Genomic DNA, 232322 nt, shown 5'->3' with positions numbered 1-232322 from the left:
TGGGGAACTGGAGAGACTAGCGTGGAAAAAAGAAACAAAGCTATTGCCATCTGCTGCTAAGAAAACTGGATGTCATCACCAGGGGCTGAGCTCAGCTAAACAGCCATTTGTCTCTTATTCAGAAATGAATAAGCTGACTGGGGTTATTTTAAGGAAGTAGCAGCATGTACTAAAATAAGACAATTGAGTCCCATTGCTTAAAACAGGAAGCTGCACATGCTCAGTGAATGCAAACTCTGCAGAAAAAAGGAAGGAGTCAGATAGGCTGAAAATCTTCGGTGGCCCATGATGGTTTTTTTAAAAAAAACAAGGCAGCGTGGAAAAGGAGGATGGGATTCCACATAGGTTTTTCTGCTTGAGCAGAGGTTGGACTAGATGACCTACAAGGTCCCTTCCAACTCTGTTGTTGTTTGTAGTTTAATGACTCTTGCGGGGTGGAGTCGGGGTAACGGAATGGAGGTGAGTATTTCCTGGCTGGATGCCCTTCTTGTCGCCAATGCGGAGTTTTTGCAGTGGATATTTTCATCCTCGGGAGAAAAGAGACACAAAGAAGAGCAGTGGGGGGGAGGTAAGGTGTCAACCTATTTTCCAAAGGAAGGCAAGACAAGAAACAATGGATGGAAACTAATTACCTTGCAGCCTTACTCCCGAGTAACTGCTCTTTCCTGTGAGCAACCCTGCATGCATGCTCACTTGGCACAGGCTCCTCGGGAACCTCCTCATCACTGCTGCCAGCCCCCACAATCTCTGAAGGCGGCAGCAGTCCACTCCCAAGTAGTCCTGGCCCCTCATCTGAGTCTTCGCTCTCCTCCACCGTCCACACCTGCTGCTGGCTAACCACAACAAAAGCTGAGTGAGCAATCCCTAAAAGCATTATAATACTTTCAGTGATGCTTCTCTTACTTTCTTAATACTACACCACTGAATTACTCTTTTTTTCCCCCTTGCCACTGCACACTGGGGCTTTGTGGGGCTCTTCCATAATTTCATAACTGCAAGATTTACCACCTGTTCAAAAACCCCATTTTATGACCTTGAAAAAAAATCACTTCTATTCACTCTGAGAAAAGATTTCAGTCCTCAGGCGAATTAAACTGGGGCTAGGGATACAGTCTCTCCAATGCGGTTGCATTTTCTGTTTGGTTTTTTTTTTAATTTCATTTTATTTTGGTGGTTTCTCATAAAATGCCCCACAAGGGATTCCTTAAGCGTGTAGTTTTGTGTCTTGCATCTCTTGAGTTATAAGCACCCCTCCCTTCAGAGCCAACTCAGTGAAAGCTGGGCCGACTACAATGGACTCGTTTTGAATGCTTGCATTTGTATTTTGTTTTTTTAATCTTAAAAATCTGATTGGTTTCTAATAGAAACGACACAATAATTTATCCAACTATTTACAAAGTCTACACTACTATTACTGTTAATCTTCTCATTCCCTCATCACCCATCCCCTCCCACTTGTGACTGTAGGACTAACTTTGTCGCTTGTATCCTTACGATTTATATTGACTGTTTCAGAGGTGGCATTCCGCAGGTTCTGACCAGTTCTGGAGAACCGATAGCGGAAATGTTGAGTAGTTCAGAGAACCGGCAAATACCACCTCTTCACTGGCCCTAACCCCATCTATTCTCTGCCTCCCATTGAGTCCCAGCTGATCGGCTGGGTCTTCTTTGGTTGCCCTGCACAGGAGAACGGAGCTGGAAAGCAGGTTAGTGGGGTGGGGAGGGAATGGGGATTTTGCAGTAACCTTCCTCCTGGAGTGGGGTGGGAATGGAGATATTATAGTATTCTTCCCCTGCCATGCCCACCAAGCCATGCCCACCAAGCTACACACCCATAGAACCGGTAGTAAAAAAAATTGAATCCCACCACTGGACTGTTTCCTAGTATGATTTGATTGCTTATTGTACCCTATGGCTATTATTAAATGTTGTACCTTATGATTCTTGATGAATGTATCTTTTCTTTTATGTACACTGAGAGCATTTGCACCAAGACAAATTCCTTGTGTGTCCAATCACACTTGGCCAATAAAGAATTCTATTCTATTCTATTCTATTCTATTCTATTCTATTCTATTCTATTCTATTCTATTCTATTCTATTCTATTCTATTCTATTCTATAATGAAGGTAACTGTGAAAGCCAGCATGATGTAGTCCAGGGGTGTCAAACTCCATTTCATTGAGGGCCACATCGGGGTTTTGTTTGACCTCGGGGAGGGGGGGGAGTCGGAGTAGGTGTGGCCAGGGTGGGCGTGGCCAGCTCGAAGTTACTGGTGTTGGGGGCGCCTGTGATGGCCTGCGCGCTCTGCTAGCAAAAACGGGCTTCTGAGCTCAGTTTTTGGCTGCAGTGGCTTCCTGCCAGCAAAAACAGACCTAGGGAGGGCTGCCCATGGCCCTCGTAAGCTCTGTTTTTGGCTGTGATGGCCTCCTGCAACCCTATGCCAGCGAAAACGGAGCTCACGAGGGCTGCCCATGGCAAGCCCTCCCAAGCTCCATTTTCTCTGGCAGAGGCACAGCGGGCCAGTCCTTCACTGTTTCCAGGGCAGCCCCATGGGGCAGATCTAAGCACCGTGTGGGCCTGATCTGCACCCCCCAGGCCTTGAGTTTGACACCCCTGATGTAGTGATTATGGTGGTGAACGAGAACTGGATGGACATGGGTTCTAGTTCTCCCTCAGCCCCAGAATCTAAGAGGCCCTTCCCTCTTAGTCCATGTGGTCTAGTGGAGAAGGTAAGAGCAGGAGATGCAGGTTCTAGTCCTCCTTTAGCATGACGTCAGCTGGGTGATTGTGGGTCAATCTTTTCCACTCAGATGAGCATCAGTCCCTGGGACAACCTGGGGGGGAAAACAAAACATCTCAAAGTGGAGTGGGAGCGTTGTGGCCCACAGGCTTCCAGTAGAGATAGCTGCAGAATCAGACAAGAAGGAGGTTGGGGGAGATTCTGGGCCAGCTTCGGAGCCTTTGGAAGGCTCTGATAAGGAAACAGCATCAAAGACAGAGGCAGAGCTGAGGCCTTCCATCCACCCCCAGGTGGAGAGGCCCCTGTCTTCGGGGCCTGAGCTGAGTGAGGGGTAGGAACAGATGGGGCCCACCGCAGATGCACATATCCATAGAGAGGAGAGGAGAGGAGAGGAGGGCAACGGAAGGCAATAAGCCAGCTCTCAGGGAAAAGCAGATATAGATGCTAGCCCCTGTGGTAGGGGCTTGGGAGTGGCCGGTTATTGCAGAGAATCGTTCGCTTTTAGGATACAGCAAGCAATTCAGATTTCTTGGCCAGGTCTGTTGGGACTAATTATGTTTGATTTGTGTTTATCCACATGAATAAAAGACTGTTCCTACCCTGTTCGAAAAAGGGTTGGTTTGTACTTGCAAGTAAGCAGCCTAGCATTATTTGATAAGGCTGGGTCAGAACAGGTAGCTTTTGTTGGTGGTACTAGACAAGGACAAGGGGCTAGGTGCTGAGAAATACAACAGTGATAATAATTAACGTGTGACCCTTCCAAGACCTAAGACAACAATCTTAATTTAAAACCAAGAAAGCCATCTGGGTCTCTTAAGAGGATTTGCAGAGAGGATCACCACGATTCCAGGCTTGTTTGCTAGATTTTTAAGATGCCAAGGAAGGAAGAACAGAGCTCCCACCACAGAGTAGCTAAACAAGAAAATGCAGAGAAGAAGGGAAATCACTTGTTTTATTGTTCTCTTAATTATGTACATCTAAATCAATTTTGTGACTTAAGCTAATTTTGCCTTTTAGGATTTTAATCACTTTCAGATCCAGATTCAAGTCTATCATCCCTAGTACACCTTCTTTGGCCAAAGCCATTGTGCAATTTTCTATTTACACTTGTGCCAAACCTTCCAAGAAAAGGGGGTGAGAAATCTATTCAATTAAAAAAGGCAAGCATCTCGAGACTGGGATGCCAAAGAGCTGGAAAGCAAGCAGCTGTTTGTGAGCAACACTGACAACGCCCCCAGGGGAAAAGGGAGGGAGGGGAGCTCACAGAAAATCAAGTTAGCAGCAGCCATCTTGTCCTTTTGCAACCTCACCCTTCAGACCCCTCCACCCTTCCAGGAAAAGGAGATCACAGCAGGCCAATGTTTTGTCTTCACATCCCTGGCTCAAGGCAGCCATCCTTCTTGCCCTAAAGCTCTCATCCAGACTGAAGAAGCAAGGATGGGTTGCATGCTTATTTTAGACCCAGAAGCCAAATATTGCAAAATAAGTAGCTTCAAGCCACTGGAAGACTTCGGGTCCCTCCGATAATTAGGGCTCACGGCTCTTTCCATCTCTTGCTCAGGTTGAGCAGGACTAAAACAGATATTGCAGACTCTGTCCTTGTCCCATGACGTCTAGTGCTGCAGTTGTTGGTGTTCCAAAAGATCCCACGTCTTGGAGGCAATCATGAGAGTGACTTAAGTTTTTCCTCTCACATCCCAATCACTTTTCTCCACATTAACCAACACTCTTGAAGATGATCTCCTTTCCTCATTCAACTTCTTCCTGGTCTGGTAATCCTAAGGCTTTCAGCTGGATTTAAAAAAAGAGGAGAAAGGGGATCAGTGGGATTTATAAGTGTTTCTGAAGATTCTCAGTCATCCAGGTCATGGTTGTCCTAAAGATGCTTTTTCAAAAGGCAAATGGACTTTCTGGGTTTATTTTTTCTTTGAAGACGTTTCTGTCAGGATTCCGGCAGTTGCCCTAATTAAATCATGAGTCTCGAGCCAAGCTTCAAAAACTTCAAAGAATTTATTAGGAGCGACCATGTCGGCATGATCTGTATGAAACCGATTCTGAGACATGTAATTTACTCTCACCCTTGAACCCTGGTTTTCCCCCCACCCCTCTGGGTATATCATAATTCATATTCTCCAACGAAAGACATTCATAGCCAAGAGTCATCAATCACGTTCTCCAATGAGAGAAATTCTCCAATTTCCTCGGCAGAAATTCTGGTAGCTTAATTATAATCTTTGGAAGATAAGAATGGAGTGTACTTTCGGTTCCAAACTGCTGCACTGCTTTTTCAAATTTCTCCTCCCCTCTTTGTGTTCATGGCAACTCTAAGACCAGCCTAGAAATGTTTTATGAGTTGACAGTTTCGCTTCTCATCCCAGAAACGTCTTCAGCTCTGACTGGATGGTCCTTCCATCCCCCACCCATCCAGTCAGAGCTCAAGAAGATTCTTGGAGGACAAGCGAAAAGGTCCTCAAAGAAAAAAGAAAAACAACCCAGAAAGTCCAGTTGCCTCTTGAAAAAGCACCTGTGGGATTTATAAGCGTTTCCAGATTCCTTGCAAGATGACAGCAAGTTCTGAGCCAGAAGCTTGAATACATGCCAACCAATCAATGGTGGGTTTCCAAATGGTTTCCTATCAGTTCTATGCACATTTCTATGCACACATGCTTCGTGCGCTCACAAGCACTTTGCATGCATAATGGATGGCTCAAAGACCGACCTCTGTCAACGCTGGTAAGTTGAGCTGTTTTTTAGCTCAGCTGAGGCATGGCAATCCACTCTGCCGTGCGATTCAGCTGAGCTAAAAAAACAAGGGAATACAGGAGAGGTAAAGGTGGGGGCAGGTGGGCGGGGCCAACCAGAGATGATATTTGCCAATTCTCCGAACTAGTCAAAATTTTCACTATCCGTGCACTAGAACCGGTCCAAATCAGCTGAATACCACCTCTGCAACCAATGCTTCTCAACTGAGAAACAAGGTATCATGAGTTGCCTATAAGATTTTTCTCCTTTCTTATGCCTGAAAGGGACATGAAAGGAGTTACCAACTTCCAAGCAAGTAAACGGACATTGATGGTGGTTGGCCACATGTATCCAGAACTTTGCTGGAGCTCAGTTAGAGTTTGCTGAATATCAAGATAGCCTTCCTAAAGGACGTAGAATGTGCTTGCTTAATTCTACAGCTTATTCCTACAGTTCAGTGGGCAGGACTTAATACAAAAATAGCCCTGACATCAAATGATCCATGCGTTGACATGAGGGGAAAAAAAATACCCCAAATTTTCCCATCTCACTAAAGCAGAGGTGGCATTCAGTAGGTTCTGACCAGGTTTGGAGAACCGGTAGCGGACATTTTGAGTAGTTCGGGGAACCAGCAAATACCACTTCTGACTGGAGATTTTACAGTATCCTTCCCCTGCCATGCCAACCAAGCCACGCCCACAGAACCAGTAGTAAAAAAAAAAGATTGAATCCCACCACTGCACCAAAGTCAATAATTTGAAATGTTGCCTGTTCTTAGGCAAAATCTTAATATAATAATAATAATAATAATAATAATAATAATAATAATAATAATAATAATAATAATAATAATAATAATAATAAATAATCTGAACTCTCATATGTAGCTGCCTAGAGATGGGTGGTGTACAAATTTAATAAATAAATATTCTTGCCACAGATCTGCTATTTTTAAAAATGTCCCTATTCAGAAGAAAATTAAGTAGGAGGCTCAGAGACACTATTTAATGTAACTGTGGTCACCCTGGTGCCCATAAACACATTGGTGCATGTGCTTGAACCAAACTAGACATTGTAATGACACTGGCTTTATGTAAGCTCTATACAAAAAGCAGATTTTTTTCTCTAAGATTTTCTCTTATGTATGCACACTCATAAGGGCCATGGTGGTTCAGTGGCTAAGACTCTGAGCTTATCGATCAGAAAGGTTGGCAGTTTGGCGGTTCGAATCCCTAGCGCTGTGTACCGGAGTGAGCTCCCATTACTTCTCCCAGCTTCTGCGAACCTAGCAGCTCGAAAGCACATAAAAAAAATGCAAGCAGAAAAATAGGAACTACTTTGGTGGGAAGTGAACAAGCCACGCCCACCCAGTCACATGACCCCCAAGCCACTCCCACAAATTAGGCCACACCCACAGAACCGGTTGCTAAGAAATTTGAATCCCACCCCTGTGCTAAGCCTCTGCTCAAGGACTTTTGAGGAATAGGAGGAAAGTAGGAACTGAAGACTACCAGATGTATAGTCATTCTGATGTCAGCATTCCAACTAACAAACTCCAAACCAATACACTCTGAGACAAGCATTATCTCAAAGTCCCATTTTATTAGAGTTGTCCTATTGGCACATCTGGGAAAACCTAAATCTGAGAATTCTGGGTTTCCCCTTCCCAATAGAAAGTCAAAGATCCAATCCTTATACCCACCAGTCCATCATATGGTCCAATCAAACACCGTCCCAACTGGAGATATTTCATGAACCATTCCTTTTCCAAGTGCAGAATAACTTGTCCTTGACTTCTAGAGAAGTATGATGTTGAGTCTACTCTTCCACCTCTCTATAAAATCCCCCCTCCTATTTTCCCAGGCACAAAATGTGGCAGCCTCGAAGCTTCTAAGTAAAACATGGCTTCCAAGGCTGACATCTGAGTAGCATGGACCTCTTCTTCTAAGCTACAGTGATGAAGAGTTACTTTGGGAATGTTCTCCTCATCTTGCTCCTCAAAGTTTGCCCAGGACAGACATACACAAGAAGAGAAGAGAGAGCACAAGGCTACTGTGTTCCCTCTTTTTTATACATCTTCTAAAATTCTCTTAGAGCCGTGATGGCGAATCTATAGCATGTGTGCCACGGGTGGCACGCAGAACCATTTGTGCCGGCACGTGAGCTGCAGGCAAACTAACCTCACTGCACATGCATGTGCCTCACAGCTGATTTTCAGCAGGTTTGAGGCCTTTTTCAGCCTCCCAGAGGCTTGAGGAAGGTTTCTGCAGGCTTCTGCAGGCTTTTGCAGGCCAAAAAGTAGCCCTGTTTTGTCACTTCCTGTTTTTCCGACAATATCGGAAGTGACGAAACGGGGCTAGTTTTCAGCCTGCAAAGCCTGCAGAAGCCTTCCTCAAGCCTCTGGGAGGCCGAAAAAGGCCTCAAACTGGCCAAAAATCAGCTGTGAGGCGCAGTGCAGGTAAGGGATTGGGTGAGTGGGGATTGCGCACACACATGTAGGGGGCATGGGGGGCACACATTGCCTTCTGGGTGCTGGCACACAAGCACGAACATGCAAGCGCGCGCGCACAATTTTTGGCACAGGAGCCCAAAAAGGTTAGCCACCACTGTCTTAGAGGAACCTGATATATAAAGAACTTGTTTTCACACATGTCCCAAGGAAAGCTGCAACACATTATACAAAGTTCTTCCTGAGATCTCTCTAACTTGGAAGAAACTTTTCCAAGGATGCTCTTATGAAGTGGGGATTCTGTTCGAGAAAGGGAGAGAAAAACCTTCAGTTTTTTTTCAGAATGTCACAATGCCTGCAATGTTGAGAAGAGGGTGACTTCCCTTCAGCTCAGCCAGAGCTCCAGAAACTCTGCTGAGTAAATATGAAGCCACAAAGTGCTTACCCTTCCCCGTTTAAGTCTTGTGGCATAACTTTACTGCAGTATTGTGTTAAGATCAGTGGATTAACCAAAGTTTAATCCTTGGGATTCCCAGCGGTTGTCCTACTTATCATAGCTAAAAGCTCTTAAAATCTCCTCCTCCTTTGCTTCGTGTTGCAGAGCATGGAATTTTCTGAGAAGGTTTAGTTTTTTTCAATTCAATTACTATGTTCTTCTTGAAACAGCTTATGAAAACATATGCAGTTGCAGGAATAAGACTGATGAAAGCACCAATTTCCTTTATCATTGATACCTTTTACAGAGAACTCAAGTGTAATTATCTCTCTCAAAGTGGACAACAGACAGTAGCATCTAAGAACATGTGGCTCAAGTTCATTTAAATTTAAACCATAGTTTTTTTTTACCCTGGCAACTTTAAGATGGGTGGTCTTCAACTCCAAGAATTCCCCAGACAGCATGTTGGCTGAGGAGTTCTGGAAGTTGAAGTCCACCCATCTTAAAGCTCCCCCGGCTGAAAAGAAAACCAGTTTTAGATTATCTCTTACCCATCCACCTTGGCTTTGGATCCAAGGGCTGAAGTTTTCCTGCAGGTATTTTGTTCCAAAGCCCAGCACAAGATTCATGGGATGGTTGTCCACTGCAGTGAGTTTGGTTGTGGCTTCCATAATCAATGCAACTTTCATGCTCTTAACTTCATCCTCCGAAACGACTGTGGAGTCTACGAGTATCTCCTCAAGGAACTGGTCTGTCACTCTCCTGAAGAAGGCATAGGAGGTCATCATATCCCAGATACTCTGACAGAAGGTCTTATCCTTCTTCATCTGGAAGAGGAAAGAGGAGCTATTTTATTTTAATATTTATTTGTCTGTTTGTTTAGCCAAGTTCTTCAACACGTTGTCTAGGTTGTTTTATTTTTTTCAAATTGTGTTATATGAAGATTAGCAAGAATTCCTCAAGAAATTGGTGGAATGGATTAATGGATGGAAACTTATCAAGGAGAAATCCACCAAGAACTACTTAATCAGTGAAATCAGGGGTGGGATTTAGCAGGTTCTGGCTTGTTCGAGTGAACCGGTTGTTAAATTTACATCTGGTTCACTGAACCAGTAGTTGAACTGACCACATGGTCCCGCCCATCTCACCCCTTCCAGGAGTCTCCACATGGCCCGTTTTTGATGCAGGTAAGTACAGGTTCCGTGCAGAGACTCTGGGAGGGCGAAAAATGGGCCTTCTGGAAGTCCAGAAACGGGCCTGTTTCTGGCTTCTGGAGGGCCTCCAGAACCCGGTGAAGGCCATTTTCACTGTCCCATAGGCCTGAGGGAAGCCTCCGGACTCTGAGGAAGATGAAAAATGGCCCTCCCAAAAGTTCTGATAGGCCACGCCCACCATGGCCATGCCCTCCCAGCAACTGGGCAGAGAATCGGTTGTTGGGATTTTTGAATCCCAGCCCTGAGTAAAATGGCTTGCATCGAGAAGTTGTGGGTGGTCCATCAGTGGGAGTTTTTAAAGAAGAGATTGGCAGCCATTTCTCCAGAATAGTATAGGATCTCCTGCATGAGTGGGAGTTGGACTAGAAGACCTGCAAGGTCCCTTCCAACTCTGTTATTCTGTATTCTATTCTGTATTTTCATGAGGTTGTATGAGAAATTAAGGACCAAAAAACCCCCCCCAAAGATGCCCAATCACTGAAATGGTGCCTCTTGATAACGTTTATAAACTCTTGGCCTAGATGACTTGATGCCTGAGGACAATTTGAGCCTCATCATCTCAGATTCTAAGATAGTGTCATATGTATATCCTATTATATTTCTGTGGGAGCTCAAAATGGGTTACGTAGGACTCTCTCCATATTTTATCTCACCCATAAGCTAGCTTGTTTAATGTCACCCCTTATAATAATGGTGGGCTTTTTTGACAGTTTATTCCAGTAAAAATAATGTGTCCCTATCCATGGCTTTTCCAAAGACTTTTAATGAGATTTACTCCCAGGTAATGGCGTCTAGGATTAAAGACTCTGTGATTTTCTGAAATCACATTTCTAATGTATGTCTGTGAGAATACTTCCAGGTGCTCTAATAATTGAAAATCACAGACTTGATCTTTGGGGTGGGGGAAGTGGTGCTCAACATAGACAGGGGAACTAATAATGACATTTCAGAGTTGAGCCATTTCTGCTTTCTTGGGGGATTTTTCTCTTTGATAAACCAGGGTGGGGAATCTAATCGTCTTCTTTTAACAACCCCATAATCCCATGCCAGGTCGAGTCTGGGCAACTGTGTTTTAATGGCCAGATGCCTTTCCTGTTGCAAATGAGGAGTTTTGTTCAGCAGATATATTCTCAGTGTGCCCAGAGAAATATCTGCCTCTACCTAGGATCGAACTCACAGCCTCCTGATTGTGAGGCGAGAGCTCCACCGCTAGTCCACCGCAACACTCCCAAGAATCAAATGAAGCTTCAAATTGCTCTGTGCTTTCTCTGAATTCAAGGGGAGATCTTTTTTCCTGTGCTGGAAGGAGGTTACACCTGGCTTTTAGGAGAGAGAAGACAGCACTGAAATCCACGCACTAAATCTAAAAGGAAGAAAAACAAGGGAGTGAAGTGAAAGTTTCTCCAGTTAATTTGCAAACGGAGCTTTGGAGTCCATGCCACCTTAAGTTACCTTTTCCTCCAGCTCATCTCCTGACTTCCGTAACAAGGCAACTATTGCATCAACAACCTTTTCTTCGTTGTCTGGTAAAAAGATAAAAAATAACTGGCTGGTTTTCTTTTCTTAACACAACAAGTAAAATAACAAAGCTCTTGGATGAAAGGTTGTGTAAGATGCTACTAGAAATGATTTATTGCTTAGGTGCCATCACGTTGTTTACAATTCCTTCTTTGACCACAATTTTTTTTTCATTTTTGAAAAAGAATGATTACTGGATAAACAGTAAATAAGCCATTCATATGCCTTGAGCTTCCTCTCATTTTCAAAATTCTTGTTTGTTTCAACTACAAGCCTAACTAACCCTTATGGAAAACAAAAGTACAGTGGCTTATAAAAGCATTAGATTATTTTCCATTATGCTAAGGACTTTGTCCCTTGCAACCAAGGGTGATGTCTACTTCTGCTATCAAATGAAAAATCTGAAATGAGCTCAGATGTCTCCTCCAGAGAAAGAGATCTCTGTGTTCTGCCCCAAACCCTTTTCCAATAAAACAAACATCAACCAAAGGGAACAGAAACCTTTTAATGATTCTTACGAATCCCCAGTTAAAAGGCTGCTACAAACTAATTAACTTTGATAAGCACAAGCCTTGCCAAAACTGTGCGAGGCTGCCAAGAATAACAGATCAGAAATATTTTACAACACAAGAGTCTTCAAATACCAACTTAAGATACTGCAATGTCCAGGAGGCTGGAGTTTCAAAACGTCTTTGCTTCCTGCAAAGAAGGTTCGCTTCATAGCTGGCTTTTATCTTATTGAAGGAGGGGCCATTACCTCGCAGCCTTACTCCTGAATCGCCCACGCTGTTTCAGCTGCTCTTTCCTGCGAGCAATCCTGCACCCACATGTACTTGGCACAGGCTTCTCGGGAACCTCCTCATCGCTGCTGCCAGCCCCCACAATCTCAAAATGCAGCAGTCCACTGCCTAATAGTCCAGGCCCCTCATCTGAGTCCTCGCTCTCCTCAGCCATCCGCACCTGCAGCCGGCTAACCACAACACTGTGTCCTGATCCTGCTTCTCCAGGCTGGCTCAGAGAGGCTCTATAGGGTAAGTTGACTGCAGGGCCAACAGGAGGGAGAACTTGGGTTGGCTGCTCAAGGGGACCAATTCCACTGACTGCAGCAGAAGGCCAAAGTGGCTGGAAGAGGCTGTGATGCTCACAACAGCTCTCCTTGGCCAGCATGGGGCACTGAACCAGCCAGTTGCTTTATATCGCTGGCTAAGGTTCCTGTTTTGGGGGACAGTGGTGCTTCTTGCAACAACGGATTTACTAAGCAGTTCCAGACTATGATACCTCTAATTATGTCACCATATAACAATGCTTCTCAACTTTGGCCACTTGGGAGGTGTGGATTTCAACTCCTAGAATTCCCCAGCCAGCATAGTTGAAGTCCACACCTCTTCAAGTGGTTTTCAAGTGAAAACCTGTTGGAATTCATTGTTGGAATGTATTTTTATGGAACAACTACAGTAGTATTCAACCAGTAGATGACAGTTTTTACACATTTGGGTCTATGGTATATACTCTATGCTCTTTTGTTCTAAGTAGAGTTTCCTATTACAGTTAAATAGATGAGCAGTAAAGCACATGGTGATTGTACCCTTTGTTTGCGCTGTGGTGCTATATACAGTATAAACAAAAATTTTACTCTTTTTTACTAGAGGAGTTCAGTTCCCCCTCTTAGCTATCCCAATGACAATGGGTGTACATTCTTGCCAACCCCTCCTTTCCAAGTCCTTTATTTGATTTGCTTTGACTAGCTAAGCAAGATGAACTCTCTGTAACAGTGCTGCTGAGTAGCCATGGTTTGGAAACAAGGATCTAGAAATCTCTCAATTACCAGTTGAACAACAGCCTGGGAAATCATTTGCCCTGTGCATGCCCTGTGAATATGTTCAAGACACCTCAGTAAAATATTGTGGAGAATAGTTGAATTGAAATGGGTGGAACTGCTATGAGGCATACAGAAAGCAAGTTAGGATTCCATCTAGAACTTGTGCTAAAATTGAAACTTTCTTCAGTGTCCATGTGGGCAAGGGATTGCAAATATCCATGAACAGAAAATCATTAGCAAGAAATGCCCCCATGAAGAAGAAACAAAACACTTTACCAAGTCCATCAATCCCAACTGGTGGGATTGGCTTGCTGGTTGAGCCACCATCTTCTTCTAGAGTCAATGAACGTTCCACTAGCGGGATGCTCTTCTTCCCATTGGGAAATCTGGAATGATCCACTATTTCAACGAGTTTCTCTGCCAAACGACAGATGTCTGAGTCATCTAGGAAAGCAAGACAAAATAAGAGTGGAATTATTCCATTCAAACATCTCCCTTCAGCTAATGCATTATTCAGGAACATACAAATCTTCGCTGCATCATCCAAAGCAGAGGTGGTATTCAGCAGGTTCTGACCAGTTCTGGAGAACCAGTAGAGGAAATTTTGAGTATTTCAGAGAACCGGCAAATACCACCTCTGACTGGACCCGCCCCCATCTCTTCTCTGCCTCCCATTGAGTCCCAGCTAATCGGCTGGGTCTTCTTTGGTTGCCGTGCACAGGAGAATGGAGCTGGAAAGCAGGTTAGTGGGGTGGGGAGGGAATGGAGATTTTGCAGTAACCTTCCCCTGCCATGCCCATCAAGCCACACCACAACCACCAAGCCATGCCCTCAGAACCGGTAGTAAAAACTGATCCAAAGATGCGTTTAGTCATTAGGGGGGGAAAATGAACAGTGGCCATTTTGGAATCCAGTTTGGCTCCATCACCAGAGTGTTTTGGAGGGAAAGGAGAACAGCCCATGAAGATTACAAGTCGTCCTTGGCTTATGACCACAATTGGGATTAAAGTTACCTTTCCTAAGCAGTTAAATGAGTCATGCCCAATTTTATGGCCTTGTTAAGTACCAAACAAATTTTCCTCATAAGGAATAATGTAGTGAGTCACAAGGCAGCCAACGCTGACAAGTTCTAGCTTGTGTGTTGAGCACCATGCACAATGAGGACCAGGACAAAATTTTCATATCAAAATGCACTGAGTACCAAATTTGATAAGTTTCAAAGCAGTTGAGTACCGAGGTATCACTGAACATAAAAGATGGACAAAGCTTCAAGCACCCATTCCAGTTGCCATCTTGACTTCTTCCATTGTGTCTTGTGGTCAACTGTTACTAGAAATAAGTTGTGGGAAGGTCACCTTGAAGAAAGGCTTCTATGCAATCAAAATTAATCCACCTGTCAGAGTATATTCATTAACTGGCAGTGATATGGTTAACAGAGTTAGACAATTGGGGGCTGGGAGTCTGGGCGTGGCTTAGCTGCTTATGTTTTTGCTTATGTTACGTTGAAAGAATCTACAAATGGTATTGTAAACTTTACTCATATTATTATGTTTATAAAGAAGTTAATGATCCTGCTGAATCAGTCATCTGTGTATTTTCTGGACTCAAATTTTTGCTGCAAACTCTATCACACCTTACTGTATGCAACCCAAGTTATAGGAAACCCACGGCATGCTCACTTGGTGAACCCTCCACTCTGGTGGTCAGCTTCATGGCATGGCCATTGATGGAGTCCTGCTTTAGGGATACTCGAAGGTTCCTGCCATCTCTTCCTTGCGGCCTTAGGCAAGAAGGAATACAAAAGCATTTCCAGTTGGTTCTTGTCTTTGTCTTTGCTTTCTTCTTCTTCTTCGCCTTCTTCTGGTCCTTCTGCTTTGGTGGTTTATGATCTTCTGGAGAAATTTCTGGGAGAGTCACTTCTTCTTCCTTGGCTAGAGTATCAACTTGTACAGCCTCTTTCCTTTCTTCCTGGACTCTGGGTTCTCTTTCTAATAATTGCCCATATTTGCTCACAGACAGTCGCCGCTGTGCATAGACCATCAGAACTCTGAATTCTACGCTGGTTCTGTCGGTATCCTCCAAAGGGATTTCTTCCATGTTGGCCAAGCTGTTCTTGTATTCGTTGTTCATCTTGCAGGTTCTATCAGGTCCCTCCACTCTGTAGCAAAAAGAAGAAAACCCATGTCACTTTTAAGTTTCTAACACTCTCCCTTCTTTTCTACCATTTTAATTCTCAACTGAGGAATGTAACAAATGTTTTGAGATGTCAAGATGGTAGCTGGACAAAACTGTTTTACATCCAATACCCAAGTCCAAGGTTCAGAAACAGCTGAGATGGCATCTCCAAATGGTAAGACATTAATTAAAAAAGAGGCGAGGCTTTGATATTTTTGACCCCTTCCCATCGACCCATCCCTGAAGAAGAACCATCTCAGATATGGTGGCCAAGAATCAGAAGGAGTTGAATAGCACCTTTTCTGATTATCAAAGCTCACAAAAGTTTCTGCCTTTTAATAAAGTGAGTTTTAAAAAGAGCCAGTGGTGGGATCAGCTTACAGGGAGCCGCAACAGAGGGCCGAAAGAGCCACATATGGCTCCAGAGCTGCAGGTTGCAGACTCCTGGATTATACCGTTTGTTCTACAGCATTTTGTAACTTCAAGGCTTGCTTTGTGCATTTTGTTATTTGATTTTAATTAGTTTGTCTGGCAAAGGCCAGGAATGAGTTGGGGTTTTTAATCTTGTTTTAACAAATATAATTAATCCTAGATGCTGGGTTCCTTGGGGTTTTAATCCTGTCTTGAATGGATTACCAAATCTGCATTTCTAAAAGTTGGCCCCTTAGTTTCTACTTGGGGCAGAGAGCTGAGGCTCTGAGTTTCTGTCTTTAGAAACATGTTTGTCTTTTAGGGAAAATATAATATTCTGCCTTTTAAATATTTCCTGGAATATTTCATTCTTTTAAGGGGGTGGGTGCTAACTTTCTTCACTAGTTTGGATAATGAAATGTCTACAAGAAAACAAGCAAGCTCAGAGACTATCAAGGATGCCATAGTCTTCCTCCTCCTCCTCCTCTTCCTCTTCCTCCATTTCACAAACCCTACTGCCATCTAGCACTGATGATGTTACCTAATTTGGGTAATAAAATGTCTGCAAGAAAACAAGCAAGGTCAGAAGACCCCCTTGTGTCAACCCTGAGCTACAAATATTCTCCTTTATTAGAACCATGACAGCTACTGCACATTGAGCAATGGGGACATTTGTCTGGTTCAGCTCGCAGGGGCATTCTGGGAGCTGAAGTCCACACATCTTCAAATGACTATGGTTGAGCAACATTGGTCTTGTCTCAGCTGCCCATTCCTACGCGCTTCCCCCAAATCAAATCCCTCTGCATTTGCTAATTTGGATTTTCAAGAACTGAAACTGATGATCGCTGATATCTGAGGCATGCAAGGAGGGGAATCAAAGAAGTTAAGCAACTGAAGCTCCTATCTTGACATGTTGACTTTCTTCTCCTAGGCCACTGTGACTGAAGGACCTCCATCTGGTCAAACTGTTACTTCGATTATGATCCATTGTTTTTGGAATTATAGCAATAATTTTAAACTTTTAGTGGGAAGATGCTTCAAGAGTTGGCCTGGACAATGGGTATAAAAACAATAGAATAAAAAGGTTTTAAAATGTACCTAAGAGGAAGCACATTTGGCCACTTATTGATGGTTCTAATAGCAAAAAGCGACAAACAGGTGATAGTAGCTCCCACAATGGAACAATGGATGGTAAAAGGTGGTAGGAGTTGACAAATGGTAAAATGGTAAAAGGTGGTAGGAGTTGACAAATGGTAAAATGGTAAAAGGTGGTAGGAGTTGACAAATGGTAAAATGGTAAAAGGTGGTAGGAGTTGACAAATGGTAAAATGGTAAAAGGTGGTAGGAGTTAATTAACTATCTTAAAGAACTGATCTGGTTGTGTTTCTATTTGGAAACCACTTCTGGATTTTGTACTTGACACTGGAGGAAAAAATGAAATTGTAATGTAAGGTTTTGTTACTTAGCTTGATTTGGTGGTTATTGAAATGGCTTGAAATATTTATAAATGTAAAGCAAAAGGCTGGAACATTTAAAAAAAAATCTACTGCACTGAAAAAAGTCAGAACACACAAAGTTTTCTTTCTTATCTCTCTTTGCTTCCTTCTTTCTGTTCTGTACAGTCATTTACATTCTCGCAAGCCCCGCGCTGCGATTGGCTGAAGCGCGCAGTGACCGGATTGGGCGAGCGAGCCACACTGATTGGCCCGTTACGAATCCCCCGCGATTGGTGGAAACTAATCGCGGGAGATTCGAAGCGGTGCCATTGGCCACGGCCGCCGCGGCTGGGGAATAAAAGCCGCAGTTCTTCCCTCCAAGCCCAAGCTGTAACCGGAGCATAATAAAGAGCTGAAACCCAGTCACTGACTCCGAGCTTCCTTCCCGCGCCGGACACGATACTGGCGACGAGGATGGGATCCAGAGAATAACCACCGAGCACGTGTCCCGAGGAAGACAAAGACCGACAAGATGGCCAGCATGACCCCACCAGCACCATTCAACCCGGCTACCGAGGACTGGGAATCGTACACGGATAGATTCCTAATGTTCCTCGAAAGTAGCAATTTGAAGGATGTGAACGGGCAGAAGAAAAGGGCCGTTTTCCTCACACACTGTGGGCCCGCAGTGTTTAAGATGGCCAAAGCCCTCGCGAAGCCCGAGGATGTGAAGGCGATGGACTGGGCCGATCTCGAGCCACTCCTTCGGAACCACTACGCCCCCGCTGTGCCCATCCTCATCCGGCGGGACGAGTTCTATCGGCGAAACCAGCAGCAGGACGAGAGCATCAGCGACTTCATAGCCGCCTTGCGGGACCTAGGGGGGATGTGCGAGTTCCGGGACCTGGACGATGCCCTCCGAGACCGCGTGGTCCTAGGCCTCAGAGATCAGGCACTGAAAAGTCGACTGATGGCAAAAGGCAACATCGACCTCGGGGACGCCCTGGCCGAAGCTTCCGCGGCCGAAGCCACCCGGAAGTCAGCAGCCAGACTTCGGAGGGCAGACAACGGGGACCACACTGAAACCCCCGAGGCAAGCCGACGAGAGACCACCACACACCACGGGGACCTGGACTCCGCCTCCGATACCACGGACGAGGAGGAAGACGTCCACTGGCTACAAACAGGACGGGACCGACGAGATCAACGGGGTCGTAAGTCGGGGAACCAGTGCGCCGGGTGCGGGGGAAATCACCTTCGATCAGAATGCCGGTTCATCGACGCGATCTGCCGGCATTGCAACAAGAAGGGCCACATCGCCCGAGTCTGCCGACTCAGAAAAACACACAGCCCCCGCCGGCGAGAACCGAGCAGCCGGGGACGAGACGACACCCCCCCGAGGACCAGAGATCGCCAAGCCGACAATCGCTGGAGCCGAGACAACCGAGGGCGACGGAACGGGGAAGGCCGCCAGAGAGAAGAAACCCACCAGACGGTCACCATCGGCCATGCCGAAACCACTGATGCCCGGAAGGTCTACGTGGAGGTGAGCATCGAGGGCGAGCCATGCCGGATGGAGGTAGACTCCGGATCCTACCTCTCCATGGTCGCCTGGAAAGAACTCAAGCGACTGGTGCCAAACATCCAGAAAAGAGGACTGGAGAACCAGAAGCTGATCATCAAGGACTATCAGGGGAACCGCATCCCCGTCATTGGGACCGGACAGTTCGAGGTGACTTTCAAGAACCGCACCGCGAAGCTTCCCCTGACAATCGTGGACCGAAACCGACCCAGCCTCCTAGGACTCCAATGGTTCGCACCACTCGGAATCGAGGTCACGGGAATAAACCACACCACAGAGGCCGACTGGGAGCAGCAACTGGCGAGGGATTTTCAAGAGGTATTCGACGGCACCCTAGGCAAGTACCGAGGGCCCCCTATCTCCTTCAGCCTAGACCCAAATGTCGCCCCCATACGCCTAAAACCCAGACGGGTGCCTTTTGCACTCCGGAAGAAAATAGACGAGCAGATTGACAAGCTCGTCAAACAGGGGGTTTTGCAGCCAATCGACCATGCCCGGTGGGAGACCCCTATAGTCACCCCAGTCAAGCCAGATGGGTCAGTAAGGATCTGCGGGGACTATAAGGCCACCCTCAATTGCGCCCTGCAACAAAGCGCCTACCCCGTCCCAGTAGTGCAACACCTATTACACTCGCTGGGGGGCAAGGTCTTTGCGGCTCGACCTGGCGCAAGCCTATCAGCAACTGCCGGTCGATGAAGAAACCGCCGAGGCGCAAACAATAGTCACCCACCGGGGAGCGTTTCGTTGTAACCGACTCCAGTTTGGAGTCAGCGTGGCCCCGGGAATTTTCCAGAGCCTCATGGAGAGACTGCTGCGAGGAATCAAGGGGGTGGTCCCCTATTTTGACGATGTATTAGTGTCGGCAGCCAACCAGGAAGAATTAGAGGATCGCCTAAGGGAGGTACTAGAAAAATTCAAAGGGGCCGGGCTAAAGGTGAAGAAAGAGAAATGCCAGCTATGCACAGAGCAAGTCGAGTTCCTGGGGTACCTCCTAGACCGACATGGCATCCACCCAACCGGAAGCAAAATCAAAGCCATAAAGGAAGCCCCCACACCCAAGAACAAAACAGAGCTGCAGGCATTTCTGGGACTGCTAAATTTTTACAATGTGTTCTTGCCCCAAAAGGCGACCGCGGCGGAGCCTTTGCATAGGCTCCTGGACAGGACGGCCAAATGGACCTGGGGGAAACGGGAGGACACCGCATTCAAGAACACCAAAGACCTGCTCACCTCGGATGCCGTCCTCATTCAGTATAATGAGACCCTACCCATCGCCGTCACATGCGACGCCTCACCCTTTGGCGTCGGCGCCGTCCTCAGCCATACACTTCCGGATGGAAAAGAAGCACCCATCGCTTTCTTTTCGAGAACACTCAGCAAACCCGAAAGAAACTACAGCCAGTTAGACAAGGAGGCACTGGCCATCGTCGCAGCGGTAAAGAAGTTCCACGAGTACCTCTACGGCCGCCGATTCACCATCATCACGGACCACAAGCCACTGCTGGGCATCCTGGCGGGGAACAAGGCCACCCCGAACATCCTATCCCCCAGGATGACAAGGTGGTCCGAGTTCCTCGCCGCCTACGACTACCGGCTCACACACAGACCCGGTAAGACGATCTCCCATGCAGACGCGCTGAGCCGCTCACCGCTTCCCGACCTAGACGACGACCCAGCTCCCACGACGACCACCCTCAGCATAGAGACATTGCCCGATCTACCCATAACCGCGTCAGACATTGCCCGAGAGACTAATAAAGACAGGCGTCTGGCGCGGGTATTACATTGGGTAGAAAAGGGATGGCCAGAGAAAGACAACGATGAAGCATTCAGGACATTCCGAAACCGGCAAACAGAACTGTCGCTACAGAAAGGTTGTTTGCAATGGGGGGACAGGGTGGTCATACCGGAAAAATTGCAAGGGAAAGTATTAAAATTATTACACGAAGGGCACCCGGGCATTGTGAGGACTAAAGCTTTGGCCAGAAGCTACGCTTGGTGGCCAGGTATGGACAAGGAGATCGAGGCCTGGGTAGCCAAGTGCTCGCGCTGCCAAGAAACCAGACCAAATCCCCCCGCAGCACCAATATTAGAATGGGAAACACCCAGGGGGCCATGGTCGAGACTCCATATAGATTTTGCCGGGCCCACAAAAGGGAACACATTCCTCATCACGGTGGATGCTTACTCCAACTGGCTGGAGGTAAGCAACATGAAGACCACCACAACAGACGCGGTAACCAAGGTCTTAAACAAGCTTTTCGCAACCCACGGCCTCCCGGATGTCATCGTGTCAGACAACGGACCCCAGTTCACCTCGCTGGAATTCGAAAAATTCCTAGCGGAACGAGGCATACGACACGCACTGACAGCGACGGCGCATCCGGCGGCCAATGGTAGGGCAGAACGGATGGTTCAATTTACAAAGAGAACCCTCCAAAAAATCGAACACGGGGACATACAAGAAAAAATAAATAAAATGCTCCTAATACAACATATAACCCCAAACACAACGACAAACAAAAGCCCGGCAGAATTACTGATGGGGAGAAAACTAAGGTCCTCACTTGACAGGCTACACCCCACATACAACCCAGAAAAAACCCCAGACTCATCCAGCAGGCACCGGGTTTTTGCACCAGGCGACGCAGTCTATGCAAAAAACCTCACCGGAGACCCACTATGGGTACCGGCAACCATAACCCAACTGACAGGACCACACTCCTACCGGCTACAGACAACCGATGGACAAACATGGAAACGCCACATCAATCAACTAAGATCAAGAATAAGAAACACAACCGACACGCAAGCAAACACAGACGACCCCATGGACACAAACCAAGAGGGGAGGGAATACACAGGGGGACAAGAAGAAATAGAAAATAACCAGCAATACTCACCAGCAAACAGCCAGCTCGAAGCCTCACCAGAAAGAAACAGCCAGGCCAGCTCAACCAGCCCGGAAAGACCAGGCGGGAGCAGCGAGAGTCGCGGCTCGACCAACCCGAATAGACCGGGAGGGAGCCACGACAAAAGGCCCGGCAACACCTTCCAGGCGGTTCCATCAGGGAGACCAAGAGAAACAGAGGTCCCGACCGAACCGGCCGAGAACCAAACAACAACTAACCTGCGCAGGTCCAGTAGGCAAGTACGGAGCCCCACCTACCTACGGGACTACGTTACGTAGGACCGAACCAAGAGGGGAGGGGTGTTCTGTACAGTCATTTACATTCTCGCAAGCCCCGCGCTGCGATTGGCTGAAGCGTGCAGCGACCGGATTGGGCGAGCGAGCCGCACTGATTGGCCCGTTACGAATCCCCCGCGATTGGTGGAAACTAATCGCGGGAGATTCAAAGCGGTGCCATTGGCCGCGGCCGCCGCGGCTGGGGAATAAAAGCCACAGTTCTTCCCTCCAAGCCCAAGCTGTAACCGGAGCATAATAAAGAGCTGAAACCCAGTCACTGACTCCGAGCTTCCTTCCCGCGCCGGACACGATACTTTCTCTTTTCTTCTTCTTAATTTTTGTCTGTATTTCTATTTAATTCTCCAATAAACTTTAATGACATTTTTTTAAAAAAAGATTCAGCCTTGAAGTATAGCACGCTGCTTGTATTACCCCTATGTCTGAATTCTCCTGTTGAGAATATCTGAGAAAAACAAGCTGGGTCATATTAAATAAGACCCTAAACACGTAGCTTTTAAATGAAACAAGTTGTTGCTATCTCCCTTGATAAACTAGATTCAATTTTGAACCTGCCAGGCATCCCTAAAGATTTGATTAGTTTGTAATTCCTGAAGTTACCGTAATCTTTTTAAATGTATTGCTCAGCAACAGAAGACACACTCCTGACAAATGATGATAAATTCTCTCCTCTCACACAGCACGGTGTTTTTCAAATTCTGATTCAGGTTTGAGCTATGCTTCCAAAACGCACCTGTGGTCAGGGGTGGGATTCAATTTTTTTAACAACCGGTTCTGTGGTCGTGGCTTAGTTGGTGGGCATGGCTTGGTGGTCATGTTATTGGCTGGGTGTGGCCAACTCAATATCACTCACATCGAGGCATGCATCTCCTTGCCTGGCCTCTCATGACTGTGCGCATGCTGCAACAGTCGTAAGTGTGAAAAAGGGTCATAAGTCACTTATTTCAGTGCCATTGTAACTTTGAATGGTCACTCCACACGAGGAAAGTACCAGCAAAGGAGGGGAAAAAAAAACTCCAGAGAAGTTTCTGAGATAGGATGTCTAGTCCTGCCAAGAATGTAATAAGGGTTAATGGAGAGGCAGTTTCTGTAAGCAACACCAGAATGTTTCCTTCCTGCCTTCCTTAGAGGATTAGGCCAGTAATTTCTTCTAACAACGGGCTCTCTGAACTGCTTAGAATGTTAACAACTGGTTCTAGCGAATAGGTGCAAACTGGTAGAATCCTACCCCTGCCTGTGGTCCCCTAAGAAAAAAATGGCTCTTATAGGTCAATGATGGCTAACCTTTTCAGTACTGAGTGTCCAAAGCACGTGTGCATCCCCAAAATGCAATGCACACGCACCCCCCGTGCTTGCACCCCTGCCCCGTGCATGCGTGCATCCCCATGCACATGCCCCCTGTATATGCATGTGTGCATATCTCCCATGCAATGTGCCCCACCCCCTGCGCATGCATGACAGAGACCCAAAGACCAGCTGGCCGTTGGGAGGCGCAAGGGCATGGACGGCAGAACTGAGCTGATGTGACGGCTCGCGTGCTCACAGAGAGGGCTCTGCATGCCACCTCTGGCACGGATGCCATAGGTTCATCATCACGGTTATAGGTGATGTCAAAACATCCAACCTCTCACTGTTGAGAGCCACGCCTTTCTTTCAAGAAGAAATTCAACGACTCCTTATATTTTCTTCTTATATTCACCCAATTCCATTAGATTCAGGATGGGAAGCTTTTTAACGTTCTTCTCTTTGAAAACAGCAACAATAAGGGCCACCAGAAATCAAATGTTCAACTTCTCTAAAATTTAGCACAGGGTTTCCCCACCAGCAAGGGGTGACCAATGCTACTGATTTCAACACGTTCTGGGCCCAACCAATTAATGGCAGTTGAATGAAACCAACAAGTTAATCTTTTGTGTGTGATTTTACATGGAAATAAGGGTTTGATTTGCCCAACAGCCCACCTTATTTGGGCTCACCTGGCCTAATCCTAAGCTCTTCCAGATCCTGCCGGTGTTATAAAGCAAGCCCTGGTAAATTAATTCACTGATGTAGCCAGGTCTGATATCTCCATACCTCCATTCCCAATGATGACCTGGGCACCAAGTTTAAAAAAAACTGCTTTGTTTAGGATGCTCATTGCATGGATAAAACAGGTGCCACACCTGAAAAGCCTAGGAAATTCCAGGTTTCACACAAGTCCAAAGGTGCCTGTTTTCTTTCTTCCTTTCCTCCTTTCTCTTTCTTTCTTTCTTTCTTTCTTTCTTTCTTTCTTTCTTTCTTTCTTTTTCTTTCTTTCTTTCTTTCTTTCTTTCTTTCTTTCTTTCTTTCTTTCTTTCTTTCTTTCTTTCGGTAGTAAATAGTATTTATTTGAAATGAAAAACAAAAAAGGTACCTGAACTATTGCATTTAATCATGTATTGTATTTGTGTTACTCTACATTTTTGTATTGGAGACAAATATACAATAAAACATTCAGATATCACAGATTGCATACTAGATAGTAATTCTTCAGGCCTTTTACATAACCACCAAAAACAGATATTGGATTCTTCAATATAGTACAAAAATCCACCCTTCCATTCCTAGCCAATTTTCTTCAATTTATTCCTGTTTGCTGTACAAATAAATGGCCATTTACCCCAAAGGTTTACAAATTAATAACAGGACAAAAAAAATATACATTATACTGACACAAAAAGCCAGTTGTGTTAAGTCATGCAACAAGTAACCAAACTTCCTGAAATTAAAAATATTTTCTAAAAACAGTTTTAAATGCGTAAACATATATTTTTATAATACACAGTTCATTTCCCAAAACCAAAGGAGTCTGGAACAAAGCAAAAAAAAAAAAAAAAAGTTCCTGCTAATTTTTATACACAAGAAAGTGCAAAATAATGTCTCTACAAAATCTTTTGCTCTTGGACTGGCAGAATAATGGATGGGGCTGCCACCCTGACCTTCTTCTTAAGCACGAACTCTACAGTCACACGTTACAAACAAAGAGTGTATGGACACGTTACACACACGTTACAAACAAAGGTGCTTGTTTTCTATCTCCTTGCTTCCTTCATTTTACAGAAGCTAACACGAAATGGCTAGCAAACTATTCCTAGAGCAGATGGTTTCATTTAGGGATATCAGCAGGGGTTGGTATTCTACCGGTTCGGACTGGTTCTATAGAACTGGTTGTTATGATTCTGCGCAGTTTGGAGAACCGGCAAATCGTGCCCCTGGCTGGCCCCTCCCCTCTCCACCCACCTCTCCCCTCCCAGTCAGTCCTTATTGCGCATGTGCAACATCGTGCGCATGCCTGACATCAATGACTGCAATCTCCCCTTCCCAGTCACTCCTTAAGATATATCTTGTTTTCCCCCTCCTGACGATCAGCTGTTCTGATGATCAGCTGTTCTGGGATTCCCCTCACTGTCTTATTGCTTCACCCAAGAGGCTTCCCTGAAGCCCAGGAGGCTCAAAAACGGAGTGCAGGGTGGGGGTTGCTCCATTTTTTGCCTTCCTAGGCCCCAGAGAAGCCTTCTGGGAGCAAAAATGCTGACCCAAGAGGCTTCCCTGAGGCCCAGGAAGGCAAAAAAATGGGGGGAGGGCTGCCAAAAAAGAAGAAGAAGAAGCCATGCCCACCCAATCACATGACCATGCCCTGCTAGCCATGCCCACAGAACTGGTTGTTAAAAAATTTTAACTCCCACCCCTGGATATCAGCCGTTGTACCCTAGCTCTGACGTGATCTTTCTTCTAGACACTGTTCAAAGTACAAAAACAATCTTGTGCCAGTTTTACGCAAGTGATGTGATTGCCTTGCTTCATTTCTCGTTTCTGAGAAATCAAAACACTTCTTCTGCATGGAATTGCCCACTCCTTTTCTGGCAGTGCTCCATTGGCTTTAAGAAGCTCTTTTCAACAAATAAGCTTATATCATTTCAATAACCATCAAGGAGGCATTTTGTGTTACTTATCCTTCCCATGCAAACATACATGGAGACCAGAGGTTGGTCTTCAGCAGGTTTTGACCAGTTCTGGAAAACCGGTAGTGGAAATTTTGAGTAGTGCAGAGAACCGGCAAATCCTACCTCTGACTGGCCCCGCCCCCATCTCTTCTCTGCCTCCCATTGAGTCCCAGCTGATTGGCTGGGTCTCCTTTGGTTGCCCTGCACAGGAGGATGGAGCTGGAAAGCAGGTGAGTGGGGTGGGGAGGGAATGGAGATTTTGCAGTAACCTTCCCCTGCCATGCCCACCAAGCCACGCCTACAGAACAGGTAGTAAAAAAATTTGAATCCCACGCCTGATGGAGACCCTGTTTGGTATACTGGTGAAGGCATCAGGGTAGGGACCAGAGGGCTATGAGTTCCAATCCCACGTTAAGCACAAAGACAACTGGGTGATCTTGGGCCAGCCACTTTCTCTCAACCCTAAGAAGGAAACAGTGACATACCACTTCTGAAAAACCTTGCCAAGAAAACTGCAGGGACTTGCAGAATCAAACACAATCAAACTGATTAAAAAAAAAAAAAAAAGATTAATGACTCTGACAGAATTCTGAACTTCTCTTCCTCCTTGCCTGCATTCAGACTGGTTGTCTCAAAGATGGCCAACGGCCAGCTGGTCTTTTTCAGGAGGGAACTGGACTGTCTTGTTTTTTTAATTTTTGAAGACGTTTCACTTCTCATCCCAGAAGCTTCTTCAGCTCTGACAAGATAGTGGGGAATGGAAGGATTTATATTCCTTGCAGACAGCTGGTCATTTGCATTGTTTTAGAGCAGGGGTCCCCAACCGCCGGTCCGTGGACCGATACCGGTCCGCGAACAACTCTTACCGGGCCGCTGGTTGCTGGGCGCCGCCATCTTTTTTGGTAAAAAGTGCTTCCGGTGAGCTTTTCCGGGTAGAAAGCTCACCGGAAGCACTTTTCATCAAAAAGATGGCGGCGCCAGCGCTCCAGTGAGCTTTTCCGGGTAGAAAGCCATTTCTACCGAAAAGCTCACGGGCGCTGCGCCGCCATCTTTTTCGTCAAAAAGATGGCGGCGCCCAGCTGATGCCGGTACCGGGCTGCGGCGTCAAAAAGGTTGGGGATCCCTGTTTTAGAGAGTTGTTGAGGCCACTAGGGGGTTTGTCTGTGTCCTCAAGATCGCTAGAGTAGTGCAAATGGTTCCTGTCGTCTGCAATTTTTCCTCTGGAAATCTCACACCATTCCAAGGGTGTTCATCCCAAATTGTGTAACTAAAAGTCTGTAGAGATTCTCAGCCATTCAGGTCATGGTTGTCCCAAAGGTGCTTTTTCATGTGGCAACTGGACTTCCTTGTCCCGCTTCCCCCGGGACTTTTCCCACAATGGGAGCTGATACTACAAAAAATTCTTCCTTAGGGGAAAAAACAGCTGCTAGGAGAAGTTTATTTTTCATGGAAATAAAAATAGTCCATTGGCTCACACTGAAACAGTGGCAATCTCTTTGTGGGGAGAGCTGCAAAGGAGGAAATCAATAAAAAACATCCCCAAAGAAATTTGAACTGCCTATTAAATTGGGAGGGGGGGGGGCATGTAAATTAAGAAGGCAAAAAGTAGTGACATTGTGTAGCATCTAATCGTCTTCTCCGGGATGCCTACAAGTAAGGTTCTCCTGTAAGGATGCCCACCTCCTCCTTAGAGATATTTTCCACCAGCCCAATAACCCAAGTTCTCCAGAAAGATTCCATCAAAAACATTACAAGCACAAAAAGGATCCAAAACTTGAATAAATGCCACAGGGAAAGGATATGCAACCCAAATGATAAATCGATGGAGAATCAACTCAGAAATGCAGCCTCCTTTGAAGCAATTTCTTCAGAAACATTTGAGAAGTCAAAGGGATGAAGAAGCTTCCAGGAGTGCCAAAACTTTACAAGGGACCTTAATGTCTTCTCTTTCTTTTGGCTTCCCAGAGAAAATGGCAAAGCGTTGGTACTTCATCCCTTTCCATTGCCAAGAACATCAACCCCGAGAGCGTGGGCAGGGGGTTGGACTAGATGACCTACAAGGTCCCTTCCAACTCTGTTAATCTATTAAACGTGTTAAACCTTTCAGCCTCATTTTAACCCATTTGCCACTTTCTTTGTGCAAGGAAAAGTCAGAACTAGAACATGCAGCAAATGTACGTCTGGCTACAATATATATTGCAGGATCATTTTGAAACACCGTCAAGATTTCCCCCCCCCCCTCCTCAACAGGGCTCGAAGTTGCTTCCCTTGGTAACATCAGTGTAACAAAACTCCCAAAGAGGATATCTACCACCCAGGTTTAAACAAACCCAACATTTACATTTTGCTCATTCTTATGAACAATTTGAAGCAATACCTTTGAGTGTTAGTGCCCAAACGGTCCTGAAGAAGCCTCTTTCTTGATCTTCCTTACCAGTTTTGCCTACAAAATTACTAAATGGTTGAGAAGAGTCGATAAAGTGGAATGTCTCCCCATTTCAGTCCAACAGCAAACGTGAGGAATTCAAATGAGGAGTTCAAATGAAAGAGTAGAAAAGCTTTCACTTCCTCATTAGGCAGCCGAAGGTTAAAGGGTGGAGTTACCCAAACAAGCTCAAACAGAAATTAAACATCACCCAAGATGAAGTCACTCTGACTTAATTTGAACTCAAAGGGCACCCTACACGAGATACAAAAACAACTGAAAAAGATATGGGTGAGGGACATCTAAAGCAACGTTTTGAAAAAGTGACTTGAAAATTCCTTGGGCAATCCCCTATTTCTCAGCACAGCTTCTATTGTTTTGGAGGCAAAGCTTCTGCGATATTCCTCAGGCGTAGACATCTAGAGCAGGAGAAGAACATAAATCAAATAAACAAAGAATCAAACAAATTCTAGCAAAGCAGAACATAGGTTTTGTTCCTCCCACAACTCCAAAGTCTCGATATTTTCTAGAGCAGGGGTCACCAACCTTTTGGATCTCAGGGACCACCAAACTCATAATTTAAAATCCCGCGGGTCACAGACTCTGGGAAAATCCCCCCCAAAAAGTCTGCAGGAAAACTCCCCACCCAGTTTTCCTACCAATCCATCATTCTTTATTTGGGATCGCAGGATAGGGTCTCCAGCTCCATTTTCAGGGGGAGAGAGAGAAAAACTTGGGGCTTCATGCAAGGAAAGCAGCAGAAGCAGCAGAAGTCTTTCTTTTTCTCCCCCCAAACTCCACCAGAAAAGAGTCTTTGTGAGACTTGTCGTGCTGGCAGAGCCTCTTGGAGCAAGATGCCTTGCAGGGTCTCAAAGACTCATTTCTAGCGAAGTTTGAGAGAGAGAAAGACAGACTTTTGCTGCTTTCCTTGCATGCAGCCAAAAGCAGAAGAAGAAAGAAGCGGAAAGAAGCAGCCTGGTGGCCAGGTGTAATGCGTGGGGTGCATGGGGCAGGTTCCCCCTCCTCCGCCCTTTCCCCCCTCCCCTCACTACCTCGTGTTATCCAAAAATGCAAGCAATGCAAGCCTTGTGTTCTTGTGGGCCATGTGGGCAGTGCAGCCTTGTGTTCCCATGCAGCCTGGATTAATTGCTTTGGGGGGTGCTTTGGGAGGTCTCTGCGGACCACCAAAATTTTCTTGCGGACCACCAGTGGTCCACGACCCACTGATTGGCAACCCCTGTTCTAGAGAAATAGTATCCACGGTCTCTTCTCCTTTCAATGTAGTTGCTCCTTGGTTGAACACCTGAAATCTATACCTTCAACTGACCTTGTTAGAAGGTATTCCACTCCTTGATCGAGAACCCATTCCCTCTCTAGTGGCTGACCACTAAGTTCTCTATCTCCACTTCCAAGGTCAACACTCAAAAGAAGAGTTGAGTCTTTTTTACATGAAAATCCTGTCTGTGGGAGGGAGAAAGTTTGCACTGAAAGACAGCTGAGACAATAAAATAAGCTATACTTGAATGAGAAGTTAAGTTCTATACGTTAAGGAGGAAAGAGCTGCTGTTTTCAGGATCAGCTCCATTTTCTTCAAATGGGCAGCTGCAGTGGGGAAGCCACTGTGGTCAGAAGTAAGCAAACACTTTCTCAAAGAAGAGAGATTCAAATCTGCTCTTTTAGGATTTGCAGCCCAGTCTCCTTGTATTCATTTTCAGAGTTGGGGTATCTGTTCTTAATTGGTTCTTCTCTCCCTTGACTATGACAATCCTTTAAGGGTGCACAAGTTTCTGAAATTAATCTGCCAAAAGAAGAGAGATCCATAAACACTGTTCAGACCAGTTCCACTTCAGAAGGAAAAACCACTCCGTTGAGTTCCTCCTATTATAGCCAAAGCCCCTGTAAATGCAGAGCCAATCTTTGACTTCTGTTTTTTCCAAAGTGTGTTGGTTCAGTGGCACAGCCCTGACTTCTAGTGGACAAAAAAAATATTAAACATGGTTTTGCGGAAAGCACTCGGTCCAGTTTAGAGGTCTGAACTGGGAATTATGGAAATAACCGGTCTAGTTTGGGCCTATCTAGGGGGGGATCCAGTCTGATTTGATCCCCCGATCTGGGTGAAGTTCAGAGAAACAGACTTTGTAGCATGAGAAATCAAAAATGCTTCTAGCTTTGTTGTTCTTCATCAGAACAAGGGAAAAATTTTCGGGAATGGTAAACCAAGAAATCTACCAAATGTTTACCATTCCTGTTGCACAGATTTTGAAGCGATCTTTCTTTCCCGTGTACCTCTTTTACGTGCTTTTTTCATTCTTGCAATAGAATGTTGTAACTTTTGCAACATCAGGGCCTGGAATAAGAAGATAACAAGAATGTTGACTTATTATCAGTAAGTCTGAAGCTACAACAGAGCTCCCAAAGCTACTTACAGTTGCTAACGTTGCTTCTCCCCAGAGTAAAGGGATCACATTTGGGGTGCTAGGCAGTTGGCCCACATTAATGCTGTTTGCAGCACCCCATGGTCACATGGTCATGTTTTGCAATGCTTTTGCCGGAAATCAGTGTTTACTTCCGGTTTCCAGAAAATAAAGCACACCATAGTGAACGATGGGTTCTCTTAATGACCACAGTGTCCAAGGGAGGTATTCTACCGATTCGGACTGGTTTTATAGAACTGGTTGTTATGATTCTGTGCAGTTCAGAGAACCAGCAAATGGCTGGCCCCTTCTCTCCCTGCCCAGTCAGTCCTTATCTCACATGCGCAACATTGCATGCATGTCGACATTGCTTGCTGCGTTCTTCCCTGCCCAGTCACTCCTTAAGGTATTTCTCTTTTTTTCCCCCTCTCCTGACGATCAGCTGTTCCTATGATCAGCTGTGCCGGGATTCCCCTCACTTACTTACTGCTTCGCCAAGGAGGTTTCCCTGAGGCCCAGAAGGCCCCAAAATTGGGGGGGGGGTTTCTGCAAAAAAAAAAAAAGAGCCACCCCCACCCAGTCACATGGCCACACCCACCTAGCCGTGCCCTCTTAGCCACGCCCACAGAACCAGTTGCTACAAAATTTGAATCCCACCCCTGACAGTGTCACCTGAGTGGTGCTAATGGTTCCTGTAGTCTGCGATCTTTCTGGAAATGCGTTCATACTCCCACCCCATTCGAAAGGTGTCCATCCCAAACTGCATAGCTAAAAGTCTAAGGAGACTCTCAGTCATCCAGATCGTGGTTGTCCCAAAGGTGCTTTTTCAAGAGGCAACTGGACTTTCTTTGGTCCATCTCCATAGACCTGTGGTGCAGAAACATCTGAACTTATCTGTTCTTATCACCCAGAGAGAGATGGGGGAAAAAAAATCTAAAGGCGATCGATCCAAAGCCATCAGGGAGTTGGAGAGCTTCTTCACGAAAAGTTGGAGCCTTGTCTGTAATTAATATGCTTTTAAAATTAGTCTCACTGGGCAAAGAGCTTTGGTACGTACACACAACACTGATGCAAGATGTTGATAACTCACTGAGCAGTGATCTCTCTGAGACCTTGCTCTTTGATGCAGAAGAAGCCAACTCCTGATCTTCTGGGTGCCTACTGAGAAGCTACAACGGCGGGAGCAAACTTCCAGGACCCTTATCTCCTCCCTCCTCCATTTAGTCATTTCTTTATAATTGATACCCTGACTTTCAGCCCACAACTGAGGCCTAAAGAGGCTGTGTTCTTCTTTAAACTTTGGACACACTTCCTGCCACCAGATGGCAATCCCTTTCAACATCTCATTTCTCTGATCCTATTCAGGCTGCGGTTTATCGAACTTTTAAATAATAGTATAGCAGAGTTGGAAGGGACTTTGGAAGTCTTCTTCAAGCAGAAGACCGTATACCATTCCAGACAAATAGCTGTCCAATCTTTTCTTAAAAACTTCCAGTGATGGAGCACCCACAACTTCTCGAGGCAAGCCGTTTTGCTGATAGTTTTCACTGACAAGGAAATTTCTCAGGTTGGATCTCTCTTTGATAAGCTGCCATTCACTGCTTCTTGTCCTACCTTCAGGTGCTTTAGAGAAGAGATTAATCCCCTTTTCTCTGTGGCAGCCCCTCAGTGAGTAGTTCGGAGAACCGGCCAATCCCACCTCTGACTGGCCCCGCCCCCATCTCTTCTCTGCCTCCCATTGAGTCCCAGTTGACTGTGTCTTCTTTGGTTGCCCTGCACAGGAGAACAGAGCTGGAAAGCAGGTGAGTGGGGTGGGGAGGGAATGGGATTTTGCATTATCCTTCCCCCAGGAGTGGGGAGGGAATGGGGATTTTACAGTATCCTTCCCCTGCCCCACCCATCAAGCCACACCCACCAAGCTACACCCACCAAGCTACACCATGCCCACCAAGCCACGCCCATAGAACCGGTAGTAAAGAAGAATTTAGCTCATTGGCTTGCACATAACAACATGTTGGGAAGTCCACCCTTAATTAGTCCCTTGAGAGACTCACCTCTAATAATCCATTTTGGGATTTGTCCCCTCACTTTTGATGTTTGTCATTTTTCCATAATTTTGAAATCTTTTAAAACCCTAATTTAATTTTTAATTGCTAAGCAATACCTAAAATGAACGATGGTTCATTTTATGTTACCATATATGCTATCAATGGTATGATAAAGTTAAAGTGAATGTTGATTTCAACAATCACTTTGCTAGAAGTGCCATCCTAAGAGTTTGGAATAAATAGAAAACAAGGTTCTCCACGAAGTTGCCTCTTTGGGTAGGAAAGCCTTTTTGTAAAAAAAAAGAAAGAAAGAAATGGTGGTGAAGCCAGACTGGTGGGCGTATGGTAAAATAATATCTTTCAACTCCTATACCATTTCAGAGAAATGGCTGTCCAGTCTTTTCTTAAAAACGTCCAATGATTGATCACACAGAACTTCTGGAGGCAGGCAGTTCCACTGGTTAATTGTTCTCACTGTCAGGAAGTTTCCCCTTAGTTTTAGGTTGCTTCTGTCTTCAGTTTCAGTTCAGTTTCCATCCATTGCTTCTTTTTTGCCTTCTGGTGCTTTGCAAAATACATTTCCCCCTTTCTTTTTGGCACCCCCTTAAAAGCCTGTTGCCTATCACCCTCTTGGGCAAAGCGTGTGAGCCATTTCCTCCTTTCAGTGGTCCATGAAAGTACATCTATAGTATGCAGATAATAAAGTCAAAATATGGTGAACAACATTTTTACAGAACTATAGATACGTTGAGGCTGGGTGTGACAAGGAATGGCTGGGAGCAGGGGTGGGTTTCTACTGGTTCTGTCCACCTCTGTAGAACCGGTAGCTCTGAAGAGCAGCAGACATAGAACTGGTTCTATGTCTGCTGCTGTTTTTGCACGCCCACCCATCTGGGCTCTTACCTGATCTTTATTTCCTGATTTTTCAACTTCAGCTACCGAACGAGGCACAGCTGCAGTTAGAAAAGCAAGAAAAGAGGGCTGTTTCAAAGGCTGCTTCTCTGCAGGCAGCTGCTGCTGACGATATACAGGCGCGCAGCTCACAGCGTGCAGGGAAGCTCGTAAATCCCGAACCGGTAGTTAACCCTGCCATATCCCACACCTGGCTGGGAGGGGAGGGGCCAGGCAAGGCATCCCTTGATGTGAGTGATATTGAGTTGGCCATGCCCACCCAGTCACATGACCACCAAGCCATGCCCACCAAATAAGCCACGCCCACAGAACCAATAGTAAAAAAATTTGAATCCCACCACTGTCCGTAACCCTACACTAAAGTCGAGGGAAGAACTTGAATTTGAATGTTTGCCATTGGTTTACATATCAACAATTGAAAGAAAGAATTTAAACTAGATACAAAGAGTTATGGGTTTGATTTTGTTAAAAATGAATTGAAAATCTTACTGTGTGGTAGTGATGAACAGTTTATTATTGCTAAGATTTATAAAATGTTGTTGAAATTGAATTTGGAAGGTGAACATGTAAAACATTTTTTGATTCAATGGGCAAAGAACTTTGGATATCATGTGATGTTTGAACAATTAGAAAATATGTGGACAAAAAGTTTAAAATTCCCACTAAACTATCATTTTAAAGAAAATGTACATACGATGATATATTGCTGAAGAAAATTTATATAAGATGATGTATCAGTGATGTATTTAACATTGGATAAGTTTTATAGAATGTATAAAGGTATTTCAAATGAATGTTGGAAATGTAAAAGCAAAGAAGGGGCTTTTTATCATTAATGGTGGTCATGTGATAAAGCAAATAAATTTTGGAGTAAGATTCATACTTTAATATGGAAAGTTCTTAAAATGAAGATAAAGATTGTTGAAAGGCTGGAAAATGCCTTTCTTCTGAGGGTTCGGTTTTCCTGCTGGGAGAACTCCAGTGCAAGGATTCAGACAACTGCTTGGAAGCTGGTTCTTTTTATTTTTCAGGAAGGCGAGAGATAGCAAGAAGTCTGCGTTCCTGGGGCTAGCTCTCTTTGTATAATAAACCCCTGATTTTTTATACCTTTTTCTCATTTTGTGTGTGTGTGCTTGTGTTTGTATTTCTTAATGTTTTAAATCCTGTCAGGGGTTGTCTTCATTTCCGCCGGAGGGTAAACTCCGGGGGTGGTGGTTTGATTGGATTATCAGTTTCGTCCTAATGTTTTCTTATATTTGTTTTGTGGCAATCTCCTGTCTGCTATGGAATTTATTTCGTGTCTTTTGTCTATTTGTTTTGCTGATTTGGCATAACCTGTTGTTGTAAGGGATTTCTTTTTCTTGTTTCCCTAGCTTTCTTAATTACTTGGCTTTTGTCTAAGGGGCTTCTTTAATACCTTTTATTAAATCTCTTTTCCTATGCAAGTTTGTTTTATGGCTGGCCTGATGTTCCCTTTGGGCTTTTCTTGCTTGGGTGTCACCACTGTCCTCATGAAGTTCCCTTTCCACAATCCTTCATTTTTTTTAAAAAAAATTTAGAGTGTGGTCTCTGATTGAATGTCTGGGTATACTTGGTATTGTGATCAATCTGGATCATTATCATGGCTGCCTGTCTCCCCTTTAATTTTCTCTTCTAAGAGGGAATACAGGCCTTTAGGCAGCTAAGGCAGGGCGGTATGCATCGACAGAGGCAACACATGAGGGCTCCAAAGACACAAATGGTGACTGTGGTTGTTATAAGGATTTTGAGCCAATGGAAATCTGGCATCCATGAGAAGAGCCATGAAAAGTCCAGGAATGATTGCTCCTGACCAATATTCTGAGCTAGCTCTTTTCAGGTGGTGGATGTCCCTCCCCTCACGAGTTCTGAGGTTTCGTTCAGATTGAAGCAACACATCCCTTTGAATGTTTCGCAGCCATAGTTATGCTTCAAGAGAAGGAAGTCTATTGCTGCCCTATTCTCCAAGGTGGCTTCTCTGACCTCCCTCAGTTCTCTGTTAAGGGCATCCAGGGCATGGGAGGTCGAATTCAAGCTTTTTTTTTGCCAGGGTACATGCTAGTCTATTCAAATTTTTAGAATTTCGCACTGCCAATCCAGGTACCCCTACCAAGGATATTGCCAATGAGATGTATTCTGTTTTTGTGGGAAGGGAGACTTTGGAATCACAGTCTGAGTCTAGGGTTTGGAAGGCTCTCCTGTGTCATCTCTGTAAGGATGGCATAAAAGCATGGTTAACCTTCCCAAGGTGCAGGGACCATTTGAGGCATTTGCAGGAAGGTATGAGTAGGCTTTTAAGCCACAAAGGAAAAACCATCCTGGTGGGAGCTTCAGGTAACTATATGAAAATGATATGGTCTCTGTATAGTTGCATTTTAGTTCTGTGTTGCTAAGACTGGTGCATTCTGTGACCCTAGGTGTGCTGCACCCAGTGACATTATGATTTCCCTCCTGCTAAGCAAAAGTTAGTGGTGTTGAGTATTTCTCTTGCTAAACATTCCCATATGTTTCCTTTCTCTGGGATAAGCTTTGGTTCCAGGAACGCAGTTGTTTGTGTTACAAATGTTACAATTGTTACAGATAATAATACATAGTATATATTGCATTTCATGTTCCCAAGGACTCCCTTTACTACCCTTATGCCTTCCGGGCTGGGTCCGTGGATGTTGTCCCTGGACAAAGAAGGTCCATGCCGGCTGGGTTTGGATCCGCGGGCCCGGTCCGTGGCAGGGTTGGCTGGAAAACCTTCATGGTCGCCAATTGTTGAAAGGCTGGAAAATGCCTTTCTTCTGAGGGTTCGGTTTTCCTGCTGGGAGAACTCCAGTGCAAGGATTCAGACAACTGCTTGGAAGCTGGTTCTTTTTATTTTTCAGGAAGGCGAGAGATAGCAAGAAGTCTGCGTTCCTGGGGCTAGCTCTCTTTGTATAATAAACCCCTGATTTTTTATACTTTTTTCTCATTTTGTGTGTGTGTGCTTGTGTTTGTATTTCTTAATGTTTTAAATCCTGTCAGGGGTTGTCTTCATTTCCGCCGGAGGGTAAACTCCGGGGGGTGGTTTGATTGGATTATCAGTTTCGTCCTAATGTTTTCTTATATTTGTTTTGTGGCAATCTCCTGTCTGCTATGGAATTTATTTCGTGTCTTTTGTCTATTTGTTTTGCTGATTTGGCATAACCTGTTGTTGTAAGGGATTTCTTTTTCTTGTTTCCCTAGCTTTCTTAATTACTTGGCTTTTGTCAAAGAGGCTTCTTTAATACCTTTTATTAAATCTCTTTTCCTATGCAAGTTTGTTTTATGGCTGGCCTGATGTTCCCTTTGGGCTTTTCCTGCTTGGGTGTCACCACTGTCCTCATGAAGTTCCCTTTCCACAAGATGAAACCAGAAACTTTTCCTTTGGGGTTTAATGGGAAAAGACTTGGAGGGGAAAAATGAAACTTTGATCTTTTGAATTCCTCAGCCACGCTCATTCTCAACATGGCTTCCCGTGTTGTCTGAGGAATTCTGGGAGTTGAAGTCCACAAGTCTTAAAGTTGCCAAGTTTGGAGACCCCTGTTCTAAGGAAACATAGTGTCACCAATATGCTTCTTAACAGCTTCTTGAGTCTCAGTTCAGCCCATTTCATAGTCAGTGCTGTAGTTTATGATACTTAAATGATTTATGTAATTGTTTATGGAGAAAGGCTGGATTTTAGCCTGGTCTTATTCTTGAAAACAAAGTTTTCTCCACCAACATCCGGTTTTGAAGGAAGCTTGACAAACCAGGCCTGCATGGGACAGCTGCAAGTTTAAAGACTCTGCCATTTGGATTTGATATGGATTTTTACATTAATCTCCAGGGAGATGAGATGCCCTCAAATAGCTGGCAAGAGGCAGATGGGGGTGGCAGCAGGAAGATTTTGGGGGGAGGTTGGGTACAGCTGCTGTGAATGTCATTTCACACCTCTGTCATGTGGGTGGGTGAGAAGAAAGGAGGGAGGAACATTAGAGTGTCTGTACCCTTTGGGACAGAAGATTAAGGAGCCCCCACCTCTCTTCCATTCCACATTCGAAGCTTGTGGAATTGTTGACATCCACAATAAATAATGCATTAATCCAAACTTTATTCTTCCAGCAGGTGGCAGAACATAGCTGGAACTGACCTTAGCAGGTCTCAAAAAAACTATTTATTTATTTATTTATTTATTTATTTATTTATTTATTTATTTATTTATTTATTTATTTATTTATTTAATCTTGTCAAGTGATTATAAGATTACAGGTATAAGTATAGACATAGTTATGAGTACATGAAATGGATACATATAAGAAAAATAAAAAGAAACAATAGGACAAGGATGGTAGGCACATTGGTGCGCTTGTGCAGGCCTCTTAGGGAAAGGGGTGAGGTCAGTAGTAGACAGTCTAAGGTTAAAGTTTTGGGGGTTTGGGGAAGAAACCACAGAGTCAGGCAGAGTATTCCAGACATTGACCACTCTGTTGCTGAAGTCGTATTTCCTGCAATCAAGTTTGGTGCGATTAACCTTGAGTTTGTATCTATTGTTTGCTCTAGTGTTGTTATGGTTGAAGCTGAAGTATTCATTGACAGGTAGGACATTGCAATATATAATTTTATATACTATACTTAGATCAGACCGAAGGCGGCATAGTTCTAGGTTTTCTAGGTCTAGAATTTCAAGTCTGGTGGCATAAGGTAAACTAAGCAAGGCTGAACTTGGTTAATTGCTTGGGTGGAATTCCACCAGGGTTAGAGGATAGACTGTTGAAGAAACAGCTTATAAGTTTGCCTTGACAAGTCCTTTTCACACAATAGTCATGAAATTGTGTGGATGTATCTAGGGTGTAACAAGGAGCTGAACTTGATTCGAGAGAAATGTTGCCTTTATTTATTACATTTTTAAGAGTTCAGGATTTATCCAGGTGGGACTTGGAGGAAGCGCTACCAGGACTCTTAAAACAGAACAAATGCCCACTACAATTACGGGATATATGAGTTTGGTTTTAATTGTCTTTCTCAATTGCATTTGGAGGATGGAGATGAACGGTAAAAATGGATGGTGTGGATTGAACACACACTTTGGAATGCATTTTTAGGGAAGGGAATAAGATTTCAGAGTTCTTTCACCCAGAGGTTGGTATTCAGCAAGTTCTGACCAGCTCTGGAGAACCAGTAGTGGAAATTTTGAGTAATTCGGAGAACCGGCAAATACCACCTCTGACTGGCCCCGCCCCATCTATTCTCTGTCTCCCATTGAGTCCCAGCTGATCGTCTGGGTCTTCTTTGGTTGCCCTGCACAGGAGAATGGAGCTGGAAAGCAGGTTAGTGGGGTGGGGAGGGAATGGGATTTTGCATTATCATTATCCTTCTCCTGCCATGCCCACCAAGCCACGCCCACAGAACCAGTAGTAAAAAAATTTGAATCCCACCCCTGCTTCCACCCCATTAAAGCTACATTAGATGTCCCTCCTGAAAGCCATTCAGTGAGTTTATGAATGAGCCGAAATAGATTCTTAGCTCACAACAAATTACTTGCGAGCCACTTTCTGAGTGGACACGACTGCTGGAATATTTTTGTTTCATTGCATCATTATATTTGTGTAATTCCCATTGAATTCAAGGAAGATTATAGTCATTTTGGTATTTTGGCCATGCCATGCAGGAGAATTCACTGGAGAAAGCAATTGTGTTGGGAAGAATTAGCGGTAAAAGGAAACCAGGCGACCAAACATAGTGGCTGGATACCGTCAAAGCTGACACCAGCCAGAGCATTATTTCCAGGTGGAATCTCTCCTTGTTTAGTTTCCATCCACTATTCCTTGTCTGCCTTCGGTTTCTCATAGCTCTAACATTTTCAGCCGAAACCAACTTTTGAATACTTCCCTCTTCTACTGTAGCTGAGCTAGAAGTAAATTGCAAGCCCAACTCATAATTGCATCATATGTGGCCTCTGATATCATCATGGAACTAAGATAAAAATCAAATCATTTGCACAAAGCTGTTACGACATATCTGGTGTTGCTGGCTCTCCTGCAGAGATTCCTGGGAGTCTCTTTACTATGGGTTTGTGCAGAGGTGGTATTCAGCAGGTTCTGACCAGTTCTGGAGAACTGGTAGCAGAAATGTTGAGTAGTTTGGAGAACCGGCAAATATCACCTTTGACTGGAGATTTTACAGTATCCTTCCCTTGCCATGCCCACCAAGCCACGCCCACAGAATCGGTAGTAAAACACTTTGAATCCCACCACTGATCTACTCCTTTTGTGGATGCTCCTGAACCAGGAGGAAATGTGAGGTCATTGTTCTGTACGAGCCATTTGCATACTTGTAAATACCGCGCCCTGATTGGTCAGAGCGCACGGCAACCTGATTGGCCGAGAAAAACCGCACTGATTGGCCGCGCCGCGAATCCCCGCGATTGGTGGAAACTAATCGCGGGAAATTCAAGCGAGTGCCATTGGCCTGCAGCCGCAGCCAGGGGAAATATAAGCCGCCGCCCGATCTTCCTAAGCCCGAGCGATCTGGGACCTAATAAAGAGCTGAAACTGGTCACTGGCTCCCGAGTCTCCTTTCCGGCAGCGGATATAACAGTCATGGTAAGATGGAGCAACTACAAGATCTACAAGATTGCAGGGAGTGGTGATTCCAAGACGAATGCCAGCTCTGAAGTGGTTTTGGGCACATCAGATCAAGTGCAAGCAGGGATGTGGAAATTTCTGTTATTACCTCCTCTTTCAGGGAGATACCAGGGCAATTTGCTAATATGGGCCATGGCATCCTTGGGAATTCATGAAATAGAGGTGGTTACACATTACTTAAATGAATGTTAAATTTAATATCAGTTTATTGCAGAAATATAGTCAGATGAAATGTTAAGGCCCTATTGCAGAATCTTTATTGTGTGGCATGACCATCTGTTATCCTTGACCCTCTTCTTCAGTCCAAGGGACTGGTTCCAAGGGACAGTCACATCCTTATCGCAGATCTGTTTCAAAGGTCACCTCTCTATGGCGTCTCCACCTTCCATCCAGGGTGTTCTGTGTATGTTCTGACATCAGACATCATTACATGAGATAATCACAGTTCTTGTTTATGCTTATTGCTCATCTAGCACTGGAATGTCATCTCTAAGACAATTGTGCCAACCCTTCCTAAAATCAGAAACAGCTGAGTTGCAATCTGCAAAAGATAAATCAAATAGAAGCATTTGAGGGACATCTAGAAGCATTTGAAGGATACTTCATTTTATAATTAGTTTATCTACTTAGTTGGCTGAAGAATTGCATGAATGTTTAGAATTCCAACTTTCTACCATCATCACTGCCACCTGCATTTGATTTATTCACTTGTTTTATTCTCTTTCTAGTGCAAATTTGAACAAAACATAGGTGTATCAATTCATATTTCTTTGACAAATGTGCTTGCCTATCATTGTTTTCTTTTGATTGCTCTTTCTCAAGTGATTCTATTCTTTATATTGCATTGTGACTATTCGCACCTTTAGAATTTGCCATATTCATATGTTATGTTATGTTATGTTATGTTATGTTATGTTATGTTATGTTATGTTATGTTATGTTATGTTATGTTATGTTATGCTATGCTATGCTATGCTATGCTATGCTATGCTATGCTATGCTATGCTATGCTATACTATATTATACTATACTATATTGTTATTATATTGGAGGTGGAGACTCTTTGAGAGCTGTATGCAACACAATTTCATTTTAATGTATGCTGATTAATGTACATTCAAAGGGACAATAAAGTTATTCTAAGTCATTCTATTTTTTCTAGCTGTGTCCTTAAAACAACTGTATTTTATGGAGAAAATGAGAGAAAACAATTAGCTTAAAGTCAACCAATGATCAAGAGAGTCATGGAAATCATTGTATCTTCAAGCGATTCCAGGTTGAGTCTGCAGTTATTGTCAAAACAAGTCAAGATGGTTGACTTGGTTTTTAAATATGTTGACAAGGATTATTATAAGAGATCCTTGGTCAGGAATTACTCTCAAAGGGATCCAATTGTGAACATCTGACCCCTTCCAGGAGACACAGATCAACTGTATCATGTTGCCCTTGTAGTGTTTTCACATCTTCATACATGGTTGCTATGAGATGTTTTACACATTTAGGTCCAGTGTCAACAGCCTGATACTTTGGCATTTGTCTGTAGGAGGCAGAGGACTGGCATTTTAACTGCACCCAACCCCAAATTTAGAATATGGAAATATTTGAGGAGGATATTTATACTTGCTATAGGGATGCTATTTAGATTCGTTGGTCTCCCAGTTCCACCTACTCTCCACTAGCCTTTGTTTTATAGTTTCGGGAATTCTGGGCTAGATCAAGATGAATAGGAAAAAATGGCTCAGCACACTCAGATGAGATCTGTCATCTGCACCTCTATAACTGTCTGGTTTGGTTCTGCAACCCAACAGGACAGACACAGACTTCAGAGGATAATTAGGACTCCAGAAAAAAAAATTACTACCAACCTGCCTTCCATCGAGTCCTGTATACTACACGAGTCAAAAAGAGGGCTGTGAAAATATTTACAGACCCCTCACATCCTGGACATAAACTACTTCAACTCCTTCCCTCAAAACGACACTATAGAGCACTGCACACCAGAACAACTAGACACAAGGGCAGTTTTTCCCGAAGGCCATCACTCTGCTAAACAACTAATTCCCTCAACACTGTCAAATTAACTACTAAAACTGAATTACTATTTTCTTCTCATCCTTCCTAGTACCTATCTCTTCCCACTTATGACTATAACCATGTTGCCTGTATCTTTACAACTTATATTGTTTTATTTGTTTCCTAGTATGATTTGATTGCTTATTAGTATCCTATGACTATCACTAAGTGTTATATCTTATGACTCTTGATGAATACATTTTATTTTTTCTTATGTACACTGAGAGCCTATGCACCAAAGACAAATACCTTATGTGTCAATAAAGAATTCTTGGCCAATAAAGAATTCTATTCTATTCTATTCTATTCTATTCTATTCTATTCTATTCTATTCTATTCTATTCTATTCTATTCTATTCTATTCTATTCTATTCTATTCTATTCTATCTTTAACTAATGCAGCTTGTGGTCATTTAGTCCTCAAATTCCAAAAAGGAATGTAGTATAAAGAATGGATTAAATTTTCACTTCGTATTGGCCATTTCCTACAATCAGTTATAGTGAGTGGTGAAATGTTTCCATTACTATAGAACTTAAGTATCTTCCAATTATGAGCATTGTAGGAAGACCCATTTGCAGAACAAAGAGTTACTTGAAGAATGGCTGTCCTCATTTGCATGAGAGGTCTTTTGGAGTCACTAAAATAACATAAATAGGTTCTTCTTGGTTGTATACCTCTGGAACTGAAGATGGACTCTGAATCCTTAGACAATCCTGCGTGATTTGGAGATACTTACATGGGAGCCGCCATTCTTGCGAGTTTTTGGGTTCTTCTACTACCACTACCAAACAAAATATAATTAATGGCTATTTCATGTCTATTCCATTGTGGAGGAGAAAAAAAGAAAGTGCTAGAAAAATATAATGAGAGTAGCAGACCTCAGAAGAAGATGGCTGTGACATCTGGAATTTCAGTAATCTTTTGTGGATGAGGGTAGGGATTTTTGAACATTAAAAACCTCAGGTGAAAACTCTTTGGAAATGTTCCACTGAATTGGGATTATAGGTGTGAGGTGCTGGTTAATGGAGAAGAATTATTTGTATATAAAGAAGCCTATTGAGGGGGAAGGGAATTTGAGCTGATTTCCTGTTTAAGAAATCACGGATGAGATATAGGAGAGGACTACACGTATCCATCTACTTCCTATTCATGCACAAATCTGCTTCTAGTCTGGTGACTTCCCATAATAGCAATCATTCTCTTAAACCTCATAAATGATGACCATGAGCTGCAGGATAACATTTAAATTATGTTGGCCACTAAAAGAAGGAAGGGAAGAAATGATCTACCAGACTGTACGTTCCTCATGTCTTATTTTATGACCTTAGAAACCAGATGCTTGTTTGGATGGCTTCCATGGACCTATCAGCCCATAGCTGATAGATTGACTTGTTCCTAGTCTAATTTCTCTCCGAACGAACAGATCATTATTATTTCTCCTTAACGTCACCTTCAAACATTGCTCCAGATGACAGCTGAAAGAGAACACTATGCCTGTTAATAACCTTATCGGTCATGAATGTGGATGATTTGCAGCTTCCTGGTTAGGTACATTTAGCGTTGGCCCATGTGAAAAAATAATCAGGAACCTGATTATTTCCCGCAGGCTTTACAGTAAAAATGAATCCTGCCATATTAAACTGGACGCCTGTTTTGGCCTCTGCTTTCAGGAGGGCCCCAGAGTCAAGGAAGTCAAGATGGCAGCAGGGTTGGGGGTTTTGATGATGTGGTTGTGAAAGTCATGCTTCATTACTCCCAATTAAGAGAGGTGAGATCTTAAAGGGGTTTTGGTTAAATAGCTCTCATTTTCATCTGGAAACTCTTTGCGTACCAAAACTGATTCTAGAAAAGAGTTCTCTTTCCTGAAGGGTCCTGGGTTTTATTCTGTCAAAGACAGTGCTGGGATTCAAAAACTTTTATTATTGGTTCTGTGGGCGTGGCTTGGTGGGTGTGGCAGGGGAAGGATACTGTAAAATCTCCATCCCCTCCTGGGGGAAGGTTACTGCAAAATCCCTCCCCACCCCATTAACCTGCTTTGCAGCTCCGTTTTCTTGTGCCGATCAGCTGGGATTCAATGGGAGGCAGAGAATAGATGGGGGCGGGGCCAGTCAGAGGAAGTATTTGCCAGTTCTCCGAACTACTCAAAATTTCTGCTACTGGTTCTCCAGAACTGGTCAGAACCTGCTGAATACCACATCTGGTCAAAGACCTCTGAAAATATTGGATGGAGAATCACAGGAGGATTTTGTTGACATATTAAGTTGTAATCAATCCAGAGATGCCATGTTTGGCTGAAACACACTGCCATTACGGCAATGTTTCCTTTCTCCCACACCCCTTCCTGATTCAAAAGCATAGGTATTTTGGAGCAGAGACTCATACAGGTGATCTCACATGGTATTCACAACCCGAACAAAGTTCTTATTTTAAAATATGATTTCTTATATTGTGGTTACTGTTGGAAGATCACAAGGAATTGAGAATACTATCAAAACTTATTCCGGGTTTGTTATCCCATTTTGTTTCTAGTTTTATCTTCTCAAGCCTGTCGTGGACTATTTTGGTAATGCAAAGTTTGAGGATGTTATGATATGTAGATTAAAATATAATTATGGGAGGTAGGCAATATATTTAATTCACATCCAATCATTTCCTCCACAGGAAAAGTATCCCGATTGGTTGCTGTCAGAGGTCATAGCTAGCTTTGTAGGTTGTCTGTGTGCTAAGTTTGGTTGAAACTTGGTGGGTTTTGCGATGAAGGGCAATTAAATAGCTCTGCCTGGAAGGAGGTAGAACTTTGTTATGTAGAATAGACTGGCCCAGGCCTTAAAGGCCCATTAACAAAGATGGGAAGGTGGGGCTGAGTTTCTGCCTCTCGGAGTTTCTACTTCTCTTTTAGGGGAAATATTCTGCCTTTTTAATATATCCTAAATATTTCATTTTTCTAGGAGGGGGTGGGTTTTAACTTCCAACAAGATGATGGAACTGCAAAATTGGAGAATCCCTGTTTTAGGAATACCTTGAACAGTCACGCTGAGTTGACCGTGTATGGGTTAATTCTTCCACAATGATCTTTCCACATTAATTAATTTGGGACTTCGGTTAAATCAAAGTCAGTCATTCTCTCCAAGGTAAGCAGGAACTACTGAATTGCCGTTGACCTTGCCAACAGTCTCTGGCAACCAGCCTGGAGATATTTCTGTTGGCTTTGGCAAGAGCTTGGCAGAGAAGTATGAGGTGGGAGAACTTTTGGTCTGACAACTGAAGCAACAGGCAAGATGGACCAACAGGCTCAGTATCCCATTAGACCTTTCCATGCCCCCTTCCCTGACTGAAGGCCTATCTCGTGATGTTTTCACTTTGGAGGTACTTAATATGACTATAAGGTGGTCAAGAGTTTCATAAAACACACTGATACAATGTTAGAAATGTTGAACTAGGATTTGGGAAGGCCATGTTCAAACCCAGACTCCATTATTGGAAGCTCCCTGGGTGGCTTTGCCATCCCCTCTTAGTCAATTTACACCACAGCAGAGGTGGTATTCAACAGGTTCTGACTAGTTCTGGAGAACCGGTAGTGGAAATTTTGAGTAGTTCAGAGAACCGGCAAATACCACCTCTGACTGGCCCCACCCCCATCTATTCTCTGCCTCCCGAGTCCCAGTTGATTGGCTGGGTCTTCTTTGGTTGCCCTGCAGGGGTGGGATTCTACCAGCTTGCACCTATTCGCTAGAACTGGTTGTTAACATTCTAAGCAGTTCGGAGAACGGGTTGTTAAAATAAATTATTGGTCTAATCCTGTAAGGGAGGCAGGAAGGAAACATTCTGGTGTTGCTTACAGAAACTGCCTCTCCGTTAACCCTTATTACATTCTTGGCAGAACTAGACTTCCTGTCTCAGGAACTTCTCTGGAGTTATTTTCCCCTCCTTTGCTGGTACTTTGCTTGTGTGGAGTGACCATTCAAAGTTACAATGGCACTGAAAAAAGTGACTTATGACCATTTTTCACACGACTGTTGCAGCATCCCCACAGTCATGAGAGGCCAGGCGAGGATATGCGTGCCTCGATGTGAGTGATATTGACTTCACCACACCCAGCCAATAACATGACCACCAAGCCATGTCCATCCAGTCACATGATCACCAAGCCACGCCCACCAACTAAGCCACACCCACAGAACTGGTTGTTAAAGTTTTTGAATCCCACCTCTGTTGCCCTGCACAGGAAAATGGAATTGGAAAGCAGGTTAGTGGGGTGGGGAGGAAATGGGATTTTGCAGTAAACTTCCCCCAGTTGAAGTCCACAAGTCTTAAGGTTGCCAAGTTTGAAGACCCCTGGCATAGACAATTGAATTATTGTGGTGGTTATTTTCTCCTTGGCATAGCTATATTTTACTCTGTTTTTAATTGGAGCAGGAAGTCCAGAGTGTGCATCTTTAGAAAGGAGGGAAGGAAACAAAGAAGCTGGATTATTTTATAAAATATACCAAGATTCTATGGGCACATCAATTTCCAAAACTAAAATGAGAACAGTTGAAGTGGGGATGAATGAGCATGAAAGCACCTGAGATAACCTCTCGTGTATGTTCCTTCTTGCTGGCTCCCTTTCTCTATTTGGCCTCTAATTTCTGCAGGAGTTCAGGTGGACTTTAAAAAACGACACTGTCTTATTATATCAGCATAAGCGGAGTCCTCCCCTCCTCAGTGGAGTCCCCAGTAATTTTACTGAAAACAAAAAGGAAGGGACCATATCAGAGTGGCCCACTAATTCAGTGACCTTTAGGGGTGTGCATCTTCCGGGGTGGGATTCAGATTTCTTAACAACTGGTTCTGTGGGTGTGGCCTAATTCATGACCGTGGCTTGATGGTCATGTGACTGGGTGGGCATGGCTTGTTGACTGGGCATGGCTGGGCGTGGCTTGTATGTAAATATTATAAATATTTATAATAAATATTGATTTTTTTTTATAAAAAAAGGAGCAACTTTTACCCCAAAGCAGGCAAAGCAGGCAGGCAGATTAAGTTGCTCGCAGAATCGCAGATTCACTCAGAGATCTACATTTTCTGCAATCTGCTACCTGAGTCTGCACTGAAAAATAGACGCTTCAGTCCTAAGGAAGGTTCAGCTCTGCTTTTAGATTAGGTAGAAAGCAAGAAATCCAACGATTTCCTGCTTTCTACCTAATCTAAATCTCCCGGGCACAGAAGAACAGCTGATGGTCGGGGAAAAAAAAGAAAAATAGCAACTTAGCAGGCCAGTTTGATGGCACGCATGCCTGGTAAGGAGTGAGTGGGCGGGGAGGGGAGGGGAGGGGAGGGGCCAGCCAGGGACACGATTTGCCAGTTCTCTGAACTGGGCAGAATCATAACAGCCGGTTCTATAGAACCGGTCCGACCAGGTAGAATTCCACCCCTTCTTGTCATGTCCTAGATCTTATTATGAAAAGTCCAACTTCTCAAAGGGATATCACTCTTATAACTATGTGGAAGTTTTAACCTCCAAGCATTATTATTTGGTGCATATTAAGTTTGTGGTGGGAACTTGAGGACTTAACCAAAGTACCAGGTTGGTTCAGGTGTTATTTAGGACTTGCCAGCAATATTCTGGTGTCTCTCAGTGATTGCAGCCCTTTGAAAGAAATGGAAAAATCCAACAACATGGAAATGTATCAGGCGGTTTACAGTCCAGAACAGCAAACTTTTAAAATGTCACTGTATACCGTGATGAAGTCTCTCAGGTAGGGAAGATCCCTGACTCTTCAAAGAAAGCAATAGAATCAGATTTTGTGGGAGATGGACCAACTTTATTCTCCCAAACACTCAACATGAAATTGGATTGGTTATTGTTTCAATCTAAATTCTCCTAAACAGAAAATAAGAGAAAACTCTGAAGAAATTCCAGTTTGGAAGCTGTTGACCGATCTGAGAACTTGCAAAGATCTGATGGACCACAATAGTACATTTTTATTTTTCAATGACGTTATACCCTTTTGCACAGGGGAAAAATGAAGGTAGCTCTGTTTATGTCAGCTGTTGAAAATCTTGGTTTTCAGCCAATTGAGCCGATGAATCAGTTTGTTGAAAGAGTAATGTCTTTCTAAAACCTTGACCCTAAGGAGAATTAATGAGGCCCTGTTCCAATCTCTATCACATTTACAATGGCCAAAAATCAGATGTTACATGATCTCAATAAAGGGTCCTTAGGGAGAATGAATAGATATTTATCTATCTCCAGTTGTAGGATCTGTTATGGACTTACTAAGAGTTTATAGATTCATTCTACATTTGGGGATATCTTTGCCAACTTGTTTGATTAAGAGCTGAACAACTGCTTCAAGATGAAATTTCCTTGATTTAATGTCATTCGAATGTAACAAAGCAATGTCTTTAATAAATTTTTGTCTAAAACAATGTAAGTTCTTTCTCGATGCTAGCAATCTTATCCAAAAAACTGGTGACTGCTAGAATATTTGTTTTTATGTCTTCCTGGTGTTTAGGAAGTCCTGTTTATACTTTGAGGAAATGGGCATTGGATGCATTTAAATGCACAGGGTTTGAGATTATATCTCAATTCTTGAAACCTTAATGGTAGCAAACAGAAAAGGGGGAAACAGCTGGGTGGGTGTAGAGGAATAGGTGGATAGATAGATGACTTTAGCATCTAAAGGAAAGTTGTGTTATGCCCATCACCTAAGTATTCCTCAAGACATCAGGCAGGACTGGATTTAGACTTGGTGTGGTCTTAAGTACAGATAGTCCTCAACATACAACAGTTCATTTACTGACCATTCCAACAGAGGTGGTATTCAGCAGGTTCTGACCAGTTCTGGAGAACGGGTAGCAGAAATTTTGAGTAGTTAATAGAACTGGCAAATGCCACCCCTGACTGGCCCCGCCAACCCCATCTCTTCTCTGCCTCCCATTGAGTCCCAGCTCATCGGCTGGGTCTTCTTTGGTTGCCCTGCACAGGAGAACGGAGCTGGAAAGCAGGTTAGTGGGGTGGGGAGGGAATGTAGATTTGGCAGTATCCTTCCCCTGCCATGCCCACCAAGCCACGCCATGCCCACAATGCCATGCCCACAGAACCGCCAGTAAAAATTTTTTTGAATCCCACCACTGCATTCCAAGTTACAATGGCACTGGAAAAACGTGACATGACCATTTTTCACAGTTGCGACCTTTGCAACACCCTGTGGTCACGTGATCAAAAAGCACCTTTGGGTCCCTTGGTTTGGTTTTTGCTACTGTATTTTACTGATGATATTAATTATTTTTATCGCTGGGTTTGTTGCAATGTAATTGTGAGCCACCTAGAATTTGTGATTAGAGGAGTGTTGCCCTATCAACTAGTCAACCACTCCATCAATTCCCTTGAGTCACCCCTTTTCTAGTTTTTAACAGGCAGAGTGGTTTCTAAAATGAAAATCAAGAACACCAACGAACTACAGGCGAAAACAGGCTGTGGGGCTGCCAACCCTCCTTTTCCTGCCGCTTGGCTCGTTCCCTTCAGATCCATATCTTTTCCCAAGTGTTTTCCCAGCCCCAAGAGAGGTCTGAGCATCCTTCCACTCACAGGAAGGAAGTGAGTGGCTTTGAATTTACCCTAACGATCGGAAGGAAACCAAAGGGGCAAGGAAGTCCCCTCCCACCACTCTGTTTAGATAATCAAAAACCCCACCCCCTGGATGTATATTCTCCAATGGGACACATCCATAGCCAAAAATCATCAATCATCAACAAGAAAGCGCATTTTCCTAGGTTTAAAGCGGCACTTGCCAACCTTGTTAGCTTTAAGATGGGTGGATTTCAATGCTCAGTGAATCTAGTTTCCCTTGAGATGAAGGTCACCAAAAGTGATCACATGATCTTGCGGACACTGCAACCATCATAAATACATGCCAGTTGCCAAGCCTCTGAATTTTGATCATGTGTCCACAGGAATGTTGCAAAAAGCCTGTTTTTTGTTTTTTGTTTTTTGATACAACTAGGCAAGACACGTTTTGGACATACTTCCAATCCAGAAGTAACTGTGAACTAAAGAGAAAATGCCAACCAGTTAGAGCAATCAATCAATGGAACAGCTTGCCTTCAGATAAGTTGTGGGTGCTTCATCACTGGAGGCATTCAAGAAGAGACTGGACAACCATTTGCCTGAAATGGTATATTCTCTCTTGCTTGAGAAGCGGGTTGGACTAGAAGTCTCCAAGATGTCAGGGCTCCAACAAATCCACCCCCATTCAAATCATAAGTCTCTAGCCGCATCTCTCAAAGTAAAAAAAATTGATTTATTAGGAGTGGCCATGTTGGTGTTAGCTGGGTGCAGCTGACACTAAGATACATCATTCATTTCCCCCTTGACCCTGGTCTTCCCCCCACCCCCTGGATGTATATTCTCCAATGGGACACATCCATAGCCAAAAATCATCAATCATGCTCTCCAGTAATATTCTTGCGTGCCGACAGCTTTGGGCTGTCAAGGCGATTATCTAAGGCATTTAAGGAATGCGCTGCTTTACCCCACTCCCTTTCTGCTGGCAACTAAAAAGACCAAAGGAGTATTATTATTTTTAGTTGACACAAGGTCCCTTCCAACTCTACCGTTCTATGTTCTGTTATTCTCTGTTGTTTATACTTCCTGTATGTATGGGGGCTTTGATAAACTTCAGGTCACCTGCAGGAATCTGACCACACGTTTTAAGGACGATCAATTTTATTACCAAAGAAAAGCTTTGATGAGACTTGGTGCCCTACAATGGAGAGTTGGATCAGTGTAGGGTGGATACATAGGGATGAAGCAATGAAAGAAAAGGAAGGAGGAGGCACGGTGGTTGTGTGGATGGAGCTCTCTGTGGAAGCAATTACAAGTCCCTTCTCAGTTGATGTGCAAAAAACCAGTTGGGTTTGTTTTGGGGAAACCTTTTTATTGATTCATCCTATTCATAGAGCTACCCGCCCCACAGATTCTAGGTGGCACACGATACAATCAGAACATCAAAATATTAAAGCCAGGACAATTAAAAACAATATTGTTAATGGCAAGACACTTAGAGAAGATTGATATTAAAAGCAATGCAGCCATCTCGCTCGATCGCTGTTTCCGTGAGAGTCCCAAGCTTGCTGCTGATGCAACCATGTTTTGAAGCCTTCTGATGGATATCAAGGGTAGGACCAATCTCACCTCTGGGGGATGGATGGATGCCCCCACCACAAAAAAAAAATCACAAAAGCGCTGCCTCCTTGATCCCACCAGACCTCAGGATGCCTCTTCTGCCAGATCTAATAAGTGGGATGAATCATAATGTGATCACGTGAAGATGATCCTTCAAATAACCTAGTGCAGTGGTGGCAAACCTTTTTAGGCTCCTGTAATGATAATTGTGCTCGTGCTCACGTGCCAGCATCCAGAAGGCAATGCGTGCTGGGGCCCCACACTCCCCTGCACATGTGCACACGATCCCACCGCCGTGCACCATGCGCCTGCAAATGCTCTCAGTATACGTAAAAGAAAAGATACATTCTCCAAGAGTCAAGAATCATAAGGTACAACACTTAGTTATAGGGTACAATAAGCAATCAAATCATACTAGGAAATATATAGATCGTAAGGATACAAGCGACAAAGTTACAGTCACAAGTGGGAGGGGATGGGTGAGAAGGAGTGATGAGAAGATTAACAGTAATAGTAGGGCAGACTTTGTAATAGTTGAACAGTGTTGAGCTATTACAAAGTCTGCACCACTATTACTGTTAAAGGGAAACCCTTCCCCAACCTTTCCCCAGTTTTAGATAATTTACCCAGGTTTGGGAAATACTATTCTAAAGCAAAGGTGGTATTCAGCAGGTTCTGACCAGTTCTGGAGAACCGGTAGCAGAAATTTTGAGTAGTTTGGAGAACCAGCAAATACCACCTCTGACTGGCTCTGCCCCCATCTATTCCCTGCCTCCTTAGTCCCAGCTGATCGGCTGGGTCTTCTTTGGTTGCCCTGCACAGGAGAATGGAGCTGGAAAGCAGGTTAGTGGGGTGGGGAGGGAATGGGGATTTTGCAGTATCCTTCCCCTGCCACACCCACCAAGCCTCATCAGAACAGGTAGTAAATTTTTTTGAATCCCACCACTGTTCTAAAGGGCAGACCTGGAACATCCTATCCCTAAGGGAAGTCAGTATTTTGCACAGTCCTTTCTTTGTTAGAAAGACTTGTCTGTCAACTTCTTCTTCCATCCCCCAAGATGGAAGAGAACAATTAGGAAACTTTGTGCCGTGAACAGATTTGGCTACCGATCAATGACTTCAGGCTAACCACCTAGCCTTGTAACCTTTTGGGGAATCACCTTAACACCTGTCTTCCTGTTGTTCACGGAAAGTACCTTCTTGCCACAGCTTTGTGAAAAACAGCGACCTTCGTAAGCACCGATAGTACTTAAAAAAAATTTTTTTTCCCTGCATCGTTTCCAAGCGATAGTATGGGCAGGAATAAAAGGGTTGCATTGTGCTTTATTTTATTTTGTAAAAGAAAGAAAAGAATAATTGTTTCAGTCTTCTGTCTTGAGAAGGGGAAGGTGCCACTCCAGTCATTTAGCAATTACCTGTATTCTGTGCCTAAGTTCTCCTGGGCCATTTTTACAGTGATTCCAAGAGGCATCTTATTCTTTTTTGATGGTATTTTACCACAAGTTATTGCAAAGCAGCATTTAAGAGCAGAAGGGACCCATAAAATGTGCAGATGGAGCTTCATTCTTCTCAAAGTTGGTCCGAGGATCCCATACTACTGCCCAGTGTTATCCCTTGGGTTTTGCCATCACCAGATAATGGCAAGAAGACAACCATACTCTGTAGGGCAAAATTATCATTGGAAGATTTTTATTTTTTTTAATTCTCCTTTGGGAAACTGAATGGAATGACTTGGTAAGGCCACACTTGGAATCCTGCATCCAGTTTTGGTCACCATGATGTAAAAAAGATGTTGAGACTCTAGAAAGAGTGCAGAGAAGAGCAACAAAGAGGATTAGGGGACTGGAGGCTAAAACATATAAAGAATGGTTGCTGGAATTGGGTATGTCTAGTTTAATGAAAAGAAGGAATAGGGGTGACATGATAGCAGTGTTCCAATATCTAGGGGATTGCCCACAGGTGATATTCAGCAGGTTCTGACTAGTTCTGGAGAACCGGTAGCAGAAATTTCAAGTAGTTTGTAATACCACCCCTGACTGGCCCCACCCCCATCTATTCTCTGCCTCCTAAGTCCCAGCTGATCGGCTGGCTCTTCTCTTGTTGCCCTGCATAGGAGAATGGAGCTGGAAAGCAGGTTAGTGGGGTGGGGAGGGAATGGGAATTTTGCAGTATTTTCCCCTGAAATGGGGTGGGAATGGAGATTTTACAGTATCCTTCCCCTGCCACGCCCACCAAGACACACCTCTCCCACCAAGCCATCGCCACAGAACCAGTAGTAAAAAAATTGGAATCCCACCACTGGGGTTGCCCCAAAGAAGAGGAAGTCCAGCTATTCTCCAAAGCACCTGAGGGCAGGACAAGAAGCAATGGAGGGAAACTAATCAAGGAGAGAAGCAACCTAGAACTAAGGAGAAATTTCCGGACAGTTAGAACAATTAATCAGTGGAACAATTTGCCTCCAGAAGTTGTGAATGCTCCAACACTGGAAATTTTTAAGAAGAGATTGGACAACCATTTGTCTGAAGTGGTGTAGGGTTTCCTACCTAAGCAGGGGGCTGGACTAGAAGACCTCCAAGGTCCCTTCCAACTCTGTTATTCTATTCTATTCCATTCCATTCTATTCCATTTCATATTTTCTATTCTATTCTATTCTATTCTATTCTATTCTATTCTATTCTATTCTATTCTATTCTATTCTAATCTGTAGAAGAAATGCAGAGCAGTATTCCTACCTGGGAGCCATTGCTACAGGTGACCCTCAATATACAACTATTCATTTTAGAGACCGTTCAAAAGTTATGACGACACTGAAAAAAGTGACTTGTGACCATTTTTCACATTTACTGACCATTGCATCACTCCCATGGTCACATGATCCAAATGTGGACACTTGGCAACTGGCATGTACTGTATTTATGACGGTTGCAGCATCCCTGGGCCATGGGATCCCCTTTGGGGAACCTTCTGACCAGCCAAGTCTATGAGAAAGCCAAATTCAATTAACAACCATGTTACGAACTGAGCAAGTGCAATGATTCACTTAACAACTGTGGCAAGAGAGATGCTAAAATGGGGCTGTGACAACCCGGGGCATGGCACAAAGGCAACACAGTCAGATAAACTATAAGCGTTCCTTTAATAGCTCCAACTTTGCCTGCAATGTCCTGGTTACCTTCAGGCTGGAGAAAAATTCTCCCAGGAGCAGCCTTTGGCTGCAGAGAATCAAGTCCAAAACATGGTCAACAAAAACTGTATGAGTCCAAACAAGGCAAAATGAGGTAATTAGTCCAGCAGGGCAGGAGAAGGAATTCCAGACGTGAAGGCACGGCAATAGCTCAACACGGTTGGGAGGATGCCAGGAACACAGATAACTAAAGTCAACACAAGATAAACTCACATTTGTTCCCAGCGGACGCCGCACTCAGCATGCATCTCTTTTAAAATTTCTTCCCAGGTGTGCCTAGTGAAAGGAATCAGAGCCCTTTCCTCCCCCATAAGCCACGCAACCCACATTGCTCCCTTCTCCGTTTCTCCCTGCATGCCCTAGGATGAAGAAGGGGTGGGCCTGGGTCTTCCTCTGAATTCTCTCTCCCTTGTTTTACCTCTCCCCTGCTCTACCCAGCTGGATTTTGCCCTTCCCCAGTTTCCTCCAAAGCCAACAGGGCCACACTTCCACTCCCTATCAGCTGTTCATCTTCCTCCTCGGATTCAGACTCCGACAGGGGCATGACAGCAGCAAAACTCGCTTAACACCTGTCTTGCTTAGAAGTTGACATTTGGGGCTCAATTGTAGTCATAAGTCAAGGGCTACCTATAACCCAGAAACTCCTTTGTATGATAAAATCAGACCAATGCTTGACTTTATGTACAAGAAGGAACCTAAGAAAGAGATGTGGCTGATTATATACAGTGGAACCTCCGGTCACAACCGTAATCCGTTCCAGGACTTCGGTCGCAATCTGATTTGGTTGTGACTGGGAGCAAGACTGACTGTGCATGTGCAGACAAAAAAAAAATGGTATGGAAGGGGGAGATCACCATGGCTGTGTTTGATCGCCACCCGAGGATGTGTTCGCAAACAGAGTGAAACATTTAGAGGATTTTTTTGGTTGGCACATTATTTAGTTTTAGTTGACTTTATTGTCATTGCACCTCCTACAACAAAATTAAATGCCCTATTCAGTGTACATTATGACTATGAAAATAAACACAAACACACAACCTTCCCATTCTATGCAATTGAATTGAAAACCCCCGATATTGCATTAATATGGCACTATACAGCAAAATTCAGTAGAATTACTGCCCTGGGATAGAAGCTGTTTTTCAGCCTATTTGTCCTTGTTTTTATTATTCTGTACCATCTGCCAGATGGTAATAGTTCAAAAAAAAGGGTTCCCAGGATGAGATGGATCTTTAATAAGAATGTTTTGAGCTTTCTTAAGGCAGCGGGAGCTACAAAGCTCTTCCAAAGAGGGGAGAGGGCAATCCATGATCTTCTGGGCAATGACATTAACCCTCTGGAGTGCTTTCCTATCTGCCCCTGTGCAGATTTGGTCGTGGTCAGAAGCATTCGTGACTCGTACAGGTATCGACTGTACCACAGATATCAATCTGCCTGGGAGAATTTCATTTGGATTCCTGCAATGAGCCATAAGGGGACCCTGGGGCTCCTCCCGGCTGAAGGATGCTCATTTTGATTTATGTATTTTAGCATTTCTAGTATGAAACGCTCGCATTTCTCAACCCTGAGATGGCATTGGGCAGTGCAATGATTTTTCAATGTTTTATTCTTCCAAGGATTCCCAGGATATCTGTTTTGTAAGGTTGGCCCATTTGGGAGTTCCACATGGTATGTTGCAATCCATATGTCTAAGTTGCCAGGGCTGAGAAAGATTGCTCTACAAATTCCTTGCGCGAACCTGGTCATTTGCCTTCTTTTAGTGAGTGGCTAAAAGGCCACTGGGGAGGTTTATCTGTGTCCTTAGGATCACCTGAGTGGTGCAGCTGGGTGTGGAGAGCCTTCCTGGAACTGCGGAAAGGACTGAGTTGTAAGAAGGGAGATCGATAATGCCACATCCCTCTCCCTCTGTGGAAGAGGGCTGTTCAATTTTAACCTAGATGGCCCCTTTGACTACTCTTTCAAACCCTCTCTGTCCAAAAGGTGGACTTTACTATCTTCAAAAGAGAGGCCTGTGTTTTTAAATGCAGATGGACTGCTGAATCTAGTCCTGTTGGCTTTGTTCTCCTATGTTGTGCCATGCGTTTATTCCAGAGGGGATATTCAGCAGGTTCTGACCAGTTCTGGAAAACCGGTAGCGGAAATTTTGAGTAGCTTGGAGAACTAGTAAATACCACCTCTGACTGGCCCCATCCCCCTCTATTCTCTGCCTCCCATTGAGTCCCAGCTGATCGGCTGGGTCTTCTTTTGTTGCCCTGCACAAGAAAACGGAGCTAGAAAGCAGGTTAGCGGGGTGGGGAGGGAATAGGGGATTTTGCAATAACCTTCTCCTGCCATGCCCACCTATCCAAGCCATGCCCACTAAGCCACACCCATAGAACCGGTAGTAAAAAAAATTGAACCCCACCCTGGTTATTCCTTTCATTCCCCACCATCCAGTCAGAGCTGAAGAAGCTTCTTGGATGAGAAGCGAAACATCTCCAAGGAAAAACAAAGAAAACCCAACTGCCTCTTGAAAAAGCACTGTTGGGACAGCCATGATCTGGATGACTGAGAACCTCCATAGGCATCACTCTCCAAAGCAGCATTACAAACACGATACCATCATGCTTTGGAAATATAATTCCCCTTTCTACCTGATAATCTTGGGAATTTGAGGGCTGCAGTGTATGTTGATTTATCAATGATACCACCACTGGGATCTATCTATCAATATTTGCACCACCGTGTGAAGAAAACAGAAGGTGTGATAGAAGCCATGCTATTCAATGATTTATGGAACCTCTTTTTGCATAGGATGGGGAGAATGATGTCTTTTTAAGGTTTTTTGACATTTATTAATGTCAGTGTTAATATTAAAAAATGTTAAATACCAAAATATTAAATGTTTCAGTGATTAACCTGACCTGGGGATTCCCAGGAAAAGTGGATTGGTTGACTTTGAGTCCAGTAGCATCTTGCAACCGAAGACAACATAAATACAGGTAGTCTTTGACCCTTTGTTGAGTAGCCATTCAAAGTTACAACCGCACTGAAAAAGTGATGGACCACTGGTCCTGACACTTGGATTCTTGCAACATCCCCATGGTCATGTGATCAAAATTTGGGTGTTTGGCAACCGGCCTGTATTTAGAAAACAGTTGCAGAATTTGAGTGTCCTGTCAATACCTTTTGTAACCTTCCCAGCCAGTTTCTGGCAAAGAAAGACAAGAGAAGCTGGATTCATTCAAGGAGCGCATGGTTCATTTAGCAACTGTGGTGATTCATTAAACTGTTGCAGCAAAGGTGATAAAATTGGGTGTGACTCAGTTAAGAAGTGCCTTGATTACAAGTGGAAATTCTAGTCCCAATTGTGATCTTAAGTCAAGGACTACCTTGTATCTCAGCGTTGGAGTGGTGAGTTCTGGTTTCTCTAAGCTTGGATTTTTCTAACATTGGGTGTTTATTTAGGGAGAATAATAGAATAAAAAGAGTTCGAAGAGACAGAGGTCTTCTAGTTCAGCCCTCCCTGCCCAAGCAGGAGACCCTACCCCATTTCAGACAAATGGCTGACTAGTCTCTTCTTAAAAGCCTCCCGTGATGAAGCGCCCACAACTTCTGGTGGCAAGTTGTTCCACTGGTTAATTGTCCTCACTGTTAGGAAGTGTCTCCTCAATTCTAGGTTGCTTCTCTCCTTGGTTAGTTTCCATCCATTGCTTCAGGTGCTTTGCAAAATAGCTTGACCCCCTCTTCTTTGTGGCAGCCCCTGTATTGGAACACTGCCTTCCTATCACCCCTAGTCCTTCTTTCCATTAGGTTGGACATACCCAGTCCCTGCAACTGTTCTTCCTATGTTTTAGCCTCTAGTCCCCTAATCATCTCTGTTGATCTTCTCAGCACTCTTTCTTAAGGTCTCAACATCTTTTGTATCACGGTGACCAAAACTGGATGCAGTATTCCAGGTGTGGTCTGACCAAGACTTTGTAGAGCAGTACTAGTACTGTACTAGAACTATACTAGTACTAAACTAGTACTAGTACTAGTAAAATGGACATGGTGGCTCAGTGGCTAAGACGCAGAGCTTGTCGATCAGAAATGTCATCAGTTCGGCGGTTCAAATCCCTAGCGCCACATAACGGAGTGAGCTCCTGTTACTTGTCTCAGCCTCTGCCAACCTAGCAGTTCAAAAGCATGTAAAAAATGCAAATAGAAAAATAAGAACCACTTTGGTGGGAAGGTAGCAGCGTTCCGTGCACCTTCGGCGTTTAGTCATGCCGGCCACATGACCATGGAGACAGTCTTCTGACAGCGCAGGCTCTTCAGCTTTGTAACGGAGATGAGCAGGGCCCCCTAGAGCCAGAAACAACTAGCATGTATGTGTGAGGGGAACCTTTACCTTATCTTTACTAGTACTTCATGTGATTTTGAGTTTATCTCTCTGTTGATGCAGCTCAGGACTGTGGCAGTTATGAAACTCGGCAAATGGGTGAGGGTGTTTAGAGCAATCCCTCTTCAACCCTTAATGCTGCTCACACCAGCAGTTCTTCCGGGATCGTGACAGTACAAATGACAATGAACAAATGAGCCCACACATTCACTGCTTTTTTGTTCCTTGGTATACAAACACAATGAAACTAAAACAAACGTTGCTGTTCAAATCAAAGTTTCAAATCTATCCAGAAAATTTGAAAACAAAAACAAAAATGGAGTATTTCCCAATCTAATATTCCTAGACTGTTTCTTCTTTGGGCAAGCTTTTTTTTTTAAAGATTAGTCATAGATTCCATTAAGAGAATAAAATCCAGTTCATGTAAGAGACTAAAAAAAAATTAATTGCAGATTAAAAGTTCCATTAGAGCCATGATGGCGAACCTATGGCATTCAGTGCCATTTGTGCCAGTACGCGAGCCGCAGGCAAACTTACCTCAGTGCGCATGTACGTCTCACAGCTGATTTTTGGCTGGTTTGAGGCCTTTTTCGGCCTCCCAAAGGCTTGAAAAAAGCCTCTGCAGGCTCAATAGGCGCATTTCTCAACTTCCTGTAATACCGGAAGTGATTAAACGGGCCTATTTGGCCTGCAGAGGCTTTTTTCAAGCCTTTGGGAGGCCGAAAAAGGCCTCAAACCATCTGAAAATCCTCTGTGAGGTGCAGTGCTGGTAAAGGGGGTGGCAGCGGGGGGCAGTAGTGGTGGGGCAGGGGGATTGCATGCGCATGTGCAGGAGTGTGGGGGGGCGCGTTGCCTTCTGGGCACTGGCATGCGAGCGCCCAAGCGCCAGCGTGCACACAATTTTTGGCACAGAAGCCTAAAAAGGTTAGCTACCACTGCAGTAGAGTGTTCAATTTGTGACTGTTCTAACTTTGTGTATTCTAAGACTGGTGTCTTACAAAGTTGAAGGTCGTCCGCCATTTATGACTTACGAAGAGCTTAGCAACTCTTCAAAATTATGATGCCATTCTGAAGTTCCTACAGCCGCCCTTCCCCAGTCACGGCCACACAATGATAACCGGCCTTCATTTACTGTCGTTTGCAGCATCCCATGGTCACACAGCTGCATTTTACAATAATTCCCGCCCCCCGAAAACCATCATTTTTACCCATAGCGCACCGTTGGTTCAATTAAAGCTGCAGCATTTGCTTAACCAACACCCCCCCCCCAAAAAAAAGGTTTTAAAAGTGGGTTAGTCCTGTGGACCCTCACAACTTACAACCCCGATGAGTAGACTCCACTGTAATTAGAATTGAGCTGAAAAGGACCTTTGGAGGACTTCTAGTCCAGCCCCTTGCTCAAGCAGGAGAAGCTATACTAGGAGCATCAAACTCAATTTCATTGAGGACCACATCCAGGCTGTGGTTGACCTTGGGCGGCCGGGTGGGCGTGGCCATTTGGGTGGGTGTGGCTGACTGAGTGGGCATGGCCAGCTTGACACCACTCCCCAAACTGCTGGCATGTTTCCTCTTCGCCTTGGATAGACCGGGCCGAACCGACGAGGGCCGTCCCCTTATATTTTCCAGGACGGCTCCACAGGCCAGCTCCAACCCTGGGGCCTTGTGTTTGACACCCCTGCCCTATTCCATTTCAGACAAGTGACTATCCAATCTCTTCTTAAAAGCCTTCAGTGATGAAGCACCCACGTCTTCTGAGGGCAAAGCTGTTCCACTGATTAATTGTCCTCACTGTTGGGAAGTTTCTCCTTAATTCCAGGTTGAATCTTTCCTTGATTGGTTTCCATCGTTTCTTGTCTTGTCCTTTGGTGCTTTGGAAAATAAATTGACCCCCCCCCCACTCTTTGTGGCAGCCTCTCAAATACCGGACCCCCACAAGTCCTTATGGTCCTAAGTAAAAGACTACTTGTAATCCTATGCATGGCTGTCCAATTAAAAATTAAAATAATGCAGGCATGTCGATTTAGCCATAGAACCCACTTCCTAGAAAGACTCCAATCCTTTCTCCTGGAACTACCCTACCCCTGAAAATCAACATTGTGGCTTTCACCATGCAATTGAAATCCGTTTTACAGATGTTACAGATATGACATAGGTTGCGTGGTGTGGCTTGGTGGGCATGGCAGGGGAAGGATAATGCAAAATCCTCCTCTCCGCGCCCCACTAACCTGCTTTCCAGCTCTGTTCTCCTGTGCAGGGCAACCAAAGAAGACCCAGCCGATCAGCTGGGACTCAATGGGAGGCAGAGAAGAGATGGGGGCGGGGCCAGTCAGAGGTGGGATTTGCCGGTTCTCTGAACTACTCAAAATTTCCACTACTGGTTTTCCAGAACTGGTTTTCAGAACCTGCTGAAGACCACCTGTTTCAAACCCTCCCTAGATACCCCTCTCCAGGCGGCTATATAAAAGCAACACTACTGGTTCCTTCTCTGAGGATACATTTAAGACAGCCCCAGTATAATGTTCTTTTTTTTAACGTAATATTTTATTCTGTATTTGCACATCCATCTTTGTCTCCAGGGAACCTGCCTTGCATAAAATCTTCTTTGTTGGCTAAGGCAAAACGATGCCTTCGGTTAAAGGTCTGTTAGAAAGAAGACAGATGAGAATGAAAAACAAAAACAAAAAACTAAATAAACGCTGAATTTCCGCCTGAGGCATATCGAAAGACAAATGCCATCTCTGCTTTTTTTATATTAAAAAAATTTATTGAGATGATGTAATTACAAGCATTTAAAAATTATTTGCAACTCACTGGCCCTGAGTAAAGGCATTCTTGTTTTGCTTTGTTACATTCATTCAGTTCACTCCCTTAAACCCCACACCTCGAAGAAAATAGGAAGCGCCATCTTCAACAGATTATAATTTACTTAAGAAAATAATAAAAAGAGATTTTTTTTTCCTTTAAAAAAACAACGCGACAGCACGATTTCCTTTCGACTTTGCATATGACTGCAGCTAATTCCACAGAAAACAGTAAAGAGGTTTCATTCCTAGTTCTTTTCCGAACTCTTGAGCTGCCAGCAATTCTCGGTATACACGGGGAATTTTTTTTTTACATTGATTTAGCAGACTTTCTGTTCCTTTTACCACTGGCTAAAAGAGCAGGGAAATGCAAAACGTTACAAACAGGAAGAATTCTTTCTTTTTGTACCAAATAGACCCACGGCTGTCCTTTTGAAGGGCAGCCATGCGTTAATTGTAATATGTACTTTGGCTTCAAAGAAACAAACATTGTGATTCGGTTCTCGAATATGGAAAACACGCTGTTCCAGTTTCAATTTCTCTCGCTCTTTAATATCATAAGCCAGACTCTTTTCCCCCCTCCCCAGATACCGTATTTTCATAAATTGCCTTGGCCAGACGCCTGCAGTTTGGATGATGGCCTTTGTGGATGAAGGACAAACACCACCACAAACACACATCCGCCCCATCTAACCCCAATATCCCGGACACGATCCTGTTCTCGGATTTCTTGCCTTCTCAAAAGTGTAGCTTTTCTCTCGGCAGCAATGATGGTTCCTTTGGGACGGAGTTAGACTTGACTGCTTCTTATCTCTTGGCTAATGTATGGTAACACGGATGAAGCTGGCGTCGTTTTGAAGCTTTGCTGGGAAAGGAGAAGAAGCAGTTGTAGGAAAGGGACAACACCCCTTTCCCTCCATTTTGTGTGTGTGTGTTATAATTTTCATTTGCTGCATTTTTAATGGAAGGTATACATTTCTATCAAGGGCGAATTTCATTTCGCTTTGGGAAGAAATGAAAAGCAAAGGATTTGTGCCTCCATATGTGTGCACATCGATGTGTCTACAATCTGACCACTTTAAAAACACCCCTTCCTGGAAGTCTCTATGGCTAGTTCTTTTTAAGGAATACTCCTGCAAAATGTAATTAAGAAGTCACCTAGCCTATATCTTGGATTGGGTGTACTCGCCATCTTGAGACCCTCAAATGTAACACTCCCTTTTCAAAAAGTTAAGCTTCTAGCCCTTAACAATTCAGAAAATAGGCTTTTAAAAAAAGCTGCAATGAAATTTCCAAAACAAGAAGCAGGTTTCCGATGATGGGAAAGTGAAAATGAAATTCAAGACAAGTCTTTGTGTGCTCCTCAACTCGGAGAAGCAGGCAATGTTACACAAAGTAAAGGAAAACAGATACAAATATACTTCATTTGCCCAAAAGAACCTAGTGAAGCAGTCCATTACTTTTTCTGACGCTGTTTAAATTACTGTGGAAAAAGAATTTTGACTTCTTTCGTGTATGATTTACATAATCTTGTCCATGGCTGTTATTAAAAAAACCCCGAACACTCTTATATAGCCAGCATTTTGTCATGACAAACGAACCTCTGAACTTAAGGAGGAAATAACTTCATTTGTGGTATAGAAAGAGGGATGACTTCCACCTAGGAGTTTTACAGAATACAGTCTTCCTACCAACCAAAGGCACATACAAATTTCCTCTTAAGGCTACGAAGCTCATCTGTCATTGCAAGAATCCAGAACACTGCAACGTGATAAAAATAGTAGTCTTCAGTATTCACATCCACCTAAGAAATGAGGAAGATGACTTAGAAAACTTCGGGGGCGGCGTGGGAAGAGCAGAAGCAAAGGGAACGAGACGAAGGTCAGCCCCAGAGATTCAATTTCACCTCTCTGAGCTGTGAAGGCCACTTCCTGGGAAAAATTATAGCCACCATTTTGGAAATCCTAAACCAGGGGTGTCAAACTCAGGGCCCGGGGACCAGATCCGCCCTGCAGGATACTTAGATCTGGCCAGCGGAGCTGCCCTGGAAACAGTGGACCAGCCCGCAGTGCTTTTGCCAGCCAAAACGGGCTCCCAAGCTCCGTTTTCGGCTGCCACGGCCTCCTGTAACCCTCTGCCAGAGAAAACGGAGCTCGGGAGGCAGGGGTGGGATCTGACCGGTGTAACCACCGGTTTGGTGATTTTACATTTCAGCTAAGGGCGGGCGCAGCAGCAGACATAGAACGGGTTCTATGTATGCTCTCTGTTTGCTGCTTCTCAGAGCAACCGGTTCTACAGAAGTGGACAGAACCGGTAGAATCCCACTCCTGTCGGAAGGACCGCATGTGGGAGGGAGCCTGTTTTCACTGCCTGACCACTAGCAGCATGCTCTGGCCTCCACAGGCGCCCCTAATGTTGAGCTGGCCACGCCTACCCTGGCCCAGAGGTCGAACACAACCGCCATGCGGACCTCAATGTAAATGAGTTTGACACCCCTGTCCTAAGCCCTTCCTTCCCTTTGGAGGACCAACTTATTTTCCTCGCAGACCAGAGGCTTGCCCCCCAACCCAAAGAAGGAGAGGGAGAGACACCGAAAAACCATCTCACGTTCTTCAGCCTTGCAGTTGGAAATACCTTTTAGTAACCATCCAGCAAAATATCCCACACCCCGGCTGCATGGTTTCTGCTTAACCCTTTCTCGAAGCTGGGCCATCATCCTGCAGAAATATCCTGCCTTTTACTGGTTTCTAGAATAGTTTCTCCTACTCAATTCAAGAGTGCTCAGGTGCCTGGATTCGGTCCATGTGCTTTTGAGGAGTCAACGCTGGCTAACAACACTCCCCAAACGACGGCACACTCTTTTCCCCACAGCCACCAATGAGGCTTTTTTTTTTTTTTTTTGGTATTTCTCATGCTCTAAACCATGGATTGCAGTCCACGTTCTTCGATCTTTTGTGCCGACGGAGGCTGACTTGCAAGCAGGTCTCGGCCTCTGTAGATTCTCCCCGGTGCCTCTTGCCCTCCGGCCCTTGATTTTCTTTCTCTCTCTCTCTTTCCTACAGAGGCTCTCGCGAGAATCTGCACTGACCCACAGTTGTGCTAATTTCCATAGGAAAGCATTCAGAGTATGCAGCCCCCTGACGTTCTGCTCTACAAAAGGAATTATTTTAAAAGCCCAAATATTACTTGGACGGGTTAATTAGAAAAAATAATAATAATATATATATATATTTATATATATATATATATCCCAAACTGACCAATTGAAAACAAAACAAAAAAATCAAGCCCAAGGTGAGACAGGTCCTAAAAGCCAGGTGAGAGCACTAGGCTCCCACTCTTCTCGACCAAATGTTGTTGCCACACCACCCTTGCCAATCTTGTTTCTTCGCTAAGGTGCTTGGCGGGGTCCTGCCAGTCCAAGATAAATGCCAAGTCCCGGAGCCCTGTTTTCCCAGCCCAATGGATCTCCAGAGACGGTTTCTCCATAAACCACAGTGAAGGAAGTAGGATCAAATCCTCAGCACTCATCTTCCTGGTAGATCTGCTCATCCAGTTCCTGAGATTCCAGATGCTCTAGGCGGTCAGTGCGGCCGCTCATAATTTCATCTGGCGTCTTCATGAACCTGCAGAAACAAAGAGTGTGTAAGTGTGGGGAGCAGAGTTTAATTCTTTCTTTCTTTTTACTGGCATTGGTGCTTCTTCACTGCTTCCGCGAACTTTGGACAACGGGCTCTGTGAGCTGCAGCCAATTTGCTGGCGACCACTCGGTGGTAAAGTGTTAATGCCCACTACGTTGCAAATGGTTTTAATTATTTTACCAATCCGAAATGGGGAAGTCAATTTTCAAACTATCTGTTGTGGTTCGCTGGCAGCCTCTGCAGACGGCAGCGGAGTCGGACAGTGGGGAAGAACAGGGACCAGTCTGGGAGTCTGGAGAGGACTCGGATGGGGGTCTTGCATCCAATGCAGGGATGGGACCAGGACCATCTGGGAGTGGTGTGCTGACCCTGGAGCCTTCGGAGTCTGGCAGCAGCGAGGACCCAGGGGAGCCTGTTCCCAGTGTGTGTGTGAGCAGAGCTGCTAGAAGGCAAGAGCAGCTGAGACAAAAGGGGCGACTCGGGAGTAAGGCTGAGAGGTGATTGCCCCTCCCATAAGGTATAAAGGACAGGCAAAGGTGAAGAAACCTTTGCAGGAAGCAAAATCATTCGTGCTGTTCAGATTAATCCTTGAAGCTCTGTGTGGACTTTGCACTTCGGTTGGTTTTTCACAGTTCATTTGGCACTTTAGTTATTGGCAGCAATTCAAAGGAGAGAAAGATGGGTACTTATCTCAAGGGACTGTTTGGGACTCATTACAGGCCGGGAATGAACATAATTCCCAGCGTTGAAATAAAACAAGAGTTGTTTGGACTAAGCACATGCTTAATTACGGTCTTGGGAAGCCTTGGTCAGAAATACTATCAGTCGCAACCAAGCCTATAATGGTGGGAAGAATTTTGGTTGACATTCCTAATGACAAGGACATTCAAATACATATAAAAGATTTAGTAGCCAGCCATGATTTATCTTATTGAGGAAACAGGGGTCTCCAACCTCCGGTCCGTGGACCGCCACTGGTCCATGGCATGTCAGAAACGGGTCCACGTAAACAAACAAAGCCCCATCTGTGGGATACAGGCAGCACTATAAAACCAAGGCCCCTCTCTCCATGGAACAATTCCAAAAAATGTATATCTTCTGAGTATATGGCAAAGGTAGAATTCTGCCAGTTCTATGGAACCGGTTATTATGGTTCTGCGCAGTTCAGAGAGCCGGCAAATCGTGCCTCTGGCTGGCCCCGCCCGTCTCCACCTACTCCTCCCTGCCCAATCAGTCCTTATTGCGCATGCCCAACATTGCGCGCATGCCCGACATCACTGACTGCATTCTCCCCTGCCCAGTCACTCCTTAAAAGTATTTCTTTTCCTCCCAACGATTAGCTGATCCAATGATCAGCTGTGCCGGGATCACCCTCATGGTCTGTTTTGCCCAGGAGGCAAAAAGGGGCATGGAGGGTGGCTGGGTGGGCAGGTGCTGCATTCCCCCTCCCGCGCTCCATTTTTGCCTTCCTGGGAGCAAAACGCCCTCCCCCAGGAGGCAAAGGGGGGGGGGGGAGAAGGGGGCTTGCAAAAAAGCCACGCCCACCCAGTCACATGGCCATGCCCACCTAGCCACGCCCATAGAACTGGTGGTTAACAAATTTGAATCCCACCCCTGGTAAATTCATATTGTATTAAATTATACGCATATCATTTCAAATTTAACTTGTTCTAAACAGAGCAAGTTTTTTAGTGCTCTAGGAATAGCAAAAAGAATTCTTCTGAAGAGATGGAAAAAATACTTCAGATGTAAAGGACTGGATTTTAGATACCAGTGATCAAGCAATTTCTGTTAGGAAATTATATATTCTGTCATCCCAAAGGTGCTTTTTTCAGGAGGCAACTGGACTTGTTTTTTTTCTTTTGAAGACGTTTCGTTTCTCATCCAAGAAGCTTCTTCAGCTCTGACGGGATAGTGGGTGCACCTTTGGGGCATCCAGTCAGAGCTGAAGAAGCTTCTTGGATGAGAAACGAAACGTCTTCAAAAGGGAAAAACAAGAAAGTCCAGTTGTCTCCTGAAAAAAGCACCTTTGGGAACAACCATGACCCTGGATGATTGAGAATCTCTACAGACTTTTATATATTCTGTCAATCAGAAAATGTTACATTATGTTTCCCCCCTGGGAAAAAAATATTCTTGGGCAGGGCTTGATGAATACTAACAACTTAATTCCCTTTTTTTTGATGACTTGTACAATCAAATGAACTTGGACATTTTGGACTTTGCCTATGTTTTTGTTTGTTGTTGTTTTCAGGTGTTTTTTTTTTTGAATGGTGACTTGTTATACACACACACACAAAGAGATTGCCTTGAATAACATAAGTAAAAACAAAAATTCTTTCAAAAAATTTGGAATGCACAAAAGCACACACACACAAAATCACAATTACCTGAACAAAAGTCTTTGTCCTGGCTCCTTTCTGATAATATTTAGTTTGTAGTAGTGGCGCAGGGCACGGGACATTTTCTCGTAGGTCATATTTGTTCGGTTCTGTTCCATTTAAGACAAAGAAAAGCAAGAATTAAAACAAGTTACCAAAATGATAAAGAAAGAAGAGATGGCTAAATCCCAGTTCACATTCCCTTTTCCTCGTCTTTGGTTGTCTTCGCTTACGTCATGCTAGATAACACCGAGCCCGTTAAATTGTACAGTCCACAACTTGGGAGGAAATTAATAAATCAACATATGAAATTGTTGAAGAGATAATTCAGAAGATATTAGATTGTGCAGAATGGACAGACTTACACTGAAAATCAAACAGAAAGAAGACACAGGATATTATCAAACATGGAACTTATTTTACCAGTGGCTGGAAAAAAGGGATGGAGAGTAAGAATGGCAATTGTATTGTTAGGCCATTTAAATACCCAGACAAGATGTTTATTAAGCACTAAGAAATGTAATAAATAGAAAATTAATAACATAAAATAAAAAAATATGAGATTGGGTAGGCTTGATTCTTAAGGGCTCCAACCTCTTTTGTTTATCCAAAATATGTAAACAGTTGGGCTACTGTAATGCACTCTAGATGGGGCTGCCCTTGAGGGTGATTTGGAAGCTACAGTTGGTGCAGAATGTGGTGGGGCATAGGACAGAGCTGGACAGACCTTGGCATGCCCATGAAATGCCACTGATCTATGCATTCACTAGATGCTAGTCAGCTTCTGGGTATAATTCAGCGTGCCGATCATCATCTATAAAGCTCTTGATGGCTTAGAACCAGGAGTCAGCCTTCTCGGGTAAAGGAAAGAAACACATCCAGGTAACTAATTCTACTTTATTGCAAAGCTACATTAGCAAAATCTTGCAAGTCTAAAAGTACAAATTTCCCACCGACACTTTTAACCTAAGTACAAACTTCCCACCAATCTGACCTGGAGTGCTCACATTGCAACCCTGGCCAAAAGGGCCCAGCAGAGATTATACTACCTGAGACTTCTCAGAAAACAACAACTGAATGGAAAACTGCTGGTGACCTTCTACTGCTGCACCATAGAGAGTATTTTAACTTACTGCACCTCTGTATGGTTTGCCAATTAAACAGGGGCAGATAGGAAAGCACTCCAGAGGGTTAACGTCATTGCCCAGAAGATCATTGCTTGCCCTCTCCCCACTTTGGAAGAGCTTTATAGCTCCCGCTGCCTTAAGAAAGTTCAAAACATTCTTATTAAAGATCCATCTTATCCTGGGCACCCTTTTTTTTGAAATATTACCATCTGGCAGACCGTACAGGATAATAAAAACAAGGACAAATAGGCTGAAAAACAGCATCTATCCCACAGCAGTAACTCTACTGAATTCTACTGTATAGTGCCATATTAATGCAATATCAGGGATTTTCAATTCAATTGTATAGAATGTGAAGGAGGTGTGTTTGTGTTTTTAATTTTTTTTATGTATAATGTACCCTGAAGATGGCATTTAATTTTGTTGTAGGAGGTGCAATGACAATAAAGTAAACTAAAAAATAAATAAAAATAACAGCTTGACCTATTAGATTGGGTCTTTTTAAAAGTTTCTTCCTCTGACCATTAAGTGATTGGGGGCTCCTGCTTCTCTTGCCTGCTTGTTTCCAAGGTAGCATCTCTTCCCCTTCTCCTTCAAGGTCATCCACATGGTCCATTACACCAAGTTTCTGCCCATCTGGTACACACAGACAAAGCTGGCCTGCTACGAGACCCTTCAGACGTACAAGACATCAGTTGAGACCCCAGAAGCATGGCTTCTTCTCTGCCACCTTCTGGAACGGCATCTCCCCACAGATTTGTCTAGACTCTAGCTCCCACCCTGACAAGGTTCTGGAACGCTTTAGAGCAAAGGCCTTCAAACTTGGCAAGTTTAAGACTTGTGGACTTCAACTCCCAGAATCTCTGAGCTAACATGACTGGAGGAGGAATTCTGGGAGTTGAAGTCCACAAGTCTTAAAACTGTCAAGTTTGAAGACTCTCTCTCTCTCTCTCTCTCTCTCTCTCTCTCTCTCTCTCTCTCTCTCTAATCAAGGGTCTTCAAACTTGGCAAGTTTAAGACTTGTGGACTTCAACTCCCAGAATTCCTTAGCTAACATGACTGGAGGAGGAATTCTGGGAGTTGAATCCAAAGTCTAAAGCTGTCAATTTCAAGACCTGCTTTAAGACTGAAGAAACTAGTTGGACAAGCGGTAAAATGTTTCACACAAAAGAAAAAGAAAAGTCCAGCCACCATGACTCAACTTCCAGACTTTAAGGGCTGTTCAACCAGGGCTTGGGTGTTTGTTGAGCTTTGTTGGTTGTGTTTTCTATCTGAGGGAGTGTGTTTGTCCGGATGTACGGGATTTCATCTCTAATGTTTTTTTTAATTGTTTCCTATTTTTAGTGTAAGCTGCCCAGAGACACTTTGGAGTCTGGTAGCCTCTGAATTTCATAAGCAAATGAACAAACAAAAAGGTTGCTCTTGAGCGGAAGTTCAAAGGGCCCAGCCGAATAGGGCTGGAAGCCTGTCTAGACATAGCCATCTACCAGAGAGGAGGAAGGCCAAAATAAAAAATTAAGATGGAGGTGGTGGTACCTGCATGACGGAAACCCCACCCTTTCAAATATGTCTTGCACATGTGATGGAGGATACTTCTATTGCGAGAGCAAAATCTGTCTCCAAAATTGCCTCACTTCCGGGCATCCTGCATACTACTACCACTATTGCTAGGTACTATTACTGCATGCTGCCAATCCTTCCAGCAAAATGTAATAAAGCGACCCAATTCTCACCTGCAAACAGCATAACATTCATTTTTTTAAAAAATCAATATAGCAATGACAACACAGACCAAAAAAAAATAAAGGAAAAAGGAAGAAAGGAAGGAGAAGGAGGGAGGGAAGGGAAGGGAAGGAAGGAGGGGAGGGAAGGAAGGAGGGAGAGGGGGAGGAAAGGAAGGAAGGGAAGGGGGAGGGAAGGAAGGAAGGAGGGAGGGAGGGAAGGCAGGAGGAGGGGAGGAAGGAAGGAGAGGGAGGGGAGGGAAGGCAGGAGAAGGGGAGGGGAGGAAGGAAGGAGAGGGAGGGAAGGAAGGCAGGAGAAGGGGAGGGGAGGAAGGAAGGAGAGGGAGGGAAGAAGGCAGAAGGGGGAGAAAGGAAGGGGGGAGGGAAGGAAGGAGATGGAGGGAACGGAAGGGAAAAAAGGAAGGAAGGAAAGAAAGAAAGAAAGAAAGAAAGAAAGAAAGAAAGAAAGAAAGAAAGAAAGAAAGAAAGAAAGAAAGAAAGAAAGAAAGAAAGAAAGAAAGAAAGAAAGAAAGAAAGAAATCATATATGACCCTTCCATTGGTTTTCACCAACTTCCAAACATCTGTGATTCCCCTCCCCTCCAAGGGGGGGGGGGAGACAGTCTGGGAAGCTTTTCCTATGAATTGTCACAATGAAGGAGGAATTGTGCTATTAAGTCAATTGCCTACCATCAAAATTAGGAGCAGATGCAATCTGCCCATGTCATTTTAGCCTTCTCCCCATCCACATAAGACCAGGGAGCAGAGAAAGGAGTTTGCTGCTGGAAGAGTCTACATAAGCAGATGTCACTTGAAAGGAATGGAAGACTTTACTAGAATTCCTAACCTCCTACTCATCAAGAGACATGAGCTTTTGTTCCTTGTACTGCACTGGACCCCGGCTAAGCGTAGACTTTCCTGCTAGAAATTTGAGAAGGAAAAGTCCTCACACCAACAATGGTCCAAAGTAGTCAAAAGAACCCTGCCCTCTTTCCTCGGATATTTTGCAATAAGCACACCCCAAATAAGGACATGTCAGATCGCCCCCTCCCACAAGATTCCCAGAGTGCACTCGTGATGGGAAAACTATGCCCAAAATGGTTCGTGTTTTCTGGAAGCAAATCTTCCAGAATGACAAATGGCCTCCAGAGTTCCCGGTGTGAATGGGACGGTGGGTTTTGCATAGCCCTAGAGAGCCACCCTGAATATTTTTGCTCGTCTAAGTGTGGGAAATTCCCACGTGTTCAGTTAGTAATGAAGAAGAAATGAAATAGGGGAGAGACACATCTTCTTCTCTAAAGCAGTATTTTATTCTTATTTTTATTATCTCTCTCTCTCTCTCCCTCTCCCTTCTATCTGAACATACCTATCATCCATCTATTTATCTGATCCTGTCTGTCTGTCTGTATCTATCTGAACATATCCAGGGGTGGGGCTACTGGGGGTTTGCAGGGGTTCAGGAGAGCCCCTAGCTAAGATTCTGTGCTGTTTGGAGAACCCCCAAATCCCACTCCTGTCTGGCCCCGCCCACCCCTCCCCTCCCGAGCCCCCACGAGGCTCATTTTGGATGCAGATAAGTGCAGGGCGCACATGGAGGCTCAGGGAGGGTGAAAAACGGGCTTCCCAGAAGTTCAGGAAACTGGAAATGGGCCTGTTTCTAACTTCCAGAGAGCCTCCAGAGCCCAGGGAGGCCGTTTTCACCCTCCTGGAGGCTTGAGGAAAGCCTCCGGAGCCCGGGGAGGGCAAAAACACTCTCTCTGCGGTGATGCAGGAGGCTGACTAGGCCATGCCCACCCAGCAACTGGGCAGAGAACCCTTTGCTAAAATTTTTGAAGCCCACCCCTGAACATTATCTATCTATCTATCTATCTATCTATCTATCTATCTATCTATCTATCTATCTATCTATCTATCTATCTATCTATCTAATCTATCTATCATCTATCTCATCTATTTATCTATCTATCTCATCTATCTATCATCTATCTATCTCATTTATCTATCATCTATCATCTACCTACCTACCTACCTATTTATCTGATCCACCCTACTTATGCTGACAGAGGAGGCATACTGTGGGCCGTGTGACCAGGGTATTCTGGCTGGCAGGGTCCAGGAAAACGGCCTTCTCTACCATTGTTCCAGCTCTTTGGAACATCTGCCCTACCCCTTCACATTAAGGGTGGTGGGTAGATTAACAACAGATCCTACTTCTCCCCCATTCCTGTTCCTGCCCTCCTCCTCTTTTAATCAGACCACAGAATTTGGATCTTCACAATTTTTTTATTTAGGTCTTTTAGTTTTTGTATAGTTTTTGTCTTTTTAAGATTGTAAGCCAGCCAGAATTACCCTGTGGTAAGATGGGCAGCCAATATAATTTTGCAAAACAAACAAGTGTCATCAATGATTATAGATGATTACAGAATTTCTCTTTTGGTCTACATCTAACTCCTTTTTTTTTCTTTTAGTAGAATCGTATTTATTCTTTCTCCACTCCTCCCCAATCATTTAATTCACAGTCTCTGCAAGACCATCATGGATCCTTTGTACCTTATGATTTCCCCATAGCCGGGCCAGCCCATTGGGGTCCACTATCCGAAATATTTTGGATTCTCTGTCCTCCCATCGGATGAAATTTTCGTACCGGCTGTCGGAGAGCAACTGATAGACGTAATCCCAAAGGAGTCTGCAGTCTGGAAAGAGAACGACAGAAAAGTCTTCAAAAAGTTCCTGCCGGAAATGAAATTAGTTAATTGGCCACCACTGACTCACCTCCAGGAAAAATGCCAGGAACTGTCATGCATTAACTCTATTTCTCTGCATAAAGTATTGAGATACTACTGCTGCTTGTGAAGAATCCCAAAGCAATCGACACTCGTTATACAGTGATATTTTAGAATAAAACCGATCCATTATAAAGACAGGTGCCAGGAGGTATTCAGAGCGGAGATGTGCCACGAGAAAAAGGAGCTGTGATGGCACAGTGGTTAGAATGCAGTATTGCAAGCTACTCTGCCAATGGTCAGCAGTTCGATCCTGACTGACTCTAGGTTGACTCATCCTTCCGAGGTGGGTAAAATGAGGACCCATATTGTTGAGGGGGCAATATACTGACTCTGCAAACCGCTTAGAGAGGGCTGTAAAGCACTGTGAAGCGATGTAGAAGTCTAAGTGCTATTGCTATTGCTTTTTAAGAGGAAACTGAAAACATGTTGGACAAGGTTGTTGTGGTTCGCTGGCAGCAGAATCCGACAGTGGGGAAGAACTGGGACCAGTCTGGGAGTCTGGGGAGGACTCAGACGAGGTTCCTTCGTCTGATACAGAGATGGGGCCAGGACCATCTGGGAGTTATGTGCTGACTCCGGAGCCTCCAGAATATGGCCGCAGTGAGGCAGAGGAACAAGGAGAGCCTGTTCCCAGTGCGCAAGTGCGCAGAGCTGCCAGAAGGCAAGAGCAGCTAAGACAAAAGGGGCAACTCGGGAGTAAGGCTTGGAGGTGTTTGCCCCTCCCATAAGATATAAAGGAAGTGCAAAGGTAGGAAAACCTTTGCAGGAAGCAAAGTCATTCGCTCCAATCGGTTTGGACTCTGACAGCTTCGTGGTGAATTTATTCTGCTTGATTTTGGAAAGACTAATTGGGACTTTAGTTGTTGGCAGCATTTCAAGTAAGATAAGGTGTGTTCTTATCAGACGTCTTACAAAGAACTTTGGCAGACGTCCCTGGGACTAATTATAACCGGTAAAGACTCATTCCGGGCCGTGAATGACGATAATTCACAGCCATTGAACTAAAATAAAAGAGTTTTGGATTTTATATGTGTTTGTTGGTGTCTCAGGAAGCCTTGGTCAGAACAAAGGTCAGCTGCAGATGGTAGGTCCCTCCAAAGAAGAGGAGGATGTCCCCACAGAGAAGGTGCCCTTCCGTGGTGCCACAAAGGGCCAACCTACAAGATATGGCAAAGACAGGAAGACCGTCTTCCATGAAGAACCTCGGTGTGTTGGTGGCCCAACTAATTGAAGATGTTCAACACCTACAAGGCTGAAGTCCATCCAGACTAGCCTTCTTCAAGCTGATAAGTCTCCAAGGGTATTGAAGAATGCCTCCTTTCCATTCTCACCAACAGTCAGCATTCTAATACAGGTAGTCCTCAACTTACAACATTGAGTGACCGTTTAAAGTTACAATGGCACTGAAGCGACATGACCGTTTTTCACAGTTACAACCTTCGTAGCATCCCCATGATCATGGGATCAAAATTCAGATGCTTGGCAACCAGTTCATATTTATGACCGTTGCCGTGTCCCAAGTTCATCATGTGATCCCTTTTGTGACCTTCTGGCCAGCTGGGAAGCCAGATTCGCTTAACAACCGGGTTGCTAGCTTATCAACTGCAGTGATTCGCTTAACAGCAGTGGCAAGGAAGGTTGTAAAATGGGGCAAAAGTCACTTAACAGCAGAAATGTTGGGCTCCGTTGAGGTCGTAAGTCAAGGACTACCTGGGCAACATGCCGGTTTCTCATCAGGGTGATTGAGATGGGTGGGTGGTGCACGAAGACGAGAATCTGGATTGAAACCTGCAGTGGGACATACGGTGACATCTAATTTTACATCTAGCTATCATCTTGTCTGGATAATCCATTGGCCTTTGGATGGAGAACTGGGATATATATATATATATAAAATAGGATAAAAATTTAGTCTGACTATCAAAAGATTTAACTGTGCAATGCCTCCAGAATAATTGCTCAGGTAGAATACCTCACAGTCTGTCTATATACATAACCACGTACAGTATATAACTTTTGAATCTCAACTTTTTGCTTGAATAACAATGACATGGTGATCTTTGACTCCTGCCATAATATTCCAGGATTCAATTAACTCTTCTAAGACGTGGCATTAGAATGGAAGCACAGGTAAGTCTTCAACTTATGACCACAATGGAGTTCCAAATTTTATGTTGCAAAGTGACAAAATTTATTGTGAGTTTTGTGTCAACTTAAAAAATATTGCTTTGGTCTTTTTAGTTGCCAGCAGAAAGGGAGTGGGGAAAGTAGTGCATTCCTTATATGTTTCAGATAATTGCTAGGCAACTGAAGCTGCTGGCGTGCAAGATTATTACTGGAGAACATGATTGATGACTCTCGGCTATAGATGTGTCCCATTGGAGAATATACATCCAGGGGATGGGGGGAAGACCGGGATCAAGGGTGAAATGAATGAGGTGTCATAAGAGTCAGCTGCACCCAGGTAACACTGACATTGTCACTCCTAATAAATCAGTTTTTTTACTCTGAGAGATGCGGCTAAGAGACTTATAATTTGAATAGGGGTGGTTTGTCGGAGCCCTGACATTTTGCCCCATTTTACGGTTTTTCTTACCACACTTGCTAAGTGAATCATCGCAGTCGTTAAATCAGTAACCCGGTTGTTAAGTAAATCTGGCTTCCCCACTGACTTTCCTTGTCGGAACCGGTCACAAAAAAAAAGGATCCCATGAGCTTGGGATTCATTCATAAAAGTGAGTCGAATATAAATCACCTAACCCTGGGGATGCTATCTATGGTCATCAGTGTGAAAAAACCTTTTTTCAGTGCCGTTGTAACTTTGAACGGTCACAAAAGAACAGTTGTAAGTCGAGGACTACCTGTATAGATTAGCAGAATCGTGCGCCATAAATCTAATATGAATGTAGCACTATTTCACTTGCCTGTATTTAACACAGCTTTTCTACAAAAACATTAAATTCAGAGCAATTATTCTGGAGGTATTACAACATCTCTTGATAGTTGGATTGAGTTTTTCCCATTATAGCCCCCAAAGGCCAATGAATTATCTAGACCAGATTAGTAGGCTGGCTGTGGAATAGTGAGAACTGAAGGCCACACATCTTAAAAGTTGCCAGATTTGAGAAACGCTGTCCTAAAATACTATTTAGCTGCAGAAATGCAGGGATTCTGGAAGAATAACATTTTTTTCTTTTCCTGCTCTTTTCCTTTCTTTCCCAAGCTATTTTTATATGTTTCCTTCCTTGTCAAGAGAAATGGCAGTTTGCATGTATGGTTATATGTTTAAAAAATAATAATCCCAGAACAAAAAGCAGATGGAAAGGCAAGAATTGTGTTTCCTTCTCTTTCCTTGTTGCCAATTCCGGTCCAGTTCCACCCTATCCTGCTTATGGTTAGGATCAACGGAAAACAGAATTTCTCCTCACAAACCTCTCAAGATGATTTTTAAAAAACAAACAAAAAACAACAACCAAGGGTTGTATTACAAAGAGAATCAATGAGGAGAAATAATTTGAGTTCTGCTCTCCTGATGTGCTATTAGGGAAAACTACCCACTTCTCCTAGTTTCTAGTTTCCTTCTTAGCTGATAAAAGAAATCACCCAACTTTGCAGCAAATATTGGAATACTTTCAAATTGGGAAGAAAAAAAAAGAGTAAGAAGAAAAATTGTGAACACACACACAAAAAACCCCGTGTTAAATTGGCCAGCCATTTAACAAGACGAAGAAAACAAGCAGAAAATCAGAAGGTGGCTCTTTGTGGAGATTATAGGTAGCCCTCAACTTATGACCACAATTACTAAGTGAGGCAGTTGTGAAATTAACTGAATCGTGAGATTCAATTCAGTGAATCTGATGTGGTTAGCCAGCAGCAGGTGTGGACAGCTGAGGAGAGTGAGGACTCAGATGAGGGGGCAGGACCACTAAGGAGTGGACTGCTGCCTTCAGAGATTGTGGGGGCTGGCAGCAGCGATGAGGAAATTCCCTAGGAGCCTGTGCCAAGTGCGTGTGCGCATAGGAAAGAGCAGCTACAACAGCACGGGCGACTCGGGAGTAAGGCTGCAAGGTAATGGCCCCTCCTTCAAGAAGATTAAAGCCAGCTGTGAAGCGAACGTTCTTTGCAGGAAGCAAAGACGTTTTGAAACTCAGCCTCGTGGACATTACAGTTGGTATTTGAAGACTCTTGTGTTGTAAATTATTTCTTATCTGTCGTTTTTTGGCAGCCTTGCAAAAACTTGGCAAGGCTCTTTCTTGTCGGAGCTAATTAGTTGGAAGCAGCCTTTTATCTGTGAAGAAACAGAATTCATAGATGAAACATTAAAAGGTTGTGCTGCTGCCTTTGTCTTGTGTTTGCTCTCTTGGAAACAGGTTTGGGTCAGAACAGAATCAGCAGAACGACTTGGATCCAGAAGTTGTGAATGCTCAGACACTGGAAGTTTTTAAGAAGAGGCTGTGCAACCATTTGTCTGAAATCGTATATGGCAGGGGTCCCCAACCACCGGGCTGCGGACGGTACCGGTCCGCGGAACAAGTCCTACCGGGCGCTGGTTTGCTGGGCGCCATCTTTTTTTGATGAAAGGTGCTTCCGGTGAGCTTTTCCGGGTAGAAAGCTCACCGGAAGCACTTTTCATCAAAAAGATGGCGGTGCCAGCGCTTCTGGTGAGCTTTTCCGGGTAGAAAGCCACTTACCCAGAAAAGCTCACCGAAAGCGCCGCCATCTTTTTGATGAAAAAGTGCTTCCGGTGAGGTCACCGGAAGCACTTTTTCATCAAAAAGATGGCGGCGCCAATACACCGGCACCGGGCCGCGCCATAAAAAAGGTTGGGGATACCGGGCCGCGGCATAAGAAAGGTTGGGGATCACTGGTATATGGGGCTTCCTGCCTAAGCAAGGGGTTGGACTAGAAGACCTCCAAGGTCCCTTCCAACTCTGTTATTCTATGCTAATCCATCTTCCCCCATCGACTTGGCTTGTTGGAAGCTGGCTGGGAAGGTTACAGATGGTGATCACATAACTCTGGGACAGCACAACGGTCATAAATATTATATGTCAGTTGTCAAGTCCCTGAATTCTGATCACGTGACCACGGAAATGCTGCAATGGTCGTTAAGTGTGAAAAATGGTCATAAGTCACTTTTTAAAGTGCTGTTGTAACTTCAAATGGTCACTAAAAATGGTTGTAAGTCAAGGACTACCTATATGGGTTTAATTACTTACTTACTGACACATATTTTAAATTTATGTACAGGTAGTCCTCCACTTGAGACCGCAATGAAGTCCAGAATTATTTTGCTAAGTAAAACAGCTGCTAAATGAATCCTGCCCCATTTTACAACCTTCCTTGCCACCGTTGTTAAATGAATCTCTGCAGTTTTTAAGTTACTCACACAGTTGTTAAGCGAATCGGTCTTCCTCACTGACTTTGCTTGTCAGAAGGTCGCAAAAGGGGATCCCTTGAACCCCAGGACATTGCGACCGTCATAAATACGAATCAGTTGCCAAGCGCCTGAATTTTGATCCTGTGACCAGGGAGATTCTGCAATGGTCGTGTGAAAAACGGTCGTAAGTCATTTTTTTCAGTGCCTTGGTAACTTTGGTCACTAAATGAACTGTTATAAGTCAAGGACTACCTGTAAAGACTTTTCCAATCTTCGACTATCCTCTCTGTGCAACTGAAGAGCCCCTTGTTGATGTATGGTTTGCACACCGCTGTTCTGGACAAGGGCCTTAGACTTTGGAAAATTAAGCAAATTTGAGGGGTCACCATTCCATTCCTTGCATCTCTCATACAGAAGCAGCTACAGTGGTGGGATTCAATTTTTTTTTTTTACTACCAGTTCTGTGGGCGTGGCTTTGTGGGTGTGGCAAGGGAAGGATACTGCAAAATCCCCATTCCCTCCCCACCCCACTAACCTGCTTTCCAGCTCCGTTCTCCTGTGCAGGGCAACCAAAGAAGACCCAGCCAATCAGCTGGGACTCAGGAGGCGGAGAAGAGATGAGGGCGGGGCCAGTCAGAGGCGGTATTCTGAACTACTCAAAATTTCCGCTACCAGTTCTCCGGAACTGGTCAAAACCTGCTGAATACCACCCCTGACTAGCTGACTTTCCAATTTACACACACACACATGGGGGGGGGGGAGAGAGAGCGAGCACTTTATTAGCAGGAAAAGAGCTATTTTGATTAGAGAACTTTGCCAACAGCTAATTCTGCCACCTGCTTTTGCACTTATCAGCTCTAAATAAGAGAGACAATTTGTAATTCTGAATGCAAAGGTCACTAAGAATAATAATGCAAGTTCCCCCAGGTGACCGGGGTTTTGTGATTCCTTCTCACTGTGCATCCCACAAATGCTAGAGGCTGAAGAATGCCCTAAAATCGTTTCGGCTAAATGAAGCCTGGAAACTACAGCGAAGAGTTTGATTTGGGGGTAAAAACCCAAAATCGAAACGCATTCAAACTGCGCCTTTAGACTGGGTTGTTTCTGCAGCCTTTCAAGGGCGCAGCGCCATGCTGGGGGTGCAAATTTAGATGTGGGGCAGAGGTGGGCTGCTGCAGGTTCGGATGGGTTCGCCTGAACCCCTTGTTCTGATTCTGTGTGGTTCGGAGAACCGGCAAATCAGACCACCGGTTGGCTCCGCCCCCGCCTGTTTCTTGGGCTGTTTTCGGCCAGTTTTTGCCCCGACAAAGAAAACGCCTGAAAAATGCCCCAAAATGGCCTAAAAACGGCCTGAAAATAACCCCCCAAAGGCCCCAAAACAGGCCGAAAAATGGGCGGGATAGCCCCAACCGGCTGAATCCTACCTGATTCTAGATTCTACCACCTCTAGATCATAAAAGGACCAAATAAGAAAACCTAGATGTCAGTATCCAAATCACTCTTCCCAGGCTTAGATGCTGACTATTCTCTACAGACCACTGGTTTTATACGAAAATATGAGTTGCCATATCTGGGCTGCACAAATTTGGGGTGGCCAACAGATGGCAACAAAGAGTAGTGGATTTCTCTATCTTCATCTACTGGTTGCTTATCATATTGCAGCCTGATGCAAAAAAACACAAAAATGCCAAGGAATCCATCAACAGGTTGCTACCCCGATAGACCATGCAAACTACAACAGGTGCTTTGATGGGTCTCTCCATTTTGCTCACCTGGCTCCTTTGCACCTTGACATCTTTGAAACCATCCAACAGTTGTCAACGGTGCTACCAGCCATGGTGAGCATGTCTGATACTTTCTTGAGGATTGGACCTAAATCCAAAAACAATGGACAGCCAGTTTGGTCAAGTGGTTAAGGCACCAGGCCTGAATGCAGGAGACTGTGAGTTCAAATCCCATCTTAGGGATGAAATCCAGCTGGATAACTTTCAGCCAGTCTCTCTCTCTCTCTCTCTCTCTCTGAAAAAAGTGACTTGGGATCGCTTTTCACACTTACAACTGTTGCAGATCCTAATGGTCACGTGATCAAAATTCACATGCTTGGCAACTGACTCATATTTATGACAAGCTGCAGTGTCCTGGGACTGTGTGATCCCCTTTTGTGACCATCTGACAAGCAAAGTCAATGAGGAAGCCAGATTCACTTAAAAATTGTCTTCCTAACTTAAGAACTGCAGCGATTCACTTAACAACTGTGGCAAGAAAGGTTGTAAAACAGGGCAAAATCCACTTCCCTAAATGTTTCGCTTAGCAATAGAAATTTTAAGCTCAATTCTGGTCGTAAGTCGAGGATGACCTATAAAGGCGAGATACAAATAAAGCAATAAAATGTGATGAATGGGAGGCAGTTCCCAGATTTGCACAGCTGCTCTCTCTCTCACACACACACACGTAGCATCCTCTGTGTCACATCTGAGTCTCCTAATCTTCAGCAGTGCCTTATGGATCCTGTGGCAAGCCTGAAAGGCCAATGTCATCCTCGGATGCAGACGTGTAGCTCCTGATGTGGGTTTGGCAATCAAACCAACTTCTAAACTTGCCTATCTTGGAACCAGAGATGTAATTTACCAGAAAGTACATCCAATATATACAGTGAATTCCTGCCTATCAAGTTCATTGGAACAGGTAATGAGTTTCCTGGTGCCCTTTGATTAATGGTGCAGCAAGTTCTCAATTGCAAGGTCTAATTTTAATCAAAGGTGATGAAAGTTAAGAGTTGACCTGTTTATTTTTCTAAGGCTAATTTAATTCATATGTTTGGCACACTGGGAGGTAAAATTGCATCTAAAAAGCGTATTTCCCTCTTGCACGGAGTGGCAAGCTTTATTAAACTGAAAAATATGCCACACTTGCTTCAATAATTCAAGTAAAGAAACACTCTAATTCAAGGTTTCCCAATCTTGGCAACTTTAAGACCCGTGGACTTCAACTCCCAGAATTCCCCAATCGACATGGCTGGCTGTAGAATGGGATACCTTGCTCTAATTCATTTAGATACAGAGCTTCCATCTTCTCTTGCTCTTTCTTTCTTTTGTTTGAACTGGCCTCATCAAGTTGCCGGAACAAGATGAATGAAAACAAAATTAACTGGGAAAGATGGTGGCCACATTTCTAGGGGTGCCTCTGGCTGCCATCTTGTCAAAAAAAGACAAGATGGCAGCCATGCTGAAATGACAGTTCCCTTTTCTTTCATGTGTTACAAGTGTAGTACAGTGGTGGTATGCTACCGGTTTGGATGAATGATCAGCTGACAGGAAGACGAGAAAGGTGCAATATTGTCCTCTCAGCTGATTGTTGCTGCAGGTCTCAGTTGGTGTGGGGAAAGCTGCACGCCAGCGTTAGACAAAGCATGCCCACCAACTCACGCCTACCGAACCAATGGTAAAACAATTTGAATCCCACCACTGGTGTAGTATGGTTTTGACTCTGCAGGTGTGGGCCCCCCCTTTGCTTGACTTTTTTGACCTTCTGTGAGCCACACCTGATCTCCATCGTCACAAAAGGGGAACATTCAGCTATGGAGAAAGCCTTATGCTCTTGGTATTTCCAGCGTGCATCTATTCTACAGGCAGAAAATTCTCCATTCTCCATTCATTCTCCATTTCTGCTGAAGCCAGGAGGCCATGCAAGGCAATGTCCCCAACTGCTTTTCACTCCTTACATTCACATACTGCGACATTTAATAATGTGACATTTAACGTGAAACTGGAGGAACAAGCACATCTCCAGAAGCCACAACCTGGTCTCTTTTTCAAAAGACTCCCACCCTCTTTTGACGCTAAGAGTCGTCTTCTCACCAGGAAGCCAACCCCTGTATGGAATCTGTCGTGGGATTGATTTATATCTCAGGGTTTAGTGGGTTTTTTCTTTACAGTTGACTGAGTGGTCTCCAAATGGCTTCCAGGCTCATTTGCTGTGTCGAATTCACCTAATAAATCAACTGAGAGGAACACAGATTTTTACAGTGGGGCCTGGTATAAAAACCTTCTCATGGGGGTTTGGATTTTTGCACCCTGCCAATTACTTTGCTTCAAAATTTCCCTAATATTTCTTTTGATTAGAGCAAGGGTCTTCAAACTTGGCAAGTTTAAGATTTGTGGACTTCAACTCCCAGAATTCCTGAGCTAACATGACTGGAGGAGGAATTCTGGGAGTTGAAATCCACAAGTCTTAAAGCTGTCAAGTTTGAAGGTATCTGGATTAGAGAGACGTCCTAGGAGTGGTAACAAGAAATCATTAGCAAATTGATCTGGAAGGCTTAGACGTTGGGTTGTCAGTGGGGGCAAGTCACATAAGTCAAGATGCAGGTTGCAAGCACATGGCCTTATATGTTTTAGATAAGGAATGGTTGCTGGAATTGGGTAGCAATAGCACTTAGACTTATATACCGCTTCACAGTTCTTTACAGCCCTCTCTAAGCGGTTTACAGAGTCAGCCTATTGCCTCCAACTATTTGGTCCTCATTTTACTGACCTCAGAAGGATGGAAGGCTGAGTCAACTTTGAGCCTGGTGAGATTTGAACTGCCAAATTACAGGCAGCCGGCAGTCAGAAGTACCCTGCAATACTTTCATTCTAACCACTGCAACATGCAGCGGGTATGTCTAGTTTGATAAAAAGGAGGACTAGAAGTGACATGTGTTCCAATATCTCAGGGGCTGCCCCAAAGAAGAGGGAGTCAAGCTATTCTCCAAAGCGCCTGAGGGCAGGACAAGAAGCAATGGGTAGTAACTAATCAAGGAGAGAAGCAACCTAGAACTAAGGAGAAATTTCTGGATAGAACAATTAATCAGTGGAACAATTTGCCTCCAGAAGTTGTGAATGCTCCAACGCTGGAAGTTTTTAAGAAGAGACTGGACAACGATTTGTTTGAAATGGTAGAGGGTTTCTTGACTAGGCAGAGGGTTGGGCTAGAAGACCTCCAAGATCCCTTCCAACTATTCTATTCTATTCTATTCTATTCTATTCTATTCTATTCTATTCTATTCTATTCTATTCTGTGATAGAAGCCCTGAGCCATCTTGTCTTTTTTATCCAGCTCTGGAGAAACCTGAGATATTTCTTGCAAAGTCTGGCACTCTACTTTTTCACAAAGCTAAGGAACGATCCACCTGAACTCCAGTTCTGATCATTTTGGGTCCCAGATGATCACAACCGTAGGTCAGACAGCCTGCTGAGTTGTAGTTGATGCAAGGGAGACCCTGGCCAAGTCTTGGGACCGACAGGTTGATCCCTGTTCTTGGTTCTTCCTTGTGGCAGGGAGTTCACAAGAAAACAGGCAAAGCTACTTGGGTTAAATCCACCACTCCCTAACAGACTGCTTTTCAACCTTAGCCACTTTAAAACATGTGGATTTCAACTCCCAGAATTCCCCCAGCCAACACTGCCCCAACATATTATCCTACCCAACCTGCCTTTTTATTGGGCAAAGAGAGCTCTTCTCATCATCTGGACTCTGCTCCCCAAACTGTTTACATTCCAGACGCTTGTAATAAAGACCGTCATGAAACTGTATGAATGTCTGAGATTGCTGGCTTGGTTTTTTCCCCCCACTTCCATTCCAGGCACGTCGCATCTATTACAGATGCATGTGGACTGTGTTACTTCTTATTTGCATGCAGAATTTTGGAAACTGTGCTTGTTTTAGAAAAAGGAGTCCCCCAAAGGGCTAATTGATATGCTACAGATAAACTAAAGGCCTTCTCCGCTTTAGCAGAAGAGTGCAATTTAGAAGCTACATGAAACAGAATCTACATGAAATTGGGTGGGAGACATTGAAATCCATCTTAAAACTTTTGTACTCAAGCTGACTGAGAATGACAACCCTTAATTTTTGTAGGCTGGTCTATTTCTCCTTCTCCTTTCCCTAACCACAATAGGAGATTTATTCCTCCTAAACCACAGCATTTTTATCAGTCACAAAATAAATGTGGGGTTTTTTTTTGAGAAACGTTATGAGTGGGAAAGATTTAACGAGAAGGCGAAGGCTATTTATTCTGTCCGAAAAATTGTCCCCAGTTTTATTAACATAAGTTTCCTAAAACCACAGCTGGCCAAAATAAATAAACTGTTTTCCCTTCTTAAGAGAAGTATAAATATATATTTTATTCTGAGAGGGGATCAGAACTGGAAAAGTTCTTGGGAAGGCCACAAGTTGTAGGGAGGAGTCAAAGCCAGATTCGCTTAATAACATGTGAGTCAGAGGTGGTTATTCAGCCGGTTCTGACCAGTTCTGGAGAACCAGTAGCGGAAATTTTGAGTAGTTCGGAGAACCGGCAAATACCAGCTCTGACTGGCCCCACCCCCATCTATTCTCCACCTCCCATTGAGTCCCAGCTGAGGACTGGGTCTTTTTTTGTTGCCCTGCACAGGAGAACAGAGCTGGAAAGCAGGTTAGTGGGGTGGGAATGGGGTTTTTGCAGTATCCTTCCCCTGCCACGCCCACCAAGCCACACCATGTCCACCAAGCCACGCCCACAGAAACCGGTAGTAAAAAAAAATTGAACCCTACCACTGATGTGAGTCACTTAAAAACTGATATGCTAAGCCAGAGTTCTTCAACCTTTCCAGCTTTGTGGACCGGAGGGGGCGGGGGGAACAGGGGCAGAGGAGTGGATGGGTCCCCAGGAGTGGCGGGGCAAGCGCACAGGCAGCTCCATTTGAGTGAGCAGCAGGCACGCACACTTGCCACAATCCACGCGTGCAAATGGAGCCTGCGCACGTGTGCTCGTCCACTGCTCATGCAAGTGGAGATGCATGTACATGCTCGCCCACCACTTCCGCGGCCCAGTTCTGAGTGGCTCAAGACCCAGTTCTGGTCCACAGTACTGGGGACCTCTGTGCTAAACAACCACGCAAAAAATGGCTAACAAAATTGGGTGAGATTCGCTTTGCTTAGCACTGGAAAATGGAGTCCTAATTATGTCTGTTAGTTGAGGAGTGTGTAATGCGTCCATGCCTTCCCAATTCCCTGGCATATTCCTGGTTCACCTCAGCTTGTGGCTCATCCTGCACTTTTAGGAGAAATCTGGGACATGGAAGAATCTAGCTACGGCACAGAAGTGTGCAAATGCATCCCTGTTAGTGAAAGCTGTGGGGTTTGTTCTAAAGCAGAAGTGGGGAATTATGCCCCTTTTATGACTTGTGGACTTCAACTCCTAGAATTCCTGGCTGGCTCAGGAATTCTGGGAGTTAAAGTCCACAAGTCATGAAAGGGCCGTAGTTCCCCACTCCTGTTCTAAAGAGGCAGCCATGATTGGCATGCTTACACTTGGTGGGACCCAGAAGAAGGGCCTTCTCCATGGTGGCTCCCTCCCTCTGGAACATCATTCCTCCAGAGATTAGAATGGCCCCCTCTCTTGATACTCTTCCAGAAGGCTCTGAAGGCCTGGTTCTGCCAGTGGGCCTGGGGAACCCCGAGCGGGATGGAGCCCATCAAATTGCTCGTGTGAGGTGCTGTTGCCAGGGTGTGCAGTGATTTTAGTATATTAATTTATTATATGACTCTTATTAGTTTTACAGTTTTTATAGGAGGTTTTATATTCCCAAAGCTGCCTTTCCTGGGGAGGAAAGCTATGGCAGATCTAGACAGCATCCTAAAAAGCAGAGACATCCCCCTGCCAACAAAAGTGCGTAGAGTCAAGGCTATGGTTTTCCCAGTTGCAATGTATGGCTGAAAGTTGGACCATAAGGAAAGCTGAGCACCAAAGAATGGAGACCTTTGAACCATGGTGCTGGAGGAGATTCCTGTGAGTCCTTTGGACTGAAAGGCGATTCAACCGGTCACTCCTAGAAGAGATCAACCCTGACTGCTCTTTAGAAGGCCAGATCCTGAAGATGAAACTCAAATACTTTGGCCACCTCATGAGAAGGAAGGACTCCCTGGAGAAGAGCCTAATGCTGGGAACGACTGAGGGCAATAGAAGAAGAAGGGGACGGCGGAGAATGAGGTGGCTGGATGGAGTCCCTGAAGCAGTCGGCGTGAGCTTAAATGGACTCCAGAAGATGGTGGAGGACAGGAAGGTCTGGAGGAACGTTGTCCATGAGGTCATGATGGGTCAGACATGACTTTACAACCAACAACAACAAAGCCGCCCTGAGTCGCCATGTGTGAATAGGCAGCAATATAAATTCCATAAATAAATAAAATAAAATAAACTATATTGTACCGACCTGCGATTCTCCCAATTGGCATTGCGTGCTCTTCAGGGGGAGAGACGGATACCATGATGTGGTTCATGAATGCTAACTCTTCACGGTGGGACAAGTTGATGGGCTTCACCTCCCTGTGCAGCCCATCTTCAGACAACCTCGAAGCTTTGAAGTCAACGGAGTGCCGAGGATTCAGTATTAAGGGGTGCATTATCGGACTGGGCATCAACTGGATGACCCTAGTATTGTCCTGGCGAGGACTGGAAGGCTTCTGAGCTACTTCCGACGGGGTTGCGCAATGGTTGCTCTCAGCCGGAGACACCGAGAGAGGGTAAGACTCCTGGTGGTTGTTCTCCTGGTGTTGTCGCGTGCCCAAGAGCCGGTCAGCTGGCGAGAGGCGGCGAATAGTGTTCTCCAGGGGGGACTTCAAGGACCGCTGCTCAGACTCTGGGGAAGGCCTGTGATTGGTGCTGAGGGGTGATCTGGAGCGGTGTAAGAGTTCAATGGTAGGTGGATTGTGATGCATCGAGTCTGATGACTGTCTTGCAGCTCTTGAGATAAAGTTGTCTGTGAAACAAAGGGGGGGGGGGGGAAAAGATAAGAAATTTAAAAAAAAATCAGGTGCCACCAAATGGCCCAATAAAACTATATCCAACCCTTACAGCCAGCAGTGCAGCCTGTAGGACTGAAATGAAATAATTAAATAAAAAAAAGAAAATTTTACTTAAATAATAGCTACCCCGCGTTTGGTCTCTGGCGTGGGAAAATGTTGGGAAAAGTCTGAGACAGAATCATTGCTTGCTGCCAGCCTGCATATGAAAGTCTGAATGAAGCCTATATAATATACAACACACACACACACATAAATTATCAGGAAACACTGTCAAAATTAGGCAAAAATATACTTGTTGCATAAAAACAATTAGGGTATAGGGTTTGTTCATCCACCAACTAGCTCTCAGAAGATATAGTGAGCACTCCATCTTACAACATATGGACAGGCTAAACCAAAGTTTCACCTGGGAAACTATTAGCATCTTACATCAAGCCAAGTCCAAAAATGTTAGGCAATTCCCAGAAGCTGCTCTTTCAGACAAATCAGCTATCAACAAACCCCTAGAGATAAACTATATTTACATACCAGTCAAAAGAGACAATTAAAAAAAACTTTTGGGGGGAGGAGAGACTAGAACATATCCACTCCAGCAACCCACGCTAAGATAAGCAGGGATTAATACCAGACAAAAAAAATCAGGCAAAAAGTAACACGCGAATCAAGGAACCACGAAGGAAGTCAATACACCTTCACTAAATATGGTAGGCAGGCAAACTACCAAGTATAAACAGGCAGCAAAGCCCCAGACTCACTCAGGCTGATGCTGTTACCAAGTTGGGTAAGGAAACATCTGCAGGAACCAAGTTAGCACCAAGTTCACAATTCTACCCTGAGCTACAGATACACTCTTTTCAATCTGGAAAGTCCTGACTGTAAATCAACAAGACTTATGGGAAGTCTTGAGAACTATTATCCAAATACAAGTAGGGAAACAGGTTGAAGAAGGTGTAAACTATATTAGCATGAGAATTGATCTCATTTTCATCCACTGCTTTCAGCAAACCCTTTCCTAAATGCTTTTTGTGGCCCCTACCATTCCCAATGAAATAATGGGAATGAAATTAATATTGCACAAAAATTGAAAGACTCTGAAATACCCACAATGGAGGGATGATTGATGAAGATGATAGAATTTGCAGAACTGACTTGTTTAATTAGAGAAAAGACAACAACTACATTTGTTAGTGACTGGAAATCCTTTGTGGCCTTTTTTTTTTTTTTTTTTTGCTGATAGTTGAAAAAATATACGTGATTTATAGGTTTACTGATTACAAGGGTAGATTATGGAAAGGAAAGAAGTCATAATGTAATCTTAGAGAGAGAGATGATAAAATTGAAGTGCATTTATTGCTGCAAAGAAGGTTGGAAGTAATTTCTTCACATTTTGCCTTTCATTTCTCTTTTTGCCTTTCACTTCTTCTTACCCCTTTCCTTTGAGTTTATTTCCTTTTTCCATTGATTTTATCTGGTAACGATTTCTTCAGTAAGAATCAATTGGAAAAAATATATATATATCATTGCGCTGTTTTATTACCATGCCAAACACCAGGCTTTTGGACGACGTTGGTATCCCACCTTTTCAGATTAAGAGAAAGACCTATTGCGGGATGCTACAACATTGCCCCACATTGTTTCCACATTGTGAGATGTGGAAAAATGGGGAAAACTCACTATCTGTTGCTGTTGCCTGGGGGGTGTGGATGGGAAAGATTGCACTCTTTTGCAAAGCCAAGACAGGGCTTTATACACCCATGTAAATCTTTGAATTTAGTGGAATCGTAATTAGTTCCAGACTGTTTGTGTGACTCCCTAAGCCTGCCTCTTCAACAGGGAGCATTTCTGCTTTCCCATTTTCCCCACTGGTTGTCCTGGGAGTGTTTGGAAGATTTTACAAAGCCCCCAAAGTCACATTTCAGACCCCTCCCCTGCTGCAATCCCAAGAGGGCCTTTGCCGAAGACCCCAGGGGTCACATCCGGCTCGGATTCTTCCAGTGCCTCGCACTGACCTTTGCCTGACTCCAGCCCCCTCAGACGCTCCTCGTGTCCAAAGGCAGCACCCACCCATTTCCTGGCTGAAGCTGGAGAGGAAACGGTCCTGGTGTGGATTTTATGATTCACACAGCCAAAGTCATAAACAAGAAAGGTCCCTCTTTGTTTCGCTATTTAGGTCAACCTTACCCAAACCGGGCACAAGGAAGTGAAAACTCGGGTGCCAAGCCATGCCCCTGTCTGCGGCGACCCAAAGAATGTTTGGAAAGGGGGAGAGAGAGAGAGCCAATGACAAGGGAGACATTTTAGGCCCGCGTGTGGCACTGGGTTGAGGCTGTCTGTGGGGAGCAGAGCAAATCAAGGCTGCTGAACAACAGGCTTCTGGGTTCTGACGTCCCACGGAATCAGATCTCAACCCTGGCAAATTTTTAGCCCTCTGGACTTCAACTCCCAGAATTCCCCAACTAGTATGCTGGCTGGGGAATTCTGGGAGTTGAAGGCCACACATTTTTAAACGCTGACCAAATTTGAAAAACACCTTGTTAGAACCTTCAGAACTCCTAGCAGCTTGCGTGCGTATGTGTGTGTGTGCGTGCATGCGTGCGTGCGTGTTATGAAGACTATAGAAGGACTTAATTCTTGATTTTGGAGTTAACTTTTAGGGGAACAAAAGAATAAAAATCCTTGAGAGTTCAGACAAGGTTTGTGTCCGGGGCACTGCCATGCATAACTTAAACATAAAACAGCCGACTCCATCTCTCTCTCTCTCTCTCTTTTTACATGCCCATTCACCACAGCCAGGATAACCAAAAGAGCAGAATAACCCAGCTTTGTGTCCCAGAAGTCCCACCTCTTTCTGAAACTGTCACAAGGATTGAACTGTGGGTTCAACCAGAATAGAGCTGGAAGGGACCTTGGAGGTCTTCTAGTCCAGCCCCTCCTGCACGAGGCAGGAGACCTTATACCATTTCAAGAGAGATGGCTGTCCAGTCTCTTCTTAAAAACCTCCAGTGATGGAGCATCCACAACTTCTGAAGGCAAGCTCTTCCACTAGTTAATTGTTCTTACTGTCAGGAAATTTCTCCTTAGTTCCTTCCAGATTGTTTCTTGCCTTCCCTTCTGGCGCTTTCGGAAAATAACTGACTGGAAACAGAGGAGTCCAGATCAGGAAATCACACAGATGTGCAACTATCAGCCTCTTCCGTGGCTGGGGGAGTTGCCTTCTTAAATTTCAATTTCCAGGACTCTGTTTTTGGAGGACATTCGCCTTCCAGCACAGACTCTAAGCCACCATGTAGTTTAAGGAGGGATGTTCAACTTAAAAGTTGTTGGCAAGCAGATATCGCATTTCAGAGTAATTGGTGCAGCTGACCTTAAGACTTAAAGCCAAACCTTTGGATGTGCCTGAGCCCTTCTCTTGCCTGCCTGGGTCCATTGTGAGCTGGATGGAGCGAACGTGGGGTACAGACAGAACCTCAAATAAAAGCAAGTCCAAAGGAAAAAAATTTCCCCCAAGGGGAAACACAACTATATTTAGCTGTTCCAGTTCCTCCACCGAACACCAGAGATGCAAGTCAAAAGTATTAGGGAGCGATGGGATTATCTACCTGTGAACCTTTGGTAGTAAGGGTTTCTCTCTCAGTCCAATATTAGAATCAGGCTTGATCACATTTTCTCCAACCTGTATTAAAAGGCACAAGCTTTTGTGAGAGGCAGCTGCACAGTGCTAAAACGATGCAGGATGAAGGAAGCTGCAACTGACACACCAGCCTTTGCCGTTTAGTAATGTGTGAGTTTGGGGTGGGGGGGGAGTGCTACCAGCCACCTCCCAAATTTGGGCTACCATAGACTGACCCAGCTTTCCTTCTACAATTCTTCTCACTGACTAAAACAGGGGTGTCCAACCATGACAACTTGAAGCCTGGCGGACTTCAACTCCCAGAATTCCCCAGCCAGCAAAGCTGGCTGGGGAATTCTGGGAGTTGAAGTCCACCAGGCTTCAAGTTGCCAAGGTTGGACACCCCTGGACTAGAAGAATCTGCAGCTGCAAGTAAAACCCGTAATACCAATAAAACGCTTTTCCTCAGCTTTTCATTTCTTCCAGAGGAGGCCCTTAAAAAATGCAAATGTACAGCTTTAATTGTAGGAGCCGTAAATGAAAAAAAAAAAAAAAAAGATCAAAGAGATTTTGGAGCGCTGGAGAAGGCGGCAGCTGGTGAAGTACAGGGCATGATGTCTTCAGATGATTGGAAGGGTGAAAAACAGCTCTGGTTTACAACAAAGCAGTATTTCTGGGCCACAAACTTCGTCGGAGTATGCTAATCTTTCAAAGGCATTTGGCCAACAGACATCCATCATAGGAGCCAACCAAGTCAAGATAGAAGCTATCTCAGTAAATTTATTATGTTCTACCTATAGTATAAAAATCTCCCCAGGCTGTTTTCCTTCCCCTGGGAACAGATAAAGATTCAAGGACTTTAGGCAGGGATCAGTCCTATGGGGTCTTTTGCAGCTACAAAAGGACTCAAGTCTAGTTCCCCATTTGACCCCTCTTTTCTGCTTGGCTGGGAATTTCCCAATATTACCAAACTATGATTCTCTAAAAACTTCATGGGTACCTGTGTTTGTTGATCCAATATTACCCTGGAGGGAGGGTGATGTAAGACGAAAGGGGACTGATTTGGGTATCCTGGATGCAGTGAATGGGAACATAAAAAAAAACCAACCAATTGTGTCTGCAAACCACACAATTAAAACTCTACCCTTTTATATTTGAGTTATGCATGCCAATTGTCCTGGACATAAACCATGAGTGAACTCTCAAAGATTTTTATTATTTTCTCCCCTAAACGTTCACCAAAAACTTAAGGAACCAACAGCCCCTTCACCTATCCCCTTCCTATGTCCACAAGCAGCTGGAAATCATTAATCACTATGTTTTTCAAACCTGGCAATTTTTAAGATGTGCAGACTTCAATTCCCAGAATTCCCCAGCCAGCATGCTGCCTGGGAAATTCTGGGACTTGAAATCTGCACATCTTAAAGTTGCCAGGTTTGAAAAAAAATATGGTTCTAACTTTACAGACATACTTAGGATTCATAAATCAGAGTTATAGGAGTGATCTAAATCGGAAGCCAAATGCATTCCATGCTTCACACTGATGATGTTACCTAGCTGTGTAATGAAATGCCTGCAAGAAAACAGCCAAGCCCAGAGAGCACCAAGGACCCTTCATTTCAACCCTGAGTTGCAAACATAAACATTCTCCTTGATCAGTATGCTTCCCTCCAACCCCATTGTCCTCTTTCTTTCGACAGCATTGCTGAACTGTTTATGTAATTTTGCTCCTCATAAACAAAGAGATCGTTGCCGTTACCTTCATCGTGGTTCTGATGCAGCATAACATCTGGAGGAGCATGAACAGAATTCCCAGGGTGGAAGAAGGGAGAAAACAACATATGAGAATTTCTTTGCTTCAAGATGTGCTGAAGCAGCTCATATAACACATCACCTGGAAGAAGAAGAAGAAGATAATGATTTATTAAAATTATACAGGTAAATTTTGGAAACAAAGAAAAAAAATATGAAATGATTATACGAATATCTCTGGAGTAGATATATTATAGATGGGAGGGTATATACCATGTGGATCCTAAATGTATTAATCTTACTTTACTTTTACTCATTTTTTCTTTCATTGTCTGTCTAATTATATATTGGTCTTGAGAAAGTTATAGATGTTAACAATACATAAGGCAACATAAAATAGGTGGTAAGCTGAAAATAGAAATAATAGGGGATAAAGAATTGAAAATGTATGTGAGAATGAAATGATTTTGATATTGAATTAATGAATTGAAATATGAAAGGGAAATTTATCTAAAGATGAGTCGAATGGATAATAATTTGAAGTGATATTAATTTAAAAAGTTGAAAGTGTAACTTATGACTATGTATAAATATTGTAATCTGGAATCTGAAGTTGCTCACGTGAAGAGATGTGTAAAAAAAAAAAAACCTTTGAAAAAAAAGAAGAAGAAACGCCAACTCAGGAAAATGAATTTTTAAAGACTTTGAGATCCCTAAAGATAGAAAGGAAGGTTATATTTAATTCACATATTTATCTGCATTCATTCTGATACTGCCCCAGCTCCCAGGATAATAAAAACACAAAAGTCTATAGCTCCTTCCTTTCAAAGCACAAAACTTTTTCCTTCGGGCTTGAGTTGCAGAACAATGGAGCCCAAAAATTCTGTTGCTAAACGAGACAGTTAAGTGAGTTTTTGTCCCATTTTGCAATCTTTTTTTTTTTTTTTTTGTGGCCACAGTTGTTAGCTGAATTGCTGCAGTTGCTAAGTTAGTAATACTGTGTTAAGTGAATCTGTCTTCCCTGTTTACTTCGCTCATCAGAAGGTGGGCAAAAGGTGATTTCAGGACACTGCATCCGTCATAAATATGAGTCAGTTGCCAAGTATCCAAATTGTGATCACATGAGCATGGAGATACTGCAATGGTCTTAAGTCTGAAAAACGGTCATAAGTCCCTTTTTCCAGTGCTGTTGTAACTTTGAACGAACACTAAATGAAAAGTTGTAAGTTAAGGATTACCTCACACCTGATGGACGGTGAGATCTTTCAAATCAGTTTTTTAAGGAAAGATGGAGAGAATGGGGCCTTGAGGAAAATCGACTGGTTGTTTTTTTTTAAAGCCCCCATGGGCCGCTAAAAGGCTACCACACAGGAAAAGGTCCAGAACTTTCTTTTCTCATTTCAGAATAAGAAACTGAAGTCACATGAAGGTAGATTCTGACTTAATTTTGGAAATGTAGCAAACTAGGAGCCAGATCACTTCTCTTACATGATCATGTCCATCTATTCTGGATTTGCTCAGTATCCCAGCCTTTAGAACAAGGGTCTTCAAACTTCGACAGCTTTGTGGACTTCAACTCCCAGAATTCCTGAGCTAACATGACCAGAGGAAGAATTCTGGGAGTTGAAGTCCACAAAGCTGTCGAAGTTTGAAGACCCTTGTTCTAAAGGCTGGGATACTGAGCAAATCCAGAGTAGATGGACATGATCATGTAAGAGAAGTGATCTGGCTCCTAGTTTGCTACATTTCCAAAATTAAGTCAGAATCTACCTTAATCTTAAAGCGGTCAAGTTTGAAGACTCCCTGCTTCAGAAAATAGCCTTCTCTGCTAGCCTCATAGACTGACTTTCAGAGGTTCAGATAACAAGCCAAAGCATTTTGTGTGGTTGCAGGTATTTTTAATGCTACAACTTGTCTATTATTACTCTTTAAAACATTCTTCATGTTTGCTATATGCTCTTTTCAATAACATTATTTGCTGCTCTGAATATCTTGCATTAAGGTATGAATATTTTCAATACATGCACTTTTCACACCATACCAGCAATTATCCTTGTAACAATATAGCAATTACCAGAAGTCCAAAGAATTAGTCAAGAATTAATCCTCCAGACTAGCTTTATCTCATTTTTTAAAAATTGGCTAATTTGTATGAATAGGTTGTATGAATGCTCTAATCATAATGTATCCTAACATTCACAAAATATTCGGTGACATTCTAATTTGCTATCTAGTTAACTGGATAATAAAATGGATGCATGATTAGCTGCAAAATTGTACGCAAAAACTAATCTCCAGATATTTCTTTTCAATTCTGTGGCATGCTACAATATTCATTTTGTACCCTCTCTCCCACAATATTTTTTTTTATTACTGACTTGGATGAGTTGGGGGAGGTTTGCAGATGACAAAAATGAATGAGATAGCTAATAAATATTCCGGAAAATGGAAATAAAATTTGTATGATGAGAATGAATCAAATGCCCATTTTCCCCACTAGGTCTTGTATTTTTAAAATAATGATCAAGATGGGATTAATATTAAATGGAATTTGTTTGCTGTTAGGGTCCCCCCCCATCTAAACTAAATTGGGTAATATAACCCATTTCTGCAGCAAGTAAAAATGTGTAACAAAAATAAGAATGCAATAAAGTTTAATTAAAAATATTGCAGATGTTGATTTCCCCCCACATCTAATCTCGGACCGATTTTGCATTTGATGCTCACTAATGCAGTAAGAGATATCCTTCTTTAATTAGTTCTTAAAATTACTTACCAGAATGTGGAGATCTGTATCGGAAGTCCTCTTTGGTTAGTAGCAAGAGAGCTTTCCCATTCATCTCAAAGGTATTGCTGTCAATGGTTCTCAGGGAGAACTCCTTCTCCGCCCACTTTAGCCATTGACCCACATCGTCTCTGCTCCAGTAGATGGGTTGCAAACCTGTAGAGAAAACAGCAGAAGGATGTCAACAACGAGACACTTTAACAATCCCTTGGTGGAGGCCAGCAAGATGCATGAGTGTGGAGACGAGTGGGTAATGAAATCAGTGTCAACTCGTAAAATATTCCTATGCTTGTTTCTGAGTTGCCATTAAGCGAGGGTGGGGTGGGGGGGAGGGGCGGGGGGGAGAGAGAAGGGAAGGGAACCTGAAGGAGCAGATCGGCAACTAAAACCAGAAGTATATTCCATGCTTATTTTAAAAAGATTGTAGCCTAGGCACCAGAACTTCTGCCAATGAAAATCCTTCATTGAAGAACGCGATTGATGACACCCAGCCCTGAATGTGCTTTGTTGGAGAATATGATTGATGACACGTCCAGGGGGGAGGGGGGAAACAGAGTCACAGGTGACCGTAAATTACATCTGTCAGAGTTGACTTCATACAAGTTAATGCCGGACGTGCTGCTCCTAATAAATCTTCTGGATTCTTTTGAATCTGGTGATTTAATTAGGGCAATCACAGGAATCCTGACAATTAGCATTTCAAAAGCACAAGTGTGCAGGTATGTGCATTCAGTTAGAGAAGCTAGAATTCATGGGTAGGAGAGATATCTTGGTTTTCTGATACTGACTGCAACACAGATACTGTAGATCAGGGCTGCCCCACCCCTGGTCTGCAGCATGCCAGCAACCGGGCCTTTGCAAACAAGCGAAGCCCCCTCCAGTCCGTGGAAAAACCTTTCTCGACAGAATCGGTCTCTGATGCCCAAAGGATTATCTATATCCATCCATCCATCCATCCATCCATCCATCCATCCATCCATCCATCCATCTATCTATCTATCTATCTATCTATCTATCTATCTATCTATCTATCTATCTATCCATCCATCCCTCTCTCTCTCCTCTGTATTTCTGCAAATGCTACCCTCCACCTGATTAGACAAAGAGCAAGAACATCAGGGGTGTCAAACTCGATTTCATTGAGGGCTGCATCAGGATTGTGTTTGATCTTGGGGGGAGCTGAAGGGCATGGCCAGGGTGGGCGTGGCCACCTTGACGTCACCTGTGTGATCAAATGCCACTTCTGCTAGTAGTTTGCTTTGCTAGCCCTCTGCCAGCAAAAAGGAGCTTCGGGAGGTCCGCGCTCCGTTTTTGCTGGCAGAGGGCTGCAGGAGGCTGTCACAGCCAAAAACGGAGCCTGGGAGGGCTGCTCGCGGCCCTCGCAAGTTCCCTTTTTGCTGGCAGAGGCACCGCTGGCCGGTCCTTCACTGTTTCCAGGGCAGCCCTGCCGGCCAGATCTAAACACCCCGCAGGATGGATCTGGCCCGTGGCCCTCGAATTTTGACACTCCTGAGCAAGATCAAGCAAGACATCCCATAACCTCATAATCTGTCAGGAGAAAATGAACTCTGTCCATAGATTTAATCTATGGGCTCTGCCTTTAGACTTAGTGTTGGACTCACAGGCAACCCTCAGAGAATCAAGGGGAGAGCACCTTGCTTTCACCTGTGAAAATAAAGGAGCCACAATCTGCCATAGGGAGAACAGAGAAGCACCCCCATCTTCCAGGAAATGCCACTGCAGTACAGAGCAACATGCCACCATGGAGTCCTTTCCAGTAAAGGAAGAATTCAAAACATAAGCTTACTGTAACATAACAACAGAAACTATTACAATGTACAATGATCAGAGCAAAGCCACTGTCTTACTTTGAAAGTCCCATATCTGCAAGGCTACAAAACTGAACTTTGCCATGTGTGGTACGATTTTAGTGTCTTCACCTGCATGCCAGACAGAAGAGTCTGCCACTTCCTGATTCTATCATTTCAAGAGATGCAAAGCTAATTTGTGTTTGTGTCCAGATATATTACATTTTGGGGATCAGGTAGAAAGAATAAATATCAACACACACATACACACACAAAATAGAATTTGCACAAACTGCTGCGTTTGGAGAACTTCTATGAATTGCTATGTTCAATATGGGAGACGGACAAAAGAAGACTGTAATGAATCTGTAGGTAGGTTGAATTAGATGGATATGTGTTTTGATAAAGCTGATTTTCTATGTACTCAAATTCAATATCAGGAGTCCACAAATACAGCCAACAGGGACATCCATACGTTTAAGTTGGATACATTGAGAAATTCTCCAATATCACTAAAACTTTCTTTTTTAAAAAAATTGCCAAGACAAAGGGCAACATTTGACCATCTGAAATGACATCACGCACTGGAAGACAGATTGCTAAAAATACCGAAGATTGCCCTTTGCTTTTTCTCTACAAAACCTTTCTGTTACGAGACAGGTACATAATTGCATTTCCTTTTTCCTCTTTGAAGTAAAATAAATCAAAAGGCTGAACTTTGCTCGCTACAAATTGGTTTAAAATCACTGTATGTTTCAAGATGGAGAGATGCAACCTGCTGAAGAACTGCTGAGGTCCTTCAAATTGGTACATGGCTACAAACGGATCAATCTTGACTCAAATCAGCCATGACTTGTTCTGACCTAGGCTTCACAAAATCACGAAGCAGACTCCTTATCCCAACAAAACCCCTTTTTATTTGGCTAACGTGAATTCCTATATTTCACATCCAGCAAAGTCCCGGCAAACAGTCTTTTCAAGGGTGAATTGCAACCACAAACCTTATCAGGCTTGGAGAGTTGCCAGGCCAATAGGTTCCAAGCGCAACGCTGTACAAGAAAATATTTGGCAAGAAGCGAGTCACAAACAAATCTTCACACTAATTAAACGAACTAATTATCTCCTGCAAACACCACTCCCCTTTCACTCCTCTTTATTCCCTATGGGAGGGGCCATTCACCATCCACCTGTGCCTTTACTCCCGAGTCAACCCTTGTTCCTTAACTGTTCCCTTCTTCTGGCAGCTCTGTGCATGTGCACATCGGGAACAGGCTCCAGTTGTTCTTCTGCCCCACTGATCTCCAACTCCAAAGGCAGCTGATAACTGTTGGATGGCCCTGGCCCTATCTTGGCCTCCCAATGCAGAGCACTCATGAGCCTTCCCCAGACTCCAGGACTGGCCCATGTTCCTCCCCAACCTTCTCACTGTCAGAGTCTGCTGCCAGCTCGGCTGGCCAGTGGCAGGCCACAATATGACTGTTCTTTGGAAGGCCAGGTACCGATGCTGAAGTTCAAATACATTGACCACCCAATGAGAAGAGAGGACTCACTGGAGAAGACTCACCTGATGTTGAGAAAGATGGAAGGCAAAAGAGAAAGAAGGGGACAGCAAAGGATGAGATGGCTAGGTAATGTCACTGATGCAATGGTCATGAATTTAGGCAAACTCTGAGAGACAATGGAATACACAGGGGCCTGGCATGCTATGGTCCATGGGATCACAGAGTGAAAACTATTATATTTCATAGAAAACTATTTTTTGTCTGACTTTCTGAGCTCAGGTAAGATGTTGCTTCTGTTAACATAATAACTTGCTGCTTTCTAACCAACCAGGATCCTATGCTGGCATTTTAAGCACACTGGAGCACTTGATCAAAGAGAATGAAGGATGGGGTTCTGAAAGACATGGGCCCAGAGTGCCTGAACCAGAAAAGCATCTTCATCTTTTTTAGCATCTTCTAACAAACAGGCAAGATAAATGGATGTGTGCTCTATGGGTGATAATTAAGATAGCTGCATATGTTACCTGCAATGATCATCTCTTCTCATGTTCTCTTATGAATTTGCTGCAAATCAATACTATGAACCTTGATTCCAAGCAACTAGTGAGTCTGAGTGACATCGAGCACGGAGTTTGCAAGATGCTTTCACACTTTTTCAGCCAACTATTGTGATACTTGTGCCAAAGGGGCAAATTCTTTGGTTTGGTTGCAAACCCGGTGGAAGGTCTGTATAAAACACTCTGCAAGAAGGCTGCACAGGAGATTCGGTGCAATTATTTGTCCTGGAAATGCTTCATTGTTCCAGGGCCAAAGCAACTTATCATCACAATCCCTCTTGTTGAATCTTTTCATAAACTGAGCATCTTAACAGGAGCCTCTTAAATTTTAAAGTTTGCAGTAAGCTGTACAACTCTCACCACCGATTTTGGTGTTGATGTCCCTCAGATCTTTATTTCTTCCCATCCCATTGCAAAAAAACCAAAATAATTTCTCATTGAATTGACAGAGCTCAGCTATGAATAGATTGAGAATATACGCTAGTTTGAGGCTGCAGTTCTTCTTCTAACTACCGGATCAGGAAAAGATTGAAAGTGTAAAGAGAAGGAAGGCATCCATGGGGTGGGCATCAAAAAAAGTCAATATGGCAGCCATAATTGTGCCATTAAATCTCCCCCCATTTTCATACGCATTGGAACCAACATCTTGACTTTTTGCATGGGCCTTGAAGATGTCCTTGCTTAAATGCACACTGCATTGTGTCGTTCCCATTTCATTTTATTTCAAGCAGGACCAAAACTGCAGCTCATGAACCACAATGAAAAGGGGGAACGGTTGGGTTGCAACAGCATGTTCAGAGTATTGCAGCGTAAATTCAGCGCCAGAAAAGTAAACATAGAGGGTTGAGGCTTCGTTTAACTTTTTTATAAACACATAAAGTAAATTTTACAATTCCAGTTGTAGATTTCTCCAACACGGAGCAAGCTCAAACAGAAGCAGCCATGTTACAGTAGGTTCAGAGCAGAACTCTAGTTTTCAGCAAGCAAGCTAGTTTCTCTTTTACTTTAGAGCTGAGCACAGAACAGAGATAAACCATGCCCAGATTCTCTCTTAAAGTTTCAGCCCTTAATTCAGATCTCATTGGCTGAACTTGTTACTAAGCTCTATTCCAGTTCATGAATATACTCTGACACAGTATTTGTTCATCCCCAATTTCTCCTCCTTCCTTGGGACATATCATAAAATGAGTGTGGAAGGGGGAAAGAGAAAGGATAAAGCAAGGAAGGAAGGAAGGAAGGAAGGAAGGAAGGGTTGAAGTGGATGGCAGAAAGGAGACATTGGGTGGGAAACTAAACACACATGCACACATATCAAATGTGTGTGGGGGCAAATCCTGCACATCACAGGCAAAAGAGGGGGGAACATTTTGATGCTAATTATAACCTACAAACTCTTGTTGAGCCACACAATCTTGGCAAAAACACGCCGGCTTTTGAAATCAAACTAGAAAGGATAGCCACAGGGGCATTTCAGAACAGAAGATTGGAATAAAGGAAAGTGGGCTATTTTGGCAGCCTGGTATTTCAAAACTACGAATCAACTGTCAACTTTTGGAAAGCTATTCCTGCTAACAGAAATAGAGATGCGGCTGTTGGTACTCTGTTGTTTCCAAGCATTCGGATCTACAATGCCAGGCTTATATTTTCTTCAACACCACGAGGGCTAAAAAATGCATCGCATTCCAATGTTTCAGTTAAGGTTGTATTTATTTTGGGGGGATGCTCAGAATTCCTTTTCTCAACTGAAGTCTTTTTTTAAAAAAATATACAAGTAGTCTTTGACTTACAACAGTTCATTTAGTGACCATTCAAAGTTACAACGGGCCTGAAAAAAGTGACTTATGACTATTTTTCACACTTAATGCAGCATCCCCATGGCCACGTGATCAAAATTCAGACGCTTGGCAACTGATTCATATATTTATGACGGTTTCAGGGCCTTGGGGTCATGCAATCCCTTTTTGTGACCTTCTGACAAGTGAACGGGGAAGACAGATTCACTTAACAACCGTGGCAAGGAAGGTCTTAAAATGGGGCAAAACCCACTTAATGAATGTTTCACTTAGCAACAGAAATGTTAAGCTCAATTGTGGTCGTTAGGTGGAGGACCGTATCGATTAGAAACATGCAAAGAGGACTTCCATCCTGCAGTGGATAGGCAATGGCTAAAATGGTGATGATGATGATATATGTATATAATATCAACCGTAAAAGATGAAAAGCTTATAAAAAGAAATAAGGAATAAAATACAATTAGTAGGGTGAAAATAAAAAAAGCATGGAGGTCTCCAATGTCAGGAAGATTACAGTTTTTCCAACACGTAAGTTATAAATAGTTTATTTTACATTTCGAAGGGGGGGAAAAGTCAGTATTATAGTTGAACTCATTGATCCACATTCTGGACCTGGCTCTGACTTCTGACACTGTACAATTTCCATTTCCATGCCCTGTTTTCAATTTTACATTTTCTGGTATGTGCACACGTCTTAAAATTGCTGCCAACGAGACAGGTATCTGTGGGTGACATCTGTCTGTCAAAAATGTCAAGATGGAGGCCTCTGACCTGCAATTAAAGTCCCACACTCCTTTTTTATATGCATGTGTGAAAAAGGGCTGGGGTCAGTGGTGGGATTCAAATTTTTTTACTAACGGTTCTGTGGGCATGGCTTTGTGGGCGTGGCAGGGGAAGGATAGTGTAAAATCCCCATTCCCACCCCACTCCTGAGGGAAGGTTACTGCAAAATCTCCATTCCCTCCCCACCCCACTAACCTGCTTTCCAGCTCCATTCTCCTATGCAGGGCAAACAAAGAAGACCCAGCCAATCAGCTGGGACTCAATGGGTGGCGGAACATAGATCAGGGCAGGGCCAGTCAGAGGTGGCATTTGCCAGTTCTATTAACTACTCAAAATTTCCGCTACCGGTTCTCCAGAACTGGTCAGAACCGGCTGAAGACCATCTCTGCTTTGGGTGGGTTTTCAATCCAGGTGCTAGATGCCATCTTGACTTTTTTTGAGCTTCCCCACAGATACTCCCGAGTCTTTTTTTTTTTCTTTTTCTGCTGGATATTTCTCTAAATTTAGACGCCCTGAAATCTGAGTTATGATCTTCCTGTTGAGATGCACAAGATGATGTCATACTAAATCTAATCAACAAGAAGCGAGTAATGTTTTTATCTCTGTTTCTTTTTCTGAAAGGGCCTCATTTAAAAGACCTGAGGGGGAAAAAACTATTGATTTTGTTTTTTTAAGCCCTGGAGCCCATTGAGATGATGAGCAAATAAATCTTTCCTAACTTCTGGCCAGAGCTTCCTGAAAGGAGTCTAAGTTGGCCCCCTTCTGGAACTAGGCCGGGAATCCAGCTCCATCAACCACCCAGCTGCTGATATAAACCCAGGGAACCTGCTGGAAATTTTCCAGCTTTCTTCCTGAAACAACGAAAATGAATTGGGGGGCTTTATCGCCTCCTCCATTAAACAATTAAATAAAGGGGGATGTGCTTTATTTCTTGCAATAAGTAAAGATCCCTTAAAATACGGGTGTCAAACACAAGGCCCACGTTGTGATCAGATCTGGTTCGCGGGGCTGTCCTAGAAGATATAAGGGGTAAGCCCGCATCGCTCTGGCCTGGTCTATCCAGTGTGAAGAAGAAACATCAGGCCAGCAGTTTGGGGAATGGCGTCAAGCTGGCCATACCCACCCAGTTGGCCACACCCACCCAGTTGCCCACCCGCACCAGGCCGTGGCCACGCTCAGTGATGTTGCAAAGCAAGACAGCTGCTGAGTTTCAGCCTAGTGGTAGGATTCAAATTTTTTTAACGCGATTTGCCTATAGGTTCTGTGGGCGTGGCATGGCTTGGTGGGCCTGGCTTGGTGGGCGTGGCAGGGGAAGGATACTGTAAAATCTCCCTTCCCTCCCCACTCCTGAGGGAAGATTACTGCAAAATCCCCTTCCCTCCCCATCCCACTAACCTGCTTTCCAGCTCCATTCTCCAGTGCAGGGCAACAAAACAAGACCCAGCCAATCAGCTGGGACTCAAAGGGAGGCAGAGAATAGATGGGGGCAGGGCTAGCCAGAGGTGGTATTTGCCAGTTCTCTGAACTACTCAAAATTTCCGCTACCGGTTCTCCAGAACTGGTCAGAACTGACTGAATACCACCTCTGGTTTTGCTCCATTTTACAACCTGACTTGCCACATTTGTTAAGTGAATCACTGCAGTTGTTAGTAACATGATCTCTAAGCCAATCTGGCTTCTCCATTGGAAGGTCGCAAAAGGGTATTGCATGATCCCGGGACAGTGCAACCTACATGCCAGTTGCCAAGCATCTGAATTTTGATCACATGACCATGGGAAGTCTGCAATGACTGTCATTTTCTCCAGGCTGAACGTCCCATGTCCCTTCCAGCCATGTCCCCCTGCATGATTTCTCTCATCTTCCCCTGGCCTTGTTTCTAATTTGTCAGCCTCACTCTAGAGCTGTGATATTCAGAAATGTCCAGAATAGATTGGGAAGGAGCATCTAATATCGATTCTAGAACTGGGGTGTCAAACTCGCGGTCCATGGGCCCGATGTGTCACGCACTGGCCACACCCAACCCCCATTTTAGCGAAGGGGGAACACATCACGTGACGACAACGTGATGATGCGAGTTTGACACCCCTGTTCAAGAGGGCAGTAGTTGTTACATATTGGCATGCCTGGATAGATGTAAGCAAATCCAAACTTGGTTATTCTTGAAAAGGTAGGCAAGGTCAGAAGAGCCAAGTATAGCGACTGGAAATGATCAGGAAATATTAGAGTTTCAGTCTAGAGATGGATAAGTCAAAAGACATTCTAAGGAACACAAATTGCAAAACACCTCCTTAACGGTTGCTAAGAGAACTGACTGGCAAAGTCCAACTAAGACGTCATCATTCAAGTTGGAGAATTTACTTTTAAAATCAATTAGGAAGTTGACCACTGGGATGGAGGCCCTTTATGGCTTTCCTTCCTCAAGCGTAAAAATATTTAGAATTTCATGTATTTGGGAAAGCTCTGGACTTGAGTTCTTTCAACAATATTTCTTTCTTCTGGTCTCTGTCATAAAAATCAAATGAGTAGGGTAGGGTAGAATAGAGAGTAGAGTAGAGTAGTAGAGTAGAGTAGAATAACAAAAGAGAATAGAATAACAGAACAGAATAGAAAAACAGAATAGAATTAGAACTGAATAGAATAACAAAAGAGAACAGAATAACAGAACAGAACAGAATAGAATAGGTTTAATTTTAACAATCATGACGTTTTCTTAATGACCGCCACAGAAAAAGTGATAAAATGGCAGGATGGTTAGAGTCTTACATCATGGACTTCTTGTAATCAATGAAACACACCAGCATCTGGAGGAGGGTGCTTAATCCTCATCTGAATTTCTGCAGCCTAGATATCGTAGCGATCTTCAATATCAGGATTTCCATAAATTGCTTTTGCACCTGGGTAACGCTTCTTGGCACGGATACAAAACCCAAAAGGTGGGAGTAAAGAAGCCAAAATAATAATAATAATATAAAAATCCCAATCCTGAATCTTAAAAATAATGTTCAACTGCCTGCAAACAGTTCACTTAATATTCCTGTTTTTCCAACGTCCCCTTTTCAGTAAACGAGATGGAGAAGAGGATCGACACTGCAACGCTAAGCTAGATACTAAGCTAGACAACTGTAGGCTAAATCTAGATCTAAAGGAGTTCGGATCAAAAGCCTTGCCTTGACCTACTTTGGTGTAACTGCGTTGCTAACCTTGCCCCCATGAAGCAGGCCAGTCCCACTAAGACCGAGAAAACGGTTGCTTCCTTGCTTTTGAAAAGATGATATTTGAGACTCGGGACTTCCCGCTCTCGCCCTTAGCCAGAAAAAAAAAAAAAAAAGAAGAAATAAATAACAGAGCGGAATGGGGAAATGAAAACGATAGCAAAAATAAGGAAGAAGGAAATACGATAAAGGCATTCACTGCAAGACGGAGAATGGAAAAAAACTTAAGTTAGCAACATCGAGGCCAAGTTAAAAGATCAGGAAGAAAGTTTGTTAGGTGGGGCCTTTCCAATGCACAGCAGCAATGCAGAAATACAGATAGTCCTCAACTTACAACAAGGGACCGTACGAAGTTGTAACGTCGCTGAAAAAAGTGACTTATGACTGTTTTTTCACAGTTACTCCCTTTGCAGCATCCCTATGATCCTTTGATCAAAATTCGGATGTTTGGAACAGGTTCATATTTTATGACGGTTGCAGTGTCCTGGAGTCACGTGATCAATTTTTGTGACCTTCCGTCACAAAACCAAGTCAATGGGCAAGCCAGATTCACTTAACAACCGTGTTACTAATTTTGCAATGGCAGTGATTCACTTAACAAGCTTCTCACTTAGCAACATAAATTTGGGGGCTCAATTGTTATCGTAAGTCGAGGACTACCTGTACCTTTGGGCCAATCCAGTGGGAAAGGACCCGACTGGAAAAAAAAAAATAGCAGGAAAAGGCTCCTTCAACTGAAGAGCAACCCCTGATGCTGTTTTCCTGGCAATAGCCCCCTTCTTCTGGGGCTATTATTCTGACCACTGGGATTTCCTGGTGGTCTCCCATCCCATTATTATTCAGTTCTAACTCAGCTTTTTCAAGCTCATGTGAAGGAAATGCTGCTTTCTTTCCCTCCCCCTCGGTTTCGCAGAGCTCAATCTATCTGTACTGAGTTACAGGTAGTTGGTCAGCATTCCAGCAAACCTCCATTCCAACCAATAACTCCGAGACAGACATCTTCTCAAAGGTTCCTCTTTATTTGGATAGTAACCAGCACAACTGGGGAATCCTGAATCTGAATGTTCCAGGCTTCCTTGCAAAAAGTAAAAAATACAAATTTGTCATGCCCTTGTTAGAGTCAGACTCTGAGGGAGAGGAGGAACAGCCACAGGGAATGGAGGTGTGGCTCTGGAGGTTGTGGAGGAGGCTGGGGAGGGGCAGAGGCCAGCTGGGCAGTCAGAGGAAGAACCAGGCCCATCCCCTTTTCATCCTAGGACACGCACGGAGGAACGGAGAAGGAAACAACTTGGCTTACGAGAGAGGAAGCGGCCATGATCCCCCTCATTGGTTGCAGCTGGGGAGAATAGTATATAAGAGAGACGTGTTAAAACACAGCGTTGCCAGAAGCAAAGCATGTTTTATTTTGGGCTGAAGTTATCTTGGTTGGGGTCCTGCCAACAGACTGTGCCTTGTTATTGCAGTTGGTAATTACATATTTTGGTCCATTGTGGAATTTCCTTCATTGTAGTTTGTTTTGGGCTTTTTTTTCACCTCTATCTGCTCATTAAGTTCGGACTGTATTGCTTTCTTTTGAAGACTATTTTTGAATAAGTTTTATCTCCAATTGAGAATTATTGAACAGCGGGGCCAAGTTAGAGGCATTAAAGGACATTTATTTACGTTTTGGATTTTGTTACGTTTGTCATCACAAAATCCATCCCCAGCACCCATCATCACATCACATGGCCCAATCACCATCCGTCCCAACTTGAGACTTCCCCTCACTTAGGCGCAAAATAACATGACCTTGAATGAGAAAAAGAATGTTATTATGTCTAACTCCATACACTCCAAGAAATTCCCCCCTCCCACTTTCCCAGGCTCAAATGTGGCAGCGTGGGAGCACCTGGTCTCAATATGGCTTCCAAAGCCTGACATAGTCCTTAACTTGCAACCACAACTGAGCCCAACATTTGTGGCTAAGCGAGACATTTGTTAAATGATTTTTGCGATCTCTCTCGCCACTGTTCTTTCGTGAATCGTGGCAGTTGTTAAGTGAACCTGGCTTCCCCATTGACTTTGCTTGACAGAAGGCCGTGAAAGGGGATCCTATGATCCCGGGACACTGCAACTGTCATAAATAGGGGTCAGTGGTCAAGCATCTGATCTCATGACCACAGGGATGTTGCAACAGTCTGAAGTGTGAAAAATGGTTCATAATTCACTTTTTTCAGTGCCGTCGTAACTTCGAACAGTCACTAAACAAACTGTTGTCAAGTCAAGGACTCAAAAAGGAATTCATGGCTGGTCTGTGAGCCTCCCAGATGGATTCTGACAAGCCAAGTCAAATGGGGAAAGCTGGATCCGCTTAAAGATCGTGTGATTCCCTCAACAAGCTCAGTGATTCACTCTGTGAACCAGCACAACAAAACAAGACTGTAAAATTGGCTGCAACTCAACTCAATGACCTCCTTGCTTTATTGATACAGTGGTCATAATTTGAGGACTACCTGTAATGAAGGAAGAAAGGTTGGGAAGCACAGTCCTAGGAGTAAGAGAGTCAGGAAGATGACCCTGACAGAGGTATGCAGGAGTCATTACCTAGGTCAGGGATGGCGAAGCTTTTTGTTGTGGTGTGCCAAAAGCGGCATACACGTGCCGGCACCCACAATGCAATGAACCCCACCCCCCCTTGCGCATGTGCGCGCAACACCTCTGTCCTGCCCCCTTACCTGCACTGCGCATCTACGTGCCTCCCAGCTGATTTCAGCCCGTTTGAGGCTGTTTTCGCCTTCCTGGAGGCTCAAAGGAAGCCTCTGCAGCCTGAAAAATGGGCCTTACGGAAATACCGGAAGTGCCCGTTTTCAGCCTCCGGAGAGCCCCTGGAGCCCGGGGGAGGCAATTTCCGCCCCTCCCGGAGGCTCGAGGGAAGCCTCTGAAGCCCCAGGAGGCTGAAAAACGGGCCTTTTTTGACACTTCCGGTATTTCCGGTTTTTTTAGCCTCCTGGAGCTGCAGAGGCTTCCTTCAAGCCTCCAGGGGGGCAAAAACTGCCTCAAACGGGCTGAAAATCTGCTGGGGGGCTTGCGTGCCCACACAAATGGCTCTGCGTGCCACCTGTAGCACGCGTGTCACAGGTTCACCTTCACGGACCTAGGTAAAAGGGGTTCAGACATTTCTAAGTCAAGGACAACTCCCAGGGTTCCGGCGATGGCCCTAATGATAAATCATGAGCTTGGAGCCAACCTTCAAAAGAATCCAAAACATTTATTAGGATCAACATGTCGGCATTAACCTAAATGAAGCCAACTCTGGCATACGTGATTTACAGTCACCTGTGACCCTGTTTTCCCCCTGGGTGTTTCATAAATCAGATTCTCCAATGAAGCACAGTTCAATGGGTGTCATCAATCACATTCTCCAAAGGATTTTCGCAGGCAGGAAGATCCGATAGCCTAGCTACAATCCTTGTAAGTTAAGTGTGGAATGTTCTTCTGGTTTTAAACTGCCACACTGCTCCTTCAGATTTTCCCCACCCTTGTTTGTGGCAACTCGAAAACAGGCATAGGAATGTTTTACGAGTTTTACAACATTTGAGGGCAGCTCAAACTCTAATTCACTGAGGTGTAAGGAGGAGGAACAACTCAATTTCATTATAGTCGAGATCTCAATCAAATTGCTTTCAGCTTTCCTTTGGAGTTGATTTCCTGATCCGGTGAACCAGGTAGGACTCAGGCCAAGATCTGTAGTGGGTTTGTTCCCAACTACAATGACTCTGACACGATGTCATTCCCTGGCAAATTTTCAATATTAATTCTGCCCGTTGGTCTCTTGGATGTCCCAATGCACCTTTCATCGTTTGTCCCTTGGGACAGACAGAACTGTCAATTTCAGAGGGAAAGCTGAAACCACAGTGGGAAGAACTGAAAACGGCCTGTGAACCCAGTAGAGGGAAGGAGCAAAGAACCAGTTTTAAGGCCCCGTTGGCCAGGATCAACCACGGTTAGGGTACACACTGAAGGCAGTGGCTTTTGAGTCGCGTTCCTTTAGTCCCAACGGTCCTGTCTACATAACGGTTCCTTCCCCCTGAGCTTAGATGCAACTTTTTGCACATTTCTCAGACAACCGGGGGTAGGGGAACACCCTCAAGGCCCTAGCAAGTTCCTCTCTGGATATTGAAAATCTAAATTAAGCTGTGTAGAAAGTATCAGAAGCTTCTGCTAGGGATCCACAAAGGATCTTTTCTCTAGCTGGGTGGAAAAATTGTCCTCCACAAAACCAGTCCCTGGGGCCCAAAAGATTGGGGACCACTGCTGTACATGACAGACATAGAATATTAATTATTCTTTTTCCAAATCAATAACTAGCCTTATAATTGCTCTACAATTCTTGCTGTCGTGGAACGAGGCCAAGCAATCTAATTAATTAAATCAATGAGTCCAATCCCTACAGAAAAGGTACAAAAATGTGACTTTTGTCAATAGATCCAGTCCCATAACTGCTCACAAGAAGCTCCCTAGCCTACTTTCAAAGGTCTCTCAGCATCTCAATCAACTCACCAACCTGGACCACCAATATCACCAACCAAGGCCACCTGAGGGATTCAGAAGAAGCCCCAACGATATTATGTGCATCACAACTTAACTGTGCAAGGCACCAATTGTACAATATGTGCAAATGAGGCCAACCATCTCACATTTCCCCCACTTCCAACCCTCATGGATGCCCACGCTGTACACTTTTGCTACAGCAGCAACGAGCAAGAAAAATATTGGTGGGTCAAGGGTGGCAGTTCTCAAGGAAGGATACCTCGAAGCCAACATCTACCAAAATCCAGGACTTCTCTAGAGGTTAGGGCTAGGCCTTAGGAGTAGCAGCTCTCCACATTTGTGGTTACAGAGCCTGGCTGGGGGTGAGGGAAACCGGGCCACATGAGTGGCAGGCCAGGACGCACGTGTATGCGGATGTAGGTCAACTTGCACAAATTGAGTTGCATGTGTGCATCTGCGTCAGTGGCCCGATTCTGAATAGGCTACAGCCTGATACTGGGCTGTGGCCCAGGGGTTGGAGAACCCTGCCTAAGAGAGCAGGTGTTGTGGTTAGCTGGCAGTAGGTGCAGATGGCTGAGGAGAGCAATGACTCTGATGAGGGGCCAAGACCATCAGGGAGTGGACTGCTGCCTTCAGGGATTGTGGGGGCTGGCAGCAGTGACGGGGAGGTTCCCGAGGAGCCTGTGCCAAGTGCATGTGAGCGCAGGATGATTCGTAGAAGAGAACTGCTGGAGCAGCACAGGCAACTTGGGAGTAAGAATGCAACATAATGGCCCCTCCCTCCAGGGAATATAAGCCTGGTTTCAAAAGGTTTTTGCTTTTGCAGAAAGCAAAAACATTTGAAGGATCCAGCATCGTGTGTAGAGACTCCGGCTTATCTGAAGAATTCTGTCAAGACTTTTCTGGTTGGACTAATTGGCTGCAAGACATCTTTTATCTACAAAGAAGTTTGTTTGTAGATTAAAGCTGTGAAGATTTGAGTTACTGAGTTTGTTTGAGATTTTCTTGCTGGTAACCGGGTTGGGTCAGAACAGTAGGGCATTTATCCCATGCAGACTGTCACCATCTTTAATTTTTTGACTTTCCTCTGTATATGTCCTTGAAGAGCCGTGATGGTGCGGTGGTTAGAGTGCAGTGCTGCCAGCAGTTCAGCAGTTCAAGTCCCACCAGCTCAAGGTTGACTCAGCCTTCCATCCTTCCGAGGTGAGTAAAATGAAGACGCAGATTGTTGGGGGCAAGATGCTGACTCTGAAAACCCACTTAGAGAGGACCGTAAAAGCACTGTGAAGCGGTATATGAGTCTTAAGTGCTATTGCTACCATGGAAGTATGGTTCAAAACAGAGAAGTCCGGTCTTCAAGGAAGAATCATGCAGGCTGTTCCACGCTCCTTCTAACAAACCCTTCAAGTTTCATGACTGACAGGCTGTAAGGAAGTCGGCCAGTCCCCTGCAGCTGCTGCAACCTGAGATTTGAACCACTGCTATTATCTGGCCTTTCCAGCATCTGGCTTTCGACAGGAAGCTTCCCCTGCCTTTTCCGTCACAGGAAATTTCCTGTGGAGGAAGCACTTATCAGGCAAACAAAGAGGTTTTGGGTATAACGAAAACAGTCAGTGACAAGCTGAAATAGCATTTAGGTCATTCTGGTAAGGCGGCTGAATTTATTATTCAGTTCCAGGAACGGAATGAGGAAGTCGAGATGGAGGTGATCTGTCTTGATAGAAGGGGAAACATGCGAGTGAATTCCTGGCTCTGGACTATATCTCATTCCAACTTCCATTTGCATCCCTATGATTCAGGCAATCTGACAGCTATTCGTTAATTTTTAATTCTCCAGAAAAAGCAGAACCACCATTGGTCACTCCAAACGTTCAGAAGAATAATTTCCAAAATCTATCTATCTATCTATCTATCTATCTATCTATCTATCTATCTATCTATCTATCTATCTATCTGCACACCCTCTTTAACTGCTGTGACACACTTCAAGGAGAATTCTATGTAAGTCAATCCCAAAGTAAGAATGAAATTAATTCAACTGCCTTCCTCTTCATAATGAGAAGAGAAATTCCACTAAGCCCGCCTGCAACAATTGAGGGATAAGGTGGAATTATGGAATCTATTTCCAGCTAAAGCAAGAATAAAATATTCTAGAGTTAAAAGCCAGCAAAAATTCAGGATGTTGGACATGGATGAGGCAGGTGCTTCAGACATTCAGATTTTATTATTCAAAAAGATGTCAGCCTTATGGATCATTGGCTGATGGGTTTAAAATATTTATTAGCTCATTTTTTATATGAAAATGCCTCCAGGTTAGCTTCCAAAGAACACATCTAACATCAAGGGGGAAAAAAGAAAATATAGTGAAGCTAAACATCAACAGCAGCGATTTATATACTCTTTTTATGCTGGAAGCTCTGCAGTGGATTAAGAAAATGCTCCAGAGAGTTATAAACACAGCACAAAGAAATCATTGGTTGCTCTATTTCTTCTTTGGAAGAGATTGCAAAGACCAGACTCCTCTCTAGAACACTAAAAATCTCCACAGACCATTCTCATCCTGGACATTCATATTTCGAACTTACATCAGGGAGACGCTTTAGGTGTCTTAAAATGAGGACTAATAGATTGAGAAATAAGTTTCTTTTCCAAGGCAGTAATTGTCTTGAATCAAACAGTGCATTTGTGATTTAGTCCTATTTTATAATTATTTTAATTTTTAAATACTCTGTAGTGTGATTGTGATGTGGTATTTGGGGCACTGTGCTGGAATAGCTTTCAAATTTCATTGTATTCGTGGAATGCAATGACAATAAAGGTATTCTATTCTATTCTATTCATCTTCTCATCACTCATCACCCATCCCCTCCCACTTGTGACTGTATAACTGTAACTTTGTCACTTGTATCCTTGCGATTTATATGGACTGTTTCCTAGTATGATTTGATTGCTTATTGTACCTTATGATTCTTGACTCTTGGTGAATGTATCTTTTCTTTTACGTACACTGAGAGCATTAGCACCAAGACAAATTCCTTGTGTGCCCAATCACACTTGGCCAATAACGAATTCTATTCTATTCTATTCTATTCTATTCCATTCCATATTTTCTTTTCTTTTCTATTCTATTCCATTCCATATTTTCTGTTCTGTTCTGTTCTATTCCCCTTCCCTATTCTATTCTATTCTATTCCATTCCATATTTTCTTTTCTCTATTCTCTATTCTCTATTCTCTTCTCTTCTCTTCTCTTCTCTTCTCTTCTCTTCTCTTCTCTTCTCTTCTATTCCATTCCATATTTTCCATTCTATTCTATTATTTTTGTCATGACCTTTAACTGGTGAGACATTGCATCATAGGGTAACAACTTTTGAACCCAAGTATCTCAAACGGGTTAGCTTACAGAACGTGTCCAATTTCTGGGAGTTGAGGTCCATACATCTTAAAAGAGGCTGACGTTGAGAAATAGAATCCATCGTTGTTTCTGCTCTAAAACCAGGCTACAACTGAGATGGGGCAGATCTGTAAATGTGCAGCTTTGGGCCTGCACACTACTGAAGTTCTCCATGTCTTTGACTTGTGTGTGTCTAACCACCTTAGCTGACCCCTAACACATCACCTTGGTTAGATCTGGTTCATACCTCTACTATTCAATCCCTCCATTCGTTTACTTATATGCTCATGGTTGAGAGGTTGAAAAACAACCATAATTAACCGAGTACCATAGTCACATAGTGACAGATTTTATTTCCTTGGGCTCCAAGATCACCACAGATGGGGACTACAGCCAAGAAATTAAAAGCCGCTTGCTCCTGGGGAGGAAAGCTATGGCAGATCTAGACAGCATCCTAAAAAGCAGAGACATCCCCCTGCCAACAAAAGTGCGTAGAGTCAAGGCTATGGTTTTCCCAGTTGCAATGTATGGCTGTGAAAGTTGGACCACAAGGAAGGCTGAACGCCAAAGAATTGAGGCCTTTGAACTCTGGTGCTGGAAAAGACTCCTGCGAGTCCCTTGGACTGCAAGGCGATCAAACCAGTCAGTCCTTGAAGAGATCCAACCCTGACTGCTCTTTAGAAGGACAGATCCTGAAGATGAAAGTCAAATAATTTGGCCACCTCATGAGAAGGAAGGACTCCCTGGAGAAGAGTCTGGTGCTGGGAACAATTGAGGGACAAAGAAGAAGGGGACGACGGAGAATGAGGTGGCTGGATGGAGTCCCTGAAGCAGTCGCCGTGAGCTTAAATGGACTCCGGGGGATGGTAGAGGACAGGAAGGCCTGGAGGAACGTTATCCATGGGGTCACGGTGGGTCGGACACGATTTTGCGACTAACAACAACAACCATGGTCACAAACTTCCCTGTTACTAAAGCATTTAGCACAAAATAAGAACAATCAATATTATGAGGGGTTGAGGCTCAAATTGTTACAACTTGGAGCCTTCTGGAAAGTCCTTAAGCTTCAGCACACTGAATAATTGCAATGGTGACACTGCTGTGTCTTCCTTTACAATTCTTACTTTGAAAGGACAGAAGCCAAAATGGAATCTTAGCAGCATTTTATCATTTTTATTCCTCTGACTTATCATCACCACCCCATTCATTGTTCTCAGCTCTTCAGAACATCAAGGATTTGATATGGCTTGAGAACTAATCACAGGGCAAAGAGTGAAACAAGATTATTCCTTGAAGCAGTCAGTCCCCTAAATACGTTTCTCAACCTTGGTAGCTAGAAGGCCTGTGGACTGAATTCAACTCCTACAATTCTCTAGGTCTGCTGGCTGGGGAATTCTGGGAATTGAAGCCCACATATCTTTAAGTTGCCATGGTCGCAAAACAGTGCTCTAAATCTACTCACATACAGTAAAAAAAAGCCAAATTAACCAAAGAAACATGCTCAAGAAGAGCAGACAGGAATGAAATAATGGTTTTAAAAGATCTTTTTGGATCAAGATTGTCTGGAGCAACATGGCTTATGGGTTTTAAGCTACAATTAGTGGATTACTGAATTCTCCACACATTTGATAAGCAGTAAAAAAAAAGAATGTATGTTTATGAATGCTGAAGACGGAACAAGGAAGGGATCTATGTGGAATATGGGTGTGTGTCAAAGGTGGATGTACCGGTAGAGACTGAGCTGCTTTTACTGGGCTTCAAAAATCTTCCCCATTTATTTGCACCCATAGTATTGAAATAACTGAAAAAGGTGCATACAGCAGCAAGAGTTTCTATTGTATTGATTCCAACAAGTTGGCAAACTGTCCTTCTGGGAAAGTTTCCCAGGAAATTCGTAACCTGACTTGAAGAAGGCTGGAAAATATATTCCCTAAGAGTTAGGGGATTTTTCAAGTCTTTACCAGGTGACCATAGGGGTCTGAAGTCCTGTTTAAAGTATCCCTCATAAAAACAAACCTATTTAGTTATGTCTTCCTTGAGCTCTGTTCTCTTGGTGAGCGACCAACAGAGCAGAGGTAGTATTCAGCAGGTTCTGACCAGTTCTGGAGAACCGGTAGTGGAAATTTTGAGTAGTTTGGAGAACCAGCAAATCCCACCTCTGACTGGCCCTGCTCCCATCTATTCTCTGCCTCCCATTGAGTCCCAGCTGATTGGCTGGGTCTTCTTTGGTTGCCCTGCACAGGAGAACAGAGCTGGAAAGCAGGTTAGTGGGGTGGGGAGGGAATGGAGATTTTGCAGTATCCTTCCCCTGCTGCGCCCACAAAGCCACGCCCACTGAACCGGTAGTAAAAAAAATTGAATCCCACCACTGCAATAGAGGCATGAAGTCCTGCAGCTTCATTTATTCAACAATTTCAGCCTCCTTCCATCTCCCTGGATCCAGACTTTCTCAGAAACCTGGTCAGGTGCATGAGCCGGAGTGAGTTTGAACGGCCCATAACTTTTAATGCACCAAATATCTGGAGTGCAACAAATTCTTCTGTCCTTCTTCAGCTGCCAGGAAGAAGTTCCTTTCTTGGAGGAAGAATGCAGCCAGAGTTTTTCTGGATTCCTGGCTGTCAGCAACATCTACCACAAATCCACAACTTTGATTGAAAGCTTATCCGTGAAAAAAAAATTTGGGGGTGGGGGTGAGAAAGCTGCATTTCAAACTCTTATTTCTGAACCGTCCCCGGATAGACTTTCTGATAATGCTCATCAGCCCTTTTTTCTGTCCCTGGCCTGGCGTGCTCCAACTTCCCTTCACCCACCAAGCTGCAGCTGTGGTCAAGAGCCTCCTGCCAACAAGCCCACCATGCCCCCCTCCGCAGGAAGTTCCAAAGATCTCTTCCTGTACAGGAAATTTCCTGTGGTCCAACAGACATTCCTGTTTGCTTTTATCACCCCCCTGCATTTGTTTTGGCACAGGGCAGGTCTTTGGCATGAAAGGAGCCAAGAATAAAAAGCACCCATAACTGGGAAAGGAAGGCTTCTCTTCTCCCCAGAGAGAGAGGTTTTGACACAAGGGTCACTCCCCTTTAGTATTTTTAGCCAGCAGGGTTGTGGATTAGGTCTGCTTGTGGAAAATGGAGAGAAAGAATCAGAAATGGCTAAAGGAGGAAAATAAACCGAAACCTGACCCCATTAGGGGCACCATGATTCTACCGAATCAAGAACCGGTGTTGAATTGCTGAATGGATATTTTTATTTATTTCTATTTGCTATTTTTATTTATTTCTATTTACTATTAAATTTTTATCCTAGCTTCATTATTGTATAAGTAACTTGAGGCAGTGAACATATCTAATATTCCTTCCTCTTCTTATTTTGTGCGCAGCAATAACCCTGTGAAGTGGGTTAGGCTGAGAGAGGGACTAGCAAAAAAAAAAAAAAAAAAAGGTCACTTAGCCAGTTTTTATGCCTAAGACAGGACTAATATTCAGAGTTTTCTAGTTTCTAGGCCAGCAAATATCATTACAAATAACTGGCTCTCTGTTCTATACTTTTCTTTTCAAGCACCAGGTTTGCAGCCCCAAAGTATTGGGGAGCCCAGAACTGACTTTGGATTTTTTTTTGGGGTGGAACATGGTTGCATTCCCCCCAACTTGGATCAATGCATCAATTATGGATTGTGCTGGATAGTCTTTCCAGATCTCCCGCCACCGATAATGTCCAAGCTAAATCATTGTCAGGTGCTGCTCACAGAAATCTATTTGAAGGCCAGAACGTGAGTGAGGGCTTCCTGGTCCGAGCACATTTTTAATTTTCTTTTGGATCCAACTGATCTCTGAGTTCAAAACAGTTCAAGGGAGACTCGAAGACCTGCTCTCCTCCGAAAGAGCCACACTCTAAGACCACTTGCCGAACAAGTACAAGATGCATATCATAAAATTGCCTATCAAAATAGTCAAAAACTCTCTTTACGAAAATGCAAGAGTTATTGACAAGAAAAAAAAATTACAGAGGAAAACAAGTGCCCACTGATTAGCCAGAATCTGCTGCAGGGCCTCATGGAGTTGAGTTCCACTATTGTAGAAGTCATTGCTATGAGGTCTGCTAAAAGAAGCTGTGTTTCCTCTTTCTTTTTCTTTCTTTCTTTCTTTCTTTCTTTCTTTCTTTCTTTCTTTCTTTCTTTCTTTCTTTCTCTTTCTTTCTTTCTTTCTTTCCTTCCTTCCTTCCTTTTTCCCTCCCTCTCTCTCTCTCTTCTGTTTATATCTCACCTTATTATCTTCATAAACAAGGCAGGGAATATGTCTAATACTCCCCCTTCTATTTTCTCCACAACAACCCTGTGAGGTAGGATTGAGGAGGGAGGGGGAGAGAGAGAGAGGGGAGAGAGAGAGAGAGAGAGAGAGAGAGAGAGAGAGAGGGAGATATCCAAAGTCATCCAGCTGGCATTTCGCGCCTCAGGTGGGACTTGAATTCAGAGTCTCCTGGCTTCCAGCCTGCCTTACCTTTCAATCTCTGGGATTCAATGTTTGCTTGCCATGTAGCATCTCTTGCTAGGCCACCTTCAAGCCTCTCTAAATATCCCCTGGCTATTTTTTTCCTGGCTTCTTTATCAGACTTCCTTGTTCAATCTAAAGCTCTTTCTCCCAAGCTCTAATTATTACCTTCCTTATTCAGCCTGAATGCAGAACATCAGCAGGCTTAGAAAGCCTTGCCCTAATTTATAGAGGGAAGTTGGAGCTGGTTCTGCCTTTTGCTTCTGAAATCTTTACAGATATTTAATTTTCCGACAGGACTTTTGTGTCTTTTTGACCTGCCCCCACCTCCTTTCCCATTCCTTAGGATTTTTTTTTTGTCAGCAGTTATTTCCTTGTTTTGTCAATTCTCTCCATCTTCCTCTTATTCTCAAGTCAAGCACCATGAAATAGTTCCCATTTCAACAGCCAACAAACATACCTTTGCAGGGTTGTCTGACAGAAAGAAAGAAAGAAAGAAAGAAAGAAAGAAAGAAAGAAAGAAAGAAAGAAAGAAAGAAAGAAAGAAAGAAAGAAAGAAAGAAAGAAAGAAAGAAAGAAAGAAAGGGAGGGAGGGAGGGAGGGAGGGAGGGAGGGAGGGAGGGAAAGGGAAAGGGAAAGGAAAGGGAAAGGAAGGAAGGAAGGAAGGAAGGAAGGAAGGAAGGAAGGAAGGAAGGAAGGAAGGAAAAGAAATAAATAAAGAAAGAAAGAAAGAAAGAAAGAAAGAAAGAAAGAAAGAAAGAAAGAAAGAAAGAAAGAAAGAAAGAAAGAAAGAAAGAAAGAAAGTAAGTCAAGGTAGTGATCGCACAAAGTCCCTTCTGGTCGACATTTTGACTTTTTTAAAAAAAAAAACATTGCTTCACTTCTTGTGGAAATCTTTCACTTTCTGGACAATCATTTCTGCTAAAGTATATCCCGACAGGGAGGAAGGCCCTGGAAATGCAAAAATAAAAATAAAAAATTCTGGCCTGCTCAGTTTGTTTGTGTGTGTGTGTGTGTCTGTCTGTCTGTCTATGTATGGAGGTAGAGATGAAGAGGAAGGAGCCAATTTTCATAAATGGTGTTTACTTTGGGATGTAAACATCTGATTTTCACTCTGTGAACAATCTAATCCTAGGTCAGTGTTTCCCAACCTTGACAACGTTAAGATGTGTGGACTTCAACTCCCAGAATTCTCCAGTCAGCAAGCTGGGCTACAGACATCCACACTTCCGTTTTTTTTAAGGATATCGACAGGATAGGATGAGTTCACGGCACATTTTTTGGACTAGAAATAAATATCACTTATGCTATCTTTTGCAGCTAGCAATGACAGAGGGTGAGATATTTCTTTTACTTATTCTAAGAAAGTATCTAGGCTGCCCTAACATAATTCCCCTCTGGAGGTTCACAGCAGTTAGAAACAGCAGAATAAAAGCAATACAGCCATCCGTCACAATAATAAAAACATAGAACAAAATAATAAACACAGCTGGTAACACAACTTATTAAGTATCTCTTGAAAGTCCAATTACTTTACAAGGTTGTTGCCATTAGCCCTGAAACAGAAAATTCTAACAAGTTGCATGCAAATTGTTAATAAACACATTTACTATAGTGAACATTTCTTCTAAGCCTGTTCACTTCTAAGAGACAGTAAGAATTACTTCTATCGTTCTTCCCTTTTCCAAGTTTTCAGCTGGTGTTGTCTGTATATCGCACGGGTAATCTTTGACTTACAACTATTTGTTTACTGGCAATTCAAAGTTGCAGAGGCATTGAAAAAAAATGGCAAACTATGACCATTGTTAGCATGCCCACAGCACATGATCAAAATTTGGATGCTTTGCGACCAGCATGTTATTTACAATGGTTGCAGCATCCTGCAGTCATGTGATAGGAGGAGGAGGAGGAGGAGGAGGAGGAGGAGGAGGAGGAGGAGGGAGAAGGAGAAGGAGGAGAAGGAGAAGGAGAAGGAGAAGGAGAAGGAGAAGGAGGAGGAGAAGGAGAAGAAGAAGAAGAAGAAGAAGAAGAAGAAGAAGAAGAAGAAAGAAGAAGAAGAAGAAGAAGAAGAAGAAGAAGAAGAAGAAGAAGAAGAAGAAGAAGAAGAAGAAGAAGAAGAAGAAGAAGAAGAAGAAGAAGAAGAGAAGAAAGGAGGGAGGGAGGGAGGGAGAGCTAGACTACTTCAGATCATGGGTCTGTACTTCCCAGGAAACACATTAATGTCAGCTACATAACTTGTTTCGCAGAACTGGTCATAAAAATTTTTTTACAGGACTTCTGTCATACCAAGATTCAGCTCAGTTTATTGATCCTGGTAAAATTCTTCCTTGCTTGCAGGCACTTGTTTAAAACCAGTTCAACTTCTTCTGATACAGATACTACTTCAAGTGGCCCTTAACGTTCTACTAAGTGCTCAATAAAACAAGCATTATTTAATTTATTTATTTATTAGAATTTGTCAAACAAAAATAAAAACAAGGATAAAAGAATAAAAATACAATGACAGGGATGATAGGCACGCTAGTGCACTTATGCACGCCCCCTCTGCTCACCACTTAAGTATGATGTAAGGTCCAGGGAAGCCAATTTGTGACTGAAACTGAAAATGTGTGGCTGAAACAACTGAATCAAGTAGGGCATTCCAGACTGACAGCTCTATGACAGAAATCGTATTTTTTACAGTCAAGTTTAGAACGATTTACATTGAGTTTAAAGCAGTTGTTCGTGCCCGTATTATTGCGATTAAAACAAAAAAAATCATTTACAGGTAAAACATTATTACGTATAATTTTGTATGTAATACCTAGGTCTGACTGCAACATTTTCATGTTGTCTAGAAGAACAGAGCCTTCCCAGGTAAACCAGACAGGAAGTAAGACCAGATGAACTAATTCTACTTTATTGTAAGGCTACATTAACAGAATCTTGCAAGTACAAATCTCCTACCATCTCTTTTACAGTCTTTTACATTCCTTTCCCGTCTCTTATCTGATTGTTCCTAGGCAGCATCTTCCCTTCCATCTCAGGGTCATTCCCATATATCATTACAGAGAAGAAGAATTCTAGTTTCAAAAATATTTCTGAAGATTTAATAAAATCTGAGTGTATTTAAGTGAAAATTTGGGGGAGGGGGGGGGGAGGGAGGATGACTCTACTAGCACAACTGGGAAATTTTGTTCCAAACCAGCGTATGCTAGGAAATCAGGCAGAAAATATCCTAAATTATTATTCTCAACTAGAAAACGCAAGGTTAGAACATCCATTTTTAAATTTTTGGACTTTGTACTCTTTCAGTAATAATGAAGCTTTGGGTCACCCAACCAATTGAAAAAAGATTCAAATTACTTTTGCAGAGAAAGAATGTGGAAAAGAATACAGGAGATAACACACACACAAACACACACACATACACGCACAGGAAAATAGTTGCAGCCCAAGTGGAGTAAGTAAGATTAGATATTTGGAACTGAAAGCATAAGAGAATAGGATCACCCGATTTGGATTCTGGTTTGTGATATCCCATGTGTGCATATGTCTAACTTCCAAAGGAAGAGGTGATTGGAACACTGGACATTACAGCATACAACATTTGTTTAGTGACCGTTCGAAGTTACAACTGAACTGAAAGAAGAGACTTATTACAACTATCATTCTCATATTTTATACTACCTTCTCTTATTGGCAACATTGTGATGGTTATTACTTTGTTGTTTGTATGTACACTGAGAGCCTATGTACCGGAGACAAATTCCTTTTAAGACTTGTGGACTTCAACTCCCAGAATCCCTCAATAGGGACTGGGGGGCAGGGGTTGAGCTGCACAGGACAAAGCAGTGCAAAATAGGCCCAATGCATGCAGGAACTAGCTGGAGTTCCAACTTCTACCACGCTATTGAGGCTTTTTGAACTTTTGTTCCTCCAAGTGAATAATTGTCATCCACTCCTATGGATACAATTCAAGCATTTGCAGGAAGGCAAGAAAGTGAGATGCCAAGCCTCTCTTGTGACCCAGTGGCTGAGTATCACAACAGTCAATACACAGACTTGAAAGCATCTCGTTTATCTATACATCACCTTTTCCAACTAACAAATGTAATTACAAAGAATACTTACGCCTTGTAAATGAAAGGCTTCTGATTTTGGACTATAATAGAGACAACATGGCTCTCCTCCTACAAAAACAAATGTTACACAGCCTTTTGTACTGTATTGCTGTATTGTGTTTGTATTGACTGTGGTATTTACAATTGAGCCCAGCATTTCTTTGCTAAGCAAGACAGTTAAAGTGAGTTTTTGCCCCATTTTACAACCTGTGTTGCTACAAGATTGTTTGGTGAATCACTGCAGTTGTTAAGTTAGTAACACGGTTCAGTGAATTTGGCTTCCCCACTGAATTTGCTTGCCACAAGGCCACAAAAGGGAAAATCATGACCCCGGGATACTGCAATCGTCGCAAACTTTGGTTCCATTCTGAAACCCAATAGGACAGACACAGACTCCAGAGGACAATTAGGACTTCAAAAAAAAAACAACAACACACACAATGGCTACCAATCTGCCTTCCATCGAGGACCTGTATACTGCACGAGTCAAAAAGGGGACTGTGAAAATATCTACAGACCCCTCACATCCCGGACATAAACTGTTTCAACTCCTTCCCTCAAAACGATGCTATAGGGCACTGCACACCAGAACAACTAGACACAAGGACAGCTTTTTCCCAAACGCCATCACTCTGCTAAACAAATGATTCCCTCAACACTGTCCAACTATTTACAGTCTGCACTACCTTCTCATCACTCCTTATCACCCATCCCTTCCCACTTGTGACTGTGACTATAACTTTGTCGCTTGTATCCTTGCGATTTATATGGACTGTTTCCTAGTATGATTTGATTGCTTCTTGTACCCCGACTATTATTAAGTGTTGTACACCTTATGATTCTTGACTCTTGACGAATGTATCTTTTCTTTTATGTACACTAAGAGCATATGCACCAAGACAAATTCCTTGTGTGTCCCATCACACTTGGCCAATAAAGTATTCTATTCTATTCTATTCTATTCTATTTCTGACACGTTTTTCATAAGGGTGAAAAACGATTGTCAGTCACTTTTTTCAGTGCTGTTGTAACTTCGAACCATCAATAAACAGGAGGTTGTAAATTGAGGCTTACCTGTATTAATGTATCCAAGGGCCTTTACAAGTTCTTTCAAAAAGGCTTTTTCTCAAAGATGACTTTGTTCTTGGAGCCAGGAAAGACGAGAAGAGCCGTAGAAAGCGGCCTGTGGTTTCTTATCTGGCTATTGATAACCATCCCATCAATATGAAAATCTCAGTTTTGCAGTTTTGGATCAAGTTAGGGAACAAACTGAAACATGCAATGAATGATCACCACAGTTGGATCAGATCAAAGGCTGTGACTGTTTTCCAAACGGTTGCTCTCTGGGTATCTAATTCTAACCTTCCAATGCAACAGGAAGCCAGTAGATCTCTAGTGGGTCACACAGACGTGGGGGAAGAAGTCAGGATAAAGCAGAAGGGCCCCCCCACCGCCCCCTTGCTTTCTCTACCGTGGCCTGGTGATTGCAGGGTCCGTGAGAGATGACGGCAACCCTACTTGTCCAGCATGTATCCATCAGAATAATTATGGTATGGATTATAAAACCATCACAACTCCAGTAAAAAAAAAAAGAAAATGTATCCTTTCCCTGTTTAAAACTCCCAAGGTGGAAGAGAAATATCTGCTGGAGTTACTCAACACCCGCAGAAATATGCAGCGATTCAACAAACAGCATCAAAATATTTTGTCCTTCCTCCGTCTGGTCATTTATGCAGCCTTGCGCAAGCACCTCCGTGGAAAAATTCCCCCTTTGCACAATTTATCTCTGTCTTGTAGTCGAGGCAGAAAACATGCATTTTCCGCTGCTTTCCTATAAGATCTCAAACGCCAAGTTCTCAAGAGTAACTAATAGAATCAGCATTAAATGCTGCAGCCAAGGATCTTCTCTTTATTGTTCATGTATTTATGAACATAGTCAATTTATGCTGGGAGTCCTTGACTTACAGCCATTTGTTGAGTGCCTGCTTGAAACAAAATGAAATTCAATGTAGAGAATAAGTCCTACACTTAGGCAAGAAGAACCAAAAGTACACATATAGACTGGGTGAAACCAGGCTCAACAGCAGTAACTGTGAGAGGGATCATGGAGTCTTAGTGGACAACCAGCTAAATGTGAGCCAGCAGTGTGCAGCAGCAGTCAAAAAAGCCAATGCAATCCTAAATTGCATTAACAGAGGAATACAATCAAGATCAAGGGAGGTACTAATACCACTCTATAAAGCCTTAGAAAGACCACACCTAGAGTACTGCATCCAGTTTTGGTCACCACACTATAAAAAGGATGTTGAGACTCTAGAAAAAGTGCAGAGAAGAGCAACCAGGATGATTAGGGGACTGGAGACTAAAACACACGAAGAATGGTTACAGGAACTGGGCCTGGCTAGTCTAGTGAAGAGAAGGACCAGGGGAGACATGATAGAAGCCTTCCAATATTTGGAGGGCTGCCACAGAGAGGAAGAGGTCAAGTTATTTTCCAAAGCACCTAAAGGCCAGACAAGGAATAATGGAGAGATTCAACCTGGAAATAAGGAGAAACATTCTGACAGTGAGAACAATCAACCAATGGAACAGAAGTTGCCCTCGGAAGTTGTGGGAGCTTCATCACTTGAGACTTTCAAGAAGAGATTGGAACTGTCAGAAATGGTGTAAGGTCTCCCGCTTGGGCGGGTTATACTAGACGACCTACAAGGTTCCTTCCAACTCTGTTTATCTGTTATCTGTTGAGTTGCAATGGCACTGATAAAAAGTGACTTACAGCCAATCCTTGCACTTACAACCTTTGCAGCATTCCCCAGTGTCATGTGATCAAGAGTTGGGCACTTGGCAACCAACACGTGTTTACAGTGGCTGCTGCATCCCAGGGTCATTTTGTGATCTTCCAAGCTGGCTTCCAACAAGCAAAGTCAACGGGGAATCCAGATTCATTTAACAACTGCATGATTCACTTAACAACTGTGGCAAGAAAGGCAATAAAATCGGGTGCAACTGCCTTGCTTAGCAACAGAACTTCTGGCCTCAATTGTGGTTGTAAACCGAGGACAATCTGCATCTGTCCGTCATCTTTGAATGCCACCTGGAGAAATGATTTATCTCCTTCAGGAAGATGGCAACCAGCCTTCTAAAATAAGCCCCTTGAGAGATTTTTTTCCATCTAACTTCTAACTACAGGTAGTCCTCGAGTTACGACCCCAGAGGAGCCCAAAATTGCTAAATGAAACATTTGTCAGAAGGTCGCAAAAGGGGATCGCATTACCTCGGGATACAACAAGAAGTCATAAATACGAACCAGTTGCCAAACATCTGGATCTTGATCCCGTGATAATGGAGATGCTGAAAAAGTCGTAACTCTGGAAAAACGGTCCTAAGTCACTTTTTTTCAGTGCCGTTGTAACTCTCATCGGTCACTAAACGAACTGTTGTAAGTCAAGGACTACCTGTAAATCAGTGGTAGGATTCAAAAATCTTTACTACCTGTTCTGTGGGCGTGGTTTGGTGGCGTGGCAGGAAAAAGATACTGCAAAATCCCCATTCCCTCCCCACCCCACTAACCTGCTTTCCAGCTCCATTCTCCTGTGCAGGGCAACCAAAGAAGACCCAGCCAATCAGCTGGGACTCAGGAGATGGAGAATAGATGGGGGCGGGGCCAGTCAGAGGTGGGATTTGCCCGTTCTCCGAACTACTCAACATTTCCCCTACCAGTTCTCCAGAACTGGTCAGAACCTGCTGAATACCACCTCTGCTGTTAATCCTCCTTACTTTTATAAGGCGCGGTCCCTGAAAAAAAAACACTATATATTGCTATATATTCGTATCATTTCTATGGTCCCAGAAACCTGGGAGACCCCAGCGGTAATCTTGGAACTAAAGACGAAGTGAAGTTTCATCATCTGTTTTACAGCATGCCGATTTTCTATTTTTAAATAAAAGGGATTTTTGATGTACAAAGAATCAGGGAATGCCCTTAGGACTGTGTAAACTTTTTTTTTTTTTTCCTCACGAATTTGTTGGCCAATATTATGGGGGAATTCCATATATCAATTCCATACAAGTTATCATTGTTTTGTATGGCATACTTGGACAGGAGCCAAGGAGCTTCCCTATACATATTGTGACTAAAAACCACACTTAACCGTATAGTTCGAAGAAGGCGACTAGATTTCACCAAGCAAACTACAAATAGTCAGCTAAGGGCTCTTCTCAAATTGGTAGCCATCACTGGGGCCTTTTTTGATTTCATAGCTGTTTGTAAGAAAGAGCTGATTCATACATAAGGCAGCCTCATTAAGTGATCTCTGTTTGCCTAAACGTAGTCAATGAATGAATTTCTTCTTTTTATCGGTTCCAAATTTAGTACAGTAAAATAGCATTTGGCCTTCCCATACTCAACTCAAAGGACCTGAAGAAAAAGAATACAGTATGTAGACTAACTCACATCTGCTTATCTAAACAATGCACAGCTATGATTATCAGTCATTAATTTTAATTAGTGTAGATACAGGAAAAAGGCAAAAGTACACAAGCTAGTTTAATCACCAAATCATAGTTATAGAGTTTGAAAACATCTGTCTTTTAATGTCCCTTTAAGGAAGGGTGTCCAACCTTGTCCATGAGAAGACTTGTGGACTTCAACTCCCAGAATTCTCTAGCCAGACATGCTGGCTGGGGAATCCTGGGAGTTGAAGTCCATAAGTCTTCTCATGGACAAGGTTGGACACCCTTGTATTTAGGCCTACCAACCGGAAATTTTTTTCTCGGGTTCCCCAGATCTGTTTTTCTCTCCATTCCATTTGCGTTGTTCCCACTGCAGATGAATTTCCTGTGAAGTTTTAAAGCTGGATAAGAAAATGATTTTCTTAATCTCCCTAATAATCTGGATTCACATTTGAGGAAGTGCTAATTATAAAATGCAAATTCTTTCCAGACAGAAAATTTATTTAGATCCTGAACAGCAAGGGTCCAGATATCGCCCCAGTTGCCATCTGGAGCCTCCATGGTGGCTCTGAGAAAGTCACATGGAGACAGATTTACATTTCAAAGGCACAATTAGCAGGGGGCTCAGATTCCAAAGTTTTGTCTAATTCTCAGATTTGGGACAAATAACATTTCCGATGAAACGATTAACTCTTGAATACTCTCTGGTTTACACATCTCTTGCTTCCCTGAGCTTTCACACTCTGATATAGTAATAATTTCCTTAATTATTGGGGTTTGGGTTGGGTTTCTGGAATTGAACATAACCATCATGGGTTTGTAAAACATGCTACATGCACAAGCTGGGGTTCTAACCTAGGTTTCTTAATCAACAAGCTCTGATTAGAAGAAAACCAAAGCTTTGCATGATATACGAAGCCAGCCTTGGAGTTCATCCAGAAATTTGTCTTCCTGCGAGTTGCATTAATACCCCAAGATATGTATCTCAAAAGAACATGTCACCATTCCAAGCTTTAGAAGGGGACTTCTCTAACTACTGCAAGCCAGAAAAGGAAATTATTAAATGCACGATGAGTAAAAAGGTTGTTTATTCATGGAACTTTTCATCTGGTGCTCTGAGGATGAGAGGGATGTTGCTGGCCTTGCCGAAGGCCATTGCTGGTTCCCACAGGCAACCATAGGAGGTCTTGTACTCTAAACTGTAGTAAGTACCAATTCCAGTACAGTATGTTGTTTGAAACTGAGCTTGTATTTATATGACTAAGTAAGGATGATTTGCCATGGCAAGTGTTTACAAGGAAATGTCACGGTAAGGTGAGACGTACCTCTTAGATTTTCCCCGATCGCACACGTTATCTGAAAAACTGACTTTGCAAACTAACCAAAACAGCCTGCACTCAACGTTTCTCCTTATTTATTTGATGGTTAATCATATTTTTCCTTTTTTATTTGGAAGTTAGTCATGTTTCTCCTTATTAATTTGGAAGTTAATCATGCTGACCTTGTATCTGATTCCTCACTGAAAGTACGTAATGATTGCAAAAGGTTCTCAGGGCAAACATCATGAAAATGTCATAGCCTTTGGGATAATGACACTCCTAAATGATCAAGATGAGCATTCACAACTTCTGGAGGCAAGTTGTTCCACTGATTAATTGTTCTAGCTGTCAGGAAATGTCTCCTTAGTTCTAGGTTGCTTCTCTCCTTGATTAGTTTCCCTCCATTGCTTCTTGTCCTGCCCTCAGGTGCTTTGGAGAATAGATTGTCTCCCTCTTCTTTGTGGCAGCCCCTGACGTATTGGAACACTGCTATCACATCACCCCTAGTCCTTTTTTTCATCAAACTAGTCATACCCAATTCTACCAACGTTCTAGCCTCCAGTCCCCTAATCAACTTTGATGCACTCTAGTAGCTTGAAACCAAGGATGAATTTTCAAGATGCTACAACATGCTAAAAGGGCATCTGGAACAGGGGTCTCCAACCTTGGCAACTTTAAGCCTGGAGGACTTCAACTCCCAGAATTCCCCTACCAGCTGCTGGCTGGAGAATTCTGGGAGTTGAAAGTCCTCCAAGCTTAAAGTTGCCAAGGTTGGAGACCCCTGATCTGGAGGGTCCACTGAGCTACAATATTTCTGACTTGCTGAGTAAGCTTGGACGCAGTTAACACAAAGAGGTTGTGTTAAGACTCTATGGTATTTTGAATGGGTGCAGAGAATGATATGTTGGATTTCTTGCATGGGGACCACGTAGCCTGCTCTGCAATCAACAACGTCCACCACCCATTTTGGGATGGAGATGACAGAAAAAAGGGGCTGCCTTCTGAGAGCCAAACTCAGCATTAGTCAATAATATGTCAACAGCTGTTTTTTTTCCAGGAAATGTGCAACCAGGACACTCCCTCAACCCACATTCAAGTCTTCTTTCACATTTCTGCATGACTAATTTCCTCAGAAAGGAAATTTCCCTGAAGCCAAATACCCGTTGCGCCTCTGAATTGTTTGTCTGCTCTTAGCAAGGCAAGAAATGCCCCCAGATCCCATTACAAATGTGGCTTCTGCAGGAACGCCTGTAGCAAACCTGACTCCAGGCACTGAAACCAATTAAACCTATAGATGTTTCCGGCTGGCTTAGCAGCAGCCGAAACAAATACCAATTTCTAGGCATGGAAGTCTTGTAGATTCTTCCCAGATCGCACTTTTATTAGATCACACTTTTGAGTATTCACACCCAAGACATTGTACATCAGTATTTTTCCAACTGGGCAAGTTTAAACTATGTGGGCTTCAACATGGCAGGCTGAGGAATTCTGGGAATTTAAGCAAATCTGTTGTTTTGGTTTTTTTGCAAGAAAGTGGAAATAAATGCCGGTTTCCGGCAAAAACTTTGGTTACATGACCAGTGGGTGCTGCAAACGAGCACCCAAAATCTGGTCATGTGACCATTGTAGTGTGTGTGTGTGCGCGCGCGCGTGCGGTGTGTACGTCAGAACTTCAAAGCCGGGTGTCGCAGATAACCTTGGGTTATCTGTAAAAATAATAAAGGTGGGATACAAATAAAACGCGTACATGAAACAAAATGTTTAAAAGTTGCATATCTAAATGATATTAAAGTAACCAAAATATCCCTGCGATCTATATTGACTGTTTCCTAGTATGATTTGACTGCTAATTGTACCTTATGACCATTATTAAGTGTTGTAGCTTATGATTCTTGACTCTTGACAAATGTATCTTTTCTTTTATGTACACTGAGAGCATTTGTATGTCCAATCACGCTTGGCCAATAAAGTGTTCTATTCTATTCTATTCTATTCTATTCTATTCTATTCTATTCTATTCTATTCTATTCTATTCTATTCTATTCTATATCTTTACAATCCCCAAGGCATGTCACAACTTTTGAGCACCCCTAATGTTTGGAAACTGAAAGCTGAAAAATTTGACGCACCCTAATGTGTAAGGGACATGGTGGCTCAGTGGCTAAGAAGCTGAGCTTGTCGATCAGAAAGGTCAGCAGTTCGAATCCCTAGCGCCACGTAATGGAGTTAGCTCCCCTTACTCGTCCCAGCTTCTGCCAACCTAGCAGTTCAAATGCATGTCAAAAATGCAAGTAGAAAAATAGGGACCCCTTTGGTGGGAAGGTTAATAGCGTTCCGTGCGCCTTCGGCGTTTAGTCATGCCAGCCACATGACCACGGAGACGTCTTCGGACAGCGCTGGCTCTTCGGCTTTGTGACAGAGATGAGCACCGCTCCCTAGAGCCAGAAACGACTAGCACATATGTGTGAGGGGAACCTTTACCTTATCTTTACTAGTATTTCATGTGATTTTGATTTTATCTCTCTCTTGATGCAGCCCAGGACTGTGGCAGTTATGAAACTCGGCAAATGAGAGAGGGTGTTTAGAGCAACCCCACCCCTCCACAACCCTTGAATGGTCATATATTGAGGACTACCTGTATTAGACCCTCTGGTTTTTTTGTTTTGTTTTGGGGGACTATCCCTCTTAGGAAAGAGCTTTTCTTAAGGGGAAACTGATCCATCTCGTGGAAGAGAATGCAAAGTCGAGAGAGAAGGGCTTTTCCATCACTGCAAAGAAAAGACAGAGCAACTCCAACCTTGGCAACAACCTATTTAAGGAGAATAACAAGCTAGCAAGGGCTAAAAAACGGGAAACCGAAGCCCACTTGAGAAGTGCCCCCCCAAGGCAGTGTGGTCTCAACCTCAACTACTTTTAAGAAGTCCGGACTTCAACTCCCAGAATTCCCCAGCCAGAATTCTGGGAGTTGAAGACATCTTAAAGGGGCCAAGGTTGAGAAACATGGCCCCCAAGGGAAGAGTTTATTCTCACTGTCCAGTGAACGGAGCCGCTCAAGCTCCTCCGAGAGCTGTTTGGAAGAGCTCTGGGCTGTATGTCTTTAATTTGCCATTCTATTATGAATTCTCTTCCCATCCAAAAGAAGCCTGTTCAACTCAGGAAGCTGCGTCTGCCCACACAGGAAATTCTTTCGCAGCAGCTTCCCCAAAAAGGAAATTTCCCTCTGGTGTGTGGCCTCCCGAGCGGAGGCTGTTTGAAGACAAGGGTGGTTTTTCCCCCCCCCCTCCTTTCTTTCTTTTTGGCAACCTCCTCCTTGGCCTCTGCAGGCAGAATTTGGGGCATGGAGAGGGGGCTGCCAGCAGGACATACATCCTCTCCCAGTCACCCACCCTTGTTCCCAGTGATACTCCCACAGGTTTGAAGCTGAGCTCTCTCTGCTCCTGGAATGAAAAGTTTTTTGGGGGGTGAATTTTGCCTAGGGAAAGGAGTACAGCTAGGAGGCTGGGGGAAATGGTCTGTTTGGAAGTCAAGAATAAGCCCAAATGGGATCATCCCATCGCTTACATCTGGGCTGATGTGTTTATGATTAAGGGCAGCTTTTTCCATAACACCTCGCTGGAACTGGCTTTGCTATCCCCCCCCACCCACCCCCATGTCTCCCAAGTGCTGCCCACTGCAGTTTTTTATTTTATTTTAAATAAACTTTCACACAGATGAGCTTCGTTTGATTTTTTTTTCCCCCACAAAGAGAAGGCCATGCAAGAGGACCCGGGGATACCTACAAAATCTAATCTTGATTCACAGGGAGGGAAAGTTGGAGTGAAAAACAGAATTTTCTCAAGCCTCTTGGCCAGAAGAGATTCAAGAATTCGCTGCTGGGTTTGCAACGGACTGGCCATCATCTCATCGCGGATCACAAGTTGTGTGTGGTTTGTGTGTCTCCACACGCTTGCATGGGATATAAAAATAAGGAAATTATCTGTGATGCTGTACAGATGTTGTTTGTTTCTGAAATGGGTTGGCAAGTCCTGATTACAAATCCTCCACATGATTATAAAGTTAGCTCTTGGGCCGTTTGAGCCCTAAAGGAAGTCAATCTGACAGAACATGATACTTGTATAAATATAGCAGACTCTTTCTTAAAAATAAATATAGAAGACTCTAACAATTGGACTCTCACTATCCATGATTAAAGAGCTAAGAAAGTATGGAACATTCACTAGTTTGCCAACTAATTTTAGTGTTTTACACCCGACTCTATTCCTGGAGATTCCGATTTCCATGCTGTTATTCACAAAATCCTCTAATTTCACAATCTCCTTAATGCCAATTTGCTCTGGCTGAAACATGGTTCCCTTTAACCAATACAGGTAGTCCTCAACTTATGACCACAACGGAGCCCAGAATGAGTCAGTTTCCAAGTGTCTGAACTATTGATTCTGTGTTTGAAGCAACAGTCATAAGTGTGAAAAATGGGGAAAAACCACTGTATTCAGTGCCGTTGTAACTTCTAACAGTCACTAAATGAACTGTGGTAAGTAAAGGACTACCTCTACATCAAATACTACCACCCTCCTAGTTTTTTTTTTATACAGTAGTGTTTTATGGTTTTCCTTTTGCAAAAAAAAAAAAAAAACCCACTTATTTTATACACACATCTCTGCAGGCAGACACAGTCTATTTATCATTCTCTTTCTACACGTCCTACCAATTAAGGAAAGGTTTAGAGAGGTAGAACCAAACTTGAAATAAGGAGGAATTTCCTGGCCAGGAAATATATTGAGCAGCGGGGGGGAAATGGGTTCAAAGAAAGACTAGATACTAGGATCCCTGCATTGGACAGAGGGGTTAGACCAGTGATCCCCAACCTTTTACGCCGCGGCCCGGTATCCCCAACCTTTTTATGGCGCGGCCCGGTACCAACATCAGCTGGCGCCATCTTGTTTTGATGAAAAAGTGCTTCCGGTGAGCTCACCGAAGCACTTTTTCATCAAAACAAGATGGTGGTGTCTCAGCGCTCGTGAGCTTTCCGGTAGAAATGGCTTTCTACCGGAAAAGCTCACCGGAAGCACTTTTTCATCAAAACAAGATGGCGGCGCCCAGCAAACCAGTGGCCCGGTAGGACTTGTTCCACGGACCGGCACGTCCGTGGACGGTGGTTGGGGACCCTGGGTTAGACTACAAGATCTCCCAAGATCCCTTCCAAGCCTATGAATCTAGGATCATCTAGGAGCAGTTTGGAGGATTTGGGTAGGATTTGGGTAGGATTCTTTTTCTGAACACACAAACACCACAGCTGATTCTCAGCACAACATACAATAAATAATTGCTTGGGATCAATCTGAAAAGAGTACATAGAAGAGCAACATAAGGGGACTGGAGTCTAAAATATAGAATGAATGATTAAGAGAACTGGGTACGTCTAGCCAGGCGAAGAGAAGGGGAGCCACAATAGCTTTCTTCCGGTACTTGAGGGGCTGTCCTAGAGAAGAGGGGGTTGATTCATCTTCCAAAGCAGCTGAGGGCAAGACGAGAAGTAATGGATGGAAGATCATTAAAGAGACATCCAACCTGGAACCAAGGAGGAATTTCTTGACAGTGAGAACAATTAACCAATGGAAAAGCTGGCCTCCCAGAGTTGTGGGTGGCTCCGTTGTTGGAAGTTTTCAAGAAAAGATTGGATAGCCATTTGTCTGGGACATGGTATAGGGCAAGGGTCTTCAAACTCAGCAAGTTTAAGACGTGTGGACTTCAACTCCCAGAATTCCTGAGCTAACATGACTGCAGGAGGAGTTCTGGGAGTTGGAAGTCCACAAGTCTGAAAGCTGTCAAGTTTGAGGACCCCTGGTATAGGGTCTTCTTGGCTTGGGCAGAGGGCTGGACTAGAAGACCTTGCTTCCTCCAACCCTATGGTTCTAACTCATTTTCCCTGAAAGATACCTTATTAATTTGTTTTTCTACTTATGAGGTTCTTCAGGTCACTGAATTCTGCTCCCCCCATGGTAGAAACTTGATTGTGTAGAATTAAGGCCCTGAAGAGGTCTTCCTCCTCCTCCAATGGAAGTATTATTTCCTTCCTATTGTGGTAATGGAGCGATAAAATCCGAAGCCCCTTCTATTACAATTGGGGAGAGGCGTCTGAAAAGAAGCTGTTCTAAAGAAGGAGGGAAAAGAGGGAACAAAAAGTAATGGCATGAAGGGGGATTTTGAAAAGATGTATCTGCTGAGTCACGAAGAAGGAAGTGAAAGCCAGAAAACCTGAATAAATAAATACATGGTGAAAGGGGTAGTTGGCTTCCAGGAAAAGAGAAGAGAGGGGGAGGGAGGGAGGGAGGAGGAGAAGGGAAGAAGGAGGAAGGAGGAGGAGATCTTTATGAATCCAGAAAGGTATTTACAGTTATCGGAACAAGACACTGCAACTTCGTACGTTCCTTTTATAAATCCCTCAATTTAGATTTTCTCCTTTTTAACCCTCTATTCCAGGGGTAGGAAAACTTGGCTCTTTTATCACTTATGGACTTCAACTCCCAGAATTCCCGAGTGAGCCATAAAAGGTTCCCCATCCCTGGCCTACTGGTTTTTCAGTTGTGGGGAACCTTTTATGGCTCACTCGGGAATTCTGGGAGTTGAAGTCCATAAGTGATAAAAGAGCCAAGTTTCCCTACGCCTGCTCTAGACCAGTGGTGGCTAACCTTTTTTGGGCTCCCGTGCCAATAACTGTGCGCACGTTTGCCTGCTTGTCCTCGTGTGCCATCACCCAGAAGGCAATGCGTGTGCACCCCATGCCTCCTGTGCATGCATGCGCAACCCGAGCTGCGTGCTTCTGAGCATTGCGTGCACAACCCACGCAACCACGCTTCCGTGCATACATGCGGCCCATGCACGCCACGTGCTTCTGCGCATGTGCGAGTGTCTCCTCTGAGCCCCCATGCATGCATGCCAGGTACTCGACAATCAGCGGGCGGGCGCCGTGGGCACATGCGCAGTAGACCTTTTCTGGGTGACTGCTTGCGTGCCGGTAGTAGTAATGGCTCTACGTGCCACTTCCATAGGTTCGCCATCATGACTCAGTGCTAATGGCCACATGAAGGAAGGGCATCAAAGCTGAGCTTCTTCTCAGGAGCTCCCATCCCACTGCCTTCCACAGATCCCTTTTTCCCTGGATCTTTACAAGGGAGGTCAACATCTGCATTCTCACAATCCTAAGCGTGCCTTTTCATCTTCTAATCTTCCAGACCGTGCTACCAATTTGATAGCCATGCCCTGTGGCTCCGACGCAGGGCAAACTGGCCAGTCATTCTCTGAAAGACTGTGAACCCATGCCTGTACCCAGAAATGCCAATATTCACAAAGCCCTGACTGAATTCCCACTCACGCTAGTAATACTGTTGCTAAATTTGCAGATGATACAACAGTCGTGGGACTTATCTCCCAGGGGGGGGGGTATGAGTCTGCCTACCGAGATGAGGTGGACCGGTTGTTTTCGTGGTGTGGAGACAATAACTTGGTCCTCAACACCAATAAGCTTAGAGTGGATTACAGAAGGAACAGATCAGACATCCAGCCCTTGCTTATCAATGGAGACTGAGTGGAGCAAGTGGCCAGTTTTAAGTTTCTGGGTGTTACCCTAAAAGAGGACCTGACCTGTGGTGCTCACATTGCAGCCCAGGTCCAAAGGGCCCAGCAGAGATTATGCTACCTGAGTCTTCTCAGAAAACAACAACTGAATGAAAAACTGCTGGTGACCTTCTACCGCTGCACCATAGAGAGTATCTTAACTCACTGCACCTGTGTCTGGCTTGCCAATTCCACAGGGGCAGATAGGACAGCACTCCAGAGGGTTCATCATTGCCCAGAGGATCATTGGTTGCCCTCTCCCCTCTTTGGAAGAGCTTTAGAGCTCCTGCTGCCTTAAGAAAGTTCAAAACATTCTTATTAAAGATGCATCTCATCCTGGGAACCCCCCCCCCTTTTTTTTTGAACTATTACCATCTGGCTGACGGTACAGAATTATAAAACAAGGACAAATAGGCTGAAAAACAGCTTCTATCCCAGGGCAGTAGCTCTTTTGAATTCTGCTGTATAGTGCAGTGTTGGTGTGGTGTCGGGGGGTTCCGGTTCAATGTGTAGAGTGTGAAGGATGTGTGTTTGTGTTTATTTTCATGGTCATGATGTGCACTGAAGATGGTGTTTGATTTTGTTGTATGAGGTGCAATGACAATAAAGTAAAGAATGCTTTCAGGTTCAGAATAGAGCAGGGGTGTCAAAGTCAAGGTCCGGGGACCGGATCCAGCCTGCGGGGTGCTTAGATCTGGCCCACGGGGTCACCCTAGAAACAGCAAAGGACTGGCCCAAGGTGCCTCTCTGCCAGCTGAAAACAGAGCTCGCGAGGGCCACACGTGTCGGTGTCCCCCAAGCTCCGTTTTCGCTGGCAGAGGGTTGCAGGAGGCCATAACAGCCAAAAATGGAGCTTGGGAACCTGTTTTCTCCGGCCAGAGCACTCGCCCACCACAGGTGCCCTCAACACAAGTTAGTGTCATGCTGGCCACGCCCACTCCGGCCATGCCCAGCCGCTGCCCCCCGAAGTCAACCATAACCCTGATGCAGCCCTCAATGAAACTGAGTTTGATACCTCTGACTTAGAGGAATCTCTAGGCAAGCATCTTTGAACACAAGGATTAGAAGTCCTAGTTCACTGCAGACGGAAGAACCAAAATATTGCTGAAATCCTTAGCGAATTCAATTTCCTAGAGACTAAACAGATAAAGCACTGTATTCTCCCTGCATGCATTGATTAATTTGCCAGCCGAAGAATATCTGTGTCATATCTAACAATTATTTCATCAGCAGACAATGTCAAGATTTCCCTCTGACTTCATCCTTTATTATTCCCCTTTCTGCACAACCATCTATACAAGCAGGTTTGTGTCTTAATCTGTGTGTGTGTGTGTGTGTGTGTGTGTGTGTGTGTGTACACAAACACAAACCCTTCTATTTCAGAGTAATACCCCTGACAACCAAAGAAGTGCATTAATACCCATTAAAAATTATATCATAATAAATAAGCATAGCCCAGCTACATCTTTTGCCTCCAGTCAGGTCTCCGTCTAGCTATCAAAGTGTGAATCCAACAGACTAGAATAACTCTTCTTTTTTGGCCTCAGTTTCAAAGAATATGAAATGTTAGTAGCTTCAGCAATGGGAACTGAAACCAAAAGGACTTCAAACTAATAACATTACTGCTTTATCTTTACAGATATAAACATTTCTGATTTCCTTCACAATACATTATCTTGGCACTTTATCAACTCACGTAAGGTCAACTATGACCTTTCTCTCTTTAGAACCGAAAACCTTCCCGTTCTCCTTTTCACTAGTTATGGCAAAAATGGAGTAACTAGAAAACCACAGAACCACAAGATGAGCTCTTCACACATTCTGCAGCTCAGATGCACATTTTCTCCTCATGGGTTGTTCTGACGAGGGTTTCCATGGTCATCCAACTTCCCACAATGGAGACTTTTTTTTGTCCCTCCTGCTTAGATGCGCTTTCCATCAGTGCCGTGCTGAATCCTGACCAGCAATCCTGAAGAATGTTTCTCTTCAAAATGCCTTTTGCTGCCTCTTTGTGGCAGGTGGAATTATCTTGAAGGGTTTTAAAATAGAATAGAACAGTGATGTCTAACCTTTTAGTCCTTGCGTGCTGAAAGTGTGTGCACACAAGTGTGCCAGCACCCATAATGCACTGCGTGCACAACCCCCGCCCTCTGCGTGCACAACCCCTGCATGCCACTTGCCTCTGTGCATGCGCGCATGTCTCCCACGTGCCCCCATGCGTGGCAGATCCTGACAATCAGCTGGCTGGTGGAAGGCACGAGCGCATGCACTGTGCACCCGATCTGCGGTGACGGCTCGTGTGCCGGCAGAAATGGCTCTGCATGCCACTTCCGGCACACATGCCATAGGTTTGCCATCACGGGAATAGAATAGGGAAGGGACCTTGGAGGTCTTCTAGTCCAACCCCCTGCTTGGACAGGAAATCCTGCACCATTTCGGACAAATGGCTGTCCAATCTCTTCTTAAAACCTTCCAGTGTTGGAGCATCCACAACTTCTAGAGGCAAGTTGTTCCAGTGGTTGTTGGTTTTGTTGCTGGACTGGAACATCTGATGACATATACAGGTAGTCCTCAACTTAATAGTTTGTTTAGTAACCGTTCAAAGTTATAACAGCAGTGAAAAAAGTGACTGATGGTCGTTTTTCACACTTACGACCGTTGTAGCATTCCCCAGGGTCATGTGATCAAAATTAGGATGCTTGGCAACTGGTTCATATTTATGACAATTACAGTGTCCCAGCAAAGACAATGGAGGAAGTGAGATTCACTTACTAACTTAAATCACTTCAGTGATTCACTTACTAACTTAAATCACTTCAGTGATTCACTTACTAACTTAAATCACTTCAATGATTCACTTACTAACTTAAATAACTGCAGTGATTCACTGCAGTGTGGGACAATTAAGGTCATAAAATGGGGCAAAATTCACTTAGCAAATGTCTCACTTAGTAAAATTATTTTGGGCTCAATTGCAGTTGCAAGCCAAGGACTGCTTGTACATTACCTCACGGCTTCCACAGAAGCCACAACAGCATCACGCACACCACGAGTTCTTTGTGCAGACGGCATAATTCTTGTTGTGTGTCTGATGATGTAATGTCCCCTGCCCTCCATGTGGCTGAACACCTACGACGTTGCCAAGGTTATGCGATGTCTGGGGTCACGACAGATGTTGACGCTCTTCATTCAGGCCTGCATTTCAGCAATCCTTCCTGGAATGCCCATATATTCCAGTGATGCTGGCTAGTCACTGGAAGTGCTCCAGATCAGCACAAAACTGTGCTAATTATAAAGATAAGTGGATATAATTTCTTCTGAACCTGGGAATTTTTCAAAAGCTCTCCAAGTTTTAATCACCGGGAATTATTATTTTGACTAAATATTAATTTTATGTCTTGCATTTAGGTCTGGAGAATTAAGGCATCTTCTCTGTCCTCAGAATAGTTGAGTGACAACAAGAACTTAAAATGTTTCCCTAAGGTTTCAAGCGTGTAGGAAAAATACCTGGAATTTCCGAGTTGCAGATCTACAGGTAGCCCTTGACTTGTGACCACAAATAGGGGCCAAAATTTCTGTTGCTAAGTGAGACATTTGCCCCATTTTACGACCTTTCTTGCCACAGCTGTTAAGTGAATCACTGAAGTTGTTAAGTTAGTAACATGGTTATTAAGTGAATCTGGCTTCACCCATTGACTTGGTTTATCCGAAGGTCGCAAAAGGTGATCACATTACCCCAGTAAACTTGAACTGTCATAAATATGAGACAGTTGCCAAATATCTGGATTTTGATCATGTGGTCATGGAGATGCTTCAAAGATCATGTGAAGATAGAATAGAACAGAATAGAATAGAATTCTTTATTGGCCAAGTGCAATTGGACACACAAGGAATTTGTCTTGGTACATATGCTCTCAGTGTATATAAAAGAAAAGATACATTTGTCAAGTCAAGAATCATAAGGAACAACACTTAATAATAGTCATAGGGTACAATAAGCAGTCAAATCATACTAGGAAACAGTCAATATAAATCATAAGGATACAAGCAGCAAAGTTACAGTCCTACAGTCACAAGTGGGAGGAGATGGGTGATAGGAACAATGAGAAGATTAATAGTGATAGTAATGCAGACTTTGTAAACAGTTGGACAGTGTTGAGGGAAATATTTGTTTAGCAGAGTGATGGCGTTTGGGGAAAAAACTGTCCTTGTGTCTAGCTGTTCTGGTATGCAAAACGGTCATAAGTCACTTTTTTCAGTGCCGTTGTAGATTTCAACGGTCACTAAATAACCTGTTGCAAGTCAAGAACTATTTGCATAAGGCTGTCCACTTTAAGAGAGGCTGTTCAAGTAGGAAATTATGTTCAGCCTACTTGCTAATTGGCTTCCCACCCTAAAGGTACAATGCAAAACAGAAAAACGGTTTCTAAAGGTTTTCTGAAGTTTTTTCCCCCCACTAAGGGGGTGGGTAAAATGAGGACCCAAATTGTTGGGGGCAAGAGGCTGACTCTGTAAACTGCTTAGAGAGGGCTGTAAAGCACTATAAAGTGGTATATAAGTCTAAGTGCTATTGCTATATTCAGTGGTGGGATTCAAACATTTTTACTACCAGTTCTGTGGGCATGGCTTGGTGGGCATGGCAGGGGAAGAATACTGCAAAATCCCCATTCTTTCCCCACCCTACTAACCTGCTTTCCAGCTCCGTTCTCCTGTGCAGGGCAACCAAAGAAGACTCAGCCAATCAGCTGAGATTCGGGAGGTAGAGAATAGATGGAGAATAGCCAGTCACACGTAGTATTTGCCGGTTCTCCAGTCTAATCAAAATTCCTGCTCACGGTTCTCCAGAACTGGTCAGAACATGCTGAATACTACCTCTGATTCTATTTCTATTTCTATTCCATTCTATTTTCCATTCCCATTCCCTTTCCAATTCTATTCTATTCTATCTATCCTATCCTATCCCAATTCCATGCCATGCCATTCTATTCTGGTTAGGACTCCCTACCATTGGCTGGGAGGGGGGGGGAGAGAGGAAACGGAGGTGAAAAAACAGGTAGGAAGCTGACCAAACCTATACAATAGGGGTACAGGTAGCTGTCAACATAGAACCATTCATTTAATGACCAAAATTACAACAGCAGTGAAAAAAGTGACATGACCGTTTTCACACTTATGACTGTTGCAGCATTCCCCAGGGTCACGTGATCAAAATTTGGAGACTTGGGAACTGGCTCATATTTATGACGGATGCAGGGTCACGTGTTCACCTTTTGCGATCAGTAAATGGGGGAAATGTTACTAACTTTACAAGTGTAGTGATTCGCTTAATAACCATGACAGGAAAGGATGTAAAATTGGGGCCAAACTCGCTTAAACAACACAGAGCAACAAAAATTTTGGGCTCAATTGTGGCCATAAGTCGAAGACTACCTGTATATATAACTTTGGGGTCCTGGAATCACTTGATGGGCCCTGTGGAAGAGGTGCCATGGCCTGTGGAAAAAGAAGTTTCTTGTCCTTTTTACTAAATATAGAATTGTGTTTCTGGAAAAGTTAGATTTGTAGTCATAGCTGGCCTGGATTTGGAGCTCCCAGGGGAGGTTCCTCAAACCTCAGGAGTGACCCTTGGCCAGGAAAAGCTTCTGCCCTTCTCTAGTGGACTCAGAGCTGTCCCCATGCAACAGCAGTCTAAATCGTGACTTAATGTCCTACCTGACCTCTTCATTTCCTCCCTTCTCCATTACTGGAGATGTTTTGGTTTAAAAGAAAAAAAAAAAAGCATCCAATGGGTTTTAACCCAGAATGAAAACATTTGTATAGCTTAAAGGGGTTGCTTTTCTTTGCTTGTCTCTTTCTCATGTTCTTAAATTTTGGGGGAAACCAGAAACCTCTTAATGGCTCCTGACATGACTTAAATCAGAGGCTCCAAACTTGGCAACTTTAAGATTTGTGGACTTTCAGACTTTTAAGAGTTGAAGTCCACAAGTCTTAAAAGTTGCCACGTTTGGGGACCCCTGACTTAAACAAACATCTTCATGGTTGTGCAGCATCTCTGCGTGTCGCATTGCTTCGGCCCAGAGAAGGGCTCAACATCAGAAATGAGTCAGGCAAGGGGGAAAAAAGAGCATCTGAAGCCACAAACTCAGCTCTACCCACAGAATATACATCCGGGAAGCCCTTAATGCAGGGGAAGGCCTTTCATCTTAGGCAACATCCTCAAGAAATTGAAACTTGGCCTTTGGGCTGATTGGGGAGAAGGTCTGGGGTGGAAGGAACAAGCTTCTGAATTTCATTTGACCAACTGAGCATCAATTAAAAAAAGAAATTCTTGGGATAATATAAAAGAGAAACAAGAGGAAGTCGAACGATCAAAAGCACCGTATTAAAGAAGGTGATTACATCTGTTGAAGGCTGACTGGTACACACCGTTCCCTGCTCTGATTTTCTTTCCCTGTGTTCTCAAGAAAGATCCATGGTTAGCCCTGCCAAAACCTCTAATTTCACACACTACTTGCCTTACTTGGAAATTGCTTCCTTTAAACTGATTCTAAACCAAGCAAAGCAATCATATCATATTTAACCCATCGTATTCTCCTATTACCTATTATCAGAAATACAGTATAGGAACCTTAACTATTTTTGCAGGACACCAAAGGCCAAGCAGTTTACTTTTGATCTATTCTATACAAATGAGATGGAATTAAACAGGTTTCTTTTGAATCCACCAAATATTTCAGAGACCATCCCCTGCTACCCCAACAACCATACGTGGCCCCCAAATCTGGGAAAGGCCTGGTTTTAGGGACAGTTTAAGTTTTTTGCTGAGAAACTGTCTTGTAGAGTAAATTAGGTGCTTGTTTCTGTTGTTAAGTGAGACGTTTGTTGAGTGTGTTTTGCCCCATTTACAACCTTTGTTGCCTCTGTTGTTAAGTGAATCACTTCACTGGTAAGTCAGTAACATGGTTGTTAAGTGAATCTGGCTTCCCCATTGCTTGTCAGAAGGTCACAAAAGGGGATCACATATCACTGCAACGGTCGTAAGTATGAACCAGTTGCCAAGCATCTGAATTTTGATCCCATGAGCAAAGGTCGTAACTGTGAAAAACAGTCCGAAGTCACTTTTTCAAGTGAACGGTCACTAAATGAACTGTCGTAAGTCGAGGACTACCTGTAGTACAGCGTTAGGAATACAGATAATTTATTCAGAGGGGCATCCTTAAAAATCACACAGAAAATCTAATTATTGTCATCATGGTCCAGAAAGAATATTTGGGCTGCACCCACACAATATCTCTAAGAAGTTTCTACTAGAAGAGGGATGTCAAACTCAAGGCCTGTGGGCTGGATCCCACCCGTGGGGTGCTTAGATTTGGCCCACAGGGCCACCCTGGAAACAGTAAGGGACCGGCCTGCGGTACCTCCGCCAGTGAAAACAGAGCCCGGGCTGGCAGAGTCCTCGCACCACCACTTATTGGCACTTCTACGGAAAAAAATCCGTATTAATTTCTATTAATGCATGTTAGTATTAATAAAAAAGGCAGTAAAATGTGATAAATATGTTGCTGTACTTATATGATACAAGGAGCATTGAAGGGTTAACATACATAGATTAGTGGGCCCCCTATGCTCGTGGGGCCCACAGGCAAGTGCCCATCAGGACCATGCAATTAAGACAGCCCTGAAAACATACCAGCAGTTTGGGGAGTGGCATCAAGCTGGCCACACCAACCCACTCAGCCACACCCACACACCCTGAGGTCAAACACAACCCTGATGTGGCCCTCAATGAAATCGAGTTTGACACTCCTGTACTAGAATATGAAGACAAAGCATAGTGATAGTATCATGCCCCTGTTGGAATCTGATTCTGAGGGGGAGGTTGAGCAGCTGACAGGGAGTGGGAGTGTGGCTCTGGTGGCTGTGGAGGGAACTGGGGAAGGGCACAGGCCGACAAGGCATTCAGAGGAAGACCCAGGGCCACCCCCTTTGCATCCTAGGGCACGCAGGGAGGAATGGATAAGGGAGCAACGTGGGTTACGGGGGAGAAAAAGGCCCTGATTCCCTTCATTAACTGCAGCTGGGGAAACAGGATAAAGAGGGTATTTGTGCACAGAACCTTGCTGGAAGCAAAGCATGCATTATCTTTGTTTGTCAAGTCCTTTCTGTGTTCTGGGTTCCTCCCAACTGTATGTGTTTCGTTATCTTTTGAAGTCTGCAATTCCTTATCCTGCCCTGTCTCGTTAATTGCTGCGGTGTGGTTTGTGTTGGTTTTTATTTATAATTTATATGTACTTTTGGTTTGGACTAAATTTCTTCCCTTTGAAAACTGTTTCTGGGAGAGTTTTTTCTCTCCAGCAGATGATAACTGGGCATTGGAGGCCAAGTTGGAGGAATTAAAGGGACTTTACCTACTTTTGTGACTTTGTTGCTTTTGTGCCACACCCCTGGGTCATCACAGATAGTGGTAAGAGAAAGACAATGTTGTGTGGTTGGTTCTGAAAGCATGCTGTGATCTTTTCAGTAAACGCATTAAGGCCATCATGAAACACTGCGATACCCACAAAGACCTTACCCTCCTCAATATGGGCCTGTTCTAAGTCCCCATTTGGAGTCCAACCACTCCTGGACCACACAGAGCAACTCATGGAAATGGAGTTTTCTAGGATGAAACATTTTGCAAATCCTGATACACATCTTCCCCACCATGCATATCGACTGGAGATCTGCAACGCGTCTCCCCCACAGGTTTCGATGGCACGGGCAAGGATCTGCATTTTAAAAAGTAGGACCTGGAACCACACATCCCTGTACCCCTTCCCCAGCACCATCTCAAAAAGCCACGTCTGAAACAACTCACGCAAATGGGCTGGAAGTCTGAGGGCTTCTTCCTCCATTCTGATGGTTCGATGCAGTGGGACATGGAGAGGTGATGAGGAAGGATAATCATCTACTGGGCTCACAGGCGGCGTATACGAAATCCTTTCCTGCTGTAAAAGGGAAGAGAAAACTATGTGAATTTGGGGTAGCAACTAGGAGAAATGAAACAAATCCTATATGAAAAAGTAAAAAATCTGCATCTCCAACGAAAGGAAAAATCATATTTGTAGCACCTTCCAGAAAGAAATATTGAGTCAGCCTTCAAAACCTTCCCTTTCTCTCTTTTGACTATGTCTCCTTTCAAAGTCATCTCGGTTCCTCTTAACGGGCTCCACAGCAGGCGCCAGTTCTGATTTGAGTTAGGCGGTAGGAAGCCGAACATCGGTTTTCAGATAGCATTCCAATCAGCTTATAAATAAGTTATGTTCGCCATTGGTGATCAGATATGGCGATTGACAAGCCTGCTGCTAGGTTTCTGATAGAAAGGTGCATGTAAAAGAGACAAGTAGATTATTATCAGTTGACCGCATATAAAGAAAACCAATACAATATGTTTTACCTTTGTCATTTAGCCCCAACAAGCCTTGCAAAAATATATCCTAACTTAAACCCTAACTGCTGTAATTGCAAACAGGCGCAAGGTACCTTTTTCCATGTATGGTGGCTTTGCCCGCAAATTAAAAAATACTGGATTAAAATACAAAAATGGTTAAATGAAATTACTCACTGTCAAGTAGAACTGAAGCCTGAACTGTTTCTTTTGGGGATTATTAAAGGAAAGAACCCCCAAAAGATTAAGTATTTGATCATACATATTATCACGGCAGCGAGAATTGCACTAGCACAATCTTGGAAAATGGCCACTATACCGGCAGATTGTTTAATAATCTGGAAAAATTTTGAGTGTGCAGAAATGGATAAACTCACTATAGAATTAAATAATAAGGAAGACTTGGAATATTACTCAATTTGGAGATAACTAGTATCAATGGATACAATAGTAGGAATATGAAATGTATAGGTTAGAATAAGATATAAATTCTATATATATATATGTATATGATTAACTAGAAATATTTGAAATGTATGAATATTTGAAATGTATGAGTATAGCTAAGATTTTTGTACTGTCAAATAATGATGGTGAATTGTACAAACTTATTTTTTCTTCTTTAGATGTATTTGTATTTTAATATTTTAATTTCAATAAAGGTTTTTTTTAATTAAAAAAAGATTATTATCAGTTAGAAAGCAGGAAGGAAGGCAAACAGAAAGGCAGGAAAACAGGAAAACAGACAGGAAAAGCAAAAAGGCAGGAAAACAGGAAGGCAGGAAGGAAGGCAAGGAAACAGAAGGGCAAGAGAACAGGAAGAACGACAGGAAGGCAGGAAAATAGGAAGACAGGAAGGAAGGGAGGGAGGCTGACCTATGTGTTTATGAAACAGAACATATTCCTTCCTGAAATGACTATTTGATCCAGATTTTATAACCCAAAATTAAAACTTAACTATAACTGAAGCAACATAACTCATTGTTTGCGGACCATTCACATTAGGATAACTTATTGTTTAGTGCAGAAATATGTACCTTGTAGCCCTTGGAGATTTCTGAAAAATGCCTATCAAAATGTACTACTTAAAGAACAGAAGAAAAACCGTTAAATAAGTAACTGGTGAACTGTATTATTCACATTTATTTTTGATCCATTCTATACAAATGAGATGGAATTGAACTGAGGTTTCTTCTGAATCCACCAAATATTTCAGAGACCATCCCCTGCTACCCCAACAACCATTATGTGGCCCCCAAATCTGGAAGAGGCCTGGTTTTAGGGACAGTTTAAGTCAGGGGTCTTCAAACTTGAGAGCTTTGGACTTTGAAAGACTTGTGGACTTCAACTCCCAGAATTCCTCCTCCAGTCATGTTAGCTCAGTCATGTTCAACTTGGTTTCTTTTTTGCTGAGAAATTGTCCTGTAGAGTAAATTAGGTGCTTGTTTCTTTAATCACAATTGGTCAAGTTCACACATTAGTTTCGTAGCGAAGCACAGGTATTGAGCTAGTGTGTCATATTTGGACAAGCAGAGAAAAGTTTGCCACACCCGTCACTAAGATATGGTCATAAGTTTTCTGTATGAACTTTTCTTAGAAGACTAGCAGCTGATCCCTAGCTGGACACAAACAAATGTACACAGCAAGAAGTAAATCCTCTATAATGTCCTTCCCTCTGTACTGGGGACCTGCTGTTAAACACACCATCAAATAAAAAATCACAAGAGCACCCCAAAAGCCATTCTGTCCCATTCAAGACAGTGCCTCTAAGTTTATCTTGCACCACTGAGATACCGGCACCTGGAGAAGACCCTCCAGAGATGATCCCATCAGACACAGGCATTTGGGGAAACAAGGCCTTTCAAGTTAAATGCGACTCTCCACCTTCACACTCTGGTCTCCCAGACCCCAAAGCGTTGGAGAGCAAGACCAGCGAAGTAAAAGATCTTCATGAAGTAAGAACGCCACGGAACCTTTCCCAAAATTCAATGTCTCTTTCACCACTGGCATGGGTCCTTAGGAATTGTTGTTGTTAGCTGGCAGCAGGTGCGGATGGCTGAGGAGAACAAGGACTCAGATCAGGGGCCAGGACCATTAGGGAGTGGACTGCTGCCTTCAGAGATTTTGGGGGCTGGCAGCAGCGATGAGGAGGTTCCCGAGGAGCCTGTGCCAAGTGCGCATGCGCGTAGGATTGCTCTTAGGAAAGAGCAGCTGCAGCAGCACGGGCGACTCAGGAGTAAGGCTGCAAGGTAATGGCCCCTCCTTCAAGAAGACAAAAGCCAGCTGTGAAAGGAACATACTTTGCAGAAGGCAAAGACATTTTGAAACTCCAGCCTCGTGGACATTCCAGTATCCAGAATTTGTATTTGAAGATTTTTGTATTGCAAATCATTTCTTGTCTGTTACCTTTTGGCAAGTCTCGCAGTTTAGCAAGGCTTGTGCTAATTATTTTGTAAAAGCATTACAAGGTTTCTGTTCCTTTTGGATTGTGTTTGATTTGTTGGAAAAGGGCTTGGGTCAGAACAGGTATGCTCTGCAAAAGCCTTCTTGCAGATTAAGTTTGAGCACCAGTCACTTCCACCTGAAACAGCTAAATCTCCTATGGTCGATTAAACAAAATCAATCCATCAGAGAATAGAAGAGCTGACTCTATCACTGTATTTGGAGAAAGAAGACTTAGGTATACGCAGGACCTTCTAGCTCAGTGATGGCTGATCTTTTTGGCATCGAATGCCCAAAGCGTCTGCAAGCGTGCATCCCCAAAATGCAATGCACATGCACCCCCTGCACGCATGCATCCCCTGCACGCATGTGTTCACAGACCCCATGAATATGCCCCACTTGCCGCGCATGAGCCCCACCACCACGCATGCACGGCAGAGACCCGAAGACCAACTGGCTGGCAGGAGGCACACTTGCATGCGTGACGGAGCTGAGCTGGGGAGATGGCTCACATAGTACCACCTCTGGCACGTGTGTGCCATAGGTTCACCACCACAGTCCTAGGTGCTGAAACAAGTTTTAAATCAACCCACTTGTAGATCCTGCAAGAGGCTAGTTTGCTAAAAGGAAGCATGATACGGAGATGAAACTTGAGCTTTTCTCCCATGCAATTTTCCTTGATGCTCTTCATGTCACAGATCTATGACAGGTCCAATAAATATATTCACAGTAAATAAAGCATTATAAACAACAAGAAGTGCTTTGGAACAAACCTACGTAAAGCAGTGTTTAGAAAAGGTGAACCTCTCATTTCCTCAGGAAGCCATGATTCTTGATTGACCTCGATGAAGTCTTGAATCTGAGTTGCTTCCCTACCTCTTTTCAGACCAAACCTAAAGGTTCAACACCTCCTGCTAATTTCTCACAGCTTGTTTTCCACTAAGAAAAATTCCTGCCAGCAAGGGACGAGATTTGAGTAGACTCACCAGCTCATTATAAGGAATAATAATTGTGCGATATCATCCGCTCTTTTAAAATTCTATTAAAATTCTACCAACAGTTGTATTAACTTGATAGGGTTGAAACCCTTGATTCAAATGATTAATTAAACCAAAAAAATAAAATTTGACAGAAATTTGAACCTTTGAACCTCCACTAGTCCTTGTCTGTCATTATAACTACTACACCATATTGGCATCCTGTTACGTCAGTGGTCGCCAACCAGTGGGCTGGGGACCACTGGTGGTCCGCAAGAAAATTTTGGTGGTCCACAGAGAAATGTCTTCTGCCCAAGCAGCCCCCAAAGCGATTAATCCAGGCTGCATGGGAACACAGAGCTGTGCTGCCCACATGGCCTGTGGGAACACAAGGCTTGCGTCACTTGCATTGCGAACAACACGAGGTAGTGAGGGGAGGGGGGGAAAGGTGGAGGGAGAAACTTGCCTCACATGCCCCATGCGCCTGGCTAGGCCACCAGGCTGCTTCTTTTCGCTTCTTTCTTCTTCTGCTTTTGGCTGCACACAAGGAAAGCAGCAAAAGTCTTTCTTTCTCTCCCCCAAAACTCTGCCATAAATGAGTCTTTGGGACCCTGCAAGGCCTCCTGCTCCAAGAGGCTGCGCTGGCAAAGACTCATTTCTGTCAGAGTTTGGGGGAGAGAAAGAAAGGTTTCTGCTGCTTTCCTTGCATGAAGCCAAAAGTCTTTCTCTCTCTCTCCCCAAGAAGGCAGCTGGAGACGGTATCCTGCGTTCCCAAATAAAGAATGATCGATTGGTAGGAAAACGGGGTGGGGAATTTTCCTGCAGCCTTTTTGGGGGATTTTCCCAGGGTCTCTTGGTCCTGGGATTTCGAATTATGAGTTTGGTGGTCCCTGAGGTCCAACAGGTTGGCGACCCCTGTGTTATGTGACAGAAAGGAGAAAATAATTAATGCATGTTTTCATGCATACATGTTTGCTTCAATGAATTAAATTTTAATTAAAACTCTATTTGACCAGACCCTGCTTCCTTTTTGAAATACAGCTCCTGTCATGCCTCCAAAATCACCTAAAAGCCTTGCACATCAGAAGTAGCGAAAAATGCTAAAATGCCCTCAACATTTTTGGAGCATCAAACTCCATGGAACTGGGTGTGCCAATCCTCAGCTGTTAACAATTTCCACTGGAAATTTCTGTAGGATATGTTCTCCCAGAATGATGGGTCACCAGCCAGTTAAGATCTTCCACTACATTCTTCTACAATACCAGCTCTATACCCGTGCTTCGCTTACGAAACTATGTGGTCAGGCTTAGTTTTGGGGGAGGAAAATAAGGGGTGGGAACCTGCCTCTGCCTACCAGCATCCATCAGAATTCATCTGGCTAGCATCCTGTCAGTATGTGAGAGAGTTGGGGGCTGTTTGGAAACTGAAAGAGTATTTGCTGTGTGAGCAAGGAGCCTGGGCGTGGCTTAGCTGAACTGTTCTGTACTAAAGCTGCTTGGTGCTGTGAAACTGAAACTGAAACTCCTCTCCTCTGCTTGTGTTTTGCATTTGGAAGAGATTTCTTTTCAGGTGGGGAGGGGGAGTAGCGCTCCTTAGCATCAGAGCATGTTAATAATAATAATAATATACAAAATACTAATGCTCTGATAGTCATTTTGAAAAATCCTTTCTTAGTGAGCACTAGAAGCCAAGAGGAACATACGTGCCAAATTTCAAGTTTGTAGGCTTTATATCAAATACAGGTAGTCCTTGACTTACAATCATTCTTTTAGTGACCGTTTGAAGTTACAACAGCACTGAAAAATGTGACTGATGGTGGTTTTTCACACTTATGATTGTCACAGCATCTCCATGTGATCAAAAGCTGGATGTTTGGCAAATGGCATGTATTTATATGACAGTTGCCATGTCCAGGAGTCATGTGATCAACTTTTGCGACTTTCTGACAAGCGAAGTCAGTGTGCAATGTCTTGCTCAGCAATGGAATTTTGAGGCGCAATTGTGGTCATAAGTTGAGGACTAATTGTACCTGAAATGTTACTCCTGGAAGGATCATCCAACTGCTTCTTCTCTGAGGAATTAAAACAGGGTGTTTTTTTTCCCCTGCCTTAGGAAAGCATCCATATCATTGCCACACAAACATATTTCAACACTCACAAAGTGTGCAAACACTCCCATGCATAGAAAGCATAAGAAGGAAAAGGCAGCTGGGGTTCCCATAACACTCTTACAACCTGGAAGGTATTTCGTGGTACAAATCTAAATACAAACTAGATATTCATTCAAGGTTTTTTTGGCAATCGTTATTCAGAATTGCAACACTGGATATTTTAAATAGATGTTATAAAGTTTGGGGAAAACTCCTAACAAGCTGAGAAACTGGAATGGTAAGATGCTGGTTTAATTCAGGACATGTTGCTTATGCTAGAAGGGTTATTATCACTTCCCGTAACGTTTTCTGCGTGAGCTCACCACGAGACTACTCCACAAAGGAGTTTCAGTGAAGAAGTTTGTAGCCCAATCTTTAAAATGCCACCTTCTCTTCTCTTTTAAAAGCCAGCCCACGAGTTTAGGGGAAAAGCACATGCCCCAAAAAGCAGATTTTCACGTAAACCACGCTGATTCCAGTAAAAGAACTTCCAGTAGTGGGACTGGGAAATTTTTTTGCCCCAGATTCTAGCAAACCACCATCCAACTTCTTCCTCTTGGTGATTCTGTTTTTAAACAGGAAAGGCTATGCTAGGAATTTAGATCACTTGATTACCTCCTTAATTGCTACCTTCTCTGAGGGCTAGATAAAATTCTTGCTTGTTGGCTACTTCCAGGGAACTGGTCTTAAATGGGTACTTTCTTCTTCTGTTATTAATAATGGAGTGTAAAATATGGATTTGTTTTGCCAGCATTAGTTGAATACACTGGACTAGAAGACCACTGGAGTGAAGTTTCCACTGGAGAGCAGCACTAAAGGTGAGATAAAATGCCTACCAAATGTGTGGTAACAGCTACGACACTTGTGTAGGACAAGTCGTGGCTAAGATGGCAAATCGCACAAAAACTACATAGCATTGTGTTTGTCTGTGTGTGTAAAACTCCCATATATTTAATTTAATTTTGTCTGTATGTTTTCAATATTATTTCGTCCCCGTTTTATATTTTACTTAGTTTTGCATTACTAGTAGAGAAAAAAAAAAGGAGATTACCCTTTCAGCTTTTTGCTGCTGATTTCCAACCTGACCTCTATTTGCATTTCCTGCTTCCTGTGAACTGTTTTGTTGGGTTGTTAATTTGGGCCAGTGACAACAAAAATAGCAGAGGACATCAATAGTTTTTCAAGTATTTAGCGAAGCCTAAGGCACGCTTTGTATCTTTTCCAAAAAGCTCCTTTGTGGAAAGGAAGGAAGGAAGAAAAGGAGGGAGGGAGGAAGAAAGAGAAAGAGAGAGAGAGAGAGAGAGAGAGAGAGAGAGAGAAGAGAGAAGAGAAAGAAAGAAAGAAAGAAAGAAAGAAAGAAAGAAAGAAGGAAGGAAAGAAAAGAAAGGAAGAAGAAAGAAAGAAGGAAGAAGGAAGAAAGAAAGAAAAGAAAAAGCATCTCAGTGTCAATTGTCAAGGAAGTGAGGTAGCATCCTGGAATAACCATTTCTAGTCTGTCTTCTAGGGCAGACATCCCCAACCTTTCCAGTTTGGCGGCTCAGCCAGAGGGGGAGAGCGTGGGAATGGCACATGCACGCACACACACAGAGCAAACAGCACAAGTGCGCACCCTCCATTCACATGAATGGAGCTTCGTGCACAAAGGTAGGGTGCTTGCGTGCAAAGCTCCACTCATGCAAGGGGAGGGGCGCTCGCACGTGAAGCTCCATTCATGAATGGAGCTTCACCAGGGGTGGGATTCTACCAGTTCACACCGGTTGTTCTCTAGAACCGGTTGTTAACATTCTAAACAGTTCGGAGAACCGGTTGTTAGAAGAAATTACTGGTCTAATCCTGTAAGGAAGGCAGGAAGGAAACATTCTGCTGTTGCTTACAGAAACTGCCTCTCCGTTAACCCTAATTACATTCTTGGCAGGACTAGACTTCCTGTCTCAGGAACACCTCTGGAGTTTTTTCCCCCTCCTTTGCTTGTACTTTGCTTGTGTGGAGTGACCATTCAAAGTTACAATGGCACTGAAAAAAGTGACTTATGACCATTTTTCACACTTACGACTGTTGCAGCATCCCCAGTCATGAGAGGCCAGGTGAGGAGATGCGTGCCTCGATGTGAGTGATATTGAGTTGGCCACACCCAGCCAATAACATGACCACCAAGCCATGTCCACCCAGTCACATGACCACCAAGCCATGCCCACCACCTAAGCCATGCCCACAGAACTGGTTGTTAAAAAAATTGAATCCCACCCCCTGAGCTTCACACATGAGTGCAAGTATCATCTGCTCACATGAGATTCGTATGCCTATTTCTCCCATGGTCTGGTTTTGAACAGGTCACAGCCCGGTAGTGGGGGATCCCTGTTCCAGAAAACTACATGGCTGCTTCTTACTCTTTTATTATCTCATTAAGGATGCGCTGTCTTTGGAAAAGACAGGGTGTCCTTCATGAGAGATAATAAACATTTCCCGCTGTGCTCCCCGCTCCGTGGCTGCCCCGCCGACTCATGGAGTCAGCCCAGTTCTGTTTACTCACAGTTCCTTGGTCTGCCTTATTTTCTGAGTTTTCATAGAATCCAAAGCATGTTTAAATTCCCTTGCTCCTGAGTCCTTTCTCCGTGTGTCTTTCTTGCATGAAGACTGAGTCAAAACTGGGCAAATTCAATAGGAACAGGCGGGACTAAACATTTGATTGACTCAGTCTTTAAGCAAGGAAGAAGAGCCAACCCATGCTTTGGATTCTCCGACCAGCACAACGGAGAACACACCAACTTTCTTCAAGGTCACCTTGCCCACGAATGACTGATTTCTCACTGCAAATATACGGAGAATAAAATTCTAGGGTTTATTCTCTAACCCAGGGGTGTCCCACCTTGGCAGCCTTAAGACTTGTCGACTTCAAAACTCCCATGGCTGGCTGGGGGAATTCTGGGAACTGAAGTCCACAAGTCTTAAAGTTGCCAAGGTTGGACACCCCTGCTCTAGCCCCAAAGAGTGAGCTTGGGTAGGGTTTGCAGATAATTAATGCACCTATACATCTTATCCAAAATATTTTACTAGGCCCTGGTGATTCCTTCTCAGCGAAGCCAAGGAGTGTTAAAGAACCAGAGGAACACATCAGAAAAGTGTCTTATCTCCAATTTTTATTCTGCAGAGAGTCCTGTTTCTTTGTTGAGGTCAATTTTGATTTATGCCCAGATGCTGTCACTATATGCTTCATCTCTTCTATTCTTCAACGCTACTGAAAGAACAGTTCCACACCATGAAGCAACAATATCCAGAACTCTTCAAAAGCTAACCATGTTCATTCTAGGATTAGGAGACAATCCTCAATGCCCCAAATTGAGCAGAATGTAGACTTAATAGAATTCCATCTTTCCTTGGAACTCAGGGGTCCTCAAACTTGGCGCCTTTAAGACTTGTGAACTTCAACTCCCAGAATTCCCCAGCCTGCATAGCTGGCTGGGGAATTCTGGGAGTTGAAGTCCACAAGTCTTAAAGTTGCCAAGTTTGGAGATCCCTCTTATAACCGTTTCACTTTGCATAAGGAAATGTCCCTATGCAAAATGAACACCATTCATAATCTCTCATTCCAGATAGCAGAATATTTCTTCACCAAGAAAACAGATTTAATGCAAGGCAGCTGGTTTTTATGTAAGTGGCTGAGCTAGGATGACATATAAGTTCCACTTTTTTTTTTTTTTTTTGCAATTTCCAAGAAGTTCCGTAACCCTGTCAAAAATGGATCCATCCCTGGAAAAAGTTGGGTGGTAATTGTCAGTCTACTTTGGTGGGATGGGAGTCAATGAGAAACACCCAACTTGGAAGGGACTTTAGTTTTTTTTTTTTGAAGAGGTCAAGGATACAGTGGATTGTCCAGTCCACTAATTCTTACTCTGTCTGCAGGGCACCCAGACCGCATTTAGGGTTGCATTTGACCTCAGAGGCCTGGGATGGGTGTGGCCAGCATGACGTCACTTGTGTTGGGGGGACACCTGTGGTGGCCCAAGCACTCGGCCAGCGAAAACAGGCTCCCGAACTGTTTTCAGCTGCAATGGCCTCCTGCAACCTTCTGCCAGCAAAAATGGAGCTCAGGAGGACAACGCATGGCCCTCGCAAGCTCCACTTTTGGCTGGGACGACAACCTGCAACCCTCTGCCAGCAAAAACGGAGCTTGTGAGGGCCGTGTGTGGCCCCACCAAGGTCTATTTTGGCTGGCAGAGGGTTGCAGGAGGCCATCCCAGCCGGAAACAGAGCTCGGGAGCCTGTTTTCACTGGAAGAATGCTCAGGCCACCACAGGTGCCCCCCAACACAAGTGACGTCATGCTGGCGATGCCCATCCCAGCCCTCCGAGGTCAAACACAACCCCGATGTGTGGCCCTCCCGAGCTCCGTTTTCGCTGGCAGAGACACCGCAGGCTGGTCCTTCACTGTTTCCAGGATGGCCCCCGCAAGCCAGATCTAAGCACCCCGCAGACTGGATCCAGCCCCCCGGGCCTTGAGTTTGACACCCCTGGTCTAATCACACTTGGCCAAATAAAGTATTCAATTCAATTCATTTCAACCTAGGAAAGATCAACCCAACGACAGACACCAATAAAGTTACATCTTGGGATACCACAATTCTGCATGCAATGGCCCCACTGGGGAGAGAAAGGCACACACCAGCTAATGCTCTCCTTCTGAAGAAGGCATGGGGAAGCATCCAGACATCCCAATGGACAGGTCAAGATCCCTCTCCGTCCTGGGAGAGGAAGAGGAAGAAGTGGCATCAACTGAAAGTGGAGTGTTAGCAATGCTGACCGTCTCTGAATGTGTTGCATTACCCTTATTCTATTGTAGGAAGCTATCACCCACCCCTCCTCTCCTAGAAAAATGAAATATCCTAGGAAATTTTAAAAAGGCAGAATATTTCCCCTAAAAAGAGTAGAAACTCAGAAGCAGAAACTCATCTCAGAAACAGAAACTCAGCCCCCCACCTTTGCTAATAATGGGCCATTATTCTGGCCTAGGCTAGCTTATTTTACATAACAAAGATCTCCAGATAAGAGTTATAGGAATTACCCAAAGCCCTTTCATTACATCATCATCCAGCAAGGCTCAACCAAGCCTGGGACTCAGGACAGCCTATAGAGTTGCTCCTGCATGGCCCCATGGGAGTCTGACAACCAATCAGAATACAAGCTCAAATTCAAATCCCAACAGAGGGTATAAAACCCAGGGACTCTCAGCATATCAGCCCTTCCTTCCTTCCTTCTTTTCCTTCATCTTGAAGCATGTGATCGGCCTTCCTTCTTTGGAGCTCCAAGCCACGTGGTCCTGTCCACCATTAAATCATATTTCCAAGCAGCCACCAATGTTTCCAGTGTCTTTCTTCCCACTTGGAACTGAACCCAGAAGGATAATTCTTCCAGCACTATTATTTTAAATTTGCCGAAGGCAGGAAGAACTAAAAAAAACAGACCTTTGTTTCTTTCGAAGCAAAAAAAATAAAATAAAAGTGAAGATGCATTTAGTGGGTCTTTTTCTTCCACCTGAGCTGCAGGTATCTGCCCAAAGATTAGTTTCCTTAAAGATTTGGAGACACTGATCATCGGCATTGTTTCAGACTTTAGCTTTCAACTGATTTTGCTCCAGAATAAAGCACCCAACCAATTTTCTATAGGATTCCACTATGTTCCTTCTCCCTGAATAACTTAGAGCCTGACATTCTCTTTCAACTCAGCCTAATGAAGAACACCGTGTACACCACGTTGTGTTCTTGAATGAAAAACACAATATTGTATAAACATAATAAATAAATAGAACTGTACTATATCTAGGGACCACAATAACTGGATCTAGGCAATCTCTTGCAACATCTTACTACATTAACCCACAGCACAAACCGTCCGAAGTAAAACAAAGTTAAGCTCACACAGCATCCCAAAAAGCGTGTGTGTGTGTGTGTTATTATGAATTAAAACTGCAAGGATTCAGAGATATTTCCAGCTCAAATCCACTCAAGATTCACTCATCCTGTGAATCTTTGCAGCGTTGTGCAATACCAACAGAACCTGCTGAATTGCTTTTCAGCAGCTCCCTCAATACTTAAGACTCTCATCTAGTACGTCAGAACAACCGAAAAGCAAATAAGCCTCAGTGTTTCTTAATGCCAATAGGAAAATACTGTCTAAAATAAAATGCGATTCAGTATCAACCAGGCCAGGAATCAATTGCTGGAGATAAACTTGGCTTCCTCTCTATTTTGCCTACCTATTTGCTAAACTCAACGGTGGCCAACTTCATTGTTCAAATGAAGTTTTCAGATGGAAACATGCTAAGACTTGCTCTCTTTTATTAACATACGGAGAACATGGAAATCCACATCCATTCAAAACGAGTATTTGAAGTCTGATGGGTGTTTCTGGAGGTATTTTGCAAATCAAAAACTGAAACTTAAATTTTTATGTTGCAAATGAGATGTTCACTTCAATATGTCTGTGCTTTAGACTTGTAGTTTTTCCTAAACGTTCCTCAAAGAACAAATATGTCCATTACCGAATGTTTTGATTTAATCATTGACAATCTCACACTTTCAAGATATCCTTGGGGGGGAAACCCAGCCGTTTATTTTGCAAGGATCAGGAAATAAAAGTATCACTTTAAAAAATAATAATAATCAGATTTGTATTTTCAATTTTGCAAGCTGCAAAAGGCTTGATGTTCTCGTTTTATAACTTCATCATCATGACCATCAAGCTACCTTCCACAATGTACCTACTATCATATTCTAGTCAGTACCCTTGTTTACCATAAAGAAGATGGCCGAGTGCTACATTATGGAACTGTACCCTTAAAAAGTCATCATCTTCTTGCAATGTATAGAATAGAGGTGTCAAACTCAAGGCCCGGGGGCCACATCCAGACTGTGGGGTGCTTAGATCTGGTCCGCGGGCCCAACCTGGACCGGCCCGCAGGGCCCCTGTCAGCGAAAATGGAACTTGCCATCACGGCTCTATGCCATTTCAGACAAAAAATGGTTGTGTGGATGCAGGCTACAGTTGCCAACTACCTGTATGATGTGTTACCAATCTGCTGTGTTTGTCAAGAACATCTGAGAATGCCTGGAGAGATCTCATAAGCACGCATTCTGCAGTCGTTTGCTCTTGTGCCTGTATTAATTTTGCTACCTTGTAAATCGAGGGTCTTCCGTGCATCTGATTAAGCGGGTTACAGATCACAAACCCTTGCACCTTTTTCATCACACGGATTCCCTGAAAAGGTGCTATCAAACTCCCCCTGCAGTTTCTTTAAAGAAATCCCCCGGGTTACCCAGGTAACAGTCTAAAAAACTTCAATTAGGACATTTTCTCCAGACGATTTTCTTGACTATGTATGTACACAACACGCTTTTTATTTGGAGATAAGCAATATTACGCAGAGTAGAAAGAGAGAGAAGCAGAGCAAGCAAAGGAAAGGAAAAGGAAGAAGTAACAAAAAGGAAGAAAATCTAATTAAATATAGTTTACACCAGCAACCTTTTCACTGTATCTCGCTATATCTATCTTTAAAAACCATCTTTGTTGTCATATGCCATTTCTGGTAATTATATTTTTATATTGTCCTTTGTATTTTTATGCTTTTTTTTTTTTTTGCAAGCTGCAAACCAGCTGCAAGCCAGAAAATGCAAGTTATTCCCTTTGTTTGCACATAGGAGAGGATATTGGCTGCTGCTCGTGAAAGCTTCTTTTAATAAAACGTGTTACTCAGAAAAAGTGTTACCAGAATCCTGATTATTATTATTTTTGCAAACATTAGACTAACAAAGCTGTTCTCCCACTAGGATGGATATTAATAATCTAACTTGCCTGTTTGATAAATGAAAAAGTGAAGCTTTAGAAGAGGCCATTCCAAAAGTTTTCAAAAAAGACAGGCTTTCAAAATCAGGTGACCAAAGAATTAAGACACCACTGATATCTCAATACATTTCAAAAAGGATTGATGGAAATGTACCACCAAAATACAGTACATCCTTCTTGTTTATTAGACATGCATATTTTCCCTGCCTTTAAGTAAGATCTCCTTCACAGCTGTCTGGACCAACGCCATTATCTGAACCACTAAAAATGAAAAGACATGTGGCATTAAATATAGGATAATGTTCCATTAATTTAAAAGTCAACCCACAGTTCAATTTCTCATAGTGAAATACTCCCTTGCCACGCCAAGTGTACATCTTAATTCTCCTGGCACTTGCCAAGTAAAGTGTGAGGGATTCATCACTCTTTGGACATTAGCCACATTTCATAAATTGCATAACGCTTGTGGGACTCTTTTAAGACACCTGAATAATTACTGTGAATAAGGAATATGTTGCATCTGTAAAAGAAACATCTGAAGCACTGAATGCAGGTAGGAGCATTCAACAGCATTGCTTTATTCAAAGCAAACCAACCTTTTGGCAAAACTTAAAGGAGTCTCTGTTGCTTTAATAACTAAAAATGTCTAATAATTGCTTAGGCAACACTGCTATCAGTTATAGCTCTATCACCGAAGCAAAGATTATGAACATTGTCAGTGCACTTAATAACAGGATTCTTGTAGGTTTTGTTCAATTAACAGGATTCATTTTAGAAGATCTCGTTAAATGAATTAACTAGAACTTGCAGGAGGCTATTAGACAATAAAACCATCATTCTGAGTTTTCTTTTTATTGCATTGTTGAAGATATTCTCTTTTTTTGTTTGTTTAGGCTTCAGGTCCACTTAATTTCATTCTGGGTTCTTCTAAGAATAATAGTAAAAGAGAATTCTAGACTTCTCTTTTGCGATTTACTAACCTTCATTTTTCTTTTCTTCTCACGGCTTTCAGAAATTTCCTTTTTAAAAAACCAAACAGGTTCCACAACTGGAAATATCTGAACATTCTGATCTAGCCATGAACTGGGAAATACATGTAGTCCTTGTACTCTGTTTGTAAAGGCAATTTATGACAACTTGAGCTCAAAATTTATGCTGCTAAGCGAGACATTTGTTAAGTGGTTTTTGCCCTGTTTTACGTCCTTTCTTGCCATCGTTAAGTGAATCTGGCTTCCCCATTGACTTTGCTTGTGAGAAGGCCGCAAAAGTTGATCACATGACCTTGGGACCTGCAACCGTCATAAATATGAACCAGTTGCCAAGTGTCTGAATTTTGATCAGGTGACCATGGGGATGCTACAACGGTCATAAGTGTGAAAAATGGTCATAAATCTGTTTTTCCAGTGCCGTTGTAACTTTGACTGACAACTAAAAGAACTGTTGTGAGACGAGAATTCCCCATGTGTCACTTTCCATGCACAATTGAGTGGGATGTGAGTGGTTTGCATCACAAGCATTTCAGGTGTTTGAGTCCTGTTGGTTTGATTCTAGCTATAGATCAAAAGATGGGTATTTCCACAACAGGAGAAGAAAGGTTGAGGGTTTCTTGGATGATGATATGGGTAAAGGCATAGAGGGAGAAGGGAAGGCAATGATAAGGTTGACGATAACAGACCAATGGAATATATAGTGCTGGAGCATCGTTGGAACATCACTGATGAAGGTGGATGAGGAAAGGAGAATGGAGGGAAGAAAGCATGGGAAAGATGCATGTGCAGGATGTGAGGGGTCTGTAGATATTTTCACAGCCCTCTTTTTGACTCGTTCAGTATAAAGGTCCTCAATGGACGGCAGGTTGGTAGCAATTGTTGTTTCTGCAGTTCTAACCATCATGTAGATCACCTTTGTACAATCTGCCTGTCAGGCACAATCCATCAGATCCACACATGAAGAGTTCAATTAGTTATTTTATTGCACATGCCTACACCACAGGAATCTTCTCCGACTGGCGGTGTGTACTTGGACCAGAGCAGATAAGGTTCAACAGCATTGGGGGAAGGAGGGTCAGACCTTTGCCCACTTGTGTCTTCAATAAGCATTCCAGGCTAATTGCCCGCTTGATTCCTCCCGCCAGTCTCTCTCACACATCATCTCATAAAATCACTCCAAAATCTCCAAGGATTTAGTTGCAGCCCAAACCTGTAACAACCGAAATATTCCTGGCTTTCTTTTTGCTGAACCATCTCTAATTAAAATCTACCAAATCCTTTTGTAGGATGCTTTGGCTTGGGGTTCAAAGCAAAATGTAGCTTCCACTTTCTGCATGTGTTCTGTTAAGATATCCATTAACCGTTTCTGGATTTTGAAATGCAAAGCTTCATTTCACTTGCTGAGTGCAGAATTCAAAATCGGTTTCACCTGTCTTTTAGGAAGCTTTTCATAGAATAAAAGGCAGAATGAAATGAAATAGCCTTCAGTTCATATATCAACATCATACTTTGAACACCAAATGGACGTTTTCACCATTCTCCACTTAGCAGGTAGGGCATCCTGTAGCCTAAGTCAGAAAACATCCCCACTTCCAATCAGGCTGTTCTGAAGTCATGTCAAACACCTGAATGCTTGTTAACTCTTATTTCTGGACTCCCAAATGTATGACCCCAAAGCATAAGGCAACATTGGAAAACTTCTGGCAAGTAGAGAACATCCACTTCTGAATCCAAAGCGTCCATTTTGAGCTTGAAATGGGGCATTTGAAGCTAAAGAGAGCTTTAAAAGATTTATACCTTAGATAACTGGTTATTCATTTATTTGTTCTACTTGCAATATTACAGATTCTAATGTAAAACCAGCAACAAATCCAGCGATACAAAAATCCGAGTTACAGTCAAGGTTTCAGACGTCAGCAATGAAAAATCTCTTTAAAGTCAATTTATCTCTTAATTGCTGGCATTCACGAAACCAATAAAAAAGAAAGTGTGCCAAAATCTTTAGTTCAATCAATGCTGCTAGGTCCAAATTGTTACTGGGAGAAGATGAAAGCCTGTCCGCTTCAGAGGCAGGGTGATGTCTGCATAATGCTTTTTCCTCATTTTTCTCAGAAAATTAGCACTTATGTCATCAATATAAAAAGAGGATGGTAGTGCCAAATTCCATCAGAGAGACTTATTATTCTGAGTGCAAGCTATTGTGCTGGAGCCTGGATGAACAAAACACCATAGAAAAAAGGAGAAAAGTCTTAATATTCCTAACAACTAAAAATTAATGAAATTGGCCCAGAATTTTATTATTTAGTCAATGAATACTCTCTCTCTCTCACTCCGCCCCCCACTCTCTCTCACACACAAAACTATTTCATACTTTGTCTTCATATTTTGTTCAAACATTCTCATATAAATAATAATTTATTAAACTCGATGCCACCTGGTTCTCAATTATGCTGGGCGATTCGCAATAAAGAAACTAAATTAACAAAATACAATTAATTAAATGAGATGTGTTCCATTATTACAGTTATTAAATTAATAAAAGCTGGCTAAAATGAAATTGTAATTAAACTTTTTCTGCAATAATTACAAGAGTTAGATACAATAGTATCTAAGCAAAGAAAAACACATTAGCATTTCTATTTCTGCACAGTTCATTTTTATGAGGTCAAAATAGTTGGCCCTATTCTATTATATGGTTATTATCATAGGAATTTGCTATAAATTTAAACATTGATTTTAAGAGAATTATTGGGGGTTGAATCTGCTAAATCTCAGATTATATCATTAGTGGCCATTTCCATCATCCACACCATGATATAAGGGGATATAAATATCACGACATGCATCATTTGTCTAATAACTTCACAATGAAAATCTTGTAAATTGTCTCAAAAGGCATAAAAATTACTGTAAATGTAATTGCTCTGTCCAGAGTCCCTTGGATGTAACAGCCTTGTCTATTTCATGTCTTGCATGTCTTGGCAGGAATTTGGTATTTGAGTCCTAAGACCACTGAACTGGAGATTTGTTAATGTGAGATTTCACCATGTAGGAAGTTAGCACCCACCCCTCCTCTCCTAGAAAAATGAAATATCCTAGGAAATATTAAAAAGGCAGAATATTTCCCCTAAAAAGAGAAGTAGAAACTCAGAAGCAGAAACTCACCTCAGAAGCAGAAGCTCACCCCCACCCTTGTTAATGGGCAGGCCATTAAGATCTAGGCCAGAGTATTCTACATAACAAAGGCCCATCTCACCACACGGCCTGGGAAGATTGCATCAGTCAGCACTCAAGTGAAGCCATGTGGTCCAGACAAAGCCTACAAAGTTAGCTAAGACCCCCGCCCCTGGGAGTCTGACAGACAATGGGATACACTTCTTACACAGGAACAGCAAACACTAAGATGGAACCCAACAGAGGATAAATAACTAAGGGTCTCTCAGCATCTTGGCCCACCCTTCTTTTCCTTCACCCAACATCTTGAAGCACGTGGATCATCCTTTTCACTTTGGAGCTCCAAGCCATGTGGTTCTGTCCACCATTAAACCATCTTTCCAAACAGCCTCCATGTTTCCAGTGTCTTTTTCCCCACTTGGAACTGAACCCAGAAGGATAATTCTTCCAACACCCAGAAATATATTTTAGCAAATCCTCCTGCCTCCCCTAAATGAATTATTTTTGCTATTTGCAGACAGACAGCTTAGTACAATCTTCTACTACACCAATCTGTCTCAAATGCTTGAAGATCTGAGAACTTCAATTCCCAGAATTCCCCAGCCAAAATGGCTGACTAGGGAATTCTGGGAGTTGAAGTCCACACATCTTCAAGCAGCCAAGTTGAGGAACACTGACCTACACACTAGCAAAATTTTGCAGAACAGCTTATGTGACAGCAAGAAATTAGGAGTTATTATCAAAGTCATCATCCAGGTCTCTCATTCTCTCTCTCAATCATTTCCCACTCTTATTACCTACTTCATTAAGTTTAAAATCAGGAAGAGTCTGGTTGCCCATTTTCCGACAAACAAGTTTTATTAAAAGGCAAAAGTTTTTTCGTCTTTTAATAAAATGCATTAGTCAGAAAAGGGGTAACCACACCACTCCTGACTTCTACCTCTCCTACACTAAGGCCGCTTCTCCTCCTACAGTTTCATTAAGTTAATAACTGTTTTAGAATTTTTTGTTTATTGGGTGGACTTTTTAATGTTTGTGGGCTATTTTAAGTGGTTGTCTTTTTGCCCTAATAAAGAATTACTTCATTCATTCATTAGGTTAGCTTCCATTCTTGCATAATTGTAGCTGCTTGCAGCATTTGACAATGTGAATTGGCGATTCATGTTATTACTGCTGGAACAGATGGGCTTTGCTAGAAAATTTATTCAAGCAATAGAAGCTATATATCATAAGCAAATGGCAAAGGTAATGATAGAGGGAGAGCTTACAGTTATAACTCGATATAACAACTGCAATGATTCACTTAACGACTATGGCAAAAAGGGTCATAAAATGAGGTGCAGCTTACTAAACAATTGCTTCACTTAACAACAGAAATGTTGGTATTAATTGGGTCCTGAGTTGAAGACTACCTGTATAATTAGATTCATTCACTAAAATGAATCAGGATTTGGTCTACCTGTGTCCATATGTATATATAAGCTATGCAGCTTTTATCTAGTCTTACCTAGATTTTTTTTTTTAAAAAATAATTTTGCTAGGTGATGTGAGCCATCTGAAGTTACTTTGGTCAAACTCCAGACCCGAAATCAGAGCAGCAGTACTTTGGAATTTTCCAAATCATTAGATATTTTCTCCAGAAGAAAACATAATTTTTTTGAGAAAATGGAATATGTCTGTTTGTATGGCACCCATCATGGATCTGAATTCCACCTGCAACTTTAAGAAGATGAAATGCTTGGAGTTTAGCTAAACCATCAGGTCTGGTATATGTATTTTGATGTGAAAGGGCAATTTACTTCCAAAAGTAATTACACTTGCTAACTGAATTTACTTTTAAAGACCTTTTAATTCTTACTACAGATGGAATTGTGTAGGCTGTAGGTTCCAGGACACCAAAAACTTTTCACATTTTGTTCATTTCATGAGAGAACAAAATAAAAGTGGACCAAAAAAAAGAAAAAAATCCATTAATATAATACAAATCAGAGTGATGACTTATGGTTTTAAGACCCTTCCATACGTTCATACAAGGAAGGCAGGAAAACAACAACAAGGAGATTCATTGCATAAACGTTTGTCTTCCCAAGATTGTTTGTTTGGCCTCAATTTCCTAAATTATCATTACTCAACGGTTTCTGCCTTTTCCCAAGAATGAGATTTAATCCTGGAGATTTTTCACTGAATTGAACAAATTAAATCTTTGTTCAACGGAAGACAAAAGTTTTCTCTACTCTTCAACGTTAGCCCACGGGCACAAGAAATAAATAACATTTTTGTATTAAAAAGCAATTGTTATTTTGTGATAAAATGATTACAGTGTTACACATAGGAAGAATAAAGGACAACAATTTAAAAAATAAAATTGTTGGGGTTCTGGTTCAGGGTGTGGACAGTCATTTCATCCTGCAAGGAAAATGTTTGGAATATTTGGGGCAAGGTAAAAAGTAAAATAGGTGCCTTTACTCAGTTGCAAAACTTACCCTACAGCTTTTCTGTACAACATGCCAGCACCTGTTTGTTCTGATAATGCCTAGTTAGTCTTCCTGGAAACAAATCTTCTAAAAAGAGGAAATGTAAATGCTTGAAGTTTGCACCTTGGCTACCTTAAACCTTGCAGAACTTTAAAAGTACACATTTTATCCCTTCCACTGGAATTCTCCAAATAATGTTATTCTTCCCACTCACTTTTAGGAGATAGTTATTGAGTGGATACTCCAAAACTTACACTGGCCTTTCGAACAAAGGAGGCTCCCCAATTCAACAATATTGACTTTTGTAAATAAAAAATAAAAAAAATTCACTATTATGAAAAAGGGAGGTTGACCGCTGCCTCTCTAACATGAGCCACAGTTCTGGGGTTGCTGATTCAGCATGGGGTGCCACCCAAATTAGTCACCTAAACAGAATATGGAGATGGTCATTTTCTCCACATTGTAAAGGCCGGAATATTTTATTTTATTACACTTTATTTTACTTATATACTGCCTTTTGTTATTTTTACAAACAATTTGAAGTAGCAAATACATCTAATGCTCCTTCCTCCTATTTCCCCCACAGCAACAACCGACCTGTGTGGTGGGGTGATAGAGAGGCCAGGGGTCAGCAACCTCAAACACTCAAAAGAGCCATTTGGACCCATTTCCCACAGTAGAATTAGAGTTAGAAGAACTTTATTGTCATTGTACAAGTACAACGAAACTGTGGATGCACCCCAGCAACTGTTCGCAATACAATAAAACCAAAGCATTTAAAATGAAGAAAGATGGAGTAGCCACGTCTCCATTTGCAATTTGAGAGTACAATATCCACAAATATACACAAAATATACATCCAACACTGACTGTAACGCTCAGCCGAGTATAATACACAAGAGATGGATTGTACTGTAATATGTTATTATACATCTGAATGGGGTATTGAGATTTCACATCTTTTCCCATCTTAATGAGGTAGTGACTTTGTGTTTATTTGCGGTTCGGATGGCCCAGGAAAAGAAACTAGTGGTGTGCGATTTTATTGACCTAAAACGCCATCCAGACGGTAGCAAGTCAAAAAGATAATTGCCAGGGTGTGAGGGGTCTTCTATAATGGCCTTGATTCTGCTTTGGCAGCGGGACCTGGCTAAGTCTTCCAGGGAGGGCAGAGGGCAATCACTGGGAAAAGAAACACTGGGAGCCACAAAACCTGGGTGGGAGTGGCGTTCAGTCACATGACCCACCATGCCTACCCAGGTTTTGTGGTTCCCAGTGTTTCCTGTGGGAAATGAGTCTCTCTCTCTCTCTCTGTCCTCCCTCCCTCCCTCTCATTTCTGCTTTTTGTGTTTTACCTTCTCAGGCCAGGCAAGGAGTGACTGGGAGGCGAGGGTCGGGGTGGGACCAGTCAGTGGTAGGATCAGCCAACAGGGAGCCACAGCAGAGGCACAAAGAGCCGCATGTGGCTCCAGAGCCTCAGATTGCTGATACCCAGACTAGCCCAAAGTTACCTAGTGGGATTTCATAGCTAAGGCAGGACTTGAGCTCCCGGTCTCCTGGTCTCCAGCCTGGTGCCTTAACCACGAGATCAAATTTGTTCTGGAAATGTCATTTTACTTCTAATTCAGAAAAGAAATTTCTTGTAAAATGTTAGAAGTCTAGGAAACTTGCAATAAAAGTTCAAAAGGGGGTCATTCCCAAACCTTCTTTCAGTGGTTCCAAATCTGAAAATCTCAAGTGACCACCACAAGATGGGAAATGGATCGAGTACTCTGCCTTCATTTAGAAAGGCTTCACACTATAATACAATAGAGATCAGAGGTTTCCAAAGTTGGCAGCTTTAAGACTTGTGGACTTCAACTCCCAGAATTCCTCAGTCAGCATGGCTTGACAAACATCTGAATTTTGATCACATAACCACAGGGATGCTGTAATGGTTGTGTGAAAAATGGTCATAAGTCACTTTTTTCAATGCCACTGTAACTTCGGTTACTAAATGAATTGTAATCAAGGACTATGCATATTCTGCAACATATTCCAGATATTTTTAAGGTTAAAATTGTCAATATTTTATTAATTCTTTTTACCAACTGAATATATTATTATGTCATTTTGAAAAGTACAGGTTGTTATTACAACTCTGACAGTATATAAATATTACCATAAGATCAAATTCAGCAAATTCTATTCAAGATCTACTCTGATTTAACAATTATTTCATAACTTGAATATTATGTTAAGACAAACTGAAATTTTGGATGTGGTACTGGCTTCTGTATATAGAATTATAATCCAAAAATGCTTTCCAAGCCAAGCTAAATTCTGGGTCCAATTAAGTAAATTTTGGACTGAAAGGCACTTCTTTAACGTAATAAGCTGTTCTTCTACAGACAGAATTGTATATACTTTCCAGTAGAAAGCATGGGGTAACCTTGGAAAAGTCAATGCTAGCACAGTATACTTTGTGGGAAATCAGGACTCAGTAATATTTAATTTAAAAACCACATTTTGGAAAGCAAATATAACTTTTAGAATTTATTTTACTTTAATATAAATCACTTTCTGAAACTGTAGTTTTGAAACCACTACCAAATGGGAAAAAAGAAAATATTCCAATCCTATTCAGGAAATAGTCCTTAATTCAGTGTTAAAACATTTGTTATTAAGTTTTAGGAGATTAACAATGCACTCCTGTATTAACATTACAGTCAAAATTCATTTTAAACTAGATTCCCTCTTCAAAGGTAAAGGTAAAGGTTCCCTTCACACATACATGCTAGTCGTTCCCGGCTCTAGGGGGCGGTGCTCATCTCCGTTACAAAGCCGAAGAGCCAGCGCTGTCCAAAGACGTCTCTGTGGTCATGTGGCTGGCATGACTAAATGCCGAAGGTGCACAGATTGCTGTTACCTTCCCACCAAAGGGGTCCTTATTTTTCTACTTGCATTTTTACATGCTTTCGAACTGCTAGATTGGCAGAAGCTGGGACAAGTAATGGGAGCTCACTCCGTTACGTGGCGCCAGGGATTTGAACCACCGACTTTTCTGTTCGGAAAGCTCAGCGTCTCAGCTGCTGAGCCACCGCGTCCCTTTCACTCTTCAAAAAAGGCTGCCAAAGGAACTGAAATCTAACTCAAGTTTCCAAACTTGTTTTACATATCCTAAGCAACACCAGGAAGGGTTTCCATCAGATTACAGAGTTCAGGTTTGCCAAGATCTCCAATTAGCCATTGGCTGGGTCATTTAAAGAATGACCCATCTAGGTATTCAAGATGAACAAGAGGAAGGGAGGAAGTGAATAATCTTGCCACACAAGCTGTCACCTCCTTACTGTATTCACATTTTGCATGCTTTTATCTCCCTCGGGGAGCTACCATAAAAACTTACCCAACAGAGGTAAACAGGTAAAACCAAGCTTTCCAATTTCATACACCACCTATGTTGAAACACACACCTCCATGTGGCAAGCAACCTTGTGTGGCAGCAGCAAACAACCAGTTGGGTTCCAAAACAGCAAAGGCGTGTGCCTTAAAATGAGATAATGAAACATATTCCTTGATACAAGATGCTACTAGCATGTGAGTAATTATCTTACCCAAAGATAAGTTTCCTTTCAAGTAAAGAGAGGCCTTCTTCTAAACAAACAATTGCAATTTGACTACTTTTAAGAGATACATTTCAATTTACACAGCGAGCAGACCTTTTCCTAGTCAGTGAAAGACAGCCCTCCTTGCAAACAAGTTTTTTTAAAGAATAAAATAGAATTCTTTATTGGCCAAGCATGGTTGGTGCAAATACTCTTAGTATACATAAAAGACACATTCATCAAGAATCATAAGGTACCTTAATGATAGTCATAGGGTACAATAGGGTACAATTGACTCAGGTTGACTCAGCCTTCCATCCTTCCAAGGTTGGTAAAATCAGGAACCCAGGTTATTGGGAATAATAGGCTGACTCTGTAAACTGCTTACAGTTTACTATAAGGCTAGCACTGTGAAGCAGAGGTGGTATTCAGCAGGTTCTGATCAGTTCTGGAATTTTGAGTAGTTTGGAGAACTGATAGCGGAAATTTTGAGTAGTTTGGAGAACCAGTAGTGGAATTTTTGAATAGTTTGGAGAACTAGTAGCAGATATTTTGAGTAGTTCGGAATACCACCTCTGACGGACTCCGCCCCCATCTATTCTCCGCCTCCCAAGTCCCAGCTGATTGGCTGGGTTTTCTCTTGTTGTTCTGCACAAGAGAACAGAGCTGGAAGGCAGGTTAGTGGAGAGGGGAAAGAATGGAGATTTTGCAGTATCCTTCCCCTGCCATGCCCACCAAGCCATGCCCACAGAACTGGTAGTAAATCCTACCACCGCTGAATCCCACCACCGCTGTGAAGTGGTATATAAGTGCTATTATCCATCCGGTTCCATAAATGACCTTAATCCCAGAAAATTACACTATCCACACCATGAAGTAGCAAATTCTACAGAACATATCCAGTCGTGGTCTTATCTGGGCAAGTGCCATTATGGCACCATAGGCAGAGAAAGGAACTATGTCTTAGATATACCACCAACTCAGTTCCAGGTCAAAAGGTTTAGATCCTGAGAGGTCCATCAACCCCAATGTTCAGAACCAAACCAATCCGCAACCAGCTCTATAACGTGATTCAGGTTCTAGGTTCCAGCCCTTGATTTGCCAGTAGTCAGCTTATGCATTGTTGAGGTGATGTTAGGCCTCTAATCTGCTCATACAAAACTTCTCTTACCGCATTTTACTATTACTAGCAATTGCAGTGTCCACTTTTTTTGCATCAACCAAATGTTGTGACAAGAACTGACCAACTGCCATGTCATCCAAGCCGAACATTGTGGTCTGAGGTCATTGGCCCAAGGTCATCCAGTCAGCTTTCATGCATAAGGGGGGACTAGAACTCACATTCTCCTGGCTTCTAATCTGGTGCCTTCACCACCAGACCAAAGTTGGTTCTCAAGCCCTACATCATGATCAATCTTGCATTTCCAGTTGACTTAAACAGCAATCGAACCACAGCGAATGGCCATCTGAAGATATTTATAATGGACTACCATATATGCTAACTGAAATCTCACCGTTTCCTTCAGCAATCTGCCATTCGAAGAGCAGGAAGAGTGAAAGATTAGAGGAAAAATCTGTTTTGCTCACTCATGGCTGTCTCCAACCCAAACACCATTTCCAGTTCAATCGTATCTACCAACCCTCTGAAGAAATGGAATTACATTAAATGGCAACCCTTGTCCTAGATCAGTGGTAGTCAACCTGGTCCCTACCGCCCACTAGTGGGCGTTCCAGCTTTCTTTTTTTTTTTTTGTAAAAGTTTTATTGATTTTAACAACAAACAAAAACACAAAAAACATAACATAAGACATAACATAAAAACATCATCATCCTTCATAAATTTACAGACAGTGTATCGGTTGGTTCACCACTCCTTTTTGTGCATCCATTCATAGTCATCATAATAATTATATCACATAATAACTCATATTATCAATCAACAATTATATATCCTAATATCATTATTAAACAATCATTTGACTATAATTTTACTAATTCATACTTAAGCGAGATAACTATAATTTAGTTAATTTATTTTATAACAATTCATAAAATCATACCAAATCTATCTTAATAAAATATTCTAAAAATATTATCAAAACCAAGAAAAAGTGTATATTCATTATTTCCTAAATTTCTAAACATTCTATTATTATATTGTATTATCTAACCATTGATAAAAAAGATCCCAAACTTCATAAAATTGTTTATCTTCTTGTTCTCTAATTTCAAATGTCAATCTACTCATTTCAGCACATTCCAATATTTTTTTAATGATTTCTTCCTCTGCTGGTATTTTCTCACTCTTCCAATTTTTAGCAAATACAATCCTAGCCGCTGTTAACACATTTACAATCAAATACTTCAAGTTTTTATTATATGTATCAGGTAAGATTCCCAATAAAAAAATCTCTGGTTTCAAATCTATATGTTTCTTTGTCATTTTTTCCAACCATATGCGGATTCTAGTCCAATATTTTCTAGCATTTTCTAATATTTTCTAGCATTTTCTAGCATGGGCGTTCCAGCTTTCATGGTGGGCGGTAGGGGTTATGTCCCCTACTTTATAAATCACCATTACTGTGGAACCGGTGGGCGGTTAGAGAAAATTTTACTACTAACGGAAATACAAAAGTGGGCGGTAGGTATAAAAAGGTTGACTGCCCCTGTGTCCTAGGTCATCAGATACTTTCCCTGGGCAGTCCAAGAACATGCTGCTGAAATAGAGCAAAAATGGCCAAACTCTGATGGAACCATTTCAGGTCATTGGAAGGAAGACGATCTTCCTACCACAACCTACTTAGAAAATGGCAAAAACAGACTTATTGACTGCAGCAGCAGCATTGAGTTCTGGTAATCTTCCAGAAGCCCACAAGGTCTCATTCCTCCATGACTGTCCATGCTAGAAACTGATCAAGGATTCAGGAAACCATTCAAGTCACAATAGGGGCTATGACCTTGATCTCAGGAGTTTCCTATGCTTGGTTGAAGGGGCCTCTGACACGTGCTATGCATCTACCAAGAAATGTTTCCCAAATCTTGTTTACTACATGTATTAATATTAATTATTTATTGTTGAAAAAATGGATCATGATTATCATTGGAAGTTGGAATTTAATGCTAAAAAATTAATCCTGTTGGGTTTAAAAGAAACTGTAATTTGACATTACACGGCAGAGGTGGTTAACCATTTTGGGCTCCCGTGCCTAAAATTGCACTCACGCACATGCGCTTGCATGTCAGCACCCAGAAGGCAATGCGTGAGGGGCTCCCCAAGCCCTCTGCGCATGCGTGACTCCCCCAGCGCGCCATGCATCTGTGCATGCGTGCATGATCCCCGTGCATCTCTGCACATACACACGAGACCCCCCGTGCCGCCCCGTGTACCCCCGCACCCCGTGCATGCACACCAGATACCTGATAATCAGCTGGCAGGCATGCGGGATGTTCGCATGTGCAGTGGGGCTCTTCCAGGCAACCTCTCGTGTGCCGGCAGAAGTGGCTCTGTGTGCCACTTCTGGCATGCATGCCATAGGTTCGCCATCATGGCTATATGGGAATCTAAAATAATACAATGATCCAAGCAGTGGTGGGCTGCTGCTGGTTCAGACTAGTTTGAGCGAACTGGTAGTCCAACGATCAGCTGGCCCCGCCCACCTGCCCCTGCCCTTTCCTGTCCATTATTTCCTGCTTTCTAGCTCAGGGGTGGGATTCTACCAGTTCACACCTATTGGCTAGAACCGGTTGTTAACATTCTAAGCAGTTCGGAGAACCAGTTGTTAGAAGAAATTACTGGCCTAATCCTGTAAGGAAGGCAGGAAGGAAACATTCTGGTGTTGCTTACAGAAACTGCCTCTCCCTTAACCCTTATTACATTCTTGGCAGGACTAGACTTCCTGTCTCAGGAACTTCTCTGGAGTTTTTTCCCCCTCCTTTGCTGGTACTTTGCTTGTGTGGAGTGACCATTCAAAGTTACAATGGCACTGAAAAAAGTGACATGACCATTTTTCACACTTACAACTGTTGCAGCATCCCCACAGTCACGAGAGGCCAGGCAAGGAGATGCGTGCCTCGATGTGAGTGATATTAAGTTGGCCACATCCAGCCAATAATAACATGATCACCAAGCCATGTCCACCCAATCACATGACCACCAAGCCACGCGCATCACCTAAGCCACGCCCACAGAACTGGTTGTTAAAAAAATTGAATCCCACCCCTGTTCTAGCTCACCTCAATCGCGGGGCACAGCTGATCCCCCCCCCTCGCTGTTCTACTTACGGTTGCTGGCTTGGAAGGTAAGCAGCTGAGCTTCTAAATGCTCCACTTTCAGCGCTGCGCGCACCGAACCCGTTGTTAAACCAGTTGCAGCCCACCACTGGACCCAAACCGTGGTTGGTTCACAAATCATGCAATTACAACTATCTGCTTTCCTATCTTTTTCATTCATGATAAGGAAGAGATAAAGTTTCTGTTTTAATTAATTTTAATTCTTCATTTTGTACAATCCTACAGAAACTGGTTATGAACCTTGGTTTTTGGAACAAGTAAACCAGTGAACAAGCCTGACTTGTTGCAATGAGTCCCAATTAGCACCAATCATAATTCCTAACTTGAATGCAATAACGTGATCATAAAAAAACTACCATATTTTGAGTTTAAACTCCGCATCTTTGGATACAATCTGCAAATTGTGGCCCTGGTGAGCTACAAGTGTGTCTGGGAAAATGTGGCATCCAGGGACTTGTACATATTTGATCTGATAAAACCCTTGTGAAAATAAAAAATATTTGAGTGAGTGTAAGAGGGGGAAAAAACATCCTGTGATTGAATTGCTTGGCTATAATCCATGTTTTAGTGTTACCAGGACAGCCTGATTCAACTTGTGATTTATCAACAGTTTAAGAATCGGCTAGGTATAGTGATTTTATTTTCAAAAATTCGAAATAGTTCAGGTTACAAGTCTTCCGAAGTACAGGAAGATGGTACAAGAAGCTGAATTCCCAAGAAAGAAGCTGTGCAATTTTTCATGGAAAGTTATGGTTTTGCCTCCATTTTTATTTGTATTTAAACAAGAAAATTATTCCGTGGAAATCCTGTGTGGAATCATTCTTATGTGAAAGTGTCAGTTGTGGTTAATCATAGTTTTGCTTACTTCTTTTTTTTAATTTAACAATTCTGGAATGGGGGCAAGTAAGCACCTTTTCCTAATTTACAATTCTCTCTCTTTCTCACACACACACACACCATATGTCAGGACTACAAGTCCCAGAATTCCCTTTTATTATGCTGGCAGAGAACTCTGGAATTTACCATTCCAACATATATGAAGGACATCAAGTTGGGAAAAAATGAAGAGGTTTCTTCCCATCTCCGAGACAATCAATTTCCAATCAATATTTGGATTCACACAATATTTTGAGTCATAATGTGGTTTGTCTGGTTTTAGCGTTTCAGACATTAGGAATCAGGATAACATGTTAATTCTAGTGAAGCAGATTTATTGTTCATGCCTATACACAAGAATCTAGTCAACTAATGGCCAGCACTAAATTGGCATAATGAAATTCAAGAGGAGTTGGACTGTGAACTTAACACTTCTAGGCTGATTACTTTCTTGATTCCACCTCCTTGCTATGCCTGGCCTTCTGCTACATCAGTTCAATGAATGAGCAATATATGAATTGTAATCTTTGATATATAGCTTAATGCACTATATAAATCATCCTTTATGGATGGCTTAACCATCCATGATTAATTCTGGGCTAACCTACTCCACAGGTCACCTTTACATCTCAGAAGCATATGAATTTGGATTACGGAAGTGCTTTGGATTCTTGAAAATAATGAGAACTTCAAATGTTCGCCCCAGCCCTCCTGCCCAAAATTAGACAAAGGAAACAACTTTAAACAATTTCCGTTTGGACTTCTGCAATCTTAACTCTGCAGATCGGATCAATCAACCTTCAGATAGACTGACTAGTTCAAGCCAATTTTTTTCAGAGAGCAGCAAATTCACAGCAGTCTTGTTTCCTTTTCGAACAAGTAAACATTGGTTCCAGCATACAACCATAATAGGAAGTGGAAAAAAGAAAATATTACACAGCACAGTTCAGGCTGCCATTCTAAACATACATTATTCCTCACTTCGATCCTATCCAGATGGGTTCAATTACCACTTTCACGGTGAGCATCACCAACTAGTAAAAGCTGGTTTTTGCAGCGGTATAAACCTGGAGAAGATTACATTATCACAAGGCAGGCTGAAGGACACTCAATGATTAAAAGGCAATGATTATCAACAGTCCCCACTCATATGCACAAAAGAAAATGCAATATTTAAGATGATATTGGAGAAAAAAGGGTCTACTTTTTAAATTTAGAAAATGCTAGGTGACTTATGCATTTAATATTTATATTGGGCTTTAGCTAGCAATGCTAAATGTTAATTTATCGATGGATGTAAATGCTTTTTTTCTCCAAATAGTATTTACATCCTTCCCAGCAAGATCTTTGCATAATTTCACTGAGCATTTTCACACTGAGGAAATTCAGGCCAACCCCCTTCTTGAAATAAAGACTTTTTTTGGTCTTCAGGCATAACACAACAGCATGATCGTAACTGACAGCAGTGACTTTAAGTTTTTATACACTAGTATTTACAGTGATGGGGATGCTGAAAATTAAATTTTGCATTTGACGGTGGGGAGGCTGCAACGATTGTTAAGTGTGAAAAACGGTCATAAGTCATTTTCTTCCAGTGTCGCAACTTTGAACAGCTACTAAATGAACTGTTGTATATGGAGGACTACCTGTACAGGTTTTCCGTTTTTCCTTACTCTTAGAAGTAAAGCAGCTTTCAATTCTGCTTATTTCTAAGAGTCTGTTGTTCAAAGCTATGGCCTTTGAAACTAACTATGTTCTAATGAACAATCTTATTCCATAAAAAAATTAAGAGGGATGTCTTTTCATCAAGATAAGCTGTTCTTTTTAAACAGGGTCGGAGAAGGGAGAGAAGCAATGCAATTCTCTTAAGTGTGTGTTTACTATGCCATCAAATGACAGATGGAGTTTGAGATCAGGATGCTGCCGAAAAAATTAATTAATTAATTAATTAATTAGGCAGGCAGGCAGGCAGGCAGGCAGACGAGCAAGATGAAAACTGTCCAAGCACACATTTTATCCAAGGACCAAAATAAGAGTTGTGATGGCTCCATAACATTAGAATGTTTGTTGATAAAGATGTGTAATGTTACATTACTGAGTTAATATACAGTAGCTGCCCAACTTCATTACAATCACAGACCAGCAGAGCCGCCCATCTCAAACACTAAGACATTGGGCGGCTTACGATAACTAACAGATTTCATTTTATTTATTTATATCTGACCTTTATTATTTTTAATAAACAACTCAAGGTGGTTGAACATATCTAATGCTCCTTCTTCCTCCTGTTTTCCCCATAACAGCAACACTGAGATAAACACACAATGCCAGACTTATGGCTGTTCTTCTGGAGATGGAAAAGGCTAACCATTGATGTTTGGTGAGGATGAAAGGGAGGGGAGGTGGCCACACTGACCAAAATGCTGAATGCCCAAGAACGCTCCCCGTGTCCTTCTACCAGCCAAAAGCCATATGCAGAACACAAGTCGGCTGATTCAGCCGGTTGACCCCTAGATCTGACTTCTTCCTGGAGGAAGCAGTGAAATCCAGTAATTTCAGAGGTTCTGGAGAAATTCAGAGATGATGACTTGAAAAAGATTGTTGCCATACTTCCAGGACCATCAGAGACGTGGACACCAAAACTGGTTTATATGGCCATTTTAGGGGAAGGGTCTGTAATCTAGGTAAGTGCCCAATGGTCAAAAATCTTAGATTGAGCTAGACCAGTGTTTCTCAGACTTGACCAATTTAAGATGTAGGGACTTCATCTCCCAGAGTTCCCCAGCCAGCCTGAATTAGACCAAAAACACAAAACGTGTGAACTCAATCTGCAGCTACCTTCTAGGGCAGGGGTGTCAAACACAAGGCCTGCGAGCAGTCCTGGAAAATGTAAGGGGCTGGCCCGCATCGTTTCGGCCCGGTCTACTCACTGCAAAGAGGAAACACTGGGCCAGTATGGCTTCGGCCCAGTCTACGCAATACAAAGTGGAAACATGCAGGGCTGTCTTAACAGTGTTATCGGCCCCGGGCAAAGCAGTGTACTGGGGCCCCTACGACAACTACTCACAGGAATAAAAATGTAAATGGTCAATAAAATAAAACATATATTAATTTTATTGGCACTTCTACGGAAAAAAATCAGTGTTGATTTCTATTCATGCATGTTAGTATTAATACAAAATGCAGTAAAATGTAATAAATACGTTGCTGTATTTATATGACACAAGATGCATTGAAGGGTTAACATACAGAGATTAGTATGGAGCCCCTATGCTCGTGGGGCCCATGGGCAAGTGCCCCATCAGGCCCGTGCATTAAGACAGCCCTGGAAACATGCCAGCAGTTTGGGGAGTGGCATCAAGCTGGCCCACCCAGTTGGCCACAGCCACCCGTCCCCCAAGGTGAACCATAGCCCTGATGCGGCCCTCAAGGAAATTGAGTTTGACACCCTTGTTCTAGGGTTTTGACATGAAAAACTTTAAATGGGGAGACGGTAAAAGGCATCAAAATAGAAATTGCATGATAGGGTTCTCCCTTATCCTACACCAAGGATTTTCAAACTTGACAACTTTAAGACTTGTGGAATTCAACTCCCAGAATTCCTCAACCAGCCATGCTGGCTGGGGAATTCTGAGAGCTGAAGCCCACAAATGTTAAGGTTGCCAATTTTGGAGACCTCTGTCCTACAGGGGTGAAACACTTAAAATGGATAAATGGCATTTATTACACTGAATCAAAACACGCTTCATTAGGGAAACTGCTGGGGGGAAAAAGTATTCTAATGCAGGATTGAAAATTTCCATTTAATAGAAATACACTGGATTTCTATTGCTACTAGATTAAATTCTTTCCCAGAAAGCTATTAAGTAAAAAAAAAAAAAACCCAATAAACCAATTCACTTCAGCCAAAGAGAAAGAATTAATCTGTTCTATGACAAAATGCAGAATAAGGCTTATTCTTAGACCTTTAGACTGACTTACTTTTTTTATTAACTTCTCGTATCTGAAGGGAGCATCCTGGATTTTAAATGACGCTTTCTAATTTTAAAATACATTTAATTAAAATCGCTATTTCACTCTATCATTTATTCTAATCTTTTAGCTTTATCCTTAGGCCCCCTTGTTTCAAAAGTGCTTTGAGAAGAAAAATATGATTTGATTAGGCACAAGAAATACAAATATGTAGGTGGGGGAGGGGATGCTGCGGTATGCATTGTGTGTTGTCACTTAATGCAGGGATCCCCAACCTTTTGACGCCGCGTGCCCGGTTCCGGCATCAGCTGGGCGCCGCGCCCGGCATCAGCGTCAACTGGGCGCCGCCATCTTTTTTGACGAAAAAGGTGGCGGCGCCAGCACTTCCGGTGAGCTTTTTCGGGTAGAAATGGCTTTCTACCCGGAAAAGCTCACGAGCGCTACGCCGCCATCTTTTGACGAAAGCGCTTCCGTGCACTTTTTACCAAAAAGATGGCGGCGCCCAGCAACCAGCGCCCGGTAAGGCTTGTTCCGCGGCCCGGTACCGGTCCGCGGCCCGGCGGTTGGGGACCCCTGACTTAATGGATGTAAGTTATGACAATAGTCTCCTTCTGTGTTGACATCACGTTGCATTGAGAGCATCAAGGTTGCTGCAACTATGAATGCAATTCATAAGATCCCAAGACTATATATAAATTGGGATGGATGAGTTCACACAATGTTACTGATAAGCCTCAACATGGTTTGGTTTTGGCTAAACTGTTTTGAGTGTGGCTCATTGTGGTTTATTCAATCAAACATGTTTTAATCAGACCATGGCTTAAAATAATGTGGCAGCCACCCTTAAGAATCAGATCTAATTTTAGTAAATAAGAACAATGGCATATGCATTTGGATTATCACAACTCAGTAACTGGAATAGTCAGATTTTAAAAAAATCTGATTAGAAAAAAGAAAAAACAGCACATGGGTAATTATCATAAAACTTATAATCTAGAAGCAAATGTCCATAAATAAATTCCTATTGAGAAGCCATCTTTCTGGGAAGCATTTATGAATACAATGTTTAATGGAGTCTGAATGCCAAACCCAATGTTTATTTTTATTTATTTTATTTGTATCCTGGCTTTACTGTTTTTATGAATAACTCAAGGTGGCAAACATAATACTCTTTCCTCGTCCTATTTTCCCCACAACTACCATCCTATGTGGTGGGTTGGGCCAAGCAAGAGAGACTGGCACAAAGTCATCGACATCCAGCTTTCATACCTAAGGCAGGACTAGAATTCATGGTCACCCTAGTTTCTATAGCCTGCTGCCTTCACTGCTAGACCAAACTGAGGTCTCCTGTTTTTTTTAACTAGGTTTAAGTTTAATGAGGAAAAACTACCATCCTATGTGGTGGGTTGGGCCAAGCGAGAGAGACTGGCACAAAGTCATCAACATCCAGCTTTCATACCTAAGGCAGGACTAGAATTCATGGTCACCCTAGTTTCTATAGCCTGCTGCCTTCACTGCTAGACCAAACTGAGGTCTCCTGTTTTTTTTAACTAGGTTTAAGTTTAATGAGGAAAGTTACATTACTGGAATAATGTAGTGGAAGAAAATCTATTTCCTTTATCCAGATGTTCCTAAACATTTAAAATGGATATAAAAAGAGAGAACACAACTTCCTACAACTCTCCAGGTTAGCTGGTTTGGATCCTTTCATTCTCATTCTAAATTATTAGATGGAAACTCTCCCAGCTTCTGTACAGAGTCTAAAATAAGACTGTGATGGCCATGCAAAGCCAAAGATGTAGAAGGTAGACTTCTGCAAGAATCTACAAACTATGGTCAAATCCATCAGGATGGTGTCCACAATGAGATAGAAACTACAGATAACAGGTGTAGCTTTGCTCACACATTGTGGCCACCATCTTGACTTTTGTCGCACTTTATGGACAACCTGCTCCCTTCTACCTAATGTTTGGATGAAGCAGGACCAGGAGGAGTTCATATCTTCTCCAGCTGGCCAGTGGAACCTAGCTGACACTTGTGCTGATCCTGAAAAGCTATTCAGGTACTTGGCAAGAAACCCAAATGTGTAAGCTAGAACTGGGAGGTTAAAGGGAAGAAAATTATGCTCACAACAGCAAACCACTTCAATACTGCTAAGGAAGGTGAATTCAACTCAAAGGCAACTGTACCTTTTTAGAGTTTGTGACAACATGCTGATGGCTTTCTCAAAAATTTTTAAGTAGGTTAGATCAAGATAGAACCCGAATGAGAGACACTAGTATCTCAACTTTGCAACTTAAAGACATGGGGACTTTGACTCCCAGAATTCTCCAGCCAGTCTAGCTGGCTGAGGAATTCTGGGAATTGAAGTCCCCATATCTTAAAGTTGCCAAGGTTGATTGAGATAGATTGCACTAGGGTATCCCTTGGATAAAGACAAAACAGGAAATTTGAGACCTCATTTTTTTTCTCCTCCCTTTTCCTTAGAGGCAGGAAAGTGGAAATGTGGTAGCAAAAATTGTGAAATAAGATCCTTCAGCATAACCCCACTGAATTACAGGAACTGACAGATCAGATTAAGTCCACTGGTTTAGGATAATCCAGGAGTTTGACCCAGGCAAGGCAACTCCCATTTGTTTTTCAACAGGGTGAATCAACCGAACCTGGGAACAGAAATGTCAGGAAATTTAAAAGCACATTAGCCACCCTGGCCTGCTTCTCCCTACCTTCAGGGCTACGATGAAGGATCCATAATCCCTGCCCCTAGAATACATATTTATTTCACTTATCTTAGAAAAGACCATCCTAACATTGGGGGTGAATAGAAGCCGGGATTCCACCAGGAAATAAACTTCGTTCATTTCCTCCTTTGTTTGTTTGATAAGCTCCTTTGAGGAACAGTTGGATTTCATTCACTTCTCTTTCCTGTTCCTGATTTCTGTTTAATTAAAAAAAAAACCTGAGTTCCTGACTGGAAGTGGCTGGGTAGAGAGACCACGTATGGACCACAGAGGAGGCCCAAATTTCCCTTGCTGTACGCAAGACAGTTAGTTGTTAAGTGAGTTTTACCCCACTTTATGACCATTCTTGACACAGTTGTTAAAAATCAGTGAACCACTGCAAATTGTGAAATTAATAACAAGGTTAAGTGAATCCAGCTTCCCCATTGACTTAGCTTGTCAGAAGTTTGCAAAAAACTATTTAAATGACCCTGGAACCGTCATAAATATGAGTCAGTTGCCAAGTACTGCAACGGTTGTAAGTATGAAAAATGTCATAAGTCACTTTTTCAATGCCATTATAAATTCAAACTAAACAAATGGTTCTAAGTTAAGAACTACCTGAAGACGAAACTAAATATAACTGGACTCCCAATTTTTCAAGGTACCAAATTATACTTGGAAATCCCATTTAAAGTTTCACCTTATTTTTAAAAAAAGCTTCCCGCACACAGACTGTCCTTTCTTCCCTAGACTTTTTGAGAAAATATTGTGATATTGTTTTAAATACCAAAAAAAAAAAAAAAAACACCTTACAGAGGTGCCTGTGTTAAAGCTCAGGAGAAATCATGAAAGAAAGATTTTTAAAAGATTATGCTTAGTTACTGCAAGAGAAGAGATTGCTAAAGCAAAGGCTACACTCCCCCCCTTTGTGGAAACTTTGTGAACAGCAAAACCCAAACAGAAACCTGAAGGAATATCGCTAGATTAAATGCTCCCCAGATATAATGTGCAACTTAGATATTCACACTTTATTTCTGAGCAAGGAAGAGCATGCAGCCTGGATTTTTAAAATGGGATTTCTTTTTGCCTTGGAACTCTTCCCACTGAATATGAGTGATGATGTCATTTCCCCCAAAAAGGGGGGGATTTTGGTACAGCTCAGAAGCATCTTATCCTGTGAAAAACAGATTGAGCAAAAGCATGTTGGAACTAGAGTAGAGGCACCCTGTTATTCTACAACAGGGGTGTCCAACCTTGGCAACTTTAAGCCTGGAGGACTTCAACTCCCAGAATTCCCCAGCCAGCAAAGCTGGCTGGGGAATTCTGGGAGTTGAAGTCCTCCAGGCTTAAAGTTGCCAAGGTTGGACACCCCTGTTCTACAAGCTAATGAGGATACACAGCCTTCTAACTACAGAGGAAGGGCTCTTCCAAGTAGAACTACAAAAACAACACCGCTCCAATTTGGGGAGCAAAACATTAGAAATCTCCACTACAGTATTCAGAAAAAGAGCCACTGACTCTCAGACTAGAAAAATCCTGCTTTGATAAGGATTTCCTTTCCTTCAAACAGAGCCTGCACTTAGAAAGCAACCCAAACTAAACAAAACAATGGTTTTCTCACTCTTAAGTTGACTACATATGGGCAGCCCACGGATTTATTGAAAGGGGAGGAAAAAATCCCCAGTCACTACAGATGTTGTGCAATCCTAACTTTATAAAAAAGGTATTTATGTGATCCTTCATGATATATATAGAGAGCATTTCTGGTAAACTCTGTGCTGCATTGCCCAGAACCACACAGGAAAAGAAGGCAGTTGGAAATGACTTAAAAGTGGAGCCTTCAAACTACACTTAATATTGAAAAAATATTGAATTAAATTCAATTACGGAATTGAAAAATGGTCAGTTTGGTTTAGTAGTGAGGACATCAGGCTAAAAAGCAGGAAACGGTGAGGAGTAAAAAACAAACCAGGTGGGTGACTCTGGGCCGGTCGCTTTCTCTCAGGCCAGCCCACCTCACAGGGTTGTTGTTTTGAGGAAAATAAGAGGAAGGGGTACTAGGTATGTTGGATTTTTATTTATGAAAATAATAACAGTGAAAAATAAATAAATACATTTTAGCAATCCCATTAACTGTTTTTGTCCCTCAAGAATGACACCAAAATTTACAGGTAACCACTTCTCCTTAATATCTTTCTAAGAATGGGAATCTCTCCCTACATGTTACTATATTTCAGCGAAACAAATTATGGGCATGTTGAAATCAAGTTCTTTGGGCGTGAAAGAACACAAGCTATCCTCAAGGGAAATGCAAATTAAAACATAAATCATAGGATTTTTTAAAAAAATAAAATGTTCACTGCTTGTAGATATGGGCCTTAATGGTTACAGAAGACTAAAGAGTGAAGCACAAGTAAAAAAGATTTTCAGATGCAGACAGCTGCCAGTTTAAAAGATCCAAAAATGTCTTTTCTAGTGTTTCATTTGTCTTCCACTACATTTCTAAACCAGCTTAATTCAGATTCAATTCAGATTAATTTTTAGTTGAAGGTAACTCTGAAGTAACAACCATCAGCACAGCTTAGGACAGTGACCGAATAATATCTATATCCCCACTCCTGTCAACTTTGGATAGATTTTATGATTACCTCCATAGCAACAGACGATATTACTTTCGTCATATAGGATAGGGATAGAATAGCAGAGTTGGAAGGGACCTTGGAGATCTTCTAGTCCAGCCCTCTGCTTAGGCAGAAAACCCTATACCATTTCAGACAAATGCTTGTCCAATCTCTTCTTAAAAGCTTCCAGTGCTTTAATGAACGTGTAACATGTACTTACTTTTAGAAAAAAAAATTTTTTGCACTTTGTGTATCCTTTTTTTCTCTATGCATCTTGGATTTGTGTTAATCTGGTTAGATAACCACGTTTCAAGAGGGGGGGGCGGACAGCGGCCAAACATACCGCATTTACCCCATACATCCGAGTCAGGAGAGCACGCAACAACAGCACCAAATAAATACAATATTTACATTCGGTTGCATTTTCTTTTTCCTCAAAACTAGCAAAGGGCGACTGAAGAGGCGGCAGCTGGGCTTGAAAGCCGGGGAAGAGGGAAAACTCCACGCAGGTTCAGAACAATTGTTATGTGAGGGGGGAGGGGGTCCCCAAGAAGCGCCCCACCCCAACAGAACTCCCTTCCTGGTTGGAAGGAAAGGCACCTTCGCCTATTTCCTTAAAGCTCGTCACGAGGGGGTTTTGTTTGTGTGTATGTGTCTGAGGGGGCTCCACTTCCTGGCGGCCGAAAACGCCAACAACCTGTTTCGTTTCTTCCAACTGCCCAGAAAGTCGGAGCTACAAAGGGAGGAGCGGAGGGGGGAAACCGTGGGGATCGCTAGTTCCTCGGCTTTCCAAATCAGGGCCGGCCGAGTCAAAAGGATCGATGGCCTCGAGGGACCTGCCAGACCCGGCAAGCGGGCGCCCCTCCGAGGGAAAGCAGCTTTTGCGCGCAAAACCCCGCCGGGCGCGCGGGGAATCTCGCTTGCAAAGCGCAGCGCCCCGTGGCAAAAACTCCTCACGCCGGGGGTCGCCTTTCCGCCCCGGGGCCCTCGCCAAGGCCACAGATCGGGGGTGGGGTGGGGTGGCACAGCGGAGGATCGGGCGATCCCACCGGAGCAAGTTGGAAACTTCTCCGAAGAGGTTTTTTTCTTCCAGCCGGGGGAGGGAGAGGGGAAGAAGGTTGGGGAGGTTTTCTTTTCGGCCCTCCAGGCGCTTCTTCGCAATGTCTGGAAACAACCAGTCCCCCTCCTCGCCTCCTCCAGGACCTGCAAAGCTAGCTTCGGGGGTGTAGAAAGAGAAAAAAAGGGGGGTCCGCCGATCCCGCGCCCGCCAAAGGCAGTCCGGCCCAAAAGCGCCTTTCCGCCCAAGCAAGCACCCCCCACTCTGAGCGTGCGCGCGCCCCCAGGAGTGACCTCCCCGTTTGCAAGGCGAGGAACCGGGGAGAGAGAGAGTGTTTGTGTGTATGTGTGTATAAGAAAGAGGAGCTGAAAGCCCCCAACCACCACCCGACTTCCGCCCGAGCCCCCCACCCACCCGCCCAGCCCCGAGGCCCGACGGCAGCCGGCCTCTTGCTTTTACCTTGATGCAGACCAGATCGGGACCTTCCGACATGTCTCCAACGGAGAGAAGGCGAGCAACCCCCAAAATGCAGGAAGTTGGCCGCGTAACGCACCGCACGCCTTGGCTCTGGGTTGGTTTTTTTTTTTTCAAACACCCCCCTTCTTCTTCTTCCCGGCTGCTGGGCTGCGCCTTTCCGCCCGCTGCTTTGGCTGGCTTGGCTCGGCTTCCTTTCCCGCAGCAGCACCTCGGCCGGCCGGGCGAAGGCGCTCTCTGTCTCTCTCTCTCAACGGCGCGGCGCCTCCGCTGATCACCGGCGAGCCGCCCGCGCGCCCCGCAGCCAACCCGGAGGGGGCCCTCCTCGCATGGCTGGGAGAAGGGAGGCGAGGCGAGGCGGTGCCGCCTCTTTCTTTCTCTGGCTCGCTCGCGCGCGCGCGTGGAGGGGACGGCGAGGGTGGGGGGTGGTTTTTCTTCTTCCTCCTCCTCCTCCTCCTCCTCGGCCAGCCTCCCCCGCTCGGCCCGGGCCCGCCGCGCAACGATGCCCGGCAGGAGAGGGAGCGCGCGGCGGCTCCTCCGGCTCATGGACCTGGAGAGTTTCCTAGGCTGAAAAAGTGACGCGAGTTCCCGGCATCGGCTCTGCCCTCTTAAAGGAGCCCGGCCCGGCAGGAAATGGGAAAGCAGCGAGCTCCGGTTGCCGGAAAAGAAACCAGAGCGGGGTGGGGATTGGGGGGGAGAAGGGGAGGGACGGAAGGAAGGAAGCGGGAAGGGGCGCGGAGGGGCTTTGCAAGCAAGCGCAGCCTTGCGAGCAAGGAGGTGCCTCGCTGCGCTTGCAAATCCTGCGTGTGTCTCCCACCCACCCCACTCCTCATATACCAACCAGGCGATGGCCTCTCCGTGCAAGGGGAGGGGAGGGGAAGAGAGACTCGGGAAGAACCCAGGAAATTGGGGGGGGGGTTAGGATCGCTGCGCCTTGAGCGCGCAACGGTGGTAGGATCGTCCCCCGCTCAATCCCGGCGCCCGGGGTGCAGGATCGGAGCGCATCTAGGTCGGCAGGCCGTGGAAAGGGGGTTCAACCGCCCAGAATGCAAAACTCTGGTGGAAGTGGGTGGGTGTGAAAAATGGAGAGACATTTGCAGAAATGAAAAGAAAGCGATCCAAGCAAGGATCGATCTCTCTCTCTTTTTTTTTTGTTTTAATCCTTTCCCCTCGCTCAGATCCGATCCAGTAGGGACCACAAGGAGTTTTAGTTTTTTTTGGGTGGGGGGGTTGTCCTCCGGCCCTGCCTGTTTAAGAGCCTTTGCAAGGAAACGAAGAGCTTTCTTTGGTTACACAAACGGAGCCCAGGGAGGGGAGGAGAAAGAGAGCGCTTAACCCACTTGCCGTGGAGACAAAAGACCCGGACGGAAAAGAGATTTATTTTTATTTTTTTCATCTGCTTCCCAAGCTTGGATCAAAACTGGAGCCCTGTCTCGCTCCTGGCTTTCCAAAATAAACATTCCACTCCCCTTTTTCCCATCACCCTTCCAGCCCTTCATTTTCCTCCTTTTCCACCAGCTGGGCATAGGAAATGGATTTCTCTACTGGAAAGATGCGTGGAAGCCTGGGTCCTCCGAAAAAGCCGCTTTCAAATTATACTGACTGTTTCCTAGTATGATTTGACTGCTTATTGTACCCTATGACTATCATTAAGTGTTGTACCTGATGATTCTTGACTCTTGATGAATGTATCTTTTATGTACACTGAGAGCATTTGCACCAAGACAAATTCCTTGTGTGTCCAATCACACTTGGCCAATAAAGAATTCTATATTTCTATTTCTATATTTCTTCCTGCAACAACCTATTTGATCAAAGGACAAAATGCTGGATGAGGTTGGACCGGTTTTCAGGCGTGAGAAGCCCTTCACCTGAACAGTTCCAGAAGTCCTGTTTACTCCTTTTAGTCCCAGCTTCAGATTTGCTTGAAAGTCAAGGCAAACTGCAACAGTCACTTTGTAGAGGGAGATGGCATAAAAATAATAAAAATATAAATAAAACCGATCTGAGGAGACAATTCCTGTACGAATTGCAAAGTCCTAGCTCAAGCTAGGTAGTTACAGGTAATCCTCAACTTACAATTGGGACCAAATTTCCATTGCTAAGTGATGCGGTCATAAAGCAAGAAGTGCAAGAGATGCTGGTCAGGAAGGGGAATCTGAAGACCAGTTGTAACCAACATTCATTGGGTGTCATAACTTTGAATAGTTGCTGAATGAGTGGTTGACTGCCACTCATTGACTTGACTGCTTGAAACGAAATTATCAGGAAATTTTATTTGTTCTGATAGATGATTCCCCAACAGTCAGGCCTGCATGTTACCCAGGGTGAAGGCACAGGAAAAAACGAAGCATGCCTCCAAAAAATAAACTAGTCAATCTGGTGGCACCATCTATTTGGAATAAATATATCTCCAAATGGTTATCACAGCCCACTTTCTTCAGAGTTGATCCCCATCAGCAAATTACTGTTGAATCTGCAAGAGATATATCCCAAAAGGCAAAAATTTGGCTTAGATGCCTTAAAACTTGGAAAAGTTTAATTTTTTTAGAGCATCTGCTCAACTCCACTTGGTTGCGATTTTTGGAACAAGAACTCTTAAGATTTAACTGAGTGCTCAGAATGAGGTACGTGCATGTTTAATGGAGGGCTAGGCTCCAGAATTAATGCCATGATTTATAGCGTCCTTGAGGTCACCCAACATCTCATCTTAGTTGGACTTACAGAAGGAAAATAGAGAGAAGATTGCATTGAAAATATCCAAAAATGTGTAGAACTTTAAATGTAAGGGCAGGACCTCAAACTAGGTCCAAAACCTAGGGTATTTAAGCAGTCCAAATTGTTTCAAACTTGATGAAAGTAGGAAGTTGGGATTGAATTGAATTGAATTCTTTATTGGCCAAGTGTGATTGGACACAAGGAATTTGTCTTGGTGCAAATGCTTTCAGTGTACATAAAAGAAAGCTGCCTTGCCAGAAGTTCCATGTGGCCTTTTACAACAAGGGAAGGGACTAGATCCAATCTCTGAGAAACTCTGAGGTTGGCAAAAGTATGTATGAACTCTTTAGCACCACCTGTGGTCCAGCAAGTATGAGACCTATCTCAGTTGTCTCAACTCAGCACAGACTGCCTTGGCCACAGCTCCATCTGCCTGTGCAATGGAGAGTTTGGACTGATCAAAAGCCATAGAGCGTGGAGAAGCACCTCACCACACCTCCATTTCCTAACACAAGTCGTCCGCTTCTTCCTTCTTCAAATCAGTTGAAAGGGGATGGATTTGGAAAGCATGATTGCCATCACTTAGAGCTGAAATCTTAACGTTGACCTTTCTGGGAATCTTCTCCATGAAACTCGGCACAGGTTTGCACTATTCTCATGCAACTGTTGGGTATGTTTTTCCATTTTTTTACCCTTATGTTACTGTATAGGAGTACTGTAAACGGGGTTTTTTCCCTAATTAATATGAGCAGATATTCTTTTATTTTTTAAGCCATTTTTCAGTTTAGAAATCATTTTGTAGCAGATTAAGGTTGATGATTCAGTTAAAGTTGAAAACACAAACTGCAGCTACAATACTTTGTTCATTGCAGAGTGGAAAAAAAAGAGTCTTAAAACATAAAGAAGGCCAAAGTAATGACAGCAAGTCGAACAACCACTCTTAGAATTGCCAATGAAAATATCACTTGTGGAGAGCATCTACCTTTTAGCATCAACTGTCATCAGTAAAGGAACAAGAAACCAAGAAATACACTGCAGACTAGTACTTTAGAAGGCCTTCATAGAGTAGCCATGAAGGTCTTGGAAAAGATATTCAAATAGAGTGGTACCTAGGTACTCATCGTTAATTGGCTCCAGGAGGCATGATTAGTACCCAAAAACTATTGAATACCAAGCAAATTTTCCCCATAAGAAATAATGTAGTGAGTCAGAAGGCAGCTACCAAAAGCAAGTTCTAGATTGTGCATTGAATATCAAACAGACGAAGAGTACCAGGACAAATTTTTCATGCCAAAATGCATTGAGTACCAAATTTGGTTACTTTCAAAGCAGTTGAGTACCAGGTACCACTATACTAGAATATGTCTATACTAAAGGTGGTATTCAGCAGGTTCTGACCAGTTCTGGAGAACCGGTAGCGGAAATTTTGAGTAGTTCAGAGAACTAGCAAATACCACCTCTTGACTGGATATTCCCCAGTATCCTTCCCCTGCCACGCCCACCAAGCCATGCCCACAGAACCGGTAGTAAAAAAACTTTTAATCCCACCACTGGTCTACACCTACAAAGATCAGATTCACGCAAGCTATGCTGTTCCCTGTGGCGCTCTGTACAAGTGAAAGTTGGATTTTGAAGAAGCAGGAAGAGTATTGATGATTTTGACTTTTGATGTCAGAGAAGACTCCTGAAGAGCCAAGAAAATAAACCAATGGATTATTGAACAAATCAGCCCAAAATTTTCACTCAAGGTCCAAATGACCAGGCTCAAATTATCTCACCTCAAACAATGTGAAAATCCAGCTTTGGAGAAAGCTTTAATGCAGCGAAAGATGGAAGGAAAAAGAAGAAGAAGACAACCAGCAACAAGATGGATGGACTTAGAATAGATATGGAGGTGCCAGGGGCTAGGAATCGATTGTCATGGAGAAAAACTACCTTATAGGAGTCAAAAACAACTTGATGGCATATGATCAATCAATAAATCCATTGGCTTCTTATGTTGCTATAAGATGAAAAGAAAACTATGATATTTAAGCACACAATGCAATTAAAACTGCTCTGTGTCATACATAACATTTGGACGTCGTAAAGTCCATATGTATGATCATCATAGATCATCATAATGTCTTTTTTTTAAGTAGATAAAATGGTTTAGCAAGATTTTATAATGCATTTGAAACTGTGAAATGTTCTTATTAAAATAGCCTCGATATATTTTAGTTTCTAATGGCAAATATGGAATCCATTTCCTCCTTAAATCAAAATACAGGAAATCCAATAAAATAACAAACGCTTAATGGAGCATTTTAGATTTAACCTCTAAAAGGCCCTTTGGAGATGAAGAGGGTATAAGCATGCCTTTGTCTTCAAATCTTGGAAGCAGCCATCTCTTTTACTGGAATCACTGGAGGAAAATTTATTCTAACATGAAGCCGACATAAACAATATCAAACAACACCCAACCTATGGTTTTTTCATACAACAGCCAGATTGGTCTAGTGGTTAAGGCACCTGGCTGGAAACCAGGGGGCAAGTGCTGACTGAGATAAGAAAGCCTCTGGGTGACTTTGGGCCAGTCACTTTCTCTCAGTCCAATCCTCTTCACAGAATTGTTGTTATGAGGGAAATACAGTGGAACCTCAGGTCGCAGACGCTTCTGTTTGCAGCCAAATCGGGTAACAACCCAAAAATCCACCCAATTTTTAAATTGGGTTACAATTCAAAACTCAGGTGGCTAACAAAACTGGCACCATTTTGTTTTTGTCTGCACATGCGCAGATGGTCGTGCTTCTGGTCAGGACCAAATCAGGTTGTGGCCGAAATCCTGGAACAGATTACGGTCGCAACCTGAGGTTCCACTGTAGAAGGAAGGAGGTATGATGGATATGCTTACAAATAACTCAAGTCAGCAAACATATCCATCAGACCGCCTTCCTTCTATTTGAGTTATTTGCAAAATAACTCCATTTTAACTCACTGCACCTGTGTCTGGTTTGCCAATTGCACAATGGCAGATAGGACAGTGCTCCAGAGGGTTAATGTCATTGCCCAGAGGATTATTGGTTGCCCTCTCCCCTCTTTGGAAGAGCTTTAGAGCTCCCACTGCCTAAAAAAAGTTCAAGACATTCTTAAAGATCCATCTCATCCTGGGCACTTTTTTTTTAACTATTACCATCTGGCAGACAGTACAGGACAATAAAAACAAGGACAAATAGGCTGAAAAATAGCTATCTCAGGGCAGTAACTATATTGAATTCTACTGTATAATGCAATATTAATGCAGTATCAGAGGTTTTCAATTCAATTGTATAGAATGTGAAGGAGGTATGTGTTGTGTTTTATTTTTATAGTTATAATGTACATTGGAGATGGCATTTTGTTGTATAAGGTGCAATGACAATAAAGTAAACAAATAAAATACATATATAAATAATGGCAAGGTACAAATAACTAAGAAAAATAAACAAAAATATAAAAAATATAAAAAGGATTTTCTCATTTTTTCCTTCAAACTCAGGCCATTTTAGTTATGTTGTTTTTTTCACACCCTATATTACGCCCTGAATAATGTTAACTCTTCCTTCTTGTTCAGTTTACTCTAAACTGGGGGATCCTGGGAGTTGAAGTCCGCCCATCTTCAAGTTACCAAGATTTGAGAAAGCCTTATTAAAGTCTCCGGCTCTTTCTTCACAAGGAAATTATTCCATAAAAGATTGCCCTTCAAACCTCTTAACGCTAAATAGCTAAGTTGAATAAACATTGTGGCCCACAACAATGCAGATGTTTCATGTGGCATATTTCTTATTTATTGCACCCTTGGTATCTTTCCAAACCCACACTTAAGATCTTTATCATAAAGCTATCATATTTTATACCTGCCTAGCCCATTTTTACCCAGCCTTTTCTCTCTATCTTGCACAGCTTAATTTAGGACATTTGCTTAGTTTCTGCTTTGAATACATTAACGGAACCTATTATGTTTTCATGTCAAATCAAAGAATTTTTGCTAATCATAAGAATCGGTTACTGCTCCTTGTGTTGGCAAGGACTAACAATTCTGCACTGCAGAAGTCCAATGGATGACAGAAAGAGTTAGAATTTTTACAACTTTTTGTTGACATCCTACAACCCTCTGGAGCACTGGTATTTGTGCTCAGGTATGTGCTAGTTAAAAAAAAACCCTGAGATGCCTGATTATTGCTGGAATCTTTTTAAGAGATCTCCTGTGTCTAAGAAAGAAATTGCAATTTGTAAAGAGCCAATTATCTTGGGTTTAGGACAACTTGGCATGGCCAACTTGGCACGGCCAGGTCAGCACCGCAAGCTCGGCACCCACCACCTGTGATGACTCCCCTGGATGTGTCCCTCGATATCTCTCCAGATGTCAGGTATGAACCAGTTCCAGGCACATCAGGATGGGAGTTGGTCAATGGCTCTGAGCATCTGGCTGAGAGGAATTTGGCTGAAGCAGGTCAGCCCTGAAGCTTCAGGTGGGGAAAACACGCAGCTGCAGTCAGTCAGCGATGAGGAAGAGGAACTGCCTTCTGCACCTGATCCAAGAACACGTAGGGCAGAGAAAAGGCAGGAGCAGAGAAGATCAGCCCAATTATTTGCGAAGAGGCAGCCTCATCCCTCTGGATGGGTTGTACCAGAAGCTGGCTATTTAGCACAGGAGGCAGATGAAGACGATGCTGGGGATGTGTTCATTTCCTAGCTGTGTCATTGTGATTCCAGCCATGACTTTGGATTGTGCCTTATGAGCTCTGGATTTTTCTTGCCTCATGAGTCCTCTTGTGGATTTAATTTTACCTTTGTCTTGTATGGGAAATTTTCAAGGGCCTGGTGGAGTCATTGGCCATAGCTGTTTGGACCAGCATTGGTCTATTTTAAGCTGAACTTAATTGGGACAGTTCTGGGGTTTTGGTGAAGGGAATTGCTGAGGAATACTAATAAACCTATTAAACCACTATTATATGTGTGTGCAAGTGACCAGGGCAGAACTCCACCAAGTCGGTTTGGCCAACTCACCACCAAGTCACCATAGGAGAATTCCCCATGGCCAACTCACCACCAACTCACCATAGGAGAATTCCCCATGGCCAACTTGCTGTGGGGACAATTTACTAAGGCAGTCGAAGGAAGAGCCGGGTGGGTGAACTGAGTGCAGAGCAGAAGCAGTGGCTAGGGGCATCCCATTTTCATATTCACTGCTACCGCCATCCCTGGCTTCTTCAGCCCAGAGTTCACCATGGCAGCAACAGTGACAGCAGGTGTGTGTGTGAAAATGGAACACATCCGGTCACTGCTTCTTCCCTGCTGCCTGCCCTGCCCATCACTGCCACCGTCCCCAGCCTCTTTGGTCCAGAGTTTAGTGATGGTGGCAGGAGGGGTGTGAAAATTAGAAGCCCCCGGCCATCGCCATTACTCTGCACTCTGGCCACCTGCTTGCTCACTTGCCCACCCTGCTCCCCCTCTAGCCGGCTGCGGTGAATTGTCCCCATGGCAAATTGGCTGCGTGCAGTTGTCCTGCAGCAACTTGGTGGCAGCGAGTTGGCAGAGGTGACTTGACGGTAGCGAGCTGGCGGCAGTGAGCTGGCCAAACAGAGTTGTCCAATTCCAAATTATCTTTGCTCTACTGACTGGTCCTGAGCTGAATGCTTTATGTGGGGCTTGACTGACTCCCAAGCGTCCATCTGGAATTTAGCTAAAGTTAAACAGCAAACGAGGTGTTTGCTATACTACAATCTATAAACAAATGGTTCTGAAAAATATATTTTAGGTAGATATCTTAGATCAAGCATTTAATGATACTTGAATCTTATCAAAACTGTCATACTCCTATTGGAATCTGATTCAGAGGGGGGGGGCGAGCAGCTGACAGAGAGTGGGAATGTGGCTACGTTGGCTGTGGAAAAAACGGGAAGGCCACAGTCTGGCTGGGCAGAGCAGGGGAGAGGTAGAGCAAGGGAGAGGGAGTTTGGAGGAAGACCCAGACCCACCCCCTCTTCATACTAGGGCACACAGGGAGGAACAGAGAAGGGAGCAACATGAGTTGCGTGGCTTACGGGAGAGGAAAGGGCCCTGATTCCCTTCATTAGCTGCAGCTGGGAACACAGTGTTTAAAAAGGGAAGCTGCGCACAGCAACTTGTTGGAAGCAAATCATGAGTTATCTGTTATTGTCGAGGCTTATCTGGGTTCCTGGCGTCTTCCTAACTGTGTGTGTTTTGTTGGCCTTTCAAGTCTGCAATTCCTTATCCTGCCCTGTTAAGTTAATTGCTACAGCGTGGGTTGTGTGGATTTTTATTTACAGTTTGTATATACATTGTTTTCAGACTGAATTTCCTCCTCTTAAAGACTGTTCTTGGAAGAGTTTTTTCTCCAGCCGAAGGTAATCTGGACATTGGGGGCAAAGTTAGAGGTATTAAAGGGACTCTTCTTACTTATGTGACTGTGTTGCCTTTGTGCCACACCGCGGGTCATCACAAAAACAGAATCCAAACACAATCAAAAGAGATGGCAACAACGTGTCAGAATGAACCCACTGAAATCCAAGGTCATTTATGCAGGAGAACATCCAGAATTTTGAATCATCTCTATAAGGTTGGACACTCTGGTGGTTGTTATGAAAAAAAGGTTTACGTGAGCTATTTTCCTTAAAAAGCTGCTTGGTCAAAATTGAATCAATTTACTGGGTTTTTTTCCAACTTATGTTCACCAAATTAAGAAACCAATTTACAATAAATTAAATCGCAATCTTATGGGTGCCCCCAAACCATTGGACCTCCGTGCTTGGAAACATATCCAGGTCTTCAAGGATTTTCTAAAAACTGGCAGAGTCAGGCCAATCTAATTTTGGGTTTAGGTATGATGTAACATTAACTGAACTAAGTGAGAATGGATTTCCTCAGGCTTTCCATTATGAAACAATATACTTATCGTTGTTTCATGAGACGTTAGCCATCTGAAATGGGGATTTTTTTTTTACAAATATATCAAAAATGAAACCTGACGGGTGTGCGTGTAGATGTAGGTGGGGGGGAAAGTGCAATCCTCACTAATTTTAGGTTCACTGTGGAACTTGTCAAGGATATCCATGTATGTATGTATATATATAAAACCATTCTGGCACAGCAATAGGCTAGCCCCAAATTTAAAACAGAAACGGCTGTGAAAGTCTGACTCACAGACGAACACAATACAGAAGCCTGATGATGGCAGATGAGATTCTGCTGAATGTTGCTACAACTTTAAAAGCACAACTATAATGACGTGGAAAAATATCCGAACAAAGCTGAATACCATACATGTAAGTACCCGCAAAAACTTTAGATAGATAGATAGATAGATAGATAGATAGATAGATAGATAGATAGATAGATACATTCATTTGGTTTGTGAACTGTTTACTTGTTGTATCAGACAATCCAGAGATATTCAATTCAGACAGATGACTGACGAATACAAGTTGTTAAAATATGAATATACAAATATATTACACGCCCTATTAATTATTATCAAAGCACTTTACTGAATTTTATGGAGCTTCTTCAGTAATACAGCCCATTTCAAATAATTGGAACAAAACTATTAAGCTGCCTATCGATGGTAAGATTTCTATGGAAACTAAAAAATGGGACTTTTTTGTGAGTAACAAATTTAAAAAATAAATGCTTTAAGCTGTATAACAGATTAATTATGCCAACAGATGGTTGAGAAGATCCATGAATGTTAATTATATACTTTTAGATGGATGTCTATATTAATTCATTTTAAAGGAATTAGACTAATAAAACTTTTTATGGAATATCAGTCTTCTAGTCTTTTCAGTTATGAACCTCTTGCTGCAATGAAAACATTCAAAACTTAATCGCATTGCTGAATGTGATTGCTGTATAGCTTGACACACATGCACTTTTTAGAAACAAAAATATACTATTATGGATAAAATTGGAGCATTATTCACATCTTTGAAATCCTGGCAAGTATTTCATTCCAATTACAGTCTGAATTTAGTTGTAATTCCAATGTTACAACATTTGAGTGTTACTAGGAAAAATATGTGAATCTAATCACTTGCTGTCTCTGTGGAACAGTTCTTATTTTAAAATGATTGGAAAACTTTTGTTTTCTTAAGGAAAAAAAGAAAGGAACTGAAAATGAAATTAGCACCCTAGACAGTTTATTGCTAATTCTACCAAAAGAATGGAGCTTGCCTAAAACTGCCCAAAATACAAATTCCTTTCAAACGTGTCTGATGTTCTTAACGGCCAGAACAAAGTCTACAATTCTAAAGGTTATTGTATTAGCCAAAGTATTTTTAAGAGACTAAACCAACTATTCCGTTTAACTGACATTTGAAGAATCTTACAAAGATAAATATAGACAATTTTATTTATTTTATTTGGTTTGTCAATTGCTTACAAGATAATAGGTATAAGTAAAAACATAGTTATGAATACATGGTTATATATAAGAAAAATAAAAGAAACAATAGGACAGGGACGGTAGGCACGTTGGCGTGCTTATGCACGCCCCCTACGGACCTCTTAGGAAAGGGGTGAGGTAAATAGTAGACAGTCTAAGGTTAAAGTTTTTGGGGTTTGGGGAAGAAACCAGAGTCAGGTAGAGTATTCCAGACATTGACCACTCTGTTGCTGAAGTCGTATTTCCTGCAATCAAGTCTGGTGCGATTAATTTAGAAGAAAGAACTGAAGTAGACCAGTTCAAGCAAGTAATTTAACTCAGGTTTTTAAAAGTGTCTGTTTCTTACAGTCATAAGATAAATGTCTACTGGACACTCCAGAAAATGCAGCTGGTTAAAGACCTTTTTGTGTTGCAAATTCAATCAGTTCAAAAGTGTGCTAATAACTTTTCAATCAGGTCAAAAGTATGCTAACATGCACAATCTGTTTACATTGAATAGCACCATTAATATTTTAACAAGGGACATAAGATTTCAAGATGTTAAAACTATATTCCTAACATTGACATTCATCAGGTTTTGGAGAACTTTGGATTTATCATATTTAGATTATTGCAAAAATAGTGTTCTTGGAAATAAACTTGTACGCCATATAACAAAGGTGGGTGGATCAAATTCAGGTAGCCCTCAACTTATTATCATAATGGATTGTGAAATTACAACCGTAAGTTGTGTACTGGTCACTAAACAGGTTGTTCACATGACCATGCCAATTTTTTTTGGTGACAGTTGTTAAGTGACCATTACAGTCACTAAGCGAACCCCATTGACTGCAGTGGGTTTGGGTTTTTTGCTGGAAATTGAAAGTAAATGTTGTTTGTGTGTACGTGTGTGTGTGCCAGCCCACTGCTCATGTGACTGGGTTGCAAATAGGTTAGGTCAGGGCCAGTGGTGGGATTCAAAAATTTTTACTACCGGTTCTGTGGGCGTGTCTTGGTGGTGTGGCAGGGGAAGGATACTGTAAAATCTCCATTCCCTCCCCACTCCTGGGGGAAGGTTACTTCAAAGTCCCCATTCCCTCCCCACCCCACTAGCCTGCTTTCCAGCTCCATTCTCCTGTTCAGGGCAACAAAAGAAGATCTAACCAATCAGCTGGGACTCAATGGGAGGCAGAAAATAGATAGGGGTGGGGCCACTCAGAGGTGGTATTTGCCGGTTCTCCAAATTACTCAAAATTTCCGCTACTGGTTCTCCAGAACTGGTCAGAACTTGCTGAATACCACCTCTGTTCAGGGCCCAGTACTGGACTGTGGCCTGTGGGTTGGGGATCGCTGTTCCAGGATGTTTTCCCGTTTCCTGTTCTAATCCATGTTTGATTCAAAGAACATCCTTGGCAGACATTTGTCCTGCTTGTGCCTAAACCCAATATCAGAATCAGTGTATGGCGAAATAAGATTTTTTAAAAAATCAAGTTACAAAATTAGAGTAAGGAAAAAGCAAAATTTCTAGTATTCTAAACCACAAGAACAATTCTTAAGAGATCTTCCCCAGAGTTATAAAGTAGGCTATAAGATTTGCGCTGATGAGATCTCTGGAACCATATTAAAGAGATAGGAAGCCATGATTGGAATGGTAGTTTCCCTTTTAACTTCTCATCTTAACTTCCTCATAAGAGCAGAACTTGAGGTAAAGATCTTCGGTATCAATGTAGAGATATTCCCTAACCCCAAACCATTTTGGGCTTATAGGTAGATATCTATGCCACCTACGGTTGGACTTAAACGTAGTACACAAAATTATCGGCTACAGTGTCCTACCAGTCAATGACTACTTCAGCTTCAACCGCAACAACAAAAGAGCACACAACAGATACAAACTCAATGTTAATCGCTCCAAACTTGATTGCAGAAAGTACGACTTCAGCAACAGAGCGGTCAATGCCTGGAATGCACTACCTGACTCTGTTGTTACATCCTCTAACCCCCCATTCCTTTAACCTCAAACTATCCACTATTGACCTCACCCCATTCCTAAGAGGTCTGTAAGGGGGCGTGTACAAGTGCACAATCGTGCCTACTGCCCCTGTCCTATTGTCCCCATTTATTCGTACCTATTTCCTGTATTCTTACTCAGGTTTATACTTATACCTATTCTCTTGTAAGCGATTGACAAATCAAATCAAATCAAATCAATAAATAAATCAGTTAAAAGTCCACAGATCTTAAAGTTGCCGAGGTTTAGAAACAATGGTTGAAAAGAACAACAGCCAAACACAGCCAGACAAAAAATTCCACAACAAAATCAGAAAGGCCAGCTTCGCCATTTTGTGACACCACCCTGTTCACACAGTATCGCTGCCACTCTCCGCCTTTCCTGAAATGATTGTTTGATCCTTTGCTTAATCCTCCTTTAAAGACAATGCCATCTCTTCCAGAGCAGGATTAACATAAGTTAATTGCAGATTAATCCTTGGCAAACAAATCTCTTCCTCATCTCTCCAAGCCTGGTATATATTATAGTCTTCATTTCATTTCCTTGTCCTCCAAACAGGTTTAGAACATCAGGGGCCCACCTCATATTAGAAGGGTCTCCAATTTGAATGGAAGTTGCTCTTCGGCCTCTGTGGATGCATAACAAGCAACCAGACTTGCAATTCACCCTTAAAGTTACCACCAAAATAATAAAGATCATCACAGTAAGAAAAGTGAAAGCAGCATAAATGTCATCCCGAAGGTCCGGATCCTATTTCCAGAGAATGTCAATAGAGAAGTTACAAGGAAAGGTTTCTACAACTTTGAATCAGATTCTTCTCTCAATCTGAACTTACTCACTTGACAATTTGCTTGGTTCCACGGAGCACCCAACCTAGTCGTGATCAGAGAAAGAAACAAGGAGAAACAGAAAGGCAGAGAAATTTCTCACCATTCATGCTCCCTTCACCATTCATTGCATGTTGGATGGATGTCTTCAGAGAAGGTTCACATAAGGTTCTTGCCTGGGTCTCTTGAAGAGAAAACAAACTTTGGGTCCCTTGAAGTTCTCTGAACAACCATGGCTTATCAACCTCCCTTCTCCAGCGGTGATTGCACTGACAATCTTGAGTTGTTCTTCATTTCCATCTGAACTCACGCCAGAGTTTTGGGTGTCTCATTCTCTAGTCTATGCCATGGAGGCAGGTGCCAATAAGAGAAATGGGAGGGAAACCTGGTGGATGATTAAGCCTGAATAAAACCAAAGCAAGATTTTATCAGTTGTCCCACTTTTTAGCCCTGGCAATTATGAAAAAGGCCAACTTGCTTGAGACAACCTTGGCAAAAGTTGCAGGAAAGCACCAGCTCAGCAAAACATATTCTCAAGCAAACGAGACTACCTTTGCTTTGCTGAGAAGATTCTGGATAATATTTCTGCAATACTTCGAGGGGTTTTTGAGATGTTGTAGACACATTGAAGGGAAGTGACAAGCGGTAACCTTGCTAATCTTGACTGATGTATTGGAGCAAGGGTGAAAAAAAACCCACAGGGAGAATGGGAAGAAACACAAGTGTCTTAAGATGACACTGAAAGGTTAGAAATGACAAAACTGCCAGAGGGAAGGAAGAGGAAGGCAAGCATTCTTGGTGAGAATCGTCAAGTGACCTACTTGGGCTCCTGCATACGCAATCCATATTACTCTTATTATTTTTCTTTTGTGGCAATTACTATCATCATCGTAATCATTACCTCATGATTAAACAATCAGTTTGTGTTATGAACTAATCGTGGCTCATAGCTTGAGTGGTTCGAGAATGAAACCAACTGGTAGAGTTCTTCCTTATTGTGCTTCTAATTCTGACAATTAAAAGCAGTGTTTTCTCAGGGCCAAAGTACACAATGTCCAGAAAAATCACTCTTTCGCATAGATTCAAAGCCAGTGCACGATTCCGCTTGTTGGATGAGGACATTGGGTTTGTAAACATTCGTTATTTTCTCACAGCTGCCCTCCCTTTTTTTGCATTTAGGGGGATCAGAGGTGCTTTAAGGGGAAAATACCAAAGTGTCAGCCCCAGATTGATTCTCTTATAACATGCTGGGCACTGCCTGAAGCCAATGGAACCTGTGCACTTTGAGAAACAACACAAGCTACACTATTCACCCAGAGCAGATTGATAGCTGCATTGCCAAACAAGCTGTGATGCTTGAAGCAGGACCATGAAAAAAAGGAGTGGGACTTTGATTTCACAGTTGTGGTTGCCATCTTGAGTCTTTTTGAGGCCCCCTCTTCTGCAGATGGCCCTAGTTTGCAAGGTGGGGGCTTCCAAACTCTGCAGAAAGTAGCATTAGAATCTCATCACAGAAACACTGCTACAGAAGGGATCTGAGAACCAATTTTAAGGCCATAAATTCTTCTCTGAACCTTGACCAGGGATTGGAATTTAGGTGTGAATCTTAGTGTAATGGAAAAGCAAGGCTGTTGCTCACAGATTCCAGGAGGAGGAAGAGAAGGAGGAAAGGAATGGGAGAAGAAAGAAGAAGGGGAGAAGGAAAGGGGGGAGATTCCCTCTGACGAGAAAAGGTCAAGCAATGGACTATGTCACTAAAAGCTCCAACTGTAGAAGATAATGTGCAAGATTTAATCCATGTAGGTGGCATCACTTGCAGGCAGTAGCGCTTAGTGAATAAGGCAGGGTGACATCAATCACATAAACAAACATTGCAGGAGAGACAATTGCTTTCTTTAGTGAGCTCCCACACCCAGGATGTGTTGAGACCAATTTCCACAATGTTCAATTTGCTAATTTATTCCAATGCCGTGGCTTCGTGTTGCAATCTCTCTTGGAAAATTTTGAGCAACTTTCGAGGGTTCTTGGCGAATGCTAACTCTTGGGAGTGTTGCACCCGTAATAAGGCAGCACCTGGTTGACTTATTCCCTCTTAGTCCTTAGAGGCAAGACACCAGGAAGTCCCAAGGCTTTTAGGCTAACTAAAACATTCCAGAACAAATAACTTCTGGGCACATCTGTGCAAGAAACTGCATGGGTAGGGTCTGTGTGATCCCTCAAAGGTCCAGTTTATCTCCAGGAGGGGAAGCTTTTTGTGATAACAAAATCTGTATAGCTATAACTGTCTGGTTTGGTTCTGCAACCCAACAGGACAGACACAGACTTCAGGGGATAATTAGGACTGCAGAAAAAACAATTGCTACCAACCTGCCTTCAATTGAGGACCTGTATGCTGCACGAGTCAAAAAGTGGGCTGTGAAAATATTTACAGACCCCTCACATCCTGGAGATAAATTGTTTCAACTTCTACCCCCAAAATGACATTACAGAGCCCTGCACACCAGAACAATTAGACACAAGGACATTTTTCCCAAACGCCATCACTCTGCTAAACAAATAATTCCCTCAGCACTGTCAAACTATTTACTAAGTCTGCAATATTATTACTATTAATCCTCCCATCCTTCCTTTCACCCATCCCCTCCCACTTATGACTGTATGACTGTAACTATGTTGCTTGTATCTTTACGATTTTTATTGACTGTTTCTAATTCCTAGTACGATTAGATTGCTTATTTGTATCCTATGACTATTACTAAATGTTGTATCTTATGACTCTTGATGAATGTATCTTTTATGTACACTGAGAGTAATTGCACCGAAACAAATTCCTTGTGTGTCCAATCACACTTGGCCAATAAAGAATTCTATTCTATTCTATAATGTAGAAGTTTTGACCCACAGACAAAGTCCGTCAGGGTTCATATTTTCTTCCATGTTTGACACAGCCTCTCCCGCAGAGCCCGTCTGGCTGAGCCTGGTCTGAGCAGCCCTTGGAGACCTCATTCTTAGAACAGCTTAGATCACGCTTAAATACACGGTGTCCTTTTCTCCAGGGTGGAAGGGTAGGATGGGAAGGGAGTGGCTCCATAAACACCCCTGTTTTTCTCATGTAGAAAGAGTGACCTCTCATCTCCCTGTGTGCAAAGAAAAGCTCACAAGGAAAGACCTTTTGAAAGGCCCATCTCTTCAAGTATCAAACACACCAAGGGAAGGATCTGCTCTGCACTGAATTCTGTTCCCATCCTTGATAAACTGGTCAAGAGATCCCTGGTTGTGTGGAGTGACTAATATGGTCCAAATAGGTTTGCCTCAGAGATGGTATTCAGCAGGTTCTGACCGGTTCTGGAGAACCAGTAGCGGAAATTTTGAGTAGTTTGGAGAACCGGCAAACACCACCTCTGACTGGCTCCACCCCCATCTATTCTCCACCTCCCATTGAGTCCCAGCTGATCAGCTGGGTCTTCTTTGGTTGCCCTGCACAGGAGAACGGAGCTGAAAAGCAGGTTAGTGGGGTGGGGAGGGAATGGGGATTTTGCAGTATCCTTCCCCTGCCACGCCCACCAAGCCACGCCTACAGAACCGGTAGTAAAAAAAATTGAATCCCACCTATTCTAGCCAAAGTAGATGCAATAGAGATATGTCATCCTTGTTTTCTTCACACAGGAAGCCCTCAGCTTCCAACTATTTGTTTAGCAACTCCTCAAACTTACAGCAGCCCTCCAAAAAGCAACTCATGACTGGTCCCAGCATGCTCCAGTCATGTGATCAGAATTCGAGCTCTTGGAAACATGGATTTATGTCAGGTGCAGTGTCTTGGGGTCATGTGATTGCCATCTGAGACCTTCCCGGACAGCTTCTGACAAACTGTCGGTGGGGGAAACTGGGTTCACTTAACAACCATGGGATTCACTTAACAACTGAAGCAAGAAAGGTAAAATCAGGTGCAACCTGCTTAACAACCACCTTGCTTAGGCAGCAGAAATTCTGGTTGTGGTCATAAGTCATAATTGTGGTCATAAGTCAAAGACTAACTGTACACTCTCAAGCTAGAGAGTCGACAGCTGTTAACCTTGCCCGGGTCTCATAATAGAGGCTTCATGGCCTACCTGAAGAGGAATTTATACTTTCTCTTATAAGTTGCTATATCCCTAGTAAAAAAACCAAACAATTGAAGATATATACTGGATGTAATTATGGAATCTACCTATGTCTGCCAGTTCCTACCTGAAGGGTGAAAACTGTCATATGGCGCATCCTAGTGGTCATTAGCAAGTACAACAGCTTTTAAAATGGGCTTTCTAGACATAGGAGACCCCGGACTGCTTAGGCCAGTGATCCCCAACCTTTTGACGCGTCGGCCCGGTACCGGCATCAACTGGGTGCTGCCATCTTTTTCCGGTGACCTCACGGAAGCACTTTTTCGTCAAAAGATGGCGGCATGCGCAGCTTCCGATGAGCTTTTCGGGTAGAAATGGCTTTCTGCAGAAAAGCTCACCGGAAGCGCTGGCGCCGCCATCTTTTTGATGAAAAAGTGCTTCCGTGAGCTTTCTACCCGGAAAAGCTCACGGAAGCGCTGGTGCCGCCATCTTTTTGATGAAAAGTGCTTCCGGTGAGCTTTCTACCGGAAAAACTCACCGGAAGCACTTTTTACCAAAAAAGATGGCGGCGCCAGCAACCAGCGGCCCGGTAAGACTTGTTCAGCGGACGTGCCGGTCCATGCGACAACGCGGTTGGGGACCCTGGCTTAGGCCAAGTATCCAAATCAAATCAGTTTAGGCGCCACACACACACACACACACACACACACACACACACATATATACAAGAGAATATTACTTATAGGAGAGAATATTGGTAACTGGGGGTTGAAGTGTGGCATCCTTGGGTGCTCTCCGAGCTTGGTTGTTTGCTTGCAGACATTTCATTACCCAACTAGGTAACGTCTTCAGTGCTAGGTGTCAACTAAAAAGATACTGCTTTGGTCTTTTTAGCTGCCAGAAAAAAGGGAGTGGGGGAAAACAAGGCATTCCTTACATGCCTAGATAATCACCTCGGAGCCCAAAGTTGTCGGAGCATAAGAAGGTTATTGGAGAGCATGATGGATGACTCTTGGAGATGGATGTGTCCTATTGGAGAAGTCACATCCAAGGGGTGGGGGGAAGACCAGGGTTAAGGGGGAAATGTAAGATGTGATTTAGTACCGGCTGCATCCAGCTTACGCCAACATGGCCACTCCTAATAAATCAATTTACTTGTCTCTGAGATGTGGCTAGAGACATTTGATTTGAATGAGGGTGGATTTGTTGGAGCCCTGACACTAGGAGGCAGTGGGGTTTCCTGTCTCTCAACTGTTTTGGTGGGGGTGATGCTCCCCCCCACCGTACTTCCTTGATTATGTTATTGTTTGCTACTTTATTGTGTCTCTGAGATTAATCCTGGTGGGCAACCTTTTTTTTTTAACTATTACCATCTAGCAGATGGTACAGGACAATAAAAACAAGGAGAAATAGGCTGAAAAACAACTTCTATCCCAGAGCAGTAACTATATTGAATTCTACTGTATAGTGCAATATGAATGAAATATCAGGGGTTTTCAATTCAATTGTACAGAACGTGAAGGGTGTGTGTTTTTATTTTACTTTTTATTTGTAATGTACACTGAAGATGGCATTTCATTTCATCGTACAATAAATCAAACTTAAATTGTTATGGTAATTCCTGCTTATCTGAGTGTTGATTGCTGAAAAGAATGTGTTCTGGTCTTTTGGATTCCTTCTTAGCCTTTTTGTTGCTTCTTTGAAATGGTGTGTAGATGTTGTTTATCACTATGTGCCTGTTGATGGCTGATTTGTCTGAATGCCAAGCTTCCAGGAATTCCTTAGCATTTTTGAATTTAGCTTGGTCCAGGCAGTTTATAGTTTCCCAATTGAAATATAGTTTGTCCATGTGTTATAAAATTAAGGAGTTTTCATTGTATTTTTTGACTGCTAGTTGGGGTTGACGGATGTGCTCCATAAAGTATTACCTCTTTGAGTCATTGGTTTCACTCTTGAAATGTTCTTAATCTAAGAAGTGTTTTCTCACATCCATTCGATCTCTGGCTTTCAATCTATTCTTATTCCTCAACCTGCATTCTGGAACAGGATATGGGGCAGAACCACGATAGATGGTTTGTGGAAGTTTTAAAACATTTATAAGTTGTTCGATGTGAAAGAGAAATGCATGGGGATTTTGCAGTAATCTTCCCCCAGGAGTGGGAAGGGAATGGGGATTTTGCAATATCCTTCCCCTGCCACACCCACCAAGCCACACCCACCAAGCCACGACCACAGAACCCGTAGTATAAAAAATTTAATCCCACCGCTACACATGATCTTAAGAGTTGCTAAGGTTGAGAAATGCTGGAAAAGAGAGATAAGAAAGGATGAGAGAATTGTGTCACCAAGGCCCCATTGTGAGTCAACATACAACAGGGGAAACCAAGCAGCTCTTTGCTGGCTGCAGCCCAATCTGAGCTGCCTCCCCCATTTCTGAGCCAGCAACCCTGATGTGCAGGGAAGGAGTTAACTGCGCTTGGGGCAACGTAATGACAATCAAGGGAGGGGAAAGGATCAGCCTTTGGAAAAAAAAAAAAACAGGGATGAATGAAGGGAAGATGGCAAACGCACTGCAGTTAAGAGGCAAAGAAGATTGCAGAGGGGGGGAAATATATAATTAGAAAGTAGGAAATCCAGAAAAAGGACTCGGCAGGAAGTCAGCAGATATTCAGCTGAAATTAATCCTGTTGTGCATGTATTGTTTCAGGTGCCCTGCATTCTTGATGGTGGGAATTTCTAGGGATGGGCCATAGAATGTCTTTGTTTAAAAAAAAAATTTTTTTTTCCTCTCTCTGCAAAAACATAGGCTGACTTGTCTATGAAGGGTCAGAGAGCTTCCTAAAACCAGCTGCTGTGGGCCTGCTGGCTTCAGATCATAGATCATAGAATAACAAGAGTTGGAAGGGACCTTGGAGGTCATCTAGTCCAACCCTCTGTTCGAGCAGGAGAGTCTATTCCAAATATTAGCCATTACCTAGGATCGAACTCACAACTTCCTGATTGTGAGGTGAGAGCTCCACCTCTAGGCCACCAGAGCCTAGAAACTCGACTCAGTTTCTCAGTTGCTTCAGCCTCTTCCTTCATTGTTGGTTTTTTTTTTTAAGTTCGGCAAATACAGGTAGTCCTTGACTTACGACCACAATGGAGCTCAAAATTTGTGTTGCTAAATGAGAAATTTGTTCAGTGACTTTTGCCCCATTTTACAGCTTTCCTTGCCACATTTGTGAAGTGAATCCCTGCAGTTCTTAAATTAGTAACACTAATTTGTTCAGTGAATCTGGCTTCCCCCTTGACTTTGAAGAAGGTCAGAAGGTCGCAAAAGAATAGAATAAAGTTGTTTTATTGGCCAACTGTGATTGGACACACAAGGAATTTGTCTTCAGTGAATAAGCTCTCAGAATACATAAAATAAAAGATACATTAGTCAAGAGTCAAGAATCATAAGGAACAACACTTGATCATAGTCATAGGGTACAGTAGTAAGTGATCAAATCGTACTAGGAAACAGTCAATATAAATAGTAAGGATACAAGCGACAAAGTTACAGTCATACAGTCACAAGTGGGAGGGGATGGGCGATAAAGAGTGATGAGAAGATTAACAGTAATAGTAGTGCAGACTTTGTAAATAGTTGGACAGTGTTGAGGGAATTATTTGTTTAGCAGAGTGATGGCGTTGGGGAAAAAACTGTCCTTGTTTCTAGTTGTTCTGGTGTGCTGGGCTCTATAGTGTTGTTCTGAGGGAAGGAGTTGAAACAGTTTATGTCCGGGATGTGAGGGGTCTGTAGATAATTTCACAGGCCTCTTTTTGACTCGTGCAGTATACAGGTCCTCAGTTGAAGGCAGGTTGGTAGTAATTGTTTTTTCTGCAGTCCTAATTACTCTCTGAAGTCTGTGTCTGTCTTGTTGGGTTGCAGAACCAAACCAGACAATTATAGAGGTGCAGATGACAGACTCCATCATTCCTCTGTAGAACTGGATCAGCAGCTTCCTGGGCAGTTGGTGCAGAAAGAACATTTTTTGTTGTGCTTTTTTGATGTCATTTTTGAAGTTAGGTGTCCATTTTAGGTCATGTGATATAGCAGAACCTAGAAATTTGAAGGTCTCTACTGTTGATACTATGTTTTCTAGTGTTGTAAGAGGTGGTAGTATGGGAGGGTTTCTTCTAAAGTCTACCACCATTGCTACGGTTTTGAGTGTGTTCAGTTCCAGATTGTTCTGGTTACAAAACGAGGCAAGTTGTATAACCTCCTGTCTGTATGTGGATTCATCGTTGTCTCGAGTGAGACCAATCACTGTTGCAAAAGTGGATCCACATGACCCCAGAACATTGCAACCGTCATAAGTATGAACCAGCTGGCAAGCATCCGAATGCAAATTGTGTGACCATGGGGATGCTGCAACGGTCATAAGTATGAAAAAAGTGGTCATAAGTCACTTTTTTCAGTGCCGTTGTAACTTTGAAGGGGCACTAAGTGACCTGTTGTAAGTCGAGGACTACCTGCAGATGTTACAATCAATAAATTCCCTTCTTTCGGGCAATAATTGAAAAACAAGTGTTCATATTGCAGGGCCTATTTCAATACAAACCAGTGGTGAGATGTTTCGCATTCTTGGAAGAGTTTCTCCTTGTTTCTCCTTAGCAAGGTATAGGTAGTCCTTGACTTACAAAAGTTCATTTGGTGACGATTCAAAGTTACAGCAGCACTGAAAAAAGTGACTTATATCCGTTTTTCACACTTATGACTGTTACAGCATCCCCAGGGCCATGTGATCAATATTCAGATATTTGGCAATTGATTCATACTTATGACTCTTACGGGGTCTCAGGGTCATGTGATCACCTTGTTGTAAGAAAAAATCCGGTCTGGTTCTAAGTGCTGGAAATAAAATGGAGGCTGATTGGAAAGAAGGACTGTGTTTATTGATGAGCAGAACCGACAACAGCATGCAGTTCTGGGACAGCTGACGAATTGGTTTGATGGATTTTTATAGGGTTCTGAGATGCTCCAGGGGGTTGTGCAATGTAGTGAGCAATGTAGTGCAATGTAGTGAGCCTTGAGCCTTTTGCTATTCTAATGATGGTGGGTTAATCTTATTATGTTCTGAAGGTCATGTCCTGTCCTTAGAATTTGGGTGTGTGTGGAGGTGTGTGTAAATTCTTAATCCCATCATCTGGACCTGAAAGTGTTTTGTGAATAGGCTGGCCTGGATTTCTTAATGGGCACGAAATATCCATTTTTAAAGACTTCAAGCATCTGCTGGAGGCTGTTGGGCCTTTGTTCAAGCATCTGCTGGAGGCTTTCCGCCTTTGTTAAGATTTGTTTTCTCCATTCTCCTTTGAGGAAATGTAACATTCTACCTCTTTCAATATTTCCAAAAATATTTCATTTTTCTTGGCGGTGGGGCTTCTCACAACCTTCTGAAAAACAAAGTCAATGGAGAAGCCGGATTCACATTATAACTTAATGGTGATTCACTTAACGGCGGCAAGAAAGGTGGTAAAATGGGGCAAAATTCACTTAACAGCTGTCTGATTTAGCAGCAGAAATTTTGGGGTCAATTGTGGTCATAAGTCGAGGACTCCTTGAAGTTCAGAAGAGTATGGAATTTGTTAATATGGAATTTCGCTATGTCACTCTTGCTATCTGTCAAGTGGTAGCTTCCATCCCAAAACATGGAGCTTGTATGATGCAGTGGTTGAGCTGATGGACCAGGAGTTGGAGAAGGCCTAAGGAATGGACATTCAGGAGAATTCAAGAGAGAAGCAATACCCTTGTTGTCTACCTTTCCTCCACCTGAGTCTAAGGAATCTACATCTGAGGTCAAGGAAGTATTTCCTATTGAAGAGAGAACAGCAACCAAGATGACTAGGGGCCTGGAGGCTAAAACATATGATGAACGGTTGCAGGAACTGGGCCTGGCTAGTCTAGTGAAGAGACATGATAGAGGTCTTCCAATATTTGAGGGGCTGCCACAGAGAGGAAGGGGTCAGGCTATTTTCCAAAGCAACCAAAGGCCAGACAAAGAATAATGGATGGAAATTGAACAAGGAGATATTCAACCTGGAAACAGAAGTTGCCTTCAGAAGTTGTGGGAGCTTCATCAAGGGAAGCTTTCAAGAAGGGATTGGACTGCCATCTGTCAGAAAAGGTGTAGGGTCTCCTGCTTGGGTGGGGGGGGTGGACTAGATGACCTCCTAGGTCCCTTCCAACTCTGTTAATCTGTTAGTGCCCCATTAAACTAATGATTTTAAGGACACCCAAGTAGTCCTTAAATATTTGCCCATATTTGAGATTCTGTATTTTACATGGGCATCAATATTTGGAAATATGTGGTAGCTTTTGTAGGATTTAAACACATGTGATAGTGCTTGAAATTTAATATTTGATGTCTGCCAAAAGAATTGACGCAATTCCAGCTGGTGCTAAACTTGCCAATTTCAAGCTCAAATTTCGTATTTAAATTTAGGATGGCCGATTTGAAGAGCCCGTGGGCCTGAAATGGTTGGCAGAGCTGAGAGGGAGGCGAGATGGAATGGGGAGGAAGGACAGGTGCCCAGATTGCAGTGATGGTGCGCTGAGGGAAAAGAGAACCAATCAGTTCTTCTTTTTTTTAATAAAGTTTTATTGAGTTTTAACAAAACAAATAAAACATCCTATTTGAGTACAGCATCGTTCCAGGTTATCACATTTCCATACAGACACAATTTCATATGCATATTCATCTTATGTATTCAACTTCATATCTTATTACTCTTTTTCCAACTTCTCACTATTTCTCCCTTTACTTCTCTTAATTTTTTTTTATGGTTATCTCATTTTCTTCTTTTGCAATTGTATTTCTTTTACCTAAATTTCCATATCTTTTTATTCATTGTACTTATACTTTCATCTGTCTTGTTTACAATTTAATATGTTCTCTTCCAACATTCTTAAGAAGCAAAATTCCCCCTATGATTGCCAATCGAAGTGCAACACCTTTAAATCTTATTGTTATTATTATATGAAATCTCATTAAACATTGAATTTGTGCAGTCTAAAATTATAACATTCAAATTTCTAATATCTATTTTATATCATGTAGATCTCATCATTCAGACTCTGCTTGGTACTTCCCCTTGAAAATGTAAAAAGAAAAATATAGCATAAAACAATATATATATATATATATATATATATATATATATATATATATATATATATATATATATATATATATACACATATACACACACACACACACACACACACATACATACATACATACATTAGTAAACAAAATAGTTATTCAAAATCATTCTAGTACTGGTATGAACCTTATAAATCTTTCACGTTTCTTTTCAATATCTATCAATCTTTGAGAACAATTGAAATGTTTCCCTCCCTTCTTCATTGTTACTTAACTGTTAATAAGCATACAATTGGATAGTCATATAGTTTTATCTTATAAATTATTTACTATTAATAAGCAAAATAATTATTCAAATTCAGTCTAATAACTGGTATAAATTTCCCTATAAATCTTTCACATTTTTTTTCAATATTTTATCAATCTTTAGAAATAATTGCAATGTTTCCCTCTCTTCTTTATTATTGCATTAATTATAAATAAACATACCATTACATAACAATACAGTTTTATCTCATAGATTATTTACTTATTTCATTTCTAACTCATTACAGTATTCTACTGTCACACTATTTTTTGTACCTTTGCAAAATCCTTACTTTTAACTTAATTTAACCATTGTCTCTGTGTTTTCTAGCTGAGCAAATACCTTTAATACTAGTATGTTTCCCCTTTTTCTTTATTTCCTGTTTTTGTCCCTCATAAGTTCTTTCCCTTTCTATCTTTCCCCCCTTTTTTGTACCCTTCTCTAATTTTCTCTTCTGTAGTTTTCTTTTCTGCTTCTCCTTGCTGTTATACTTCTTTTTCAGACTATTTTTCTTTTTGGCTGTTCCCTTTGATCTCAAACTTTTAACTCCTTTTCCCCTTATTACCACACTTTGCATTATTTGATCATTGAAAATGGCTTCTTCTTTGTCCCACCCTTCTTCTTGCTCTTGAAGCTTTTCCTTTTGCTTTTCATAGTTCAGGATCTCTATTTCAAAAAATTCAAATACAAAGTCAAAGGATCCTCCCCTTTCTGCATCTTCTTTCTGTTTTTCAAGACTCATCTTCAATTCCTCCAGGAGTGATGGCATTTTAAACACTTTTGAACAACCACCCGATTGACTTTAAGTAAAAACAGAAAAAGAAAGAAAAAACCAATGCCAAAACCTTTTTTTCTTAAATCATCAAATGATCCCAGACTGTTCCTTCTTGTTTCTTTCCTTTCCTTTTCATTTCCGTGGGTTACTGTATCTTTTAATAAGATTTCAGTTACAATGTATCCTCAGGAGTCTTTTCAAAGTTTCACTGTTAATCCTCTTTATTTTTCCAGGTGGCACTCCATTTTTCCATTATTCCAAGTCCCACCCTTTTGCCTCCACTCTTCTCCTTTTTAGGGCTTTAAAATGACCTTTATTCTCCTTTTGACACTTAGATTTCAGCTTAAGGTTGCCTATTAGTGTCAAAATAGATTAATATAAATTTCTTTCCATACCATTTGTAATTGTCAATATAAAGGTAAAAAAGGGGGTTTTAACCTCCTATTCTCTCTCCTTCGCCACTTAAAGATCTTCTTTCAGAAGTATCCCCCTAGGTACTTTTAGATTCAGGGTACCTTGCTTAGATGTTCTCTGTTGTTTAGCCTGGTCTGTCCTGCTTTCCTCTTTGTCTACCTCCTACACAATCTTATCCAGTCGGGTTCTTCTTTGAGGTGGCCATTTCTGACCACCGCTGCAACCGCCTTTGTGGGAGAGAGTTTAGACCAGCCAAGGAGGAGAGATGCGGCTCCCCTCCACTCGGCCAGCAATCTCCCCACTCTTCACCACCTCTACGTGGTGGCTTCAGCCCTGAATCCAAAGGATCGGGGAGCTCCAGCAGCGAGCACAGATCGAAACCCCACTCGATCGCAGATTTCGGTCTGTTGCTGAAGAGACCCAAACCGGAAGTCCAGAACCAATCAGTTCTTTTGGCACCCTGTGGCAACTCAATGCCAGGTTATCCTATTTTTGGTACTCCTGGGCTCTAGCAGTCATAGCTTCACACCTGGTCAATCTGTTATAAAGGCTTCCTTATCCATAAATGGATCATGGATGAAGTCTGACCAGGGAGATTTGCATTCTCCTCAAGAAATCATTGCTGGACCTAATGGCGTTAGATAATTTCTGGCCAGTTTTCAACTCTTCATCCAGAGCAGTGTTCTTAGTCCTTGCAACTTTAAATGCGTGGACTTCAACTCCCAGAATTACCTAAGCTAGTCCAGGAATTTCTGGGAGTTGAAATCCCTATAACTTAAAGATGCCAAAACTGAGGATCATTATCTTAGAGCAGGGGTATCAAACTCAATTTCATTGAGGGCCGCATCAAGGTTGTGTTTGACCTCAGGGGGGGCATGGCCAGGGGGCTCATGTTGGAGGCGCCTGTGGTGGCCTGAGTACTCTGCCAGCAAAAAAAGCTGGGAGGGCAGCATTCAGGCCAGTCATTCACTGTTCCAGGGCGACCCCATGGGGCAGATCTAAGCTGCACGAAGCGGCTTGGCTTCGAGTAAATGGATGGCTATCATTTATTAGGAAGCTAGGTTTCATCTGGGTGCCTGGTTGGGGTGTGTTTGAGCTGGAGGTATCAAGGGGTGTGTGTGTCTGTTTGTGCCCAGGTGTTTCCTTGGCTTGTGGTGTGGAGATTTTTTTGTTTGAGAGTGCAGGCTTCCAGATAATTGACAGTCTGGTGGAGTCATCTCTTCTATTCATGCTTTCAGGTCTTTTTTCAATCTCTATGGCTTCTCTGATAATTCTGTAGCTCGGGTTTTCTATAGTGGCTAGGGTTTTGGTGCCATTGAAGTCAATGCTATGACCTGTGGCTTTCATGTGTTGGACTAGAACACACTTCCTCACTAGTGCAATACATGAAAGCCACATAATAAATGATAGCCGTCCGTTTACTTGAAGCCAAGCTGCACTAAAAGCCTCCAATACAGGAAACACAATGTTGCCAGCCAATCAAGACAAAAAAATGCTACAAAACAGACAGAAGATATTAGAAACACCAATCAAGCAAAACACAGCAAACTCCAAGACCAATAAACACAGACCAAGACTCCCAACCAATCAGGATGAAGAAAAAACCATTCTAACACAGCAGTAGGCTAGCACCAAATTTAAAACAGAAATGGCTGTGAAAGCCTGACTCACAGACGAACACAACACAGAAGCCTGATGATGGCAGATGAGATTCTGCTGAAACGTCACTACAACTTTAAAAGCGCAACTATAATGACGTGGGAAAATACCCGAACAAAGCTGAATACCATACATATAAATACCTGTGAAAACCTAACAATGGTTTTCTTATTTACAATTATTAGGAATATTTAAAGTAGGTAAAATAGTTTATGGTTTTGAACATTATAAATATGAAATAGAATTGTGCACAAATGTTAAACATGTAATTGATAAAATTTATTAACTTGTATTGAAATTTGAAACAGAAGAATAAGTGAAAAAATAATGTATGATAAAGCAGCTAAAATTGGTTAAAATATACAGATGAAACATTAGGAAAATATGTGCCTGAAAGGACTGAAAGCAACATTATGCTACAATGTTAAAGAAAAATGTTTGTAAAATGATGTACTGTTGGTATATGTCCCTGGAAAAATTATGTACTGTAGAATGTACGAAGGTACTTCAAATTTATGTTGGAAATGGGAACAGCAAGAAGGAACATTTAATCATGTTTGCTGGACATGTTAAAAAAAAAAAAGCCAGAAAATTCTGGGTTCAAATACACACATTGATTCATAGGATTTTAAAGATTACTACAGATTTTAAGAATTACTACAACTCTCAGACTATACCCACTAGCGGCTCCCTGAGCCATTTGTAACCAGGCCATGGAAGTGGCAAGCGTGGATCCTCACTCGTGCGAGTAACAAGCAAGCATGTGCGTGTACTCCATTTGCACAAGCAGGTGTGCCCGCCACTTGCACAAATATAGCAGCGCACGCAAGTGCCTGCCACTCTCACAGAACTATCCCCTCTCCTCCCCGGCAAGATTTGGCACAACCCACAATGGACGAATGATTGATGAAGATAATGAAACTTGCTGAGATCAAATTACTTCCCTCCATTAGAGAAAAGACAATATCTATGTTTAGACTGGAAACCCTTTATGGACTTTGTGTGTGAAACAGAAAAATGAAGTTGTGGTTTAGGTTTTGATCATTAGACAGGATAGACTATAGAAAGAAAAGAGCTAAGTTGCAATCATAGAGTAAGAGATCATTTTATTAAATGTGCCCATAATTGCTCTAAAGAAAATTGGAAGCTGCTTCTTTGCATCTTTTTTCCCTTTTACATTTCTTGTACATTTTCTTTTCTTTTCTTGAACTTTTAGCTTTCTCTTTGTTTTGTTTCTTTTTCTCTCTCTTTATATTACTTCTTATCTTCTTTATTTAAAAAAGTCTAAAATTTATGTATACAAAAATAAAATCAGATAAGGAGTATAACAGGAGTCTGATGTCAGCACTTTCAAATTGGTCTCCAATTATGCAAACGGTGACAGAGCTCTTGATAAGTTACCCACGTGCAGAAAATCGTGATGGTTATCAGCCAGCTTTTAGCAACAGCTATGAATCTCCCAGCAATGTCCCAATTGTTCCTCCGATCAAATTTGCACGTAGTATCAGTGATTAGGATGATGAAGCAATTTGAGTTTCAAAAATCCCAAGATTGGATGGCAAATAATCCAACCTGCTCCAGTTTAGCATTTTTCAAAAGTGTTGGTCTGAAGGAATATTAGAAGCCCCTACTCATATGGATGAAGCCTGACGGGATAAAATGGCAATAGATGGTCTTAGATTTAGTTTTCAAATTGTGAAAAGAGGGTGACCCTTACAGTACCTGACAATTGGAGGAACACACTATCAGTACATGTAAATTGCCTTCTTGGTTGGACAAAGTCTATCAATAAATCAATTTTCCTGCACAACATATAAGATTGAGAGAACAGTACCATTGATGGGAACAGGATTCCAAAAATATTTGGAGAGGCATTTATTATTTATTCTTCTTGGAGGGCCCTTCAGTTCAAATCCCAAAGAACCATTAAAAGATGAGGCAGGTAGTCCTTGATTTATGGCCATGATTGAGCCCAGAATTATGGTCATTCCAGTCATTAAGTGGGTCATCATATGACTGTGCTGAATTCGACAAGGATTTTTCGTGGCAGTAGTTAAGCGAATCCATTGTCTATGGAGATTCTCAATCATCTGAGTTGTTGTTGTCCCAATGGTGCTTTTTTAAGAGGTAACTGGACTTTCTGTTTTTTTCTTTGAAGACATTTCACTTCTCAACCAAGAAGCTTCTTCAACTCTGTCTGGATGGTAGGGAATGGAAAGATTTATTTACAATACGAAACAGAGATATAGTAAAGAGGTGACGTATTACATATTATTACGGCAGCAATAATGGTTTTTGCTCAACAATGGAAAAATAGAGAAATCCCCGTAGAAGGTGAAGTGATTAAAGAAAATACTGATTTGTGCAGAAATGGACAGACTGACTTTGGAATTGAAAAATAAAGGCGAGACAGAATATCATGAGATATGGAATAAATTCTATTAATAGTGGGAACAGAAAGGAGGGACCCAGAATAAAAACTAAGCAGGATTTGTAGAATGGACAATTGGGGGTATTTATGTAATTATAATTGAATATGATGGACAATACGATGGATATAAAACTAATAGCACAGAAGATAATATAATTGTACATACTGGATAAGTTAATTGTATCAATGTATATAAAATATGTATCGTATATTTTAGCATGTATGGCAAAGATGATACCAGGATGGTCACACTGTGTCCAATATTTTAATGTGTTTTTTTTTAAAAAAAGATTTATTTGCAAGGAGTATAATCCAGTCAGAGCTGAAGAAGCTTCTTTGGATAAGAAGTCTTCAAAGAAAAACCAGAAAGTCCAGCTGCCTCTTAGGAAACAAAGCACCTTTGGGAAAGCGAATCCATTGTGCCCCATGGGTGGTTTTTTTTTTTTTTTTTTTTGCTGGAAACTGGGTATAAATACCTATTTCTAGCAACAACAAAAAATCACACCATAAAACACAGTCATATGACTGGGCTGCAAACTGCTGGAAATGCAGGCCAGTTGCTAAGCAACCAGAATGCAGTCACATGACCAATGCCAGGCAGTTGTTGAACATTTGAAATGGGTCATAAGTAATTCTGGGGACAGGGGCAATCAAGGCTTCTGACAAGTTAAATCAATAAGAGAAGCCAAATTCACTTAATAGTGATTCTCTTAACCACTATGATAAAAAGGCCCTAGAATTGGGTGTAACTCACTTAATCAAGGGGCGTGCATAAGCGCACAATTGTGCCTACCGTCCCTATCCTATTGTCCCCAATTATTAGTTCCTATTTCTTATATTTAAACTTATGTTTATTCTTATTTCTGTATTGTAAGCTTTTGACAAAATAAATAAAAAAAATAAAAAATAATAATTACAGTGTTGCCTAGCAACAGAAATTGTGGCCCATCTTGTGATCGCAAATCTAGGCCCACCTGTAGATCTTCACTTAAGCTGAATTCAAAGGTCTCCCTTTTGAGCTACAGAAGAATTGCTGATGATCAACACTAGTTAGTCCTCAACTTGTGACCAAAACTGAGCCCAACATTTCTGTTGCTAAGCAGAAGTTAAGATGGTTGTTAAGTGAGTTGCATCCAATTTTTTTTTGCTGTGAATCACTGCAGTTGTTAAGTGAATCATGCAGCAATTAAGCAAATCTGGTTTTCCCCGTTGAGCTTGCTTGTTGAAAGCGGCTAGGAAGATTACAAAAGGTGATCATATGATCCTGGAAACAGTCCAATTGTCATAAATGATGATCAAAGGCCAGGAGACTAAACCGTATGAGGAACGGCTGCAGGTTTGGGGCCTGACTAGTCTAAAGAAAAGAAGAATTAGCAGTATTCCAGTATTTGAGGGGCTGCCACAAAGAAGTGCGGGGTCAAATTATTCTCCAAAGCACCAGAAGACAAGAAACAATGGATGGAAACTAATCAAGGAGAGAAGCAAACCTGGAACTAAGGAGAAACATCCTAACAGTGAGGACAATTAACCAGTGGAACAGCCTTCAGAAATCGTGGGTGCTCCAACCAGGCACATATTATCACATATGGTGGACATGTCCAAAAGCAAAAAAAAAAAAAAAAAAATGGTCAAAAATGGATATGCAGTTAAAAAAAAATGTTAAGATAGCATACAGACTATAAGCCAGAATTATTTTTATTAGGCATAATATCAGAAAAATACGATAAAAGAAATGTATATTTAATATTGCATGTTTTGATAGCAGCAAGCATTGTATTTGCACAATACTGGAAAAATGAGGAAAGACTTACAGAAGAAGATACAATTAAAAAAATATTAGACTGCAGAAATGGATAGACGAACGCTGAAGATAAAAGAAAAAGAAGACACAAGAATATTTTCGAACTTGGGACTTGTTCTATCAATGGTTGGACAATAGAAGTAGAAACTAGGAACTGAAAAAGTATTTTTATGTAAGCAAATTGATCCAGACAGTACACTGTTCATTAAGCACTTATGGTATGTAAAGAGAAAATACATAAATAAATTGGAAAAAAAGAAATAAATCATGGGCGCTCCGTCACTGGAGGTTTATAAGAGACTGGACGGTCACTTGTCTGAAACGGAATAGGTTCTCCTGCTTGAGAAGGGGGCTGGACTAGAAGACCTCCAAGGTCCCTTCCAGCTTTATTCTATTCTATTCTAAAATATGGTACATGACAGTCACCAAGCATCCGAATTTTGGTCACATGACTGTGGGATGTTACAACAGTTGTATGTGTGAAAACGGATCATGAGCCCCTTTTTTTCAGCACCATTGTATAGTACTTCAAATAGTACTATCTGGACATTTTCTCGGGAAAATGATCAAAACACAGTTTAGCCATCCTGGTTCTCTGTAGGTCTTTCAAGACAGACTTCTTTAAAAAGCCACATTTTCCCCCCGAGGGCGGAGCAGATTTTCATAATTGGCATCTACTGTCATCCTGCAAAGATTCCCCTCCCACACACGAAGGATCCACGCCTTGCATAACCATGTAGTGTGTTATCTGGTCCTCTTAAGTACCATTAATTGATTCTGCAGTGTTGAAACGCTACACCTGCACTTGTGCAGTCTGTTCTCTAATCAGCTTGGGACTGAAGTCAAATGCCACTGTTCCGTTTAAATGCATGCAGACACAAGCGCATGACGCAATTCAGCCCCAGCAGAACATTTCAAATCTGTATTCCTTTCTCTGCAGAATTAACCAGAGGTTGGAATGATCACAACTTTGAAATATGTTACCCTGTACAAGTAGTCCTCGACCAACAACAGTTCATTTAGCGACTGTTCAAAGTAACGGCACCGAAAAAAGTGTCTTGTGACCATTTTTCACACTTATGACCGTTGCAGCATCCATGTGGTCATGTGATCAAAATTCTCGTGCTTCGCAACTTCAGATTTAGGATGGTTCCGGTGTCCCAGGGTCCTGGGTACACCTTTTGCAAACTTTTAACAAGAAACGTCAACAGGGAAGGCAGATACAGGTTAACAGAGTTGGAAGGGACCTTGTAGGTCATCTTGTCCAACCCTCCACCCAAGCAGGAGACCCTACACTATTTCTGACAAATGGCAGTCCGGTCTCTACTTGAAAGCCTCCAGTGATGAAGCTCCCACAACTTCTGAAGGCAGGCTGTTCCATTGGTTGATTGTTCTCACTGTCAGGTTGATCGTTCTCACTGTTAACCAGGGTTAAGGAGCCCATCTGACACTTTGGGTCTTCACTAATTGAGTTTCCAAACTTAAGTTATGGATTTGTGGGCATCTCAAGTCACTCTTGAGTTATGTGTGTGCGTAAGTGTGTAGGACATTACTTCCTGAGGTCTCCTACAGGACAAACCGGTAAGAGCCACGGTGGCACAGTGGTTAAGAGTGCTGTACTTCAGGCTACTTCTGCTGACTGCTGGCTGACTGCAATTTGGCAGTTCAAATCTCAGATAACAGATAAGAGATAATCATAGTTAGAAGGGACCTTGTAGGTCATCTAGTCCAACCCCCTGCCCAAGCAGGAGACCCTACATCGTTTCTGACAAATGGCAGTCCAATCTCTTCTTGAAAGTCTCAAGTGATGGCGCTCCTACAACTTCCGAGGGCAACTTCTGATCCATTGGTTGATTGTTCTCACTGTCAGAAAGTTTCTCCTTGTTTCCAGGTTGAATCTCTCCTTGTTCAGTTTCCATCCATTATTCCTTGTCTGGCCTTCGGGTGCTTTAGCAAATAGCTTGACCCCTTCCTCTCTGTGGCAGCCCCTCAAATATTGGAAGACTGCTATCATGTCTCCCCTGGTCCTTCTCTTTACCAAGCCCAGTTCCTGAAATCGTTCTTCGTATGTTTTAGTCTCCAGTCCCATGGTTGCTGTTCTCTGCTTTCTAGAGTATTAACATCTTTTTTATAGGCAGATTCACTTAACGACAGTGTCACTAACTTAACAACTGCAGTTGTTCACTTAACAACTGTGGCAAGAAAGGTTGTACAATGGGGCAAAACTCACTTAACAAATGTTTCACTTAGCAACCGAAATTTTGGGCTCAATTGTGGTCATAAATTAAAGACTACCTGTAGATAGTATGATTACAGATAGTCCTTGACTTACAACCATTCGTTTAGTAACCGTTTGAAGTTACAGCAGCACAAAAAAGGTGACTTACTACCAGTCTTCGCACTTACACTCATTGCAATGTCACACGCTTGCAATTGGAATGGTTGGCAATCGGCATATATTTATATAGATTAATCATCTTGCAATCACATAATTGGCATTTGTGACCTTTCTGGCTGGCATCCAACAAACAGTCAAGTGAGGTGTGTGTGTGCGCCAGATTCACTTAATAACCAAAAAACATGTTGTAAAATTGGGCATGACTCTATGAAAATAAATAAAATAAAATAACAACTGAATGAAAAACTGCTGGTGACCTTCTACCACTGCAACATAGAGAGTATCTTAACTTACTGCACCTGTGTAGGGTTTGCCAATTGCACAGTTGCAGATAGGAAAGCACTCCAGAGGGTGAACGTCATTGCACAGAGGATCATTGGTTGCCATCTCCCCTCTTTGGAAGAGCTTTATAGCTCCCGCTGCCTTAAGAAAGTTCAAAACATTCTCAAAGATCCATTTCATCCTGGGCACTTATTTTTTTTGAACTATTACCATCTGGCAGACGGATGGTTCAGGATAAAAAAAACAAGGACAAATAGGCTGAAAAACAGCTTCTATCCCAGAACAGTGGCTCTTTTGAATTCTACTGTAGAGTGCAATATTAACGCAATATCAGGGGTTTTCAATTCCATGTATAAAATGTGAAGGATGTTTGTTTGTGTTTATTTTCATAATTATAACATACACTGAAGATAGTATTTAATTTCGTTGTATGAGATGCAATAACAATAAAGTAAAGTAAAAAACTAAATAAAGGTTCCAGTTCCAGCTACATAAACTATCATGCATTTACCTTCTTCACCCCAAAAGCTAAAGGAAATCAGGGCTTGGATAGGAGCCCATCACAAAATCCAAGATTTAGAGCAGGATGTTGGGAAAAACAGTCTCAGAATCACTTCCATATATTTACCAGGAAGGTGTCTGGAGATCACCTGAAGCAAATCCAGTTCCAGGAAAGGAATCCCTGTGGATTTGACAGAGTATGGTACTCATCTCTCTTTTGAGGCGATGAAGCCAGCACTGTCTGAAGTCATGTCCACAATCATGTGGCCAGCATGACATTGTGCAGCAGTTTCCTCCCCACTGAAGCTGATATCTGTTCAAATTATTGCAGCGTAAATTCAGCTCCAGAAAAGTAAACACAGATGGCTGAGGCTTCATTTCATGTCTTTATAAACATATTAAGTAAATTTTACAATACCAGTTGTAGATTTCTCCAACATGGAGCAAACTCAAACAGAAGTAGACATGTTACAGGTTCAGAGCAGAATAGCAACTCAGAAACAGACATCAGTTTACCATATACCTCATACATACATACACACATACATACATACATACATACATATATATATAGAGAGAGAGAGAGAGAGAGAACAGACACACACACACATATATGTATATTTGTTTCTTATGTTTTCGGGGGTATTTATATGTATAGTATTTAGCTTTGTTTGGGTATTTTCCCATGTCTTTATAGTTGTGCTTTTAAAGTTATAATGACGTTTGGGCAGAATCTCATCTGCCATCATCAGGCTTGTGTATTGAGTTCGTCTTAGTCGTGTGTGTCAGGCTTTGGCAGCTGTTTGTGTTTTAAATTTTAAATTTTAACATTCTAACAAAGCACGAGGCTAGCACCAAATTTAAAATATCCATCCCTTGGATCTTGGGGTGACATTAGAACCTAGAAGTTAATATAGAAGTAAACCTTTTTTGGGGAAAAACTATGTGTGCCTATTTGTAGGATGTGCAAATGGATGTTAAAAATGTATTTGTGATCTCAGAGTTAGGAAGAGTCTCTGCAAATTTTGTCCCCTAGTTCAGCATTTGTCATTGTATTTAACGTTAAAAATCAGGCCAGTATCAGTGAGGTTTTTTTTTGGTATGCTAAAAATGAAAACAAATTCAAAACTCAAGATAAAACATGGAAGGAATATTAAAGATAAACAGGGGTGCAATTCTACCGGTTCGCACCTATTCGCTAGAACCGGTTGTTAACATTCTAAGCAGTTGGGAGAACCGGTTGTTAGAAGTAATTACTGGCCTAATCCTGTAAGGAAGGCAGGAAGGAAACATTCTGGTGTTGCTTACAGAAACTGCCTCTCCGGTAACCCTTATTACATTCTTCGCAGGACTAGACTTCCTGTCTCAGGAACTTCTCTTGAGTTTTTTTCCCCCTCCTTTGCTTGTACTTTGCTTGTGTGGAGTGACCATTCAAAGTTACAATGGCACTGAAAAAAGTGACTTATGACAATTTTTCACACTTACGACTGTTACAGCATCCCCAGAGTCATGAGAGGCCAGGTGAGGAGATGTGAGTGATGTTGAGTTGGCCACACCCAGCCAGTCACATGACCACCAAGCCACGCCCACCAACTAAGCCACGCCCACAGAACCGGTTGTTAAAAAATTTGAATCCCACCCCTGGAGATAAATGATTGACTTTCTTAAATCTGAAGCAATTTTTTAAAAGGTGGGGCAGGCTATTAGTAGATAAATGGCACTGTCAAGATGATATCTCTAATTTGATAATGAATAGTATCTTCCTGAGGCAAAGTCACACCAGATATCTTCTATCAGATGTGAGATGATGCAGACTCCGATTGTGACACCTCTTAAAACTATGGAACCGCCTGAAGATAGAATACAGAGTAAAAGTTGGAAGGGACATTTGAGGTCTTCTATCTAGTTCAGTCCCCTATACCATTCCAAACAAAAGGCTATCCAGTTTCTTCTTGAAAACCTCCAGTGATGGAGCATCCACAATTTCGGAAGGCAAGTTGTTCCACCGATTAATTGTTCTCACTGTCATGAAATCTCCTTCATTCTAGGTTGGATTTCTCTTTAATAAGCTTCCATCAATTGGGGATTCACTTTATTCTGAAGAAAATTGGCAACTAGATCTAGACCAAGACCCATAAAAAGCCGCACAGCAAGATAGGAGGTAAATAAATTTAACACATATATAAAGTAAGATTAAAGGACTAACTTTATTGCCCAATGGTATATTCTTAATATGAATTGATGGAAAAGAAGGATAAAATCGTTTCACAGCCATTTCAGCTGAAAAGTTGGAAGCATACCAAGCTTCCAATTAAGAGACAATTAAGAAAAGAACCAGAATTAAATCAAGTTTGATAGGATCATCAAATTTTGTGCTGTCAGAAAGTAGTTCCTAAAAGAACTACAGTATAAAACAAAAACGTATCAGAAGCAGAGGCTTAAGTGAAAAGGTTTGATCCACAAGATAATTTTATCTTGCCATGTAACATTAAGGAAATAGTGTCAAATTTATTTAATGAATTCCCCTACTTGTTTGTTGTTGCTGATATACAGGTAGATCTTGTAATTTTGGCATGCATAAAACTGTATGGAATGAAATCACTGATCAAGCGAGTTTGAGCCAGAGGGAGTTGGATGTCTTCTACCGCATGAACATGCCTTATGAATATCATTTCAGTAATTGCTGGAGCATAGTTGACTGACGGCCACAGCCAGATGTGGAGAATGCGCTGACAGTGTTGCACAACCATTTCATGGATGTTGGATGGTGTCTTCCTGCCCTCTACTGGACACAGATTGAATGCCAATAAAAAGAGAATATTTATAGCTCAGGGTTGAAATGAGGGGTTCGTGGTGCTCTCTGAGTTTGCTTGTTTTCATGTAGACATTTCATTACCCAAACTAGGTAACATCATCAGTGCTAGTAAGGAGTTGCTGTTTGCTGTCAGTTTATATTCTGGTGACTTGCCTGTCTGTGTGGGTGTGAGTAGTCTTAAGAGATTCTTTGGTTGGGCTGTTGATGGCTCTTTGGCAGTTTCTTGATTGGGGTATTATTTAAGTGATTATTGGTCGGAAGTTAACCTTGAAGTTAATCTATATATACTGATCTGGCTACTGATTACTGATGGAGAGGTGCTGCAGTCTTTTTGTTATCTTTTGTGCTGTTCAATGGTCTCTTTTGCATAATCCATAAAGGTTGTTAATGTCTATTGATGGCCGAATACCAGGCTTCTAGAAATTCCCTGGCATTTGGGGGATTTGGCCTGGTCTAGGATTGTCACATTTTCCCAATTGAAACTATTGAATAAACAGATGTTTGGGTGGGTTATTTTTCTGATTCCTGTGAAGAGCTGCCCATTGGATTTTGAATCTGCTCCTTCAATTAACACTTTGTGGTTTCCTCCATCTTTTGCTTTCTTTCTGTCATTGTTGCAAGTAAATCAACTTATGGGCTTTATTGGAAAACAGAGTAAGCATTTAGTCTCATGCAGAGGTTGGCTTATGGGTCCTGGATGGGGTGGGGTGGAAATGGGAGATAATTTTTAAATGACTGCGTTCTTCAACAATAGCAATAGCACTTAGACTTTATAATGCTTTACAGCCCTCTCTAAGCTGTTTTAAAGAGTCAGCATCTTGCCCCCAACAAGCTGGGTCCCCATTTTACCCACCTTAGCTGAGTCAACCTTGAACCTGGTGGGATTTGAACAGTTGATAGTCAGCAGAAGTGGCCTGCAGTACAGCACTCTAACCACTGCTCCACTGAGGCTCTAATGCTCACTTCAGAGGTTGGTGGCATTGGTTCTGTGGCGAGCTTACACGTTTATTCATTTAATTGATGTATTGGTTTGATTTGTATGGTGGCTCACCTTGCCTTGCAACCCTAGACAGCCAATGACATAGAAACAGAACACAAAGCAACATCAAAGCAGCATAAAAAAAAAAACTTATAAAGGCAGCTTGTGTGAAAACCAACCACAAAACCATTCCCCACCATCCATTCAGAGCTGAAAAAGCTTCTGGAATGAGAAGCGAAACATCTTCAAAAAAACCCCCACAAAGTCCAGTTGCCTTTTTGAAAAAAAAAGCACCTTTGGGACAACCATGACATGGATGATTGAGAATCTCCATAGATACCAACCACAACATTTAAGCGCACAACTAAACAGGCTTCCGCTGATCTGAGGCCCAAACTTAGGCACCCATCCATCAACGTTTTCTCATTGAAGAAATGGAGGACGTGGCAAACATCTCAGAAGCAACCCTCCCTAGTTTCTTCAGTTGTAAAGGTGGGTGGAGTGAGACGTGTTTTCAGACTTCCAATATTCTGTTAACATAACCTTGTAATGAAGTTAGAGCTAAAACTTCTAGGTGTGCTTCTTGTCTTGGCTACAATGCAAGGCTGACAACATATTTGGGGGGGGGGCATCATTGACCTGCAGCTTGAATTTGTATAAAAATGCCCCCTTCCTTTATAATAGGTTAAGGGAAGAAGCTGCTTCTTCTTGCTCTCTCTCACTTTAATTTACTTTATTGTAATTGCACCTCGTACAACGAAATTAAATACCATCTTCAGTGTACATTATGACTGAAAATAAACACAAACACACATCCTTCACATTCTGTACATTGAATTGAAAATCCCTGATATTGCATTAATATGGGACTATACTGTCATGCAGCATAGTTGGAGTCGGATTCTGAGGGGGAGATTGAGCAGCTGACAGGGAGTGGGAATGTGGCTCCGGTGGCTGTGGAAGAAATGTGGGAAGGGCACAGTCCGATTGGGCATTCAGAGGAAGACCCAGGGCCACCCCCTCTTCATCCTAGGGCACGCAGGGAGGAATGGAGAAGGGAGCAACATGGCTTATGGGAGAGAAAAAGGCCCTGATCCCTTTCATTAGTTGCAGCTGGGAGAACAGGAAATAAGTGGGGCGTTTGCACAACAGCTCCTTGCTGGAAGCAAAGCGTGCATTATCTTGGTCGAGCCTTATCTGGGTTTTTGTGCTATGTTATACTTTGAAAGCCTGCAATTTATCATCCTGGCCTGCCGTGTTAATTACTTCAGTGTGGTTTGTGTTGGTTTTTTTATTTCTAATTATCTTTACTTTGTGTTTGGACTGCATTTCTGCCCTTCGTAAACTGTTTTTTGAAGAGTTAGTTATCCAGCCGAGGATAATTGGACATTGGGGGCCAAGTTGGAGGCATTAAAGGGAATTTATTCTACTTTCGTGATTTTGTTATTTTTGTGTCATGCCCCGGGTTATCACATATACAGTAGAATTCAATAGAGTTACTGCCCTGGGATAGATGCTGTTTTTCAGCCTATTTGTCCTTGTTTTTATTATCCTGTACTGTCTGCCAGATGGTAATAGTTCAAAAAAAGAAAAGAAAGGGTGCCCTTTTTTTTTTTTGAAAAAGCATCCCATGAGGAATTAGACATTTGATGGGTCATACATGGACTGTGGCTCAAGCAGGTTTCTATGGAGCATTGGGGGGGGGGAGGCTTTTCCTGCAAATTTGTTCCAGTTGTTAGCAAGACTGGGAACACTTTCTAGGAGGTGGCTTGTCTTTTCTGGGTAAGCTAAGCAAGGCAGGTGTTGTGGTTCACTGGCAGCCGATGTGAGGACAAAAGGGAACCAGTCAGGGAGTCTGGAAAGGACTGGGCCAAGGGTCTTGCCTCTGATGAAGGGATGGGTCCAGGACCATCTGGGAGTGGGGTGCTGCCTTCGGAGCCTGGTAGCAGCGAGGCAGAGGACCCAGGGGAGCCTGTTCCCAGTGTGCGTGTGCGCAGGGCTGCTGGAAGGCGAGAGCAGCTGAAGCAGAAGGGGCGACTCGGGAGTAAGGCTCTCGAGGAGGTGATTGCCCCTCCCATAAGGGATAAAAGTCAGACCTCAATGATGAACTCTTTGCAGGAAGCAAAGTAGTTCAATATATTTTGAGTCCTTCTTGAAGCTCTGCATATGCTGGCCGGTTTTTTCTGGTACTGTTATAATTACTTTGGAGACTTCTGTTTTTGGCAGCATTCCACAGCACTGAAAAGCATGGGCTTATCTTGGGAAACGGTGTATAATTAGTTCTGGCTAGAAAATGAAAGTAATTCCCAGCATTGCATTAAAATAGGTTTTGCTTTTCAAACAAGCTTGTGTTTTAGTACGTTTGACGAAGCCTGGGTCAGAACAGGCTAGAAACTGGGAGGTGGCGAGTTCTAGTCCTGCCTGAGGCACAAGGACAGCTGGGTGACCTTGGGCCAGTCAATCTCTCTCAGCCTCAGAAAGCAGGCAATGGCAAACCACGGCTAAAAATCCTTGCCAAGAAAACTGCAGGGATTTGTTCAGGCAGTAGCCAAGAGTTAACGCTGACTCGAAGGCATCAAGGGAGGGGGGGAAGGAGGGAGGGGGAAACCAAATACAGGTTGTCCTCAACTTATGACCACAATCGAGCCCAAAATTTCCATTGCTGAGCCAGACCGTTGTTAAGTGTGTTTTGCCTCAATTTAAGACCTTTCTTGCCACAGTTGTTAAGTGAATCACTGCGATTGTTAACAGCATGGCTGTTCAGTGAATCTGGCTTCCCCGTAGACGTTGCTTGTCAGACGGTTGCAAAAGGGGATCACATAATCCCGGGGACACTGCGACCGTCATAAATACGAGCCTGTTGCCAAGCGTCTGAATTTTGATCACGTGATGCTGCAACGGTCATAAGTGTGAAAATTACGCTCATAAGCCCCCTTTTTCAGTGCCGTTGTAACTTTGAATGGTCACTAAACAAATAATTGTAAACTGAGGACTATTTGCAATGGGTTGTGTTTAGGTGGGCAAAGAAGAGCCCATGGGGGGTTGGTGGTGGGAATATCTGCTCTGGGCCACATAAACAGGTAACAGATAATCAGAGGGACCTTATAGGTCATCTAGTCCAACCCTCCCCCCTGCCCAAGCGAGAGACCCTACACCATTTCTGACAAATGGCAGCCCAATCTCTTCTTGAAGGTCTCAAGTGATGGCGCTCCCACAACTTCCAAGGGCAACTTCTGTTCAGTTGGTTGATTGTTCTCACTGTCAGAAAGTTTCTCCTTGTTTCCAGGTTAAATCTCTCCTTGTTCAGTTTCCATCCATTATTCCTTGTCTGGCCTTCAGGTGCTTTGGAAAATAGCTTGACCCCTTCCTCCCTGTGGCAGCCCCTCAAATATTGGAAGACTGCTATCCTGTCTCCCCTGGTCCTTCTCTTCACTAGACTAGCCAGGCCCAGTTTCTGCAATCGTTCTTCATATCTTTTAGCCTCCAGTCCCCTAATCCTCCTGGTTGTTCTTCTCTGCACTTTTTCTAGAGTCTCAACATCTTTTTTATAATGTGGTGACCAAAACTGGATGCAGTACATGATCAGGAAAGAGAAGGGGGGGCTGCTTACCATAGAGGAGGGGGCAATGTTCTGAAGTGCCATCAAAAAGATCCACCTGTTGGGTTGGATTAAACACAGGGAGGGAAGGAATCAAATTTGTTTTTGAGCTGAATTTTGCTTCTGCTGATTCGGATTTTCCTGCTGTCTGTCCGTGGGAGGGACAGAATTCTTCCCTCTTCTCAACATTTCTTTCAAGGGAGGGAAAGCCAGTCCAGTCTTCTGCTATCTTGTGTCTGAGTCATGAAATCAGATAACAAAGCAACCGAGGCCAAAATAACAAGGCAATCTTTCTTACAACAAAACAGCAAACATGCTGACTCAGTTCTTGGGAACGCTGTGGCCTGGGTGGCCCGAGGGAAGCCCTGGGGAAGGCAAAAAATGGCCCGCCTCGAAGTTCCGGTAGGCCACGCCCACCATGGCCACACCCACCTAGCAACTGGGCAGAGAACCAGTTGCTGGGATTTTTGAATCCAACCCTGGTTACAACGGCACTGAAAAAAGTGACTTATGACCATTTTTCAGTGGTATGACCTTTACAGCATCCTGGCCACGTGATCAAAATTCAGCTGCTTGGCAACTGGTTCGTATTTATGATGGTTGCAGCGTCCCGGCATCCCGTAAACCCCTTTTGTGATCTTCTGACAAAGTCCATGAGTAAACTAAACTTAACCGTGTTACTAATGTAACAAAAATTGCATTGATTCACTTAACAACAGTTAAGTCGCAAAATGGGACAAAATTCACTTAACAAATGCCTCAATTACAAATGAAAATCTGGGGCTCAATTGTGGTCATAGGTTGACATCTACCTGTATGTTACACCCCAAAAGGCAGTTCTGCCTCTCACCCCTCCATCTCTCCCCATCTGAAGAATAATACAGATCCATTCTACAGAGGAATTATTGAGTCTGTCATCTGCACCTCTATAACTGTCTGGTTTGATTCTGCAACCCAACAGGACAGACACAGGCTTCAGAGAGTAATTAGAACTGCAAAAAAAAAAAAAAAAATTACTATCAACTTGCCTTCCATTGAGGACCTGTATACAGCAGGAGTCAAAAAGAGGGCTGTGAAAATATTTACAGACCCCTCACATCCTGGACAAAAACTATTTCAATTCCTACCCTCAAAACTACGCTATAGAGCACTGCACACCAGAACAACTAGATACAAGGACATTTTTTTCCTGAAGGCCATCACTCGGCTCAACAAGTCCAACTATTTACAAAGTCCGCATTACTACACTATAGAGCACTGCACAGCAGAACAACGAGACACAAGAACAGTTTTTTCCCAAAAGCCGTTACTCTGCTAAACAAATAATTCCCTCAACACTGTTCAACTATTTACAAAGTGTACACTACTATTACTGTTAATCTTCTCACCACTCCTTATCACCCATCCCGTCCCACTTGACTGTTTCCTAGTATGATTTGATGGTTGATTGTACCCTATGACTATCACTGTGTTGTATGTTATGATTCTTGATTCTTAATGAATGTACCTTTTCTTTATGTATACTGAGTGTATTTACACCACGACAAATTCCTTGTGTGTCCAATCACACTTGGCCAATAAAGTATTCTATGCTATGCTATGCTATGCTATTAATATTCTCATCACTCATCACCCATCCCCTCCCACTTGTGACTGTATGACTGTAACTTTGTCATGTATCCTTGCGATTTATATGGACTGTTTCCTAGTATGATTTGATTGCTTATTGTACCCTGACTATTAAGTGTTGTACCTTATGATTCTTGACTCTTGATGAATGTATCTTTTCTTTTATGTATACTGAGAGTGTTTGCACTAAAACAAATTCCTTGTGTGTCCAATCACACTTGGCCAATAAAGAATTCTGTTCTGTTCTGTTCTGTTCTATTCTATTCCTATTTCTATTCTATTCCATTCTATTCCTGTTCTCTATTCTATTCCAGTTCTATTCCTATTCCTTTTTCTATTCTGTTCTATTCCTATTCCTTTTTCTTCTTCTTTTAAATAAAAGTTTTATTTAAGTTTTCACAAAACATACAAATACAAATAAAATATCTTTTTTGAGAACAGCGTGGCCCTGGGTTATCACTTCTCCATACAGACATAAACTCAATACACATTTATCTTATACATTCTAATCCATATCTTATAACTATTTTTGCAATTTTTTCAATAGCTTTTCCATTTCTTTACTTCCTATAGCCTTATTTTAAATTATCTCATTCCTTTTTTAATTCAATTACATATCTTTTTCTAATTTTTAAAATCTTTCTAATCAATGTTTTTATACTTTCATCTGTCCTGTTTACAATTTCATATTATCTTTTCTCATAAAACAAATTTTCCCCTGTAATTACTAGACTGGAGTGTAAAACTTTTGTATCTTTTTTCAAATCTTATTTAAAAATTTAAGTTACATCTTTACAGTTATAACGTTCATTTTCTAACCTCTATTTTATAACACATACCTATTTTCAATCGAATTCTGCCTGGTACATTCCCTTAAAATTCACACTAAAACACACTAAATTCTTAAAATAAAAGTATATATGTATATATATCTTTATATATGTATAACAATAGTAAATGGAATAATTATTCTATTCAAATACAGCTCTGCCATTAATATTAATGACAATCGTTTACATTTCTATTTCTTTTAACAAACATTACCTAGTAATATCAGTTGTCTTTCACTTTAATCATCTATATTTCATATTTTACTTATTACTATCTTTAAATAAAAAACCAAACAATAGTTATTAACAGTAGTCAATAAAGTTATTATTCTTATTCATCTTGTCAACTGATAAAAATCTTCTATGTTTCTTTTCAATTTTTTTTAAATGTTCTTTTTTAATCATTGAGATCCTTATTCTCTTTACAAATATTCCACTAAACATCACTTTTTCTATCACTTTAATCATCTAACATATTTTCTAACCCTTTTCTATTTCTAATATAGCAATACTATCCCATGCACCCTTGCAGAATCCTCTCCTTAAGTTAAATTTTAACCATTGTCTCTGTGTCTTTTAAATAGGATTATATCTTTAATTTTTGTAAGTTTTTCCTGTACCTCTATATCATGTTTCTGTCTTTTGTAGCTTCTTTTCCTTTCCCTCTTCCCTCTCTTCTTCTCCTTCTTCTTCTCCCCTTTTTATTCCCTTTTCTGATTCTCCCTTCTGTGATCCTCCTTTCTGCTTCTTCCTGATATTATGATTACTTTTCAGATTATGCTTTCTTTTGGTTGTTGCTTCAGTGCTTAAGTTTTTAACTCCCTTTCCCCCCTTTCCCTTTTTTACCCCACTTAGAATTGCTTGATCATTAAAGATGGCTTCTTCGTTGCCCCGCCCTTCTTGTTCTGCCAGCGTTTCTTGTTGTTTTTCATAGTTCAAGATCTCCATTTCTAAAAATTGAAATACGAAGCCAAAAAATCCTCTTTCATCTTGTGCTTCTTCTTTTTGTTCTTTAGTCTCATTTTTAACTCTTCAAGGAGTGATACCATTTAAAAAAAAATTAATCAGCCCCCAAATGATTTTATTTTATTTCATTAGGATCCTCCATCCAAAGTTCCAGGAATCATCCAATAATCCAATGTTTCTTGCTTCTTTTCTCACTTTCTCCTTCCAGGGGCTTTGTTCTCTTGTAACCAAGTTTCAGCTACAATGTATCTTTTGCAAGCCTTGTTAAAATTCCACTATCAATTTTTTTTAAGTTCCAGGTGGTCTCCTCCATTTTCCAGATTCCACCTTCTTTTTTTCCTTTTTCCCTCCGCTTTCTTTCTTTTTTTAAAGAAAGTTTTTAAATTATCCAAGAATCTTTATCCCTTTGACACTTTATTTTCAGCAAGAAATAGCCTATTAATGTCAAAGTGGATTAGTATCAATTTCTTATTCGAATCTCTTCTTAATGTTCCAAGTCAGTTAAAACTGTTGATGTTAGAGGGAAAAAAGCCAATTCTGTTTTCTTTCCCTTTCTCTTTCGCAGCTTAAAATCTTTTTTAGGAATAGTATTAGTCTTTAAAATTCAGGTTCCAGGTACCTTAAATAGATGTTCTCCATTCAACCCGGTCAGTCAAACTTTCTCCTTTAAACTTCCTCCTGCCCAATCTTGTCCGGTTGGGTTCTTCTTTGAAGTGGCCATTTCTGACTGCCGCTGCAACCGCCTTTGGGAAAGTGAGTAATGGCCAGCTGAGGAGGAGAGATGAGGCTCTCCTCAACCCCGCTGACGGCTCCCCCTTCTTCACCACCTCTACGGGGTGGCTTCAGCCCCAAATCCGGGCGGCTCCAGGCACTCCAGCGTCGAGCACGGATCAAAACCACAGACGATCACGATTTCGGTCCTTCGCCGAAGAAACCCAAACCAGAAGTCCTATTCCTATTCCTTTTTCTATTCTATTCTATTCCTATTCCTTTTTCTCTTCTACTCCTATTTCATTCTCTTCTATTCCTATTTCAATCTATTCTATTCCTATTCTATTCTATTCTATTCTATTCTATTCTATTCCTATTTCATTCTATTCTATTCTTCTATTCCAGTTCTCTATTCTATTCCTTTTCCTTTTTCTATTCTATTCCTATTTCATTCTATTGTATTCTATTCATACTACAGGTAGTCCTCGACTTATGACCACAATTGAGCCCAAAATTTATGTTATGTGAGAAGTTTGTTGAGTGAGTTTTGCCCCCATCTTACAACCTTTCTTGCCGCATTTGTTAAGTGAATCAGTGTAGTTGTTGAATTAGTAACACGGTTGTTAAGTTAATCTGGTTTTTCCATTGACTTTGCTTGTTGGAAGGGTTGCAAAAGGGAATCAT

The 232322-nt window shown here is 42.7% G+C and overlaps 2 protein-coding genes across 3 annotated transcripts; both read right to left on the bottom strand.

Moving 5' to 3' along the window:
• Positions 1–3677: 3677 nt before the first annotated feature.
• BCL2L14 (BCL2 like 14) lies at positions 3678–28246 on the bottom strand. The gene is made up of 6 exons (XM_026679264.2): positions 28070–28246; positions 14601–15079; positions 13198–13365; positions 11037–11107; positions 8922–9197; positions 3678–4534 (listed from the first exon to the last, which is right to left on the bottom strand). Exons 2-6 carry the CDS (start codon positions 15049–15051, stop codon positions 4493–4495), a joined length of 1008 nt encoding a protein of 335 aa, XP_026535049.2. The 5' UTR covers positions 15052–15079; positions 28070–28246; the 3' UTR covers positions 3678–4492.
• A 33427-nt stretch (positions 28247–61673) lies between these two features.
• Positions 61674–185118, bottom strand: ETV6 (ETS variant transcription factor 6). Of its 2 annotated transcripts, none has more exons than XM_026679260.2 (8): positions 184338–185118; positions 144146–144275; positions 95729–95893; positions 92960–93094; positions 86999–87544; positions 73152–73294; positions 67764–67864; positions 61674–65358 (listed from the first exon to the last, which is right to left on the bottom strand). In XM_026679260.2, the coding sequence occupies exons 1-8, from the start codon at positions 184896–184898 to the stop codon at positions 65253–65255; spliced, it is 1887 nt and encodes a 628-aa protein (XP_026535045.2). In that variant the 5' UTR covers positions 184899–185118; the 3' UTR covers positions 61674–65252. The 2 variants fall into 2 exon arrangements, with proteins under 2 accessions (XP_026535045.2, XP_087825654.1); XM_087969528.1 differs by lacking the exon at positions 184338–185118 and adding an exon at positions 144399–144423.
• Positions 185119–232322: the final 47204 nt, after the last annotated feature.

This window comes from Notechis scutatus, chromosome 6 (genome assembly GCF_049901735.1).
Source record: "Notechis scutatus isolate UNSWTSFEM ecotype Mainland chromosome 6, rNotScu1.2, whole genome shotgun sequence".
NCBI classification, from domain to species: Eukaryota; Metazoa; Chordata; class Lepidosauria; order Squamata; family Elapidae; genus Notechis; species Notechis scutatus.
Note: the sequence above shows the minus strand (reverse complement) of the source record. Positions and strands in the feature narration are given on the sequence as shown.

What these genes read in the sequence shown, in the direction of transcription:
- BCL2L14 (XM_026679264.2), bottom strand. Translation starts at nt 15,051, where the DNA reads ATGAACAACGAATACAAGAACAGCTTGGCCAACATGGAAGAAATCCCT. An exon ending in CAGAGTGGAGGGTTCACCAA is followed by an intron (nt 13,366 to 14,600) that starts GTGAGCATGCCG and finishes TTGCTTTCCTAG; the next exon opens with ATGACTCAGACATCTGTCGT. An exon ending in AGTTGGGATTGATGGACTTG is followed by an intron (nt 11,108 to 13,197) that starts GTAAAGTGTTTT and finishes TCTTTTTACCAG; the next exon opens with ACAACGAAGAAAAGGTTGTT.
- ETV6 (XM_026679260.2), bottom strand. Translation starts at nt 184,898, where the DNA reads ATGAGCCGGAGGAGCCGCCGCGCGCTCCCTCTCCTGCCGGGCATCGTT. An exon ending in CCGATCTGGTCTGCATCAAG is followed by an intron (nt 144,276 to 184,337) that starts GTAAAAGCAAGA and finishes TCCCTTTTACAG; the next exon opens with CAGGAAAGGATTTCGTATAC. An exon ending in GCATCAGAACCACGATGAAG is followed by an intron (nt 87,545 to 92,959) that starts GTAACGGCAACG and finishes TTTGTTTCACAG; the next exon opens with ACAACTTTATCTCAAGAGCT.